This window comes from Rhipicephalus microplus, chromosome 2 (assembly GCF_043290135.1).
Source record: "Rhipicephalus microplus isolate Deutch F79 chromosome 2, USDA_Rmic, whole genome shotgun sequence".
NCBI lineage: Eukaryota > Metazoa > Arthropoda > Arachnida > Ixodida > Ixodidae > Rhipicephalus > Rhipicephalus microplus.
Window position 1 is genome coordinate 140,003,974 of NC_134701.1, and position 243,436 is coordinate 140,247,409.

Genomic DNA, 243,436 nt, shown 5'->3' on the forward strand with positions numbered 1-243,436 from the left:
ACACCCACTAGAGGAAAGTCTGGCGCTAGTGTGCATGGAAGCTGCAACCCATGCCGCTTCAGCGAGCATGGAATTGATAGGTAGTACACGGATACGTCTCATCTTCGTACTTCTGGCTCCATGTACGTTCGGGTGGCTTGTAGCTGTTCCGTCATGAAAAAAAAATCAAATCAGCGAATGTTCAGTGGTTGCGCTTCATCACCTTAGTATTTAAGGTTTACCGTTTGAAATCGGGTCACAAAGTTCAGAAGGGTTCGTTCTTTTCTTTAAAACAAAACCGAAACACACTAAGAAACGAATTCACAAGGGCGATTCGCCGCCCACAAGTACGATGCCTAGAAAAATACGTGTACTACCCATCGTGCACGCGACCGAGAAATGTTCCGAGTTTAAAATAAATCAGAAGAATGTTTTCTGAAAACCGCACTTCCGAAGCGCGTACGTGCAAGTCGTTACATGGTTTGGTCATAAAACCTTACGTGCATTAGCTTACTAATGGCGAGCTATCTATACGCACTATTTACCGCTGAAGGTACACTGTACTGTAAAAAGAAATAGGCCGAGATGGGAGCAAATTGGATTGGATTGGTTAAACTTTTATTTGGTCCTCCAAAACACAGATCACTGTGTTGCGGGCAGCTCCCACGTGGGGACTGAGATGCTAATGACTTGTCCTCTAGTGCATGCCGCGATAGAGGTTTTGAAAACACCGTCAGGGGTAGCACGGGGATTTGCTATGGATTTAAGGGAAGTTTTTATTTACATCTATCGGGGATATTTTTCACGCTAGTATGGGAGTTTTTAGGGGTGAAGCTCCCTAGTGTGTGGGTCTGTCCTTCTTCCGCTGTTGTCATACGTAGCCGCCGGTAGCATAAACCCGCTCTAGAGCGCGTATGTGCCACAGTGGATGCGAGATGGGAGGTGACGGTACTTGGAGTGTTAACTAGAGGGACGCGTGGACAGACGCACAGATGAACGGACAGACAGACTAGCGGACGGACAGATGGATGAACGGACGCGTGGAGCGAATATGTGCCACAGGGGATGCGATATGCGATATGGCGGTATTTGGAGTGTGCACTAGATGGACGCACGGACGGATGGACAAACAGACTAGAAGACGGACAGACGGATGAATGGATGAACGGACGCGTGGAGCGAATATGTGCCACAGGGGATGCGATATGCGAGATGGTGGTATTTGGAGTGTGCACTAGATGGACGCACGGACGAATGGAAAGACAGACTAGAAGACGGACGGACGGATGAATGGATGAACGGACGCATGGAGCGAATATGGGCCACAGGGGATGCGATATGCGAGATGGTGGTATTTGGAGTGTGCACTAGATGGACGCGCGGACGGATGGACAGACAGACTAGAAGACGGACGGACGGATGAATGGATGGACGGACACGTGGAGCGAATATGTGCGACAGGGGATGCGATATGCGAGATGGTGGTATTTGGAGTGTGCACTAGATGGACGCACGGACGGATGGACAGACAGACTTCAAGTCGGACGGACGCATGAATGGATGAACGGACGCGTGGAGCGAATATGTGCCACAGGGGATGTGATATGCGAGATGGCGGTATTTGGAGTGTGCACTAGATGGACGCACGGACGGATGGACAGACAGACTAGAAGACGGACAGACGGATGAATGGATGAACGGACGCGTGGAGCGAATATGTGCCACAGGGGATGCGATATGCAAGATGGTGGTATTTGGAGTGTGCACTAGATGGACGCACGGACGTATGGAAAGACAGACTAGAAGACGGACGGACGGATGAATGGATGAACGGACGCATAGAGCGAATATGGGCCACAGGGGATGCGATATGTGAGATGGTGGTATTTGGAGTGTGCACTAGATGGACGCACGGACGGATGGACAGACAGACTAGAAGACGGACGGACGGATGAATGGATGGACGGACACGTGGAGCGAATATGTGCGACAGGGGATGCGATATGCGAGATGGTGGTATTTGGAGTGTGCACTAGATGGACGCACGGACGAATGGACAGACAGACTAGAAGACGGACGGACGGATGAATGAATGAACGGACGCGTGGAGCGAATATGTGCCACAGGGGAAGCGATATGCGAGATGGCGGTGTTGGGAGTGTGCACTAGATGGACGCACGGACGGATAGACAGATAGACTAGAAGATGGACGGACGGATGAATGGATGAACGGACGCGTGGAGCGAATATGTGCCACAGGGGATGCGATATGCGAGATGGCGGTATTGGGAGTGTGCACTAGATGGACGCACGACGGATGGACAGACAGACTAGAAGACGGACGGACGGATTAATGGATGAACGGACGCGTGGAGCGAATATGTGCCACAGGGGATGCGATATGCGAGATGGCGGTATTTGGAGTGTGCACTAGATGGACGCACGGACGGATGGACAGACAGACTAGAAGACGGACAGACGGATGAATGGATGAATGGACGCGTGGAGCGAATATGTGCCACAGGGGATGCGATATGCGAGATGGTGGTATTTGGAGTGTGCACTAGATGGACGCGCGGACGGATGGACAGACAGACTAGAAGACGGACGGACGGATGAATGGATGGACGGACACGTGGAGCGAATATGTGCGACAGGGGATGCGATATGCGAGATGGTGGTATTTGGAGTGTGCACTAGATGGACGCACGGACGGATGGACAGACAGACTTCAAGTCGGACGGACGCATGAATGGATGAACGGACGCGTGGAGCGAATATGTGCCACAGGGGATGTGATATGCGAGATGGCGGTATTTGGAGTGTGCACTAGATGGACGCACGGACGGATGGACAGACAGACTAGAAGACGGACAGACGGATGAATGGATGAACGGACGCGTGGAGCGAATATGTGCCACAGGGGATGCGATATGCAAGATGGTGGTATTTGGAGTGTGCACTAGATGGACGCACGGACGTATGGAAAGACAGACTAGAAGACGGACGGACGGATGAATGGATGAACGGACGCATAGAGCGAATATGGGCCACAGGGGATGCGATATGTGAGATGGTGGTATTTGGAGTGTGCACTAGATGGACGCACGGACGGATGGACAGACAGACTAGAAGACGGACGGACGGATGAATGGATGGACGGACACGTGGAGCGAATATGTGCGACAGGGGATGCGATATGCGAGATGGTGGTATTTGGAGTGTGCACTAGATGGACGCACGGACGAATGGACAGACAGACTAGAAGACGGACGGACGGATGAATGAATGAACGGACGCGTGGAGCGAATATGTGCCACAGGGGAAGCGATATGCGAGATGGCGGTGTTGGGAGTGTGCACTAGATGGACGCACGGACGGATAGACAGATAGACTAGAAGATGGACGGACGGATGAATGGATGAACGGACGCGTGGAGCGAATATGTGCCACAGGGGATGCGATATGCGAGATGGCGGTATTGGGAGTGTGCACTAGATGGACGCACGACGGATGGACAGACAGACTAGAAGACGGACGGACGGATTAATGGATGAACGGACGCGTGGAGCGAATATGTGCCACAGGGGATGCGATATGCGAGATGGCGGTATTTGGAGTGTGCACTAGATGGACGCACGGACGGATGGACAGACAGACTAGAAGACGGACAGACGGATGAATGGATGAATGGACGCGTGGAGCGAATATGTGCCACAGGGGATGCGATATGCGAGATGGTGGTATTTGGAGTGTGCACTAGATGGACGCACGGACGGATGGAAAGACAGACTAGAAGACGGACGGACGAATGAATGGATGAACGGACGCATGGGGCGAATATGGGCCACAGGGGATGCGATATGCGAGATGGTGGTATTGGGAGTGTGCACTAGATGGACGCACGGACGGATGGACAGACAGACTAGAAGGCGGACGGACGGATGAATGGATGAACGGACGCGTGGAGCGAATATGTGCCACAGGGGATGCGATATGCCAGATGGTGGTATTTGGAGTGTGCACTAGATGGACGCACGGACGGATGGAAAGACAGACTAGAAGACGGACGGACGGATGAATGGATGAACGGACGCATGGGGCGAATATGGGCCACAGGGGATGCGATATGCGAGATGGTGGTATTGGGAGTGTGCACTAGATGGACGCACGGACGGATGGAGAGACAGACTAGAAGACGGACAGACGGATGAATGGATGAACGGACGCGTGGAGCGAATATGTGCCACAGGGGATGCGATATGCGAGATGGTGGTATTTGGAGTGTGCACTAGATGGACGCACGGACGGATGGAAAGACAGACTAGAAGACGGACGGACGGATGAATGGATGAACGGACGCATGGAGCGAATATGGGCCACAGGGGATGTGATATGCGAGATAGTGGTATTTGGAGTGTGCACTAGATGGACGCACGGACGGATGGACAGACAGACTAGAAGACGGACGGACGGATGAATGGATGGACGGACACGTGGAGCGAATATGTGCGACAGGGGATGCGATATGCGAGATGGTGGTATTTGGAGTGTGCACTAGATGGACGCACGGACGAATGGACAGACAGACTAGAAGACGGACGGACGGATGAATCAATGAACGGACGCGTGGAGCGAATATGTGCCACAGGGGAAGCGATGTCCGAGATGGCGGTATTGAGAGTGTGCACTAGATGGACGCACGGACGGATGGACAGATAGAATAGAAGACGGACGGACGGATGAATGGATGAACGGACGCGTGGAGCGAATATGGGCCACAGGGGATGCAATATGCGAGATGGCGGTATTGGGAGTGTGCACTAGATGGACGCACGGGCGGATGGACAGACAGACTAGAAGACGGACGGACGGATGAATGGATGAACGGACGCGTGGAGCGAATATGTGCCACAGGGGATGCGATATGCGAGATGGCGGTATTGGGAGTGTGCACTAGATGGACGCACGAACGGATGGACAGACAGACTAGAAGACGGACGGACGGATGAATGGATGGACGGACGCGTGGAGCGAATATGTGCCACAGGGGAAGCGATATGCGAGATGGCGGTATTGGGAGTGTGCACTAGATGGGCGCATGAACGGATGGACAGACAGACTAGAAGACGGACGGACGGATGAATGGATGGACGGACACGTGGAGCGAATATGTGCGACAGGGGATGCGATATGCGAGATGGTGGTATTTGGAGTGTGCACTAGATGGACGCACGGACGAATGGACAGACAGACTAGAAGACGGACGGACGGATGAATGGATGGACGGACACGTGGAGCGAATATGTGCGACAGGGGATGCGATATGCGAGATGGTGGTATTTGGAGTGTGCACTAGATGGACGCACGGACGGATGGACAGATAGAATAGAAGACGGACGGACGGATGAATGGATGAACGGACGCGTGGAGCGAATATGGGCCACAGGGGATGCAATATGCGAGATGGCGGTATTGGGAGTGTGCACTAGATGGACGCACGGGCGGATGGACAGACAGACTAGAAGACGGACGGACGGATGAATGGATGAACGGACGCGTGGAGCGAATATGTGCCACAGGGGATGCGATATGCGAGATGGCGGTATTGGGAGTGTGCACTAGATGGACGCACGAACGGATGGACAGACAGACTAGAAGACGGACGGACGGATGAATGGATGGACGGACGCGTGGAGCGAATATGTGCCACAGGGGAAGCGATATGCGAGATGGCGGTATTGGGAGTGTGCACTAGATGGGCGCATGAACGGATGGACAGACAGACTAGAAGACGGACGGACGGATGAATGGATGAACGGACGCGTGGAGCGAATATGTGCCACAGGGGAAGCGATATGCGAGATGGCGGTATTGGGAGTGTGCACTAGATGGACGCACGGACGGATGGACAGACAGACTAGAAGACGGACGGACGGATGAATGGATGAACGGACGCGTGGAGCGAATATGTGCCACAGGGGATGCGATATGCGAGATGGCGGTATTGGGAGTGTGCACTAGATGGACGCACGGACGGATGGACAGACAGACTAGAAGACGGACGGACGCATGAATGGAGGAATGGACGCGTGGAGCGAATATTTGCCACAGGGGATGCGATATGCGAGATGGCGGTATTGGGAGTGTGCACTAGATGGACGCACGGACGGATGGACAGACAGAGTAGAAGACGGGCGGACGGATGAATGGATGAACGGAAGCGTGGAGCGAATATGTGCCACAGGGGAAGCGATATGCGAGATGGCGGTATTGGGAGTGTGCACTAGATGGATGCACGGACAGATGGACAGACAGACTAGAAGACGGACGGACGGATGAATGGATGAACGGACGCGTGGAGCGAATATGTGCCGCAGGGGATGCGATATGCGAGATGGCGGTATTGGGAGTGTGCACTAGATGGACGCACGGACGGATGGACAGACAGACTAGAAGACGGACGGACGGATGAATGGATGAACGGACGCTTGGAGCGAATATGTGCCACAGGGGATGCGATATGCGAGATGGCGGTATTGGGAGTGTGCACTAGATGGATGCACGGACGGATGGACAGACAGACTAGAAGACGGACGGACGGATGAATGGAGGAACGGACGCGTGGAGCGAATATGTGCCACAGGGGAAGCGATATGCGAGATGGCGGTATTGGGAGTGTGCACTATATGGACGCACGGAGGGATGGACAGACAGACTAGAAGACGGGCGGACGGATGAATGGATGAACGGACGCGTGGAGCGAATATGTGCCACAGGGGAAGCGATATGCGAGATGGCGGTATTGGGAGTGTGCACTAGATGGACGCACGGACGGATGGACAGACAGACTAGAAGACGGATGGACGGATGAATGGATGAACGGACGCGTGGAGCGAATATGTGCCACAGGGGATGCGATATGCGAGATGGCGGTATTGGGAGTGTGCACTAGATGGACGCACGGACGGATGGACAGACAGACTAGAAGACGGACGGACGGATGAATGGATGAACGGACGCGTGGAGCGAATATGTGCCACAGGGGATGCGATATGCGAGATGGCGGTATTGGGAGTGTGCACAAGATGGACGCACGGACGGATCGACAGACAGACTAGAAGACGGACGGACGGATGAATGGATGGACGTGCGGACGTACGGATGGATGGACGCACGAACGTACGGACAGACAGATGGATGGACTCGCCGACGGTCACACGGACAGATGGACGGACGCATGGATGGACACATGGATGGCTGCGCGGACGAACCGAAGCACGGATGGACTGATGAACGCTTCACCCCACCAATCTTCATTAACTCCGTGGATGTGCTGTGATTTTTTTAGTAAGCACCGAATTCCAAGCAAACTTTATTGGAGGTTAGGTCACCGATAATCGTTTATGTAGGATATTTTATCAGAAACACCTACCTTTTTATTCATGATTAGCATGTGCGGGTTTTCTCCTAAGTTCAAAAAGGTGCACGCGTGCCGCTTCTCTAGTCCAGCGGTGGCACTGGCTAGGTATCATTACGACAACGACTACAACTACTACTACTTTTACTACTACTGCATACATACATACATCGCGGACACACGACCCACGGCTTAAGAAGCTTCGCCCATAAAATGAGTGCCGTGGTCAATTACCCTTGATGACCAGCGGTTATCCTGCCTACGTGCTACGTGCCCAGCCGATGTTTTTTTTTTTCCCTTCATTTCGGCTGTAATATCCTTCACCATAATTTTTTTAACGACACATTCTGTTCTCTTGTTGCCTCTTCAAGTTGCACCTAGGCACTGCGCCGTGCTTCCGACCGGGGTTGCAGAAATTAGGTGCCTTTTCTCATCTTCTAACTACTACCACCACCACCACCACCAGGTTACACCTATCATTTTCATTTTCATTGCTCACTGCGTCGTTCTCAGTTTCAACTGAACCCTTTTTGTGAGCCTCCGGGCTTCTGCTCCGTAGGCAAGCACCGGCAAGATGGAGCTGTTATGAATTGACAATGCTTGCCGAATGTGATCTTCTCCATCCTTATTCTTCCAGTTATTAAATGCGAAGCATTTCTTGGGGAACTTCAGTGACTGTGAGCGTATCTATCTATCTATCTATCTATCTATCTATCTATCTATCTATCTATCTATCTATCTATCTATCTATCTATCTATCTAGCCGCCTACGGCTTTTAGCTCTCTTGGCCGTTTCGTAATGCTATCGATACCAAACTTGGTATGGCATAACAAGACTGTACGAAAAACATATATTTGACGAGTCATAACATAAAAATCATGATATGTATTTCATGAATGTCATGATTTACATTTCATGGTCCTGCAGCTCTTGCGGTGGTTTCGTTCACAAGGCATGTTTCAAAACTGGAACGGTATGACATGATTGCACGGCGAACACATGTGACACACTCTAACGTGAAAATCATGACATGCGTGTCATGTAACAACATGACTACATGCCATGGTCATGATGCGCTCGCGGCCGTTTCGCTAGCCTCACATATACCAAATTTAGTATTACGGTACAAGAATGCATGACGAAGATATGTGACTGGTATAAACATGATAATCATGAGATGCCATGTCATGTAACAACATGACTACATGCCACGCTCATGATGCGCTGGCGGCCGTTTCGCTGGCTTCCCTTATACCAAATTTGGTATTACGAGACGTGAATGGATGACGAAGGTATGATACTGGTACAAGCACGATAAACATGAGATGCGTGTCATGTAACACCATGACTACATGCTACGCTCATGATGCTCTCGTGGCTGTTTCGCTAGCTTCACAAGTACCAAACTACGTATTACGCGACGCGAACGAACGACATAAGTAAATGACACATCCAAGCATGATAATCACGACATGCTTATCATGTAACAACATGACTAAATGCCACACTCATGATGCGGTCATGGCCGTTTCGCTAGCTTCACATGTGCCATATTTGGTATTGCGTGACATCGATAGATGACGAAGCAATTTGACTAGCTCAAACATGAAAATGATGAGATGCATGTCATGTGAGAACATGACTACATGCCACAGTCATGGCACCAATACATTTTGGCGTGACGCGGTGCGTGTTGTCGCCGGCGTTCTTTTAGTTGCGTCACACCGGCGTTGGCACTCCAGGCGCCGGTTCTGCCATATACTCGCCGGCGCGTCCCGCGCTTCGTTGCTACGACGCTTGCGCGTTTTAGCGCGTCCGGCGTCCCTCCGTCACGAAAAGTGGGAGACGCAGTGTTCTCTGAGTAACGCATCGGCACGAAGTGCAGCATGGCGCATTTTGCGCCGGTTGCCGTCGGGCCGTGCCGACGGACGCTGGTGGCGCCTCGCGTCAGACTATACAGTGCTCGCGTTTTGCTAACGTAGCGTAGCTGTCCCCACCGTGCGCGCGTCAATGTTACATGGGAGTATATTGGGCCGTTCATGATGCGCTCGTGCCCGTTTTGCTAGCTCCACATATACCAAACTTGGTGTTACGTAATGTCAAAAGATGACGAAATATATGACTCGTGCAAACATGATAATCCTGACACGCATGTCATGTAAGAACATGGCAACATACTACTCTCATAGCATGCTCGCGGGCGTTTCGCTAGCTCCACATATACTAAATTTGGTATCACGTGACTTGAATAGATGACAAAGGGAAACGGCACATCCAAACATGATAATCATGACACGGAATTCATGCACGGCATCATTTACCTCCACCTCGTAACCTTGTGCTGATTTTAAAGTGACATACCAACATTTCTCATTCGTGCTTCGCATATCGCCGATTCCCACTGTACATGGGATCTGCCACATCATCTCTGCCAGTTGGGAGGCGGCAATCCGCAGCTCATCCTTGGCAGATCAGCTCTGGGCTGTCCACCAAGCCCGCGAGGCGGCTGAAGAGCTTGGCATCTCAGTCCCCACGTGGGAGCTGTCCGCAACACAGTGATCTGTGTTTTGGAGGACCAAATAAAAGTTTATCCAATCCAATGGGATCTGCCAATTTTTTCACTCTCGTGGTTCGGCTCCTCGCTTACTACCTGCCCAAAGTAGACATATTTCTTTACAGCTTCCAGTGTCTCTCCACCTACCACAAAATGCTGTTTTCGGCCAAGGCTGCTACACATTACTTTCGTTTTGCGTATATTATTTTCAGGCCTACTCTTCTGCTTATCCGTGTCTCTTTCAGCAATCATGAGCTGTAATTCGTCCCCTGATTTACTCATCAAGGCGATGTCATCAGCAAATTGCAGGTTACAAAAATACTCTACCTTAACTTTTATCTCCACCTCTTCCCAGTCTAGGGCCCTGAAAACCTCCTGTAAACATGGAGCGAATAGCAATAGGTAAATCATGTCTCCCTGCCTTACACCCATATTTATTGCGATTCTGTCACTTTCTTTCTGGAGAACTATGGTGGCCATAGATACACTGTAGATTTCTTCTAGTAGTTCTATATGTAGGGTTCGTTGATGGCCATATTCTGTAGTACCGACATTACTGCTGATGTGTCAACCGAGTCTGATGTCTCGTAATCTCTAAAAAGAATCACAGTTTATCTATGGAGCGAATAATGATAAGTGGGGCGAAGTGTCCGTCAGTCTGGTCGAGCTTCCTTCCGCCCGTTCGTTCTTGTTTCAGTTCATCGGTGCATCCATCCGTGCTGCCGTCCGTCCGTGCGTCTGTCCATCCATGCGTCCATTCGTGCGTCCGTCTGCGCGTCATCTGTCCATGCGGCCATCCATGCGTCCGTCTGTGCGTCCATTCGTGTATGCATGCATCCATCCGTGCGTCATTCATTCAGACAAACAGATGGACAGACAGACACACGACGGATGAGCAGCCAGTGGATGATTCATGGTTTGCCAATAAAACCCTCCGAACTTCCACCCCACTCATCATCATTCACTCTGTGGATATGCTCTTTGGTGGTTACTACGTACATGCATACATACATGTAACGACCAACGCACGCCAAAATGAGCTTCGCCCCTAAGACTATGTATAGAAGTTGATAGTGTACCGCGCATTTATCTATTACCCGATTGATAGTATAAATATGGTCTATTGTGGAATAGCCTGTACGCAATCCTGCTTGGTCTTTTGGTTGATTGAACTCTAATGTCACCTTAATTATATTCTGATCACCTCCCTATGTAAGGCGGTGAGCAGCAGAACTCAAAGTTTGAACGCCTATCAGCGGTCATCTGTCCAATATGCATTTAGTACTGACGCAGACGATTTTGAGCACGCTATCTTCTACTGTGGGAGAGAAATAAGCGCTCCTAATTTAAAGCAGTGCTATTGACAAAAATTGGTTCCTAAAACGACACTGTATACAAAATTCAAGAGTGCGAGTTGAAGCCCCTCGAAAAAATTGGTGCCTCCGGCCTCGCATTATGCGTTTGTGTCGCATGTATCTTTTGGCGATTTTGCATACATGTTCCTGAAATTCGTTACTTCATTTTGAAAGCAACGTTGAGCGTTACATTGGTAAATGTTATCTTTTGCTGTGAGTGTAAAAACCTACATTACCTACACAACAAACGTTTAAAACACCAATAGCATTTTGTTGGCAACCTCCCCGATACTTCCGACCACGCATTGTGTGAATGCAGGTGCGTTCAAACGCTCGGTGCATTTACTTCATGCAAAGGCACTGAAGAACCCTGATGCACACCAGAAGGTCGAGAAGCCCGGCGCATTTCTTTGTTAAATGCGAAGTATTGCATAGCAAACTTCAGCGAATGTCAACATATCTATCTATCTATCTATCTATCTATCTATCTATCTATCTATCTATCTATCTATCTATCTATCTATCTATCTATCTATCTATCTGTCTATCTATCTATCTATCTATCTATCTATCTATCTATCTATCTGTCCGCCTACGTTGTTCAGCTCTCCTGACGACGTTTGGATAATGCGATCTGTACCAAAATTGGTATGGCATTACATGTCTGTATGACGAGCATTAGTGACTAGTCATAACATGAAAATAATGAGATGTATGCCATTAATGTCATGATTCACATGTCGTGGTCTTGCTGTTCATACCGTGGTTTCATTCACATTACATATTGCAAAACTGGTATATGACATGACTGCATGGCAAACATAAGTGACAGACCCTTATGTGGAAATAATTACATGCATGTCATGTAAGTCATGACTACAAGCCACGCTCATGGTGCGCTCACGATCGTTTCGCTAGCTTCAAATATACAAAATTTGATATTACGGAAGGTGAATGGATGACGAAGGTAATGACTGTTGCAAACACGATAATCATGGGATGCGTGTAATGTAAAGCATGACTATGTTGCGTTCATGTTGTGTTCACGGCCACTCATGTTGCGTTCACGGCCGCTTCACTAGCTTCACATATACATAATTTGGTATTATGGGAGGTGAATGGATGGGGAGGGTATATGACTAGTGCAAACATAATAACACGAGATGCGTGTCATGTTAGAACGTGACTACATGTCGCGCTCATGATGCGCTTGCGGCCTTTTCACTAGCTGCACATATACCAATTTTTGTGTTGCGTAATGTCAATGGAGTACGAATATGACTAGTGCAAGCATGATAATCACGAGATGCGTGATATGTAAGAACATGACAATACACCACGCTCACAATGCACTTACCGCCGCCTCGCAAGCTTCACATTTACCAAATCTTGAATTACATGACATGTATAGAGGAGAACATAAACGCCCCGTGCAAAGATGATCATCATGACATGGAACTCATGTTTGGCAAAACTTACAGCCACCTCGTAACGTCGTGCTAATTTTAAAGAGACATATCAACCTTCCTCATTCGTTCTTCACGTATCTATTCCCACTGTGTGCGGTATCTGCCGATTTTTATGCTAATGAAGGGTCCTCGAGCCGTCGATCAAGAGAATATCACGCACAACTTCCAGAAACTTTTGTTTAAGGATAAAGCTGTGTACGTATCTGCTGTGTTAGATGCGGAACATTTTATGTTCGAGTTCAGGGAGTAAGAAAAATATCACAGCATATCCACAGAGTGCATGATAATAAGTTGGGCGAAGCGTCTGTTGGTCTGTATGCTCTTCCGTCTGTCCGTTCTCGCTTCCACCCGTCCATGCGACCATCCGTGCGTCCATCCGTTCGTTCCTCCGTGCATTGATCTGTTCATGCGTCTGTCCGACCGTGCATGAGTGCGTCCGTCCGTACGTCCATGCATCTGTCTGTCTCTCTGTCCATTCGTCTAGTGATCACCTTAAGTACCGCCACCTTTCATCTTTTCATCATATATTTTTTATATAGAAGTGCCGCCATCCAGCGGACATTTCAAGGACTAAACAATAGGTGGCACAGCCAGACTAGAGGAGTGGCACGCGGCAACTTTCTTAGGCCCAGCGCTTCGTGCCAAGTTCCCGCCTTTCACTACCGCTTGTTCATGGCACTGCGGGCCAACCCTCGCTAAATCTTGCTAAAATCAGGGAGGTTACGCCCAAGGAGGTTTAAAAAAATAGATGGAGTGGAAGCTCCCGCAATGCTTTGCCAGCAGTACTGAAGCCAGCTTTTGCGCTCTAAAAAATCTCATAAACTAGCTAATTTCTTGTGGTGCCCACTTAGACATCAAGTGGCTTTGATTGGTTAGTCTAAATTCTACCTTAGTTAAAAATTAAAATATAGTAGTTTCCGAAAAAAATAAGCCACATTGAATTGAGTCACTGACCTATTCTCAAATAAAAATTGTCTTGAATTCGAGCATTTCTAAAAAAAACTAGTAACGGAAGGACGCACATTGAGCGCTATCTGACCTGAAAAGGTTGCCACGTTAAGATCGTTAGGCGTGCGAGAAAGACGCGTCTTTGCACCAACAGCTCATTATCCGCCTAGTAAGCTGGCAGCTGCAGCCGCCATCTTACGGTTGGCATGGCTTCACTCGTGGGAAAGATTTATCACTCCAGGAATTAATGTAAAACTCCTTCGGCCCGCAAGATATCAGGGCGCAACCATGTAGCAACCAAAATGGGACCTACATGGTAGATCGTGCATTTGCTACGTGATAGGTGGGTTACAAAGGCCGACCGGAAGCCCTCAAGTTTTATTTTAACACAAAAGAGTTTTATGCCGGGGTCTAGCAGGATTTCAGTGACGTACTTCCGTCAGGTAAATGACGCCTATAATTGACGCATTTGAAGAATAAATTCTGTCATGGGATTCGAGCCCACAACCTCTCACTCAGCGACAACTGTTACCGGGCACAATATCCGCTTCACCGCTATTTTTAAACGCGAAGCATTTCTTGGCGAACTTCGGCGACTTTGAGTGTATCTATCTTAGAGCGTATCTATCTATCTAGCCGCCTACGACTTTTACCTCCCCTGGCCGTTTGGGTGAGGGTATCAATACCAAAGTTAGTATGATATAACGTGACTGTACGATGAACGTAACTGATTAGTCATAACATGAAAATCATGATATGTATGTAATAAGTGTCATGATTTACAGGTAATGGTCTTGCTGCTCTTGCTGTCGTTTCGTTCACATGACATGTTGCAAAGCTAGTATGGTATGACATGACTGCACGGCAAACACAAGCGGCAGACCCTAACATCAAAATTATGACCTGCGTATCATGTAACAACATGACTACATGCCACACTCATGATGTCCCCGTGGCCGTTTCGCTAGCTTTTCATATACAGAATTTGGTATTACGGGACGTGAATGGATGTAACTAAATGCAGGAACAGCGCAACCTAGAATTATGTGACTTCTAGGTTGCACTGTTGGGTGACGAAGGTATTTGACTGGTGCAAACAAGATAATCATGCAATGCATGTCATGTATAAACATGACTACATGCCACGCTCATGATGCGCTCGAGGCCGTTTCGCTAGCTTCACATGTACCAAATTCGGTATTACGTGATGCGAACGAACGACATTGCTAAATGACACGTCCAATCATGATAATCATGATATGCGTGTCACGTAACAACATGGCTACGTCCCACACTTATGATGCACTCGCGGCCGTTTCACTACCTTCACATATGCCAAAATTTGGTATTACGTCACATGAATGGATAACGAAGGTATGTGACTAGTGCAAATATAATAATCATGAGATACATGTCATGTAAGAACATTATTACACGCAACACTCAAGGCGTTAATACACTTCGACGTGAGCTAGCACGCGTACGCGCCGGCGTTTGTTTTATAGCGTCACGCCGGTGATGCCACGCCAGGCGCCGATATCCCCCTAGTAGAGATCAGTGAATCTGCCCACTGACCTCCATTGTGGATTTGCATGTCATATACTTGCAGGCGCGCGCTGCGCTGCGTTGCGTTGACGTATGCGCGTTTGAGCGCACATGGCGTCCCTCCGTCCCGAAGGGAGGCAGGCGCGGTGCAGCATGTCCTATTTCGCGCTGGTTGCCACTGGGCTGTATCGACGGACGCTGATCGCGCCTGGCGTCACACTATAGAGTGCCCGCGTTTTGCTGCGTGGCGTCGCTGCGGCCAGCCTTTACGTGCGTCAACGTTGCGTCGGAGTATATTGGGCCCTTCATGACACGCTCGCCGCGGTCGCGATAGCTCTAAATGTACCAAATTTGGTATCATGGGAAGTGAATAGACAATGAAGCTAAATGACAAGTCCAAACATAATAATCATAATATGCAATTCATGTAAAACATGACTACATGCCACGCTAATAGCGTTCTCGCGGCTGTTTCACTAGATCCACATTTACCAATTTTGGTATTACGTGACCTGAATGGTCCATGAATGTAAATGACACGTCCAAATATGATAATCATATAAATTTCAGGTAAAACATGACTACATGTTATGCTCCTAGCCCGCTCGCGGCCGTTTCGCTAGTTCCATATATACCAAAGTTGGTATTAGGTGACGTTAATAGATAACGAAGGTAAATGAAACGTTCAAACATGATAATCAAGACCTGGAAGTCATGTATGGCATAATTTACCTCTGCCTCTTAAGGTTGCGCTGATTTTAAAGTGGCCTATCGCCCTTCCTCATTCGGGCTTCGCATATCATCGATTCCCACTTTACGTGGGATCTGCCATTTGTTTCTGAACACATGCTCTCTATTGACACGACAGTTTCCTGACATTTCTATCCGAACAGCTCCATACGAAGAGCTTCATGAGTGAAATCGTTCACGCCGTAATTTTAAATGCGAAGCATTTCTTAGCAAACTTCGCGAACGTTGAGCGTATCTATCTATCTATCTATCTATCTATCTATCTATCTATCTATCTATCTATCTATCTATCTGTCTATCTATCTATCTATCTATCTATCTATCTATCTATCTATCTACCTATCTAATCTATCTATCTGTCTATCTATCTATCTAGCCGCCTACGACCTTTAGCTCTCCTGGCCGTTTCGTTAATGGTATCGACACCAAAACTGGTACGGCAAACCATGACTGTATGAAGAAATATTTGACTAGTCATAACATGAAAATCAGGACTTGTATGTTATGAATGTCATGATTCACTTTTCATGTTCCTGCAGCTCTCGGTGGTTTCGTTCACACGGCATGTTGCGGAACTGGTATTTTATGATATGATTGCATGGCGAACACAAGAAACAGTCCCTAACATGAAAATCATGACATGGGTGTCATGTAACAACATGACTACATGCCACGCTCATGATGCGCTGGCGGCAGTTTCGCTAGCTTCACTTATACCAAGCTTGGTATCATGGGACGTGTATGGATGACGAAAGTGTGATACTGCTGCAAGCATGATAAACGTGAGATGCGTGTCATGTAACAACATGACTACATGCTACGCTGATGATGCGCTCGCGGCCGTTTGGCTTGCTTCACATGTATCAAAATTGGTATTACGTGACGCGAACGGACGACATAGGTAAATGACACATCCAAACATGATAATCACGACATGAGTGTCAGGATACAGCATGACTACATGTCACACTCATGATGCACTCGCGGCCGTTTCGTTAACTTCACATATGCCGATTTTGGTATTACGTGACGCCAATGGATGAAGAGGGTATGTGGCTGGTGCAAAGATCATAATCATGAAATGCGCGTCATGTGAGAACATGGCTACGTGCCACAGTCATGGCGCCAATACATTTAGACGTGAGGTGGTGTGTGTGCTCGTCGGCGTTCAATTCGTTGCGTCACACCGGCGTTCCCACTGCGGGCGCCGGGCCTGCCATATACTCGCAGGCACGCGCCGCGCTTCGTTGCTTCGACGCATGCGCGTTTTAGCGCATCCGGCGTCCCTCCATCACGAAAAAAGGGAGACGCAGTGTTGTCTGGGTAACGCATCGGCACGAAATGCAGCATGTCGCTTCTTCCGTCGGTTGCCGTCGGGCCGGGGTGGTGACGGACGCACTCCACATCGCCTCCGTAGATTTTCTGCTATTTCTGCGGACATCGACCCTGGTACCCCTGAAACTTGGGTTTATCGTCACCGCCAAGTTCTTCGCTTCGCCTAGACAACACCTTCGTCCTGGTGGGTCCAGTTTTGACAACTTGAGGGACGTCCTTCACTCCCGACTACAACGCCGCCTCGCTAAGGGCTCTCAGCCCGGCGATGGCGGCCGCTAACATGGTTACGGGCTATGATCCTACCTCAAGACAAGTACTGTCTATGGAGATTTCATCCTCCGTAAACACTATGCCATCAGAAGACGAATACCTCGACGACATGGTGAGACTGTGGCAACGTAAGCAAGCGAAATCGAAATCGAAGTCTGCGTCTCAACAACAACGAGACGCCGCAGCTGGCCGCCATTCCCCAGCCTTGCAAGGAACGCCGGCGCGCCATCCCTCCGGTGGTGTGCCTACCTCTGCTCCGTCCTCGCAGCCAGCGAAGCAACGCAAGTGGCGTCCGCGTCAGACTCCTCGCCTCTCTCGCGACGACTACATCGTAGTAGTGAAACCTCGCGTTCCCTGCGAGCTACGCACATTCGTCCCGGCCGATCACGCGGGCGACGCCATCCGCAGCTACCTCGGCGACCGGACTACCACGCAAATTCAAGTATGGCCAATCTGGGAGCAAAACGTCTTAGTCTGTAGCACCACCATTTTGCCTAAGGCACAGCGACTCCTCGGGTACTTCCAGCTGCAAGTGGGGGATCAGCAGCTGCCCGTTCGAGGCCGCGCTAAGGCACCAGGGGATACATGCAAGGGCGTCATCACCATAAACCCTGCTGAAAGCCCAGAGAAGATAAAGTCTGAACTTCATTGGCCTCGAGGTACTATCCTCGTGGTCCGCAAACTCGGAGATTCCGTGGCGGCGGTGGTGACTTTCGAGGGCACGAAGTTACCCCGCTTCCTCTTCTACCACTGCGTGGCGACGTATATCCGCGCCTACTAGAAAACGGTCCCGGTTTGCACCAAGTGCGGTACCATCGGCCATCGACCACCTCAGTGTCCTAACCTCGCTCCAACGTAGTGTGCGAAATGTAAAACCCCCGCACCTGCAGGTCTCAATGCCCACGACTGGCACCCCAAGTGCCTCCTCTGCCACGGCGCCCATGAGACTGGGACCAGTGGCTGCACGGCAAAATATCGGAAACACAAGCAGCCCTCAACATCTCCTCAAGGGACCACCTCATATTCGTCACAGCCAGACAGCGGCACCAACCTGCATCAGTCGACTCCACCACTCCACGCCGACACTCAGGCATTCCCACCGCTCGAAGCACCAGCGGCGGTACCTCAGGTCAGCAGTTGGGCAGGGAATGCTGCTTCTAAGCCTCTCTCACCCCCTTCTGTCGATCCTCCTTCTCCCGAACTTGCGGCCCTTCGCCAGCAAGTTGCGGCACTTCAAAAGCAAAATTCTCTTTTAACTAAACAACTCGAACTCTTAAATTAGCGACTTCAACCGCAAAACCAGTGTACTGCAAGGCCATCCGGTATTGCCTCCTCTGTCCAGGTGGCTACGCCAGCTACGTCCAAGCTTAGTCCTCGCGCTAAGCCCACTCCCATTAAACCGCCGGTTCAAGCAGCCATGTGTACTCCAGCACTCGGAACCGGTGCCGCATCTACTCCAGAAGCTCTTGAGGCTCCTGGGGCACCTCAAGTTCTCTTGCCCGCTAACCAAACTCTCCCTAGCGAGGAGCGCGCCCCGCGAATAGAGGAACGCCTTACGCGCGTCGAAGCTTCGATTAATCACCTCCTCGCCAGCTTCTCTGTCCAACGCATAGTAGTAGAGGTTACCCAGGCTATTTAAGCCTGGGCAATCACCCAGTTTCCACCCAAGGCATCGCGTTCCCGCTCCTGCTCGGTGAGCAGTGAGGGTGCAGCTCCACAGCGTCGGCGTAAGGTGGCTACCACCACCCTGCCGTCCGACAATCCGGCCTCCGTGCCCCTCCCTGCCTCTGAGGATTCCGAGCGGGACATGGAGGACCAAATATAAAACCTAAGACAGTCACGATGGCTACCAATCGTACGTCCCGTTCAAACATTGCATCTAAATTCGAGATCATACAGTGGAACCCTGGAGGCTTCGGGAACAGGCGAAAGCGTTCACATCTTTCCCTTTTCCTCAGCTCACTTGGCTCTCAGCCGGCCGTCTTGGCGCTCCAAGAATCTGGCCCTGCTCCATCCCTTTCTGGATACTGCTCCTATGTAGGCGGCACCACCACATGCCTCCTCGTGCATAAAGCTTACACGGCGATACAGATTGACCTCGATCTGGATCTTCCTTACGACTACTGCATTATATCAGTGCTGTCTCAGCGAAGGGGCCAACCATCAATACATATCTTAAACGTGTACTGTCCCCCTCGCCTTGCGAGGGCATCGTTTGCGCATCTCTTCCATCGGGCGCTACGTATAGCGGCCCGACAACCACTGGTGATTGTCGGGGACTTCAATGCCCCCAGCCCTCACTGGGGTTACCACTACGAGAAGGCCCGGTGCAGAGAGCTCAAGGAGCTCATTTCCTCGCTGAGCCTCACGCTTCTTACCGATCCGGCACAACCCACACGTTCCGGCAACTCGGTCACGCGAGACACATGCCCCGACCTCTCCCTTACCCGTCACATCCGCGATGCTACATGGGAAAATTTAGGTGAAACCCTAGGCAGCGATCACTTTTTACTCCGCATTTCGTTCACACCGCGGCAGAAAATGCGCCAACACTGGGGCCAAGCCCATCTCACCGATTGGACTCAGTTCAGAATGCAACCATTCCTCGCCATCCTCTCCTCGACCGAATATGCAGCGTGGGCATCATACGCCCTCCATATGAAACAAGCGAACACTTGCACCCTTGCAACCTCTAATTTGACTCCTGCAATCGATCCACACCTCCTACATCTTTGGCACGCTCGCCGTGGGCTCGTAAGGCGCTGAAAACGCAACAAACTTAATCGGAAACTTCGCGCTCGCATTGAGGCGCTCACTGCAGAGGCGGCCGCATACTCTGCACAACTTTCCGATGCTAACTGGGCAGACACCTGTTTGAAGGCTGCACACCAGATTAGCTCTAAGAGTGCGTGGCGACTCTTTCGAAGCCTTCTCGATCCCTCCACCACCAGGGGAGAAACGCAACGCCAGCTCCGCCGTGCTCTGCATGCCTTTCAGGGCACTACGGATCAACTCGCGCGAGAACTTTGTGACCGCTACATCTGCCGCACAATTGATCCCGCAGGCCAAGCATATACGTATTCCGACGCCCCTAACAGCGACCTCGACGCCCCATACGCGCTTTCCGATTTACGATTTGCACTCACGAAAATGCGACGTGGCACGGCCCCTGGACGCGACGGAATCACAGTATCGCTCCTGGCAAATCTTCCCGACCAAGCACCCATCTCACTTACGTCCTGCGCCGGCAAACTCATGAAAACCATGGTTCGCGAACGCCTTTCCGCCTACTTGGAGGCCAGGAGGACCTTTGCCGACACGATGTTTGGCTTTCGCCCGCATCTGTCGGCGCAGGACGTCCTGCTCCAGCTTCAACACGATATCATAGAGCCGACTACTATGCGCCATAAGGATAAAGCCGTGCTCATTCTCGATCTCCGTGGGGCGTTCGACAACGTCAAACACAGCACTATACTCACTAACCTGTCTACCACAAACTGCAGGCAGAAGACTTTCAACTACATTCGCGCTTTTCTATCACATCGCACCGCCTTCATTCGCCCTAATTCTACCGAACACGGCCCGTACTTATTAGGCACGCGGGGTACACCTCAAGGGGCAGTCCTGTCTCCTCTGCTTTTTAACCTGCGATGATGAACGTCCCCCCTCTTCTAAGCGAGGTCGAGGGAATACAACACGCACTATATGCGGACGATATCACAATCTGGACCAACACCGGCTCCTTAGCGCTAATCGAAGAACGCCTGCAAAAGGCTGCCCTTCTGGTGGACACCTATGCTGGTTCATGCGGCCTCGAGTGCTCTCCAGCTAAATCGGCTCTTTTTTCAGTCTCTACGCTACCGCCACCTCAAATTTTTCTTCCGTCCGGGCCCGTCCCGTCAGTGCAAAATATTCGGGTTCTTGGCCTTCACCTCACATCGTCCTTGGATCCAAAAGGCACAATAGCAGGCCTCAGACGCACCAGCGAGCAGGTGAGCCGCATGATACGGCGAGTGTCTACCAAGCGCGGCGGCCTCCGGGGGTTTCAGTCCCTCCGATTGTCCCACGCGTTTGTGACCAGTCGTGTCCTCTACGCCTTGCCTTACCTTCGCCTGCGTCGTTGACACGAGCACCAGCTGGACGTCCTTTTTTGTTCAATATACAAACGCGCTCTGGACCTACCTATTGCAACTTCCAACAGCCGATTCGTGGCTCTGGGGGTACACAACACCTTTGCAGAGATGCGCGAAGCTCATCGCGTTAATCAAATCAATCGACTGTCGCAGACGCCTTCAGGGCGCCGTCTTCTACACAGACTTGGTCTTAACCCGATATCTGACCAAGACCCTCTGCAGCCGGTACCAGAGCTCTGGCGTCAAAAGCTATGGGTGGAACCTCTACCCCGTAATATGAACCCCGAACTCCATCCTGGCCGTAGATTAGCACGCGCCGCGGTCCTTCATACGCGACACTCCGATCGTCCTGGTGTTTTCTACGTGAACGTCTCAGGTCCCTCCCCCTCGGGTCACTTCACGGCTGCCGTGATTACAGAGGGCAAACACGTCGACGGCCTCTCCTTTCGAGCAGACACAGTAACGCATGCTGAAGGGGTTGCCATAGCTTTGGCCGCCTCTCACCCTGCCTCACGCACCATCCTGACGGACTCGCGCTCGGCCTGTTCTCAGTATCTTCAGGGTTCCATTGCCCCGCTGGCAGCTAGTCTACTACAGGCAGCCTCTTGGCGCTTTAACCCTCATCCCATTCGTATAGTTTGGACCCCAGGCCACTCGGGCCTGCCCGGCAACGAGGCGGCAAATGCCGCTGCCCGCGCTTCTCCTGTCCGGGCCGTTGCCCCTCCATGTCCCGAGACGGAATCTGGCAATACCAACCTGACGCGCTTTCGCGAAATTTTGGCTTATTACCGCGCTTCGCGCCGCCTCTACGGACCCCGCACGCGGTTTGGAGAAAGCGGACGAACGACTACTACGCCGCCTGCAGACGAACACCTTTATCAGTCTGGCGGTCGCCAGGCACTTTTTGCCGGAAATCAATGGCACCTGCTCGACCTGTCATGTCCTCGCCGACACATATCACGTCGTAGCATCGTGCCCAGTTAATCCCGTCCCTTTATCATCCCCTTTTTCTATACCAACTAGGGAGGCTTGGGAGGAGCACCTGCTCGGCTGCTCTACCTTGGCTGCGCAACGCTCCTTGGTGGAGCGCGCACGGGCAGCTTCCAGCTACACTGGCATCCCGGAATAGGGTCTGGCCACTCTAGCACGCCGATGGGCCACGTCGGCGCTCTCTAGTAGACTTTTTCTGAAATAAATGTTTTTTACCACCACCACCACCGTCGTGCCGCGCTGACAGACGCTTGTTGCGTTTTGTAACGCAGCGTCGCTGTTAGCAGCGTGCGCGCGCGTACACGCTACAATGCAATATATTCGACCCTTTATGATGCACTCGCAGCCGTTTCATTAGCTCGATTGATTGATGTGTGGGGTTTAACGTCCCAAAACCAACATATGATTATGAGAGACGCCGTAGTGGAGGGCTCCGGAAATTCCGACCACCTGGGGTTCTTTAACGTGCACGCAAATCTGAGCACACGGGCCTACAACATTTGCGCCTCCATCGGAAATGCAGCCGCCGTTTTGCTAGCTCCACATATACTACAATTGGTGTTACGTGACGCCAATGGATGATAAATTATATGACTGGTGCAAACATAATTATCCTGACAAGCGTGTCATGTAAGAACATTACGACATACCACGCTCTTAGCGTTCTCGCGGCCTTTTCGCTAGCTTCACATATACTAAATTTCATATCACGTGACATGAATAGATGACGAAGGTAAACGAGGCATCAAAACATGATAATCATGACACGGAAGTCATGTGCGGCATCATTTACCTCCACCTTGTAGCGTTGTGTTGATTTCAAAGTGACATATCAACATTTCTCATTCGTGCTTCGCGTATGATCGATTCCCACTGATGTACGTTGGATCTTCCAATCTTTTTTTTCTGCATACATGCCTTGGTGACATTTAAAACACGCTTTTTAGATCTACAACTGCCCAATCAAGTTCCTCTTGCTAAGGTGTAATAATGCATGATGACATAGAAATCCTCCATTGGAACGCGTCAATTTTACACGTCCGTCCTATTTGATGTTTTTTTATAAGGCAAGTGCAATATTTCTAACAACTTTAAAACTTCCTGACCTTACCCAAACCATCGGCGGAACTCATAGCATGTATCCATACAAAAAAAAGCACAGCCTATCCACGGAGTGCATGATGATTATTGGGGCGAACAACCGTCAGTCCATCGACGCTTCCGGCCTTAAGTTTGTTCTTTTTTTCGGACCGTCCATGCGTCCGTCTTTGCGACCGTCCATATGTACGTCCCTCCATGCGTCCATCTGTCCATCCATCCACACGTCCATCTGTCCATCGATGCATTCATCCTTGCGTCTGTTCATTCATGTGTCCATCCATGCGTCGGTCCAAGCGTCCATCGGTCCATTCGCGCGTGTGTCTGTTCGTCCGTCCGTCTATCTAGTGGACACTTAAAGCACCGCCTTCTCGCAGCTTTTCATCATATAATCATAATATAGTAGCACCGATATCCAGGGCACATTCTAAGGACTAAACGAGAGGTGGCACGGCCACACTAGAGGAGCGGCACTCGCGCACTCTCTTACGGCCTGCGCTTCGTGTCCATTTCCCACCTTTCGCCACCTCTAGTTCATGGCACTGCGGCCCAATCCTCATTAAACCTTGCTACCTTGCTAAAACGAAGGAGGCTACGCCCAGCGAGCTTAACGTGGCAGCCTTTTGCGGTCACATAGTTCTCAAAGTTCGTTCTACTGTTACTAGTTTTTTGTTTGGAAAACATTTATTGTCACAAACGTCAATAACACTCAACAGAACAGTGTCTTCTTAGACATATTTTGACGATGAAGACAAAACAGACGTCATTTACATGAACATGGATATGAGATGACGTTGAAAGAACATGTAAATTCGAGGGTTCACACAAACACAAGCACAAAAAATATTTCAAGGTAATGTACATTTGGCATATTTACATGTTGGCAGGCCATATCTGCTGGCGCATCGACACATCAGCCTACCAATACCAGGCCGGCCGAAACGCTCCCTAAACCTTTTTAAACCCAAGGAGGTTACGCCCGGCGAGTATAACGTAGCAACCCTTTCTTATCAGATAGCGCTCAATGTACATGCCAATGGCTGCTAATGGGGAATGAGAGACAGGAGAATTCGGCTTTTACTTTCTTACGGCTTGCGCTTCGTACCTACTTCCCACCTTTAACCACCTTGAGTTCATGGCATATACTACTTCACTGTATCCATGGCACTGCGGCTCAACGTTCGCTAAACCTTTCTAAAACCAAGGAGGTTACGCCCAGCGTAACAACCGTAGCAACCCTTTCTTGTCAGATACTGCTCAATGTACATGCCAAAGGCTGCTAATAGGGAATGAGAGACAGGAGCATTCGGCTTTTAGTTAACGCGCACGCTACGAATTTTTCATTCTTCAACAACGCACAGGAGAAATCTCCCACCAGCACCACCTTGCAAGTCAAAACTTAAGACTGGTTACACACTACGACCATGACTACGTCTGGCTGTCCCACCACTTTCTTTGTTTCCGTTCGCACCGTTGACTACTACAGCTACCAAATGCATCCATGACGACAACATCATTATCGCATTATTTTCACGGACGTTAGTCGTCAGGAAGGAGGTGTAACTAAGCGTCAACATCAAAATTTTTATTTTAAACGATGCTTTAACCGTCGAACACCAACAGACATTGTATTAGCTCGGCTGTATCAATGTACAGTAAGTACTCAACTATTTCTGCGAGGATACTTCTTACTTTCGTGCTGTACCTGTTCCTATGATGGAGGGAAAAGTTATGTTACAGGGGCAAAGCTCCTTAAGCCGTAGGTCGTGCGTCCCCGATGTATGTAGTAGTAGTAGTAGTAGTAGTAGTAGTAGTAGTAGTAGTAGTAGTAGTAGTAGTAGTACAAGGTTGCTATCTCTCGTTTAGTCTTTAGAATGTCCGCTGGTTGGAGGTACTTGTCTATGATGAATATATGATGAAAAGATGCGAAATGGTGGTACTTGGAGGGATCGCTAGATGGACGGACGGATGGATGAATAGACGAACGGCAAGACAGACGTACAGACAGATGAACAGATTGACGGACGGACGGACAGACAGATGATGGACGGACATACAGACATACAGCTAGGCAGACAGCCAGCCAGACGCACGAACAGACAGATAGACGGATGAAAGGGCAGACAGACAGACAGACAGACAGACAGACAGACAGACAGACAGACAGACAGACAGACAGACAGACAGACAGACAGACAGACAGACAGACAGACAGACAGACAGATGGACCGATTGACAGACGGACTCGCAGGTGGAGAGACAGATAACAGACAGACAGAGAGACAGAAAGACGGGCAGATGGACACACGCATGGGTGGACGGACAGAAGCAGGGACGCCCAGACAGCGGCACTGACGGACAAACTGACAGACGTATGGACGTACGGACGGACGCACGTATGGACGCAAAGGCGGACAGAAGCACGGACTGACTGATGTACGCTTCGCCCCACTTTTGATTCACTTCGTGGATATGATTTTTCGCTATTAGGTAGATGAGTTCATTGACCTGAAGCTCGGTTTTTGCCAGGTACTTATGTAAATGGTGGCTCTTTAAGATTCTGTCAAGGCCTCTATGTGCGCCATCACAGCAGCTTTGTTCAAATAGTCGAGCAACCGCCTCTGTTGTGTGAAGCCTCCGCCATCGCCCGGTACCTCTGGGAAAGTAGGTACAGGCGCACTTCCTGTCTGGTGCTTGGCGGAATCAACTACATAGTAACTTGGAAGGACACCCACACTGCGAAAAGCTGGCGCTATGGTATTACCAGTCAGTGAGTGATTGAGTGAGTGAGTAAAACTGTATTGACATTGTCCGGTATTATTGTGCGGAGTGGGGCTACAAGCACCCGAGACAAGCGGCTGGCCTCCAAACCTTAAAACACTGGCGGCTTGCTGGGCTTGCCTGACGTAGGGAGCCTTCACGTGTGCATCGCCTGAGGCGGGCGCGAACATGAAGGTTTTCTAGCAGGACGGCGCACAGTTGATCACCAAGGTCGTGCCTGAGCAGAGCCGCTTTTCATTGCTCCTGGATGTTTGAGACAGTGACGTCTACACACTTCATAGGGGACTGCTCGCCGCTACTGGTACACTCCCACAAGATGTGCTGCAGCACCGCTATAGCTCCGCACGCTTGTGGATGGCAGAGGCGTATCCTGGCTTTGGGTGTGCGAATCTGCAGTTGTATCCAGGCAAGCTCCTGTTTCATATACGGTTTGTCGTGGTGTGGTGTATATTTGCATTTGTTCAGTCTGCAGTGTTTTGTGATGTCTCTGAATTAGGTCATTCGATTCCCCCACGTCCACTTCTGGATCGATCTGGAGGTGTGTGAAACATCGGGGCTGCTGGCAGGTGCCACAGCTCGGCTTGCAAGCCCGATCGAGCCGTGGATGGAATGTGAACATTCGTCTTGACGATATAAAGCACAATCATCAAGCACAACAGTCGTTACGAGTGCATCACTCAAATATTTTTTTAATTTACAACATAGCCATGAGCCTAGCTGTTCTTTCGGTACATAATACTGGAAAATCATTTCAAAATTTTCTTACGCGCTTACGTTATTGTAGCAAACAAAGGCAAGGCGCGTGGGTACATAGGTGGGCCTTGCAGATAGCCTAGAGCACGCAGTAAGATTTCGGCTGCGTCTGTGGCAAATTACGTGACGCTAAGTGTTAGCTGAAACACTATTACCTGCGTGTGTCGGTTACGGCACTTCGCTGGCCAATCAGGTGTAAGCACGCGCATTTCAGCTCTAGGGTGCTATGCAGGATGACCTGTACTTCTCGGGAAGACGAGTTTGTTTTCAACTCGCTCCACGGCAGCCATGGCATGAAGACAGTGCGGAGGGCGTGATAGCAGCGTTCATGAACATGGCTACTAGAAAGCGCATGGCGTTACAAGCGCATGTAATTCCTTTTCAGTGGTTATCAAAGAAACACCGCGTGCGAGCACATTAGCGCCACCACCCAATCAACATTTTAATGATGCAGCGACGTCAGCATCATTGTCGCGATAACTTTCTGCCAACTCAACACGTGCCTCCCACAGGCCTGTTCGTGGGCTTTTGTCCTCTTTCAGAGAGGTTCTTTCGTTCGACCTGCAGCATAGAAACTTCCATTGTCGAAGGCAGCAAGGATGCGCACGTAGCGCTCTCGTGATGCTCGTTTCGCTTCTGTCAATTATTACAGATGATTATAAGAACATTGTCACCAGGTGCGCTCGCATCAAGGCGGCAACGCGGTTGGGATTGAATACGTCATGAATGCGGTGAAATCGAATGCACACGAGCACATGCTGCGTGCGCGTCTGCAAAGGCTGCGCGATAAAGCTAATAGATTAATCGTACTGCTCGACATGAAAGCTGATCCTCGCCAAAAACCCGATCTTCGCCGCGGGCGTCTGTCAATCTAACTGATTGACTGGGGAAGTCGGGTACAAACTTGCTGATTCTGAGAAGGTCCGAGTTCACCTCGTGACCATGATGTTGCCGGTGTGACTGTCAAGCGTTTGATGCAGTGAACGCTACGTGGCAGCTTCTTTGAATATAAAGTATTTTAGAGAGCTAACACTACTTGTGCTAGGCTGGAGCCATGAAGGAGTTTGTGATAACCTAGCTAAAGCGGCCTTTTAAGTTGGTCGTCTACTCATGTGCGTGGTCGGCTTCGAAGGGAAGAACGCACCAGCTCTGTCTTAATTTTGATTGTATCAATTGAATGAGGCTTAACGACCATTACACTGAGCTGTACTGTCTTCATTAATAAGGATTCACTTGAAAGGCAACTACCTGAGGCGAAATTAGCAAAGCCATGAATAGTATGGGGCTATTAAACGTAATCTTGATTAGCAGGATAATATTTGGCATCATAATAGTAAGGGCGATTACCTTGATTTTACTTTGCGTGCTCATGATTAACCTTGCATTAATTAGCATAACTTAGGTCATCAACTAGCATGCTTTAGTGAGAACGGTCCTAATTTTACGTGGCTTCATTAGCACAGTCCTCCTAGGATGTGGCGTAATTACCTCGGCCTAACCACGACTTGGCGTAATTAGCTTGGTCACACTAGCATTTCCTGGCCAAACTATAACTAACCAAGTATACCATTCCACAAAATAACTAACTAGCCAGCCGCACGTGCTTGGGTGCTAGCTGGCGATGGCAACAAAGACACTGTTATGTCTGCCATCATTATCAAGTCCTTTCAGCGTTTGTGAACTGGGCGAATATATCTCGACACATTGCAAGCAAGGATGTACCGTCAAGACGGGCTGATTTCCTGTCAGCAAAACGTGAACAAGGGGTTCCAGGAACGGTTCGCGCAAAAAGAATGCACGAGCCAAGAAAAGCCATTGTGAGCTCGACTCTTTGCAAGACTTTCGAAGCAAACATGCTAGCAGCTGGGCCATGTTCGAGGTCACCGTGGATCTGGAGAGACCGGAACCAGTGTGGTATTTGAAATTGGGCTGAAAGCTAAAACGCAAACTGGTTGTGGCTGCAACTTGCGAGGAGAAGCGAAGTCCCGGAAATTCGCAGCTAAGCCGCACATTCTAGCAAACAACAAGGAATTGAATGTGTGGTTTAAGGAAAGGAAAAAGGCACTATCTGCTGCAGCCCTTGCGGGAGGCCGCCTCAGCACCTCGACGACGAGAGATTAGTTGACCACTCCTCCTTCCCCCTCTCTCCGTAGTATCGGCTGAATGGAGTGGCATGTTTCGATTAGAAGCTGTCAGACCCCTACATTGTCCTAGCGGAACGCAGTCAGGCAAGTTTGGCACATGTACCGGGAGCCGGTTTTTTCAACCTCACCCAACTACCAGAAGAGTTCTTCGAAACCAAGGTCATCTAAGATCATCGGACGTGCGCAAAATCCTGGTGACGTGTGCAAAACATTGGCGCAGTGTGTTTGTGACCATATTTGGGCATCGTGTAGACTGTGCCCTCTCCGCGTGCATTTTTTGGTGTCTTTCCCCACCTTCGTGGGTGGAGCACCTAGACGATCGAGCGCTGTCTTGACTGAAGCCGCGGACAACGCGCCCAGGGTTGTAAACGCGACGCTATGTAAGCGGAAGACTTTTGTATATTTTCAGTTCAAGAGTTCTCCTGTACAGTTCTTGACTTCTAGTTCATACTTGATCATGTGATCACCTCTTTTCGAATTCTGTTTCTAACATGTAAACAAATTGTTGTTCTTACGAGCGCCTCATCTGACTTGTTGGGCGATGGGTCCTACGACGGGGGCCCGCTACCAAACTGAGACCCACAGGACCCAGAGTCGCAAAAACGCACACCGACCGAGCAGCACGCTAGAATACACATGCTGACCATAACGACTAAACGTGGGCTCGGGTTGAGCTGTGGTCGTAATGTCGGGTACTGATCTTAAAGGCCACCGTGCTGATTATTCTAAAACAGACTTAGTGCCGGCATAAAAAGCTTCGAAATATATTTAAACACCCCGTGCCTAAAAAATATCATCACGAAAACTTTCCGACACTTTTATTGCATGGGTACACCTCTGCATTGAGTGGAACGACAAAAAAGGACATGCCTTTAGTTTGAAAAAACGTCCCAACTAAGTCAACCGCCCTTGATACGTTGACTGGTTTATCGTAACCAATGAAACGCAGCACGCTGAGGGGTAGATTTAACTATTTAGTACTGTTGGCTTATTCAAAGGGGGTGGTCGCCAGAAAGCAGAAAGTCCCAAGTTTCGCGGAACTCCGGTGAAACTCGGCTGATTCTGCATAGCACCCCTGGTAACTTATTTATGGTCCATAGAACGTGACCTTGCTAGCCAATCAAATACATTTGTGTGCTTAAACGTTTACCATTCGACGGTATCTATTTTTTTGTACACTAACCATAACTGGCTTTCATAATGTTCCAGTATGCCCGAAAGGCCAATTGTTAAAGACGTGTCCGCCGGACGGAAGGATTGAAGAGAACATGTGCCCTGGTTCCATCTTCACGCGCTGCGTAAGGGACAGCCCTACGTGTCTATGTCCACCGGGTTCCTGGCGGCTCCTAAACCAGCACTGCGGCCCCAAGGAAGATTGTGAACGGTTTCGTCAGTAGACTCACAATCTACTGTGAATAAAAAAGCGTGTACAGTAGTAAACAAGATACCACAACACTTTATTCTTATCTCTATCTGCTTCACTTAGACATAAATAGGAGACCTACAACGACTCCGTGCTTACATACGAGAATCTGTTTTCTCGCCTTCCCTACCGTCCTCAAGTTCAGTGCCGTGTAAGCGCCTCCATAAAATGACTATTCTGACTAGCAACTGTGATTTCAGCTTTGCGACTTCGTGACTTTGTAGGCTTGTGAAATGGCAACCGTGACTTTGTAAAAAAAATGGTCAGATCCCACGTGGTTTTGGAATTTACTTTATGCGAAGCATGCGGATATATTGACGTTGCTACATGCACTACATGCACTACCAGAAATAATTATGGTAGGCTGAAATGTTTAATTAGCACGTTATGGTGGCTACGTGAAAATAGATCATGAATTATCGTATATCTGTGAAGTATATGTTACGTTCAAGTGTCTATAGGTCATGGATACGAGTTCAGTTGGCTGTTTACACCGCCTTAACTTAGGCTAAATAACTGTGAAATGTCCGCACCATCAGCAGAAGTACAGTTGTTTTTACATTTGTCTAGTAATGCAGTGACAAAGGGCCTATATATGTACACGGAAGTATGATGTTAAAAATTAGTTGCTCGAACTTGTTTTTGTGTGTTATGTAGAGGTGGTCAGTTACGCCTCCGTTCCTCGTCGTGGGCACAAGACATTGGGAAGCTCTGTCTACATTTGTTTACTTGATTTGCATACACGAATACACAAGTACACTAAAGAAAGAAGGAGAGAACAACCTAGCAACTGCCACTTGAAGGGGCACAATGCCTGCTCACTCTTTCGGGAGGAGGGAAGAAACACAGGAAAGCAAGAGATGATGGGAGAAAGAGGTAGGAAGAGAAGGAAGTAAAAATGCCAAAGACTAAGACAAGTATGAGTAACAAACTTTCAAAAATTAAAAAAATAAAATATTTGACTATAAACAGTTGGTCACGTCAGAATTGTTAATAAAAGTAAGTAGAGCTTGATGGGACTGCTAACGTTGCGAAGCACAACGTCTTGTAATCGTCTAGGGTCAGGCACTCAAGGTCCAGGAATTTATATTCCTTAACCAGCGAAGCCCAATACGTAGAAAATTCGGCACAGTGCACTATGATATGCTCAAGTGTTTCGCAGGAGCAATAAGCCGTGCACAAAGGACTGTTAACCTGCCATTGGCTGCGTAATCGTTCACGCACCAGCACTCAGCCCACTCTTAGTTTGTATAACAGCGCTCTGGAACGACGAAGAAGCCACAAATACGTGCTGGTAGCAATGCGTTCACCACACGCTGATCACGGTGCTTCTTCAGGACATGTCAGCATATAAGCAGATGAGCGTTGTCAATCGTACACTCTAAGGCAAAAGGGTGTTAAAAGGTTGTAAGGTTCGTCCTTTTGGGGGCAAATGGGGCTGCCACAACCATTTATTCCTTTTAGGACTAACGGCACCGGGTCTAACAGTTAGTCCTCACAGACGAGCTCAAGGAACTAACATTTAGTCCTCACATTTACACTTTAGTTAGTACCCGTTAGTCGCGCAATTCACCTCTTATGACTAATATATAGTCCTCACACTAGCCCCTTGTAGAGCAACTGTTAATCCCCACCATTACACCTTACCAGGCAACCGTTAGTCCTCACAGTTGCACCTTGCCGGACGAACGGTTGATCCACTCAAATACTCCCGTCGGATGAAGTTTTTGTCCTCAGTTCAAACATTGTGTTTTTGTTTATTTTTCGCCAGGCCCAATACTTTTTTCGCCTGTTTTTTCTGCGCAGTGAGCAACAAATTGCGCAGATAACACGCGAAAAAGTATGTATAGCCACCTATGTGTAACTGCTTTCGCAGTCACGACAACAACGAAAAACAAAAGTGAGACATCGAAATGTTTTATTTTTCTGCATACGCATGAAGTTTCTTCATTCTGCTAAGTGAATTCATGGTGAAGTGTACAAGTCTAGTCTCTTTGTAACATCTTGTTCACTCCTTGTAGAGCTCCTTCGACGGAAGCGATAGATGACAGGCATAGCAGACGCCAGCGCACGCAGCCTTATGCCTGTTGTGTTCCCACGGCTACACGTACAATAATATAGTAAAAAAAGGCTAGACACACGTGACATAAGAAAAATATGCGCGCATATGACAAGTACGTGCACGTTAATATAAAAACAAGTGTTAAAACATGACACACAAACAACTTTACCTTCACATCGCGCGCAGCCTTTCTTACGCTGCTCTGACGAAAGAGATGGATGACAGGCATCGCAGACGCCAGCGCACAGTCTTCAGCACGGTGTGTATCCACGGCTGCACAATAAGTATGTGAAATAGTGAGTCACACGAGACAGAGGATGAATACAAGTGCATATGAGAAATATGTGGAAGGTGAAATGAAAACATACGTGAGATATGACATGCTAATAATTTCACCATGATGTCACACATCGTCAAAGACTCATTTCGATCCCCGTAGCGCAACAACTTAGGAGCGGCGGCCGCAGCCACGACTCCGCGAACCACCGTGCCGTTAACAAGTCAGCGAGTCCTAATCGAGCAACGTCGTTCAGCTCGAGCAAGCGAACGCGAGACCAAACACGGCGATGCACGCGGAGTGTCTGCCACCAGCGAACTTCGAACAGCAGAGTAAGTGTACACTTGGCCGCCACCACGAACAACGCCGAGCTGGTTTGGAGCTAGCGCTGAATAAATCGATGGTAATGCGGCCGTTTTCCACAAACTCGAGCGAGTGCAGCGCGCAAACGTGAGTCCGCCGCCGCGACCAACGGACGGCGCCGAGCTGCTTGCGACCGACTGACGGGAAAGCCAACTGTAATGGCGACCAATTTTCAGTGAGTTCCGACGCTAGCGAAAGCCCCGCCAGCTCGTGTTGGTGCACTTACAGCGCGCTATATACTGCAACCAAGCTCTTTACGAAAACCCGCAATGTGTTTTCGACGAATCCCAACACAGCGACAAGGTCTCAGCCCAATATCGTCAGTCCGGAGATCATCGCGGCGGCGAAGACAGGCGAGTACTCGATGAGCGAGCGTACGGGAGGCCGACGGCAATGGCGGCCAATTTCCAGGCGGTTGCGCAGCACAGGCGTACTGCAGACGCCGAAGCTGACCTTGGCGATGCATTTCGTGCGTGCGATATACAACAAGACCGAGCCCGTTACCGGCAAGCGCAATCTGTATCGCACACGCGACAAGTAGAGTAGAATAAAGAATGATAACCTACTTGCCTTAGACTCCAGCGCTGTTTTCTGCCCTGAGTCGGACTGAAGTATATATCCGATAGGCCTGTTGTCTTCTCGTCTGCCATATTGGCCTTCCCAACTGTTGCGGTTATGTGTCGGTCGTGACTATCTAAAAGCCAGAGATATACAGCGCAGCGTGGTGACGTGTCGAGACTTGCTCCAGACTTCATGGTGCAGCGAAACGCAAAAGCAGCAGCCCACACTCATCGAAACGTACACACAGGCACCACGTCATAGTTTTTAAATCGTCGAATCCAGGCGGCCGTGGCCGAGCACTTAGAGCGCGACGCAACGCGAACCGTCGCCCGCAAAATACGGGGAAAGACTGAGCCTGCAGAGGAGGAGAAAGAGGGCTGGTCACCTTGGCAACGCTTTTCGCCTGCCTGCAATACCCGGGCGGTTCATCCATTTGGAGCGTGTTTGGAGAGTAAGCGGTTTCGCGCGGCACGCTTCCTTCTGTGGTTGCTCCTCAACGGTCTATCCCTTCATCGCGCGCGCCTATTGGGCTCCGGTACTCCTTTTTCGGGTAATTTTGTCTTAGAGTGTACATGAAATTCCCGGACAGAAACAATCATCATGTTTGCAAGATGAAGCAAGGCTATCTGCTTCTTCATTTACCGTGGTGCCCACGTGCGAAGGTACCCACTGTGAAGCTAAGCATACGCCCCGTGAGAGAATATTGTTGGAGGATTTCATGATGCTGCATAGAATAGGGCTGTCAGTCTTCTTTTGGGTGAGCCTGCTGAGGGCACCACGAAAGTCGGTAAGGATGACAACCTTCGATGCCGCTAGTCGTTCTTGCACGTACTTGAGGTCGTCATTAATCGCTGCTAGGCTGGCTTTCATCGACGATGAAGCGTGCGGTATTTTAAACAACCGCCCGATATCGGTTGAGGGGCAGAAAATAGCTGCAGAAGCGCTCAAGCCATCGCTTCGTACACAAGCGATCGTAAATACTTTCGCATAGTGTTCGATTTTTTTAATAAGTGCGATTGGGCTAATTCGTATAGATCGTGAACAGGTTCGTCACACTCTTTGCGCATTCTTAGAGTGACAGACGGGTAGGGAAACCCATTTGGGGTGTGCTCTTTTGATGTTGCCAACTCAATAGCTTTGTAGGAATGGCCAGTAATGTTATAGAACAAAGCCGCTATTTTACGCATTTGTGAAAGCGTGCGCCGCAACAGCCTCTCAACAAGTACCTTGCCATCTGGGGCTCGCGGCATATGGTTAGTATGCCGTAGCACCCTCTAGCCAGCTTGCAGCTTTAGTGGCAACTGGTGTGCTTCAGAAAGTAGTAGGATGTATTGTGCTTCACGAGGTAAGTCAAACATTACTCGGATGGCAACACCATGATCCCGTTCCAGCTGATACATACACGAAAGTCGGTAAGGACGACAACCTTCGATGCTGCTAGTACTTCTTGCACGTACCTAAAGCAGGTAATACATTAAAGACTTGGAAGGCATACATCACGCAGGGGAGTCTTCTGGTGAATGCTCTCACCCCTAGCAGTCAAGGCGGCCACATACAGGGACAGCGATTTGCGCCTCACAGTTTTAACAGCAGGGTGCCAAGAAAGACGATCATTGATGATTACACCCAGGTAGTGAGTTTGGTGTACCCCCCGTATGGGTGTGTCTTCGAGGTAAAGCCTGCTCTCAGGCTTTGACAAGCGCATTGCTTAGGATGATATGCGATCACGGCTGACTTCGCAAGTAAAATCTGCAGGCCAACTTACATTTGGTATACTGAAGTTGCATTCAGAGTTTGCTGCAATATACCCGAAAGATGTGGAATATGTTGTGACGGACCGCTGACCCAGAGTGCGATGTCGTCAGCATAAATCGTTATGCCTATAGGAAAATCACATTACTGCGGTAATCGTCCTGGAAGTCGAGCAAGTACGTTGTTGAAGTGAAGTGATAACAAGACACTGCTTTGCAGTACGCCATATTTAACTGCGCGAGGCTCACTGCTTACTTCTCCAATGCTAACTTGCATTCTGCGCTCAGATAGGAAATCGCAGACAATGTGTAACAAATGACCCGAAATTCCTGCAGTCTAAGTGCTCAAGTAATCGCCCTGTGTGATACCGAGTCAAATGCTTGCTTTGTGTCAAGGAATGGAACATACGCTGAATGCTTGTTTACTCGAGTACATTAGAACGATGATAAAAGATCTGTTATGCTGTTGAGGGCTCAACGGTGGCGACAAAACCCTCTTATGACATTGGAAAAGAAAGTAAGCTCCTGTATTTTGGCGCACATACTAAACGGTATCATATGTACTATTAGGTGCATAACATTAGAAGCTAGTGATATTAACCGGTATGGCTTCAGGTGTCCTGCATGGCAACCAAGCTTTAAAATTGGTTTTACCACAGACGATTTCTGTCTATCAGGAATCATACTCGTTCACCATACTTTGTTGTATTTATCCAGGATATATTGATGAAAGAACTCATTGATGTTTCGCAAGGCTAGGCGCGTAACACCATCTTCGCCTGGGGCAGTACCAATATAACGGAAGCTAAGTGCATGGCGCAGCCCGGCGAGGGTAAATTCTGCTCCATTCATCTCGCATAGAGTCCCATATGAAACTGTAATGTAACTATGACTGGCATTGTCTCTTGACATAGGACAGATAAATATATTGGCAAAACCTTCTGCAAAAATTTTCGAAAACCGTCCAGTCATCATGCACAAAGCTGTAGTTGGGCTCTTGCAGACCTCAGCTGTTTGGAGAGCCTTCAATATGCGCCATACCCTTCCAAAACTGTTCGCCATATGCAACGAGCTACACAATGCGGCCAAGCTCCTTCAATGAAGTTGTTTTGTGTGCCGCCTAATGGCTGCCTCTAGGTGGTTATTAAGTGTCCAATCACAAATTCTTTTTAGAATACTGCGCCCTCCCGTAAGTGTGGCGTCGACGGCATTGTTTCAAAAGCTTCAAGTCAAGGTTCGGTTTATCAATGCTTCGCGCTCATTGCACAGTACTTTGCTCTGGACACTCACTCACTAGATTAAACAAATTAGCGTGTCAACTCTCCTCTAAAACCAGCTGACGTAACTTGTCCGAATTTGTCACTGTGTAGGCTGCTAAGTAAACGCTCTGAAATTAGACGCTGGGCAGATTTTCTGAGCCCCATGGGTCAGCTTTGCTTGGCCAAGCAAGACGTAGGTTGATATGCCAAGGTCAGTGGTGGATTGTTGTTTCGCTCTCGCGACAAATGAGAATGAGCCGTCATTAGGGTCTGCAAGTCGTGTTTTCAATTAGCTCATTGATTTCCACTCCACAATTGTCTTGTGGGCGACAACACCAATGAGGATGATGAGCATTGAAATCTCCACACAGCAGAAATGACGAGCCACTTAGAAATAGCAGGCACATCTGGCGATGTGATGTCCGTAGATCGTGTCAGCCGAAAATAAATGCTTGCAACAGTCATAGTTTTTTTCTTTGAGATTTACGGCAACTGCTACACATTCAAAATCGCCGTCGCATAGGTCACTTGCGTTATTAACGGTGAAATGAACACCAGATCGTATGTAAAATCACGCTTTCGAAGCATTTCGTGGATTCGGAGTGTATGTACACAAGAAATACCCACACGCCATTACCGTGCATCGAGACCTTCTGTGAGCCCCGACGTAACTCCGGAAGTCTTAGCTCGTCATTTTAAATGCGAAGCATTTTTTAGCGAGCTTCGGCGACATTGAGCGTATCTATCTATCTATCTATCTATCTATCTATCTATCTATCTATCTATCTATCTATCTATCTATCTATCTATCTATCTATAAATCTATCTTTCTATCTATCTATCTATCTATCTATCTATTTATCTCTCTATCTATCTATCTATCTATCTATCTATCTATCTAGCCGCCTACGACTTTTAGCCCTCCTTGCCGTTTCGATAATGGTACCAATACCAAACTTGGTATGACATACTATCACTATATGAAGAACATGTTTGACTGGTCATAACATGAAAATCATGACATGTATGTCATGAATGTCATGGGTTACATTTCATGGTCCAGCAGCTCTTGCGGTGGTTTCGTTCACATGGCATGTTGCAAAACTGGTACGGTATGGTATGACCGCATGGCGAACACAAGCGACAGACCCTAAGATGAAAATCATGATATGCGTGTCGTGTAACAACATGACTAACATGCCACGCTCATGATGCGCTCGCGGCTGTTTCGCTTGCGTAATATATACGAAATTTAGTATTACACTAAGTGAATAGATTATGAAGGTATGTGACTGGTGCAAACATGATAATCATGCGATGCGTGACATGTAACAACATGACAGCATGCCGCGCTCATGATGCGCTGGTGGCCGTTTCGAAGCTTCACTTAGGCCAAGTTTAGTATTACGGGACGTGAATGAATGACGAAGGTATGATACTGGTGCAAACATGATAAACATGAGATGTGTGTCATGTAACAACATGACTACGGGCTACGCTCATTATGCACTCGCGGCCGTTTCGCTAGCATCACATGTACTGAACTCGGTGTTACGTGACGTGAATGGACGACATAGGTAAACGACGCATCCAAACATGATAATAACGACATGCATGTCTCGTAACAGCAAGAATCTATGCCACACTGATGATGCGCTCGTGGCTGTTTCGCTAGCTTTACATATGCCGAATTTGGTATTACGTGACGCCAATGGATGACGAAGGTATGTGACTGGTGCAAATATGATAATCATGGGATGCGTGTCTTGTGAGAACATGAGTACAAGTCACAGTCAAGACACCAATACATTTCTACATGACGCGGTGCGAGTGCTCGCCGGTGTTCATTTCGTCGCGGCACGACGGCGTTGCCACACCAAGCACCGGTCCTGCTTACTGGTTCTGCGTACTGGCAGACGCACGCCGCGCTGCGTTGCTTTGACGCATGCGCGTTTCAGCTCGTCCGGCGTCCCTCCCCCACGAAAAGAGAGAGACGTAGAGTTGTCTGGGTAACACACGGAGGAAGGAAAAGTAAGGAGAGGCCTTGACGTCACTCTTTGTGAAGCCGGGATGAAGCCGGAAGTCGGCCATATTGACTAGGCAAATTCTCCTCGCTTGTTTACATCCGAATGTAAAGCAGAAGGCACGACTCTCTCCCCGGCTCGGAAAGCACGTGGGCTGCGCAGCGCGTGTGTCGTGACGATCCGAAACGAATGGAACGGGGCTCATTACTCTGAGCCTGCAGGACACCTTCAGTGAAATCGCTTCGTCCGAGTAATAACAGGGAGTAACAGCTCACCGACAACGAAGCAACCACGAGAGAACGCGCGCTAGATGCTCTGACAACGGCGAGTGCTTTCACGTCATTAATTCGGCAACTGTACAGACAACACGATCGGTCGTGTGCCTTCTACGGTTGCATTCCGTCACGCGGCCGTCACAGCGTCCTGCCACTGTGTCCGTGTTCCGCGTGAAACTCACCGGCGTCAGCATTCTGTAACCGTGGTGACTTTGAGCACGGTGCTAGTGACAGTTGAACGGGGTTGCTGTTACGTTGAGACTACATGCAATGCTAGTGGAGAGTGTACCAAGCGGAACAGAAAAGGTGTTTTAATACGCACATGCAAGTTGTTACTGTACACACACAACACGAAACTACGAATGTGCTCATGGTCCTCATGGCGTCTTGCTGGGCCCAACAGCGTCGTCCGTTGCCACAAGCAGGAGCACTGCTCAACCGTCACTGACCTGCAAGGCATTCGTCGTCATTCAGCTTCGTCATGGTGCCCAACGCAATTTCGCTGAACACTAACTGCTTCATCCGCGTCATCCACCGCACGACACATGGATATGCACTTGTTCTACGCACTGTTTAAACCCCGTGATGGACAAGGATTTGTAAACGTTGCTAAGAGTAATGTAACTGCCAGGAGAACACTGCGTAAACAATAACGCGGCGCAGAGCACAGATATTGTCCGCCACGGCTCAGCATGAGACCTGGGGAGGCACACATTCCGCCGCCAGCCGCGGCCACTCACTGCGAGACCAGCTCCACTGCGCAACACGTAACCAAAGCAACGCCGCCATTGTGCCTAGTGAATATGGCCGCCATGATGTCATTTCCGCCACACTTTTCACGCCCTGCGCCGGCTGGGCATGCCCTCTCCTTACCTTTCCTTCCTCCGTGGGGTAACACATCAGCCCGAAATGCAGCATGTCGCATTTCGCGCTAATTGCCGTCGGGCCGCACCGGCGGACGTTGGTCACGTTGGAGTATATTGGGTCCTTCATGATGCAATCCAAGCCGTTTCGCTAGCTCCACATATACCAAATTTGGTGTTACTTGGCATCAATGGATGACGAAGGTATATAAATTGTGCCATTAGGATAATCATGGCACACGTGTCATGCAAAAACATGACAACATACCACGCTCATAGCGTGCCCGGGGCTGTTGCGCTAGCTCCGCATATACCAAATTTGGTATCACGTGATGTGAATAGATGAAGGTAAACGACACATCCAAATAGGTGAAGGTAAACGACACATCCAAACATGATAATCATGACACGGAAGTCATTTACGGCATCATTTACCTCCACCTCGTAAAGTTATACTGGTTTTAAAGTGAAATATGCCGTATATGTAATCATATGCGACAACTTAAACTTGATTGTCATTGCTGCAGCCGGAATTTTAGTGGCACCTGATGAGCTGCTGGACGAGACGGACCCATCAGTGTATATCTGCGTTCGGTCTAAGTACAACTCATGCAATAATAGCAGTGTTGCTTGCTTCAATGCTACTCTGGAGTGATTGCTTTTCTTTTTGATTGCTTTCTTTTTGCTACGACACACAGCGATGCCAGCTCCGCATAGTTTTGAATCAACTTGACCCCGGACCACTTTGTGTGTGGAAGATACTAGGACCTTGGGCATCTGCCTCAGTTGCGCAGAAAGCGACTAAAGCACTGCTACTTTACGTAAAGTCAACAAACCTGAGCGACCGCCTGTAGACTGCGTGTGCTCCCCGAGTGTGCTCGTGATTGTGTGTACCTTCTCATCTCTCTGCAACCTCTTTTCTCCGCTTTATCCCTTCTTCAGTGCAGGGTAGCAAACCGGATGTGCGTCTGGTTAACCTCCCTGCCTTTCCTTGCATCTTTATCTCTCTCTCTTTAAAGTCAAATATCAACATTTCTCATTTGTGCTTCGCATATCATCGATTCCCACAATACGTGGGATCTGCCTTTTTTTTACGTTGGTGTCTTGGAGAGCTATAATATACAGCGAATTGTTCATTGCAAGGAGCCTAAGAACAAAGTAAGCATGGCGCGGTCGTAGAGATTTTACGTTCCATTACAGCACATAGGGACCATGCTTGTGACGGGTAATCATGTTGCTTTTAGTGAAGACTGTCGAGAACTGGAACGAGAGTCTCCAAAAGATGTTGTGTGGCTAACGCTGCTGGCGTTTGACGACCGGCCATGTGAGATCCGACGACGTTAACAGGCATCCTAAGAATGGTGGGAAGCTGGGTATAAACTTTGGCTGCAACTGTTTCTGGTGCCCTGTTTACATTATTTTCTACTACAGACATCACCTTGGCGGAAGAACGCTCCGACATTTTCTGAGGCTTGACTTCTGAGATGGTTGTGTCCGATGGCTTTGACGGAAGCGCCGGCATTGACGTGTTGCCTAATTTCTGAAATTGAGCCTCCCTCCATCGCTTCCATTCACTGTGCATGTACTATTCTTCGGACGTGCAGATGCATCTTCAGTCATGCCGTTGCCAGCTATACTTGACGATACCATAGCCGCGAGCACATCATGAAGGGCCTTATATACTCCGACGTAACGTTGACGAGCGCGCACGCAGGGCACAGCTACGCTGTGCTAGCAAAACGGACACCAGGTACGACCGGCGCGACCAGCGTCTGTCGAAGCGGCCTGGTGGCAACCAGTGCGAAATGAAACATGCTGCGTTTCACACCCATGACGTCACCCAGCTCTGCCCATACAGCACTGCGTCGGCCTCTCTTCGTGACGGAGGGACACCAAGCACCCTCAAACGCACATGCGTCAATGCAACGCAGCGCGGGGCGCGCCAGCGAGAATACGCAGGCTTATCGGAACCTGGCATGGCATCGCAGGCGTGACGCGACGAAACGAACGCTGGCACGCACGTGCACCGGGTCACGTCGAAGTGTATTGGCACCTTGAGTGTAGCATGTTGTTGTGTTCTTGCAAGACACGCATCGCCCCGCCGTAGTGTTCTAGTGGCTAAGGTACTCGGCTGCTGACCCGGAGGTCGCGGGTTCGAATCCCGGCTGCGGCGGCTGCATTTCCGATGGAGGCGGAAATGTTGTAGGCCCGCGTGCTCAGATTTGGGTGCACGTTAAAGAACCCCAGGTGGTCTAAATTTCCGGAGCCCTCCACTACGGCGTCTCTCATAATCAAATGGTGGTTTTGGGACGTTCAACGCCACATATCAATCAATTACAAGACACGCATCTAATGATTATTATGTTTGCACCAGTCGCATACCTTCGTCATCCATTCACGTGACGTAATACCAATTGACCATTTGCGGAAAAGTGAGCGCCCCCTGTCGTGTAAACAGGAAAGCTTCGCTTTTGGTTGGAAAACAAAACGCTTGTTTTGTTGCTTTAGGACCAAAAACGCATGCCCGTTACTGAAACAAGAAGGTAAAGGACAAAAACATTCTGTTGACGTTGTATACACGGTGTAAAACAAGAATTTCTCGCGTTTCAGCCTGAGAAATAACCAAGTGAGGTGATACCTGCACTCCGCTACCTCGACGGCTCGCCAGGCTCATTACGCCTGCTCTTTTAAGAAGAACATTATGTTATACACTTGAAGGTGAACCTTGAAATGTCTGTCGATTAACTATAGGTTCAGTGAGGACGGCTTGTGCACCGTCTGTGAGGTACGGTGTTTGCGTGAAAACGGCAGTGTTCGCCGTTACTACGGGTCATATTGATGGAACGCCAGGCTGATGTTTTCCAACCAAAACCAAAACGCCTGTACAGGAACGCTACCTGTGCGGTTACTGCTCATGCGCAGTGGTTTTCCCGCAAATGGTCAATTGTAGCATATCAGGTTAGCAAAACGGCCGTGAGCGCATCATGAGCCTGGCATGCAGTCATGATGGTACACGACACGCATCTCATGATTATCCTGTTTGCGCCAATCACATACCTTCGTCATCCATTCACGTCCCGTAATACCAAATTCTGTATGGACGTCCGACTGTGGAGTTTCGCGGACACGCAGCGCCACCTGTCGACGCAAGTTTGAGTTGTTCAAAGCCAGACTCCATTGCACAGTTTGCTGCGCAACCGGGTGACTACATCTTAAAAAAACGATTGAGCTAAATATTTGATGTATTGAGCATTGAACTCTTACAAAAAAAGCTACGAGTTTTTCTCCACTAGTGAGCATATCACCGAACAGCTGTGAAGTGCTTGCTGGTTCACTCGCCAGAACTGCGGCGAAAACAGCAGCTGATCCAACAGCTTCGCGCTCTACGAAAAAAGATCCCAGCCGATGATACAGTTGCATTGTGAATTGCTACTGACGTTAAGTACTTCGTTTTATTACTGTTTTCTGCAGCTTTCGCGAAGGAGAATAGCGAAAGCACTGGAATGGGCTGTTGTGTTGGGTAAGCAAATAACTCGCGTTGTATACAGCCGTTCGAGAGAGAAAGTGTGGTAATGTAGGCCAGTCACATACTTCGGACGTGCACATGCATCTTCAATCAGAGTAGCTTTAATATCAAGGGGAACCGTAGTAACCTTTATTATGAAGCTTAACAGAGTCTCTAACCATGGGGCGCACAGTGCAGCAGTAGACAGGTGACACGCACGATAAACATCGCACACGCCATGACTGCCGATAGCCTGAAGCTCCACAGCATTATGCCTGAAGGCTTTCATGGCTCTAAGTTTGGGCTTTATCTATGAAATGCGAGCATGCACTCCATACAGGTAAATTGCAAAATGATCGAGCCCACAATAAGATTTTTTCTCTTGCCGTTGGTCTCCACGATTGCCGGAGCTATCTCGGAAGCCTCGATTTTACATTTGGTTGTACAACGAGAAATTGGGCACGCATGCATACCCGTTTGCAGTATATACAGACGAATGACAACCGTCAACAGAACATTCTATCGCGCGTAATAAAACAGTCCCATGGACAGGAAGCGAGAGATTGATGGAGAATGCACCTGCAATGGCGAAACTGGCCAGGGCTATTTGTGCCGAATAAAGTGAACCTCGTTCCACTGATCGTAAAATAGATTGCTCGTGTATGCACTTCATCACTTCTGCATCATGTTGTAGCGGGCGATGACGCCGGTGATCGCGATAATATTATTTGTGTGCGCACACCAATTCCTATGCCGAGGCGCACGGCGCAGACGTGGCCAACATGCCTCACTTTATCTCCGGAGGGCCGCGGATAATACGCAGCCACGCCCCTTTTGGTTGTCGCTTTTGAAGCCTATTTTTCTTGGAAAATAAACTAGTCTTGTCCCAAACTTCAAGGAGTGTGGGTGCCTTCTTTTCGTGCCTCCGTGGGGCGAGTAATGCTACAAAGGAGTGACCCGGACATTTGGAAAAACAGCAGCCATGTCAGACAAGGAAGGCACTTTAAGCTCACCCACAACCAACGCTTTGGAGTTAAAACTTCCTCATTTCTGGCCCAAAAACCCCAGGGTGTGGTTCAGCCAAATCGAGGCTCGCTTCGAGCTTCCACGCATCACATCGCAGCAGTCCAAATACCTGCACGTTGTTTCAGCACTGCCACCTGACATCGCTGACGCCGTAGACAATGTGCTCGCCTCCACTACATCGGAGAAGTCCTACGACGAACTAAAAAGCACCATCCTGAAACGCCTTGAGGTGTCCGAACTGAGCAGGCTGCAACAACTCCTGTCTGATGAAGAGCTCGGTGACCAGTGTCCCTCACAACTACTCCACCAAATGCGTCAGCTGCTAGGCCAACAAGTGTCAGAGGAGCGTCAACATCCATTGCTTCGCGAGTTGTTTTTGCAGAGACTGCCACAGTCAACACGGATGATACTCGTTGGCTCGGATGACGCGACTCTCGAACGTCTGGCTCAACTTGCCGACCGCATCACCGACTGCACTGAGCCACCAAAAACGTCTATTGCTGCAACGGGAAGGCCCGAACATGCAGACCGGTTAGGTCGCTTAGAGGACAGAGTTGACCGACTGGCTGCAGCAGTTGAAAACCTCGCCCTGTCCAACAAACACCGGCCTGCACGGCATCGTTCGCCGTCCCGTGCTCGAAGCCCGCAGCACCGTGGACACTCAAGCGAGGCAGAGCAGAACATCTGCTGGTACCGCCGTCGTTTTAGAGAGCAAGCCACTCGCTGCACCCATCCATGTTCGTGGACGGGAAACGCACCAGCCAGTCGCTAACGGCGGAAAGCGACGTGGGCCATTGTTCAAGCCGCCTCTTCTTCGTTGTCGACCACATCACTGGCACACGCCTCCTTGTCGATACGGGAGCGGAGCTATCTATCCTACCAGCAGCAGCTTAACATCGCCGGGGCGGCAAGTTCATTTCGAGCCTAATTTAAGTCAATAATACTGCTATTGCAGCATATGAAGTCCAGTCAATGACGATAGACATCGGACTCAGGCGTACATATAGATGGCTCTTCGTTGTGGCCGCCATCTGAATTGCCATCCTGGGAGCGAACTTTCTGAGCCACTTCAATCTTGACGTCAGCGTTCGCGATCGTCGTCTCAAGGATAACGTCACTTTGCTCGCGGTTATCGGACTTTCTGGCTGAATTTCCTGAAATCACTAGACCTCGGAACACCGAACTGCCAGTCAAACGCAAGGTGACGCATCACATTGTCACCACCGGACCACCCGTCACCGCTAGACCTAGGAGATTCGCTGAACAAGGACATGAAGTCACCCGCCATGAGTTCGACCACAAGCTCCAACGCGGCGTTATTCGACCTTCTTCCAGCAACTGGTCTTCCGCGCTGCGAGTCTGGTGACTGGCGGCCTTGTGGTGATTATCGGGCACTCAATGCTGCGACAACGGCAGACCAATATCCTCTCCCACACATCCATGATTTCAGCGCTCGCCTTGCGGGAACAACCATCTTCTCTAAGCTGGATCTGATGGCCGCTTATCACCAGATTCCAGTAGAACCAAGCGACATCCCAACGACGGCCTTGTCAACGCCTTTCGGCCTCTTTGAATTTGTTCGTATGCCGTACGGACTGAAGAACGCGGCACAAACTTTCCAGCGTTTCATGAATGAGGTCACTCGCGGACTGCTTTGTTTTTGTCTACTTAGACGACATTTTGGTCGCCAGCAAAACGCCGGAGGAGCATGAAAATCACCTGCGCCTCCTCTTCAAGCGTCTTGACGAGCACGGCCTGGTTTTGAAGCGCCAAAAGTGCATCTTTGGTGTTGAAACACTCCATTTCCTAGGTCATTAAATCAGCCCACAAGGCATCTTGGCTCTTGAATCACGGGTGCAAGCAGTCAGGGAATTCCCACACCTACCTCTTTCCGCAAGTTGCGCGAGTTTCTTGGGCTAATCAACTTTCATAGGCGCTTCATCTCATCCTGTGCACACATTCTACAGCCGCTAACTGATTTGCTGCGCCGGGACGGCAAGAAAACACCCGAGTTTCACTGGTCAGCAGAGCACGAAAAAGCCTTCCAGGACGCGAAAACTCAGCTTGCCTCCGCAACATTTCCGATTCACCCGCTTTCCGACGCGCCAGCGCGGCTCATGGTTGACGCTTCAACGACCGCAGTGGGAGTAGTGTTGCAACAATATGATGGCAAGGACTGGAAACCAATAGGTTTCTTTTCTAAACGTCTGAAACAGGCGGAAGTGCGCTACAGCACCTTTGGAAGAGAGATTCTGGCCATTTATTCCTCCGTAAAGCATTTCCGTTTCTTCCTAGAAGGCCGCATTTTCCACATTTTAAGGGACTACAAGCCGCTGACGTATGCGTTTAAGAACAACAGTTCCTCATATTCGGAAAGAGAACTGCGCCAACTTTCTTTCATTTCCGAATTTTCCACGGACATCCGTCACATAGCGGGGAGCGAAAACAAAGCAGCCGACGCACTCTCCCGTATCGACACCGTTTCAGCGTCCGTCGACTTTGAGACACTAGCCGCCACCCAGCGGAAAGACCCAGACCCAACCGAGATGAGGCAGCATCCACTTTCACTGGTGCTCGAAAAGATCCCGCTACCATACACGACTATGGTCGCATGCGACACATCGCAGCAACCTTTAAGACTCTTCGTCCCCGTCCAGTTTCGGCGTGCAGTGTTTGACAGCCTTCACGACCTCAGCCACCCAGGAATCCGCGCGACGCAGAGGCTCGTCACTGACCGCTTTGTGTGGCCCGGAATTAACGCCGACGTTCGACTCTGGGCGAAGACATGCCGAACATGTCAAGCGGTCAAGGTGACTCATCACACGTGCACAGCACTCCAGGCATTTCGGCCACAAGAGTGTCGTTTCGACCACGTGCACTTGGACTTGGTGGGATCTCTTCCTCCTTCCCAGGGTTACAGATACCTGCTCACTTGTGTAGACCGCTACTCACGGTGGCCCGAGGCGACGCCGATTCTGGACATCGCAGCCGGGACCATCGCACAGGCATTTGTGGCCACATGGGTTTCACGCTATGGCTGACCACTGCGCATAACGACCGATCGTGGACGACAAATCCAGAGCAACCTATTCTCTGCGCTGGCAAGGCTTCTGGGAAGGCGGCTCCAGTACGCCACGGCTTACCATCCAGCGAGCAATGGAATGGTGGAGCGGCTACACCGTCAACTGAAGGCATCTTTAACGGCCAAATTGAATAGAGAGCCCTGGGTGGAGAAGCTCCCTCTCGTTCTTCTGGGCCTGCGAACGGCGATAGAAGAAGACCTCGGATTCTGTGCAGCAGAAATGCTGTACGGCTCTACAATCCGACTACCGAGAGAATTCTTCGGTGAGAAACCAAGCGCTACGCCGACGCCTTCAGAACATATGAAAAGGCTACATTCCTGGTTGGAGCACCTGCAACCCAGCGCGCCACGCGTCAGCCGCAACCAAAGAGTGTTTTCTTTCCGAGACATGAATGAGGCAACTCATGTGTTCGTGCGACGTGACACAGTGAAAGCGCCGTTGACTCCGGCGTACGACGGGCCCTTCCGTGTGCTTTCGCGGTCGCACAAAACTGTGACCATTCGTGTTCGCGACAGAGAGGGCGTCAATTCTCTCGATCGCGTGAAACCGGCTCACCTCATGTACTAACTCGCACATTTGCTCGTTTTTTTTCCCAGGCTCTGCGGTCTAGGAGGGACCCTTTGTAGCGGGCGATGATCCCGGTGTTCACGATAATTTTATTTGTGTGCGCATACCAATTCGTATGCCGAGGCGCACGGCGCAGACGCGGCCAACATGCCTCACTTTATCTCCGGAGGGCCGAGGAAGATACGCAGCCACGCCCCTTTTGGTTGTCGCTTACGAAGCCTGTTTTTCTTGTAAAATAAACTAGTCTTGTCCCAAGCTTCAAGGAGTGTAGGTGCCTTCTTTTCGCGCCTCCGTGGGGCGAGTACGCTACAATGTTTATACGCAAGTTTAACACATTTAGGCGTTACGGAACGAATGTCGGAGTGCTCGACTGTAACTAGGTGTCATGCGATGCTCGCTTGTACTTAAAGTGTCAGTTGCAGTAAGCCGAATCAACAAAAACATCTTTCGCATTGTACACACAGATTATTTTGATCAGCTTCCTACTTTACTGAAGCGAGGTTGGATTGAAGGAAGAAGCTCTCCAGGTCCTTGATTTTCAGGAAACGGGATTCAAAGCCAGCGAAAGAGGAGGGCCTATTCATGTTCGCATGTGGATGGCTCGCTTTGCACTATCTATTTATTGTCGGCGCGTTGATGGGGGCGCTGATGGCGGCGTTCTTCGCAGGGCCACCTGGGCAGTGTGTGATGTCTATATGCAAAGCTAGCGAAACGGCCGCGAGCGTATCATGAGTGTGGCATGTTACATGACACGCATGTCATGATTTTCATTATAGGGTCTGTCACTCATGTTTGCCATAGAGTCATGTTATACCAGTTTTTCAATATGTCAAGTGGAAAAAACCACCGGAAAAGCAGCAAGACCATCAAACGTAAATCATGTCATTCATGACATGTCATAATTTTCATGTTATGACTAGACAGGTATGTTTCTCATGCTGTTAAGTTATGCCACACCAAGTTTGGATTCTATACAATTATCTAAATGGCCAGGAGAGCTGATAGTCGTAGGCGGCTAGATAGATAGATAGATAGATAGATAGATAGATAGATAGATAGATAGATAGATAGATAGATAGATAGATAGATAGATAGATAGATAGATAGATAGATAGATAGATAGATAGATAGATAGATAGATAGATAGATATGCTCAAGGTCACTGAAGTTCACTGATAAATGCTTCGCATTTCAAAAATCAAAGCATATCCACGGAGTGAACGATGATGAGTGGGGGAAAGCTTCGTAGGGTTTTATTGGTAAACCGTCAATCCTCTGTCTGTCTGTCTGTCTGTCTGTCTGTCTGTCTGTCTGTCTGTCTGTCTGTCTGTCTGTCTGTCTGTCTGTCTGTCTGTTGTTATGACCATTAGAGCAAGGATATAGCCTCAAAAGGACGCTTATTGGCGTACCGTCCAAACGCGGTACGCGTCCTGCAGTAACGCAAGTGGTGTCCGTGTGCGCTGCAGGGAACGTGCATCAGCGTCGCTGGTACCGCCAGCCCGCGTTTTAGGAGATGGGCGTGCACGGACCGGGGGATATACAAGGAGCGTCGCGTGTGCAATGAGTGCTCTCTTTCTGGCCTTTCTTACAGCTGGTCATGTCTGGTGTAAAGACGATTCTCAACGTCGAGTGTTCTTGACCCCTGTAAATATGTGAATAGATCGTGTGTTTTCTGTGTGAGCAAGAAGGCTCTCAAGCATCTCTTCCTCTCCAGGTGGCTGGATGGCCGCCGGGGCCCTGCTCCTCGGTCACATTCCTGTCTGTCTGTCTGTCTGTCTGTCTGTCTGTCTGTCTGTCTGTCTGTCTGTCTGTCTGTCTGTCTGTCTGTCTGTCTGTCTGTCTGTCTGCACCCGTTGAGTTAGCCATGGAACTAGGCGGTGACATGTGATGACGCGTTGCGAGCCAAGCATGTCAAACCCACATATTTAGGGCCTTCGTACCTAAAAAAAGGAGGGGGGGGGGGGGGGCGAGCAGCATAGGGAGTCACATGGTGACTTGTTTTTAACTCAGTACGGCGCTGCCGAAGATTTCAGGTGTTCCCCGCGTTATACAATAAGCCGAGTGTGCCAGCATCTTAAAAAGGCATCAGCACCGTTTACATCAAGCTCGTCAAGATGATAACCGAAGACAGTTTATATAAAGTCCGTGTCAAACCGGAAACGCTCCTCACTGTGGTTGCCGACCAGATTATGCCTGGCACCGACGTCTCCAGGTCACGCACATTGTGACTAAGGATACCCATTGGGAAAACATGCCATTATTCTTTTGCTTTGCTGATGTAGCCTCCAAACCAAAGGTGCGTCAAACAAAGTGTCTTACATCCTTAGCAGCAACACATAAAGTAACGCATAGTAAGTGGTCTCTAATTGCACCTAATTAGCGCACTTATTGTTTTGCACCACGTGTTGCTTTGCGAGGCATTGACGTGTCGGTAGCGCACTCTGTGTTCTCAGTCAGTGAAATTCTCGAACCACCTTGTGAACATTCGTACTTTTCCAGATTTTTCATGTATGACGACGACAATTGTTATAGCACGAGATCAAAACTATGACAAAGAAACGTCATGCACTACCAAACAACCCGAAACCCCACGCTTCCTAGTATCATTCATCTATTTGAGTTTATGATTGTTTTACCTTCATCTTCTAGTGTCTCTTCAGTCAGCAAGTTGCTGAATTGAAGGGGCGCTGGTTATTAAAATAATTTGCCCTCGGTTTTCTGGTAGACTGTGCGCTTAGTGTCACTTACAGTCTTGTAAAGGTCTAATGGTCTTTCAGCTTGCACTTTTGTACTTCTCCGTCGTAAAAGCATTCTTTAGGCTAATTGTTAAATACATCATAAGACTCTTTCCTGAACAATCCAGATCAGCGAACAAGCTGGCGATTGTGTCTTTACAAAAAAAAAATTACGGCATATTCACGGGGTGAATGATGATGAATGGGCGAAGCTCCGGAGGGATTCATCGGTAAACTGTGAATCTTCCGTGTAATTCGCCCAGTCGATCATCATGTAAAGACGTGAGAAACGCTGTGTGTGTATATACACAAATCAACTTTTATTTGTTCTTAGACGGATGGCTTGCGATGCCCCTTCATTATGACGGCTTTATGGTCGGTGCCTTGCGCTCTCTCCGCTGTGCAGCCTTATCCATCCGGCGACTCCGAGCGCGCGCCAACAGCGAACGGATTTTATTACAACGCTCCCCCTAGCGTACGTCGCCGCACTAAATCGAACGATTGCCTTCAACCAATGACACGCGCCATATGTGACATCATTCCTATTTTATAAGATCTCGCGTCTTTCATCAACTACAAGTACCGCTTTCTAGTTTATAACATCTTGCATCTTTTCATCATCAGCTACAAGTACCACCATCTAGTAAACACTACAAGAACTAAACGAGAGGTGGCTACATACAGGAGACGGTACCGCCATCTAGTGAACACTGCAAGAACTGAACTAGAGGTGGCTACATACAGGGGACGGTACCGCCATCTAGTGAACACTGCAAGAACTAAACTAGAGGTGGCTACATACAGGCTACAGGGGACGCACAGCCCACGCCCTAAGGAGCTTCGCCCCTAAAAGTGATTAAATATTTGGAGTACCTTGTACTCTGTCATAGAAAAGCATAAATCCATCCCGTAAGCCTCGATCTTAAGGCGGCTGGCTTAACAAATATGTTTTTCTCTACCGCATGTTTTATACTAGCGAAGATCGGGAGGGAGCCCTGCCGCGGTGGTCTAGTGGCTAAGTTACTCGGCTGCTGACCCGCAGGACGCGGGTTCAAATCCCAGCTGCAGCGGCTGCATGCTGCATTTCCGATGGAGGCGGAAATGTTGTAGGCCCGTGTGCTCAGATTTGGGAACACGTTAAAGAACTCCAGGTGGTCAAAATTTCTGGAGCCCTCCACTACGGCGTCTCTAATAATCATTAATGGTTTTTGGACGTTAAACCCCACATATCAATCAATCAATCGAAGTCAGCAGGAGAGCGTATGTCACTGACATTTGCTAACTCTTTTGAATATTAAGTACAGTTTTCATATTCCAGCATGAATTAGTAACAGTGGACCATGACCAAGACAACCAGTGTACCGCTGTGGAGATAATGTACCAGCTACGAAAATCCCCATTTTCTTAAGAGCAACTGCTAGCAGTAAGAATATATATTTTGAAGTTCGTTCTGCACCATTTCTTGACGCCAACTGCACGCTGACGTTCGCGAAAGAGATGTGCAGAGGCATTATTTATTTGGAGGGAGACCGACCTGTCCGTCGCTAATTTGTCTACGTCATAATTAACCTTGGCACGCGTTTCGGCATTCCGTTGAACAGCGATGTGATGCTGAATAAAGGCAAGAGTAGCCACTCCCCGTAAATAAGATCAGTCACTGAAAATGAGTAAAAAGCATTCTATGTAGCGAAATAACGCGCATAAATTCTACTTGCAGAAATAAGTAATCATCGAAATGCTAAAAAGGCGATGATGCTCCAGCGTGAGCTGGCGGCAGTTCGCGCGTACGAAATGCAAATGTTAGAGTAGGCATGCTACAATACCCATGCAGCGTTTACGTGCGAAAGCGCATTGTCTTCAAACAGCTGAGAATAGGCTGCGGTCACTGACATACGTGTACCTCCCAACACAAATCAGCCAAATTTCTCACAGCACCTGCACGTGCGAGAAAAATACGCAGGTTTCGACAGCCGAACCCAGCCTTGTCCGCGAATATCAGTGAGCGTAACACCCGGAGTTCACGGAGAAGCACTAAAACGGCGCACAAATACACGTTAATCGTTCCTGCAGAACGGCACACCATGAACAGAAGTTGGAGCCGAAAGCGCTCACCGTGGTTGTTTCGAATTCATGAAACCCTACAAACTATACGCTAATCAAATACATGCACATGGCACAAAAACAGTTCAAGGTTCCGGACCTGGTTTGCGAAACCCACTTGGTAGATATATACCCCGCAAAAAGACTCGGCGCCATGCAGTGACACTGTGGTGCAATGGGTAAGACATCTGCTTCACGTGCATGCGGTCTCGAGTTTTTCGCAAATGTAAGTGATTGTGATACTAATAGTGTTTTAATTACCTGTAGTCGTAATATCCGCCACATTCTCGGCGAGAAACCGCTCTGAAAAGCACAAAATAATACTTCTTTTTCCGCTACAGCATCACGGCCTACGGAAAGTCACGCCTAATCACAGGCCATATCTTGCGAGGAAAAATTTGACCTAAAATCCCGGCTAACCTTTGTCCCAGCTATTCTGAAGGCCACTTCAAATCGGGCTGGTTTCTCTGGAACGCGGCTACGGAGCCGCCTCGAAGAGGCGATTATTTAACTTGATTTCCTGCCTGCGGGCGTGTAGTCTAGCCGGGATGTGACTAAGAGTGTACGTATATGCATGGTATATACATGGTATTTCTGCCAGTACTAGACAAACATACACCAACCAGAGCCAGCCAGGCCTGAAAATCAGCTTCACATGTCTCTCACAGAGGAACACAAAAGGGCAGGACCGGTGTCGTAGGAATTCCTCCTCACCGAGAACGAATAGTTACTCTGAGAAAACAGATAGCAGCTCTGTGTGCAGTCGCTCCATGATCGGAAAGAAAGTGTGACGGCAACAGCCTGGTGCAGCCGGCTCCTATCTATTGCGCCAAAGACAGTAAGACACTGAAACAATAAGAAAACAGGCGAAGCGTCCTCGAGAACAATGCGCAAAAGAAACGAAGCGAAGCCACGAAATTCAGCATTCACGGCCCTACAGAAAACACGACTGGAAACGCATTGCCTCAAAACGTGATGATTTGTTTCCCGTAGGGAGAATTTCGGAAATGCTGATGATTGAACCACTCTTCACCTTTGGAGGTTATCAAGGCTAGGAAGAACACCCCAGCCCAGCCGCCACATGAAGTCCCGCAAGGGGCCAGGCAGGAATGATGCCACCAGAGTGCTCCTGGAAACACGACTAAAGTATGTTAAGCGTGCCGGAGAAACTAACGGGAGCAACAAAGCGGCTGTTGTGTCAACGATAGGATTGTCCAACACATACACCCCAGAACGAGTCAACTAGATATGGCGAAAAAATGTGGCAGCTGTTGCATAAAATGAAGGAAGTGTTTCTGATTGTGGGCCTGGATGAAGATGCTTTTTAGGCCTTAAATACCGAAGGTGAGTGCCTAAAAAATGATGTGATAGTTCACGCCAGGAGGAGGAGGACGAAAGTTTCAGCGGAAAGACAGGGAGGTTAGCCAGTTCTTAGACCGGCTGGCTACCCTGTGGTGGGGAAAGGGGTGAGGGGAATGACAGATGTTAAAAAGAAATGTTGCGAAGAGAGGGAGAAATTACAAAAAAAAATTGCGACAGAGGAAAGGCAACATCAAAGAGTATAAGACACTAAAGTCTGTCTCTGAGGCCAGTTGTCCGCAAAAAGCGCAGCAAAGCTTTCAAAGCCTTCTGGGCTGAGGATGGGCACGGCCAATGACCCAGAATCCTTTGTTCCGACAAAGGCCGATTGTATAGTCTATCCAGAGCTGCAATGAGTTCTTGTCTTTGCACGTTGAAATAGGTGCACTCACACAGAAGGTGCGCGATGGTTTCTTCGCAAGTGCAGTAAGTGCATGTAGGAGAGCTGGCCATCCCGATGAGATAAGAATATGCGTTCGTGAAGGCCACTCCAAGCCACAGGCGGCATAGAAGAGTCTCCTCAGCTCGAGATATCCTTGGGGGAAGACGAAGCTGCAGATCAGGATCCAAGTTATGCAGGCGCGCGTTTGTGAAGTCTGTTGAGTTCCACTGTACCAGTGTGAAGTCACGTGCAAGCGAACGAAGTCTTGTAGCTGCGTCGGTTCTTGAGAACGGGATGGCTGTGTATTGTGTACCATCGTGTGCAGATCTAGCGGCCTCATCTGCGCGGTCATTGCCATATATACCGCAATGACCTGGTATCCACTGATACATTATGCTGTGCTGTGTTTCGGTTTCTTGGTGATAAAGAAGCCTTATTTCAGCTACTAACTGTTCATTAGGTCCACGGCGAAAGGGTGATATAAGACATTGAAGAGATGCCTTCGAGTCCGAGAAGATCGACCGAATTCCCGAAGGTTCTTTCACTATAAACTCCAGAGCTGCACGAATGGCTGCAAGTTCTGCAGCTGTCGACGACGTCAAATGCGATGTCATGAATTTAATTGTGATGTTCCTCGCGGGAATAACCACCGCCCCTGCAGAGCTTACTGAAGACACCGGGCCATCCGTGTAAATGTGAAGGCGTCCGTTGTGCTTCTCTTGCAGGAAAAGTAATGTGGCCTGTTTCAGGGCTAGATGCGACAACTTTTTCTTAATTTGGATGCCAGGAATTGTAAGGAGGGCTTTGAGTGGGTGTAGGCACCATAATGGTATCGGCGGCTGTGCTGCATGCGTGAAGTGCAATGGAAGCACTGCGCAATGCTGAGCTACAGTTGCGCTGAACGCTGAGTGGGGCCTGGAAGTTCGAAGTGAGGCTAGGTGATGAGATGGAAGCCGAGCTAAATGTCTTATGTGCATTCTCAAAGCGTCTACGCGGATGTATGCGTTGACTGGATAATCACGCGTAATGATGACTGTCGCTGCTGTAGACGCACATCTCGGGAGACCAAGGCATATCCTCAGGGCTTGGGCTTGGATCGACTGGAGGACGCGCAAGTTTGTTCTTCGGATCCCGCAAAGCATGGGTAAGCTGTATCGCATATAACCAAGGAGCAAAACAGTGTAGAGTTGGAGCGTTGCTTGTACCGATGCACCCCACGTTTTTCCAGCAAGAAACCTCAGTACGTGGGTGATCATGGTGAGTTTAGTTTTCATGTGGGCGATGGGAGGGCTCCAGGAGAGGTCGCGATCAACTATGACTCCGAGGAATCGGTGGGTCTTCACGTAGTTTATCGTGTGCCCGTTGATTTTATTACCATATGGGCTCATAGCCTTATGCGTGAATGCTATAAGCGAGCATTTCTTTGATGACAGCTCTAGTCCCCGTTCTTCCAGGTACTTTGTCGCTATTTTTGCCGCTCTCAGAAGCCGGGCACGCAAATGAAGGCGTGTTACGCCTGACGCCCAGATGCAGATGTCATCTGCATATATTGATAGATGGACAGATTCTGGAAGTGCATCAACCAGGCCGAGTAGCGCTAGATTGAAAAGTGTGGGGCTAAGAACACCGCCTTGAGGCACACCTCGACGGTTGCAATGGTGCGTTGTTGTGCCATTCTCCGTCTGTACAAAGAAAGTTCTGCCTTTCAGATAGTTGGGGATCCATTGGTAAACCCGACCCCCTAATCCAACATTTTCCACGACATCCAGAATGGCTTAATGTGATACGTTATCGTATGCACCTTTCACGTCCAAGAACAACGCCGAAGATAAACGTTTCAGTCTTTTTTGATGCTAAACAGATGAGACCAGGTCTATAACGTTATAAATTGCGGACCTCCCACGCCGAAAGCCCGTCATAGCATGAGGGTATATCTCATGGCGCTCCAGGTACCACTCTAGGCGAGTCAAAACCATCCTCTTTAATACTTTCCCGAAACAGCTGGTAAGCGCGATGGGGCGATAAGAGGTCAAGTGCAGAGGAGATTTACCTGGTTTAAGCCAGGGATTCTTCTCCATCTACGAGGCGCAACAGGAAGCTTAGGACCATTAGCCGGCCGCGTATGGACACCGAAGAAAAAGCAAAGCCTTCCTGGGAACGCTGCTTTCCTAACGCCGCATGAGAGACCAACTGAGTGCCACAAGACCAAAAGAAGGAACACAAAGCAGACTGCACTGATATTAGAATACGTAAAGGTGGTTGCACAGTGTGAGAAAAGTACCTAATGTGGCCGCAGAACACCATCTGCGCAAGGTACTTCCGATCAAGAAGCGGGCAGTCGACATCCCTTGTGTCCTCAACTTTTTGTTTTACTTCGTCAACACGGTTTAACCATACGGAGTGTCAGATTACATAATGGTTGTACAGAATACCCGAAATTCGGAGAGATGCAGTTGGTTGAAGGGGGGAAGCGGAGCTAAGTCTGGAGTTTGGAGAGTCAACGAACGAATACCGAGATGTGGAGAAGTTCAGCACTGCACCTGAAATGGCACCATACCGAGAGAATAAACGCAGACTATGTGAAAGACTACCTCCTTCTGAAAGGTACAGAGTTATGTCATCAGCAAAAGCTGCAACTTTCGCATCACTGCTCCCTAGAAGCGCAAGACCCCAGATTTGCGAATCAGCTTGTAGAGCACACAAAAATAGCTCAAGGCTGAGTACAAATAGAACAGGAAACAGTGGGTGTCCCTGACGAACCCTGCGTGTAATAGAAAAAGCACCTTTTTCCAAGCCATTCAGAACTAGTTTGGTTTTTTACCCGAGTAGATATTTCTAAATATTTCCACAAAGTAATGAGGAAAACCGAAGGGTGTGAGCACGTTCAAGATATACGTGTGCTCTAGTCGATCAAATGCTTTCTCTTGATCCAAAGACACAAGGAGACCACGCGCAGATCGCGACAGAGTATCGGCTATGATATTCAAGCTGATAAAGGACAAGCAGTGTATTTCTCGCCCAGGCATTGATGAAGCCTGGCGATGAACCCCCATCATGTTCAACAGAGCCCTGAAACGTTCAATGAGCACCGTCGCAAATATTTTGTAGTCAACGTTAAGAAGTGTGATAGATCTCCAGTCTTCAGGACTAACAGATGAAGCATAAGCTTTTGGGATAGGTACAATGCAGCCATCTCGAAAACTTGATGTAAAGGCACCATCCTCTAACATCGACGGATAACTGCGGTCAAGGCAGTACCAAGCTCATTCCAAGATATCAAGTAAAATTCAACTAAAAAACTGACTGGCTTAGGGGCCATCCCCCGTTTCAAAGAATGTAGCGCCGCCTCTACGTCTTCCGGTGATACTTGAAGACAATCAGCAACTTGTTGAAGAATGCGAAGCAAACCTTTAGGCATAGGCGGTGTTGAATCACAGTTTGTCCGCATCACCAACCTTTACATCGCTTCTAAATGTGCCTAAAAAAGGCAGATCCCACGTACAGAGGGAATCGATGATATGCGAATCTCGAATGAGGAAGGTTTATATGTGAGTTTAAAATCAGAACAACGTTTCGAGGTGGGGGTAAATTATGCCGTACCTAACTTCCATGTCCCAATTATTGTGTTTGGACTTGTCATTTATCTTCATCATCTATTCATGCCACCTGATACCAATTTGATATCGATTTGACCACGAGCGTCCTATGAGCGTAGCATGTAGTCATGTTTTACATGACACGCATATCATGATTATCAAGTTCGGACGTGTCATTTAACTTAGCCGTCTATTGACGTCATGCAATACCGATTGAGTATATGTGAAGCTAGAGAAACGACCGCGAGCGCTACATGAGCGTGGCATGTGGTCGTTTTTTTACATGACACGCATCTCATGATTATCATGTTTGCACCAGTCACATACCTTCATCGTCCATTCACGTTCTGTAATAACAAACTTGTAATTTGTTAAGCTAGCGAAACGGTGGGGAGAGCATCATGAAGGGCCCAATATACTGCGACATAACGTTGACGAGCGCACGCTGAACATAGCGGCGCCGCTCTAGCAAAACGCGAACACTCTTTAGTCTGACGCCAGACACGACCAGCCTCTGTCGCCGCAGCCCGGCGGCACAGGTTGCGAAATGCGACATGAATTTCGCCCCAACCACGTTACCAAGAATGCACCGCGTCTGCCTTGCTTCGTGACGAAGGGACGCCGGGCGGGCTCAAACGCGCATGCGTTAAAGCAACGCAGTGCGGCGCGTGCCAGCGAGTATATGCCAGGCAGATCGGCGCCTGGCGTGGCATCGCCGGCATCATGCGACGAAACGAACGCTGAAGCACACGCGCACCGGGTCACATCTAAGCGTATTGGCGCCTCGAGTGTGGCATGTAGTCATGCTCTTACATGACTTGCAACTCATAAATATTATGTTTGCACCAGTCACATACCTTCATAATCCATTCATGTGACGTAATACCGAATTTGGCTTATACGATTATAGCGAAACGGCCCCTAGCGCATCATGAGTGCGGTATGTAGTCATGTTGTTACATGACATGCATTTCACGATTATCATGTTTGGGCATCTCATTTACATATGTCATCCGTTCGCGTTACGTAATACTGAATTTGGTACATGTGAAGCTAGCGAGATGGCCGCGAGTGCACCATGAGCGTAGCATGTAGTCATGTTGTTACAGGCGATCATCAAGCTTGGACCAGTCACATCCCTTTGTCATCCATTCACGTCCCTTAATACCAAATTTGGTGTATGTGAAGCTAGCGAAATGGCTGCGGGGGCATCATGAGTGTGGCTTGTAGTGATAATGTCACATGACACGCATCTCATGATTATCATGTTTGCACCAGTTACATACCTTCGTCATCCATTCGCATCACGTAACGCCGAATTTGGTAAATGTAAAGCTAGCGAGACGGCTGCGAGCGCATCATGAGCGTGGCGTGTGGTCATGACTCATGACTTACCTGGCATGCATATCATGATTTTCACGTTAGGGTATGTCGCTTGTGTTCACCATGCAAGTTTGTAATGCCATACCAGTTTTGCAACATGTCATGTGAACGAGACCACCGCAAGAGCAGCAAGACCATGAAATGTAAATCGTGACATTCATGACATACATGTCGTGAGGTTCATGTTATTACTAGTCATTTATGCTCGTCATACAATCATATTATGGCATATCAAGTTTGGTATTGATACCATTATCGAAACGGCCAGGAAAGCTAAAAGTCGTAAGCGGCTAGATAGATAGATAGATAGATAGATAGATAGATAGATAGATAGATAGATAGATAGATAGATAGATAGATAGATAGATAGATAGATAGATAGATAGATGATAGATAGATAGATAGATAGATAGATAGATAGATAGATAGATAGATAGATAGATAGATAGATAGATAGATAGATAGATAGATAGATAGATAGATAGATAGATAGATAGATAGATAGATAGATAGATAGATAGATAGATAGATAGATAGATACGCTGAAAGTCACCAAAGCTCGCTAAGAAATGCTTCGCATTTAAAACAAACAAACCAATGACGCTTAGGAAGCGACTGCGCAGGTGTTATCTCCATGGTGTGTTCAGAGAAAGTGGGTAACGATTAGAGTACTAGGTACTCTACTATGGGAGAGCGTAAAGCCGTCCCGTGAGATGCTGGACACATCGACGTACGGGTCTTGCCGCTAACGGAGCCAAGCGCCAAGAGCAGTGCTCCCTGCATGTCACTGTAAAAAGCCATCAAAATTACCCTACTCACGTCGACAGTTCTTCGGTAGGTTAAGTTACAAATATTGGTATACTTAGACGTAATAAAACACTGATAGGACACTTTGTTTGCGGCAGAGGCTTTATAAGCTCATTCTTGTGATACGAGTTTCTCGTACGCGAGGGAGAAAAAAAAATTTGGCCCAAATCTACATGTTATACTGTAAATGTCGTCGAAAGACGATAGTCTTGCGTCTGGAAAGAGTGAACAAAATGTTTATTTGATGCTCTGCGCAAGATAATTGGTGAATGGTATTCTCGAGGCGCTGCGTTAGAGTGCCTCGAGCGTGTAGCGAAGGCGAACAAGCGCATCTAGGCACGTTAAGCACGAGCGCCATCAGGCAGTTCTATTCGAAAACGAAGGCGTGCGCGACCGCGGAGAAAGATGCTCGCCAGTCACGGAGGTGATAAGGTGTAGAATGCAAAGCGACGGGCAGGTGCCACCACCGTGACGTTGTAGCAAAGCGTTGCAAACACCCTCTTGAGCATCTCGTTGCACTGTCAGTGCAGCGCGTTAAACGCTACAGTCCTTAGAGTTACTTGTGTGTGCATCTTCTAGTATGAAAACAGACATACAAAACATAGGCATGTTGTTATGGCGCCTCGGATATGCGCAATGTTTGCTTTTTCAATTGAGAATCGCACAACGATTAACGCTAAACCTTGAGCAATATTGGTAGACGCTGCGCATCGGGTTGGCCGTTTGGTGCTGTTTGAGGTATCGTTAGGGTGGACAAACAGACATATGTACAGACAGACAGACAGACAGACAGACAGACAGACAGAAAGACCAAAATTTGTCGTCGAAGGTCCCCAAGAAAGACTATCATCTTTAAAATTGGCAGATCTCATGTATGGTGGGAATAGATTATATGCGAAGCATGAATGAGAGAGAACGTTTATTTGCACCCTGTAACGATCAAGCTATGCCTTGACCCAGCGGGTCATTCGCCACGCCGGATTAGTGCCAAAAGGACAGTCTCGCCACGGCTGAACGGAGGAAGCCACAGAGGCCGACTCCCCGAGACGGCGCCCACTGATTGACAGCGGCGCCAACAGTGTGGAATGTCGCCAAAGAGGGTTTTGGAGCCGCCGCTCTATCTCCCGCCTGGGCCACGCATCGTTAGCGCGTTAACCGGCAGACGACGACGGCGCTGGTCAAAGGGCTCTCCCCAGAAGATTCCACGAACCTGGCACCTCTCGAAAGGGCGCGCTAAGATCTGCTCGTGGGAACGCTGCCCGAGGCCGGCATCAAAGGGGTCGAGGCGCCCGTGCGTCTTCCGCTCTCCCCCCTCCCTGTTCTACGGCAGCGCTGCGACTAGTGGCAAGGGTGTGTGTGTATGTGCAAGCCTGTGTTGTGCCTCTATGAACAGACATGATGGGCGGTACTTCATTGAGAGGAACTGCCACATCACCATTGGTCCGCATTGTTTTATATAGTGATCCCCAACCTAGGGACCTCGGGAACGGGAGTCAACAAAAAGGGCGTGGAGTGCCTCGCCCAACGTTCTTCTCTTCTGTCATCTCGACAACTCACTGTAAAGATGTAAATAAATCCGTTAAGTTTGCTCAAAGCTCTCGCCTAGTCCTTTGCTCAACGGAGCGACGGCGATCGGCCCCGCTACCCGCAGACTGCGGTCGCCGCGACGCGCTACAACCCGTCTAGTATGACGGGGGAGGAGGCTCTGGCCTCTGCCCCCAATCATCCCCCTAGCCATCGGCCGGAATCCCTTGGGACTCGGCGGCGGTCAGGGCGAAACCGATGACTTGACACTTCTATGTTCTTTGGCGTTACGGCTGCGAATAAGGCCTGCCAGGATTCTACGTTTCTACTTGGATCATTGTAGGATGGGCAGGTCCATACCATGTGCACTAAACCCGCAGTGCTGTTGCAGTGCGCATATCTGGAGTTGAACACTTCCGGGTGCCATTTACTGTACAGGTGACGGTTTGGAAACACCCCGGTTTGCAATTTTCGCCACATAATTTCCTCCTTGTGCTCAGCTGTTTAGCTGCCTCTGGATAAATCTTACTGTAGAATTTATAGTGTGCGGTGATTACCTGAAACGTTCGAAGTTCGTCTCTTGTGGAGAGGGGCTGCTCGCTCGAAGGCAGCGGATCAGCGTCGATCGACCGGAAAGTGAGCCCTCCGGCGATCGCGTGCGCCTTCTCATTCCCCTTCAGACCTTGATGGGCCGGGGACCATACTAGTGAGATTAGCTCTGCGTGTACTGGCCCTTGTCTTACAATTTTGGCGGCTGTAGCAAGGATCCTGCACAAATCGTAGTTTTAATGGCTGACTTAGAGTCGCTAATTACTCGTGTGCCTTTTTGAGCTATTGCCAAACAATCGCAAGTTCTTCTGCCTCTGTGGTGGTTGTGTTCTTAGAAGTGCAGCACGAGACCAGGTCCCCGCTCTCGCGAACCACTACCGCTGTGTATGCTCCCTTTCGTATTTTGCAGCGTCCGTGTAAAGCACGCCAGATCGACCTTCAAGTTTCGCCTGCGGGGCTACAGCTCTAGCTTTGCGTCTGCCTTCATGAAACACCGGATGCATGTTTTTCGGCAGTGGTATAATTTTTAGTTTTGCCCTAGTTGATTCAGGTATACTAGCTGTCTGTCTGGAACACTCCGTGGGCTCGAACCCCAAGCGCTCCATGATTTTCCTCCCGGTTCTACTTCTCAGAAGTCTTTGGTGCTGTGACATCAAGGCGGCTTCTATTAGCTCATCTAGAGTGTTGGAGACACCCAGCCCAAGAAGTTTAACCGTAGATGTGTTCAGGGGAAGCCCTAGCGCAGTCTTGATGCCTTTCTTTGTAATGGCTTCAATTTTATCTTTTTCTGCTCTAGTTAACTTAAGATAAGGGGCAACGTATAGTACACGGCTTACCACGAAAGCTTGAACTAATCTTAAAAAGATTGGGTTTCTTCATCCCCGCATTCTTGTTAGAAATGCGCTTAAGCAGGCGGCACGTCTGGTTCGCACTAGCTTCGAGTCTCCGGATAGTTTCAGTGTTTTTTTCATTTGCTTGTATGCACATCCCTAGAATTCTAATACTGTCTAAGGTTAGAATAGCATTACCATTCACTCGTAAAGCGATGTCACAACCCCTTCCGAGGGGATTGTTTGTTTTCCTTTTTTGCGCTGGTAGAAAAATAGCCACAGATTTTTCTGCCGAGCATTTTAACCCTAGTGGTTCGAGATATTGTTCGATAGTATCTATAGCCGCCTGAAGTGTGCTTTCAATATTTCCGTCACTACACCTTTTTATTCACAGCGTCACATCGTCTGCGTATATTGTGTGATGCAGATTTTAGATATCTTCCAACTTCTAAGGAAGTCCAATCATCGCTATATTAAAGAGAGTCGGAGAGAGTACAGACCCTTGTGGCATCCCTTTATTTCCCAATTTAATATTTTCGAGTGACTGCCCTCCCATGCTGATAGTGGCTGTACGATTTGAGAGAAAGCCCCTCACGTAGTTTTATGTCTTGACGCCTACATTTAGCGCACTTAGGTTCTTTAGTAAGGCTTCATGTTTTACATTGTCAAACGCCTTGGAGACGTCCAGACCCACTATTGCTTTGGTGTCAACAGTCTTCTTGTCTTTTATCTCCTCCTCTAGCTGTAGCATAATATCGCACGTCGATAGGTGGGATCTGAAGCCTATCATAGTATCAGGGTACAGGTTTTCATCTACCATGAACCTAGTCAGTCTAGTTTGGATGATGTGCTCCATCAATTTTCCTACACAAGATGTGATGGAAATGGGTCTGAGATGTTCAAGACTGAGCTTTTTTTCTGGCTTAGGAATGAAAAGCACATTGGCCGTTTTCCGAGCCTGCAGTATTTCTCCCTTGTTCTAGCATTCTTGCATATAAGCTGCAAGTTGACGAATGGAGCCGTTGTCAAGATTCCTCAGTATTCTGTTGTTGATTGTGTCCAGACTGGCAGCCGTTTTTGTTTTAAGTCGGTTAATTTCAGCCCTGACTTCTCCAACTGTGATGGGGCTGTCTAGGTCTGGGTTTTTTGAACCAGCGTAGTCAGGGTGCTTTTGAGATTCTGCGCAGCTGAGGTAGCGATCCCTAACCTCCGGTAATAATTCCGTTGTCTGACCTTTATATTTATACACAAGCTTTTGAAGTTGCTGTCAGGCCTCCGACTTGATTTTCTCTGGGTCTAATAGATGCCGTAATAGCTGCCATGTTTTAGCACTGCCAATCTGTCTATCCATCTGATCACAGATACTGCCCCACTTTTGCTTAGTAAGTTCCAATGCATAATCTTCGATCAATCTATTCAGTGCAGCAACTTCCTTTCGGAGATCCCTGTCTCCTCTTTTCTGACTGATTTTTCGCTCTAAGTTTTTCTTTTTCTTCAACATACTTACAAGATGTCTTTCAACAACTTCCTCATCGCCAGCGTCAATCCCTTCGGCAGCGTCCTGAACCGACTGGATCACCCCTTTACTCCAAACGTTATTATCATTTATGGGGTCCTGTTTCGACCTGATATTTCTAAAGCTCACACAATCTGTAGCTTTAACTTTTCTCTTATTGATCACCAGCGGGCCATTGGTAACGATAATCTCTAAAATTTTATGATCACTCCCTAGGTCTTCCCCGGTATTGCACCACGTGGTGGCGGTGGCACTGCAGACCAGGGTAAGATGTGGCGTCGTGTCTTGAGATGCGCTATTTGCTTTCCTCGTTGGCTGCATTAGGTCCGTTATAAAAATCAGCTCATGTTGTTGAATTTCGTTCCACAAATTTTTGTCCTTAACCTGGGTGAATTTATAACCCCATGCTGTAAAATGCGCATTAAAGTCGTCCAAAATCAATAGTAGACCATTTCCTGAAATAACCTTTATTTTCGTGAAAAGATCACTAAAGCTGATTTTGCGCTGCCTGGGGAAACTATACACATTCAAGATAAAAAGACTTCTTTCTGTCTTTGCGCTTGCGAGGCACGAGTTCGACTAAAACATGATCGATCTGCGAATTCCCCGTCTCGTGCTGCAATGTCGTAATGTTTCTCTTTGCAAAGATCGTAACTTGGGTATCATTACCCGCCCCGGCAAAATATTTGTAACCTGCTAATTTTGCATTTTTTCCACACTCCTGGATCGCAATAATCTCCGGTCTATCGGTGCTGGTAAGAAAAGATTGTAAAACCGCACGTTTGCGCGAGAAACCCCTACAGTTCCACTGCCAAATCGTATTACTGCAAGGGTACAAAGCCATCATGTTTTAGCTTGAGCGCTTGGCATAGCCCTTCCATCTGTCGGTCCCTGCTAGCAAATTCAGCCTTAAATTGCTCAATAGCGTTGCCTACTTGTTTCATCTGTTCTAGTACAGCTTGGAGCATATCTTGTAATGACTTTGTTTTCACCTGAAGCGCTTCAATTTTCTCTCCATGATTTTCTTCAATTTCGGCTTTTTTGAGACTTCTTCTTCTTTAAGGGCGGTTGGTTTGCTACCTGAGGTGTTTCCAGCGCCTGGCCTTGTTTACTGGTTAGATGAGCCCTAATCTCAACAAGCTGTTTGCATAATTCCACATTTTGCTCCTGTATTATCCTGTTTTGCTATTTAAGAGCATTAATCATCTCTGTATTTGCATCCTGAGAGACCGTAGTTACCCAACACACCAGTGGTCCTGTGGACTTTGACTTCTCCTGGGCACAATCACCACCATCATAGGCTGTCTTGTAAGAAACGCCCGGCTTCTCCAGTGGTGGCAATCGGGAAAGGATTCCGAGCGCCCTCTCGATCTACTGCGATGCTTAGATTTGCGCCTCGAACGATCTTGAACCCCGTCGGTCCTGCTGTGCCGCTGCGTGTCCTCTTCGGCCTTGCGTCGTTCTTCTTGCTCCTGCGCTTCTTCAAGCTTCATTTCCCACTGTCGCTTCTTCACTATATAAGGTGTCCGAAAAAGTTCTTTGCACCTTTTGTCTCCGGTCACGTGCTCCTTGCCACACAGACGGCACCTCGGTGTACATTCATGGTCTTAGGGTAGGGAGGCCACCCCACAACCTCTGCATTTTTCGAGTGGGCTGTCACATGCGCCGGATCGATGTCCCAGCTCACCACACCTGTAACACACTTCATATCTCTTCTTGTAGAGAAAACATTTCATCGGCGTCCCAAAGCAGATCATCCATCTTGGCACGTAGTCGTCAACAAAGGTGATGATTACCGAGGTGGAGTTGCCCATCCTTCGCACACCAATAATAGGATAATTCTCTTCGTGTGAGAAAGCCAGTTTCAATTCCCTCTCAGAGAGTCTTATATCAAGTCCACGTACCACTCCTTTGCCACAGCTTTCAGGCGGAGCCATATATGTCTTCACCTCGTACTCCTTGCCGTCGAGCTTTATGACTTTCAGGTCCAACATTTTCTTGGCATCATCCTCCCTGGGCGTGCTGTATATCAATGTTTCTTGCTCGTCGCTGACAACGATCCTGTCCTCCTCCCGACCTTTCTGCCATGGAATGCCTGCTGCCATCCTTACTGCTCCACCAATCACAGGTGCCGAGCGTCTGGTGAGCGTCAGTGCTTCTTTGGGCCTGATAATAACCTTGTGATCCACGTTCGGAAGACGCGGTAGATGCGACGCTACTGATCGCTCCGCGAGCTTTTTCCCGTCGCTTTATATGAGGGTCTCCCGCTTACACCATGCTTGTCGCCATTGAAGCCGGCCGGCACCGTCCTGTCTTCTTTTCCGCATCCACTGCTGGTAGACGCCACCCTGGTGGCGCCATCGCGTTCTCGTTGTTGACTCTCCTGGAGCTCCGCCACATGTTTAAACACTTTCGTCACCCAGTCCGAGCTGTCCAATTCTTCTTGATCGGCATCTCTACCATTTACTTATCCAGTTACCATTTACTTATCTATCTATCTATCTATCTATCTATCTATCTATCTACCTATCTATCTATCTATCTATCTATCTATCTATCTATCTATCTATCTATCTATCTATCTAGCTATCTATCTAGCTGCCTACAACTTTTAGCTCTCCCGGCCGTTTCGATTATGGTATCGATACCAAACTTGGTATGGCATAACATGACTGTGTGAAGAACATATTTGACAATACTGCTTGTTGGCCTAGTTGGTACTTGCTTACTGACATGATTTGGCCGCAAATAATACACACGCAGAGTGAAGAAACACTCAACGACAAGCACAAGCGGCACTTGTGCTTGCCGCTTGCCGCTTGTGCTTGCCGCTTGTCGCTTGCCGCTTGTGTTGAAGTGCCGCTTGTGCTTGTCGTTGAGTGTTTCTTTACTCTGTGTGTGTATTATTTGCGGCCAAAACATATTTGACAAGTCATAACATGAAAATCATGACATCATGTCATGAATTTTATGATTTACATTTGATGAGCCTGCAGCTCTTGCAGTGGTTTCATTCACATGGCATGTTGCAAAACTGGTACGGTATGACATGATTGCACAGCGAACACAAGCGACAGACCCTAACAAGAAAATCATGACATGCGTGCCATCTAACAACATGACTACATTCCACGCTCGAGATGCCCTCGCGGCTGTTTCGCTTGCGTCGCATATACCATATTTGGTATTACGGTACGTGAATGGATGACGAAGATATGTGACTGGTGCAAACATGATAATCATGAGATGCATGTCATGTAACAACATGACTACAAGCTACGCTCTTGATGCACTGACGGCTGTTTCGTTAGCTTCACTTATACACAAACATTGTAATACAGGACGTGAATGGATGACAAATCTATGATACTGGTGCAAACATGATAAACATAAGATGCATGTCATGTAAAACATAACTACATGCTAAGCTCATGATGCGCTCGCACCTGTTTCGCTAGTTTCACATGTACGAGACGCGGTATTACGCGACGTGAACGGACTACATAGGCAATATACACATCCAAACTGATAATCGCGACATGCGTGTCATGTAACAACATGACTACATGGCCCCACCGCGGTGGTCTAGTGGCTGAGGTACTCGGCTGCTGACCCGCAGGTCGCGGGATCGAATCCCGGCTTCGGTGGCTGCATTTTCGATGGAAACGGGAATGTTGTAGGCACGTGTGCTCAGATTTGGGTGCACGTTATAGAACCCCAGGTGGTCTAAATTTCTGGAGCTCTACACTACAGCGTTTCTCATAATCAAGTGGTGGTTTTGCGACGTTAAATCCCACATATCATCAAACATGACTACATACCACACTCATGATGCGCTCGCGGCCGTTTCGCTTGCTTCACATATGCCAAATTTGGTAATACGTGACGCCAATGGATGACGAAGGTATGTGACTGGTTCAAACATGATAATCATGAGATGTGTGTCATGTGAGAATATGACTACATGCCAGAGTCAAGGCGTCAATATATTTCGATATGACGCTGTGCGCCTGCTCGCCGGCGTTCAATTCTTCGTGTCACGCTGGTGTGGTCACGTCAGGCGCCGGTCCTTTACGTTACTTTGACGCATGCGCGATTAAGCGCGTCCAGCGTCCCTCCGTCATGAAAAGAGGGAGGCGCATTGTTGTCTGGGTGACGCATCGTCGCGAAATGCAGCATGTCGCATTTCGTGTGGGTTGCCGTCGAGCCGCGCCAATAACGTCAATAGTGGGTGCAGTGCTGCCCCGCCGTGGTCTAGTGGCTAAGGTACTCGGCTGCTGACCCGCAGGGCGCGGGTTCGAATCCCGGCTGCGGCGGCTGCATTTCTGATGGAGGCGGAAATGTTGTAGGCCCGTGTGCTCAGATTTGGGTGCACGTTAAAGATCCCTAGGTTTTCGAAATTTCCGGAGTCCTCCACTACGGCGTCTCTCATAATCATATGGTGATTTTGGGACGTTAAACCCCACATATCAATCAATCAGTGGGTGCAGTGCTGCCTACCCAATTTTATATACATTACATATGTACTCCTTTGATTCAGCCGTGGCGTCGGGTTAACTTCAATTGTGTTTAGGTGCCATGCGCTCAAGTCTATTTATGTAGCAGTGCCGAGGGCCAGAATTTTCGCGAGCATCAGCGCTTCATATCAGCTTCAGGTGTTGCTTATACGCATGTTTCACTTGGCATCGCTGCGCAAGTGCAAGCAGCTGGTTATATAAACATCTGCAACTCGTCAACATATGTCTGTGTGTGCAACATTTGTACATAATGATCGATATGTGGGGTCTAACGTTCCAAAAGCACCATATGATTATGAGACGCCGCAGCGGAGGGCTCCGGAAGTTTTGACCACCTGGGGTTCTTTAACGTGTGCCCAAACCTGAGCCCACGAGCCTACAACATTTTCGCCTCCATTAAAAACGCAGCTGCCGCCGCCGGGATTCGATCCCGCGACCTGCGGGTCAGCAGCCGAGTACCTTACCCACTAGACCACCATGGCGGGGTAACATTAGTACATATATTTAGTGTCACTTCACAACGTGTTGCTGATAGAAAAAAAAACTGCAACAGAGTCACCTTCACTCCGCATGCTTTGCATAATGTCGGTTCGCAGGTACGTGGGATCTGCCGAATTTTTTTTTCTATAGATCTTTTTTGTTTAAGAAGGGTTGAAAGGCCGGCTAGTCGGTATAAATTCATTGTGAAATTTCGGCTGGGCGAGCTAACTTTTTTTTATTTCTCTCTGTTTCCCTGTAATCATTCACTGTAAGAATTATTGCACACCCCGCCGAACAAATTGGCGCGTGTGTTGTGCGAGCAACGCCGAAGAGGAAGAACAGGATGAAGCTGCCGAAGAAGATAAGGAGAGCCAAGTACGTGCTGTTTCATAATAAATTTCTGGCTATAACAGATGTCAAGCCTCGATCTTAACAGCTCTACCACAAACATAGGTTGTCGTTGAGTGTAGCTAAGTTCCGTTTGTCTGGCCGACATTCCAGTACACGTGACGACGGCATCCTTGGTCGCGACATCGAGCCTTTGCCATAGTTGTACCTAGAAGTGAAAGCGATGCGTTTACTCCCCGTCGAGAAAACGCCCGAAAAATTCGTTTCACGCATCGTTCCATGCACAGCAACGCTAAAAGCGGGCAACCGCCTCGGTGACGGCGACAAAAAAAAAAGCAAAAGAAAACGCGGTAGTAGCCGAATTCTCGGGCTTTAGAAGAAGCACACGCGATGGCGTGAAAGCTGCCGCCTCCAGCAAAGAAGGGAGAGGGAGGCGCGCGATCAGTGCGTGCCGTGCAGGTCTTGGCCCGATCAAGCGGGCGCGCTCTTGAAGAGACCGTTCCGCGTATGCGGGCGCGACATGTTACGTGCACAGTCGTCGACGCGCTGTAGGCCCACCTAGCGACGGCGGCGTGCGTCGCCACAATGCGCCGTCAAGCACGCCGTTGTAGACGGTCAAGAGAGAGAGGCCATGCGCCTCCTTTCATGCAACGTGTCACTTGTTCTGTGCAGTGTCGTAGTCACGGCCGTCCGTGACAGTGACCACAAGGAAAGACAATTACAGAAGACCGCGATACGTTACTAAAGATACGTTGAATCATTTAAGGCATTTACTGATGGTAGGAGGGAGGGTTGGTACATACCGGACGTGAAAACTCAACATGTCATGCACTGGACGTCTTGTTTCCGTGCTTTTTTTGTGTGTGTGTGCGTCGGTGGTCCTGTGATAGCGTGCTGTTTTGAAAAGCTACGTCATACGCAGTATTAGGAGCCTGGATAAATCGCTGGACTCAAGCAATGCTCGTGAAAGGTGACTGCCTTTTACTGCTCACATTATTCCATCAACCAGCTCATTGACACGCGCAAGCACTTCGTTGATCCACGGATATCCACAGGTGTCGCAGGAAATACGTTATATGACAGTCATTAGCTTACATTACACTTCCGCGAAATCTGAGGCTACTGAGGCAGAGCAACTGTGTGCACTTGTCAGTTTTGGAGTATATCTTAACCATTGCCCTACATTCTTCGCAAGGTAGCCTCGGTCAGCGCTACCTTTTTGGCAACGATACTATGCTGATACAAGAAGGAACTTTTCTCTCACACATACTGTACACCGCATTGTGTCCCCAACTTATGCACCTCAATTCTTGCTTGTATGGAAGAAGGTGGTAGAGGAGAAAGTTAGCGTTCACCTGGAGAGGAGATTTGTTCAAGACATGACAGCCAGCTCATGCATATACGATTAGAAAAGAACAGGGCAGATGTTTGAAAAGAGCAACTTCTGCTAAATATTTTCGTAAGAGAATGTTTCAGCGGATCACAATGTGGAACGTATCATTAGTGAAGCAGGCTGATCAATGGGAAAACTCCGTAGTAAGGAGAAGTTTTGTAAATTTGGCCCCACATCTCTATCGTCGACAGAGAGCGCTTTCGATTACTGGTTTTGAAGGCCAACGAAAATCTTGCCATTCACGGCCCGCAACGTGAACGTCCACGATGACGTCACATCGAAAACAATATGACCCGAACAGTGCGCGACAACCTTGGGACGGCCCACCGACAATTACTGTAGCCGACGACGACGCACGGGTCAATCGCTCCAGCGGCCGCTGACCGAACGATACCGGCATTTCATTCAGCTCTGATCTCTCGCCCGCAGGCGTGCGTAGGGCGGCGTTCTTCCTAGCGGTACGGCTGGCCCTTGTGCTGCACTGAACTTGTGGCGGCGAGTAGGTCGGCAGCGAGGGGGCCAACCAGGCCAAGAGCAGCGTTCCCCTCGATTTTTCACTGCGAGGAGGAGGACGCTACTTAAAGGCGGACACGGCCAGTAGGACGCCTCATTTTCGGTGCTTCCCTTCACGGCCGGCATTCCCCGGACGAACGCTTTGGTGTGCCATCACATGTGCCGTCGGCCACGATAGTGGTGACCCCGACGTTTCCAGCGGCACCAGTCTTCCCGATCTGCCCTTCAGCCCTTGTGCGTTCTCGACCTGTGCGGTCCCTTTGGCAAGAAAATCCCTGGTGAAAGACCTTCTTTACGTGGTTTTGCTCACGCATCGACGTCCCTTCGCGAAGCGTCCAGACTCGCCGTCTGTTCAAGGTGAGGTAACCCCATGGGATACGACACACTGGGCAGGTGCCACTCGACCCCAATCTTTCCTCACCCTCTCAATCCTTCAATACTCTCTAATGATCAGCTAATGTCTTCTGGCACAGAACCCTGACGATGTGACATCTCGGCTCTTACTTCGTCTAGGCGAGATTATTTTAGGCGAATGTTGGTTCAGTGGACTGTCGCAGGTTCTTTGAGCTTGGCTCTGGGCACCTCAGTGTTCTTCAATGAACTGTATTGTTTTTCTGGCTTCGTCGTCTGGGTCATAGCATGGATTAGGGCGTGATCTGGACTTCTGTAGCAAAACTGATAAGATATCATTGCCATTGCAAACTTATGTGTGGTAGTGCTCTTTAGACCGACACGAAGCACTTGTGTGCAAGATCGGAGTATCGTGTTTTAGATGGCAGAGTCGCTGTAGATGTCAAACCTTATGCAATATAACCATTACCTTTGTGGTTCAACTGTGGCTAATCAAATTGACTCTGTCCTACACCTACTTGATGATGATAAAAAGAAAAGAGCAACCAAAAATCAAAAGGAAACATGACACGTAGAAATACTGAACAGGTACTTACCTTAAAGATGTATGTTATGACCCTGGAATTATGCTTGCAAGTACTCACTTTCTTAGCGCTGCCTTTCCCACGATTGTACCGTTGCTTACGGAAACAAGCCGGGAGTATAGCAAAAACGCCCACAACGCAACGTGCCAGTGTAGACCGCCAGTGTAGTACTACGCTTCTAAATGTTCCTCATGTTTATTAGTTTCTTCATGTTGCTCAGGTAAGTGTGTAAACAATCTTGAAAATTATTTCGTATTTTTGCATCAAGACGTTGTAGGCGACATGACTTCAGAATACGGTCAACTGATATTTGAGACGCACGCTTATAAGCACTCTACAAGCAGAGAGACGATTGCGCTTGGACTCATTATTACATTTGTGATGTTGAAATAGAGAAAAATCTTCCAGTTCCCATGACAAGTTTCCAATGATCGTTTCTCTCAGATTCTCAAAACCCGATTATCGGGGCATGGCTGATCCCATGAGCGGCACTAGATGACTCGATCTCATAGATGGCTTGCCGTAGATGAAGCACCACCATGGTGGGACGCGAGCTCTGTGATGTCACGTCAGTGTTATCAGTACACCGCCTGCTGTTCCCTTCATTAATAATGCACAGAGTCCCAAGAACTTTCCAGTGGCCTCGTTATCATAGTGAAGCATGTTAATCACCGTAAGATTACGCTGAATTGACGCTATCTGAATGCCTTGTTTGACCTATGTTATGTGTGCGTGACGTCACGTGCAACCTCTCAATAGTTGACCAGTCATGAAGAATCGATATCGATAGCCATTTGATTGCCCTGACTTTTTTTCTGCGGCTATTCTCACTCAGAGAGAGACGTTCGCCTTCTTTCTTCTTACATTTCTAGTAACGCAGGGGTCGTGCTCTTGAATCTGAACCACAATTTCTCAAGCAACATGCGTCGCCAGTGGGCTGATTGCAGTCCACTAGTAGATTAGCATTAGCAGTTTTATGCACATAGCTTATTTGCTATATATGTTCAATTCAAACGTTATTTTTGCAAACTGTAAAGAAGAAATGGTAATATTAACTGCTCATGTTTGGCTGCACGCCTCTATACCAGGCATATCGGGTTATCCCGTTTAAATCAGGCTGAGATGATGGTACAGCGCTACCATGCAGTTGTAAAACAAGTGGTGTAAATAAAGTACTTGGCACACCCCACTATGAAAAGAAGCATTCGGAGCCATGGAAGTATAGATGTACTCGCAGAAATTGTGTGCAGTCCCCAGACACTACACACGCGCGCCTCTTTGCCTATACGCATGCAAAGGATGTGAGTAACTGCATACTGTACAAATTTTAAATATGATCTGAACCTCGACAAGTGATTTACTATATAGAAGACTGATGACCTCGCAAAAAAATAAAGAACTACTTATTATGAAACCTCAATTTTACATTCCTGAATAAAGTAGTATTTAGCTCAAGAGAGGTTCTATGATTTATCGTAAAGCAAAAATTATCAGCATACTATGACTACCAATTTACCAGTTACGGATTGTACAAGTCTAAGTTGTCGCAAAATAAGCCTTAGCACTCCGAAAGAGATTGCGCGTAAAACTTTTAACGTACATTCGCTGGCGTAGAACAGAATCGGACGAAGCAGAGAAGACAGCGATTTCGATTTAACTCAAGCGATCCGCATTACTAGCGTGAAGAATGAAAATGGTGATATACTTCATTTCACTTCACTTCACTTTACCTAAGTTCATTTCGGTGGGTTGTTTTATTCTTGTTTTTCGCTTCAGCTAAATAAATGTTACAAGTCTGTGAAGTTTGTCGCATTTCGGTGATGTAGAAATGGAAGAGGCCTGCGTACTGAGCGATGTCAGTATACGTGAAACAACACGAGACAGTCTAAACTTTAAAAGCCCTCCACAATGGCGTGGCTCGTAACCATATCGTAGTTTAGCCAGCGAAAAACCCCATACGTTATTATTAACCTATAATACAAAATCGCAACGCTACCTGTCTGAACAACAGCCCTATCAAGTCTGTGAAGTTTGCCTCACTTTTGCTCGTAGGTGCAGTGCATTGCCCTGCCAGCTACACGCAAAGCAAGTGCACTGCGCAAGCTCATTTCACGTAATACGCACGATAACGCCCCTGTAATAGCGACCAACGCCCTGTCATTTCTTTCGCCCTGCGGCCTCGTTTAGGTCCCACAAGGAGCGCCAAAGCCTGCAGCTGTGCTGTGATGAATGGGTGAGGTGTGTCGCGGAACTGCTTCTTAGCTCGAACAGCGACAGAGCTGTCGATTGAACGATCGTTCCGAAAAAGAGCTCATCGTGGGAATCGGGGCCTCGTCGCTACACGGCTCGGTGCCGTGTGCAGCGTTTCATTTCGCGAGGTTGCCAACACAAAGAAAACAGCTTCGCTGTTCTGGGAGAGAAAAAAAAAGTGATTCGTGATGGTCGTAATATGAAGAAATAGAGCTGCCGCGTTATTTGCCCTCCACATGCGGTTGTTAGCCGCAGTGAGCTGCTGGTAACTGCGATTGGCCGTCAACAATTTAGAGTGCAAGGGGCTTTACGGAAATTTGTATATGTATTCAATCCCTGACACTTTTGTCCAGCGCAATCTTTGCGACTTCATCGTGGTGTTGTTCTTCGAACAGCAGAATAGTGTTCTTTTTTGTTATTAATATTGTTACGTAAATTGACAAAATAATATTATCTAGGGCTTTATATGCAAAGCCCAAAATAATATGTGCAAAACCCAAGCAAAATACACAAATAAATAGATAAACAAAGCCATGATATTATGAGGCATATCGTAGTGCAGGGTTCTAGAAATTTAGGTTATTGTGATTCTTAATGTGCACTTCGTACACAACAGGGGCCTCTAGCATGTCTTCCCCGTTGATATGCGACCGCCGCGGCGGGTATCGAACCCGCAACCTTCGGGTCACTAGCCGGGCACCATAATCACTGTATCACCAAGACCAAAGCGTATTTTTTTTTCGTGCATTTATTTATATATGAAGAGAAAGATGAAGTATGGGTGAAGAAATGACGCTAGTAGATAGTGTACTCTTGCATAGTTTTTCGCTTTCTTTTTTTGTTTGCAATACGTCGAATGCATTATATCTTTGAATTATGGTTATACTTGCAAAAACGTACAGCTGTTGAATAAAATTGAGCGTGGACTCACCACAATATTGAAAGTGAACAGGTGCTCAGCAGCTGACCTGAACGACACAGGGTCGATACCGTCCGTTGGGTCGCGTTCCAGTGGAGGGGAAATGCTAGAGACAGGTGTGTTGCGCACAATGTCGGGGCACTTCAAAGAATCCCATGCAGGTGGCTGACGTTATGCAAATCGTCCTCCTCCACAGCATGCCTCGTAATGGTATCGTGGGTTCTGGTGCGTGAAACCACACAATTTATTGTTACATTTAACGTGAGTAAGAACCTGAGAGTGATAACTGTGCGGTTATAACGCGTCCTGCTCTTTCAGGTTGTTTTCGCGTTTCTCTACCAGTATGACGTACTTCAAAAATTATTGTCACAACAACTGACGCACTGTTGGAACAACCAGTTGGGCGAGTTGGAAAGTGCTTATAGAGGTCAGAGCAAGCAAAAAAAACGGACAAAAAAAACGATGACATAAGCGCTGTATATAAATTCAATGTTTATTGAAAACAAAAAATTACAGACATATATGGATAGAAAAGAAAACGCCATCTCCGGAGCGTGTGGTTTTGTTAATTTTTTTCCTACCCTTATATACCTGTGTCTTTTGTGTTTTCATTAAACAATGAGTTGATAGGCAGCGTTTGCGTCATTGTTTTCGTATCCCGTATATGTTTCGTTTGGGCTGACCGTCATGAGAACTGCATAAGAAACAAGAGGCAACGCGCATTGGATAGACTACCATTGTTATCACGCAAGCTGATGGGTCCCTTGGAATTATTATTTTCTCGAGCACTCAGAGCAGTCACAAAGTTACTAAATTCTTAATTAGGGTACCTCTAAACTCATGGTATTCATTGATTCATGGTTCTAACACTAATAAATATTGAACAGAAATTTTCTCAGTAAGCTTATTTTTTCTTAGAAAACCAAATTGACCAAACAGTTAGGCTAGGGAAAGCACAGGGGCCATTAGTTTTAGCATTGAACTGTAGTGTGCAGTAATTATCCCATAGATTGAAATAAATTTCAGCGGATGAAGAATGGCCCTTTCTATTCATTCGTTCTGAAACCACAAGTTACGCGTCCAGTGCTCTACTGATTAAATTACGATAGAAGGCGCAACAGCGCCCACTGTCTTAGGCAATTCGTACTATTGTAATCCCTGGCAACACTGGCCAGTGCCGCTCGTAGCCAAGGCGGTGAGTGTGCAACGCACTTTTAGACATGCCCTCTGCTTTTTTGTTTGTCTGCTTGCTTGCTTGTGTCTTCCTACAATGACGTGACTCTTATCTTTATGTATCAACCATGCGTTAGCGCTTCGCTTTACGAGAACCTAATACGTAAAACAGCAGGGCAATGTCCGTTCGTTGCGCGCCGTGAAGACGTCATGACACAGGTGGCCGTTATGATCGTTAACTGCTGCCGCCTCCTCAATTTTTGAATGCTTCTTGAACTCAATCGATCCTGTCCGACTCGCGAAAAGAAAGCCCTGGCTCTTCACAATACAAGTTATTTGTACTTTGCAACAGCTTAAAACACATTTTTACGAAATTTTACAATCATGTAAGTTTATCTTCACTTAGCGAAGTTTCGAAACGTTTTGTCAACTGCCTTTGTGCGATTATAGTTTTCACTCATCTGGTGTGTAATCTGATTGTGCCTCGATAATTATGCTTTCAGTGTGCCAGCCGTTTTAGTAGGCGAACATTGAAAAAAGGAATGTACTTATTTCGAAAGGTTTCCCCTATTATTTTATTATTATTATTATTATTATTATTAGTAGTAGTAGTAGTAGTAGTAGTAATAGTAGTAGTAGTAGTAGTAGTAGTAGTAGTAGTTCAATTCTCCGCCCACTAGAGAGTTTAGTTGGGGCGACCTTTCATCAGCCCGAGAGCATGGCGTAGAGAAAGCGCATTGCACAATGACGATGATGGTGGTAATGATATACTAACACGAAAGAGGCCTGCGGAGCATTGGCACACACACATGGAGATTTCAATTGCATCGGAAGGTTCAGTCGTGGTAGAGCTTTTGCGCCCGTCTGTTGCGAGCGCCTCTGAACGAGAAGCAGATGCTGCCGCATACCTGAAATGCAAGGAACGGAAAAGTAAAAAAGGTGATCTAAGAAACAAAGAATAATGGAACAGGAAAGAAAAGACACAAAAAAGTTGCAGTCTAAAACCTGTCCACATAAGCAAAAGTCCCGGGAACTCGCCGCTGCGTTATCGCAAAGATCGCGTCGCGCTCAAAGGATACTGCCTGCTTCCCCCATCCGCCTAAGCACGCACTCTTTACAAGAGGCGATAACGTAAAACGGGTAAATCCCTAGAACAGCTTTCGCCTGCTCCCATTATCCTCATAGACGCACATTACGAGCGCACGGGGATGTAGGCGGACACGGACACGGCCGTAGAATAATATTTCCGCCTGGATATCCGTTGAAGCAATTACTTCTCATCTAAAATGAAAACATAAAGATGTCGCATTGTTTAACAGAGTTTTTATTAGTCAAACATAGGTATATACGCAAAAGCTTTGCTCAGTGAGCCCTTTGCAAGACTTTGGTACTCGGTGATCCTTGTTTCCTCACTCTACGATCGAGCCAAACTGAGCACAAGCTGCGTCGGTTGCCATTGGAAACGGTATTCACAATTTGCTGTTTCTTTGAAGCCTAACCTGCAGTATCGTTGATAATCCACGTATGAGTGGTTTTTGCAGACATTTTGCGCATCACATTGGAATTTCAACTTAATTTGGCTGTCATGGGGCTGATGTATTGTGATAATATTTTAACGACGCGGGATTAACGAGATATTTATGCGACGATATGTACGCTAATATATATTGGTGCATAGAACGTCGTACAACCTAATGTCAGCTCTTTATAATTAAAACATAGAAATATGTATACACTCCCTAATGTGTTCATCTGCTACACGGCTTTATCGAATGAAAATCTGGCATGGAGATCGTTCACAGCGCTGCGGGAATGGACAGTGCATGGAATTATCTGGTTTTATGCCTGTGGCATTATACTTACTTCTCCTGGCAATATTTGCACTTCGTCTCTTCAAAAGTTCCCCGTGCTTGTCTCACTGTTAACGCCGCGATGCGAAATGTCTGTACACGCATTGTAAAACATTACACTTCTAAGCCGATACATATCTAAAGAAAAACTAGAGGAACGAGCCATTCGCACCCACAAAAATGAAGCTATAACAAGTATAGAATCCTATTAGGCCTACAACTTCCTTATCGCAGCTTTCGTTTACGTCAGTGCCAGAAAACGAAGTTGCATTTTTTTTTTCCGAAGAAACTAACGAATTGGTCGCTTTGTCGCAATAACTACTTGTCCCATGCGTTTTACAGGTTTTATCGACGAGGGCAAGTGCCGCTCTTTAACAATGCATGGCGCTGTCTGTACGTATAGTGAAGACACAGAACGCCGTGGTTTACGAGTTCTTACGCATTTCAGATAAATGAAGCACGCGCTGAAAGACATTTCATTCCGTTTTCTTGTAGTCAATGTGTCTTTCTTCTTTCCAATTTGGCGACAAAACGTTTTTGTTGCCAATAGCTTCTAACATTACAAAGTAGTCGATATATATCTAGAACCACAGTCAAATTAAAACATTGGCAATTCTCATTTCAAAGTATTGATTAGTTTTTTTCAGCTGCTTGGACAAGTAATATAATATTGGACCATAGTTGTCAAAGACGTGCTACATAGTGACTATGAAGTAAAGCGTCCATACTACGAAGGTTTTGTTTTAATTACTTTACTTTTCTTTTCCCCCAATTTGCTATATTCTCCTGTTTTCCTTTTTTCCCCGCCTGCCAGCCTTTTTTGTATGCAGGTACAGTTCGTTGTACAGGTAAATTGCGGGTACAAAAGCGCTGTTCAACAGAACACAAATGTTTCTAAATTGCTAACATTAGCTCGTAGCTTTATTATCGCGACCCACGTGGCCGGAAAGTTTATTGCGGCAAGTCAAGTAACATCGCCGCGACGATAAGGGGTGAAGGTTTGTTCAAGATCAGATCGTCGAATGCCGATTTGTTAATGTTGCTGTTTAAGGGGCGATGGCATGTGACCTGTACGTTACCTACTTTATAACAAAGCAGCCACGCTGTGGTTACAAAGCAGGCGCAGTACGACTAAGTGCTAGTATTTCTTCCCTACAAAGTAGACAGGAAGCAAGTAGAGGACCAATTGACGGACGCAAATAACGAAGCCCGGATTGCTCCAAACTGCTCCAAAAGCGAAAATGTACTGCTTCAAACTGTAATGTTCGTTAGTAACTTTTGTTCTAACTGTAATGTTCGTTAGTAACTGTTCGTTAGTCAGCTTAGAAATGGCATTAGGCAAATGTAGACGAAGAAGTTTAACCATACAGCCCACTGGCAAACCTTAAGGAAACCGAAAACCATCGGCATGCTATCATCCCAGTGTGATCGTATGCAGCTTTGCTGGCTCTAATGTTATTTTGTCATAAAAACTGCCATATCAAGCATATAGTTTGTGTATTTGCTCTTTTTCTTGCCTCGCTATGCAGGTTATTTCGGTCAACTTGGAAAATCACCGAGATAGCTTTTATCTCACGTGTATATAATAAACTGCTGCCTTGCAAAAGTCATAGATGACAGTGATTACAATTATGGCACTGCTTTCGGCTTGACAAGTTTAGGCTCGTGTGTGATATAGCAAGTAGTGGTATTTGAAGTATTATTATGCCGGTCATGTCATGGCACATTCGATAGCGAATCATCGTATTGATGATCAGTTTCTTCCTATTCACGCTGACTAGGTATCAATATTTTGAGATGCTTTAGTGATATTTTGAACTGCAAGAGTTCTACAGCACATTTTTCCACTAGCTCATAAAACAATAACAGCAGCTCCAAAAGATTTGTTTTCTGCTACGAAGACATCTATGGAGCTTCGAAGCGGTACTTTTTTTGCTACAAAATATGCTCCAAATAGGAGAGTACTAGTCACTTCCATCTCTGCATAATATAAGAAGAAGAAAAGTATGGTATATCGGCACTATACACTAGGAAATAAAAGATAAATGGTCAAATATAAACGTACTTTATACAAGGTGAAGATAAACGGCGGAAAGAGGGCATAGACGCTATTTAAAGCGGTAATGAGCAACAAAAGGTGAGGCTGCTGCCAATTGTACTGGTCTGTTGTCGTTAATATATAAAAAAATGCCGTTGTTGGCTTCAGCTGCGATTACTTATAACGTCGATAGTGCAAATTTGCACCGACATAGCTATTTGGTCAAATCGCGATGGCGTAATTTTGTGGACTATAGAGATGACATTCGCACAAAATGTGTTTCAAAGGTCCCTTCATTGAAAGTTATCCGCAAGGTTGTGTCAGCTGTTAAATTGAGGCATTCAAAAATCTTCGCCAAAGAATGGGCGACGCAGCTTGCATTAAAACGCGCAAGGCTTGAAACAGCGAAACTGGATGATTGTGAACATTGATATGCTTGCTGTTTGCTTGTTTATAGGCCTTATTTAGGTAGTGCACGTTATTTCGAGGCTATTTCTAAGTAGTTGCTAGCCTTTATCTATGTGTTGCTGCGTTGTTTCTGTGCTGATTCTCGGCGCACAGAGGCACGAGTTAAACGGCAGACATGTCACCGACACTACAAGGGCCCGTCGTCGTTTTCGTTCATTTCTTCGGCGTCTTCTCGCTGCTGCTGTTGCGTTTCCCGATCCCTAGTATTCTGTCGTGATATATGTACTAGGGTTCTTCGGCTCGCCGCTGTCTCCCCTCTATCCAAGCCAGCACTGTCCCTGAAGCCTCGCCAGAGCTTCCCTTCGTCTGCCGCACCGCGATGCAACACGGATTCGACCCTCTCAAGACCAAATGCCACCGACACCCATGCGTCACTTTTCAGGCATTTGTTGGGCTCTCTTGCCTTCTTCATTTTTTAGTGGACCAGTGGTACGTAGGGGCGTTCGCCCAATTTTAGCTTCCCATACCCGTTTATGATGACGATCGCTTTTTGGTTCATCGGACATGAAACGATTTGCTAAACTTCTTGTTCTCGCAGCACCCAACTCAAGCCTTCTTTCGTAACCGACGGTCTAAAAGCGAAAAGGATGCCATTGGAACAGATGTGCTGAACTTGAATTTGCATATAAATGCACTAGCCAATTATCTGGCGCCAGCCAGGGCTTCGGGCCGTGGTGGCACCTGGACGCTGCTATCTCTATTGGGAACTGGCCACATTCATTAATTGATGCCACGTGTCCATACCGCTACGTTCAGGTGATAGAAACAGATAGAGTCATTCCAGCACAGAGGCGCCCGGCCTTATGATCGGAACGCTCCTAACTCCTGCTGAAAGCCGTCCTTCGCTACAATGTCACGAGTAGCTATAAGCACTGAATATATTACGGATTCCAAAGTAAACTTCTTCCGTTCATATATAACACGGGCCCTGCATCACACATCTGATACACATATACACACAAAGTATCATTCCTTAAGGGCAAGCCTTATCACAAAAGAAACATTTACATTTTGTAGTTCCTTAAAGGTACAATGGAGGCAAGCATCCTTCAATATCGACATCTCTTGAGAACTCTTCACATTCAGGGTAACCCGTACACAAAGAGACCATATCTATAGTCAAACAAATTTTTGTGAACAGCGTCGTTCTAGATTGTCAGCGAATATACCGGTAACCATGTGGCACAGCGATTATAGCTCAGGTAACCAGTTAAGTGGTCTGTCGTCTTTCTTTATCGTGATCGTCCTTCGCACCATTGTCAAGGTTCGACATGCATCGCCGACACGCCTGAACAATGGTTCTCCTAACTTACATAACGTTCGTAAGCGGCGCATTACATCAAGCGCCCATACAACTTCCTCGGATCATGCGGCGGCGGCAGTGACCGACATCCGTGGTCGACAGCAGGAACGGTTCGCAAGAAAGAGCCACCGCACGATCTCCCTCCACTAACGCGATTATGGGTCACGCGTGGCCTCTGCGTGCGGCAACGGCCGGCACGGATCGCATGGTGGCCACCGGCGCTACGTTGGCCCTCGGGGGAGGAAACGCCCATTTTATATGCGGACGGTTCCTACACACCGCGTCCATTTCCATCCTTCTCGAAGACCCTTGTATACAGCGAAGCGGTGATCTTCGCCGCATTGTTGTACACTCCGTGTCGGCTTGGGCCACTCAGGTGCGGTGAATGCGTTGCGAAAGATGCCGGGAAAGGTAACAATGGAGCCCTCTACAAAGAAGGAAAAGCGAGGAAAGAAATAGCCTTTTTTTTTCTTTCACTGTGGTTTCGCAGCTTTTATCCGGTCGTCACGAGGCGTTGGCGCCGAACGCGTTATGTAAGGCGTTGTTCCTCCGAAAGCTGCGAGGCTCGCGCGATGTATACTGTCGTACTTGATTGATGACGTTGTCAGCGTGGATGTTCCGTGCGCGTCGTTTACTGTCGATAGATCCTGCTTTTCACGTCTTTGTAGAGCGGCCGCTTCTCTTAGTTGGCGGGGGGGGGGGGGGGGGGAGCAGCTGTGTTTCGGATCTGGCTTCTCTGTATTATTTTTGATTTATTTATTTACGGATACTGCCAGCCCTTACATAGGGCTATTACAGGATTGGAAAAAGAACTACATGAAAACATAGCGATCCTTCTAAGAACAGAACATAGTTAACAAATATAATCAGAACTAACAGATTAGAGGACGCGAAGGAAGTAATCAAAAAATGTCAGGTATATATGATATAATGACTGGGTATTCCAACGTCTCGGGGCCTTTTCTCGAACTACAACAGGCATTAACGTTGTAGAAATTTCCTTCGCAGTGACTTACAGAAATTATCTTGAATGGTCTCATTACGTGAAAACGGAGATGCGTATGTTAACAGGCACAATCACTGACAGTTTTCAATAGTATAGTGAGGAAGGCACCATTAGTGAGTAAATTATGTACCTCTATTACCGGAGCACGTGTCTTTTGCAGCATTTATTTAAGAACAGTCTTGGTTCCTTGAAAACACATTGAGCGATTGTGTGCGTGTGTGCGTGCGTGCGTGCGTGTGTGCGTGTGTGTGTGTGTGTGTGTGTGTGTGTGTGTGTGTGTGTGTGTGTGTGTGTGTGTGTGTGTGTGTGTGTGGGTGGGTGCGTGTGGTGCGTGCGTGCGTGCGTACATGCATCTGCGTTGCTTTATGTGTGTGCTGCTGCATATTGGTTGAAGTTGCATAGAACATTTGCGCTTACCCAGCAGTCGCCGTTGACGCATGTAACCACAGCCACCTGAGTCAATTAGGTGATACTCACCTAATCAGTGAGATATATGCTTAAGTTCTTTGAAGAGAATTCGCGTCATTTCAGTGAGACCGAAGATGAACGAGGGTATTGAACTATGAAATATAAAGATGCTTGCGTACCTGCATGCCAAATAATGCGACATAAATGTTGTCTTTCAAGTTTTCGGATGGTTCGACTGAAAGAAATTGACCGAAAGCTGAAAGACTGCTACGATAATGAAGCGTTTGACTTTGGCATGAGCATAACTTACAGAGACAAGAAAGCCAACCGCAAATATCTCATACTTATATAATATGCATTTCTATATATTCCAGGCAAGAGGTCCAGTAGTAAAAGAACGCTATTGCCTATAGAAAGGTCAAGATGGATGTACAGCAGCATGCCCAAAACAGCACCAGCATTGCGATTTTGACCTGAACGTCGACACTTGATATCGTTGACATAAAGAATGGTACGCTATTTCTTGCGTTACTGTCTGACCCCAATAACCAGATATTATGACATATCTGCACAATTACTACTCTGTTGATGTAATCATTTGTACACACACTGCTGAAAATTCCAACGCTCAGCATGACTTAGTTTGCTCTTATGCTAACCATACAATTGCGTACTGGCGCTTGGAGGCAATGGTGACGAATGTGTATATATATATATATATATATATATATACATATATATAATATCACTCCCGATGTACGTGAGATTAATAATATATAAAAACACTGTGCCCAATATGTAGTGTGCTCAACAGAGTCGTGAATCTTGTTGTTCATCCCGTCGCTCGCGAAGTTGTTCGGTCATTTGGATAAAAAGGCCACGCCGTCTTCGTCGCGATCGACCTCGAGGATACTGTCTTCTCCTGCTTTCCCAAGCGTTGAGACGTGCTCTCCACTTCACTCGCACATATTGACTGATCGACCCAAATAGGGTTATACTGCAGCAACCACTGCCGACGTATCGAAGATTCAGCTGCGAGTCTTTATATGTATAAAAAGAAGGGTTTTCTCTACGGCCCGCCCGTATCAGGCGCGCGCCAAAGGCCTGCTTCATCGAGGAACACGAGTGGTACATGCACCGCGCAGAGTATAGGACAATGGCAGCTGATGTCGGCCGCCCATTCACCCATTTTTTCTTTCGAGGGCGCAGGCGAGTCGCCGCCGCCGGCGCACTTGGCCCTTGGGGGTCGGCGTCGTGTCTACGGGGTCGCGTGGCCTCCTCAACGAGGCTCAGCCGCCGCTGGGCCATGAAAACGCCTCTCTCAGGGACCGTCGCGCTGAAGGGAAGGTGAGCGTAGCCTCGTCCCTCGACAGGGCACAGTGGAAAATCTCGTCGCGTCCATCGAGAGTTTGTGCCCGCCGACAAGGGTAGGCCAAGTATACGAGGACTGCGGAGGACGCGGCGCACCGAGACATTTTACGACCACGCTCCCACGCTAACCGAGACCGCGTCGCGGGTGATAAATCAATCTCCGGAGAGGGACGCTCGCGAGGCGCGTCCTCTTGATTCCTCGAACGTTATGTTTGACTCTCTCAAACTGACTCTAGCGCAGTCTCGCGGGAGCGTGATTCGCTTCGGACCCAATTTAGGTCTGAGGCCTGTATGTAGGATGTGTGACGTACACGGCGTGTACAGGGTGATTTGGTTCGTTCCGTTGTTACATGGATGAAGCTAGTATAGCCGTTTTTTTTTTTTTTTGCGCGAGAGCGGGACGACACGAAGTGTCGAGCTCTATTTCGGGGTGACCGAGCTCCGCGTACACAGAAGAAAAAAGAAAAAGTCATGTAACTATTGTGAGTCATGAACTGAAACGACAACGTCTAGAATTTATGATGTAATCATTTGTACACACACTGCTGAAAATTCCAACGCTCAGCATGACTTAGTTTGCTCTTATGCTAACCATACAATTGCGTACTGGCGCTTGGAGGCAATGGTGACGAATAGATTTTACCGTTCTTTTCCGCACTAAATTCACGCCAACCATTCTTGTGGGCCAGGGACTACATACTGCGGTGATATAGGGTTATTTTCAGCCATTAAGTTCGACATTAGAAATGGGGCCAAGATCAGGCGATTACAGATAGTTGGGAAAGAGAAACGTTTGTCCTGCACCTTCAGAATGCCTTTAGTGACTCGTTGAGCCAGCTCTTGAGTGAAGAGTGGTAAGCGGTGAAAAATTCAACCTGACCTACTTCACTGGGGACGCCATCTTCTTACGTCACCAACGTCACGCCCATATGGTGGCTGTGACGCCACTATCTGACGTGGTAAGGATGTCACAGACCACGGAAACGTGTGAAGTCATCATGACTTGATCAAGGGGGGACCGATCCCTGAGGCAGTGCAAACAATGCCTGTTGTATAAACCTTGATTGATGAAAAGTTTAACATTCGAATAGACTGAGAACATGCATATTATTATTTATTGAGGGTTGATTATACTTCCACTTGTCATGGCTTGCCAGATGAAGCCTCGTCCCTAATGCATTATCAATAGGACAGCAGGCTTTTCTATACGAGCGTTTTAAAACGTGTAGTGCGCTGGCATTTTTTATTGCCATACTGAAGAGCTGTGTCAGAGTAAAGTGATGGCTGGGTTAGTTGGTTCATGTTCACGGTGAATGCACGCTGATTTAGAGTATCGCATGAAGAGCTCAGTCATGCGGCTTGACAAGGGAAACGCAACTTTCAGCCACTTTATTTTCTACGCGCTCTTCAAATATTGTACTCGTTGAGTAGAAAGCAGACGAGAAATCGGAAAGAAGCACGGCCTCCATTAATATTATACCAGAATTTTCTGCGTGTTCTGTCCATTTGATTTCGGCAAATTACAGTTATCCAGAGTGGACGGACGCACTTTCGCGTGCCCAAAGTGGCCACCATACCTGCTTAGCAGACAACTCTCACTTTGTCACCACTCATTATTTTTATGACTTTTGTATTGTATGCATATATCACGCACTTCATCTTCGTATGAGGAACTGTCAATCATCATCACCTGTTTCGGCTCAATATCATCATCGCACAGTATTTCTGGAATCAGGTGGCTGTAAGCTTTGTTGCAATGCAGGGCTAAATTTTTGCGGTGAGTTATTTGTTCACATTTATATCTATGCTCCCTGAGATTTGTAATAATAGATCTTGATGTTTGACCACTCTATTGCCTTTTGGATGTGAGTGGGGCGTTGTATGTGACTTCAACGTCACGCTCAAAAGACTTCTGCGTGTGTGATACAATTGTTGCATGCGCACCTGAAATGTTACTTTTTTTTAAACAAGCAAAAGTCGGATTCAGAATTTGATGTGCCAATTCAGAATTTGATGTGGTATCATTACGAGGGCACACTGTGTGGGGCGAACACTAAATGAGACATTAGACTTTGAAATTCTAAATATGATGCAGCTGTTTATGCTCATAAAGTTCTTCCTTTTTGCCTGCAAGTTTCCATTATTCATTTCATCAGAACAGGCCAGCTGTTCTTAGAGGTCTCTCATGTGCCGTATATGTAGAATTTTTGTTGTTTTTCTGCGTATACTATTCTATGTCAGAAAGCAGGGGTACGTAAGGTGTGAAGAAATAATCTCGGAGTAAACATTTTCTGATTCGTTTTTCTGTACAATGAAAGCTATGTTGTTTACAAGAACACTGACATTTGAGTTTTTTTTTAAATACCTACCATTAAAGACGTATACTGGCTTAGCGTGCCACAGATTCTCAGAAACTATGAATACTGCTGTAAGAAAATTGTTTTGTTTTAATACGAGGCTTACTAAAGCATCATGTACAGTATGTGTGTGTGTTTTGTGCTCGAGAGTGGCCCCAAAATAAAAAAAAATGGTATAACGCCACTGCATCGGCCGTCAGCCTTGTATTTAGTTTGCGACTGTTTTAAAACACGCAAAGATCATGCACTGTGTAGTTCGAGCGAATAGTTGTAACCTGCTGGAAAACGACGTTTCTCGAACCTAAAGTTTCTTGTATACTTAAACTTCTGACACATAGTGTATCATGCGTGTAGATCTATGGCCCAAAGCTAGATCAAATCTTCCTGACCGGCACGGAGTTCCGCGCTAGTTTCGTACAGCTGACTAATTGTGGAGAACTCAATACATTGACACAAAGTGTTTTTCTGTGACGTTCTTGCAACGACACCGTCTTGTTGGAGGTTCAAGCCTACGTCGTTGGGCTCAGTGCAAAAACTGCGCTGCAGTTGAGCCGCAGGATCAAATGCAAAAAAAAAAAGAGCTACAAGTATTTGCATTGACAGTCTAGACACACCAAACCGTGCCCTGCTCGAAGCGTGGCAGGGTAATTTCAGAAGCACATGCACGCGCGTATTCGACGAGCTCGCAGTACTTCACCGGTATGCCAACACGGCAGCGACTGGTCCACTGGCACGTCTCAGCTGACCGTGTGTGTGTGTGGCCCTAACTATCGGGTCCTGCGGTGCACTACCGAAACTGTGTCGACACTGGCTCGGCAACCCTTTGAAAAGAAATCGACAACAAAAACTGAAGCGTAGTCATTCTCTCTTACTGCTGTGGCCTTGTTTGACGAACTCCTTCGGCACTGAAAATGTCCAGAAGACCTCTGAACGGCACGCAGACGTATTTCGAGTCGAATGAGGCATGTAGAGTATCGCTTACCAGAAGCGTCCGTCATACGCGTAGACTCTTGTAAAGCAGCTTTTCGGTTGAGTGGGTCGGCCAACCTACACAACCGGCCCAGTTCGTTTCAAAGGTCTCTCATAAGACGTACGTATCAGGGCAAACGTGGCGACACAACAATGTATAACAAACGCAAATTTGTTTATGTTTCATTCTTTGGTATCACTTGCTATAGGAATGTGTCCGTCAGTGAGCTTTAAATGTTTGTCGCATTTTTTACTACTTCGACCGCGTAATGCCTTTTGAAACAGGGAAAGCTTAATGCTCTCCCACAGTCGAGTACATCGTACTCTAAATCGTTGAATATTTCTTTTTTCGAAACACACAGTAAAAGGTATAGCGATTCGTTACCGAGGGAAGATTTCTTAGCAGGCAATTCGAAGATGACCCGGCTTTCTCGATAGTACTTTTTCCAAGTCAATGTTTGGCACCAGCTCCTGCCGTATTGTCAGTGTGGCGCCTTACGCAAGTTCACGCATGTGGGTTTTTATTAAAAGGAGTTATGAAATGTTGGTGACAGGAGGCCGCACATGTTGCGATGCCTTCCAAGAGAGAAGAAAATTTATTGAATTCAGCGATGTGTAGGCATATGTACTATAAGAAAGTGTGTAGTTTTGGTTTCTTCCAATAAATAATCACTTAGCAGTGAGTACCCATCCTTATAATTTTCTTTTCTTTGTTACTCTACCAGTGTTTGTTCTAGGGGTGAGGGGGGTCATTCTTTTTTAGCCGTGCACCAACTAGCCCACCTTTCACTCCTTGTTCAGTTTGAACAAACGAACGAACGAACTAATGAACGAACGAAAGGAAAGAAGGAGGGAAGTAAAAAGGAAAGAAATAAAGAAATAAAGAAAGAAAGAAAGAAAGAAAGAAGAAAAGAAAGGAAGAAAGAAGAAAAGAAAGAAAGAAAGAAAGAAATAAAGAAAAAAAGAATGAAAGAAAGAAAGAAAGACAGAAAGAAAGAAAGAAAGAAAGAAAGAAAGAAAGAAAGAAAGAAAGAAAGAAAGAAAGAAAGAAAGAAAGAGAGAGAGAAAGAGGAAGCGTGGCCACCACACTTCCTTTTATTGTTCTCTTCTTCCCACGCTTGCAGCTGTGCTACCAAGGGCGATCGCCACCACCTACATCAAAACTTAACGTCGGCTATGACCTAACGAACGAGTTTCAAGTAAACATTCTTGAAAACAACACGGCTCCATAATGCGCATTATTTTTGTTTCTTATTTTCTTTTCATCTTTCACGCCTTACTCCATACAACGGCCTATAGTAGCCAGCGTAACTTTAGCTTGCTTATTTAGTTAGCTTGCTTATTTTTTGTGCTTTTCATTATCTACTTTGCCCCCTCTCTCTCTTTTAGCTCGCTGCTTCTCGATCAATCCCCGTGGCAGATGTACGTGCTAATGTTAGCGGCCATATTCGTTTCGGTCCACTGTGTACGATTGTGAAACAGGAACGGTAGAGCTCTCCTCGGTTCGATGCGCTCCCTAAAAGCCTTTCGATTGTGTCAGCCTCGCATCTGCCTGGAAGAAGAAATAAACTCAAAGTGCAGTAGACCGCAGACGGAGGCAAAGCAGTCGCCGTAAGGAAACAACAGTTATTATTATTATTATTATTATTATTATTATTATTATTATTATTATTATTATTATTATTATTATTATTATTATTATTATTATTATTATTATTATTATTATTATTATTATTATTATTATTATTTACAGACTGAATGTCTGATTAACACGTTCACCTGTCCCTTGGGCAGCTGAGTTATATATGGCTCGATTTGCATCCCTATTCCAGGAAAGCTCTGTGTGCTCTGTCTGCATGCAGAACGCGCTGTCGAACGGAGGGGCGTAACCATAATTGTTTTAAGAGTGCAGAGGTGGGGTATAACCACAGTTCGTGTACATTTGCGAATGTGTTTGTTTGTGTGTATGTGTTTGTATGATGGCGTGTATTTCAACACATGCAAACTTACAACTTTCGACGGATGGTGTTGAACATCCACCCCTTCCCCTCGAAACGCTATGTCACGTGCCATACACAGTTTTACTAAGACTACTTTTTCTAGAGAAACTCTAAATTCGTCATACTGGTGAGGCAAGCACCGGCCTTTCACACAACAACCACCAATTCAATATTCCTGTGAAGTCGAGCGTTTAGAGAGCACCCTGAGGTAACCCTCTAGATTATCGCAGGTTCAGAAATACAAAACATATGCGTTCCCAATGCTTAAGCACATCGCGCGGGTTCAGAAGGGGACAAGCGAAACTCGAACGAATCGAATCGCAACGGCGGCTGACCCTGCAAACACCCGTAAGTAAGACCGGTGTCTCCTACGCTATGTAGTTTTCAAATTCAACTCGCAACACTGATACAGAGAGTATGCAAAGCGAAAATCGTGACAGTAATCGTAGCGTACGCGAGCACCAGCGTATATTTTCCATCACGATAACCCGCTCTTTTGGAGGCTTCGGAGACATACGAAGAGAACTCCGAAACGCGTACGACTTCGCCGAGTAAAAGAGTGCGATCCGAATACTGTAATCTCACATTCATAGGAAAACTCATAGGCCTCTTCGGTCTCGTGCATAAGCCGCATGCATTACGCCGCCCCGCAAACTATATGCGCGTCTCGCATGGATGCCAGAGCGGCCACCTCTCGTCGCGCTTTCCATTCCGCGGCTTCCTCGGAGCCCCGCAAGCGAGTATCGACGGGCATACAAATCAGCGCACTCAGGCTGGGGTGTCTCGGTGGTGTCGACCAAAGACTGCGTGCACCCACTGCCGACCAGCCTTACGTGCGCCTCATCTCGCATACTTTTCGGCTCATGATACTACGAGATGTGTCGCTGAAAAACTTGGAAAGCCACTGACGCCCACGCTTAGGCGACGACGTCTTCGGAATTGGGGCACCATTAAATTAGCCGCTTTCAGTCGTTTTGTGTGCCCGTCTTCGTGTGTAAGACGTTGAGTGCGGAATGTTTTGTATATATGTGTGGCCACTGGAGGCAAAGTGCAGTGTGTTTCGTACTTAGCCCTCTTCCCCCCTTAATGGAAGCCCCGCGCACGCACGGTACTTCATTAGGAAGGAGGGGGCTACTTTAGGGTTGCGGAGCAAGTTCAACGATTTCGGAAGTAGCTCACCAACTTTATACCTGCGGAACAACTAAAGAGATTTCGAAAGAAGTATTGAGAGAGGGAGAAGGATATAGCGTGGGAACACATGCATAGGCACCAGCACAGCGGTAGGTTACCGACTTACACCACACTATATCACTTAATTGTTTACCATCAGCATTGGAAGATACCGTACAGCCTATTTCGTTGCGTTTAGGTAGAAGCGAATGAAGTAAAAAAATAGCGGCAAATTATTTTCCAAACGGGAGTGCGTAAGTCAGTATTTTGGGAATGTGTCACCTTATGTGATGCGTCTATCATAAGGCAAGAGAAATGCTACCCTCCCATATGCAATCGAATACTGATTCGCTTTTTTTTTTTTGCATCCACACGCTAAAGGAGATAAGGAACGCGTCGAGGTTGACCACAACCTGATATCCGATTAACTACACCCCAGTTCAGAATGGAGGAAGAGATGGTTGCAAGATGAGATATAGCATATAGGTAATGTGTGTCCACATGCATGGACAAGCGATCAGATCGGGTAACTAGAGCATGTTTTAGGCGCAATTCTTAAAAGCAAATGGTGTCATACCTTCTACCGAATCCGATATGTGAGCTGCTTTAATCCAAATGTCACGAGCATAGCCAGAATTTTTTTGGAGGCTAGGGGGGGGGGTCAATAACCTTATATATATGAGGATGGTGCTGAGCCCCTCCCCCCTCAATGCCTAAACTATTGGCAGACGAGAATCGCCAATTATGAGTGAACGAAGCTTTGCTCAACAAAGGAAGACAGATGACACTGTCACATTTGTACCTCACAGCACTTTTAGACCATTTATCTATTACCAGGAACGACAGTGCCACTGCGGCACAAGTCGAGCAAGTTCGATGAACTAATCTTTTCGCCTTCCTTTCAGCAATAGCGGTCGACCCCCCCCCCTCCCCCCCCCCCCCCGAGTACAGTACTGACTGCGAGACTTTACAGCGTATAGGAAGAGCCCATTCCGAATGGCGCGCAGGTTTCTCAGAGCATTGCCGTGTACGCGGGATGCTCCGAAGAGATCTGTGCGATCCCGCTGGAAGCGTACCATGCACGACAATCAACCAATAAGGCGCACAAGCAGCTCACGTTCCCAGTCACGCCACACAGCGCTGTAGCGCGCGCGCACACACACACACGCGGCGCTTTACCGTCAATGGTGACCTCACGGCGGTCCCGATCAAGGTCAAGAGCGTCTTTAGGGGGGCCCCACCAGTTTGCGTCTTCTTCCTTCACCTAGCGTGCACCACTTCTTAACTCTTTCTTTGTCTTTCTTTACATTTTTTTTCGGGCCTAGGAAAGAACGAGGTTGCCGCAGTAACAGTGTTCGATTTGCGCGTCGTCGAATAAATTTACTTTTCTCGGGCAGAATGTCTCGGCACTTAGTAGAAAGGGCGCATGAAACTTCAAGAAAACCTGTCGGCAAAGAAACAAAACAAAACTTAAGAGATCACCTTCCCCCCCAACCCCTCCGTGAAAAAAAGCCGTAGGGTGAGAACACTTCGATTTTTTTCGCAAGCCCCCAGGCAGCGCTGAAAGGGAGCAATGGTGGCGAAGAAAGAAGATGGAGAAACCGGCCATAGAAATAAAAACAAATAGAAAGCCTTAACTCAGTGTTGCGAGGAGGCTAGAGAGACCGTGAGAAAGGGAGAGAGCAAACCAAAAGAACTGTCCCGTTTTCTGGAGTTGCCGGTCGCAGTGGTACAAGTGCAAACACGAAGCCACATTTATTCAGGCTCGTCGTGTAGTGGTATCGCACTGGATCTACAGCGGTATGCGCTCGCACCAAGACGACTTAAGCCGATAAAAAGAGCTTAAAAAAAGCGAGAGTTGTGCGCGAAAACGAATGGGGAAAATGTTAGTATAGTACGTACATTCCTTATCTCTTCAGTTCTTAAAAATATGTTGTTTTGTATGTGTGCACATTTGAATCTTATCAATGGAAACAGACAATGTTGCGTTTGAGCCATCTGGAGCATGGAGTTTCTTTTTTATCACTTGCTGCGTGATACGTTCGGTAATTTTAGACTCGAAAGCGAAAACCGCGATTAGAATGTGCGGTTACGAGCGATCTCGGCAACGTCGTTGCCCTGTTTCAATCTGATTCAATCGACCCCACTGCAGAGGAGCAATACTTTTATGCGTGATTCCGTAATATTATCGCAGTCCCTTCCATAGACAATCAATGCTGCCGTTTCTTTGCTTCCTCGTCTTGAACGGTCACGTTACCTTCACAGCGTCCTGAGGTACGGCAAGAAGTAAGAGCACAAAACATACATAAGAGCGAATGTCCCTGAAATGCGGGCGTGTATAGACTGCCTAGAATAAATACCGTGCTTCAATTTCAAAGTTGTGCTAGTAGCGCACGAGAGAAACCACATACACCAGTATACTATGCTCGTCCTCTCTGTGTCTCAGCATCCTCCACTCTACCTTCAAGGCTAACTATAATTTGTATATAATAAGCGTAACTTTGTTTATTTCTCGAACGAATTTCGCTATTCAGTGCCAAGCCAAATAACAAACTTTACTGATGTCTGTATGTTCGGTGATTAAAAATTGAACCAAGTAAAATTGAGCCAAAGAAGCTATTGCATGGCTTGTAGCTACTACATAATACGTCACTGGAAAAGCCGAGCACGACCTATTCTACGCATGCCGTTAAAAATTCTCTAAGCGTTGACCCAAAAAATAAGCAAGAGGTCACGTCTTTATAACTATTCATGCATACCACGCATTCTAACGTCTGCCATTTGTGTCTAAACTCTCACGCACTTTTTACCGACGTGTTTGGTTTATGGTGCGGGCAGTAAAGAGAGTCTCACTATCTCCCGACGCAGAAAAAGTATTTTTGTTTCAGGTTGAGAATGCAGGACGTCCAGACACGTAATGTCATGTCCTTTTGGCGGTGGATGAAAAAAAAATGTCGAGAAACGTAAAGCGAGAGAAAGAGAAGGGAGTGGGGAGAGCGAGCGGAGGGGGACAAAGAGAGACGCGCCGGATTCGGCCGCCCGTGAAATCTGGCCGACCTACGCAGCGCATTCCTAAGGCCGTGGAGGGCCTCGTTGCGGAAAGATGACAGATAGCGCACGCGTTCTCAAGTACGTAAAATGGAGAGGGAGCGACTAACGGTGACCTCAGCATTGCCAGCAGGAACTGTGTTGGGAGCAGCAGAACTGGGTGGACGTGACGTCGGTCCCCCCTCCGATGTTGGGTATTTCCCTGGCGTGCCGGGAAAAAGTTCACTGTGTCGCATCGCTTGGAAAGGCGTTATTATTTTTTTATTTCTTCGGCGGGCGGTTCTTTGGCGAAGCAGCCATGCGGTTCGGCTCTCCTCTTGCAAGTTTTACTGTGGAGACATGCAGGCGAGGCAAGACGGCGTCCTGGAGTGAAAGTCGATACCCCCACGGCGCGTACAACGATACTTTCCAGTTGACCCGCAGACCTTTGGAATATAGCCTATAGTTCGGGCACACTCTGCGCAGGTGCGCAGTATTCGTATCAATTTTCCGCGTTTGATTCGGTTTCCTCGTGACCGTGTTCAAGCTCAGACGGGGCGTGGCTGACCCTTTGAGTTCGCTCAATTCCTGCTCACGGGACTTAGATTTGCGCAAGGTGGCATTGAACGAGAACACGCCTACGCCATTTAAGAGAGGATCAGGTACAATGTGGCATTCTATTTCAAGCCGCGTTTCTATAGTAATAGCCCCGAGAAGTGGGAGTGGCACCGCCTGGTGGAAGACGTCACTACGGCACGGACTCTTCGATGTGAGCCGCGGCGCGCCTACATGATGATGCGCTCGCTTCGTGCTCTGTCCCAATGATTGCGTTCGCTGTTTGCTTGTCGCAAGCTGCAGGTGAACGAAGAGAACAGATTTAGAACGGTTAAGCTAAAACAATAAAAAAGTTCACTTTTGATGCTGCACAATCACGCGCTCGGTCGTACAGTATTGTGAGATGAGTGAGAAGGTCTGTGCCGCGCTGCTAACCTCGATGATAGATTCCATTTGTGGCAACGACAGCCCAATTCCGACGGGTGTGAAAATCAAGAACACGCTTCTGATTCAATGCAACAAACTCATCGACGCATACACAATGGGATTTTGAGAAGGAATTAGGACAGCATATTTACATTGTAAGATTGAGATGTGCGTGGGTGATTCCTTCCAGGGATATCAGGGCTTCTCCTCCCCAAGAATAATTTGTACAGGAGGAATCCACGTATCTACATACAGTGCTTTCACAAGTGTATCAAGCCCCGCGCTCGCGTGCAGCATCGAGTATCGCAACATATACCGGAAGGCCCTTGTCCTAGAATAGCGCCGCCGCTGTTGTGCGTTTTTCTTGTGTACTTGCTCACTCAACACGTTGTTTAGTTTCATGTTTCTCTTGCAATACTTTTGAAACTTTGATTGACCGAGATTACCGAGGTTAAGTGCGGTTGAAGTTAGGTGCGAAAATTCTTATTGCGGTCAGATTCTGTCTTCGTGCAGAATTGTAGCAACGGTGCGGTCGCGCTCCGAACTACCAGTTTAGATAGCCACCTCATATGTTGAATTTCCTTGCAGTTGATTACCTGGTGGTGGACTTATTGTGTGAGACCAGTCATTGCCTCATCTAGGCGAAGGTAGTGTGGCATACTTTTCTTCTTCTTCTGGCACGAAACACAATCCCCCAGAGTGGGTATGAGCCATGGATTAGAGGCTACAAACGAAAATGGCGGAGATGCATTAATAAACCGCGCTGTGTTTTCGGAACCGCGTTTCAGAGTGCTATATTCATTGGTGACCCGGACTACGAACGCGACCTTCCATGGAGCAGCGTGAGCATCTCGACAGCCTCAGCCCTGGTACCGCTGCCACTGCACCCGGTCATGTACCCTCTTCGGGTGTTGATGGAGGCACTACTACCATGACGCTACCACAGTTGTGGCTTGCCGATCCCTCCTTATGGTTCGTTCAAGTCGAGAACAAGTTCCGCATTCATCACATCACGTCAGAAGTTCGCAAGCATGAGCTCCTCATTGAAGCGTTGCTGCCACAGGCAATGGCCGAAATACGCGACATCCTCGTGGGCCCGCCTGTTGACACTCCATATACTACAGATTGTGAGAAGAGCCTGCACCACTACTGTATCGCAGGTACTCCATATACTACATATTGTGAGAAGAGAAGAGCCTGCCCCACTACTGTATCGCAGGTTCCATATACTACATATTGTGAGAAGAGAAGAGCCTGCACCACTACTGTATCGCAGGTTCCATATACTACATATACTACATATTGTGAGAAGAGAAGAGCCTGCACCACTACTGTATCGCAGGTACTACATATACTACAGTCAAACAGGCTCTTCTTCACCGACTCGTTCCACCTAAGCATCGGCGCATTCAGCTACTTCTGTGCAACGAAGAGCTCGGGGACCGCCGTCCCACACAGTTTCTACGTCACCTGCAGAACCTGCCTGGGGACCAGCCGGATGGCTCGGAAACATCCATACTACGTGAGTTGTTTCTACAGCGTCTTCCACCTACCATGCGAATGGCTCTTGTCCCAGCTTAGGACAAGCCGCTGTCGGAGCTGGCAGAAATGGCCGTTGACATGATGGACGTTGCTCCGGCAGTCATAAACGCTGCCCACACCTCTCCAACTTTCGAAGCAGATTCCCTTCGAAAAACGGTAAAAGATCTCGCAGTTGAAGTCGCCAACTTGCGTCTGCAATTGCTGAGCATTCGCAACTTAAATGATCAGCCTCATTCACATCGACCATCTCTCACGTCGGCTGCTCCGCAACGGTCCCTCCACTAGCCCGAGCACTGCTTTTCACCGCAGAACACATGCTATTATCACCGGCGTTTTCGTGTCGTAGCTCTCAGATGTGTCCCACCTAGCTCATGGCGCATGGCAAACGCTCCAGCCGATCTTCAATAACAGCGGCGGGTGATCAAGGCCAAGCATCAAGCCGCCTCTTCCACATCACCGACAGAACCACAGGTCTGCGCTTGCTGGTGGACACTGGGGCAGAAGTCAGCATAATTCGAGCGTCAAAACTGACCGGCGTCTTCGCGAGAAGTCAACTCCTTTACAAGCGATCAATTCTTCGGTCATCGCAACTTACGGACAGAAGTCTCTGACCCTTGATCTCGGTCTTAAGAGGAAACTGCAGTGGTTATTTTTGATAGCAGACGTACGCTACGCAATCTTAGGTGCCAATTTTTTAAGGCATTTTTATCTGCTCGTGGATATGAACAGCTTTCGCTTGGTGGATAGCTATACCGGCTTATCGGTCAATGGTTTTCTGTCACGCGCTACAGCCCTAAACCCTACTTTCGTGAAACCGCCCGCGTCACCATATACAGCTCTGCTCAACGAGTTTCCGGAGATTACAACGCAGTCTCCCATGGATAAGGCCCCCAAGCCAATTGTGACCCACTGCATTGTTACCACAGGCCCACCGGTTCACTGCCGCCCTCGCCGACTTGGCCCTGATAAACTTTGAATTGCTCGTAACGAGTTTGAGCATATGTTACAGTTGCAAATCATTCGTCCGTCATCAAGCTCGTGGTCGTCGGCGCTACACATGGTTCCCAAGAAGAACAATGACTGGCGGCCCTGTGGTGATTATCGGGCTCTCAATGCAGTCATCGTTCCAGATCGATACCCGTTACCCAATATTCAGGGCTGTACTGCCTTTTTAACCGGCACAACTGTATACTCGAAGATTGATCTTGTGAAAGCTTATCACCAGATCCCCGTTGAGCCTTCTGACATTCCCAAAACTGCAATAATTACCACATTTGGGCTCTATGAGTATTTACGAATGCCTTTCGGTTTGAGAAACGCAGCTCAGACATTTCAGCATTTTATAGACGAAGTCACAAGAGGCTTACCGTTTTGTTTCGCCTATATCAACGATCTTCTCGTTGCCAGCAAGGACGCTGAATTGCACAAGGCACATCTACGTCAGATTTTCACTCGACTGCGTGAGTACGACCTTGTCATCAATGTAGAAAAGTGTCAGTTTGGAGTCTCGGACATAGCATTCCTCGGACATCAGATTACTAAAGATGGCATCACTCCTCTACCTGACAAGGTTCAAGCTATCGTCGAGTACCCGCCTTCCACGTCCATACGACGTTTTCTCGGACTCGTCAATTTTTATCACCCCTTCATCCCTACATGATCTACACTGCTGTAGCCTCTGGAAGCACTACTCTCGATTTCGCAAGCCGAGTCAGCCGCACTTCCCTGGGACACGGTCGCGGATCAAGCTTTTGCCGCCGTTAAGACCGAGCTCGCCCAGGTCACCCTCCTGCACCACCCTTCACCAACTGCTCACACTAGCCTCATGGTGGACGCTTCTTCAGAAGCAGTTGGGGCCGCTCTTCATTAATGGATCAATGGTGCATGGGCTCCAATTTCTCTCTTTTCCTGCAAGTTACGCGACACTGAGTGCCGATATAGTACTTTCGGACGGGAGCTTCTTGCGGTATACCTTGCGGTGAAGCATTTCAGGTACTTCCTCGAAGGGCGACAATTTGGCATCCTTACCGACCACAAGCCCCTTTTTTTGGCTTTACTTTCCTGCAGTGCCACGCACACTCCTAGAGAACTTCGACACCTTGCGTTCATTGCCGAATCCACCACAGACATACGTCATGTAAAAGGCTGCTTTAACAGGGCAGCGGACGCTCTCAGTCGGATTACCATCAATGACACGACAGGCACCACCGACCTTTCATTGTCCTCGCTTGCGGAGGCACATGCATTGAACGATGAGCTTCCCTGACTCCGATCCTCTACTTCCCTCCGACTAGAACAAGTCAACTTCCCCGACAACGACGTTACGCTCTGGTGCGATGTTTCACACAACTGCACTCGTGTCTATGTTCCGTCACAGCTTCGTCGTGCTGTTTTTGACACCCTCCACTCCATCATCCATCCAGGCGTAAGAGCTACGCAACATCTGGTCACTGAACGCTATGTCTGGCCGTGCATACGCGCTAACATTCGTGACTGGGTTCACACTTGCATAGCATGTCAGCGTATCAAGGTGCAATGGCACACCAAGCCTCCACGGGGAAAATGCCCTCTCCCTGATGCACGTTTCGACACCATTTTTTAGACATTGTCGGGCCATTACCTCCATGTCGGGGAAATACGTATTTGCTTACGTGTATTGACAGGTACACTACGTGGTCTGAAGCAGCTCCAATGCCTGACATCACGGCAGAAACAGTTGCTCGTACCTTCCTTGCTACCTGGACTATTCATTTCGGTGTACCATCAACGGTGACTACTGATCGAGGCAGACAGTTTGAGTCAGCGCTTTTGGCCTCGGTCACATCTCTACTTGGTTCTGCGCGTATTCACACAACTGCGTATCATCCAGCATCAAATGGCTTAGTGGAGAGACTCCACTGTCATCTGAAAGCAGCACTCGCCTCGCAACCTCACGCCGAAGATTTGGTATCACACCTCCCCATCGTGCTTCTCGGCCTGCGTTCAACACTTCGGCCAGAACTTGCCTGCTCTGTAGCCGAGATGGTTTATGGCTGCACACTCCGTTTGCCTGGTGACCTCGTTGGCCCCGTTACTACGTAGCGTGTTTCGGATCCATCTTCTTTCGTCCAGCGTCTGCGGATCTTCATGCAAAACTTGCGCCCATCACCAACGTCAGCTCACACTAAGAACGACGTTTTTCTGCCGGTAAACCTACAGATATCTTCACACGTTTTTGTTACTGTCGATGCGTCTCGCCGTGCTCTCAGCCTCGCTATGACGGTCCTTTCCCAGTTATCAAGCGCTTTGAACATCATTTTACAATCCTGCGTAATGGGCATGAAGACACAGTCAGCATTGAAATGATCAAGCCGGCACCCATTCTGACAAGCTCCGTCTCATCATTTTTTTTTCTTCAAGTGCCCACGGCCACTTGTCTGCAGGGGGGCTATCTGTGGCATACTTTTCTTCTTCTTCTGGCACGACACACTTGGGACATAAGCTGGTAGTCTGCTGACAAGAAATAAGAAGTATAGTTAGAACAATGGCGGAAATGCATTAACAAACCGCGCTGTGTTTTCAGAACCGCGTTTCAGAGTGCTATAGTAGTTTAGTTATTACATGGGTGCAGAAGCCTATAGGTTGAAATGTTTTTCGGGGGGGGGGGGGGGCACCTATTTGAAATTGTCATTTTTCTCTCTGCACGGAGAAAATTTGGGGCTGTTGGCGACAGGCCTGGTGAGCCATCCCCTGGTTACGCCACTGCTTGGGCCACGTCCGTGAGTTAGCCGTAGAAAGAGTTCATTTCGACTTTCTGACGTTTGTGTTGAAATTGTTCTAACCAGCGGTGCTACCACGTGGAGGTCCCATTAGCGTTTACGACGTGCTGGTCGGACACTCCAGCATTTCTCACAAATCAGGGTATAGGACTACATAATCTCTGGTGACTGTTCAGAAGAAATTTATTCTGTACAAATGAACCGAGTGAACGGAAATATCTCATTATTTCCGAAATCGTGGTGTGTGCGGTAGTATTATTTTGTTTGTCTGACGAATCTGTTACGTGAGTACTTATGACAGTCATATTCATGTAATGTCTCCTGCTGGAGAAAGCGCAGTTCTGTCAAATCATTTAGATCATTCCCAAATGCAGGCGTAACTTGCATAGTAAAGCGCAATGTATTTAGTCCATTGAAAACGTTCCAATTGCACTTCTCTTACTTGGGCACAGACATGCTCCAATCCTGTAGTCTATGCCTAGTTATAATAATATTAGTACCACTCAGCATATTTTCTTAGCACCCATTCTGTGCTGTACGCGATAAAAACCACGAACCACGAACGGGCAGACTCCCGTTCGGACGGGAGTCTGCCTTTCTTAAGCTAAATTTTGGAAGGTTCTTACAGCTTTAAAAACTTTCACTAATTGTGAAACCTTGCACCTTCTATGAGGAGAAATTCGTCTCATAAAATTGAAGAATAAGCACCAACATATCGCTAAAGAGCGTGTGCACGACGGGCGCAGAAAAAGGCGACGAGCGCCGGCGGAGCAGGCAAGTCCGTGCCGTGACGTCGCATCGCCGCTACCGCAGCGACGCCAGTGTTCGTTGTCGGGGCTAACAGTTCTCTAATACTGTTCATAACCCGGAACCTTTCGCTTCCCACACAACTGCTAATATCCGAATGAATAAGGTGTGTGTGTGTGTGTGTGTGTGTGTGTGTGTGTGTGTGTGTGTGTGTGTGTGTGTACACTTACAATATTCATTAAGGCAGTGTAACACGACAGAACTTATCGCTCATTCATGGAGTAAAAAAAAAGGTGAGCTATTTCGGTGTCACTCAAACGTGGCTCGAGTGACTCCGCGCCGCCGCTGCCATGGAATGTATCATTCGACGATGCAGGAGACTTTCGGGTTTCGGAAATGAATGGACAGGCAGACCAGCACGTCCTGCGAAACCAACTTTAACAGCGGTTGTTGTATATACTGTTGCTCAAAGACGGGGCTATCTGGACACGTTGCATGCCCTTGGATCATTCTTGAGCGTGCTACTCACGTTAATTCTACATAGCCTGCTCCATTTTAGAGATAATCGTGATCTCAAATTTTTTTATGCTTATGATGGTCAATACTATAGTTCACAATCTAGACTATCATACGGTACATTGGCGAAATAAGTGAAACTCGCTACCTTTCATCGCTTCGTTTCTGTCTCCCCTTACTCCTTCTACGGTGCAGGGTATACAACCGGATACTTGTTTCCTGGTTAACTTTCCTGCCTTTCCACATTACATCTCCCTTTCTCTCTTGCACTCCCTTAGATTACCTTAAACAAGTATGGTTTTCTTTTTTGCTAACGAATCACTGGGCCTCATTATCACGGAAATTCTGGTTAGCTGACATCATTCTCGCTAAGACCCTTGACTAAGACTCCTCAAATTACTGCTTGACCCGACTCACACAGACTCAAAATCACCGATATTCTTCTCAGTGAGGCTTATTCGCATCCGGCTTCCAGAATTCTGCTCAGCCGGCCTCACTCATATCACACCGTCGGGCTCGTTCACACCGAAACTCACAAAAATACTCCCCAGCAAAACTCACCTGGAATCACACTCACGAAAATTTACTTCAGTCGAACTCACGAACACTCAGACTCATGCGTCAGTCTGAGTTTTAGTGGATCTACCGACCTGTGTCACGCATGCTATAAAGGCAATACCGACGCTCTCCCTAAGGTGAACTCTTTGTCGGCACAGCGGCGAACTCTCTTAGCGCGGTGCTCATCCATCGTTATTACCAGCTAACAGTGGTGCAGGGTTGGTATTACGACAAGGCGAACTATTTTCACGAACATCATTCACGAATTGCCGCGAGACATCGGCGAACGAATAACGTACCCCGTATCCTTATAGGTCAATCAAGTACACTGGCCCCTGAGCTACCTCGCAGTGAATCCCTTGTAAACGCGTTGGCGAGTTGTGAGAGGCAGCCTGTCTCATCGCTAACGGAAAAAAGTAGCCACAGAATTTGGGCAGGCTTTATTCTCGCTCCCTATTTATTGAGGTCTCATTCTCGTGTGAAGGTTTGGTTACTCCAAAGAAAGGGTCATCACTGAAGTCATTTGTCTCAGTGCAATGTAAACGTCCTTCATATTAACGTCTTAAATAGCGATTGCGCTTGGATAACACTCTTGTGTGGCGTTCGATTTCGCTGCTGCTTGTATGGCAGCTGACGTTTATGAAGCTTGACTTTGAGAATGTGTTGGTTTTCATTCATTTACGTAAGGAGGAAAGGAAACGTGATAACTGAACCTGATGTTCGTTTGGCTAATACCCTCCAGAGAACTTTGGTCATTTCACCTTTCTTCATGCTACTCGGCTCTTCTCCCAGACAGCCTGCTTCACTGCGGTCGTTACTCGGGACGGCTTTAAGCTCTCCCATAGTAGAGTACCCTGTGCTCTGAATCGTTACCCCCTTTTTCTACCCCCGCCCCCCGTTCTTATTTAGGGACAGCTTACTGCTCCCCATAGTTGAGTACCAGGTACTCAAAATCGTTAAACATTTTAGGGGTGAAACTCTTTATAACGACCTTCAGTCGTCCGTCGTAGCCGTTGTAGTGTGTAACAAGTATAACATTTTGACCTCCAAGGTGGTGCCGGTGAGAGATTTCTTCTGTGCGTTGTTGAATAATAAAAAATAGTGCTCAATGTACATGCCAATGGCTGCCAAGGAGGAATGAGAGATATAAGCATTCGGCTTTTAGTTAAGGCGCACGCTGCGATTCCCATTAGCAGCTATTGGTATGTACATTGAGCACTATCTGACAAAAAAGGGTTGCTACATTATACTCGCTGGGTGTAACCTCCTTAGTTTTAGAAAGGTTTAGCGAGCGTTGAGCCGCAGTGCCATGAATACAGTGAACTAGTATATACCATGAACTCGAGGAGGTTAAAGGTGGGAAGTAGACCCGAAGCGCAAGCCGTAAGAAAGTGTGCGTCTGCTACCTCTCGTTTAGTCCTTGGAATGTCCGCTGGATGGCGGTGCTTCTATATGGGGAATATATGATGAAAAGATGCGAGGTGGTGGCACTTGGAGTGTTGAATAGATGGACGAACGGACACACAGACAGATGCACGAATGGGCGCATGAACGGACGCAGGGGCGGATGCATGGGCGAACGCAGGGACGCACGCACGAACAGACGCACACACGGACGGGCAGATGGACGCATGGACGGTCACACGGACAGACGCATGGACGGACGGAAGCAAGAACGAATGAACGGACGAATGCTTCGCCCCACTCTCCATAATTCACTCCATGGATATGCTGCCATTTTTTTTTTTTGTAAACACACTTGATTAGGTTTTGCAGCTTGGACCACGGGACGGCCTTTGCTCTCCCATAGTAGAGTACCCAGTACGGTAAATCGTTAAGCGCTTTTCTAAACATACACATTCGTTCAGCGCGCTGGTATCCTAGGTTGAGCACCATTATGAAAGTAATGGCTTCGTACTTTTGCACACTGAGCTGTCCAGCTGCTGATGATGACTAGCCCTTCCAAAAAAGGCCTTCACGTCATGAGCAGGCCTGCAGGTGGACATTGATTTGCATCCCTACCAGAACACACCATACTAGTGTAGTCTTCCCAACAGAACACAGCACACCTGGCTGACTGTCCGCTAGACACCACCAGTGTGCTCTGCTGTTAACAGCAAAACACACCAGAACATGACAAACCCACTCTTGTGGGTTATTCAGCAGGGCACACATCACATAAACAGGCATGAATGCCATACAAGGTTGCAATCAGCGCAGAAATAGAATACAGTGGTAAGCAGTGCAGCTGACCTGCGTTTGTGGTACGCTGTAGCTTTTTGTAAGACACTTCACATATGCCACTTGCCTTTGTATGTACCAGTAGGACTGGGGTTGGGGTATCTGCGTCGTTGGACACCATCAAAAGAACGTGATGTTTAGCATTCTTTGCGTAACCGAATAGCACTTAAGAAACACTGGTCTAAAAAAAAAAACTAGGAAAAAGTATGTAAGACGTATCATTACCCACTGTCAGCTGGATTTTTATACTACTTCAGTATCTTCAGTGCTTTCCTCAGCGTAGGCGCCTGCGTTGTTTCGTCTTCCTTGGTGTCCCCATCTGACACTCTTTCCTAGGAATTTACCTTGTGATTCATTGCACACATAAATGTATCTCACTATTTCCTTGCTGCTACATCTGTTAAACCTGTCACGGCAGGCCCAGTAATTAGTCAGACTGGGAGCGGGTTTTCACACTCTTGCGAGTCAATGCGCACTCTCTCGTTGAGCGCAATGATAAACTCTAATGAAAAACAAATACCGTGTAAACGAGAGCACCTCGTCTTGCCCTAATGTATTGCTCATATTTCTAACATGTTAACATGATCTTACTTGCGCAAACCAGCGCATTTGCAGCCTATTGTGCTAGTCAAGACGCCTTTGTGATGAACCGTATGCATGAAGCCACAGAGCATCGCCAATAAAAAAAAGGTAATAAATGTACATTACTGTGCTGCATCATCACTTGTGATGTGCGCCAGCCCAGAGGAAGCCTAAGATATATAATATTCCTGAAATCGTGCAAAAGGGGGAGCCACATATGGTAGTTGTCGTTCCGTTTCTAGTAATTCGAATTGCTTTCCCCATCTATAAAAATTAAGTAAAGTTAGAAACAACGTCGGTTGATGGTTAATATAACGACAGTGAGTGATTGACATCACAAAAAATATGGTAGTTAGGCGCTGTGGTGTTTCAATAGAGTGAACTTCAATACCTCGCAATTATTACTAAATACCACTATTTCAGCATCCTAAAGATGCAGCGCGTTCTTCCTGCAGCTGACATAGCCGCCTGCCTCCTCGAACGAAAAGTTCATTCCTTTATATTCTTTAAATACTGTCCCGAATAATGCATTTAGCCATATCCAAATGCCTGCATCTACATAAGTAATTGAGAAGGCGTACAAGAAACGTCACACTTCTCCAACTTATAAGAATTTTCGGAATATTTCTTGAAACACCCGCTATGTTGTGGCAGTGGGCGGCTGAAAACAAACTTTCTTACTGTTCATAGCAGCCAGTTCTTGCAGTCACGAGTATGAAATACTGCTATAGCGCAGAGCACCTTTTGGGCTCGGGCTGTCATATGTTGTGGTACGCTGTCGTCGTAGCTTGCCGTAACGCTCCGTGTGTAGCATATTGAGCGCGTGCTCGTGCCAATGACGACTCTTGTTTCTCTTCGAGCGCCTTTTTGATGGTCACTTATCATCATCAGCAAAGAAAAAACTGGCGCGCTCGGCGCAACGCAGGCAAAACCGCATACGAAAAATGAAAAGAAAAGCGGAAGCAAGCGCGAAATGGAAAGAAAGAGACAGGGGAAAATTGGAGGAAGCAGGATAAGAGCAAAAAAGGTGAAGAAATATTTAGAGAGGAATAAATATTGAGGAATAAAGGTAGTGGACAGAAGAAACGAAAACGGTAAACAAGAAAAATAAAAGAACGTTGCGTTTAAACATCCATCCAAAGAGGAACAAAGAAGGCTGCATGGCCCCGCGCTTCTTTCCAGCTAGCCACCTTCAGTGCAAATTTGCCTTAATTTTTTTAAGATTACTGTAGTTCGAGTTAGAAGACAATCTATCAATCGTGGAAAAAAAACGCCTAGGTTCATTTCATACGATGATAACAGCCTACGTAAAAGCATACTTTGATGACGTCGGTGGCATACTTTGTTCAGTTAACAAGCTTAGACGAGTGCATCAGTGTGGTTAGAACAACGCGTAAACGATTTATGTAGCTTAGAAGTTACACGACGTGCTCTGCATTTCAGGAACATATTTTTTCGTATTTAATTGAAATATATTGTCGCGACTCATGGCCAGCAATAGTGCGCGGCCGTTTACTCGTTAAATAAATTAATGCCTGGCGTGTTTGATGTTATGTACTGCTAGCAGCATAGATGAATAACGTGAAGGTATGCCAATAGCTCTGGAAGCTTTTCCCAGAACGAGTTTGAAAAAGCCATTCCATTGCCTGTTTTGTCTATAAAAAACTCACACCGTCATTCAGGCGCTACTAACGGGTACAACTTTAGTCGGGTACTTGGTAGTCGGGTAACGGGTACAGTCGGGTACAACTTGAGAAGGCAGCGGCATTTTCTTCTCAAAGGCAGATGCACACTAGCTCCTATCAGTAGGCGCGCACTTCAGGTGACGTCTTCAGCTGGACGGCCGGTAACCCTGCCTACGGAGAACATGGCTGCCTTCGTTGTTTTCAGCTCCGCGCGCAAACGACTGATCGTTAGCAGCAGTGTGATAGGATAGCTGAGCGTCTAGCTACCAATATGAGCATTTTGAGCTCGCCAACAATAACCAGGGAATAATAGTATTTCTATTCAGATATGCCAGCATTGAAATGTATTTCTTTGTCTCTTTTCAAATCGAGTATGAGATGTGTTAAGAACGTTGCTTATCGGCATGTGCTGTCGCATTTCCATCATTACAGTTTTACCAAAGCACTTGTCACGATACACAAATCTTATTTATACCAAGAAATACGCGTTTTAGATGATTTGATTTAATATTTAGGGATGAAACTGCCAAAATACACGCTTTATAAGCAGTCATGATTTTTTTAGGCGGGACCATCTCTTCAGTCTCGCTACAAAGGGGCTGTTGCGTTTCAGTCATTAGGGTGGGGCCTCTCCTGTCTTATAAAGTTCTACTCGACTATCGAGCCATACATGGCTCTAAGAGATTGAGGTGTATGAAAGGCAGGGATGTTAACCAGTGCAAATATCCGATTGGTTACCGTCTATTTGTGGAAAGGAAGTGTGATACAACAAGACAGAACAGGTTGTACCAGCAATACAAAGTCATGACAAACGTCCCGTACAAGTGCTACACACCAAAATTGTCACTGAGTAATCAGAATGTGTTGTTTTCTGTTTTTTTTATCAGTAATAAACCACGCCACCACTCTTAAGTCCGCGTGGGGCAATGCCCCATATGTTTTTTTTCTATGAAAGGGTGGTTGACCATCTGGCCGAGAAGGAGGCAAAACCTCTTTGAACCAAATGATTTGGACCCGTATGTACCAGGCTCCGTGCACGACGTCACTGCGCTAATGCAGGAAGTTTAGAAGTTAAAATCTTTATAATGACGGAACTGCATTCTAAAGCTTTGTTGTTTCTTGACGTGGGTGGCCCGGTCAGTGGCGATCTTCTGCTTGGCAGGCTGCGTCAAGCACAGCAGGGTCTGCAGTACTCTTATTGTCTCTTGCTATCAACGCTCTTAAAGAATTTTCGGCTTCACCTCTGCCCAACATGTTCTTTTTAATTTTTATGCGCTGCAGTTTAAGGCAGCCCAACAGCACGCTGCGACGTCCTTGATTGAGTATCTAAGTTAGATGCCGGAAATCATCAGCATTTTTCAGCTTCAGTGGCTCGTGATGTTGTTTTGATAGAAGCTTGAGTAAAAGCTGTGCGCCCCGATTCTTAATCGTCGAAAGTGAAATGAGCATTCGAAGCACTCGCTGCTTTTATTCATTTACAGGAATACGAATCATTTAAACACCGTGAGCGATAGCGTAGGGTGCATGTGATCGCATATCTGCGGCGTCTAGGTTGCTATCTGATGCTTTCCTAACTTTACAACGTTGGCTTTGTCTATGTACTGTAATTCAGTAAGAATGCTCCCTCTTTTCAGCTCGGGATGGCTTTAAGCCCTCCCATAGTAGAGTACTCTGTGCTCAAAATCGTTACCCCATTTTCCTAACCCCCCTCCCCCTATGCACGTTGTCACAACATACAGGGACGGCTCTCTGCTCTCCCATAGTAGAGTACCAAGTGCTTGAAATCGTTTAACATTTTTTTCTAAACACGTGTCCTCGTAAAGTACCTAGTGCTCTAAATCCACTCTAAAGCCACTTTTTCTGAACAAGTCCTCAATGTGAGGTGTAAGGGACGGCCTTCAGCTCTCCCATAGTAGAGTGCCGAGTACTCTAAGTCGTCAAGCACTTTTTCTAAACACACATGTTCTCGTCCAGAGTGTAAGGCCCACAGGACGGCTTTCAGCTCTCCCACAGCAGGATACCTGTTCCTCCATATCGTTACCCACTTTTTTCTTAACAGGAGTATCATACAATGGTGTCCTCGAGGGTATTGAATTGGACCACTAACTGCTCTCCATAGTTGAGTACGAAGTGCTCGAAATCGCTAAACACTTTTCTAAACGCACAGGTCTTTCCGATAGGCACGCAGTGACGCGGACTCATGAAATAAATGTGAGGCCCACGGGACGGCTTTTAATGCGATAGAGTTAGAGAGCTCGTGTCGCAGAAATTCCGCCATCTGTGTCAGCACCGTTGGTTGTGGGTGAAAAATTGTCCGTGAGTGAAAAATCGAGAAAGAAGCAAATAAAATAAAGAAAAAATTTTCGGTCTCATTGAGGATAGAAGAACCCGGGCCGTTCACGTGTCAAGCACGTGTCCTACCACAAAGCCACGAAGCTATACTTGCTGGAGCATCGGGAAAAAACACTACATAAATGCCATGTAGTAGAAAGAGTCTCCTTAGCGCGTTTTGTTCGACAAGAGTCACGACGAAAACGAGCCCATTTGGCGATTTGTAGGCGCATTTCGGAGGCCATCAAACTACTTCGAAAAAGGCCGGCATAGTGCAGCCATCACCGCTAGAAACACACAGGTACATTCAAACTGCTCTAAAAATGGAGAACTATATCCATCTAGCGGAAAACATATCATGTCTTTGCAAAGGCGTTGATCAAGCAAACAGCAAACGCAAGATAATGTGCTACCATCTGTACGGCATTCGGAGGCTCTTTACGGCCTCCGAGATGGCGAGCGTGCGGCGTATATGCTAGAGGCCAGGCTACTCTTGCTTTAGATCAACAACCTGTATGTACCATTCGCGCAAGCGCGCACGTGTGTGTATGTGTGCCATCTGTGAGACATGTAAAAAACGTGTCTCGACTACAGCAGAGCGCCGTTCTATTAGAGAGAAGTGGCCACATTGTACAGTCACTGCATTACTATAGATACGTCGCGCTTGCGCGTTTGTGTGTGTGTGTGTTTGTGTGCGTGTGTGCGTGTGTGCGTGCGTGCGTGCGCGCGTGTGTGTGTGTGTGTGTGTGTGTGTGTGTGTGTGTGTGTGTGTGTGTGTGTGTGAAAAAACATATTATTTGGTATGCACCTAGCGGTCGAAGGACGCACTAGGGGCCGGATTTCGCTATCGCATTCAACTCTTAAAGGCGAAGCTTATTGGTATCCCAATTTTTTCGCTGTCCCATATTTCAGTACCAAGTACTCCGAATCACTTTTTTAAATGTTAGGCATTTCTTACTCGCCCGATATCATGCTTTGGCGTCTGCATGCGGTGGCACCGTTCACACACTTACTGTACATGATCGCGTCTCGTGCCGGCCCAGGACGACAGCCGCAAAACTGTGGCTTCTCTCCCCCTCTTTGACCTCGCAAAGCTGACGCAGGAAGCGTCAGCTAGTAAAAAAAAAATTCTGCAAATCCACGGAGCGAATGATAAGTATTGGGGTGAAGCGTTCGCCGGACGCACGGATGGACGGAAGCACGGACAAACGGATAGACGTACTCACGCATGGAGGAGTGGACAGACAGACAGACGGATGGCAGAATAGATGGACAGAAGCACAAACGCACGAACGGATGGACGGACAGAAGCATGGACGAACAGATAGACAGACAGACAGACGGGAGCACGGATGGACAGACGGAAGCATAGATGGACAGACAGACGGACGTATGGACTCATGGGCAGACGCACGGTTTGACAGAAGCATGAACGGACAGAAAGACGGACAAACGGACGGTCGGATGGATTAACGAAAGCGTGTAAGAACAGACAGACGGATAAATGGACGCGTGGACTGATGAATGGTTGTACAGAAGTTTGAACGCACGGAGAGACGGATGAACGGAAACATGGGCGCAAAGACGGTTTCACAAAGAGACTGGCAATCAGAAGCATGGACGGACGGATGGAAGCCCGAACGGTTGGACGGACGAACGAACGCATATATGCGCGGACGGATGGACACACGGACGCTTCACCCCACTCAACATCATTCACTTCGTGGATATGCTGTGAAAGCCACTACTGATCTAGCATATTATTCCCAAGGACATATTCCGAGGACGTTAGCACAACAGTCCTGAGTACAATAAATTACTACTAATCAAACCAGTCCTAATGAAAAAAAAAAAATAACAGCATATCCTCGAAGTGAATGATGATGAGTTGGGCAAAGCATCTGCCCATGCGTCAGTACTTCTGTCCATACGTCCGTACTCCCGTCTGTCCGTCCATCCATGCTTCCGTCCATCCATGCTTCCGTCCATCTATTCCTTCTTGCTTCTGTTCGTGCGTTCATTCAAGCGATCGTCAGTCCATATGTGCTTCCGTCTGTCTTCGCATTCATGCCTCTGTCCGTCCGTCGATCCTGACGTATGAACGGATGGAAGCATGGACGCACGGACGCTAGGCACAGACTGACCTACGCGGACAGACCGCACAGACACACCGCTATGCATGGACAGACAGACGGACAGAACCATGGACGCACGGATGGAAGGACGGAAGCATGAACCGGCGAATGAACGCAAGCATGGACGAATGGATGTACGGGTGAACAGACGGACAGTTGGACACATGGACGGACGGATACTTCGTCCCACTCATAATCATACGTGAACGTGTTGTGAAAGGCACTAAGAGCATCTAATTATATTATTCCCAAGGACATGCACACAAAACGCAATCTATTGAGCAAGTGTTAAACAGAAATGGCTACATACAACTTACGGAGGAGGGAACGACCCTTCCATGCATTACAACACGCATTATTATTCTCATTGTCCACTTCTCTTGAATTAACGGGGGAAAAAACCTCTTGCCATTACGATGCGGAGCGACACGAGTTGTTCAAAAGTTCGGTTTGCGCCGAACTCCCCTTCGCTCACGTGGTTGCATCTCAGTGGCAGTTTATGTATTTCGTACTGCTCCGTGTGGTTTGGACGCTCACGAAAGTCGCTGTGACGAATAGTTCGACAAAATGTCGCGTGCACGTGAGGCTGCCGGACACCCTGCATGCCACTTGAGGTGCGCCAGAGAACTGACGCACCTTTCCACAGGCTGCTGCAAAACCTACGCCTACCCTAAAGTTGCCAAGTGTGGTGCTCCGAGATAGGGTTGCGAGGCAATGCCGCGCGTTGATAGGTTTACCGATGAAGTCCATCGCGGCAAGCTGCGATGGCCGTTTCTGCTGTTGTGGCTCCCGCTACTTTTGTTCTGCTGCTACTAGTGTCGGCGTCCACACGGTAAAGATTAGCAACGTGGGCAAGGCTACGGCTACGTCAGAAAGCCGCTGATTGAAAGTGCGCGAACTCCGTGTGGATGACTGAACCGTGATTTTATTTACAATAAGAATTTCCTCGGCATGAAATCAGCACTAATAGTTTTTGGACCGCTATTTTAACAATCAACGTCAGCTTGATAATTGACTTAGTGTTCTAAGTGTATGTAAAACATAACATTTAGTTGCACAGAAGGTCACGCCTTAGCTCGGAGCACGCTGTTTATTGTCACGTAAATTTCAAGTCGGAGAATATTCGTAATATTTGCAACTTTCAAGAATTGAGTGTCATGGGCACATGGCGACATTTCAGCCAGTATGGCAACACACAGGTGCATCTCTTGCTCCTGATTTTTGCTCGCTTCAGAATAACATCATCACGAACTATATTTCCTCTGAGAACAGGATCTCGGCTGAGTTAAGCACTATGGGCTGTTGCCTGTGTGAAAGTGACAATGTTTACTTTTTTTCAATGCAAATGGCTCTCACCACGTGCGAGTAGATTGGCTGCTTTATTCACACGGGCAAGAGTGCAGTGATGGATCGTGAGAGTGCACTCACGTATACATATATAAGGGTTGCTATCGATATTAACTGTTTTTGTGCACTTATTTTCACAGTAAACACTCTTCCTAACAAATGCTATAAACACATAAACACACGTCACTAGCGTATAGGGTTCTTCTTTTAATATGTATCTCATACTGCGTTAGCAATTATATGTACACTCCTCTCGGCTGAATTTCGCCGCCATGAATATATATATATATATATATATATATATATATATATATATATATATATATATATATATATATATATATATATATATATATATATATATATATATATATATATATATATATATGAAAACGCTAGAAGGAGGAATAATCCAGAACAATGCCTCGGTTAGCGGAATTGAAGGTCCGACCTCTTGCTTGTGAGTGCGAGGATTGAGCCACTGAGCTATGAAAAAGAAGCTGCTTCAACGCTGAAACGGGAAGCTAGTTATATCTACCACTTAGCGCTGGCGATGGCCATTTCGGAGAAACTATCGTGTTTTCAGCATTACCAGCGAGATAGCGCACTGAGCGTGCGTCACCAGATCGTAACGACGCGGTGGCGCGCATTCTCTTCTCCCACGCGTACTTGCCCCGCAGAGAGGAAGTGATGGACGCTCACGCGTGCGCGCATATCTCGCGGTGGGGAAAAGCTTACGCCTTCGGCTTTCAGCGGGAAAATTCTGTTGTAGTTACCGGCCGCGCAATGGTCCCTGCACTCGTTGCACAGTCCCCGTTGGCGAAAAGGATGCGCTTTTTAGACACAGCAAAGAAACAACTGAGATGCTCATTCGCGTTTATCCGTACCATTTCCGTGCAGCATTTGTGTGAGAGAAACGCGGGGCACCTTTCAATTGGTTTGCCATTCTTCGTGTGACCTTCAAATTTGTTGCTTTCGCGTTCATTGCTTCGCCTTAACGCCAATGCTGTGCTTTTTTTTTAAGAAAGAGAGAGAGAGATAGTTGAGTAACGCTGAATACGCATGCAAATAGCAATGGTAGACCGCGGGTTTTTTAAGACCGGTGCAACCACCTTTACTCCGTAAAGGTTCCTGTTTGTCAGTTTGATTGGTTCACTTGGCATTTGCGTCGTGGATTTGAACACTACAATCAGTTTAGTGTTTTCGCATGAGCTTGGGGCAACCTGATATAATTTCGAACAATTCTTAAATGTGAAGCATTTCTTAGCAAACTCTGGCGACTTTGAGCGTATCTATCTATCTATCTATCTATCTATCTATCTATCTATCTATCTATCTATCTATCTATCTATCTATCTATCTATCTATCTGTCTGGCCGCCTATGACTTCTATCTCTACTGGCCGTTTGGATAATGGTATCGATACCAACTTGGTATGGTATAACAGGACTGTATGAAAAACATATTTGACTAGTTACAACATGAAAATCATGACATGTATGACATAGATGTCATGATTTACATTTCATGGTCCTGCACCTTTTGCTGTGGTTTCATTCACATGGCATGTTGCAAAACTGACATGGTATGGCATGATTGCATAGCGAACACAAGCGACAGACCCTAACATGCATATCATGACATACGTGTCATATAACAAATGACTACATGCCACGCTCATGATACGCTCACGGCCATTTCGCTAGCGTCACATATACCAAATTTGGTATTTCAGTACATGAATGGATCACGCAGGTATGATATTGGTGCAAACATGATAAACTTGAGATGCGTGTCGTGTAACAACATGACTACATGCTACGCTCATCATGTGCTCGTGGCCGTTTTGCTTGCTTCACATGCACCAAACTCGGTATTACGCGCGCGAATGGACGACATAGGTAAATGACACATCCAAACGTGATAACGACGATACGCCTGTCATGTAACAACAGCACTGCATGCCACATTTATGATGCGCTCGTGGCCGTTTCGCTATCTTCACATATAACGAGTTTGGTATTACGTGACGTCAATGAATAACGAAGGTATGTGATGATTCATTGATATGTGAAGTTTAACGTCCCAAAACCACCATATGATTATGAGAGACGCCGTAGTGGAGGGCTCCGGAAATTTCGACCACCTTTGGTTCTTTAACGTGCACCCAAATCTGAGCACACGGGCCTACATCATGTCCGCCTCCATCAAAAATGCAGCCGCCGCTGCCTGGATTCGAACCCGCGACCTGCGGGTCAGCAGCCGAGTACCTTAGCCACTAGACCACCACGGCGGGGCGAAGGTATGTGACTGGTGCAAACATGATAATCATGAAATGCGTGTCACGTGAGAACGTGACTACATGTCACAATCAATGCGCCAATACATTTCGACGTAACGCGGTGAGCGTGCTCGCCGGCGTTAATTTCGTCGCGTCACGCTGGCGTTGCCACGCCAGGCGCCGGTCCGGCCATATACACGCTGGCGCGCGCCGCGCTGCGTTGCTTTGACGCATACGCGTTTTAGCGCGTCCTGCGTCCCTCCGTCAGGAAAAGAGGCAGACGCAGTGTTGTCTGGGTAAAGCGTCGGCGCGAAATGCAGCTTGTCGCATTTCGCGCTGGATACCGTTGAGCCGCGCCAACGGACGCTGGGCGCGCGGACGGCACCTGGCGTCAGACTATAGAGTGCTCGCGTTTTGCTAACGTAGCGTCGCTGTGCCCAGCATGCGCGCGCGTCAACGCTACGTTGGAGTATATTGGGCTCTTAATGATGGGCTCGCGGCCGTTTTGCTAGCTCCATATTCACCAAATTTGCTGCTACGTGACGTGAATGGATGACAAAATATATGACTGGTGCAAACATAATAATTCTGACCCAAGTGTCATGTAAGAACATGACAACATACCACGCTTATAGCGGGCTCGCGGCCGTTTCGATAGCTCCATATATACTAAATTTGGTATCACGTGGCGTGAATAGATGATGAGGGTAAACGACACATCCAAACATGGTAATCATGATACGGAAGTCATGTACGGCAACATTTACCTCACCTCGTAACGTTGTACTAACTTTAAGGTAACATATCAACCTTCCTCATTCGTGCTTCGTATATCATCAATTCCCACTGTACCTGGAATCTGCCAATTTTAGGTTGTACTGGTCCGTTGCAGTAATTCAGTTCATAGCTGTGAAATGAATTGTGGAATAAAGACAATGAGACCCACTGTATCCACGAACCCTTATTTGAATATGCTCACATTGACAACAATAATGCTAAAAGAAAAATCACACATAACATCTCCTTGAATTTTCGACCTTATTCCTGGGTCACACATACGATACCCTTTACTTCGTGGGACTTAGCTAAATGCACGTGCAGTTTCTCCTTATATAAAAATTATTCAATATTTATAAGAGCGCATCCACTCATCTTTGTTTACTCTTAGCGTAATGAATTCAATTATTATGAGGTTAGCGTCTGAACATAGGTTTGCTACTTCTTTTTAATTAGCCCTATCGTCCCTCACCTGCACATACACGAGCCCATTCACACACGGTGTACTCCGAATCAGTTTTTAAGGTACCCCAAGATGGCGGAATTTTCATTTAAGAACACATGGCGTAGTTTGCTAAGCTGCTCGTAGCTTAACTTTTAACGCTAACGTACTTTTAGTCAATGTCAATCGAGAGTTGGTTGACATTATTTCCGTCACCGGAATCTTCCGGAACACAATACTTCTCTTGAGGATGCACAGAAATACAGATCCGTAATACAGTCCCACTTACGTTTTGGTTATATATTTACAAAGCTACTTCGCGAACGTTAAGGCACCCACATCTTACTTTTGTTGGTAACTTCCTAACATTCGAGCCAGAAAAAGGAAAAGTCAAGGCAGCTTTACCCTACGGAGCTATCACCCTACGGAGCTATCAAGCCTGTGAAAAAAAAAACAGAGCTGGGCAGCCTTCTCTGTAGAAGTAGATCACTGAATGTGTGGCACATGCCTACTCTTGGACATTGGCCAAAATCCGGTTAGTTCTCACACAATAAGTTGACTTTGTTAGCTTAAGTCTGGTAGAATGGTTACAACGATGAAGTGAAAAAAAAATTAAGTATTAGAAGTTTATCGCTGTGGTTTTTCCTTTTCTTTCCCTCGTCTCTTCTTTATAAATATTTCTTATAAGCATTCTCTCCTTATTTTTATTTATTTATCCCTTTCTATTCATCTCTTTTGTTAACCGCCTTGGTCTTTCTGTTTTTTTTCCCTATTTCTTCTCTTTTTTTCTTTTTGTACTCGGGGTTTCCTCAGCGTTACGCCAAGTGCACTAGTGTTTCTTTTTGCTGAAAGTGATAGTGATCAATTCATCATCATCAATCTGCTCGAAGAACTAGGTGAATAAGACTTTTCCTTGACGCGAGCAACCGCTCAACAGGTTACTCATTCAGCGTTACGCCAAGCGAATGTTGGCCAAGCAATGACGGCCGTAAACGGTAGCCTGAACCCCTCAAATACGCCACCTAACATGTACATAGTCTGCTCATGAGTTCCAACCAATCATCAAGACACTGAGATAGCTTGAGGACAAATCTTGAACTAAATATGTAGGCTGCGTGCTTCGCACAAGAAAGTTCGCTCTAGCAGTTGGATGTGGTGGTGAGAAGTAAGTAATAAACAAAATAAACAGACATCTCGACCACTTTTCACGCGGTGAAAATTTGTGCTCTTTTTTTCAATTTTGCTACTTGTTCGTGAACGTGCGCGTTAACAATGACATGTTGTTTTGGACTGCGCAGTTTTCAACTGCTTCAAACAGTGGCTACTTGGGCTATAATTGGTATTGCATTTTTGAAAGAAATATACTTTCTTTTTGCGCAGGGAACGTTTCCAGAAGGATTATCATCGTTTGCGTGGGTTAGGCTTTGAAGATACTAGCGGATTAGGTTAAAACTTAGCGATGATCACAATAAGGCTAAGTAAAGGCGAAGAAAAAAAAAAGATTCAGGCTGTGAAGTTCGGTGTGTTCATCCGATGTGGCAGTGAATACTCACATTTATTGAGGCTTTGGGAAAATTCATTTACCGATTCGTCTCACAGCGTAATATCGCTTTATCGGGGTGTTATTGTAGCCGTTAAGATCGTCTGTATTACCCCCTCACAGAGGATGAAACAATGGAGCAGTCTACATTAAGGGTGGCGTCTCGTAGTCCCTCGCATGAGAGGCGATATTTTTTTTTTCTATTTGGTTCCCGAGTATCCCTCCATTGACATCTTTATTGTGACTATATTTTTAGTCTTTTTGGTTGACACTATGTTCATTCTTTCTATTGTAAAAAAGTCATTCTGTATTATTAAAAATTCCATGAAAAGTTCACCTGTGCTGAATTAGACATGCTGACTTTGCGTCGCTTATGTTTCTTTCATAGGTGTACGTTCTCATAACTTGCTGGGATAGTAGCCTTACAAGGAACTTGCAGACACACTTGGTAAGTCGTTATACATTTATGATTATTTACAAACATGTGGTTTTATAGACGTTGCGTTACTTTAAAAAAAACGTGAGAATAATTACCCTAATTGGTCCATGAAGTGGACTATGACTTTCAGTGCACGCTACTTAGATAGAGCGTGTGATGGCTGTCCATCTAACGCATACACAATCACACTTAAAGCGCAAGAACGTTCGTTGATGCTTCAATACTTTGCAGAAAAAGGACGGAGAAACCACCTAAACGTCAGCCGTCGTGTACTATATAGATCACACGCTACGACTATTTTCTTCTTTTACTCATCCATCGTTGCTTTCTTTGTCTTTATCTCTATTTCTCGCAGTCTTCGTTATTTCAACTTCACGGCCATTTTCGTCATAAAACACGCGGAAACCTTGTGACTTGAATGTAACCAGCAGACGGGTCCGCATTCCTAGTGCCATGGCCATTCTTTTCCACGAGCGGAAAACAAAAATCTCACCTCACCAAATTCTTACAAAACATTTGTATTGTTTTATTTTTTAAGCGACACATTTTAGCCGTCGTGCACATTGTGCACATGTAGCGATAACAGGAGATCCGCTATAACCAGCCTGAAACCCTTTGCTCTTGTTGTTAGGGTGCGCATTCAGTACCTCCGAAATCTTTCAACGTTTCAGTTTTTTTTTTGGTTTTATCGTAAGAAAACGCTTTACATCACAGGTGGTACTTGAGGAGATTGCGTTACGCCGACTTTCCTATTTATGGAATCACCAAGCATCGGTTCGCTTTCGTTCCTTGTTTATAGGTGGGGGTCATAATTTCTAGCATTCGTCATCAACCACGAGCGGTGATCCGGTACGTAAATAAGCTGCTCCGGGATTCATATTAAGCTCGGAAAAGTCTCAGATTCTTGCTCACAGACGACAATCGCCCAACATAAAACCGAAGTGCTTCGTACCAATCATACTTTTAACGCACTTACAATCAGACCAAGCAAAATCCATGTACTTTTGCTACTTTAAATGCAAGAAGAAAAAAAAAGAACAAAGAATCCGTGACTACACAAATCACGACAAGTAACGCGTACGTTTTCGTTCGTCGCGCTTCGACGTCTGCGATGCACTCCCAACCTCGTCGTCATTGCGGAGAGCTCCGGCTGTGCGCCTCCGCTACCAGCTATGCGCGGCTGGCATTGCGTTCAGCCTTGCCGGCCACCTAGCGCATCGCGTTCCCGCATCCCGTTTTTGCACTTTCACTGTCAACATCAGCGCTCCTTTCGTGTCACTGAGGCGTGCCTCACGGGCACGACGTTCTTCTAAACGCTGACCCGCATGAATCACGCGTGCGTTAGCGCACCGAGCGCATTGTTAAACACCACGGCCCGCTAACTCCTTTCTGGCAAGTGCATAATGCCAGACACGCGATGTAGTACGTCACAAAGTGAACTAGCCCGCCCAGCGAAAGAGAAAACATGGCGGCGGGAGCAGCTGCGTCAGCGCCGCCGTCGGTAGGGCAGCGTACATCGAGAGGGAGACAACTCGAGGGACGCCTTGAGGCTGCGTGCATGGCGTGGACGAGGGAATACAAAGGGGTGCGGCGAAACGCCCCTTGTGGTCTTCGCGCTCGCTGCACACGCATACCAACAAGGCGAGTGTCTCGCATGCGGTACGTAAACAGGCTGCACATACTGCAAATACACAGAGTATAATACGCGTTTTGGCGTGCCACTAAGGCGTACTAGTCGTGCAGGAGCGGCACGCATGTGGTTTCTACACAACTTCCAGATCGTTATGCAAGAATAGAGACTTCGTTGACAGAATGAAATGTAATATTAATAGGTGCAGCAGCGAAAACAGAAGCAGCGCTCAATGTTTTTCAAACACAATTGAGCCTTAACTAACACTGATAGCGGCCTCGTTCACTGCTACCTTGAGCGGTACCAGCGGCACCACCAACGGCGAGCAGTGCAAAAAGCGGATGTGCTCACTACTAACCGCATTTCTTCTTATATTTCGGTTCAAATTCTGCTTTGATATTTTCACAGCCGGCGCTGCTCCCCTAGACAGCCACGATGTTTGTTACGCCGATTGTTCTATTCTATTTCATTAAAGGTGACTTGCGAGTGCAGTATAAAGAACGCATTGCTAACGTGCATGCGTTGAATTTGTTCACGTGACCATCTAACACAAACGAAACAAAAGCTGTTGCAACGTAGAAAGGTCTTCTTGTTTCATTGAACGCCCTGAAGTAACAACGCAGATAATTGTTGTATGAAGGCTTAGGAAACTTACAAAAGACATACATTTTCAACTTCAAATCTTCCACTACTCTCAACTTCGTCTATATAATTATGATTAAAAACAACAAACAGAAAGCTAATTATTGTTGCAACAGGCTTCACACAGGTGCATAATGATGTGTGAAAGCACCAGAGAAAATGACCGGCAGCTATTCGGGGATATTTTTTTCTATTTCACAGACGACAGAAAAGTTATGAGGGACTTCAAACTGAATCACAATCACGTATTTCTGAAAATCTAGGAATTAACGCCATTCTGGCCACAATTCTCTACCAAATGCATTTTAAACTAGGCCCGAAAAACTGTGGTTGATACAGCAAGTTCGCATGAGTGGCAATACTCAAATTTAAATAGTAAATGCCCCCGCGTGTAGTATGTATGCATCGTATGCTAGACTCTCCTCTGGCATGTGAAAAACCACAAGGCATGTGATTCTAAAGTAATGTTTGTGGACCAGTGAGAATATAGAAAGGCAACTTACAGCCTCGCTCAGCTTTGTAAAAACAGTACTCAAATTACAATTCAATATTAACCAACGCAGCAATAATAGCAATTTACTGTGTTACAGCACACTTGTGTAAAGTAGACGCGCTAGGCCAAGCGTCGTGTTTGAACTGTAGCACACTCGCGCGCCTACAGTAACGCCGTAAATGTGGCCGCCGTACCAGGGGTGCCCATTTGTAGCATCTCTTTTCCTCGTCGCGTCAACAAACTGCTGCGACGCCGAGAGCTGCACACACAGCTGACTGCCTGGAAAAACCACGGTCTTGTAGGAGGCCATCTTGCAGAGTGACCAATGAACAAAAGTGCATGTCACAGACATTGCCGTTGATCCAATGACAGTTGAGGAAAATCAGGGCTCATCGTCCGACGTGTGGCCACCACCTTTACCCAATTTTAACGTTGCAATGTCCAAAGAAGACGTGTCCGCCATGATAGAGAGGAGCCCAGATTGTCTTGTTCGGTGCACTGCCGACTACAGATTGCGCACTACCACGGTTACCAAAAGAAAAAAAAACTGGATAAAGGGGTTCTTGAAGCATGCCAAGGCGATGGAAGCAAGAAAAGGAGTCTTGTTGTTGATGTTAAACACTTCGGAGAGATGTCGCTCCTTTACTTTTCTATAATGGCAGCTCAAATTTCATTGCGATAGCAAGTGTATGGACACTCTCGGCTGGATTTTGCCACCGGCATTGGTGTCAACGTCAGCGTCACTCACCGTAAATATATATCTATATACGTATCTAAATACATGAAAATGCAAGAAAAAAACCTGGAAAAGACTCCGGCGCGTGGAATCAAACTTGGGTCCTCTCAGTCGTGAGTGCGAGGCGTGAACCACTGTGCCAACAAGGAGCACGAACTTGAAAGTTCAAATGACAAGCTATTTATATATACCACTTACCGCTGCTGATGGACATCTCGGGGGGAATTGTATTTTCAGCATTACCAGTAAGATGGCGCACTGAGCGCGCGTGCTCTCATCTCCCACGTGTACTTTGCCCGGCTTAGAGGTGTTATGCCAGCGAGTCCTCGTCAAACGTCCGTGCCTCTGAAAAAGGCAATCTGGGTCAAGGCCAGCCCGCAGTCCGCCTGGCGCGATCAACTCGACGGCGTGAACACGCGCGGCGCCCCTCTGGCCCACGTGCATTGAGTCAGCTGCGCACGTGACAGCGAGCCGGCGTCCTCGTGTCTGGTGGTCTGACGCATGGCGCGGCGACCCCATTGGAGGAATCTGCCCTGACGACCAGCGGCGCTTGTGATTGGACTTTTTGGTTGGACCCGGTGGAAATAAAAGAAGCCCTGCGGCGCGTCGCGATCGGCGGTCCTACGAGAGAGGAGTCCCCATGTCGGAGAGCCGACATGTGTGTGAGTCGGCGGTCTTAGGCGAAAAGTTGACCTATGTATTAGAGAGGAGAGCTCGGCTCTTCGAGTCTCTGTCGGCCCCAGTGCCGAAATTGTAACGCCTCTGTATATATGCTGTACATAAACCTTGTTTAACTCACCGTCGTCTCGTCCGCTCGTCTTATCAGCTCTGCGCAGAAGCAGTCGCGAGCTGAGAAACATACGCTACCAAACGGCTGGTGACCTTCCCGGCGGAGTTGAAAGCAGTGGCGCCTTCGGGGCCGTGTTGGCGTCCCCGTCTTTCGCAACAGTGGTGGCTTCGGCGGGATGGGTCCGTCGTTCGCAACAGAGGAGAGGAGCGACGCTCCCTCGCACGCCCTTATCTCGCGGTAAGAAGGAAAGGAGGATCGTACGTCTTGGCTGGCCTTGGGCTTTACCAGGACCGATTCTGTTCTAATTACCGGGCACACAAACGTCAATGTAATCACTGCAGTCTCCGTTTGCGAAAGGCACGCGCTTTTCAGACACAACGAAGTAACAACTTAGACGCTCATTCGCGTGCATCTGTACCTGTGAGTATGTTTCGTGCGTCATTTGTGCTTAAAAAAATGCGGGGCACGTTTCAATCTGCTTTCCATTCTGCGTGTGACCTTCCAATTTGTTGCTATTGCGTTTATTCCTTCGCCTTTGAGACAGAGCTGTGACTTTTTATTTAGAATGCAGGGTATATTGTAGAGGATTGCGAGAGGGTGCAACTGCTTTCTCCTTACTAGTCGAGCGGCAAGCTGAGCGGTGGCGCCCCCATACCGGCGCGCAAAGCCAATAGTCAATTGTGATTATATAATACTAAGCACTAACATGGGTTGGTCAAACTTCGTTTCTGTGACTTTTATTCGTCTTCTAATGAAAGCGCAAACGCGAAAGCCTCTGTGATACCACCTGCAAACGGAATATACGCGGCTGTTGCGGGGACAAAGCTAAAAAAAAAGAGAGTGCAAGACGACTTTTTTTAGGAGGTTGTAAATTGTTAGAAGACAAGTTCACAGTCCGTTTCTCTGTACACTCACTGGACAAGGCTTGAGAGCAGGCGTGCATTCAGCAATACGCCCCACTGACTCCAGTGGAATCGTCCAACAGGCATACGCCAAACTGGATAGCCGGCTTAGTAGCAGGCCATACAAAGTACCTCCGCCAGACCCTTCCCATCTTCCAAAGGAATCACTCTTGCTGTTTTGTTGGTATACAGTGTACTATAGAACATCGTGAAGAAACATTGTGGTGCTCTTATCTTGGCGGAAGAGAGAGAAAGAGAGAAATTGGGGAAAGGAAGAGTTTAACCGGAAGAAAATCCTCTTGTTTTCTGTTCTACATACACTTTCAGGGATAGGAATTGCGAAAAAGAAAAAGAAGTCGGAAAGAAGGTGAAATAATGAGGGCAAGAGAGCGAAAGGAGAAAGAAGCAAGCAGCTTAAGAATCACACTGCCCAAGTAGGAGTGGTTTTGCATAAGACTGGTTAGCCCTGCATACATTGTGCTATGAAAACTTTGTAGCATAGTAGCAGAGTAACGCGTGGACGAAAATACGTTCAGTGTCGCAGGGTGAATGAACTGCAAATGCACGAAAGAAAACGTTCTCACAAGAACAATAAACCAGTGAATGCATTTCATCCAAAGTAATTTCGCAGTGAGGGCTTTGGTTAAGGTAAAAACTGTCGGAGGCATGTGCATATCATTTGCTTCACTTGATTGACCCAATCACTAGTCATTCATATTCATTGGTGCTTTAATACTATAGAACCAAGTATAACAATGCAACATGTCACATCCTAGAATAGCAACCACAAAATTACTAAAAATAACCGGATGTGTTGTGTCTTATGATGTGCGGATTGAAACAAACGCGAACAGCACCAGCACTTTTATTTCACCATAGTAGTCAAGAATTGGTTAGACATGGCGACAATAAAACTGTCGTACACTCACCGTATAGCGCACAGGCTTATACCTACACGTAGACTATTTTTATGTCTTGAGACTCAATTAGTTAATATGAACGTGGACCAAATATCCAGTCAATTAGGAGGATCAACCGACCAAAGAGACTGTCACGAGTCGATTGCTGTTGTCGTGCGTCCCACAGGAGATTTGAAAGTCGAGAAATTGTCTGGCAATTCAAACTTTAATATTTATTGTTCCTCACCACTTTGGTGTCAAATAAATCTCGCCGACAGGATTACAAAAGTGTTAGCTGCAAGCGTTCCAAGCTTCCAAAAACTCAAACTTGGGTGCACGTTAAAGAACCCCAGGTGGTCGAAATTTCCGGAGCCCTCCACTACGGCGTCTCTCATAATCAAATGGTGGTTTTGGAACGTTAAACCCCACATATCAATCAAGCTTACAAAAAGGACAGCTAGCCGTACGGCTCGAAATGGCGACGATTGCTTTTGGCACATCCTCTGCCTACTGCGCACAAGATATGCGTTCTTCATGACGCGGGCGGTGGGCTTCCCCATTCGTTGGCAATGGCTAGCTAGTAACCTGTCGGAAATAAGGCATAGCTGTTTTCGTGTCTATTATATGAGCTTCGAAATGTTATGTTCGTACTAATACCATTTTTTTCTGGTTGAAGCGTAATACAACCATGTATAAACTAGTTTTTTTTTTCCACACTGTCAAGTATTTGAACATCAACTTGTGTCTGTGGCAACATTGCACTGTTTTAATGATTGTATAATATGTGGAGTTTAACGTCCCAAAACCACCATATGATTATGGGAGACGCCTTAATGGAAGGCTCCGGAAATTTCGACCTCCTGGTGTTCTTTAACGTGCATTCAAATCTCTGCACACGGGCCTCTAACATTTCCGCCTCCATCGGATATGCAGCCTCTGCAGCCGGGATTCGATCCCACGACCTGTGAGTCAGCAGCCGAGAACCTTAGCCACTAGACCACCGTGGCGGGGCCATTGCACTGTTCTAGATATTACAAAACATTGCATGAGAGAACGTTTCACCATACGTGAAAAAATGAATGCGAAATTATTGCGCATATTTAGTTTTGTTGTGGCAGTCAGGTCCGGTATGAGAGCACACGTGCTCTTCTGACATGGCTTTTGGGAAAACCTTTTGCGAACGTTAAGTGTCCAATGATTTCTCATTAAAATACCTAAATTACTCCGGTCAGTATCCCCATACATTAGTTATTACCAGCAATGAAGGCCAGGCGTGTGTATGGCACTTCGGAACGTTTTCAACAAAACCCTTGCCCTGTTTTACCGCTCTCTTTCCTCGCGAGATTGTGAGACTGACCAAATGAAAGTTGTGTTGCATAAGTGTTAGCGCAGTCTTTTTCTTCATTTCGAGTGGCTTTTCTTTTTGCCTCTTTTTTTTTTGAGACATCATCAAAGGTGTGAAGTGACTGAAGGCGTCAACACAGCTGATAAAAAAAAATCATGATCATGTGATAACGTTACCCTGTGACTTCACAATGAAGTAACTCATCATCATATAAAGGCGTTGCATGAAGACGTCATAGCATGGCATCTATTTCTAGTTATTCAGCGCTTAATCGCGTTCAGTGCAGAAAGCTTAGGGGGGGGGGGGGGGAGGCCGGTCAATACAACCGACTAAGAAGGTGGCTTTCGCCTTCCGATCGTGTTAGGCAAATGCACAAGAAATGCTGGGACTTCTTTCTTTTCAAGATATTCTCTAGTGTATGTAGTCCTCAGACTGGCTAGCCTTTGTACAATATCCCTCTTTTCCACCTTTGTTCTCACACCTCCTTGAAGACTCGGGTAACAGTAGTGGCCCGCCCGGGCAGCAGGCGATGGGGGGTGCACCCCGTTTGCCACCATGTATACTGACTGGCCTTTGCTCTGGACACGCAATAGCCAGTGGTGCATGCAGCCGGCGGCGGCGCAGGCCGGCCGCTTCTCGCTCCAATTGTCGGGGCCACCCGCCCACTGTTCGCTGCTTCCGTGTGCAGCAGCAGCAGCAGCACGTGCCATACTCCACCGCCAACCGGACTGCTGCTTCGGCTTCGTCTTCTTTTTCTCGCACCCCCACTTCGAAAATTGACGAGACTCCCCTATGCCCTTCCCCTCCCCCTGAGTCTTACACACAACACACCCCTTTTCTTCTCAATGCTACATCTACTACAGTGTTTTTAAAGCTAAATGCCCTAAGATGCCGCATCAGACGCGGAAAGTGAGTACTTGTAAGAAAGTGAGAAAGCAAGATTATTTTCATCACGTGATGAAGTTCACCCAGAACGCCATTAGGAGGAAGTGACAAAATTGGTGACTTCTCGTGACGTCCCTTTGTTGCCGCATCACTGGATGTCTCATGAAGACGTTGTCACTTGGTCCAATGGGGGATGATCACAGATGCACCTCCAAACCACGTGATCTGCATAAAAGCTTCAAATGACTTCCGACTGCTGAAAAATAGACAGATGGATAATGGTAAGGGAGAGAAGTTAAGCCGGGAAGTATCCGGTCAACTTCCCTGCGCTTTGGTAGGGGAAAGGGCTGTGAAGGTATGAAAGACAAAATGAACAAAAGAGAGAGGTAAAAATAAAGGAAAGGCAGGGAGGTTAAAAAAAAAAAGTTCCGGTTTGGTATACTCTGTACTTGGGAAGGGAAAAGGGGAGTGCAAAGGAACGAGAAAAAGAGAGACAGAAGAACAAAAGAAGGCTATAGTGGTGGCCTAGTCTCCGTACTACATGCCAGCATAGTCTATGCTCAATCACAATTTGCCATTGAGCCTGGATTCTCCAAGAAACCGCAACAATGCCTTCTGATCCTGGAGGTGGTCCAGAAAACATGACTGGCATTTTAGAGAGAAGCAGTATTTTGATCGGATGTGGTCAATTTCTCTTGCGCATTACAAAAAAAAATCAATATGATCAAACACGTTGGACAAACCACGCCATTCGCCAACGGTCCAATAAAAATTCGGGAAGAAGACATGGGCAACAAACACAGATTATAATAATATGTGGCTCAAATGAATAATATGTTGCTTAAATCAAAACCTCTAAAGGAGGACTTGCTAATTTCCAAAAGGACTTTCGGGACACCATCAGAATTTATACTTTTTTAGTTGCAAAAGAACGGGGAAAAGAAAAGACAAGGCTTCTTATTTGGTTTCTGTTCTATTTTGTGGTCGTCATTTATATGTGCATCCAAAATTTAACTGACCATCCACGTGGATGAGCTGTCAAAAGAAGGCGCTTTAGCCAATTCTGAATTTAGTTGCGCGGTGTGCCATTCGCTATGATTTGAAAATCTGTGTTGCCTCCATGTCGTGTGCAGAAACCCTACGCTGGTCATTCACTTCAGAGAGTCAAAGGAATCACAGTTTCGCTGCTGTAGTTGTAGATGTTGTTGTTCACTAGCTTCCAGCAGTCAACGTGCGTGTATTTATTGCTGCAAAGGACATTGGATGTTGCTGCCCTCTCGCAAGCCAGGGCAAGATAGATATATACGCTCACAGTCACCGAAGTTTGCTAAGAAATGCTTTGCATTTAATAATTCTCAGGTGAGGTCAGAGTTAGAAAAAAGTTGTGATTTTTGTGTACATCAAAAACGACTACTGTGTCACTCAGAATTATATCATGGCTTTGGGACGCAAAACTACAACAGTTAATATGGCAATTCTAAAGGCAACCTGTTGCAATTGGTTGCAATGGTACCTTGTCGTAAGTTCTTGTCCCTGGCTTTGAACGGGAATACCCACTTGCAGATTCCCAACCTAGTCAGTACTGACGTATATAATAACCGTGAGTTATAACGGGGCACGATTATAGCAAGCAATTCATTGTCGGTCTCTTTTTTAGCGCGACAGCGTTAAAGAACTTGTTTTGCAGAACTTCCGGCGTCGGAATCAGTGTCGTTTGGTTCTGAGCAAAAAACCTAATGCATAACCGAGAAATCGAGAACGATGCAAATAAAAAAATGCCGGGTCACAGTAGACACTCAACCCGAGTTGTTTGGGTATGAGTGGGGATCTAGCGCGGCTCAGTTGCGTGGCAAGCGGATGTTCTACCACACTTCCACGCGTCTGCTTGTGAATACAGTGAAAATAACCCCCTCTCCTTGAAAATGCCGTTAAGGCGACACTCGTGCTTCACAAAGACATGCCTCCTGCTTCCAAGTACCACATCAAATATTGCAGTAAGAATGCGTGGTACTAGCGTCCATAGCCATCGTGCGTCTGCACTTGTTATTCTCATAGTAACTTCTTGGTTTAAAGCGGATCACCAACAACAAAAGGCCCACATGCCACTGCGCCAGTTCCCTTACGGCTACGTAGTGGGTGCATAGTAAGTTCAAAAAGGTTTCGTCCACTTAGTGCTTGAAGTACGCACTAGGAACAGCTTATCGCTATCTCGTTCAACTCTCAAATGCGAAACTGGAGGGGCTCTTAGTTATATTTCACCTCTCGTGCTTTTCAGTTCTTTTTTCGTTTTCTTCTTTAGTTTTCCTATTACATAGGACAAACAGCATCCAGGAACAATTGCACAGCCTCTAAACTGCTTAAGCATAATGACCACTTTAAAAATGAAAACAAAACAACGCAGAGCGGTCATTGCACTAGAGCAACACTGAACCTCGATGTTAGAAACTATACACCGCTGAATAAGCAAGCCGGCCGTTTGCACGCGAGCAGACCTTGACAAGCCCGGCGAAACACCGCTGCAGGTACGATGACACGGCGCTCACTCACTGCAGGCGTGCTGAGCGCCAACAAGGGAAAGGACTACGCACGAGGCTTGTGTCCGCACACTGCGTCTGGTTTGTGCCACCACGAACGAAGCGCAAACAAACGACTGCCGCTGTCGATGTAACCGAAGGGCGGGAACGCAACGCTAAGTGGACCTACACGCCGGCCTGCGGGAGAGAGAGCGACGACGAAGCGACATTGACAATGGCCCAGATTGACGTCGCCGCACTGAGGATCTCCTTCTGCGGTGCTTCGTGCTCATCGTGACTGACGCTATCCGCTCTCTCCCCCCTCTCTCTCCCACCAAACCGCCGCAGTCGGCAACCAAGGAGCGTCCTGCCCAGGAATCGGGGCCAATGGCTTTCGCTCGCCGGCCAGAGGAGACCAGCGGTCACTATATGTCTGATGCGCGTGTCTGTGCGTTCGCATCCTAACGTCGCATGCGGGCCGTGTGTGTCTTCCACCCGCGCTCTGCGAAACCGCCCCTCGGTTCACTCCTCCTTTCTGTCTTTCTCTCGCCATCGCTTGTTCAAGGTGGTAGGGACGACCACCCCATCATCCAAATGCACAGCCTTTTCCCTTTGTCTGCTTTCATTCGGCTGCGTCCAATATGAAGTGTCGTCACCGGCAAGCACGGCAAGCACGAGAAACTCATAGAGCACGTTGAGGCCATGGGCGAGTGAACCATTACTCTCTGCGAAAGGCGGCACATCTACTTCAACGCCGTGCATGTGACTTATGTGACTGATCAGAATCGAAGGCTTCCACGCTCCGCATCACCCAATGCTTCCCTTCGGGGAGGTGCCTTCATTTTTCCTTCGACCAGAACTTTCTAAAAAATCTATATTTAAATCTTTGAAATAATCACGTGACTAAAGTCGTCTTTGTGATTCTCCCAAACGTGTGTATATATAGTAAGAAATGTTATGTTGGATCGTTACTCATGTTATACCTCTGTAACATGAGAAACACTCATGCCGTTTGTATCTAATGAAATTTAGTTTTATAGTGATGTGCTTAGTTGATTGCGACAAGCATAGATCAAGAGAGAGAGAGAGAAAACCAAAAAGAGGAAGGTAGAGAGTTTGACCAGATGCTAGGATCCGGTATGCTACCCTGCACTGCGGTTGGGAAATAAGGGGCGGATTGAGAGAGAGAGCCTATATGAAATGTCTTTACACGGAAACGGCAATGACAAGCGAATGAGAGTGCTGAGCTCGTTGGCACGTGCTTCTGTCGCGGAGAGCTACTCTCGCTGAAGAGGGGCTGCCTATAAATGTGTAATAAATAGTAAATAATTTGATTTCGTTTCACTTATTTTACGCTCAGTCGCATATATATTTACAGAGCGGAAAGGGATACAGAAAATAAACGATAAAAAGAGAAGGCAAAATAACACCAAAACAATGAACTTAATAAGGCATGTGAAGATTCTGTGTTACTTGGGCAATACAACCCAATACGAGAATAAGTATAATCAAAAACATAGGGCAAACACACTCTATATATAAATATTATGCATTAATTATAACAAATAATATGTTTAAAAGGTATAACGTTTTGTTGTTTGTTTTGTCAGAACTCAACTTATTCATTGCAAAAAGTTCGAGTATTATTGGTAAATGCGAAGCATTTCTAGGCTAACTTCAGCGACTTTGCGCGTATCTATCTATCTATCTATCTATCTATCTATCTATCTATCTATCTATCTATCTATCTATCTATCTATCTATCTATCTATCTATCTATCTATCTATCTATCTATCTATCTATCTATCTATCTAGCTGCCTACGACATTTAGCTCTCCTGGCCGTTTCGATTATGGTATCGATACCAAACTTGCTATGGCATAACATGACTGTGTGAAGAACATATTTTACTAGTCGAAACATGAAAATGCTGACATGGATTTCAGAAATGCCATGATTTACGTTTCATGGTTTTGCAGCTCTTGCGGTGGTTTGGTGCACATTGCATGTTGCAAAGCTGGTATGATGTGGCATGATTGTATGGTGAACACAAGCAACAGACCTCAACATGAAAATCATCACATGCGTGTCTTGTAACAACTTGACTACTTGCTAGGCTCATGATTAGCTCACGGCCATTTCGCTAAATTCACACATGCCAAATTTGGTATTACGTGGCGCCAATGGATGACGAGGAATTGGGATTGATTGATTTGTGGGGTTTAACGTCCCAAAACCACTATTTGATTATGAGAGACGCCGTAGTGGAGGGCTCCGGAAATTTTGACCACCTGGGGTTCTTTAACGTGCACCCAAATCTGAGCACATGGGCCTACAACATTTCCGCCTCCATCGAAAATGCAGCCGCCGCAGCCCGGATTTGAACCCGTGACGTTAGGGTCAGCATCCGAGTACCTTAGCCACTAGACCACCACGGCGGGGCGAGGGTATGTGACTGGTGCAAACATAATGATTATGAGATGCATGTCATGTGACAACATGACTACACGCCACAGTCAAGGGGCCAATACATTCCGGCATAACGCGGGCCGCGTGCTCATCGGCGTTCATTTCGTCGCGTCACGCCGGTGTTGCCACGCCAGGCGCCGGTCCTGCCATATACTCGAAGGCACGCGCCGCGCTCTGTTGATTTGACGCATGCGCGTTTCAGCGCGCCAGGCGTCCCTCCGTCACGAAAAGAGGGAAACGCACTGTTGTGTGGGTAACGCATCGGCATATAGTAACGTTACTCTATATGGCATCGGCGCGAAATGCAGCATGTCGCATTTCGCGCTCGTTGCCGTCGGGCCGCGCCGACGGACGCTGGTCGCACCTGGTGTCAGACTACAGAGTGATCACGTTTTGCCAACATAGCGTCGCCGTGCGCTGCGTGCGAGTGCGCCAACGCTACGTTGAAGAATGTTGGGCTTTTCATGATGCGCTCGCGGCCGTTTTGCTAGCTCTACATATACCAAATTTGGTGTTACGTGACGTCAATGGATGACAAAATATATGACTGGTGCAAACATGATAACCTTGACACGCATGTCATGTAAGAACATAACAACATACCACGCTCATAGCGTGCTCACGACCATTTCGCTAGCTCCACATTTACTAAATTTGGTATCAGGTGACATGGATAGATGACGAAGGTATACGCCACATATAAATATGATACGCATCGCACGCAAGTCATCTACGGCATCATTTACCTCCACCTCGTAACGTTGCGCGGATTTTAAAGTGACATATCAACATTTCTCATTCATGCTTCGCATATCATCAATTTCCACTGTGCGTGGGATCTGCCAATTTTTTCCAGCGGCACTGTCAAGAGCACTGCCTGACATATAAGGCCGTGCACGCAGTGGTAGCCATCAATCCAGATTGTAGCCAACGTTTCAAGGATGGTGTCGACGGAGTCTTAGACATCCATTATGAACAATTTTAGTAGAACTTGCTATGCAGTATAGCACTCTTTACACGCACTGGAACTCTCTTGAGGTATGCGCCAGAGCACAATCCTTAACCAGAGGACAATCGCTTAATGCATGAGGCTACCGAATGGCGGCATACATATGTACATCTAGGTACGTAACGGTGGTCTACCGATCATACTGCCACCTTCCTCAGGCTGTGACATGCTCGCTTTAGCACGATAGCATTAAAGTGTCCGAGTAGCAGAAATTTGTCTATCGGTGGCGTTGTCTGTAAATGAAAAATATCGATGGCTGTAAGAAACAAAAATCGGAGTTTGAACCGCAATCAAAACGTGGCAACCCGCGTGCCACGTTTCGTATTCCGCCAAAGCCACAGTCCTTGAAGCAGCTTCCAAAACTATTTTATATAATTGTCCTGTCTAGGGAGGAGTCACCTTCACAGGTGTAATATTTTGTGGCAGAAGCGTATTTGAGTCATTGATTTAAAGCAGCTCACCAATTACAAAACGTTAAGCCACAATTAGTGATGACGATAATTAACCACAGTATCAATGAAGTGTGCAGCTACTACGCATGTGCGCATATACGGCCTTACAGGCACGTTGTGGTCCCCACGCAAACATAGTTGCCCTTGGCATTCCAGGAATGCTGACGACACTCTTCGTTTTGTCATGTGAGAGTCGCATGTGTAACACTTTTATACTCCCCCCTTACCAGCACCCCTTTACGCCCTTTTAACCGCTCTCAGGTGTTTCACCTCGACTTGTGTCACGCTCGTCTGCAGAATTCGCAAGCTCTCGCACGCACATACAACATGACGCGCGGGGCGATGCTATCGACTTGAACTTTTCATGGAACATGACTGCGACGATGACGGTAGAAATGCGCCTATATACTCGGCAACAACCTATTTCGAAGTGAGGCGATGGCTACAGAGATAGCAGAACTTCCGCACATCACTGGTGCTCCACAGTAGCACGGCATCTTGCGGATTATTTCGGTTTTGCCCACTCGTATTGTTGAAGCGTTTAGAAAAAAAATGTACACAACAGTGTGAATTGTAGAAACATTTCAATTGTTCAATATATATTTTATTGTTACATTACGAGTATATTTTCCTTCGAGAAATAGTCAGCGCGTCTGCGGCTACATACTGACCTAGTTTGTCAGGGACCACATGTTTCTTTTGGAAAACTGGTGTGTTTCCAATGTGCTGCTGTCCAATAAATAGAAAGAAAAGGAACGTATTCTTGCGAAGCGAACATTACCCGTATTTTGCGTGACTTCCCACAAATGTCTCATAGGAAAAAAGTAGTTTGTTTTTCTTCTTCAGTGAGCAAATGAAAAAAAATTGTCAGTAGTCTTGAGTACAATTTTCTGGCGTGGTAGCTGGCATGGGTTTCAGTTGAATAGCTTCCACAGTACTGTCAACAGAAGTTTTCATCGAAAATAGCTGCATACATAGGTCGGCAAAACTTGTGGAGCTTAATCAGACTCGCTCATGAACTATATTTTAAGTTTTGGACTCATTTGGTCTCAGCCTCACGAAACTTTTCCTCAACCATACTCAGACTCAATCTCACCAAGACGCTACTCACCCGGACTCACCGAGACTTGGACTCTCACAACTCAATCTGAGTGAGTCGAGGCGTCAGACCAAAATTATATTCTTTGATCATGGTCTCAATGCTTTTAACACCAATATCTCACGTAACAGCTGCTATTCTTGGTGCCGTTTGACATGGTCTTTCCAAAAATGAGTGGTGAGTGCTTCCAAACCAATAAAGTCATCTTTCTTGGTAGTGGTGACAGCATAAGATATATTAATCAGGAACTTGTCTTAAAGAGTTGGTAGGGGAAGGTTCAGAGCCTCTAATTAATTATTATTTCGGCGGTGTATGATCGGCGCACCTTTGGAATACTTGTGAGTACATGCCAGTATATGCTTAAATCCATGTAAGGTCAATAGTGTGGCTTAATATGAATATATAAGAGCCTAGGTCAGCAAAGCAAAGCGGAACTCACTCGGACTTCCAAAGAAATATACTTTGCGCTTTGTACTCACTTGGTATCAGACTCACCAAAATTTTCCTAAGTCGAACTCACTCGGTCTCACTCGCAAAACTTTTCTTCAACTGCACTCACTCGGACTCAGACTGACCAACAAATTATTCACCCGGACACACTCACACTCAGACTCGCGGCTTGACCCGAGTCTGAGTGAGTCCGAGTGAGTTGACTCATGAGTCAGTTCGCTGACCTATGTTTAGGTATAATTGCTACGACAATAAAATGTCACTAGTAATATGCAAGCGAAAGTGCGACTCCACTTCGTTTCTTTCAAGTCCTTTGCGCGTTACGAGACTTGCTGGTAAAAAAACACTTTCCAGCCATTTTTTGCACTAATAATGGCGAATTGAGTGATGACCCCAAGTTATCTACAACAAAACGGAAGTTAAACTTACACAACTGCTCAGCTGATTCATCAGGCGGCAAGGGTACCAACGTGGGAAGACATCATGGAAAGCCGCTCCACAAACCACAACCTTTCTTGCATCGCAACTTTTTACTTCCCTGTCACGTTTTCTTTTTTGTTTTTTAACTCGCACACGTGCTCATTTCCTCTCTGATACTCGTTATCACACAAAAGCTTCCGTGTACTCGTGCGTACTAGAAGCTTTCTTTTATTAATTTCCTCAACCATACTCAGACTCAATCAATTTCTTTCCTTCTTCCATCTTCTCAGACTCAATTTCTTTCCTTCTTCCATCTCTAAACCATGATGCCGTGGTGGAGCCCCGCTGCGAAGATGTAGTGGCTAATGGCGAATTTCATTGGGAGAGCACGAGCTCTCAAAAGCACGCTTAAAGTGCCCTCTTCACAGCCGCCATGTTTCAGTGGTCGAACAAATGCAGGAGCACTGTCATCTATTGCTAGAGCGAGAGTGCTTTGCTGCGCCGAGAGCAGCCAAGTGCAGTGTGCAGTGCTCTCGCCTGAAATACGGAGTAGGCGCAGTACGATGAATCATGTGGTCTTTGAACTTCACAGCCTTCAAACTTTTCTTCAGCCAGTGAGCGCGGCGGCAATGGTAACAGCCATGTGTAGTTTGACACCGCTGTTTTAATGTTCTGTAAGGATGGCTACGATGAGAGCTGAACGTTGGCCGAATGAGTGATTACACAAGCATACAAGGTATTAGAATAACGAAGAATAAGTGGCTGACTGATTTCACGCGTATTTTGCTGCTGCCCCACAAAGAATATGTCAGGGCCGCGAAAAAACAGAGGAGGCGCTGGCCGGAGCTTGGAATGTTTCAGTCGCATGGTCTCCCTACTCGTCATCTTCTCACCAGCCCTACAGGAGCGCGGCGCATTCCAGTGGAAGGTTGAGTGGCATTGCTCTGAGTGCTCTGCCCCCCACTCCTCAGTGCTCTGCCCCTCTACTCCAGTTCTCTCAATGGAATCCGCCATAAGGTACTTGGCTGCTGAACCGCAGGTCACGTGATCAAATCCCGGCTGTGGAGGCTTCATTATCGATGGAGGCGGAGATGCTGTAGGTCCACGCACTCAGATTTAGCTGCACGGTAAGCGAACCCTAGGTGGTCGAAATTCCCGGAGCCCTCCACTATGGCATCTCTCATAATCATATGGTGGTTTTAAAACAGCAAACCCCACATATCGAATCATGGCACCGTAGAGGAGGGCTCCGGAAATTGTGTCCGTCTAGTGCTCATTCACACGCACCAACACTACGCAGCAAACGGGCCTCCGGCCCTTTTCACCTCTATCGAAATGTGACCGCCACGGCCGAAATGAAACCCGCGAACTTTAGCAGCAGCGAAGCTCTGTATACGGCCGATGCGCCGTGGCGGACAAGTTTCCCTTTTGCAATCACTATTTATCTTCTTTATTGAAGATGTGCGTAAAACTTACCGTGCCTAATTTTCTTGTTTTTGCTTTGTGTCAAGGTCCGCGATTCTGGAAAGCGCCGAGCGCATTTATTTGCACATGCACTCTTCGACGAACATTATAGTAAGTGAGCGCCCGTTCTCTCTATGTGGCCCTTTTAGATGCGGAGCATCTAATACTCGAGGCTTGTAGTGCGGCGCCGTCCGCAAGCTTCCTCCTCCTTCTTCCACCATCTGTGCATCCCTTCCTCCTCTACACACCGCGCGCGCTTCACTCCTCCGCCGTCTGTGCACCCTTCCTCCTCTACACACCGCGTGCGCTTCTCCTCTTCACGAACATTCGCTAGCTGTATAATGTAGCGCGCATGCGCCGTCACGCTTCGAGAACATCGGCAGCTGACGCGCGCGCATGCGCCGTCGCGCTTCGAGAACATCGGTAGCTGACGCGCGCGCATGCGCCGTTGCGCTTCTCCCCCTTCTCGAACATTCGACAGCTGACAGTGCATGCGCCGTCGCGCTGTATATATACTCAAGGTCGGCGCTCGCTCGCTCAGTTGCCGGTCGTCGGTTGGTTTGTACGGCGCGTCGACGTCCAAGGTCGCGGTGAAATGAATTCCAACGAATCCACAAACACAATGATCGACGTCCCTTCGACCAGCGCCGCCCTTTCGCATACGTGTGTACGTGTTCACTCATTTAACACCCCCTCCTACAACCACGTTAACCAATTTAGCCATCGACCCAAGTAAGTCGCAATTTAACACCCCATTTCACAACCACGTTAACCAATTTAGCCATCGACCCAAGTAAGTCGCACTTTAACACCCCGTTAACCAATTATATGGTCCGCATCCTCCTCAGTGTTCCCCCGAGGGAAGCTGCGGGCAATTTTTTTGTTTTCGTGTGGTCGTCATTTCGCCTTGACGTTGAATGTTGAAGACAATTTTGAGAACTTGATTCTCTCTTTCTTATGAACACTTTGAGGGCCAGCAAATACTGAAGCCAAGGAAAGTATTGGTGATGGTGGCTGTACTGTCTTAACACTATTGTAGCAGGTACGATATAAATAGGAACAAAGTAAAGTGGACGAGAAGACGAGGTCCCGTGGGCAGGGACCGAAGCTGCCTGCATCCTTCTAGTAATGCGTCCGATGCACGTCAGTCAAGCAGCGGCAGCTGTCGTCCACTTTATCGGGTATTGACGCCCATGCGAACACTGGGAGTGTCAGTCAGCGCCGCTCGCAGCCGTTACAACGAGTGGGAAACACCCTTCTTGGCCAGCTGGAATCGTGGGCAAGTGGCCCTTCTTTTTATAGGTGTTCCTGTCTCTTATGCCCTTCATTTTTTTTCAGTGCATACCTGTGTCTTCTCCGTAGTACTTGCCAAATAATAGCACAATAGCGTATTTAGGAGGACTTATATTAGAAATATTTTATGTTGGCAAAGCAATAAAGAATAAAAATAGAGGATATATAAATTTCAAGTTTTCTGCATTTACAACCACGTGAAAAAAATAAAAGAAAGACAACGAGATAAAAAAAGTGCAATGGTAATTTCATTGAAGCTGTTAGATAGGGTGCGCATAACATGGAGTTGATAGGAGACAATTAGAGGTGGTCTTGCTCCTGCGGCACAAATAAATAGGGAAATGATTATCGGTAAAGTTACAATGATGATCAGCAATGTACACATAGCGGAATACCTATAGAAACGTTGCCCTGATACACACTTCTTTTTATTTTAATTATTTTGGGGAGGGGGGTGATCAGCAAGGAGGGGGGGCGGGGTCACTTCATATCTTGCATATGGAAGAGAGGCTTGTCAAATGTCAACGCTGGTCAAGCCCTTTTATTATCCAGCGCAACGTCCTCCTCGCGGTGTGTATCATACAGTAAGTACTATTTGCTGCGTTCGCCGTTTTGCGACAATTGTGTCTAGCAAGCTTTGACCAGTTTCTGTGGTACGTACTTTACTCGCGGAGACCTTCAGTGGGTATATTATACCTGCGCTCATGGTTTTCTGCGTACGAGCGGATGTTTGGGCTGGGCATATACAGCCTGACTGTTGATTTCTGCGCCAAAGGACTTGTGCAGTGTGCGTTCAATATAAGCGTTTGTTCTTTGCCAGCCAGCGCACTAAACAAAACCAGAACCGACATATAATAGATGTTCCAGAGCTGGTGTCGTCTGTTGTAAATCAGCGCTGACTCATCTGGTGAGCCAAAGATCCGCAAAACATCCCGCATGTGCTCTAACTTGCGAAGCACGCTGAGATAAATCTAGGCGTCACGTTCAAGTTTTTCGGCACACGGTGGTTGTCACACTTTGTAAGAAAAATATGACGATATCCTGGCTGCAGTCTCGCACGACAATTGAGTCACAGTGAGCAAGTATACCTAATGTATTACAAGTAGCCTTAGAGAGCTTCGTGCGAGTTCTCTTGTCTTCGGGTTTATCAAAAGTGTGCAGACCCTTTTTCGCTTTTAGATGTTTGCCCGGCTTCGCATGCGTTATATACTCGGGATTCTGCACTCTTTTCCTCAATATTGCATCTGTTAAAGAAAATGATTGCGCGCGCATCTGCCTGCACGCTTCAAAGCTTGCAAGTGTGAACCGCGATCTCATAACGTGAACACTCTTCCCTTGCTAAGAGCAACAAACGAACCGCTCGTAAATCTTTGGAAGCATTGCACGTTCAGAAGTTTGGTGGAGTATATGCATCAGCGAACCTTTCATACAGCTGTGTTCGGAGATAAGATTTCTTGAGCGTTGATTGCCCTGTTAGCGATGTTTGTGGTTTAAGGCATTGGTTTTCAGTACATGCTCTTCGTGTCCTGACAAAAATGAATTTAAGGTGCCGCCCGCGTTAATACCCTCCTCTTCTTATGTGTTCGTTCGTATATTTACTGCAAACTATGCCTTCAGTATCTCACAAACTATTCCAAGAACATACCTAATATTGTTATCTGGGGTTTTACTTCACAAAACCATGGCAGACTAATGAGAGACGCCGTAGTCGAGGGCTCCATAAATTTCGACCATCTGGTGTTCTGTACACGAGCCTCTACCATTTCACCTCCACTGAAATGCGACCTTTGCGACCGCCACCTACGGCCACCATAGAGAACGGGGACCAAGAGCTCCTCCTCAAGCTGCCTAGAGCGGCTTTTTTTCTTGGCCCCTACCATTGTATACGAATTTTACAATATAAATAAAGAATGAGATCTCAGATCTAACCCACAACCTTAGATGCAACAGCCGAGTGCCGTAGCCACTGTTCAACCGAGCTGGACTAGGGCAAAAAGTCCGCAAACGTGACCACGATTACACTTCGACTATGTAGGATCTGCATCCGAAACTCTTTCGTGCAGCGACATGGCTCTGTGACCGTAAACTTGGCTTCCACGCGGATTGTCTGCAGTTGATTCGGGCTACAACCGTGATTCTTTTTTTTTACATCTTCAGGCAGGTTTTAGTCATGGCTCGTTTTGCGTCCAGATCACCGAATCCAGAAACAAAGCTCCCGCATAAAGAATCCGAAAGCTTTCACGTAAGGAAAAGTGCACGCAACGTCTTTGTCAAGGTGAAATATACGAGCCACGCTTGTTTGGACACCTCGCCCGCAAAACTTCCCCTAGTGTAGGGCCTACGCGAAAGGGTCTGTCTCATTTACTTCTTTCACGACTGGCCAGTAATATAACCAAAGGAAATGGCATTACAATTTCTTGCCAAAACCCGACGATACTACTGAATTGTGCCTAAATGGCAGTTTACAGAGGCGCTTAGGCACTACGCACTGTGTGACTAGTCTTAACGTGCATTCACGCAGCCTCCAATAGGCACTGTGGAATCACGCTTAAGCACGCCGATAAACAAAAGAACCTTCCTATGTAGCGGTGAATCGAGGTAAGTTTAGCTTAGGCATCGTACGCATCATGATGCAATTCTAACTGTACCGCGATGCCACACGTGACTCCAATCATCCCCTTAGTTGAGACGCCTAGAGGAGAAATAATATCCGAGGCCCTGGTACGTTATCTTGTGCTAAGCGCACGCTCATTCCGTTTACTGTTTCCATCAACGAGCACTTGCTCCTTTCTTCTGCTCGTTAACGATATACGGAACATCCAATCTTTGAGAAAAGGCGCATCGCGAGCGTCACCTGGCTGCTTGCATGCACAACTCAGTTCTTTGGCGGTCCCAGCCCTCCTAGATTTCTTTAGCATCCGAGGCACGTTAGTACCACCTTCTAAACAGCCGAAAGCACTCACCGCAATCAGCGCAACGAAGAAGAGATTTGTGGGCCCCCAATCGGGGCCCCCAGCGAAGAAAGAAAGCTGGACTGCTCACTGAGTGAATGACCGTGGCAGCGAATGAGGCAGCTAAAGAAGAAAAAAAATAGTAGAAATGAAAATAGAAGAGAAGAACAAAACACTAAATGGTCGGGAATTCGGTTTACACAGGGCTACCACCCTCCTTTCTCTCGTGGGAAGTGAAGAGAGGCGGTACAGAATGAGGCGCTGCGTTCCTTCCAACAAGCCAAATGCACCCGGAGGAGGCTGCCGGCGAGTGTGTGCGCCCGGTCCTCCCACGACCGGCATTACACGACGCGCTAATCGGCGGCAGCACGCTCGCGAACGACCCGAAATCGAGACCAAACTGAGCCCCGCTGCGACGACCATTTTTCATCCGCGAGTGAACGCCCGCCCCATTCGACAAGGTGCTGCGGCTGCAACCCGATGGAGGAGAGAAGCCAGAAACGAGTGGTGGCAGGAAAAAAAGAGGGAGGGAAAATGGGGAGGCAAACAAGGCAGGATGTGTGCATTAAGAAACAAGAGCTAGGCATACGTCGAACCTTGTCCAAGTGCACGGCCGGTTGATGGAAGCGCGGTAACCAGTACGGACGCATGCATGGGCACGACCATGAGCGAGATAGAAGATGGTTTCTTTCGTCGTTGCCCAGTAAAGATACCGTGAGAGAGAATGCTTTTACACGCGCCAGGCCATAAAACGGTTAGAAGATGAGGTGCTCGGCGCTGCCGCAGCCCCCGAGCATGTAACTGTGCCCTTCTACGCTTCGTCTTCTCAGACGAGAAGCCCTCCGACACTGTACGGTTTCCTGGGTGTCACCTCGGGACAGAGACGCTACCCTCGCTGCATCTGCTTTTTTTATTCAGCTGCTTACATCGGTCATTTCAGGCTTATCTCAATATAAGGGGATGAAGAAAAACGAAGGATGGGGTGTGCAATCGAGCGGAGTTCAGTGCCGCATCAATCAGGCGCGCGCATTCCGTCCCAGTGAAAACGTTGCCGGTGCGGCCGCCGCCGCCGCCTGGGGCTCTGTGTGTGCCGGCTAACCTAGATTCCCAGACACGCTCCGTTCCAGATTGTAGCGCGTCGGGCAGCCAAGCCGAGAGAAGGTACCGAGCTTGCCTTCTTCGCCGCATCTCGGCAGCGTTGGCGTGTTCGCCGCGGCGGTGCATTCATCCCCTCACCGAGTCTTACGCAGCACTCCCTTACCGCGCCTCACGATGAGCGCGCGGGAAATGACCCGCGGCCAGCTGCAACGGCGCTTGAGCAACATCGCGCCGCGCCTTCGGGTGTTATAAATGACCGGCGCCCACCACTCGCCACCGGTTCCTTTTAAAGAGCGCACCTCCCTACGGCAGCCCCTGCTCGAGGCACCATCACAACGAGCACGTCTTCTCAAGCTGCTGCTCAATCCGCTGCCTTCCACTCGCATTCTTGCGCAATAACGAAGAAAGGCTGCGTCATTTCACAGCTGGGACAATTCACGCACTATTGTGCTCGAGGTCCTCGTTGACGTCGATTGAATATGGTGTGTTCATGACGGAAACGCCAAAACAAACAAACGTCGTACCTCCACGATACAATAACCACACGTCGCCACACTTCGGAAAGAGGCAAACGGCTGAGGCATAGAATAAAGCCACAGTTTCATTCCCGATCATGCAGGGTGGTACCATGAAGACACACGTGAATGCACAACAACGCCCTCTCTCTATCCTTCTATTGAAATAGCATGAAAAGTTGGGTGAGTTGGTTTCAGGACATTCTTGGAAACATTTCGGCACGCACACAATTCTCTAAATAAACTGAGTTGTGAGTTGGTGTCTGTTTATTTTCTCACTTTTAGCTTTTACTCTATATTGTGCGCGCTGAAATGTTTCCAAGAATGTCTTTCTATGTTTTTTTCTTATTTAAGTGGCTCATGCATGATGGTTGTAACATCACTACATGTGGCCTTGGGACTACCGAGTAGGCATTTTTTCCTTATTTTCATAAGTTGTAGCGCCTGTACTGCAATAATGCCAGCAGCGGTCACTGCGTTCAGTTCAGAAAGAAAAAAAGGCGAATAACGAAGAGCACACGAGCCAAATTCGACTAAATCAGGTCTTAAGAATGCGTACATAGGGGGTAGGACACATCACGAATATGAAACAGATACGTATAGAATCATTAAATGGCATGGTTAAGCAAATGAGAAGTGCCGACGCTACGCGGCCTACGTAGGTCAATTCTTTTTTATATATACGAAGCATTTCTTAGCGAACTTCGGTGACTTTGAGTATATCTATCTATCTATCTAGCCACTTACGTTTCGGTGCTTTCGTGGTCACCCCTTAACTTGGCGTGAACCAAAATTAGCAGGAGAGAATTGATGGTTTGATGCATATGACGCGCTGGTGAAGACATGAATAATGTCACAATTCCTTCTCGTACGTCGTCAAGCACTGCCCGCCAGACAATAACACATACCCACGGGCGGGTATTTGCCGCTGGTATGCGGGTATGTGCCACAGATGATTGACATTTAGTATCTACCCAGGAATGACGAGAACACACACGGGCAGTATTAACGCACGAGCCCTAAGAAATAGCTGACATCGGCTATGCAAAGAATAAATGTCAGAATTCCAGCTGATATCGAACCGAGGCATTCTATTTGACATTGGAGCATTGTACCACAGAGCTACGCCATGTCTGGGAACTACTTTTCAAATAGACCCTAATCTTCGTGAAACATCAATAGTAGTTGCAGTGCTGCCTACCCAATTTCATTAACATTGCATATGTACTCCTTTGATACAGCTGTCACGTCGGGTTAACATTATTGTGGTTAGTCGCCATGCGCTTAAGTTGATTTATGTAGCAGTGTCCAGGGACAGCATCTTCGCGAGCATCAGCGCTTCACATGAGCTTCTAGTGTTGCTAATACGCATGTTCCTGCTCGCATGGTTGTGCAAGTGCAAACAACTGGTTATGTAAACATCTGCATCTCTTCAACATATATCTGTGCGTGCAACATTTGTACATATATTTAGCATCAATTTATGAAGTGTTGCTCAATAAAAAAATTGCAACACGGTCTCCTTCCCTCCACATGCTTCGCATAACGTCGATTCCCAGGTACATGGGGTCAACCGATTTTTTTCTCCTAATAACAACTAGCATATCGATTGCACCTTGGTTTGGCCGCTCATACACCTTACATTCTCTCTCTCTCTCTGTCTCTGATTGTTACGCCTGTCAATTTCCTTTCCGTCGTACAAGGGGCCGTACTTGCCTTTTAAAGCTTCTTTCTTATCATCAAAGTCAGTGCTGTAGCCAGGCGTTTGTCTAGGGTGGGATGGTTAGAGGGTTGAATAAATATATGTGCGCGTGTTTGCAAATGTGTGTGCGCTTATATATAAGCAAAATTGAAAAACATTTGGTCGGGCGATGGGCGCCGCACATTGCATGCTAAGAATACGCCACGCATTAGAGTCCATGTGACACACGTGCGCACACACTCGCTCTATCTATCTATCTATCTATCTATCTATCTATCTATCTATCTATCTATCTATCTATCTATCTATCTATCTATCTATCTATCTATCTATCTATCTATCTATCTATCTATCTATCTATTTATCGACGTGGTATTTCCATCGCCATAAATTTCATTAACGAAGAGGCAACTGTACCTAATTTCATTGTGCATTGCGGAGTCTTAAACGAAAAAAAAAACAAATCAAGGCAAGCCGCACGCCTGCTGGCAAGTGAGCGCCACCACCAGGCGAGTGCTGGTTGATTCCTGTTTTCATTTTATTTTTTATTTTTTATTGAATCTTTCTTTTTTATTTCTGTCTATATCATCTTGTTCTTCCAAGCTTATTGCTTTATGCACAGACATCTCTCCTTTTTTCCCTCTCCCTTGCCCTCAAATAGCTGCTCCTCCCACGCACTGCTCAATCCCATATGTTAGGGCTCTGTGTTTTAGATAATTCCGAAAAAAAAGTATAATAAATTCTCGTCGGCGAATTTTCCTACCATTTCGACTTATCCGATATAGTTCCATTTTGAGACGGTACTGCCCACGTTTGCAGGGCAACTTCAAAACTGAGAATTATCTATCGATAGGAATGCACCTCCATTAGTGGCAGCAACCTTGCTATGTCTGTTTGCGTCTATTAAGACAAGCTTTCAGGTTGTAGTGCCGACATACGTGGGTGTTTGCTACTCAAGTACTTGTACTTGCATGCGTGTTTGTTTGGGTGGTGAGACCATCCAGTAATCTAAAATACTTTTAGTGTGGTCGCATGTTTTCGTGTTTAGGTATCATTTCATCTATCATTTAGGAGCTTTTATTATACAGATCACAATAACTTATTTTTTTTGTCGAGGAGATAAGCAAAGCTTGGACAAAAGGCTGAGACGCAGCTTGAGTAGCTGCTGCCAGTGACACTTTGGCGACATTACAGTGGTGCAACTCAGCTAACAAGGTAAATGAACAGGAGGCAAGAAGGAATGAGATGATGGAGAAACAGCATTATCAGCAACAATTCAATGCACACTTCTTGGAAACAACATGAGAACGTACTGCAGCAGCTCTGCAACATTAAACGCCGAATGTCGGAGAACTGGAGATTAACGGAAAATAAGCCCCGATATACGCCGGACTCCCTCTAACAAAATAAACCACGATAAACACTCCCCGAATATCAAGAAAAGTGAACTTCGAGAACAAGGAGCCTGGGAATTTATACCGTACGTGTCTGTGCTATTGTACGCCCTCTCACTCCATTATTTTCATTTCGTTATCCTTGCTTCCGTTTTCCACCCCTCTGCTGAACTGTACATGGCAAAGATTTGATTTGTTACTACCTTTTCATCTCCCTCTCTTTGTCCCTACCTTCTTCATTGTGGTTCTTTATCTCTGTTTCTCTTTATTTCTGTCCATTTCTAATTATAATAATAATAAAATAATTGTTAGTGTCTAACGTCCCAAATTTACCTTATGATTATGATACGCTATGGTGGGCCACCTGGGGTTCTTCAAGGTGCGGCTAAATCTAAGCAAAGGAGCCTCGATTCGGTCAATTTCTCTTTTTCTTGCCCATACCACTGCGATCATATTATTCCCACAGAGAGATGGGCAGATAAAAGTTTATTCATTGGCAGGGCAGTAGAACCGATGAACATTATCCGTTTTACTACCCTGCTCAGAAAAGATGCAACGGGGGCGGAGAAGTAAGGAAAGAAAAAAAGAAAAAATTGGGGACCCCTAAACTTCGCCCTTATGAGTAGAACGCGATAGGGATATTCTGTTTCTTGTGCGTGCTTCCAACACCAATAGTGTGTGAAGTCTTTTCGAACTTCTTATGCACCCACTAGGTGACCCTACGAGTACAGTAGCCTGTGCGCCTTTTGTAGTGGGTGACTGGCTTTAAACTATGAAGTCATTATGGCGATCTCATGTTCGGATGCTCGATGGCAATGTACGTTTGTACCACACATTATTACGGCAATATCTCATGTTGCATTGTGAATCATATGTACAGGACGCGTGTGTGTAAAGCATAAAAGTAACTATCACTTCATTTCCAAGAAGTGGAAGATATTTTCACTGTATTCAGAAGCAGGGGCGTGGCTTTCTGGTAGAACACCCACTTTTCATGCAAATAACCCGGGTTCAATTTTCACTCACATGAAGAATATTTGTTGTGTCTTTCTTGGTGTTTCGGTCACGAATAAATGCTCAATTTTTCGGTCACACAAAGGTGATGTTTCGCTCACAACCAGTGACGCCGACACCAATGCCGGAACTTCTACGAAACGAGGTTTTTAACACTGTCACATTAAAAATTTTCGTAGAAGAAAAGCACACGTGCTCAAGCACAGGAGTGTTTATTCTGGTCGTAGGCGCTGCTGAAGGTTTTGCGGGTCAATCTGCCTCGCTGAAGGACTTTGGCACCCACAAACGCTTGTCCTACTAGCGTGTCTAAATCTACCATATGACGTAAGGAAAAAAAATGGTTCGATCTTACACCGCAGGTGTAGTGAACAAAACGTTTGCTTGATGTTCTGCGCAAGAAAATTGGTGAAGGGTATTCTGGAGGCACTTCGTTAGAGTGCCTCGAGCGTGTAGCGGAGGCGAACGAGCGCATCGAGGCGCGTTAGACACAAGCGCCATCTGACAGTTATCTTCGAAAACGAAGACGTGAAGCCCGCGGGAAAAGATGCGTGTCAGTCTCGGAGGTGATAAGGTGAAGAACGCAAAACGACGGGCAGGTGCCACCACCATGCCGTCGTAGCGAAGCGTTGGAAATACCTTGTTGAGCATCGCGTTGCACTGTCAGCGCAGCGCGTTAAACGCTACATTTTTTAGAGTTACTTGTGTGTGCCTCTTCTAGTATAAAGGCAGACATACAAAACTTCGAAGTGTTGTTATGGCACCTCAGATATGCGCAATAATTTTTTTTAATTTTACAATCGCACAACTATGAACGCTAAATCTTGAGCAATATTGGTGGGTGCTGCGAATAGGGTTGGTCGTTTGGTGCGTGTTTCAGGTATCGTTAGGGCGGACAAACAGACAAATGTACAGACATACAGAAAGACAGACCAAAATTTTTCCGTCGAATGTCCCTAAGAAAGACAATCGTTTTTGAAAGAATTCAAAAAGTGAAGGACCTTCGCCCCCCCCCCCCCAAAAAAAAAAAAACTTAAAGGGCAGCGCGTGCGATATGTGCGTTTCACGGTTGCCGTCAGGCATGACGAAATTCCTTCCTACCAAATCTTTTGCGAACTTGACCCACAGTGAAAGAGAGTGAGAGGGAAAGAGGCGGACTGGATTGTCGAAGCGAGAGAAAGGTAGAGGAAGGGAGCGTTGTCGAGACATGTGTGCTGCGAACGACAACAAACTGAGTTTTGGTTGACCCGCATGTGTGTTTACCCGGCCCGTTCTTCGGCAGCGCCTCGCCTTTCCCTCGAGGTGTGGTTCTGTGACGTAACTGATGATTTATAGCCTCGCTTTTGCGTAGTCTCGGCACGCGATGACCTCTCGCACGTACGGAATCGGCGCGAGGATTCCTTGGCGCAGCAATCATGCGTAACCTTTTAGTTTTATTATTTATTTGGTAACATTGTCTGACCGCAATGTAGGAAGATAAAACCCGCAAGACCCACGCACACTGAGCTCACGATTGGGGTAAGCCTGTATAGTATGGCAGCAGGGATATTTCGGGGCAATGAAGCACCATAGCGACTACTACGTTGAAACAGCTCGGCTAGCTGATCAATTATAGTTGAGGTTGGTGATAAATGTTTCGAACTTTGAACTTTGAACGTTATTTTTCAACACAAAATTGTTGCGGGGTGCCATCATGAAAACATCTGTCAAAAACAGCTTGAAGGGACCTGAGGGACCTTACAGGCAGCAGCGAATAACTAGCCACTTGCAAAAAAAAAAACGATAACAATATTAAACTGATCATGAGCGTATCTCAGAATAAATGTGCGCTACATACATGAAGATACACAATGAAAGCAAAAAGTTGGAAACCATGCTACATATGTCTTACACTTTGAGGTGATGTAGACGTATGTAAATCCGAATTACATAAAAATAATACAATGCAATAGCAAAGACTGCACCCCAAATCCAGTTTATGATTATGAGAAACGCCTTAGTGGAGGGCTCCAAAAATTTCGACCACATGGTGTTTTTTTACGTGCACCTAAATCAAAGTACAAGGGTAACGATCACCTTCGCCTCTATTGAAAACGCGCCCGCGGGCTTCGGGATGCGATCCCGTGACGTGTGGTTAGCATTTGAGGGCCATAATCATAACACCCCTGTGCCGGGTAGAGTAGGTTGTTTTTAAAAATGGTAGTCTTTCAGCGGGTACTTCGACGCAAAAATTTTAGTGTGTTTGTCCTTCTGTGTGTCTGTACATTTGTCTGTTTGTCCGCCGTAACATTGCCCCAAACGGCCCCAAACAATACCCAAAATGGCCAACTCCATCCGCAGCGCTCACCAATAATGCTCAAGTTGCAGTGTTCATAATTGTGCGATTTTCAATTAAAAAGCAATTATGGCGTATATCTGAGGCACAATAACATTATGAAAATATTTTGTATGTGTGTCTTTATACTATAGAAGGCAGCCCCGCCGCGGTGGTCTAGTGGCTAAGGTACTCGGCTGCTGACCCGCAGGGCGCGGGTTCGAATCCCGGCTGCGGCGGCTGCATTTCCGATGGAGGCGGAAATGTTGTAGGCCCGTGTGCTCAGATTTGGGTGCACGTTAAAGAACCCCAGGTGGTCTAAATTTCCGGAGCCCTCCACTACGGCGTCTCTCATAATCAAATAGTGGTTTTGGGACGTTAAACCCCACATATCAATCAATCAATACTATAGAAGGCATACATAAATAATTACAAAGACCGTAGCATTTATCACGCTGCGCTGACGATGCAACGTAACGTTCAAAAGGTGTTTCCAACGCTTCGCGAAGACGACATGGTGGTGGCATACGCCCACCGCTTTGTGTTCTACCCCTTATCGCCTCCGAGACAGGCGCGCACGCCTTCCTTCGTTTTCGAAGATAACTGACACACAGCGCTTGATGCGCTCGTTCGTCTTCGCTGCACGAACGGAATGAGACTGCAATTCACCAATTTTCTCGCGCAGAACATCAAATAAATGCGAACATCAAACTCTCCGGGCGCAAGACTATCCTCTTTCGACGACGTTTGCAGTGAAACGTGTAGATACGGGGCCAAGTTTCTTTTTTTTTTTAGCTTATGATAATAACGCGTCGTTGCGCTTGCACAGCACGTGTTGTGAGAGCTCGAACGAACCAACCACGCGCCCACGTTCGTAGCAGATTCTAACAAATGACAACCAAATTGGACTATGGCATTGTATATAGTGTCGATAAAGTGGTTATATTAGTTGATGGTAGTGTGCGTGCGCTGTCGTGAGCTTCGTTCTGAAGGATGCCCATCCGTATTGTGAGGTGCTGCTTGTAATGAAGCGTAGTGCTTGATTGTATCGGTGTTAAAATACACTAATGACATGATGTGGTCACGTCAGTACAATATCTTATAACCATTCCGCCGAGGCAGCAGGGAACATGCAAAAAGCGAAATGTTGGTGGTTAAAAAAGTTCTCGCGCAGTGAAGACTTTAAGCGTACTGCTGCCATGCTTTGAGACATATTTCTCTCGTCGAGCACTTGCCGATGGGTAAAACACCACAAGACACCACTTTTCTCTAAGCACAAAATGATGCAAGCACACCCACTGGAGGACATGAATTTCGCCTTGTATACTGTCCTCAAGAAGAACGGGGCAAAAGAAGGACGAAGATGCTGTCCTCAAACCAACCAGGTTCAAGGCGTGCTATGGCACGCGTTTGGTGAAAATATGGAATACGTGCACACATTAGACAAGCAAGTAGCCCAACAGCTGCATACACGTGGACACATGGACACATTTCGCAGCTGTTCTTGAAAAAAATCTTCATGGCGTCTGGCTCTCAAAACGTATAGACGGTTCGAAGGTTGCAAGCATTTTACCCCCCCCCCCCAAAAAAAAAAAAAAATTCCGGTAACCTCATTTATCAGCTCGTAACGTAGAAACGTAAAGCACGTTTTCAAGTTCTTTTCAAGGGTAAGAAAAGTCTGTTATTCTTTTTTCACATAAAAGGAACTTGTGTAAAGTAAAATGAATGTTTCATAATATTTATGTAGCTCAAAAGAACATTTATTTCAATATATATCTGCCAAATAAGAGAAGCAAACTTTTAAAAAATGGCAGGCTATTTTCTGAAGCTCTTGTTGTCCACCGATGCCAATAAGGCACATCTGTGGACAAAACCAGATGTCATCAAGAAATGTGTAAGTAAACATTGATAGGGGCTATATCAGAAGTACATGCGTTGCATAAACTGCGGGCAGCGTTTCTTCAAGGGCCACAAATGTTTCATGCTTCAATCGCAGTGCAACTGCAGCGAAGGCTCAAGAGCAGCAGCGTAGTCGCAAGTGGGCGGAGGGGGGAGGGGGAGTATACGTAAGCGAATGAGAAAGGCCGCTCACGTCAGCTGTGTTGAGACTTTCTCCTTTTACACCTCCTCGCATTAATGCTACCTTGCGCACTGCCGTGAGATAATCGTAAAGGGAGACTTTCTCGCGCGCTAGGACTAACAACTATACCCGTCATCTTCTCACAGAGCCTCGAAAGTATTTCATAGCAGTTTATAGAAACGTTCCGTCTCAATTCGGTGTACGACGTTGTGAAGAAGAAAAAGAATAAAGAGAAAAAATAGCGGTGGCTTAGCTCGGCTACACCAGCATAAACGTAGCTCGAGCTACGGATGGATGGACGGATGAACAGCATGACAACAGGACAGATTGACGAGCAGGCGAATAGATGGTCGGACTTGCGAACGAGCTCACTCAAGTCAAGCGCCAGCGAACTAGTGAGCGATCACTCCAGGAGCTTCCAGGCCTTCTCCGGTTCGCCAGCGGTTCACCGTGTGGCGTCACTCTTCCTCGGGCATGCGCAGAACGGCTCTCGATAAGTGACAGAAAATTTTTCAACTTCCGCCAGTGTAGCTTACGTTACCAAAAAGAGAAAAAAATCCGGATATTCGATGAAACGTAGGAATCAACGGCAGTCTATGGATGATTCCTCGCTTTGAGCCAAGCAATACGAGTTGAATTGACGTCGTTGTGCGAATCGAACAGTTGTGCCCATATCGTGTGCTGGCCAGGCGCGTCCACTGCGTTGATGTGCAGGGATGTGCATACGACAAGTAGCGGTCGGTGTCGTACTCGAGAAACGCTTCACAATACCTTGCTCAGTCACGTACACATATATATAGTCCATCGCATTGTTGTAAACGTGCACTGCGTTTTACGTTACTTAAGTTGCTGGAAACAGTGCGCATGATCACTGGGTCCTAAACACAAACACTCTTGTTTAGCTTTTTCATGTTTCAACTTACCACAAAGTATTTTTTTATAAGATATTTCTTCCTGCTCATTATTTCCCTTAATGTTTTTCTATTACTATCCTCAGTACACGTAGTGAGTTTGCTTAACTCGAGCATTCATCACGCTTACGAATTATTACGGCCCCTATCTGAAAGCATTCTGAATTTCACAAATCTCCTTTCTATAAAGAAGGTACGTTTTCGACGCAATTGTTGTGATAGTTACAAAAGCCATTACCATAATATTTTTAAAGTAACATGCAATGACTATGGAGGGTGCTTACGACTGATATTTGACCATTCCTATGTGGCAAATAGGAAGAGCGAGAAAGAGAAATAGGAAAAGAAAGGAAGGAGACGCACGTCCATTTGCTGCCCTGAGCTGAGTGATGGGAAGCCAAATGCAGGCAAGTGTCTCAGGAAACATTCGTCTATGGAAACGCTCTCTCTCTCCCTCGGGTGCGCTTTCTCTGGATCCCCAGCGTCGGAACGACCAAATGAACGTTTTATTTATGTAGGATTAGCCAAGGCTATATAACGTGAAAAAAAAAAGAAAGCATTTGCTCTCAACTATGCGACGGCCATTGCCTGTCTCTATCTATCAGCATACATATATGCGAATCTAGAAAAAAATGCGGGAGATTGAGACCGTGGAGGGTCACTGGCTGCTGCACAGAATTTTCACCAGACCCTCTTATATCAACAAATAGCGGTCGGTGAAAAGCTGACCCAAGGTGAGAGGGTGGTTGTGGTCGTCGACATGCTTCGGCTAAACATCACTGTCTCCACAAAAGTGAGATATAGTACTGAGTACGTCACATAAGCATTACAATGGGACAGTGAATAGCAGATGTGCTTGTTAAAGAAACCCAATATACAAAGCAAAGTATATAGAACCAGTAAACACAAGAGCTAGATGCGTTTCTGAACTCTTTTTAGAATAAATTGTGAACAATTTAGAGCACTATGCGCACTGTACCGGACATGTGCAACTACATTGTGTTTAGAAAAATTTGTTAACAATTTAGAGTACTTCGTACTCTGGTATGGGAGAGCATAATATTCCACCCCATGGGCCTTTCACTCTATGAGGCCGTGTTGGCGAAAATTACGCCGTGAATGAAGTCACGACGATGAGATCACGTTTAGAAAAAAATTGGCAGCATATCCACGGAGTGAATGATGGATAGTGAGGCGGAGCATTCGTCCGTCCATTCCTTCTTGCTTCCGTCCGTCCAAGCGTCTGTCTGTGTGACCGTCCATGCGTCCATCCGCCCGTCCGTGCGTGCGTTTGTTCCTGCGTTCGCACGTTCATCTGTGCGTCCGTCTCTGCTTTCATCCATGCATCCGCTCCTGCGTCCGTCCATACAACCATCCGTCCATGCAGCCATCCGTGCGTCCGTGCATGCATCTGTCTGTGTGTCCATTCGTCCATCTATTCAACACTCCAAGTACCACAATCTCGCATCTTTTCATCATATATTCCTCATATAGAAGCACCGCCATCCAGCGGACATTCCAAGGACTGAACGAGAGGTGGCACACGCACTGTTTCCAACGGCTTGCGCTTCGTGTCTACTTCCTAACTTTAACCACCTCGAGTTCATGGTATATACTAGTTCACTGTATTCATGGTACTGTGGCCCAACACTCGCTAAACCTTTCTGAAACCTAGGAGGTTAGCCCCAGCGAGTATAACGTAGCAAGCCTTTCTTGTCTTCTGTGCGTTGTTGAACAATAAAAAGTTCGCAGCAAGCGCGTTAACTAAAAGCCAAATTCTCCTGTCTCTCATTCGCCTTTAGCAGCTATTGGCATGTACATTGAGCACTATCTTTTAGTGTTCAACAGCGCACAGAAGAAATCTCTCACCGGCACCATCTTGAAGGCCGAAATGTAATACTGGTTATACACTACGACTACTACTGTGGTCACGAGGGACGAACGAGTGCCGCCACAGAACACCAACCAGGTGCCGCTATAGGGAGCTTCGCCCCTAAAATTACGCCGTGAATGAGGTCACGAAATCGAGATCATGTTTAAAAAAAATTCTTGTCACAAACGTCAACAACACTCAACAGAACATTTCCTTCTTAGACATACTCTAACGATGATGACAAAACAGGCGTCATTTACATGAACATAGATATGAGATGACAATATGTGTTTAGAAAAATTGGTTAACGATTTAGAGCACTTGGTACTCTACTATGGGAGAGCTTAAAGCCGTCCCGTGGGCCTTACCGAAGTTATGAAACTACGACAATGCATTAGCAGAACGTGAGTGCAGATGTACTGTGGGACCAGCGCAGAATCACATACAATTGAGAGCTCCAAAAGTGCTTGGTTTTGTTCGAAAACAGTAGAAGCATTCTTTATGCAGGTTACATTGGTTCGGTGTGATGACGGCATCGTAAGAAAGCATCTCTTGGAAAGAAGTGGCCTTTTATGAGGGACGCACACAATTATAGCGACTGTTGCCCAAGGAGAAGCTATGCATGTGCTTGCAAACGTTTCCCGTTGGTACCTGCCACTGTGATTAAGCAGAAGAGTCTCTTTTATTAAACTACAAAAACACGCCTGCCATCAAGCAAGAGATATTAAGGACAGAACAGAGAAGGCGTCCGACTAGCCTAAGCAGGTTAAAAAAAAAAGTGCTGGAGTGGAAAATCTTGGCCACCAGTGAAGCCGAGCCAACCGTAAGATGGCGGCTCCGACAGTCGTCTTACTAGAGGCATGATGAGCTGTTGGCGTTCGGCAATTGAGAAGGAGCGTTTTCCTCGCATGCCTGACGAGTTTAACGTGACGACCTTTTCGGGTCAGATAGTGCTCAGAGTGCGTCCTTGTGTTATTGGTTTTCTTTAGTAAGCCCCTAATTCAAGGCAAATTTTATTGAAGATTTAGTTACCAATACTAGTCTCTGCGGATTATTATTTTGGAAACAACTATATTTTCGTTTATAATTAACATAGCCTTTATAGACTCACAAGTCAAAGCCAGTTGATGTCTAAGTGGGCCCCACCAGGAAATAGCATGTTTCGAGATATATAGAGGGCAATAGCTAGCCTCACTACAGCTGGCAAAGTATTGCGGGAGCTTCCACTCTAGCAATTTTTTTAAACTTTCATGGACTAGCCCAACAAAAAGTTTTATTGTGTGTCTTTTAGTTTTTTTTCTGTATTTCTTAAGGGATTATCTCTTGTTCGTGTATTCCCAGGAACATATTCTTTTCGCGCCTTAGCACTTACACGTTGTGAGCTCACATTTACGTATATTCAAGTGAAGCTTGTGTGCCCACTCACCGGTGTAGCTGGCGAAAATACACAGAAAACCCTTCCTCACCTACAACAGGCGTGCACCCAGGAAACTATCGAATAAACAAAACGAAAAAAAAACTCAGGGGACCATAAAGCTTAGCCTTTAGAAGTTGAACGTGATAGCGATATTCTATTCCGTGTGCGTATTTCCAACACTTAGTGCATGAAACCTTTTCGAAGTTGCTACGCACCTCCTATACCTGGCCTTAAAGGAATAGACGCAGCAGCGTGTGTGCCTTTTGTAGTGGAGTACTAGCTTTCAACCATGGCGTCATTGTGATAATCACATATTTTGACGCCTGTTGGTAATGGACGCTTCTACCACGTATGATCACTGCAATATTTCATGTTGCATTCTAAAGCGTGCATACAGCACGCGTGTGTTTGTGAAGCATGAAGGCTACTTTCAATACGTGTCGAAGCAGAGCAAGTTCTTTTCAATGTTTTCACAAGCAGAGGCTTGACTGTGTGGTAGCCCATCTGCTTGCTACGCAAACTATTCGTGTTCAATCCGCACTCGCGCCCAAACAACTCTCATTCGGTCTCCACTCGGCTGCAGGAGTTTTTATCATTTATTTCTTTCATTTGCATCGTTCTCTATTTTTCGCTCATGCATAAGATGATTTTTCGCTCACAACCAATGACGCCGACGCCGAGACCAACGCCGCGACACCAAAATTTCTGTAAAACGAGTTCTTTAACGCTATCATGTTAATAAAGTTTCTTTCCTGGGTTGGAGTTCGAACTTGGGTCCCCCGGCACGAAGCCTAGTACCTTCAGATATACAGTTTCCTAAAAGTACACTGTAGAGTACCCGGGCCCAACTGTCTACGGGACTTAGAAGTGTGGCAGCTATGGGAACTGCAACGCACGGCACTTGAACAAGCACGGGATTGACACAAATTTGCATAGTCCTCGCACTTTCGGCTTCACGTGGTCTACACGTGGCTTGGAGCTGCTTTGTCATGAAACGACAATCAGCAAATATTCAACAGCATGCAATCAACCACCTTAACTTTCCCGGCACATCAATGTAAGTCAGCTCAAGAAGTTCATAACAGTCCGTTCTTTTATTTAAAAGGAAACCAAAACACAATGAGAAATAAAGCCACAAGTGCGTTCGAAGTCGCGAGCACGAAAGCTAAACGAATGTATACGTACTATTACCCATCCTTCTCATCGTGGCTGAATGATCACAGCGCCAGAGTCCCCTCTGGTTAAACTTAGGAAACTGTATGTCTTGAGAAGTGTGTGTGAAATTGATTGATATGTGGGGTTTAACGTCCCAAAGCAACTATATGATTATGAGACGCCGTATTAGAGGGCCCCGGAAATTTCGACCACCTGGGCTTCTGTAACGTGCACCCAAATCTGAGCACCCGGGCCTACAACATTTTCGCCTCCATCGACAGTGCAGCCGCTGCAGTCGGGATTCGATCCCGCAACCTGCGGGTCAGCAGCCGAGTACCTTAGCCACTAGACCACCGCGGTGGGTAGAAAGAAATGTGTGTATGTCTGGAGCGATGTCTACCTAATGTGAGCCAAACTGAAGTCACCATTACTGAGGCATACGGATGCGTCATACCGTTGGCATGAAGTACAATACAGAAGTAGGACACTTGCAGTGGGTGCTTCGGTAAAATATTTCCTGTTGGTGGACTAAAGGCCATCTGCGAGACAACGCCTAAGGTCGAAATCAAGAATTGCCCACTTAGGGAATAATACAATACTTAAAAAAAATCTAACCCCTAAAGCACGGCACTATGATCGCGGGAGGGTCCTTTTCGTTATTCATTACGCAAGCAGAATAACGCTGAAAAAAAGAAAGAAAATAAAACGTAAATGACGTTATGCCAACAACGCTCAAAAACAACATTCTAGAGTTGGCCACACTATCAATAATATGTGGGATTTAACGTCTGAAAGCCACCATGTGAGACTTTGCATGCAGGGGAGGGCTCCGAAAATTTTGGCCTCGCACAGTATGCGGGCCTTTACCATTTCACCGCCATCAAATGCGACGGCCGCAGCTGGAATCGAGTCGACAACCTTTGGGCCAGCAGCTTAGCACCATGGCCACTATTCTACCAAAATGGGCAGAAAGAAAGAAGAAAGAAAGGAAGAGAATAATATGTTATATATATATATATATATATATATATATATATATATATATATATATATATATATAATATATCCCTACACAGGTAAATTCAGCTGAACTTTTACAGCTCTATAAAGACCAAGTCTAAAGCATACTTGCGTAATGGAACGTTCTTTGACGAATGCATCCGATGCAACAAGGAATACGTTGCACAGGGTTTCTTTTTTTTTTTCAGCTTTTCCATTGCCCTTTTTTGTTCTTCGTAGTTATTTCTGCGGTATCTCAAAGCCTTGGCCGTGATTCACCCCATCATTAACAGGCGCAGGGAAACGACCAAGCGTTGGCTCGCATGTCCACAGTTGTCGGTCTCCCATCGTTTGGGGTCGCGACTGATTTAACCCGTGCAGCACGAATGTGCATCGCTGGCATTTTGCTACTCGGGAGTATGACACGTGTGTCAGGCTTATTTGAAAAGACTCGCAGCAGGACAAGAATACCAAGGTCGTAAAAAGAGAAGAAAAAAAAAGGCAAACGATGAAACTGCAGACTGTGTCGGTGCATGCGGCGGGGCACGCTCATAAGGAAGGAAACCTCGAAGAGTACAACCGCAGGTGACGCATACGTAGCCACGGGTGTGTAGCATACACGCACTCAGTGACTTCGCGGGCCGCTGTGAGGAGCACAGGCGCGAATCGCTAGAACAGGCGTCCGCGAGAACGAAACAAAAGCAGCGCAACCATGACGCAAGGCTCAGCCCACCCCTAGGCGACTCTCGTGACGGTTCTTAGGAGTGCCCTTGACGCCCGTCAAGTGCTCGCCTTCCGCCCGAAGCCGCATTGTCGTCAAACCGACGCCGGCTTCGGCGCGGCTTCGGGGTGTACGACCGCGGCACATCGCTTCGCGCGGCGAAGAACGCCTTGCTCTGTCTCTCTCACTCTTCCTCTCCTTCCCTGTCTCTGTGTACCTGCCGCGTTTCCTCGGCTTGTTCCTTCCTGGGCTGGTGTGGCGTGGAAGTTGCGCCAGCGCGGAAAACAGCGATGTCTGGTCGTATCTGGAGCGAAGCTGTCGGGGCCATCATTACGCCATTGGGGTAGGAAGGAGGAGGGAAGGAAAGTGGGTTGGAAGGTCTGCAGGCTTCTCTCTCTCCTTGCATGTCATCGCCCCCTTCAGCTCGAGTTCCCCTTTGTTTTCCGCACGCCTGTTGTTCGGCTGACTCCTCCTTGTTCGATGGCTTTGATACTGTGGCCCTGTTGCCAAACGCGTGTGAAGGGAAAGGATGCGCATGGCGATCGAATGTAGCAGCTGGACTCGAGAGAAAGGGAAGTTACCGTGCGGCGCAGGTACATTGTTGGGATGGAGATTGTTGAGGATGGAGCGACGTTTACGCCTTATGCAGGAGATGCATCTAACAGCGGCAGTCTTTGTTCGTCTGTCACTTCTTTCGGGTATTTTGGGCGAGTTTGTCTTATCACATTTTGACCGAAGGCGCGCAAACCAAACAGCTAAGACCATATGAGTCAGAGCAATTCAACGTTCGCAGTGCTTTCATGTATTTTCTCCAAGTTAGTCTTATCGCATTGCCCGAAGGAATGCGAATGAAACACCTGTAAACTATAAAAGTCAGTGCAATTTAACGTGCCAATCGTCGATCCTCACTTGTGGGTTGTGATCGCTGTATTCTTATGTAAAACACGACAGGGTTTAACTCTAATCTCGTTTGTAAAAGTACTAAAGATTCACCTATCATTAAAGCGTTGCATTTGACATAATTTGCGTTTAACCTCCGGCTAACGTTCAAGTAGCAAGTATTTATACCTTTTCTTCGTGTTAGGTAAGTGGATTCTATGTTGTTCTTATATTGCCAACTACTGCTGCACAAAGGTAATGAATGGTTTCTTTAACCGGTGACCTTTTGCACAGGACCATCCTAAAATTTGCACACGTAGTTGAAAATATTGACCAATTTATTGCAACACTCGTACAAGGTCCTATTCTTCTAACCAAGTGCACTTGAAGCGTGCCAAAGGCAACATAGTAAAATATAAAGCGCAAGTTCAACACAATAATCAACGCCACAAAGCTTTTGTTGCTTCATGACACAACAGCTTCTGGGGTGGCACCTGGAGGCGCGGCAACCATTTTGGGGGGCCGTCGGCCCCCGTGTCTACCCCCGGCCCCAGTAAAGCCCGAACCCTTGTCAGGTACTGACACAACACGATGGAAGCAGAACGACTCGCACATAGTGCGAAGTACCATCATGCAAACTTCAGGACTCAAGTTTTCAAAGGGTTTTTTTCATCTCTAGCAATACAGAAGTTGCCCTTTCCGCTTAACCGAAGCGTTCGGTCTGTACTATACCAAGGCAAAACGTTGAAATTCGGTAGCTGGTATTATCAAGGGCTTGATATCCCCAAGAAAAAGACTACATAAATAGCGCGATTTCTTCAGAAGTGTGACAATCTGCAAAATAGTAGTCTATATTACCTGTTACATATTAGATGAAACAATTATGAAAGTACTGTGAGGATTAGCACTTTGTGTTCTATATGTTATTGGTGTGTAGGTATGTCCACATTCATTAGGATCAAATTCACAAAAGACGCACTTCCGCTGCAATCATGTCCGACTAAACAAATATCTTTATTGTATTAAAACTCCACCCGGGTACACTCCGTAAAAATCGACAACACAGCACAGCTGGTGCCTCCTTCTTTGTCGGGCCATTGCCTTTGTAGAGTTGTTTTTGATGCAATCCTTGCAAAGTATTTCCATGTAATTCCATGTATTTCCATTTCTGAGTATTTAGGTGCTCTACAATTGCTCTTTATTTGACACTACGCGTCGCTGGCCAGCAAAGCGACGCGGGCATTGCTAAGTTTTCTAAAGACGACCTGACTACGCGACCGCTTATAAGCGTGCAATGGACCAGGTCACATATACACACACGTTGCCCTTCACTTCTCTCTCTATTCTCCTTTAATCCCCTCACCCCTTCCCCCAGTGCAGTGTAGCTAACCGGACGTGCGTCTGGTTGACCTCCCTGCCTTTCATTTCTTCCCTTCCTCCTCCTCCTCCTCCTGGACACTATGTTAAGCTATCGGGAAACTACACGGCCGCGCTGGAAACCTACGGTACTGTTTCAATGCTATCGTGATCCATTCCATTCACCCACTGGCTGTGGTGGAACTCAAGCAGCCAGTGTTGGAACGCAAGCAGTGTTTCGAGCAGCTTGCGTTTCAGGCCAGGCAGGCATGACATACCGACTTGGCCGAGAAAACTTGGCGGGGCGTTTTTGCATGTGCACACTCTCCCCATACCAGCAAGCGTACTATTATGCTCAATCTCGCCCTACGAGCGAGCCTCTCTCTCACCACGCTTGCGAAGCATAGGCCTTTCTCCTTCATAGCGAGCATCTGTCTTGACAAACTGAAAGGCCACGTTAGCAGCGTGCCACTCACTGCTTGCCTCGTGCTCGCAACACTGTTGCTCTATGTGGAGGGTTACGACGGCTCACGGCGAAGAGTCGACTAAGAACAGCTTAGGCGTTGAAATACGTCCCGTAGTCACATAATATTCTGATCGGTTCGGGTGACCTGGTGGAGGTAATCTTTGTTTGTCGCAGAAAGAAAAAAAAATAAAAGGGATCAGTACAGCAGCTGTTTGCGCTATTTTAGAAGAGGTTGGCGCGGATCCATTTGGGATACAGCAGCCTCCACCGAACGCTGGATGAGCCGGTGTTACTGTCGATAACCACCTGCGTAGTCCAACTTCATGCCCTTCCAGCACTGAAGTGGTTTCGGTACAAAAGGGCGCACTGCGTGTCGGAAGTGGCCCTTTTTGGCGTGTGATGGGAGTTAACTGTCCTTAAATATAATTTTCCCCATCATGATGTTCCGATACGACATATACTCGTAATAATGGTATATTCTAAAACCGGCTTCATCAGGACTCGCAGGTCCATGTTGATAATGGCTTCATCACCATCATAAATTATTCTGGGGCTCACTTTTCTTTGCCCAACGGTATAGGACAGCGGACTCCCATTCCATTTACTTCTGTAACTTCACGTAAAGTGTGAAACGCAGTCAAGCTATTGACGTCAATATCTAGGATGTTCTTGTGGCTATCGACTTTTACTTCCTTTACTTAAATTGGCACCGGTTCCTCTAGCTGTACAGACACGGCTTAACGGTTGACACAAGTAATGTTGTCATTGGCGAGAACTGGCATGAAGAGGCTGGTCAGTTCTTCGGTATTCCGCAAAGATTTCATTATGGACTCACTCGAATTGGGGGACGTGTTCAGAAATCGTCTATTTCCCTTGCGGCTCCTCACAAACTCGAAGGCCGTCACTCGCTTCTTCGCTGTTGACGTAGTAGTCTACGGTGTCATCGCTGTCAATGCCACTTTCGGAGCTGTCGCGCTTCCTGGAAGCAACAACCTTGGGTACTCCGGTGCCCGGTGGTCTTGCGTCAGGCTGCACCTCCATAGCACTCCAGCAGGAAACCGGGCTTGACTGGTGAAATAGAAATTATTCACACAAGAGAGCGTTGAACTTAAACATTCGGAATTCTTGTTTTTCTTCACCAATGGCTTGTGGAGCATAACTACCGTAGGGGATCGGCCAAAAATTGACTGCTGTTATAAAATGGTACGCCGCTTTTAAATAATAGAGGTTATATAATAGAGGGATTACAGATTATCTAAGAAATTGCGTTGCTTGATCTAATGCATATATCACCTAAAAAAACTTTTTTTCCTTAAACGAGAGAAACACCCTGACTTTTCATAGGTATGTAGTCTTGTAGGCACGTTAGGACAATAATGCTGAATAATTAGTCCCCAATAGTTTCATTATTATAGACCATGATATACAACTTTTCTTGACTGCTTTGCCAAGAAAAGTTGTCTGCAAGTATGGCTTTTGTTATGCACCGAATTGAGCACTTTACTGTGAACGTGAAGACTTCGCTTCGAATGCATGCAAGTACGACAAATCACGCTACTAAAGCGCTACGCACTTCAAAACTAGGTTGTTTGTAGACGCGTTCAAATAAAAGATACGTTTGAAAAGAGAAATGTGGTGTTACTATAGCTCCTGCACGGTGAATGCATGACACCTTAACCATGCAGCATGCAATTGTTGTTCGCTGCACCCTGAGACAATGCGGTCTTTAATCCGCATCACTTGCGTATACCCACCTTCTCAGGTTGCGCTTGAAATTTAAGTTTTTGCCACTGAATCAATGCAGTAATAGGCTGTGACTAGCATTTGTAGAAATGTTAGGCCCACGGGACGGCTTCTTGCTCTCCCATATAAGTGCACCGACGTTTCTGAAATCGTTAACCACATTCGCTAAACACTCGAAATCATTAAACACTCTTTCCAGACAGCCTCATTAAGTGGGAATCCCATGGAACGGCTTTATTTTCCCCCATAGCAGAGTATACAATACAGGGCTCAAAACCGTTGACAAAGACAGAAATATTAGTCGTGGAACAAGACATCCTATTCCAGCGTTGTTACTTCTTTCTTTGTCAGTATGCTCCAACCAGACCAATTCAAGACAATAATACAGTTCAAAACCACGCACGCTTTCCAAACACATCATTTTGCTTCTGAAAACTTTTTATAAGGACTGCGTATTTGAGGTTGTGCTTGTCATAAATAGTGTGTATTGTCGTCTTATGCCCCACGGCGTATTTTTTGTCAACACGGTCTCGTCAAGTGTGAGGCCCACGAAATGACTTTATGCTCTCCCACAGTAGAATACTCAGTACTCCAAATCGTTTTGCGCTTTTTCTAAACACAGCATTTCGCTTCTAAAAACTGCTTACTAAAACAGCGTATTACTCAACCCTATAGAACTGAGTCGTTTTAACAGATTCGCACAGACAGCTTTTGGCTCTCCCGTAGTAAAGTGCGTCTTGTGCTCTAAAGCTTTCACAATTTATCCTAAACACAACTGCAGTGGTATCAACGTGGTGTTAGTTACACCATGTCCACAGGGCAGCAGTCCCTATACTATCTTGTTTGTATACGTCTCACTCATCTTGTTATACTACAGTTGTGCGCACCTCAACTGCTGTTACCAGTATAGAATAAACGTCACTGTTGCAACTCGTGTTTGAAGATGCTAGACCGAAAGGTCTATTGTATATATAGAGCACCAATTGTGTGAGATATTCGCGCTAGAGAGCTTTCACCCAATCTTTTAAAAAGGCTAACTTAAGCTAACGCACTCAGACTCAGATCAAGCCAGTCTGATTGGATGTGGGCAAGTGATATTTGGTGAATTTGAGTCCAATAGAGAGCAGTGGAGAAAAAAGTCGTATGAGTCTGAGTCCGAGTGATTCTGGTTGAGAAAACTTTCTGTAAATCTGGATCCGAGTTATTTACAATTGCAATGCATATTTTTCGAGTGAATCTTTAACTCTTAAATTTTCTTTTTTAAAATGCGAAGCATTTCGGTTAGAACTTCGGCGACGTTGAGCGTGTCTATCTATCTATCTATCTATCTATCTATCTATCTATCTATCTATCTATCTATCTATCTATCTATCTATCTATCTATCTATCTATCTATCTATCTATCTATCTATCTATCTATCTATCTATCTTTCTTTCTTTCTTTCTTTCTTTCTATCTATCTATCTATCTATCCGCTTACGATTTTTAGCTCCCCTGGCCGTTTCAACAATGGTATCGATACCAAGCTTGGTATGGCGTACAATGACTATAGGAAGACTCTGTTCGACTAGTCATAACATGAAAATCTTGACATGTATGTCAGGAATGTCACAATTTACATATCGTGGTTCTGCAGCTCTTGCTGTGGTTTCTTTCACATGGCATGTTGCAAAACTGGTATGGTATGGTATGATTGTATGTCCAATACAAGCGACAAACCCTAACATGAAAATCATTACATGCGTGTCATGTAACAACATGACTGCATGCCACGCTCATGATGCGGTCGCGGCCGTTTCGCTAGCGTCACATATGCCAAATTTGGTATTACGTGACGTCAATGAATGACGAAGTATGTGACTGGTGGAAACATGACTGATTCTCGTATGACACGAATGTTCTTACATGCGTTTCATGTGAGAACATGACGACATGCCACAGTCAGCACGCCAATTCATTCTCACGTTACCCGGTGCGCGTGCGCGCCGGCGTTCGTTTCGTCGCATCACGCCGGCGTTGCCGCCGGTCTTGCCATATACTCGCAGGTGCGCGCCGCGCTGCGTTGCTTTAACGCATGCGCGTTTCAGCGCGTGCGGCGTCCCTCAGTCACGAAAAGAGGCAGACGTAGTGCTGTCTGGGTAAAGCATCGGCGCGAAATGCAGCATGTCGCATTTCGCGCCAGTGGCCGTCGGGTCGCGCCGACAGACGCTGGACGCGTCGGTCGCGCCTGGCGTCAGACTGTGGGGTGCTCGAGTTTTGCTAGCACAGCATCGCTGTGCCCAGCTTGCGCGCACGTCAACGTTACGTTGGAGTATATTGGGCACTTCATAATGTGCTCGCCACTGTTTCTATAGCTCCACATATACCAAGTTTGGTGTGACGTGACGTCATTGTGTGACAAAATATATGACTCGTGCAAACATGATAATACCGACACATGTGTCACGTAAGAACATGACAACATACCACGCTCATAGCGTGCTCACGGCCGTCTCGCTAGCTTCATATATTCTAAAGTTTGTATCACGGGACGTGAATAGATGACGAAGGTAAACGACACATCCGAACATGATAATCATGACACAGAATTCATGTAAGGCATCATTTTCCTCCACTTCGTAAAGTTGCGCTGATTTCAAAGCGACATATACACAATTCTCATTCGTGCTTCGCATACCATCGATTCTCAGTGTACGTGAGATCTGCCAGTTTTTATCTCTCTCTTTACGCCCCACCCCGACCTCGCAAATGGGTCAGTAAGCAAAAGGCGCCGTGCTGCAAATCTATGGCTGTCACGGTGCCTTAGTGCAGCCGCCACGAATCAACACAAAATTGAGTGCGCGTCGGTTATTCTTAAAGCCCGCAGACGTGGCCACCACCGCCGCAAAGCGCGTGCTTACGAAGTGTTTACGTTTAGCATTCGGTTAGGGTAACACATTGTAGCACTGCACGAGTTTCTTTGACAGGAGCGGTATTTGCTTCCATTTTGTTCAATCTGCTTTTCTGCTGTTTCTTTTCATCGGCGAACCGGTTACTGGGCTAGCGTAACTTTATGCTGCGCTCGTCACATGCCGCGTCCTCTGGTTGAGAGTTCGCGTATATAGCCTTCAACGCTGAGGCAGTATAGCCGAGCCAGTTTCTGTCAAACTAGTTTGCGAAAATATGCGCTAGATAAAAGCAGGCAACAAATGCTAGTTCGCTGGCCTCTTTGCTAAGGATTTATTATCTCTTTACGTTCGTGTCTTCATTCCGTAGATTGTAATTTACCGCTCTTATTCATAGTATGGTATGACTAAAGTGGACAGCATGGTGTCATACTCTTCTGACTTACCTAGAAGAGTTTTGATGTGGTATATACTAGGCACCAGCGATATCTTTTAATAACTTCGTTGCCGCCTATATGGTTATGCAATGCGTAAAATGTGTTTCTTTTTTTTTGTTTTCTCTGTAAAATGTATGTGTTTGTTACGATCCATAGCTGTATTGGGCCATTCGTAGGCGTATAAAAACCATTTGCTTTTGCACTATTTTCTTATATATATATATATATATATATATATATATATATATATATATATATATATATATATATATATATATATATTATATATATATATATATATATATATATATATATATATATATATATATATATATATATATATTATATATATATATATATTTTACAAGAGCATAGTGGCGCCAGCTCTGTGCCAGCGTGAAAGAAGACGTTGACGTCCGTGTAGCTCGTGCTTGCCGGGTTCCTGCCTGTACCAGCTTGTTGCGGCTAACGCTTCTTGATTAATAACAAGTGTTTCTACGTGAACTCGCTCGTCGCACTATATATATATATATATATATATATATATATATATATATATATATATATATATATATATATATATATATATATATATATATATATATATATATATATATATATAATATTACGAAGAAGATGACTCTACATTAAATATCAGCACAGGAAGGTATCTATTGAGCACTGGACACCCCTACGTGAGTGGTTCCCCATTAACTAACACATTTGGAATATGACTGGGACAACCATAAATTATACGCCTGATGTTATGCTTCACTGCCATGCTGCACCGCTGTTGCGGGGAACTAGCCGCGTAAGAGTCATACGCAGAGTGCGATTTGAAACTTTAATTTATATGGCGTTCCCGCTTTTTGAAATACATTATACGAGATAGGCCTATACCGCTTTCATCGTACTTGCAAAACAGAAAAGGAAAAAATACAGCGGAATATATCGAGCGCTTTATGGGGAAAATGAACTTGGTGCTACCCATCCTGAGGCAAGTTGACTCTTCATGAATAGTTGAGATGCTAGTAAATAATACCCAGCATGTGTGCGCAAACAGTGATACTTACGTGTTACGCTTCACATGATGTAAACGTTACATTTCATTTGCATTTCGACTGTGGAAGAATGTCATTCAACAGCAAAACATGTAGGAGCTCCAAACAGCTTTCTTTTTTTTTGCGTAATTTTTCCACTGTGCCATAGTAAACTATGAAGCAAAATGCAGAACACTTCCGTCTTTCTTCTACGCAGTACACAATGAACTAGATTGTATAGAGCACGTCCATTGAGGCAGTGTTAAAACGCATTTCTCTATTTTATCAAGGAATAACGCCTCACTCTCTAGCGAAGTGTCATACCGGGGCTAGTCTTCTAACACTCGCCATAACGTGGACAGGCGCTGTTGAGAACGGTACTATGAATTCCGAACTATGACGCATAAATTGTGCCTAAAACCGTTCCTTCAATATCTACTAATGCATGCTACAGATGACATACTTGGGTATGCGACCGTACTTGGAAAATTGAACCCTTTTCTCTTTTTTCCTAACGCGTCTTTTGCCACAGCACATCTTTGCCACGCGGAGAAGCCTGCGCACGCAATGTTGGAGGAGGGGGGGGGGGTATTTCCATGTGGTGGCACTTATCGTGATTATGTTACCGCACGTGAGGTGATTACTTGATTATGTTACCGCACGTGAGGCACGTGTTACCGCACGTGAGGCATACCTGGCCGGCAAAGGCAGAAAAATGCGAACGAATCCTTTGGCACTATTCGCGGCCCTTTAGGAAGACTGTGTGAGGAAACCTTAGCCCAGTGTGCTTGACTTAGGCTTGTTGGTGCATAGTTTACATGAAGAATAAAGAAGTGCTTAAGACGGGACAATATAGAGACAGCTCACCGCCGTATTCAGAAATGTTCCTTGACTTGACGTTTGAAACGCGTGTGTGCGTTTGTGGGTGGCTTGACATCGTCTAAAGAGAGAGCGTTCGAAACGTATTCTTGCGGCATTGAAGACGGCGGCAAGTCAAGTTCAAGTCAAGGAGCGTATCTGAATCCGGGGATCAGTCTCTGTTTCTTCGTCTCGTCACGCCTTAAGGCCATTTCACATGACACAAAAAGCAGCGATTTTCAGTCTGTGAATTCGCTCACAGCGAAAAAAAAAAAGCCAGTTTGCTCCCGCCGCAGAGTTTGCGGTGAGCTTCCAACATGTTGAAAATTTACGCTCATGATCGCATCGGTATGAGCGTTTTCTGTTCGGGATCCTTCGAAATAGGGCTGGGCCGACCAATCTGTCGAAATTGCATCGACATGTTTGTTTTGGTAGTGGCCACTGTGGCGCACTTAGAAAGTGTTCCCAAATGATGAAACGCAAGTTCTCTTCGTTACCGTTCATGAAAACCGAACAGTAAGGAGTTTTAGAATGACGTTTGCAGTCGCTGCAGGCGACTCCGGCATAGCGGGCGCCATATGAGTTATACGCCATATATATACGACCAGAATAGCGTTGCCCTTCTGCAAACCGCAACGCACAATCGCAGCGACACCATAGCCTCGAGACCAGCGCATGCGGGCCGCACACGCGGCCGCTATTTTGAATTTTCTGCGGGCGGGCGGCGAACGTCACCGGCGACTCGCATTACGACGCATGCGCAGTAGCAGTGACAGCACCGCAAGGGCTCGCGGTGCGCTATTCTAAAACTCCCTAATATCATAACGCACAGATTGTTACATTATATGTGGAAAATTCTACAGTGTCTGCCACAACGAACGGTGGCAAGAAACTTTGCTCGCCGCTCCAGTCGCAGAGCGAAAATCGCAGACCATTCGCGGCCTATACGTGAAACGAAATCGCCATTAGCGGTGGTTGCGAACAGAGTGATTGGAGCGAACGAAACATTTTTTTTTTTTCGCTGCAATCACGCCATGTGAAACAGGCTTTAAGCGCTGTTTCATTCTTCATCAAAGAAACACTATTTTTTTGATGCCAAGCTCATATATTGCAACTTAAACACAATGCGTCCTCTCAAAAGGGAACACCTTCGTCGCAAGAGCTTTCCTAACCGTGCAAACTGTGCATAGCTACCGGGCATACTGAACGTTGGCTAACTATCAAGACGCATGGTCTCGATCGTTAAACAACCTGCAGCATGCACGGTACATAGGCACAGTATGCATACACGTGCAGCGTGGACTGAGCCTTTCAGTGGGAGAGAGACATAGAGAGAAATGTGAAATAACAAAGACGAGGAAGAAAGCAGGGATGGCCGTGGAGTAGCCTGCATGCCCTTCGTTCTCGTCAAGCTGTCTCAGGCTGGCTACTCTGCTGTGTGCATAGAAGCAAATAAACAATACAGGGTGGAAATGACTAAAAAAACAAAGATGGAAGCATACGCACTAACTTGACGCACTGCGCGTGAGTTTGACAATTTTTCACGAAATCTAGAAGCCCTCAAATAAAGCGCCATTGCTTTCAAAGCCCTAACTGCTGAACAAGGCAGTTTGCCTGCGCTTTTTTTTTCTATTATATTCATCGTCAAGAGGGGATCTTCCAGGTAATCCAATCCAACTGAGAGTGCTTTTCTTACCACAATGTAATAGAATAATAGGTCAAACAGACGTGTTTATGGTTAGCCGCAGTGAGTCGGTGTGAGGGGACAAAAATACAGTAAAGGTACCTCGAAATGTACAAGTACGAAATAAGGCATTCAAGCCAGCGGCCACAGCCAAGCTACCTAACCCTACCAGCAGCAGTACACAGGTAGTAGTAGACAATAGATTATTCAAAAGATTACTCTCTGGATACCTGTTGTGTGAACGCTCGCATGCTGTGCTACTTCACTGTCACTTTCGCTCCAAGAGTTCTAACGACGAAATCGGCATTTTCTTTACGTCCAGCTGCGCGTTAGGCATCCCCAATTGCGTGCTTACACGGAGCCACCGCAAACTACTACCGCTCCAGCCCTACTCGCGGCGAAATGTGGCCGCCGCATTCCTACGGAAGCCGAAACTGGCGGCGTTTAAGCGCTCGAGCCGATGCGCACCACAAGAAGGGAGAGCGGATAGAGGGAAAGGGAAGGGGGAAAAGACGAAGCAGCGGGCCGGTTCGGACAGCCGGTTCAGCTTCCGCGCACGGCCAAGTCGACGCGGGAGCGAAAGAAAGAAGCATGCCGCAGAGAGCGCGAAGTAACAGTAAGTACTACGACCGGACCGCCTTTCCAACGAGCCTCACTCTCTCTCTCTTTCCAATCCTCTTCGTCCTCACCCGGTCGTCGGACGCGCGCGATGGCGTCATCGTTCGATTTTGGAAGAAGTTACGCGGCGCTCACTCGGCCCGAACAGCAGAGCGAGGAATCCAGGTCAAGTCCACCGCCAGTGAGAGAGGAGTGCTCGTGGCCGGCCGGTGAGGAGCGGAGAGGAAGAGAAAACAGAACAACGTGCGTGCCTACGCTCCGTTCGACGGCATGCGGTAACTGCTCGCCGCCGAGGAAAGCAGTGTGCCGGTGAAGACACACTTCTCCCGCTGGCCGACGCCCGGGGCGAACGGCCAATTGAGGTTGCCCCAGACAGCATGCCCACCTTGCTCTCTTCACTACCCGCCATCGCTGCTTCTGAGTGAGGCTTCTTCTGGCGACTCCCTCCCATACTTAATCTCTTCGGCGAGATGGCTTGGCGTTGCGGCAACCGTCTTGACCTTTTCGGGCTGCTCTTTCAGCGACATTTTTATTCTTGCTTCGCTGCAGAACCAAAGCCGCTTTGAGTATTCATCCCGCCTCCTCATCTGAATGCGCCTGCGTTCCTGTAGACATGCGTGCGTGTGTGTGTGTGTGTGTGTGTGTGTGTGTGTGTGTGTGTGTGTGTGTGTGTGTGTGTGTGTGTGTGTGTGTGTGTGTGTGTGTGTGTGTGTGTGTGTCGCCAGTGACTGCGTCATCGGCTCTCTGGTTCGGCTGGATGCACCGGTCGTCTCGTCGGCTAGTCCTGTAATGGCCTTCCCCGAACCTCCTCCTTTCTTTTCGTTGTTTGCGTTTCGTCTGTCCATCTAGGACTACTCTGCGTCTCGGCGATCCGTCAGGCCACCCCCTCCCTGTGCCGGCAACCTTACCAAACGCTTGCCGCCTGGTTTCGACAGAGATAATGCCAGCTTTATCGCATTCCCACGGTTCTTCCTTTTGATTCCTCTAGTCTTTGTTGCTCTTATTTCCTTTTTACAACACCAACGGGGCGTATCGAAGTATCCGAAGTCACGAACAGATGGAATCTCCTGACCTCCACCTATATCGGCCTTATAGGGCCGCAAGCAACAACCAAAGTCCCCCTCTTTTCTTTTCGTTTTCTCCCGTCACGCGCGCAGTCTCTAATATCCCTTAATCAGTGAACTTGGTGCAGCGTGAGTCCACAGGAACGCGGATCTGAGGTTTTGATTACTTTCAGTCTCTCACGTGTGCTTTGTATTTTAGTCACTTGTGAAAGTTGGAAGTACTATGATCGAGCACACTCGACGCACCTGCATTTCCGATTAAGTAACTTCCACAAATTTTTAAAGCTAAGCTTATGGCGTGTACGGAGTGGGCAATTCCAGCAGATACTCAGCCACGCACGTCAAGCCGATCATTGTGGTTCTTGCGTACTGGCCGCCTTTATATGACACTTGAAGAGGGGGCTCTTTGGAAGGAATATAAAACTTTCTTCTTATTTTGTTGTCGCAAACAGATGTATAATGTAAAGTTATATATTTCATCGCAAGTACCAACCGAAAGCAAAAGCTGGAAGATGTCGAAACGAGCGAAATAAAACAGCAGATCCATGTACCGTGTCAATCGATGTCACGCAAAGCATGCGGATGAAAGGTGACTGTGTTGTATTTTTTTATTGAGCGAAAGGTTATGAACAGGTGCCTAAGATATGTAGAAACGCACGCGCGGACATACGTCAAACAGCCGTATGTGTTTTATATAGCCACTTGTTTGCAGTTGCGTAACCATGCCAACAACAACATGGATATCAGCAAACCAAGAAGCGGTAAGCAGATATGAAGCGCTGGTGGTAGCGAGGATGGAAGTCCTGGACACTGCTACGTGCACCTACTTCAGCAGATGGCACCTAACTACAATTGCTAGAAACCTGAATTGACGGCTATATCATAGGAGTACAAATGTAATGTTTATAAAAATGGATAACCAGCACTGCAACCACAATTGACGTTTCACGAATCTTAGACCCATCTGAGAAGCAGTTCCTAAATCTGGCATGGCTCTGTGGTAGGGTATTCGATTGCCACTCAGATGGCTGGGGTTCGATTCCATCTGAGACCCTGACATTTATTCTTTGCATTCGTCGGGTCCACGCTGCCGATGTGAGCTTTTTTGAACGCTCACATATTAAAATTGTCCATGCTTTCCCGCCATTCTTGGGTAGATTCAAGCTGTCAATCACCTGTGGCACATATCCACGTGCGGGCACGTGCCCCACGTGTCTAGCGGAAGCGTTTTGACGACGCACGCAAAGGGATTGTGACAATCATGTCATGGGAAATTTTCGATCGCAACGTAGCTCGATCGCGGTCGAATTTCTCCCCAGGGTGTGGCCAATCACGATGAAGAATTTATGACGAGTTAAGCAAGCTGAAATAAACAAACTACCTGTAACGAGCAAAAGCGATTATTTGGTTATGCTTAGTCAGATTGTTCAGGTGCCGAAACAGCTAGAAATTGCGCACACCATACATTATGTCAGATTGCTTGGCTACAAACAAAACCATGCAGTGGAATTATATGGTAACCTTTATTTATAATGTATAATATTACTGCGAGGTCGTACATTGTGATTTCAACTATTGACCACCCACCCCCAATTTTCTAAGTATACGTAGAAATAAATGCGGGAAGGACATTCTGATAAAGTACGCAAGGCGGAATAACGTCAATCAAAGAGAAAAGCATTCATCTACTTAATGCAAATGAGTGCTGTGGATACTCGCAAAGTGGCGCAAGGTTGAAGAGAGGAAAATCAGACAACCACCGGCTTCGTGCCATAAACGGGTGGTTGTATAATTTTTCTTTCCTATTCATCTACATATTTGTCTATCTGTAGCATACGTGACACACAGTGAAGTGGTATACTGTTCTTGCGTCACACGTAAATTGCGAAACATTATTGGTTATTTAGCCGTGGTATCCATGTCTCCTGATTCTACGTAGGCATGCTATCTCCGCCTAGCGTGAGGGATCAGTGCAGGCGTGCTTCACGGAGCTCTAAAACGTAGCGATTTGCATTCCATGCATGCGATACGTACTAGTAGGGTTATCAAAACACAGCGTTTGGTTGTGTGACATTGGTTCTGGGACCCTGAGCTCGGAGCCATTCTCGCCAAGAGCTCCATGGATTAGACCCGGTCGTAGCAATGGAACCGATGGTTTCTTGTTTCTGTCAGGCTCTCGATGTCCTTATTGCTACGAGTGCTACATTCGCATCGCAGAGCCGTTTTCCATACTCGCTTGCGAACAGCATACCTGCTTCTTGCTTGTATGTATACGTTCGAGTTCTCGAATTCCAGCTAGCTGCATCGCTCCATCACGCATGGCAGCATTAGGTCAGCTTAATCCGCGACAACGGCTGCGACCGTGACAATTTATGTCAAGTTGGGGCGGCTCACCGATAAATACGTGGCATATCTGAGAAACGAAGGGGAACCCCCACCGATACGACTTAAGTGTTTTGGTGTAAGCGCCGTGCTTTGGTGTTAATGCAGTTCCTCGTTTTTTCTTTGTTAATTTTTTGCTTTTTTCAGCGCATTACTGCCTAAGCCTGCGTCCGAGGAACGTAAATTCTAAGCACTTAAGGCCAAGTGCTTAGAAGGATTAAGGCCAAGAATGTCGTGCTGATTGTCACCTATTGTCGAGCACGGAAATGCAGGACCGCCCGGATGAGACCTCGACAGTCAGAGCTACCTCCCCACCCCACTTCGCGCCGCACCTTGCCTCAACTTCACTGCATACTCTGGTGTAAGAGGCCAGCGCGATGATCGGGCCGCACACCAGCGAGCTCTGACGTAAAAGCTGCTTTCGTGGGCGTCTTCAATTTCATGGGAGCTTCCTCATTCCTTAAGGTTTTCGCTGCTTTTTCTTCTTGCGCTGAAAAAAAAAAATGAGGAATTCTTAAGCCTCACCTCTAAATGTGGAACGCGATGGCGATACCTGTCCCTACAGTGCACACTTCAATTACTCAGTTCATACTTTTTATTAGTAACAATTCTCCGGTTTTACATCCCAAAACCACAATATGATTATAATCGTAGAGGAAGGCTCCGGAATTTCTGACAATCTAGTGTTCTTTAACGTGCTCTGGCACTGACATCCCACCACGCGCCTGAGTCGCAGTCATTTCGCCCCTAGCCTACTTTTTATTTCAGACTGTTGTATATTTCACACACACACACACACACACACACACACACACACACACACACATATATATATATATATATATATATATATATATATATATATATATATATATATATATATAAGGGAAGCATTCGCATATGTCTGTATTCTGTGTAATGAATAGCACGAATTTAACCACGATCAATTGCGCACGTCAAATGTTTTCGAACTTGATATGCACGCTAACGTGTGTGCGTTTTCTACAGGGTGGCCAGCTTTTAAGTCACGAAGTCGTCGTGATAACCACATGTTTTCACGACCAATGACATTGTATACGCTTGCACCAGGCAATATTAGTGCCATATCTCATGTTGCATTGTGAATTCTGTGTACAGGACGCGTGTGTTAAACTTTGTAAAAAATGAAAGTTTTCACTGCATTTTCACTTTATTTTGAAGAAGACGCATGACTGTGCGGTAGAACACCTCCTTGCCACGCAAACAACTTGAGTTTGAACCTCGCTGGAGCCCGAAATTCGTGGTAATTATTTTACTTGCAGCTTTCTTGACTTTTGGTCACGAACAATATCACGATATTTCATCACAACCAACAACGCTGACGCCGCTATTTCTGAAAAATGAGCTTTCTAACGCCATCGCACTAAATGAAAAGCCGTTCGCCAGCACCCAGCGCATTTGTTCTTGTCAGTGCATGCAATGTACTTTCAGGATTCCAACATGATTACATAGTCTGAAGACAAACCTGATGTCCTTTTACCTTCTACCTTCTTTTCATGTATTTGTTTTCTGCATTCCAAAGTGACAGAGGTGCTTTTTCCGGTAGCTCAGTTTCATATTATTTTCGTCAGGCCACAAGTAGCCGCTGCTTTGGCATTTGTACATGTTCTTCGTCTTTCCTCTTGCATGGCTTCTCTTCTATCCAACTTAAGAAGGTTCCGTGAATTCCTTGCCAATTGCTTCCCATTCTGAAAGAATTATAAGCGGGACATGTTTTTGCCGCGAGCAGCAAAGTGGCACTTGTGCTTCCTTTTTAACGACTCATCGTTCTCGCGGAACATGTTTCTTCTTCTTTTTTTTTTCTGGATCAGTGTTGTCTCTTTTTTGCATCAAGCACGGCGTTCCAAAGCCTTGACATTGATTTAGGAAGGCTTCCAAGTGGCATGCTCTTTAAAAGATACCGCATTTCCTGGAACACCGCTTCGGTCATCACCTGCTATCAGTGTTATTTCGTGTTATTTCGTTTATTTTAATGCCAACAACGCCCTGAGCTTGCTTTTTCTTTCTTTCCTAACTTCGTCTGCCCCTCGCTGTGTAAGACTGATTATTCCCGGCCTACTTTTGAGCGAGTATCTTTCTCAAAGAGCGTCCTGCGACACGAAGTGGTCGTTGGCGATTCGAAGAGTCCGTTAAATGCTCTTCATAGATTGCGCGCATCTTTGAAAGCTCCGTTTGGACCGAACTGACCTCACGGTATTTGAGCACTTGCATTTCGTTATTTCTCGATTCGCATTGCCAGTGGCAACACCTCCACTTGAAAGTAGGTTACTAGACAGAATGCTTGAACAACGACGCACTGAATCTCTTTTGATAGGTCGGTTCCGTTCTGCAAGCGAGTGCATCAAATCATTGAACGCTGTGCTCTCAAGGTCTTGTGCGTCAGAAGGCGCAAAGGCTCCAGTGAATTGATGACTCAAGCATCACGACGCTATCCATCCTCACCTGCGGGGCATTCCTATTTGAGAATACACTATATATTCGAGGATCTCATGCGTCATGTCAATCAATATTACTCGGAGGAACACTGTTCTGGAGTACACCAGAGCTACTGAAGGCCCGTATTTATTTTTACATACAGAAACTTTTATTTGTGTTTTCAATGAGTGTACACCTCGAAAAAGATAATTTATTACACAACGGCACAGCGCGCACGTGTTTGTGTGTTTTGTGCGTGCGTGTGTGTATGTATGTGCCAGAGTTGGCTTGTGTGTCCATGTGTGTGCGCATGTGAGAGTGTGTGTGTGACCTTTGTATATTCCATAGTCGTCAACCGGCCCCTGCAACAATGAGCCCAGTGATAAAACCAGACTAATAATCTCCGGCACTACTTTTAAATAATACTGTCTACGTAATCTAAGCAAATACATAGTACAGGAGCATTTTCCGTTAGTAACTATCGACTTCCCGCCACCATGGCAAGAATTTCATTATAATAATTTGTGGAGTTTTTGTTCTAAAACCACGGTGTGAGTATGATAAATGCCGTAGTGGAGGGTTTCGTAAGTTTTGACAGTACACGAGCATCTGCAATTTCGCCTTCATCGAAATGCGACCGGCACGGCGGGAACCGAACCCATGACCTTTCCGTGAGCAGCCGAGTATCGTAGTCATTCTTCGACCGAGGCGGACGGCAAGCATTTAACCAATCATCTCAAACCACAAAGCACATCATGCTGTTACGTAATAGCATATAATTAACGACTGCGCTCGAGTACATCCTTTTTGGGTACATGCAGTGGAACCCTCTCCTCAACGCAACACAAAATTGTGCGGCTATTGAAAAATGAAAATTTATTGAGGCCACTACTAGCCTTAATATAGATTGCACAGAAGTCTTAGTATCGAGCCTTGCTGGCGTGCGCGCAGGTTTCAGTGCTCTACTTCGACTTTTTCCGTCGCCGGTACTGATGCTGTTAGTTGCAAGGCCTTGAGCAGAAAAGGGCTACCACAGTTGTTTTTTTTTTTTTCAACACGAAAGTGTTTTATTCAGGGGTTCACCATGGCTCCGCTGACGTATTTCCGTCACGGATATGACGTTGTGAAACGTGTAATAACATGTCGTAAACAAGAAAGAAGGAGAACAATGAGTTCCGTCACCGGGCATCGAACCTGTGGCCTCTCGCTCAACAACGCTCGGCGCAAAGTCACTAGGACACAAAACATACAATACCCAGTTTGCTAACGCTGAACTGCATTTTTTTGTTTATAGTGATACGTCAAATAAACAGGTCGCGATTAAAATTTTTTGAGTTCTGTGTCTGACAAAGTACAGCAAAATATTTCCCTGTTTAGGCTCTCAAATCTGTCAAGAATCGTGATCGGCAAACTAAGAACGACGCCGGAGCTCTCTCCATACTCCTATGGGAGGCCGATAACGGGAGCATGTCTTCTTGCTTATTTTTACAGTGAAGCCACGTATGGTTATTTTCTGGTGGATAGCGTCAGCGGAAACAAACACGCGGAAAAGAAAAATTTTCGGAGCATGCCCAGGAACACAACAGTAAGACTTACCGAGACAATGGCTACACCGTGGCAAATGAAAAAAAGATACACGTATTTTATTTATGAATGCAGTTATCTATTGATTGCAAATATTTATTTATTTATTTATTTATTTATTTATTTATTAACTAATTCATTATAGTACCCACAGCGCCGAAGGGCATTACAGGTGCCATGCGAACGGATGCTTGAATCGGTGATTATTGGATAAACGCCACATACAATGAACCCGACATCAGAAAACGTACGCCAGCTGTTCATGTACACTCATTACGTTGTTTATTGCGTACATACATAAGTGACGACGAGAGCTTACCTCCCTCAGTGAAGAAGGAACTTGCACATGGCCCCAAAACTTGAGTACTTTTTCAGCCTTGGCCAGTGACCTCGCATCACTCATAGGCGCGCGTGGGGAGGGGAGGGGTGAGGAGGGTGTGCCCCGTCCCCCTACATACTCAAGCGGAGGTATGAAATCTTTTTCATATTGAATTAATTGAAGGGGCAGCAGCAATGACCCCCCCCCCCCCCCTCCCTGATCGGGAATTCTTTACACGTCTATGACAGCACCTAGAAACCCCCGCGTGACCTGATGAAGTTTCACTGGAATCTGAATTACGATAATATTGTAGGGTGGTAAAAAAAACAGGGAATCTCTGACTGATGTCTAATGACTGAATATCTGTTGACTCTAATTTGCCCTCGTTCCTACTTCGCGCCAAAACCCTTTGTAACTTAATTGAATACCATCTGGCCCCATCTACCGACTTCTCAGGTAATACTGTCATTCATCGCCATAGAACACATTGAAACGAAAAAGCTTGATGAATCCGAATTAAAAAAAGTGTGCAGTTCGGGACATTCTTCCTGCAGACCAGAAATTGTTAGCAACGCCAGTTCACCGTCGATGTCCCGAACCACGGCATTTGGTCCTGCAAGCCACTACGACGGTTTTCTTCGGTTTTTTGTCAACGGCGCAAGTTTCTGAAAGTGTGTGGACTTGTCTAATTTAGCTCTCTCGCACATACAAGCCCAAACCGGCAAAAACAAAACAAAGACAGAGAGAAAGTAGAAGAGGAAGAACAAAACTTTATTTCCGAAAAATACTTTGTTGCCGCTAAAACAGGGCGACGCCTCGTGGGTGGGCCCCAATTCCAAGGCACCGCTGGCTCTCGCCATCCTTTCAGCTCTCCTGACTAAAGCTTCAGCTGATCTACAAGGGCCGGGCTGGACAGCATTGCCTCCCATATCTTTCTGCTGTTATCCCTTTCTTGTTCTTCGGTGTGTGCCGTACATTCGCACGTGATGTGGTAGAGCGTCGGTGTGCTTCCGCACCACGGGCATAGGCGTGGCCGTGTGGTAGAAAGTGAAACATTGAAAGAAGGAACAAGAGGCTGGCGGTGCAGAGAAAGCTGACATACCTATAGCGCGCCGCGCACGCGTTACGCAAAACGCTCATGTCCCAACGCTACGCGCGCAGCCTCCGGCTTTGACGTCCACTGGATTCTCAGTTCAACAAGCACAGCGCCGCGTGCTATGCGTGCAATGGAGGGTAGAGCCTTTCTCCCTCTATCTTTCTTCTTCGCTTCTTTGCAACCCCTTCTCTCCCCGTCAACCGCACGTGCCGACGGACATCGCTGAAGCGGGCTTCGCGGTCAAGTGGGACGCCGAACCTCCCGCTAGCCGAGCGGAGGTCAATGCCGTCGTCTCGCGCCACCCTTCCCACCGTCGCCTGCCGTGGCGAGCACGTCGCCTCCCGGTTGTGCCACGCCAAGCGACGTCGCCGCCGACGCACACTTTCGGTGCCGCACGTCAAGCGCGCTATTGGGAGAGGGCGTCCCTCGTGCACTCGATTGACTCGTGAAGGGCCGCTCCAGTGCAACAGCGCTCACGCGCGAAAGGGTTGATCGAGGCATGCGTGTATGCCGCTCACGCACAAGTTCATGCTCCGATAGAGATGAGCGAAACGCCGGTTGGGAGATATGAAGAAGCGAAGGGCCAGTACAAAGAAGCAGGAAGTTGAGCGAGGCCGCCGATGACAGCTCGGTTTCGTTGACCCGTCTGTATACCCGCGGCATCTTGACGTGAGCTTGCTGACAATGAACAATGCATATGATCACGTGTTTCTGGGTGATTCGAGCGCCTGCTGTCGAATCTTTGTCGACGTGTTGTACATCGATGGTCGATGTGAATAACGTTTAAGCATTAACCTATGTTCGAAAGGTGGTGGATGCATTAACCTGCAAGAGCCGACAGAGGAAATTATTTACACATGCAAACATCCCTCTTTCTGCTTTTAAGTAGGGTCGCATATTGTCTAAGAACGAAGGAAGGCAGTGTTCGAAGGCTTGTTGCCTTTTTAACACAACCTTCATTGAAGAAGACCTAATAATGAAGCCAACGAAGCTTTAGAAGACGCTAATTGTCCTGTTCAAGGTGTATTGCAATAATTGTGATGCATTTATGGAAAAAGTATAGTGGATGAAAAGGCAACTTGCTGCTGGCCTGTTCCCAACCTGTGAACTTAGGATATGTATAAGAATTATCTGCAGATAATCCTTGTAAACTTGACCAAACAATTTACTCCATGTCAGCGGCGGGAAAAAAACGCTTAGTATATTTTCTTTTTTGAGCCAAGAGACAACCATTTGACATTCAACTAAACGTTAGTAATGTATGGCACTGGCGTACTGTTTCAATGTTTAATAATGGTATGCGAAAACAGAGCTGTAGTAAGCACTTATCACGTAGGTTTTTATAGCCACCTTCAGTTTAGCTTTTAGATCAAGGCTACCTATAACGCCATTTTTTCAACCCCAATAAATATGTTTAAATGTTTATCTCAGGCATACACTGCCGAGATGACAGAAGTTAGCTGATCGCATGTGAGAGTGAAATAACTTTTAACGCGCTATAAATTAAATTTTTATAGTTACGTCGACGGAGGACTCCCTAAAACTACTAATAAAATGAAGCAGAAGCAGGATTTCGAATCTCTGGCTCTGCGCTAATGACAGGTTTCATATTTCTGTAAAATTGTGTTATCGCAGCTTTTAAAGAGGCCATATACGAATCTGGTGCTTGCATGAATTCAATGCAGTGTCTAGAAGGCTTTTGCAAATGTTGTTCTTTCATATTACTGTCACACAAAACGGAGTACTCCGCTGTATCACTTTTTCCAAGTTACAATGGTTACGACGTGCAGTAAAGAGATTCGTAATATCGTTTTCAATGGCTGAGTTACATAGCGCTAAGCCCTATAGCTCACGTACTGGAAAATTGGCAAGCTTCCTCAATTTTTCATCTAAAAACATTACCGCAATAAGTGTACTACGCTTTTCATCATCACCAGGTTTCAATTTCTTCCGCATGAATGCAACGAGATAGAAACACACGGAATTGGTTGCAATGAACACCGAAAAAAAGTACTATCCATATCAAACGCAGCATTTTTACTTGAATGACAACACGCATACACACAGGACACATAAAGAAAGGGTAAGGGGACAGGCTAACAAATAGGACAAATGCACTAAATGCCTGGTTATATAGCGATATCTGGGGTTTTATGTCCCCACAGTGCCTGGTTACCCTACATGAACGAGGGAATCATAATCATCAGGCTGACTACGCCACTGCAGGGCAAAGGCCTCTCCCATTACCCACCAATAAACCCGGTCTTGTGCTTTCTGCTGCCACGTTACACCTGTGAACTTTCTAATCTTATCCACCCACAAAACATTGTCTCCCCTACGTGCATTTGCTTTCTTTGGGAATCCAGCCAGTTACCCTAATGACCAGTGGTTATCATGCCTACGTGCCACGTGCCCCGCCCATGTACATTTCTTTTTTATTCTTAACCCCAGTTTGTTCCCTGGCCCACTCTGCTCCCTTCTTGACTCTTGAGGTTACACCTATCGGTTTTCATTCCATCGCTTCAAAGCGTCGTCCTTAAGGGAATACGAATGAGGGAATAGAAGTTGGGAATAGAAATAGATGTTGATGTTACGAATGATAGAAGTAAAGAGTAGAGAGAGAGAGAGAGGGTGGAAGTTAGGCAGGCTAACGAGAAGAAGACTTCTCAAGGTACTACCCTACACTAGGGAAAGGAAAGGGTAGATAGAATGGTAAGGAAGGGGAGAAAAGAGAAAAAATGCAAGAATAAAAGCAAAGGCCTAGTACGCGTGTCACCACTGCGTATTCACTGTTGAGTGCTTCGCATTTCCGGTGTTACTAGTGGCGGTGACTCCACGACGATATCAATCTCACTGTTAATTTTTATAGCTTCTCCCGTAGACAGTTGCTGGTACCGCATAACCACGAGCGTAACTCCACAGGTAGCGCAATCGGACGTCTACGCAGATGTTCAAAGGCAACCCCAGTGAGGCTTCGGTGAAGTTTAGACCTAGAAGATATTAAGCATTTTTGAACACACACAAGGTGTAGCTGAAGCCAATAATACCTCAACTCATCTTGTCTTTGAAGCTGCAGATGCGATACAATCCAAGCCTTATAAAGCAGCCTCAGTTATAAAAATAAACTGAGCATATTGGCCGCTCCTCGTACCGCGCTAAGCGCTCAGAAAAGGGAGGCTCACTGCAATTCTTCACGTGCAGTCTGAACGGCCTGGGTACACAAGCAACCCCACGCTGCTTCCACCCTTGACCCCTTACTAGCGCAAAGACAAAACAAAGCACAAAAAGGCAGAGTTGGGCAGCAGCCGAATCTCTCTTTCTGGTGTAGGAGAAGAAGACGCCCATGTGGGAACCCGTGTCAATTCGGTGTCAGAGGCCATCCGCCAGAAGTCCCGTCAAGCAACCCAATTACCCCCGAGGGGCGAGGCGGCCCCTACGGTTGGGGCCAGAGGTGAAGTATCGTCGGCCGGCCGGCCGGCAGGCATGGCGGCTTCCCCGCGGCAACGCCATCGGTCCGGCGTCCCAGAAAAAGAAGCGCCCTGCGCTTCGTCCCGGAAACTGCTGACCCTGTTCTGGGCGGCCCACTGCCCCCGCGCCTTCTCCGATGCGCGCCCATTGTCTTGGACACCCCCGACTCCTAGGGGCCTCCGGCGCTAATGGCTCTTCCACATCCCCCCTCAGGCGGTGATGTGTTCTCTTCTCGAAGAGAACGTTCTTCCTTGCGATGTGCCTTTCCGTACTACGGTTTCTTCTTTCTTGTTGGAAGGGAAGGAGAGGTTTGTTTCTGACGTGCCTACGCTAACGGTGGTTCACTTCCCAGCTGGACTTGTGGGTGGATAGATGGATGCTATGAGCGTCCCCTTTGTCACGGGGTGGTTACGTGTGTGCCAGCAGGCTCGCAAGAAAAAAAAACGAAAATAAAACTTTTTGTTTATGTGGACCTAATACCTTATCAACTCCAAATGAATTGATCTTATTAAACAAAAAAATATAAATTCATGGACCATCCGTCTGCCTCTTCAGGCAGAGTGACCTCATTTTCCATTTTCCACAAGTCAACACGGGCAACGACATTAAAAATCAACCCCTTGCGTGCGAATGGCGACAACTTGAGTTCTTGAAGCAATTTGGACAGTCGTACGCGAAGAATGAGGTTTCTAGAAGGGGGGCTCGCAAAATGCTATCTGCATGATCGAAATGTTGGAGACGGAGACAAAGCCTTGAGGGAGAAAGAGTATTGTGCGAAGGAAAGGGTATAGTGGAGGGTCACACGGTGCGCGCTTTTTTCGATGCCCCGGATTGCCTCTTCGAACTATAGGTCTTTACGCTTTGGACGACTTCCGAATCTATTGTACCCTTAATGCGGGCTGGACTGTTTAGATCGGTCATTCATCTATTCTATAAGAGAGAGAAAAGGAATACAATAAAGGCAGATGGGGGTCGTGCGGGGTCCCTGGGTCGTACGTGCTCGAATCCCTTAGTCAAATAACGTTTTTACCGCAAATAAAGGCAGGAAAGTTTACTAGACTACGTCCAACTCGCTAGCCTACACATGGGGAGGGCAACACAGAAGCAAGAACGAGGGCGAGAGGAAGAAAAAAAACGCTCTAACGATACTGCTAAGAGGCCATTGAATATTTGAAAAGAAATGCTGCAGTATTCACCCATGTCAGTCATTCCGTGAGTTACACCATCTAAAGTGTTGAGCGCCATGCCTTGGAGTATTAGGTCACGAATTAAGTATCCTGCACCCAAAATACGCGAAAATTTCAGAACTTCCGTATAGTTAAATTCAAACGCATATTAAGCAAGATTCAGTCATTGAAGTCATGCCAGTATGTTTCTCTACTGCGTATATTATAGTCGCAATGCTGCCTTAGAACTTTTGGAAATTTCGAGAAGCCGGTCAAGTGATAAGTACGTGTCCTTCCTTCGCTCATTGGAGTTTTGTTCACCAGGTGCATACGGAGTGCAGCGTGAGCGACGCTCTCCTATAAAAGTGTCGCACGATGTGATGACACCCTGTTATTCCTCAAACCTTTTTTTTTTCATCAACCTTAAACGACTGGGAGACTTGACAGAAATAATGTTTAATGAAATAATAATGAAGTTAGCACTGGAGAGCTCACTCGATATGTTGGTTCAGGTGTGGTCGATTGCGTATGTAAGTACGAAGAAAAAAACTAAGAAAGAAGACGTACCTGTTATTTGTAGTATGACGGTGAAGTACACCAAAGCAATAAATAGAAAACAACGTGCTTTGACCGGTTCCTGCTGAAAATGAATAAACAATCAAGGTGTTAGGCCTTAGGCAGCACCAATTTTTCTCTCTTATAGGCTCTAGATAATCATTCATGTGGAGCTGGTTGCAAGCAAACAAACATCCAACTTTTCGCTAATGTTACCCAGCCGTCGAACTTAGTAGGTCAGAAAGAAAGCAGGCGCACTACTATAGTTTGTCTGAAGAGGACGCCTAGCCTGTCGCTATTTTTGACGGTAAACAATTGTTCAAGTGTCCAGTTTTACTGAAAAAAAAATGGCAGCATATCCACTGGGTGAATGATGGAGAGTGGGGTGAAGCATCCGTCCGTCCATTTGTTCTTTCTTCCATCCGTCCATGCGTCCGCCTGTGTGACCGTCCATGCGTTCATCCGCCCGTCCATGCGTGTGTCTGTTCGTGTGTACGCACGTCCATCCATGCGTCCCTCCCTGCGTCCGTCCATGTGTCCATTCGTCCGTGCAGCCATCCGTGCGGCCATCCATGCATATGTCTGTGGCCATTCGTCTATCTAGTCAACACTCCAAGTAACACCATCTCGCATCTTTTCATCATATATTCCGCATATAGAAGCACTGCCATACAGTAGACATTCCAAGGACTAAACGAGAGGTGGCACACGCACACTTTCTTATGGCTTGCGCTTTGTGTCTACTTCCCACCTTCAACCACCTCGAGTTTATGGTATATACTAGTTCACTGTATTCATGGCACTGCGGCCCAACGCTCGCTAAACCTTTGTAAAACCAAGGAGGTTATACCCAGCGAGTATAACGTAGCAACCCTTTCTTGTCAGATAGTGGTCAATGTACATATCAGTGGCTGCTAATTGTGAATGAGAGACAGGAGAATTCAGCTTTTAGGTAACGCGCACGCTGCGAATTTTTTATTGTTCAACAACGCACAAAAGAAATCTCCCACCGGCACCGCCGTGCAGGTCAAACGTAAGACATGTTACGTACTACGACAAAAGACGAACGGGGGCCGCTTTAAGGAGCTACGCCTCTAAAATGCGCAATGCTTTGGAAGAGATACAGAAGCAGGATCAAAATTTTTATGTTTTTCATTTAGTGCTCACACTCACACACGCTAAAATTATCGCCATTTTGCATCAGGGATGGTCTTCTTCACAAGCGGAACTTGCCAACGATGGCTGATCACTTTTTACTGGTGGTTCTTGATTCTCTTCACACACCTGTACACCACGATGATCTGACGCCTGGTCACTTCGCAACAGTAGTTTTTCTTCTGTGAAATCACTATATATGCTTAATAAATCAAAATTATTCAATGTTTTTCTGCTTTGCTGATTGTTCACTTGTTTCTTTGGTTGCTTGCTGGTTGTCCCAAGAAGGCATACGCCGTCCGGGAACATGTTTTCTCAAAACGCTTTCTTCTTTTTTTATTATTCTACACTGTAACAACTGTGAGACGCAGCTACTACTCGATACGATTCTTACGATCGCGACTACGAGCTATTCGCGCGTGATGTGAGGCTACACTGTCGTGCAGACTGAGGGTTTCGGTAGCCTTCACTAATTCTTCGAGCAGTCGTATTTGAATGGTTGATGAACAGCTATAGATGCATTCAGGGCACACGTAGGAACCTAATGCGCGCCCACTTCGCTTCGCTTTGTTGCCGCTTCGACCAACGTGTGTAATTGCCCTGTACTTGGAGTATAGCGGTGCATAGCAATTTCACTGGTCCTATCTTAACTTACCTGGCACCGTGCTTGACACTCTAATTGTAAATATCTTTATCAGGTTCACTTACACTTTTGATACTGGTTTATTCTTTTTATGATTATTTTCATTTCTATCTCCTTGGTTTTCTTAAGTCCACTTGCCAGCAAAACTGTCTGTTTTCCTGATAAATAATGTCTTCCTCTTTTAGTGGTATTAAAGTCCCAGAGCCTGTACCGCCCAAATAAGTGGGGCAAAGTAGCACTTATCGAGTGCTTGTTCGCTCCCAGAAACGTGGTATAAAGCAACCGTAACAGCTGTGCAATGTCTTTAGATTGATTATGATCAACAGATCTAAACTGTGTTTTGTATCGAGACGAGCTAACACATTGAGCGAAAGTGGCACACAGTGCACTGCCGATGTTTCTGCGAATACATTTTGACTTGCAACATTGGTTAAAACGACCGGACAGGAAAACACATACCCAGGCAAAGGAGTTTAGCATTTTGCGGTGCATTTCCGCACGCTGCAGTCAATGCACTGCCTCTTTCCCTTTTCTTTCTTCTCCTTCTTTCTGCCTGTGTCTCATCTTTCTATTCCCCATCCCTCATTTCCCGGTGTAGGGTAGCCAACCAGAAGTCTCTCTGGGTTGATTTCTCTGCCATCTCTTTGTTTCCTTCCTGGAACCAAAAAGGAAATTCACTAAAACTGGTAAAGGAAGCAGTCTACTTTTTAAGAAAAGTAGCGACTGCGAAAGTGAACCACGAGTCTGAAGTAACTTGCATAGGATTAGGGTCGAGCACATTTGCCAGGAATATTCGAACCATGAATGGTAGTATTCCACTAATCCTCGAAAAAGAGGTATATAACAGCTACATATTACCGATACTATCCTACGGAACATAAGCCTGGAGTCTTACAAAAAGGGTTTGCCTTTTATCGAGGGAGACACTCCGAGCAATGGAACATAAAACGATAGGTGTATTCCTAAAGACAATAATATAGCAAACTAGACCACGAGAGAAACGGATGCTAAGGGCATCTTAGTCAAAATCAAGAAGAAACGGACTTGAGCCGGGCACGAAGCACGTAGCGAAGATAACCGCTGCTCGTTAAGAGGAACCGACTGGATTCCAAGAGAAGGCAGACGCGTGCGAGGGATGCAGAATATTAGGTGGTCAGATGATATTAGGAAGTCTACGGGTATAACGCGGCCGCTACAAGCCCAGTACCGTGTTGACTGGCAGAACACAGGAAAGGCCTTTGCCCTGCATCGGGCGCAGTCTGATAAAATCATGGTGATGATGACTATTACGATTATGATGATTACAAGTCGTCGGACCAGCGTGACTGGTTAGCGTTTGCACAAGCGTTGTAGTGAACGCACTGCAAAACTACTGGAGGTGCAGAAAGCTTCTAACGCCTCTGCTCATGGAGCCAATGTAAAATCACGTTGGGTGCCGAAAACTTTCGGGTAGGGAGGGTAAATACAATCGACTGAGAAGAAGATGACTTTTACATTGGAGTCATCCTAGGAAAATGCTCAAGGGACCATGCTACGTTTAGAACAGTTGTCAGATACAAGCAATCAGCGAAAACAACTTCATTCCATAGGTGCTATAATGTCGCGCTACACTCAGATTTCCTCCTTATTCTTTGGAGTCCGCGGCTCATGCTACGAGCCACTGCCCGTTGCTGAAGCCCAGTGTGGTGGCGTATGCATGAGCACAGGCGGAGGTTACCGCATACCTCGGAAGCGCACGCCGGACCATTTTTCTTTCAACTTGATGACACTTTGAAGACGTGCACAATACCAGCGTTTTTTATTACGTGCTTGTCGATACGCGTGATTCACAATACGCTGTGTCCACGTATCGGTTAAAAAGTTCAACTAGGACAATCGTTAAACATGATTGTGGGCCCTAGCGGCCACTATGTATATGTGCCAATATGCGTCAAGTTTTGTGTATGCATGTCAAACGATGTTTAAATGCGAAACACACATGAGACATTTTACAAAGTCTGATAATCGTAAGGCACTACTGCTGTGAAGACACTTTCGCGCTTTCGTGCCATACAGGTTTCTGGGACGGAGAGATCAGCCATGTTTTTTTTCTTCCTCGTCTTCTTTCTTGTTGACATGGCGTCGCTCTCTCGCCAAGCGTAGCAACTCTCGCCCTCGGGTTTATTTGAGAGGACGTGATTGAATGAAAGCGGCTCGCATCCCATCGATGCGGCGCCGCGTACAAACGAGTTCGTCCTCTTCGAAGAAGTAAGCCGTCTTGTACGCGCGCTGACGTTTGGTGTGATACAACACGGCGCCAGGCCGTCGACCTCTCGAGCTCGTTCGTTTTGAAGGGCCAGCCTCGTTTGACGGACGACTTAATTCAATGCCGCGCGCTGATACGCGCGATCCGCTCTTGTTCTTGCTGTTTCTGCTGGCGTCTTCTTCACTTTGCGAGAAGGACAGCTCGTGGTAGGCACCCCGTGAAGTGTGGGAAAGATTGATCGGCCACTGCAAAAGAATACGCGGCCCATTGAAGCTGCGGTATGCATCGTCGTACGGTGTGGCCGCAGGTATGCCCGCGTAACGGTGACTCACAGGCCGGCCTCATCGCAACATTTTATTCTCAGCCATTGGTTCTACATTTTTTTGTGCTTTTACTATAATGCTTGTGTGTGTGGTGTGTGTTTGTGTGAGAGAGAGAGAGAGAGAGAGAGAGAGAGAAAGAGGGAGAGAGGCAGTTGCGCAGAATTCAGACATTGGATTGAGGCAGTGTTTGTCAGTTTTCTTGTAGGAAGACCGAGCAATAAAGATGACTGATTGACTTGGAGAAAGGGTACGATACGTCTTATAAAATTTTCAACTGAGGGAGTGAGTAAGTTAGCGAGAGAGTGAGTGAGTGAGAGAGAGAAAGAGTTGGTAAGTGTGAGACTGAGTAAGTAACTGATTGAGTAAAATTTGCGAAAGACGTGCTTCTACTCACAAACCACCAGTCTCTAAAGATATCAAAAGCACGTAGCTAGACAAAGACGACAGGTGAAAACAGCGAGACGCAATTTTCGTATGATGAGCACTTTGCTTCGTTATCTATTTCAGTGCATTTTATTCCCTTCCATAGCATGAATTTACTCGCCTTACTAAGATGTGTTATTGAACAATCATTTCATTTTGGTATTTACCTGCAAAAGTCAGGGCTTACCTCTAATAGCCCATCACTTGGTTTTCAGTCTATGCCACATAAACTGACCTAATAAGAATGACACACTGGTGTGTGCATTATAGAGCTCAAATATATTGGAAGTGCAATTACACACGTCTTCAACTGTACCACTTGTGACATTCGTCCAACTGTGAATGTAGCCAAGGCAACCATCCTCCCAAGCACAAGCGCCGTGTATCAGCTTACCGCTTCTGGTGTATTTGTATGCCCATGTTTCTCTCGGCATCATTACGCAAACGTAAGCAATTGGTTATATAAAACGAATGCGGCTTTTCATTATATGTCTGTGCATACACATCTTTAGCCAAATATTACAACGTTTCCCTCAATATAAAAAAAAATTACACCACAGAGATCTTGACCCCACACGCTTGGCATCTTATACGACGGTGCGTGGGATCTACCGATTAAAGAAAAAATATAGAATGGGGCAACTTTGTGCTTCGCACATCTCAATTTATCCTTGCGCATTGTAAATCGCTTGAATTTCGCGCTCCGTGAGGCGCACTTATGTTGAGTTACGTAAAAGCACAGGACTCGCTAATATCTTAACGTTCGTTCTGAATTACTTACCTGTTTATGAGCGTAAACTCAAACATTTGAAGATGTTGTCAAAGACGGCGTTTTGATAGCAAACTTTGAAAGAGTTGTACAAGTGAATACTATGCGTAATCGGAAGGAAAACTGTTGAAACCTTTAGGCTATCACGATGTGTTTAACTGATAAATACACTTTGGAGTAATGAATAAGGCTTTCATATCGCTGTAGTCGTCGAGATCCTCCTTGATTTTTTGGCGGCTATAGGCTATCCACATATATAGTGGATAGCCATGTAGTGCCTCGCTGATTATCAATGCTTGATTTGTATTTGTATTTTATATTACCTAATGCTTTAGTAGTTGCTTACATTGCGTTGATGTTGGTTAATTGGTACCGGCCCAACCCTTTCGAGAGTGGCTGTTATTCTCGCTTCCTGTGATATATAGCACAATCAGCTGACGTCATCACTTTATCATTTTTGTGCAGTGACGTCATGAGGCGCGCACTGCTCGTGGCGCTCCTAGCGGGGATCGCATCAGCCACTGGATGGCACGGAGGCGGCGGCGGCGGTCACGGATGGCACCAGCACGTGCCCATCAAGCTGCTCGTCAAGCACGTGCACAAGCCCATCCCGGTGCCCAAATACGTGCCCGTGCCTCAACCGTACCCGGTGCACAAGCTGTACCCCATCTTCAAGCCGTTCCCCGTGGCTAAGCCCGTGCCACAGAAGTACGTGGTCCACCAGTACCACAACATACAGGTCAGTATATCGGTGGCCTGGCGCTTTGAAGTGTCAAGTTATTTGGAGTTTGAAGCTTGCTCATCGTTTATTTAGCGCATGTTCAAAAGTATAAGCATTTTGGTGCAGAAAAATACCGCATTGCGTAAGCACCATTGAGAGAGCATATTTTATAGTTAATTAAAGGTCAATAGAATTTAGCATATGCCCCCCTCCCCTCTAAAAAAGAAAATAGAATAGCCGTAGCAGATCTCGCACTGCGCGCCTTTGTTTAATTCAATGCATTGTCTGTTCCAACGAGGCCTTCACGTTGTAGACTCAATTTTCACGCGTAGCTCGATAACACACTTTTGCCACACAAGATTGCATTAGTTAAGGAGACCCCTTCAACTACATCACATCCAGGGAGTCTTTTTTTCTTCTTCATTTCAATGCAGTATCATGAAGTGGAGGGGGTATTTGGTAGAACCTAATTCAGCACACAAAAGAGCAGGGTTAGATTTTAATTAATTGGAAGATTTTTATTATTCATTTTATTTGCTTCTTTCGCAAATTTTCCCTCACTGACCTCACTCACAAGCAACGACGCTGATACCGATGTCAGAATTTCTCAGCAATGAGCCATTCAAGTATCTTGCGTTAAAATATCGGTAATAAATCTGGAGCACATCTGCATAACAATGCACATGCCTCAACAGAGGAGAAAATGAAGCCACCGGTGCGTGGGGTGAAATATTTTGAAGTGAACAAGAAAAGTCGGAATGTTGGCAATGTTTATGCCTAGTAATGGGCGTAATGCGCAGCTTTGATGGATAAACAACAAGCAAATTGCAAAGCGGCAGCAAATATACGTATATTGACTGAAACTGGGAAACAAAGAGGTGCACTATTAATAATTTTAAGAAAATAACGTTTACTCCTGCTCACAAAAGTTAGTTAAAGGAGCGGACAATTACCTATAGTATGAAGTGATACTACTGGTGAAATAATTTTCCGTCGCATTGGCTCAAACCAAACCTGCTTTTTTCATGAGAGGTGGATTTGTATTTTTGTTTCTTTATTCAAAGTCAAGAAAAATGACCTGTGAATTGTCTTGTGCCCAAAGCATGAACCATTCGGCATGAGAAAGTGGGTTGACGTGCGGGGCTTGAGAGGTGAAGGCGTGTGTTATTTGAAGGGACGCTGTGTGTGAAACGGTCTAGCAGACTCTCAACGAAACTTTGTAGTGAGACGCAGCATTCGCGTTGGCCGGTGACGCAGGAAGTTCGCAACGTGTTACGTTAACACGAAGACCGAACATTCTATACTGCCACTCGCAACACGCCTTGACGCCTGAACATCAGCTCAATATATCGCAAGTTTAAAACACGCGAACAGTTGCGCATCAAGAAGCATCGTAATCATCGGTGAATTTTTAGGGGCGAAGCTCTAAAGCCGTGGGTCTGTCCACGCACATTTCTTTGTGACCGGTTCATAACCACCTAGTTGTGTAACTCACTGAGCAGGTGGCACTAGTGTGAGTGACAGACAGACCGACGGACGGACGGACGGACGGACGGACGGACGGACGGACGGATGGATGGACGGACGGACGGACAGACAGACAGATGTATGGACAGAGGCAAGAACGCGCTGGCGGACTCATGGACGGACTCATAGATGTACGCTTGAACAGCCGGACCGACGGAAGCATGAACGGACGGACAGAAACACGGACGGATGTATGAATAGACGGAAACACGGACGAACAGAAGAACGGACGGACGCCCGCACGGACGAACAGACGGAAGTATGGACCGACAGACAGACGGAAGGGCTCAAGGGTGGGCGGACGGATGGATGGACGTTAGCACGGACGTACAGACAGAGGGACAGACGTGCGGATGAATGGACTCACAGACGAACGGATGGATGGAAGCATGGATGCATGAATGGACAGACAGACGGGCTGAAGCTTGTATGGACAGACAGACAGACGACCGACGGACGTTTCGCCCCACTCATCATCATTTCGTGGATATGCTGTGATTTTTTCATAGGGTGTGTATCAGAAGAGCATTAAAATCAATAGTTAGGCACTACCAATCCACCCTATCTTGGCTTTTCTACGAAAAACTTGCCTTCAATCAACTTGGCAGCCATTTTGTGAATTGAATTTCATTGTGTCTTTGAGGAGGCCTATGCCCGGTAACAACAATCGATAAGCTTTTAACATAATGGCGCCATTTTCTGAAGTAACATGCAACAAAAATATCTTAAATGTTCACTTTTTTTCCAGTAACGCGATCCCTCGATGACTAAGTGAATAATGTCTCTGCAGTGTCATTATAGGAGACGTACGCCCGGTTAGCACAGGCATTGTACGACTTGAAATAAAGTTTATGCCAACCGACCAAAACTTTGTTGTTATACGATTTCTCTAATGACAACGTGGCATGTGTAGTATAGACATCTCAGCTCAGAGCAAGTGTTTTCAATTACTCTAAACGATTATAAACCCTCCAAATAGTTTGCCGATGTGGATTCCAAATACATATCCCACCGGGGTAATTACCTCAGTGCGATACCTGTTGTCCAAACAACTAAGCACTCTTAGCTATGCCCCTTCTTAGATTTCATTGAAGGAGCATCGGTCAACAAGCGTGCCTGGTGACAACCTGTTTTCAACCTTATGGCATCAATCTAGAACTAAAAGTTCAAGCAGCGCAAAGAACATGACACCAGCAATGTAGACTAAAATAGAGGAATTCCACACGAACGCTATTAAGACATTGTGTTGTGCTTGTGGCAGCTATGTGGATGATTCAAAGGAAGTGGCTATTATCGTTTTGCGTTTTCTACAAGGGAAAGGTCCAAGTCATGTATGGTGAGACATACTACATGAAAAGGGTCGCTCAGACGGAGGAATTGCTGGCCAGGTATGCCAAGCTAATTAACCCTGCTTGTGACCACATCACCATCACCACCACCACCATCACCACCACCACTATCAAATGCTTGTTCGCGAAGCAGCTGGAGGCTTGCGTAAAAGATTCATCTGCATGCATTAGCAAGCCCATTTACTTCTTGTTTGTTTCTCGACGCAGATTCCAGTTCCTGTGCTAAAGTTGATGCCACACCGTATGTCCATTCCCATACCAAGACCTGTGGCGCTGCCGATACCAATTCACGTGCCCAAGCCAGTGATCGTTCCAGTGCCGAAGCCCGTACCGGTCAAGAAGCCATATCCGGTTCCTGTGCATGTCCCTGTTCCCAAGCCGTTCGTGGTACCTATCTTTAAGTCAGTTCCCGTACCGGTGCCAAAGCCAATCCATAAGCTCATTAAGGTCATCAAAGAGATCCCTGTCTACATCAAGAAGCCGGTTCCCATATAGTGAGTATGTCTTCGAGTTATGTTACACAATGTGTGTACTTCGCCATTTACATACTTTCAAGAAGGTGGCAATACCGAAGTGCATTTTTGCAGTTTTCTTTTTTTCTTAATAGCACTCTAATGATCCAATCGGATGATTGCATGCCACTAGTGTTGGCATCTTTTCTTTTCAGCCTAATTGTAGACCACCGCTTTTTCTTCCCTTGTCAGGCTCCACTGATCAATGTGGTAGGCTAGGGTTGAAGCTCAATAAACCCCTTGTTTGCCCTGGTCTTGTCGTTGGTGTTTATTATATATAGGCTGTGTAACTTGAAAGAGCTCTAATCGACACGTGTATTACGCACAGCGTGCATACCTGATCCTGATCTTCTCCTTCTGTCCAGGGTAACAAACCAGCAACAATCTAGTTAATCCCCCTGCTTTTCTTTTGCTCATTGAATAGCTGAACGGACATAATAATAATAATAATAATAATAATAATAATAATAATAATAATAATAATAATAATAATAATAATAATAATAATAATAACTTATTGTAGACATTCATAACGAATACAAAAATTGGGCTTGTGTAATAGCAATATTACAGTTATTATTATTATTATTATTATTATTATTATTATTATTATTATTATTATTATTATTATTATTATTATTATTATTATTATTATTATTATTATTATTGCGAAGTTTCCTTCTCAAACCTACACACGACCATGAACAAATTTGTGGAAGATAGGAAATTGACGCGACATGTTTCGGCGATGTCAGAAAACATATATATTCACCGCACTCTTCATTCTTGACTGCCACGGCCTGAATTGGACAAAAATAATATCAAGATCTATAGGAAGTTCCATGGCCACAATATCATCTGCTCAACGTAAGCCTCGAACATAAACTGACTGCTCCATTCATGAAGCATGCTGTGTTCATCGAGTCAAAACACAGACACGAAGGTGTTCTTTTTTTTTCTCGTACAAGTGGCGCTACGAACAGACCTCCACGATTTTTGCCAGATTGCAATATATGGAGCCTATGAGGAACTCCGCCACTAGTATAATTGAGAACCTGTAACACAAACTAGTTTTTTGTCATGCATAGAGGAGTTAACTATGTCAGTGAAGCGGTTAATATTTGAACTGTCGTAGTTATTTCTGAACGAACACACGCCCGTGTACGCTGAAAGCTTGCTTTTTCACATAGAGGGTCTTTATTCGGCAAAGCCCACCTAAACAATTGCGTGAGTGAGTTGGGATTTAAAATGCGCCGATATGCTGGTATTAGCTGGGTATTCCGTTCGAAAGGTAGTGTTCCTGTACTACATTCTTGAACGCCAGGTTTTACCAGTCTGCATTGCATCCGCATGTTGCAGTGACAAATATTGCTCAAGTGCCAAAAAGCGAAAGTTTCACGGTACCAACGTGTATGCCTAAGAGGACTGTAAGGCAGAGACCATCCTCTTCGTTTTTTTTTCCCAATGGATTCTATTTATCCACCCCACACCCCAATTACTACATCAAAACTGAGTTTCCCGCACCCAAGGGTACATCATTGTACAATTCGTGAGATCAACGTGTGAGCCTTGCCTCTTCGATCGGAGCCATTACGAAATTTTCCGCAACTCCCTTGGTTTGGCAATGCCTTCGGGAATAGCGCACACCTGAGTAAGCAACGATTTGAAGTCGTGACGTCATCATTTGAGCTCGCTTAATAATGACGTCACAATGGTTATCAATATGTGACGTCGTGATGACGTCATATGGCGACGTAATCATTGAATTTTATTTTATCATCATTCGTTTTTTCACCAGTGGTCACAAACTCGAATTTAATGGGGCACATAAAGAGCTCGTATTAATCCTTGTTCACTTTCCAACTCCTGTCGCAGCGTGCACGAAGAGAGCCATGGCTGGAAGGGTGGCTGGAAGGGCGGCTGGCACTCGTCGGGGGCTCACGAAGGACTACTGGCCAGCCAGGTGGCTGCGGCCGTGCACTCTCACCGGGGTGGTGGCGGTGGAGGAGGCTTCAAGTTCCACCACCATGGCTCGGCCTCTGAGGCTGCACCCATCATCGCAGCTGTACACCACGTGACTCACTCCGGAGGAGGAGGAGGAGGAGGCTTGAGTGATGGAGGCCTCGCTGCTGCTCTGCAGCACGCTTCCAGGCAGTCCGCGCTGGACGCGGTGCGCCATGTAGCCTCGGCCTCGTCGGCCCTCCAGCATGCGGGAGGCTCCCCACTCGAGGCCGTGCACCACGTGACCCATGGCGGGTCGACCGCCGCGTCGGCGCTCAGTCACTTGCCCGAACAGGTACACCTTAAAACGTATTGATATCTGAAGAACCCTGCGACTGAAACCTGTTTACAAACAGAAAGTTACTTCGATGTAACCATGCTGGATATAGTTTAGAACTTTTGGAATAGCCATTCTTCTTTTATTATAGTAATACTTGACTCATGAGCACATAATTATTTTAGAATTGGCGAGACCTGACGATACTTCTCTAAACTTTACAAGTGCTAAAAAAACTAATATTTAAAGTTGGTTGAAGACCACGTGATACCCGAATTATTATATGCGCTGCCTGTGTACCAAAAGTCACATGACACGATCAGTCACGTCACTCTGTTACTTCGTTAGGACGTGATAAATTGCCACGTATGTATTGTGGTGATGTCTTGTACGTCACATCACGACTTGACACACTACACCATTATATGCTTAAAAGGGCTCCACAACACTTAATAATCATGGTCAAAAAGCGCTACCGTTCGATGCACGACGTTCTCGGAAAGACGCAAGCCAAAGATTATACCGCATCGTGCGGCCTAGATATTATGAACAAATGTTACAATCAGCTCAGCTGAAACTCATTCGTTCTTCTCTCTACAAATCATGATATGGGCGAAAATGGCGATGATATAAACCCAAACTCCCCAGCCATTGGCTGATTTGAGCATCGTGAGCTGTGTAGTTACCGTGGCCACCATAGGATGACGCCACGTGCCCCTGCGCACTCTCGCGTTCACATTAAAAGTGAGCCACACTTTCTTTCAAAGCAAAAACGAAAAAAAATAACAAAGACAAGGCTCAAGGGGAGGACATGTCCTGGCGAATGGGTATATATATATATATATATATATATATATATATATATATATATATATATATATATATATATATATATATATATATATATATATATATATATATATATATATTAGGGAAGCTCCAAGGATGTATTTTTTATTAATAGTAAGCATCGAATTCAAGACAAACTTTATAGGAGATTAAGTCACCGATACTCGTCTCTGTAGGTTATTCTATCAAAAACAACTATCTTTTTATAGATTATTAATGTGCGTGAATTTCCTCTTCTATTCAAAAGAGTGAGCGCGTGCCACTCTTCTAGTCCGGCCGTGCAGGTGGCTACGTACTACTATTACGTCAACTACTACTACTACTACTACTACTACTACTACTATTACTACTACTTATACTACATACATCGCGGACGCACGACCCACGGCTTAAGGAGAGAGAAAATCATAGCACATTCACCTGGCGTGCAGACAATACCCTTCACCACACAGAAAACTGAGCATAGCTGTGGGGAAGTCACCACGCTGTTCAAGGGAGGGTGCTATTACAAAGTCCGGACTCGAACAACAGTTATGGGCAGTCCAACAGGCCCGCGGCGCAGCAGAGAGACTTGGCCATTCTGTTCCGACAAGGGAAGGAACAAATAAAGTTCACCCATTCATCCATTCATATCCATGGAGTGAACGATGATGAGTGGGCCCAGCGTAGGGGCTAGTTGGCTGCACATGGTTGACACTTGCGACGCGCTAAATTGCACGAGAAAAAAGGCACACGGAGGCTCGTGTGTGCTCTACCTGTCTCTCCGTGTGTCGTTTTTCGTGTGCAATTCAGCGCGCCGCGATTGTCAACGATGAGTGGGGCGATGCGTCTGTATGTCTTTCACCTACATGAAATTGTCCGTTTACTATATAAAAATCGTCAGCTGTACGAAAACCACTAACATCATCTAGTGATATTCTTTTCAAGGACATATACTCACAACGCCATTTATTGAGCAATTCATAAACTATAAAGGGCTACATACATACATACTACTACTACTACTACTACTACTACTTCTACTATTACTACTACTACTACTACTACTACTACTACTACTACTACTACTACTACTACTACTACTACTGCTACTACTACTACTATAGAGGATGGAACTCTAAGTTAAGCTTCACCCCTAAAACTTCAGTTTCTTATACATTTAACAAAGAAGACTTGAAGGTGAAAGCCATGTTCTATTGCTTATAAGTTGATGTTTTGACCTTGCTCCACCACCCTCTGAAAGTTTTAACGCTATAGCGTTAGAGAGCTCGTGGCGTGGATATCCCGCCATCGGTGTCGGCCCCGTTGGTTGTGAGTGAAAAATAGTCTGTGCGTCTGTGAGCGAAAAAGCAAGTTACAGAGATCGCCACGGGAGGCCGCTACTTGCCCACGCGTGCGAGCGCGATCACAGTGACAAAGCCGCGCATTTGAAGAAAAAAAAGTGCACACGGTCACGAGGCGTGGTGGTTTCTTTGCCCCTGCCACCCGTCCCTACTTAGCTTCCGGCGCGTTCGTCGGGACAAGAGAAGAGATAGTGCAATTGCAGCATGCGACAAACCTTTGTAACTCCACTCGCACTGGACGAATTCTCAAAATTTTTGCGGCGTTAAATTTGTGAGGCAATAAGCTCTTGTAGTGAATACAATTCCATGGCTACTTGAAAAAGTGTTTCATGGCCCCTTTAACGCGTTTTGTTTGACAGTTGTCACGACGAAAAAGAGCCCATTCGGAGATTTGTACGCGCAGTTGGGAAGCCTCAAGCTACGTCTAAAAAGGCCGGGATAGTGCAGCCGTCGCCGCTAAAAACACACAGGAACTTTCAAAACGCTCCAAAAATAGACAACTATGTCCATCTAGCGGAAACCATATGCCTTTCCAGAGGCCTTGATAAGCACACAGCAAACGCTAGATCTGTGAGGCATTGTGAGACTCTTTATGGCGACCGAGATGGCGAGCGCGTGGCGTGTATCTTGGAGGCCATGCGACTCTTGCTTTACATCAAAAACCCCCACGTACCATTCGCGCGCTGATACGATCTACTGTGCGCGTGCGTGTGCGTATGTAACAAAACATATTTATAAGTATGCACTTAGTGGTTTAAGAACGCACTAAGGGCCGGATTTCACTATCGCGTTAAGCTCTTAAAGGCGAAACTTAAAGGTTCCACAATTTTTTAAATGCGATGCATTTCTTAGCGAACTTCAGCGACTTTGAGCGTATCTATCTATCTATCTATCTATCTATCTATCTATCTATCTATCTATCTATCTATCTATCTATCTATCTATCTATCTATCTATCTATCTATCTATCTATCTATCTATCTATCTATCTATCTATCCGCTTACCTTTGGGTGCTCTCGTGGTCACAACCTTTATTTGGCGCGAAACAAAATTAGAATGTATTCATGATTGATTTGTGGGGTTTAACGTCCCAAAACCACTATTTGATTATGAGAGACGCCGTAGTGGAGGGCTCCGGAAATTTCGACCACCTGGGGTTCTTTAACGTGCACCCAAATCTGAGTACATGGGCCTACAACATTTCCGCTTAAAATTAGAATGCGAGGGTGAGATGGTTTAACGAATATGACGCGCTGCTCAAGACCTCAATAATGTCACATTCCCGTCACGTACGTCATCAAACACGTCCCGCCAGACAGTGGCACATACCCATGGGCGGTTATGTGCCACTGGTATGTATGTGCCACAGGTGATTGATACTCAGTATCAAATAGATGGTAATATTCGTGCAACGTCAATAGCGGTTGCAGTGCCGCCTACCCAATTTTTTAAACATTGCAGATGTGCTCCTTTTATATATCCCTCACGTCGGGTTAACGTCAATTGTGGGTAGATGCCATGCGCTGAAGTTGACTTATGTGGCAGTGTTTAGGACCAGCATCCTCGCGAGCATCGGCGATTCATATCGGCTTCTGGATTCGCTAACACTTACGTTCCAGTTGGCATCGTTGCGCAAGTGCAAATAACTGGTTATATAAACATCGGCAACGCTTCAACATACAACTGTGCGTGCAACGTTTGTACATATATTTAGAGTCATTTCATTACGTGTCACACAATAAACAAATTTTAACATGGTCACCTTCCCTCTGCATGCTTCGCTTAATGTCGATTCCCAGGGGCGTAGGACCTGCCGAATTTTTTTTTTTGCACCTAAGTTGGCTTTGCACTGCCTTTGTGATCGGGCCCCCTTTCACGAGGCGAGAATGTCATGGCGTGAAGTCGCCATATGACGTCATGTTATGGGACGTCACTGTATATCATCAGGATGACTTTTTCTTGATATGCCATCACGGTATGATGATTTCCTTAGCGGCGAAGCTCCGTAGAATCAAGCCATGTCCACCGTCCGTCGTGACACGTCCTAACAATGACGCTGATGACGATGAATATCAGGGAAAACAACTGACTTGTGCAAAATATGACGGGTCGATATGCTCTACGATGCATTTAGTATGTCTGGGAACAACTGAAAACCAGCAGGGGAACGAGCGCAGAACTCAGCTTTGCCAGTTTCAGGCTGCACCCTATTCCACAGCAGTAATAGTGAATGCAAAACGAAATTAACAACTCAACACAACTTACCATTCATAACCAACAAACGTGGTATGAATGGTACAAACACCACTTCGTCCTTCATTTACATGTGTGAGGGACCCATGTGTCGGATGATTTGCGGTAATACCGAACAATTCCACTGTTTCACCCACTCATCGTCATCCACTTCATGGATAGGCCATGATTTTTTTGTATCCCCCGTTTAGGCACCGCCGCTGGACGCAGGTTGACTTTCTGATGACGCATCTATGGCTGTCACCTTGATTAAGAAGTTATAGACAACTCAGTTATACCACATAGTGCGGAAATTTATACTGTTGTGTTTCTTAACGTCGTACAAAGCGACAGCTGTTTGTACAAAACCTAAACTTAGCTGAGTCTCGCCCTGCTCCGAGCACCGCGCAGCTGTAGTGTCCTGAGGCAGCGCAGGGACCTGCTAGATTTGGCATTTTCAACTAACGCGTTTTGCCTAGACGTAGTCAGTCTGGCCCCTAAACAGCGGCGAAAACTTATGGACGCACTTCGCGCTCCACCACTCGATTGTCTTTTATAGACGGAGCGAAATGTCTATTCTACGTTCCACGCAAGCTCACTTCAGTTCTTTCTACGCGTGTGTGTTAACCGTGTCACGCGCACTGTAATATACAATTTTATGTGAGCGTCTGTGCCTAAATCGCTAGCGTTCTCAGGTCTTACCGGAGTGTATTGTAAAGGCTCAGCTGAAGGTGTTTGTCGACAGCTCTCGTTCTCGTGTTGTGAACGGTTCCTGTGCAAGCCCTTCAACCACCCTTCAAGTTTGAAGCGCTTCAGGGGCCCGGAAGGCCACATGCTGTCGACGTATGCTATAGTAGTCGTCGCCACTCGGCCTCACGCAGGCAAAGCCAAGCATAGCAGGAAGTGGTCTCGAGCACGCAGCTTACGAACATTTCGCTAGCAACTTGCCGTTTCACAACGAATGCAGTTTTCTGACTTTGCTACTTTTGTGACCTTGGTATAGTTTTTCTGGCTACTTTGCGACTTTTGGTACTTTGTTAAAACTCTCTGATTTGTACGGCAGACTCTCGAATTTGGAGCAAAACTCAGTGTTGTGCGGGCACCGTCGTAAATCTCTCGAAAGGCAACCACTGTACCACCGCGAGAGGAAAAATAACAGCAAGTAAGAACAGCGGCTTTGAATTTCTCCGGTGTTCATCTATCCTAGCAGTACTTCGGTGTCATGCGAAAAACCGGAGTGAAACTAGAAAAGCGCTTCTAGTAATCACGGGTCACAACACATTTGGTTAATCGATTAGACAGCGAGCACACACCGTATATTTATGAGTACATTTACGGTAGTCAACATCTAGAAAATTTACTGACTATAATTCAGAGTTGTTCAGGACAATGCTGCAGCTCTAAATTAAAACGTTTGACAGATTTGCTTAGTCACATACTAATTTTCTACATATTGTGTTCACAGTAAATTAAGGGGATACAAATATTTTGGCAACCACACGAGACTTGTATCATCCATGTTTTACTGTATGTGATTTTTTCCTCGTCAATATCATCATCAAGGCGCTTGAAGAAGAAGGGGAAGAAGACTAATCTATGAAGCGTGTGCGTGTTCATATGGCAATGGTGTATGCAGTTTTGCGTGCTTTACTGCGAGCGACGTCGACAACATATAATCGCTCTCAACGACTGCCCGGCCTGTGTTGCGACAGCTGCGTACTCTGCTGGGGACGCCATTGGTAGTTTTCGGTATAAAATGCTGGAACGCGCGTGCCTCATTCTCTCCTGCGAAACGCCGTGATACGCACCAACGTCCACACCGCTGCCAGTGTCAGCGTTAGCGCCAGCATGAGCTCTCAATAAAGTACACCATCTCGCTCCAAAGCAAACCATCTTACCTGCTTTGCGGGGAGATGGTTTATAGATGGTCCCTTTAGTAGATAATCCATACATCGCTCGCTTCAGCGTGAGACGGTGTCATTTTTTTTCTCATTCCTCTGCTTGTAGAGTAAGTTAGCAAGCAGAATAACAGCAGATAAAGCAAGCAAGCGCGTACACAATGAAAGAGAACTGGTCGACACACGACATTTGTGTTGTATACTTTAGAATAAGCGACACAGGGCGAGATTGAGCAGTTTCGCGTGGCTTACTGAGATCCGTGCTCGACATGCCTGAAGAGCAGTGACGTCACACCGGCGCACAACAGGCGCGGTGAGGAAAGCGTGGAAGCTTACAGAGTAATGCGTCACTCTTGGGCTGGAGCTTGACACGAATAAGCTGCCTCACTACTCTGTCTGTTCGCTCGTAGTTCACGCTACGTATATCCTAGCATAGCCGCGGCTAAGCCGCTGCAAAGTCATTTCTTGCTCTGAGCTCGTGTATGCTTGCGTTACGTTATTTAGACACTAGCCTTAGGTGCTTCAGCAAACGTGGAAAGTGACCGTCGGCATCATCATGTGTAATGTTAAAGATCCTAATGGCATGGCGTAATTCTATGATGGCATCTTGAAGTCAAATGCCACCAAAACTAGTGACGTCGTCGTAGCGTGACACGACAGGACGTCACATGATGGGGTTTTCGCATTACATGGTGTGTTTGTCCTAGATTGACCGATCCCGGCGGCCCTGCGAAATTGCATGAGGTGCTGTAGGTTGCCAATGCCTCCGGCCCCTGAAGCAGTGCAAAATTGCGATCAGTGCTGAGAGCTTTCTTTGTGGGGAAGGATCAATGGAATCAACTGGAAATAAGAAACGGTAGAAAGGAGATTACTTTCTGCATCGAATTCTCTTAGGCAAATGCATAAGGAACCATGCAAATGTTGTCAAACTGTATCCCTACCAACAAACTCAAGATTCACTGACGTAATAACATGTGTGTGTGTTGCTCTCCCACCTTCGTACCGGTAACGATTCGCAGATCGTGGCTCCTGTCTCCGCCGTACACCACCAGCACGCGGTAGCCGTGCCAGCCGTGATCAAGTACACGTCGGGAAGCAGCCACGGATCGTCGGGTCACAAGTCCCACTACGGCAACTACGCGAGCGCCAGCAGCAGCAGCCACTATAGCACTGGTCGCACCAAGAGCAGGTACTCGCCCTCTTCCTCATCTTCGTCCTCCGGCTCGGGCTACAAGGCGAGCAGCAGCTACAACCGGCCATCCTCGGTGCGTGGTTCTTCCAGCAGTTCGTCCGGCTCTTCCAAAGGATCATCCGGGTAAGCCTGTTTCTTTCATAAATGCAACAGGCGCGCTGCTGATGTCAGAATTCCCGAATGCATCGCTTTCGCCTAAACCCCTAACACCTTTTAGAGCAATAAGAAATGCTACGCATTTGACGGTCATTACCTCAAAGAAACTTTTGCGACTAGACACCGATAGTGGCTGAGTCATGATTAAGTCATGGTAAAAATAGATTATCGCCCTTAAAAATTGTGGCTTTTCAAGTGGCAGAACCTGAATGTGGTCTTTAAAGCAGTACTTATGGCAGCTTTTATTTGCTATGTTAAATTTAATATAAGAGTAGTTCAATGATTAAAACGTACTTCAAGTCGTATTAATGTGATGGTAGGATATATAGATAGATATGTGGGGTTTAACGTCCCAAAACCACCATATGTTTATGAGGGCCGTAGTAGAGGGATCCGGAAATTCAGACCACCTGAAGCTCTTAACGTGCACCCAAATCTCAGCATACGGGCCTACAACATTTCTGCCTCCATCAGAAACGCAGCCACCGCAGCCGGGATTCGATCCCGCAACTTGCAGTTCATCAACCGAGTACCTTAGCCACTAGACCACCGTGGCGGGGTGCGATGGTAGGCGTCCCAGTATTTCCTGCATGACTCCAAAATTATGAACAGAGAAATGGTGCTTATAGAACTGCAGTAGGCTTGATAGTTTTATAACCTTTAAGCTCCAATTTCCTCTGCTGAAGAAAAGTGCATGAACACAAACGTTTTATTTCTTAGAAAGACTTGAATAAAGAGTTACGGTTTCACATCACATCTTCTCTGGCTCCAAGTTTACTGGTGAAAAGAAATCCTTCAACACTGTCGTAGTTCTCACCTCGGATGTTGTAACAGCACCTAGTCACGAACGCAACACGTATAGACGTCAGACTCTGCCCAGGCGGCTCTGCGAAAAACGCTGCCACCAGCGCCCTCATCGCCGTGCTGGCCATAATTGGGTAGTACAAAGAGAGCCTTTCGCAAGCGAACGTCTATAGGCCCTTCTGTGTCACTGTTGTTGAGGCGCGGTTTCTGGAAAATCAAGGACTTGGGCAAGCTCTTTTCGTCAATCCGACCTTGCTTCATAAAAGTAGAAATCTCGTCAAAGCGATCTGCGATGTTTCAAACATTTCGGAGTGCTGCAACTGGCAATTTAAGTGCAAGCGGGCATCGCGCATGACATCGAGTTTGAGGCAAGCACAGGACGTGCGTTTTTTAACACCTAAATGCGTAAACTTAGGCATACACCTGTTGCCGAAGCAATGAAGTGCGTACACGAGCAATGTACCTTACAATCAGTGGTACGAAGCTCGTTTTATCCGGCACGAATAGCCCCAGTGATTTTCGCCTTTGCAGTTGCATTCTCAATCCATATTTCACTACCTGTGCGTCGAACAGTTTCTTTTAATGCATCCGGAAATGCTCTTTTCACGGTCGTCTTCCTTTTGTATATACTGCAAATGAAATACATCCATGTCCACTTTCACGGTGTACAACAAAAGGCAAAACCAAAGCCTCCATAACTCCGGCAATCCCAGAGACCAACGGCAAGAAAAACCTGATTGCCGTCACGACCAACAGCTACCCCAAGCCGGAATTTAGAAACATTGAAAGCCCACGTACGCTATGCTGTGTGATGGCAACCGCCTCAGATCAGGGGGTCGTGGCATGTGCGAAGTTTATCTCGCGGGTTACCATTCTATAGACCACGGTCAGGGGCTCTGTCGAGCTTCATAATCAAAGTTAGCACGGTTATCCGTCAAGGCTATTCCAAAAAAGAACAGGAGACCTACATTATCACACTTTCTCACGTGACCGGCTGCAGGAGAACGTGATTAATTCGCATAACCAACGCGTTCGCAACGGGCCGTATCCAGTGCTCTCACCGTGTTGCTTCGCGACAGCGACGGAACTTAATAAATCTGAAATTGTTTACGTCTGTGGCAATTCTCAACGCAACAGTAGCGTCGATTTTTTTTCGTAGAGCGGGGAGGTATTGCATCTGCTTTTGTTTTCGACGTCGTTCTGGCAAGTGAACCAGGAAACACGTCATGGCGGTACGGTGACGCGTCCGACAAGCGGAGAGAAATTGCTAGCTCTTTTTCGGAGTGTTGAATACGCCAACACACCTAATAGTTAGCTCAATCGTTGTTTCTTCGTGCTAGTTGCATCTGGTTGCGCAGCAAACTGTGCAAGAGAGTGGGGCTTTGCACTACCCAAACTGCGCCAATAGGTGGCGCTGCGTGTCTACAAAACTCCAGAGTCTGACATGTATACGCTCGTGCGTCCGTTTAACCGCCCTTCGAAACACGCCAGGTGGTACAAATCATTCCGCAAATAGTCCCCACTATAGCCGTACTCAATCTCATGTATGGGTTCTGGCCCATAGAGCCACATAAATAAATTCTTTTTGTGCGCAAGGATAGCTGTTGCTTTTGTTATCCGACTTTATTACTTCCTCTGAGTGGCGCACAGTCGACGTTATCTCAGCCGTCGGTTGATAATAATTAGTTTGTAAAAAAAGAATATAATTCATTGAAAGAATTCATCGCTTTATACAAGCATGGGTTATTGCGAATCAATACTGGGGGATCCCGCTATGGGGTCATGCGCAAGCGAAAGCAGAGTGACTGTACATGCTACCTAACTGTAGGTATACGGTAACACTATGCGAAAGTAATACGGCATGGTTTTATGATGTTACATCGTGTACTGCATGCGAACACGCACAAGCTATAGCACTCATTTCTCTGGCATCCGTACATATGCGACCGTAAAAAATGAAGCGGCCGGGATTTTCTTTATTGCTGAATACGGCAACCGACACTGTGCCCTTAACTATGCAGGTACCAAGTCGTCGCGCAAGTAGACATCGACCTCTCCGGTAAGCACTGAGAGCAGCCGTCATCGGATTGTCACCACATTGCCGTACTTCAAGAACCACCGGACCATGCCACAAGCGTAGCGAGCACATCGACGATCAACGCGTTCTCTGCGAGCGGAGGACGGCATTACTCATGATGTCAACACGTCGCCGGCGGTATAAGTGTTATGCGTCGGCTAGAAACTTTCTATGCCTCTGAATCTACTGGCAAATTGAATCCGCTGGGACGGATAACTTGGATATCGCTTCTTTTCTTTCAGCCGTATACTACTCACTGAAACAAGTAGGCTTATTTGCAAGTCTACTTGCATCGAAACAGTGAAACCATGTGTGGCAAGAGTCCCCTGTGACGTAAATAACCGACACCGAGACCATGCTTCACATAGGCCAAGTCATCAGGGACATGTGCGGAAGTACTTCCCGTCTCGCTGAAGCGTACCATCACCTTGTTAATTTCACTGCACGGCCCTTTTCCTAATTCTATGCATTCTCTTCATTTCATGACACAACACTTCTTTTATTCTTTCCCTTAATCGAAATCAAGTCTAAATTAATGTGTAACATTCTCGTTTGCATCAATCGTGAGAAATAGGGCTCTGTACTGGATTCTTGCATACTTGTTTCCAGTTCTTCCTAAGAACTAATTTTCTGTCATTGTTTTTCACCGGAAGCGTTGGTCCTCTCAGCTCTCTTAATCTTCCATTCTTTGCTGATCATGACGTAGCTTTTGCTCTGCTCATAGATGCTTCGAAGGTGAACAGCTTTTTTCAATTTTCAATGTTTTAGCTAAAGTGACCCTTGCTGTGTTGACGTGGCATTTTTTTTAATGTTGTTTTACTGAGGTCTGGTACCCACCTACTACTTGCTTATATTCGCTTTGTATTGACATTTACTACGTTGTGTCTTCAAGACAGCTCCTGTAATGTACTTACTTGAACTTTAAAATAATTGCTTGGGAGATGAAGTATAGTTACAAAACGTCTTCGTAATAATTAAGAAACTACCATTAATAAATTCCTCGACCTACATGAAAGGAAAAATCATTCAGTAAGCTAATTCGTAGCTCAATTAGACTCGAAATAGTCGCCATTCTGTAATAGCACAGAAGTCTGAAACAAGACCATAAGTGCTTACGCGACGCCTTCAGTTCCTTATATTCTACACTACGCGATCAGTACTGCTCTTATGCTGCGTCCGCATACCGGAGTCATTCTATTACCGTTATGCTAGAGAGCTCAGACCATACTGAGTGTATTGGGCACATAATCGCATATGTGTACTTCAACTAGCGTTCTCAGCATAGGCGCTCTGTTCTTGAAGGAGCAAGAGAGAACGAGTTGAATGGAAACGCACTGTGAAATGACACCAACCAATCAGCAGCGACATCGGATTCTTTTTAAGAACAGTGTGATGTTTAGCGTGCTTTAAAAAAGAAAGTTGTGGATGGCTGGAAATCGCGAAGTTTCAGCCGGTCACGTGTAGCTCAGGGGCTTGCGTGCGTGTGTGCCAAACATTTGCAGCCACCCCCGATGCCGCGGCAAACGATAATTGTAGCAAGATGCTATATGCTGGCACGATTTCTAACCTCACGAGTTCTGATATCAAGAGGCATCCCAACCTCATCGCAAGCGTAACAAGTGTAACAAAAGTATTGTGCTGTTTGTCGGTCACGACTGACATCTATCATTCGTTGTGACATGCCAGTTGCTCGTCAGCGGTAGGCCATCAGGGCTGTTTTTTTCTTCATTTATCTTTACAACCTTTCCAGTAGGTTGATTCGTCTTACATGTAGTAAGCTCAGTCTTGCATCGTTATCGTCGCGGAGGTAGAGAGTCTGCGCCCACGTTTTGACTTGCTGACGCTAAATACTGATAGTTTCTTTATAGCTGTCCTAACACAACAAAGCCTTTTACACCATACAAAATTGGATCGTTCCTCGAATACTCAGTACGAGGAAGGCACCTAATTAGCCGTACTACTCCTGCAGTAGTGTGGCAGTTTGGGCTAGTTGGTATGACATGGCGATAGTTATAGCGCGAGAACAGAACGACGACAAAGGATCTCTTTGTCGTCATGTCCTCGTGTTATAACTATCGTCCTGAAGTAGCTCAGAAAAGAGTAAAGCTGTTCATCAGCATTTACTATCGTAATAAACAAACTCTTGAGCCACAGGAAAATTTCGCCTTCAATTATTGAAATCTGGTTCATAAGGTTTCGAACAAAGCCTGGCTGAGAAACGCATTTTGAGCTTACGTATAAGTTGTCAACTCCCTTGTGAGCTCGTCTTACTTGGAAGAACGAGAAAGGCGAACCATTGGTTCTTCTAGCTAACGGTAGTCACTGAGCGGCATGATGTTTCACGAATTCCTAACGATTGACGCCAGTCTACTGTTAACCAGTAACGCTGAAGTAAGACTCGTGGTTCTTCTATCGGGAAGCACCTGTGCGAAACATGAAATGACTTGACAAATATGTGAGCTCAGGAGGCTCTAGGAGCCACTTCGTAGTTGGTTCACTGTATAGACGCCTCAGCAGCGGAGGGCTACATGAATGCTCTGTATTCTTATCTTGCACCGGTGAAGAAGACGCGGTGCGCGTTTGCTTTGAGACTCTCGCTGGCGGAACTTGGCTCAGTTCGTTTCGCCATGGTCGCACGCCATAACGTCCCTGACCCTCCTGGGCAATGGGTCAGTTTCATATAAAAATCAAATGCGTACTCGAACAAGTATAGTAATCAGCGAAACATCGAGGTTGTTATTTATTACCTCTGCGAGGCCTGGAGCCCGAGTTTCTTATGACCCCACCAACTTTATTGTGTCGGAAGAACTGGCTTGAGCTTTTCGAGTCCATGACTGGTTCTTTCACAGTTCCTGGGCACTTCTCGGAGACAAAATTCTTTGCGAATGTGCTATGAAGTCTACAATGCCCTACGCTTCCTCCTTGGGCTGCACCAGCACATTGACGTCATGGTTGCCGGCCACAGTAGCTGCGGTTAAAGTACAACTCCCCAGATAATGCTGCACTTTATAGTGGTGTTAGTGAAACGCGTTCTAGGTCACGCGCTAAATGCCTTGCTTCGAAAATCAAGATTATCGGCATGTATGATACCTGCTACTGTCAAAGAACGCCTGTTCGTTTCTTTTACAATACAGATAAGTAATCCGTCATAGCATCAGCCGTCTGAAATGTGATTGTGCATCAGCGGATTGACGAAGAACGATTCGGTTGAAAACAAGCAGTCATCTAATCTGCACGTAACCTCACCACGCTGTCCATGCTTAGTTTAATACTTCTCTTCTCTCACTGAAATCCATATAAGCAGTAAATATTCCGATGTGAACGGCAGGAAAAAAATAGCGACGCTTTCCTGTGACCGCATAGTATTTGCATCCAAGAAGTCATCACTACGTGAACGCAGTTTTTCGGTGGCACTTAAAGATTACTTGACCGGTCACGCATCAAAACTGACAGACTAGCTATCTCGATCGTCGGCAGCCATTCGTCCTTTCCGCAAAAGCTCCGAAAGAAGTGCTCACTTCGTGTTGTTATTGTTCTTTTTGGCCCATTTTGTATTGTTCCTTCGGCATTAACCAGTGCTTTACGCTATCAAGCAATATGAGTGTATACATTGTTCAAGCGAGCGTGTGTATCTTTGTCAGCGAGTGTGCGTGTGTGGCGTGTCTGTGCACGGTGCCGCCTGGCTCAATGTAGTCGAACGTGCGAATGAAAATGCTTTGTCCTGTAGAAGGTGGCTATTCCACTTGTTCAAAGAAGCCTCGGGAAGACGACAAGTGAACCGTGTTGTAGAACCAATTATTGTGGGAGTTGTCAAAAGTTACGTTATTATAAAAATGGCGTGACATAGTAAGATGACAACACGGAAGACGCAGTGTCTTAAATTTTTTTCATCTTACTTCTTCGCGCCATTGTCATAATTACGAACAGTGTTGTAGGCCTTTTCATGCAAACTTTACTGTAGACAACGCTATAAAAACTACCTTGTGCGTTTCATGGCTTAGATGTTTTCCTCAAGTAGTAGTAAGCACTCTTATTACAGTAAACAACTTTAGTAGGTCTGTGCGCGAGTACCATGCCGCGGTAATATTGCCGTTTACCGAGGCCTTCAGATGCCTGATTGCTGGTGCATGTGTTTCAGGAAGTCTCCTTCAGTTAGTGGAAACGTATAGCTGAAGTGAGCTCTTACAAAGTGGTAATATAATTTCTGCTTCCTCGTTGTGTATAGTATAAAGCCTGTGAAACAACTCCACCGTAGTTGGGCTCCAAAAACTGTCATAACAGTCAGACATAGCTTAGAGCTAGAAATTATGCTGCACAGAGCTTCAGCGAATTTCACCACTTCGTTGTCATAGCACCACGACGTTGACATTCGTTTTTTTGAGTATGTGTGTCTGTGTGTGTCTGCTCGTATGTGGGCTGTCCTTAGAACTTCATTCGCAATATGTATGGTGCAGGAATAGTAATGCTCATTATGTTAACTACTATGCTCCATTTACCATCAAAAATTAGGTATTTTTTGTTGTAACTTCAGCGGTAATTTGAGGCTGACCTTCACATCCGATATGACCAGAAGATAAGCGCTAAATTTTGAACATGGCCAGCCCAGCATGTTTTGGGCACTTTGCCTTCAAAACTGACTGCTGAGCTTGTATAAACATGATAATATCTGGTTTAACAAAAGTGTTTTGTGATACTAGATTCATGAAAAGGCAGCGTTTCGGAGGTGTTAATCCGGCTTGGCCTCGCATACAGCCATATTCAAGCTCAGTATAAAGTACTGAGCTGAGCTATGCCTGTGCTATAATTATGTTGGGCCTATTAGATGCCGGTGGTGAATCGCATGTGGCTCTCAACTCAGAGCCATGGTTACCGAGAGGATATTTGCCGAGGTTGCCACGTGGGTGTGTTTGTGTCGAGCTCAAGACGAGCTCCCAACTGGAGCAGAGAGGGAAAGAACGCACTGTCTTCTACATTTTGTTTTTATTTCCTGATGTGTATGTTTCTTATTCCCCCCTTGCTTTGTGTGATGCATCACGGCCATGGCAGCGACACGCCAAACTCCGATGCCGGGTTGCAGCACTGCGGGGCAGTGAGCGGCCGCACGCGATGCTAACCTCAATAAAATAATTGCTCAAAGAAGGAGTGTCTTTCCTTTCCTGCAAAGTGTGGCCATGGGGTCTGGGAGAAACGCTCTCCGCACCTGCTGGTCATCATCTGTCTCTCTCAATCCCCGTAAATGCTGCTCATTGAAGCTGTTGGGATTGTAGTTTACGTAGGCTTTTAACTGACCATGTTGAAGTCAGCACTATTTTAAACAACAAAAAAGGCTCTGAATGGGGGCTCACCGTGGGTTTAGGTCAAGCGAATGTCGTTTTTCACTCTGCTATGAAAGAAGGGAGGTAACCGGGGTAAGAAAATAGCACGAGATTTGTTCCGCTCCCGTGAGAGAATAATAATAATAATTATAATAATAATAAAATAAGCAGGGGTTTAGCGTCCGAAAATCACCATATTATTATGAGTGATGCCATATAGGGGAGAGCTCCAGAAATTTTGACCGGCTGGTGTTCTTTAACGTGCACAGACATCACACAGCGCGCTGTCCTCAACCATTTCGCCTCCGCCGAAATACCACCACCACGGCCGGTATCAATCCCACGATCATGGGATCAGCAGTGAACCACCGAAGCCGCTGATCCACCGTGGCGAATGAAAGAATAATTGAAGGTACACTAAAAGCACAATTCTAACCACATTGAATGGTCATAGGTTCAGAATGCCGAAAGCAACGGCATCAAACATACCTCAGCTAGTTGGTCACGCTCACGAAATTCAGCCCTGCTAAGTCCGGAACGGTCTGGATACAACAAAAGGATGAAGGGCGGGGACACGTTATCACTCTAAGAAAGGCATTTTCTGTATCTCATATAAGGGTCACTTCTGAAAGTATACACATATGATTGGACATCTGGACTTGCGAACATATTGATAGTGATCTCTAGGAAAAATAAAAGCTGGGTAGTGACTAAAAATGTACAGTTTTTTGCATTGAAAGTTTGACGAGTTTGTACGGGATCGCTTTCTGCCTAACTGGGCAGCAGGACGGAACATAAAAAAAATAAAAAAAAAGATGCACACATGTGCGGTATGTCTCTTCCATCTGTCTTTGTCTACCAGTACAGTTTTTGTTGCATAGTTATATTTCGACAAATAGTGGATGGATGGTGGGGCCTATAGAGTTTCTCACAATCATACCTAGAGGGAAATCTGGCGCTAGTGAGCTTCTTAATGCAGGGGAATGACGGGATACGTGAGCTTGAAACTTGCCTAGGATTTGTATACCTCGAAGACGCGCCTGGCCTCATGTTAAAGTGATTGATTTCTTACCAAAAAGAGCACGTAATAAGCTATTTATTTTTGTCATTGCACAGAAACGTGTTGCAATCAACACTAGAACCTTCTACACATATGTACAATTTCACGAAGCATAAGTAACCAACGGCCGCTAAACTTGGCAGGCAGACGACAACGCAACCGTTCTTTCCGCCACGTTTATGTTGTCTGTTTCCTTTTTTCGTCGTTTGGTTGTGCCGTCAAGGTATGGACTTTTATTTTAGAATATAATACGCGTGAATGAGAGCCGCTTATAAACGTTTTGTTTTAGAAAAGCTTTATTTAGGCAGTCGTATTCGCTTTTGAGCCGAAGCCTCGGTCAACACCAGCCAACACAAGCTTCGCAGATACATCTACCGGAATTGCCAGCAGTCCAACAATGCTCCTTAAGAAATTCGCATTGTCGGTGTCGCCACACTTCCCTCTAGGTATTTGTGAGAAACTCTATGGTGTGGCTTATGAAAAATATGGTACAAAGGGAGTCATGTGCAGGACAGGCCACTGGTGAAAACTGCCTTGGCCACGGGTATGAGACCGTTGGTCTATAAGGTCAGTAACATGCACAGCAGGAGGTTTAGTGATTAAGAAATTAAATACAATGAAGAACACGAGTTGCGGCCTTATCAGGACAGTCTTGCACAGCATGCAGGACTTCGAACTATCGGTGATAAAAAAGAACATTGCAGGGTATCGCAAGACGGAATAATAGACAACATGATTTGACTTTATTCAGGAGGTTTAACGTCACAAAACCACCTTATGAACATTAGGGACTTCGTAGTGAAGGACTCCGGAAATGTTTACCATCTAGGGTTCCTCAACATGCACCTAAATCGAGCACAAGTGAGACAGCGTTTTCGCCTCTGTCAAAAATACAGCCGCCACAGCCGGGATTCACTCCCGCGACCTGCGGGTCAGCAGCGGGTACCATAGCCACTAGAGCACCGCGGCGAAAAAGAAAGCACATGCTCATTGCAGTTTTATTTGTGGAAAACAGAGCTTGACGAACACATTTGACAACCACGCAGGTATCGTTTCCACCTGGTTGTGCTCCGCAGCAACGCAGAACGCAATATTGTCGGACATAGTGAATTCTTCATCAGAGGAGAGCTCTGGGAGGCGGGAAGATTGAATTGCGCTAATGGTATGGGCACCACTAGAACTTTGATTTATTTCAAAGTAAGTAGTTCGTTGGAACGAGACAGGTACTGTGAAGTTTCTGATTTTGACAATCCACGTAGAATTAGTAAGTACACACCAATGATAACGTAAATTACCGGTGTCGCAAATATCCGCCCTATAAACGGTATTCCGTACCTATGCGAAAAGGACATCTTCCGACGACTGCTCATGTGCAATACAAGATCGATACACAGCCAAACGATTTGGACTAACGGGTGCATAATACTTAAGTGCATGTTTGTATCGGCTTTAATTTGAAAATGATGGACGATTAGCGTTCACGAACCTATGGTGCCGACGTAACAATTGCGGAAAAAAATGCACCGTATAACAAAAAGGCGCTAACTATATTTTCGAACCTCCTCATCTATGGGCAATTCACCGCGTGAAGTACACATAGACGAGAAAGTTCATATATACCACAATGCGCAGAAACTATACGTCAAACCGCAAATGTAATTACCAGAAGCTTTCAATTTTCCTGGGGCGCTCACGATGTCGAAAACGAAAACAGTGGTGACCATGAACCGCCTCACGAGCGTTACAAAAATAGACGGAAAATCATGGCATATCCATGAGCGAATAATGATGAGTGCGTGGAAGCGTCCATGCGTTCATCCGTGATTCCGTGCTTCTGTCCATCCGTGAGTCTTTGTGTCCATCTGTGCGTCCATCTGTCTGTCCGCCCATGCTTCAGTCCGTGAGTACATTACAAGGCAGCGAGCGTCGTTAGGCTGAGCGTTAGTTAGGCCCCCTCCTGACACTCCACACCGGGGTCGGGCTGACACCCCCCTTTCACATCCCCGCGCCGCTTCTAAGTGCAAATGCATTTTAAATGTGAAGCATTTTTTAGTGAACTTTGGTGACTTTTAGCGTATCTATCTATCTATCTATCTATCTATCTATCTATCTATCTATCTATCTATCTATCTATCTATCTATCTATCTATCTATCTATCTGTCTGTCTATCTATCTATCTATCTATCTATCTATCTATCTATCTATCTATCTATCTATCTATCTATCTATCTATCTATCTATCTATCTATCTATCTATCTATCCGCTTATGACCTTTAGCTCTCCTGGCCGTTTCGATAATGGTATCAATACCAAACTTTGTATGGCTAAACATGACTGTATGAAGAACATATTTGACTAGTCATAACATGAAAATCATATGTATGTCATGAATGTCGTGATTTACATATTATGGTCCTGCAGCTCTTGCGGTGCTTTCGTTTTAATGGCATGTTGCAAAACTGGTATGGTATGACATGATTGCTTGGCGAACATAAGCGACAGACCGTAACGTGAAAATCATGACATGCGTGTCATGTAACAACATGACTACATGCCACGCTCATCATGTGCTCGCGGCCGTTTCGCTAGCTTCACTTATACCAAATTTGGTATTGCGGGTCGTGAATGAATGACGAAGCTATGATACCGGTGCAAACATGATAAACATAAGATGCCAAACTTGGGTCGTTATGATCCTCTTGAGACGGCTAGTATACATCTGTTGACTAACAAGTAAAAGCGAGCACGAGTACGCCATCTAGTGGTTGGTCAGATTCTTCCTTGCTCGGCTGCGAAGAGGTTCGAGTGGCAACTCTTCACGAAAGTATATTTATTTATGTGGGCGCAGGGCGTGTTTTCATGGCATCGAGAGTCGGCGACGCCGAGACACTCGCGTTCCGGGAAGGCAGGCCCCGGGAACTCAGCGTTCGTTCGGTTCCAAGGAACATGCGTGGTCGTAGTGGTATCTGGGCGTCCTAAGATCCGGTTGAATGGAGTGAGGTGGCTGTGAATGCTCGTATTTATTGACTTTAAGAAGTCTTCACAAATAAACAAATTCAATACCCTGGTACAAAGCTTTTCCTTTTTTATATGTTTTTTCTTATTTATTATATTGTCAATTTTAAATCAGGTGAAGCACGGGAACTGATTGACCTGCGTTCGTAGCGCTTGCCTACGCTCCATCTCGCCCCTCGCTCATTGATATTAGAAGTTGGATCGCACTCAGTTATCTTTGTCGGTGGGCGTGTCAACCGCGGGAAAGATAAAGACAGCAAGTTGTGGCGGGCAGAGAACGGAAGCCGTAGTTAGCTACGCTCGAAAGTCAACCATGCGTTTGTCGAAGATGGCTTAAGCGAGGAACACATGTTTTGCACGGCTCTGCGGAGTGCTAACCAGGGGATTTCTAGTTACACGAAGGTACTTCAGCGTTTCCTAAAGGCAACAGGTGAGAACTAAAACTTGGACTCCTTATCTGAGCAGGCATTAATTTTGCACGAGTATTAATTTTGCATATACTGCAAGTCTGACTGGACTGACAGAAGTGCAGTGTCGCTCGACTGATTGGTGAAGACGGCAGCCAAGCTCCTGTCAGCAAAGTGCGTTTATTGAAATGCCTGAATTTCAGTTGGCTTGGCCACATAGTTTAGTCTTTTTTACTTCAGGCGTGTAGTTTGAAAAATGTCAAGTAATTATAGGTTGCTTCGTACTCCTAAAATTCTTGTAGCAGTGGTTTCGAAATTTGTGAGTCTCTACTTCTAATAGTGCCACTCAAGTACACGTGATATCATTGCAGAGGATGTCGCGGAGCCAACGCTTTGACAAGCAAGTTTTTCTTTGTCAAGGCAACACTGTTGCCCTAACAAAGAAGAGCTATTTTGCCGAAACACTGTTTCCAGGGACATTTCTTCTCGAAAACATTCTAATTGCTACAAGCCCCTCCGTGCCTCTGAACTTGAGTCTCGTTTCGTACACAGATTGTGTAAGAAAACTATGTCTGTTGTCATAGCAAACGTGATTGAGTCAAGTACAGCATGTGCTACTCACGATTGTTTTTTTTTTGCAATGGTTTGGATATTCTGAGTTAAACATTTGCGCATTATGTCCCTATGTCAGTTGTAAGTTTAAGCTCCTCTTAAATATTCACACTATCACACTATGTGTACGCATGTTTTTTTTATACGAAACGTGCAATGAAAAGGTTCATTTTGTTTATGTCTACCGAGTTTCGTCTTATTAAGAGATTATTCAGCTTAACTTTCGGTTTTTCAGAAAATGCGAACCAAAATAAAATAAACAAAACTTAAAAGAGTTTAACGAATGGCCACATCACCCGAGCGGCCAGCGGACCTGAAAGAAGGCACGAGCACATTCCGCTTGCAATTGAAGTGGGAAAAGAGGGCTTCCGCGTTTGTCACCCTTTTCATCTTCTTCTGGTTGTTACCAGTGACGTCCAGAAAGACATTTTCTGTTCTTGATTTGTTTCTAGTAGGCTGCCCGGCAACCACCACTGGTGAATTCGGCACTGCCGAAAGCAGATACATAGGAGGTATACAGAATTTGCTCCCCATGAGGGAGGATCATTCACCCTACCTTCAGTGATGCTACCTCTTGAATTTCTCTCTAGATCTAGGGAGTCTCTATCTGTTGCAGGGAACTCGCATCTTTCATTTAGAATCTAGAAATTTTTTCTAAGGCTCTAGAGACGTCAGAATATTCGGCCTGATTAATGTAATAATAATGACCACGCAGAAAGTTTGTGAAAAACAACAACATTGGCTATTTCATTCTTTTTTTACTTACTGTTGGACCAAGTAAAAGGTATAAGTTCTGTAACGGGATAATACTATGGGCTCGACACTTCGAGAAATGAAAATCTGTTGTCGCAAGAGTTAAGCATGCACGCTCATATCCCGAGCGGCCTGCTTGAATGCGGCTCTGTTAACCAAAGATAAATTTTGTTTTGTACTGCTCATAAACGCGTGCCAAGCTTACGCTTACTGCCTGTCTTCGCTTAGAAATGTCTCCATGTGAAATAGGTTAATTAGGAGACTTAAGAAGAACAGAACGAAAACAGGACTAAAGATTAGGTAAATGATTGATTTGATTGATATGTGGGGTTTAAGGTCCCAAAACCACCATATGATTATGAGAGATGCCGTAGTGGAGGACTCCGGAAATTTGGACCACCTGGGGTTCTTTAACGTGCAACCAAATCTGAGCACACGGGCCTAAAACATTTCCGCTTCCTTTGGAAATGCAGCCGCCGCAGCCCGGAATGCGAACCCGCAACCAGTGGGTCAGCAGCCGACTGCTTTAGCCACTCGACTACCGTGACGGGGCAAAAATATTAGGTAAAGCGGTACTGGTTAAGTATTAGAGAAACGGCATTATGAAGAGAGACGAGAAGACTGTTCGGGTGTTTTCAGTCTTCTCTTCGTGTCCTTTACATGAGAGCAAAAACTGACGAAATTATTTCGCTAAACGGAGAGCTGATCAGAAGTACACACGAAAGGCGTAGCTATCAGCTATAGTTAAAGAGATCTCACGCACATCTACTAAATATAGTGTCACATAGATTCCAAATGTTGGAAATTTAAAATAACTTACCACCTCAGAAGCTTCAAGTACAAGGAAGGCGTTTTTCCAGTTGACCAGAATTAATGCATCTGTGTATTCAATAGGCAAACCTGTCTCTTTGGCTATGGGTGCCATCTGCAAGGGCTTTATGTGCAACTCTACTGAACATGGAGGGGAATAAAACGTGGCTGATCCCTTTATATAAGAATCGACAACACATAAAATTTCAACGTGTTTTTACAGGGGTAGTTGTGCGTTTATTATGCAATTTTTTGCAACAGCAACAAATTGCAAAGTCACGCTAGGAACGGCAAGCAGCTCAAAACTTGTAGCACGCACCAGCGCACAGCTCGCTGTTATCAACCGCCGTCAATTTAGACACTTCGCTCTGAGACCGCTTATTGACGCTCGCTTATTTTTCTCCTCCAATGCATGGAAAACAGAGCCATCATTGAGGGTATTGTCGAAGTGAATCGCAGATGTGCTGTTTGGTGCGTCGGTTTCAGTTTCACCAGCTAAATTGGCCAGAGTGCATCGCCGTGCAGTGATTACCAGAAGCCGCTTTTCTCAAATTTCAAAGTGGCTATGGACTATTCGTAGGAAGGCCTTGAATTCGCCCATTTGACCCGACCGGCTATTACCATTGGTGAAAAATTATTGCGGTAATTCTATAATTACTGGCGTAATTAATGTTTGCACCCATCAGAAGATGCCTTCTACCACAGGAAGGCAAATCCGCAAGTAGCATGCAGATACCTTTCTCTATTTTTAATTAAAGTGAATTGGACACATTTCTTCAAACACCCTGTATATGTGTTGCGTGCCCCGTATACTTTATTCTTCAATGCTGAAGAAGCTGGAATTACCATAAAGTATACCCAACAAAAGAAGGGCTATCATCCAGACGGTTCCTCTGTTAGTACCAGTGAAGCATTCTACGAGGATGAACCATGTGGTGTAAGTGCTTGGAGATAACAGTTGGATCGTTGCAGTTACTCCCACAGTTAGTCCTAAATTTGTTGAACATATGTGGAAGCCCATTTAGTCGCCTGAAGGTCCAACATCATACCCTATTTTAGTCCTTTTTGGTTTAGAGTGTGGAGACCAGACGCCGCTGCTGTGAGTCATCACTCATCACACTCAGCCATGAATGCGACTGCGTGGAGCTGCAGACAGTGCTTCAGGTGGGTGGGGTTGGCTGCATTGTCGTGGTCAGCCCCGATCACATTGCAACATGCATGGGAGCTCTGCGAGAAGCGTCCCTGGTGGGCGAGACTGGCTGACTCGTAGCGGTCGATCTTGGCCACGCACAGACGCCATGAAAGTACTCAGACGTGCGTTTGGCCGCCGACTTGTGCTGTGTAGGAAAAAAATGGCACATGCATCACACCGCGGCAAGATAGGCAGAACGGCATACGAGGGGGAGCCACTGTGACGTGGTTTCTCAGCGTTCTTTCTCGCTTATGTCCACACGTGGTTCGTGACTAGGGAACACTGCAGCCCGGATTCTGGAGAATCTTCTCGCCTGACATCAACGTGTTTGGCACGTTGGGCTCTATTCGAGGCTGCTCCTCGCTCTTTTTGTACACCTTTTGAATTGGTAGCATGTCACACACGAGGTGAGATGGCACATTCATACCTGGAAGGGTAAATCATATTCGAGCCATTGTTGCCAACTCCCGTGGATAAGATGTTGTCTCGGCTTCTGGGAGCGGTTCACTCGCTCGCTCGGCTAATGACTGCGGTGAAGTTACCGGCAAATAAGTTCGGGAAGTGGGTCCCAACGCCCAGTTCGAGATCTGATCAACAAAACCAAGCTCAAACCTGCTTCTGTGTTTCTCGTGTGGGGTTCCACAAAGAGGTCATTATAGGCATTGCAAGACACAGCTGCAAAAAGTCAAAGAAAACCACAAAGCATGTAGGCATGAAAACGAGGAATGTGAAAAAGAAACATCATTTGTAGGGCTCACGGGCACTTCAAGAGTTCGGCGTCGGAGGAAGGTCCACATGACAACTTTTGCGTGGGGAGGGCACAGATCATACGAACACCCGAATAGCAGACAACCTTCCATGAACAGAACCGACACTTGATGCGTGAAAGAATTCAAGGTCGTCGTGGCGATGCAGCAGTCTGGACTCAAGAACAGGCCCGGATGGTGAAAAGCAAGCAGCTACTGTGCGCTAAGTGTCTGGAAGCCTTCCGATCTGAATAGGCGACAGCGGCTAGCAGAAGAATCGGCGTGGTACGCACGTCAGCGTAAACGAGGCAGTAACGGAAACGCGTTCACTGGAGCCGACGTCAGCTTTCGGCGGGTGTTTCTCGAGCAACTTCAGCGGCGACGTGTGCAACCACTGGTGAACGCACGTTTGAGCTTCACTCGTATTTTTCGAGATTTTAAATGCAGGTGGTCTCAACAGGTAAGCAGCCTAAAGTGTTCTTCGAACCTTATGGCGTTGCATCAGCACAGCTGAGGCTCTAAGCGGAGCGTCAGTGAGACCTTGGGCGAGGACTGGGCGTAGAATGGACCTAGACTTGCTTCGGCCACGTTCACTTCGTAGCGCGCTGCTGGCGCTGGTGGAGGGTTTGTGCAGCCCGGGGAAGTTCTCTTTGCGTGTACTCCACCCAGACTTTAGCCTTCTAGAGAGGTTGGGGTCGCATTGGTAACGTGCGACGTAAGGTCGTCTTGCACTCATTTCCGGTGATCTCATGTCGCTGTCAGCAGTATTTGCATTCGGGTACACATACGTGATGAGCGGTAACTGCATCTTGCCCACGCGTTTAACAAAAGTCATTTCTGGGCCAGGGACAAATGTTTTGTGAACTAACATTTGTAAGACGAAATCGCTTTATGCCGGGGACCACGAGTACATATTTCCGCCATGACCATCACGCCGAAAATGAACACGATAAGATGGCAACGAAAAATGTTTCGTCAACGGGAGTGGAACTTTCGACCTCCCGGTACGCGATAAAAGATGCCGGGTAAGCTAAGCATTGCTCCACTCGTGAGGCTTTACAAACGCGCCTTTTATATTTACCACTTTCCTCTCACAGTAATCTTAATCGGCGGGTGCTGACATCTGAGAGTGGTTGGGTCAAGTAATGCATCCTGGCCGTGAAGTACGTAGTGAATCATAACCCGTTCGGTAAATTTCAAGTAGATGAAGGGACATTTTGGCGATGCCTTAACACACTGTGAGCGGCGATCTTAGCCCAAACATCCGCCTCACTCATAGCATTTATCCATACCCAAACAGCCCTGCGACACGCGCCTGACTCACCTGGTTATAACAGCGTTCCTATCCCCGCAAAGAACTGTGTGGCTGCAGAGAACACACGACATGCCTTTGTGTGGTTAAAACTCATGTCGCAAGTAGCCGACCATAGCTCAAGTCATGCGGCGAATCAGCGACGATCCTCAGTATTGGCCATAGAGTTCCCCAAAATTAACTATAGGGCACTCTGGCGCTGCGATCAGTCAGCGACCATGGGAATGATGGGTAGTACACACATTTGCCTAGTCTTCGAACTTGCGGGTAACGAATCGTACTTGCGGCTTCGTTTATTGCTCGTTACGGTTTTGTTTTGAAAGAAAAAAACGAACCCTTTTCAACTTAGTGACTTGATTCGAAATAGTAAGCCTAAAAGAATAAGGTTGTAAAGCGCAAACGGTGAACATTTGATAATTTATGTTTTAGTGAAAAAACAGCTCCAAGCCACACAAACACAAACAGAGCCAGAAGCAGGCCAGTAGTACGAAAATTAGACAAAAGTGTGTACTACCCATCATTCTCATGCTCGCCATGTGTTGCAGCTCCCTTAGACACTAGCGCCAGAGTTCCCTCTAGTGTACATTAAGAAACTCTATAATATCGGCCTCACCCCTTTCCCTGGTTACACTCACACCGTGAACTACTGCAGCTATCAGAAGGGTTTTAAATGCGAAGCATTTCTTAGTGAACTTCGGCGACTTTGAGTCTGTCTGTCTGTCTGTCTGTCTGTCTGTCTGTCTGTCTGTCTGTCTGTCTGTCTGTCTGTCTGTCTGTCTGTCTGTCTGTCTGTCTGTCTGTCTATCTATCTATCTATCTATCTATCTATCTATCTATCTATCTATCTATCTATCTATCTATCTATCTATCTATCTATCTATCTATCTATCTATCTATCTATCTATCTATCTATCTATCTATCTATCCAATTGCGAAAAACAGCGTCCCCAGCGTGATGCCAGTATACGTGTTTCGGCACTAGTACACGCTGGAGACACTGGTACACGCTTGTATTCCCTGGCACTTCGCCAGGTGCACTGAGAAAAAGCTGTGGCGCACTAGTAGGAGCACTGGGAAAAAGCTGTGGCGCACTGGTAGGGGCACTGGCTTAATTGCTGTGATGCTGGTGCACACTACGAAGTGCTGGAAGTGATGGAATTTTCACTGGCAAGCACTGGTGAATACTGGAGCACGCACTGTTTCTACCAGCGCAGCGTGCACATTATTGTAGCGTGTGCCGTGGTATGTTTCGGTGTCGGTGAATAGAAAACGCTGGATTCGATGGCACGGAGAGATGCTACCCTAACAGATACCGAGCATACGTAACTTTTGCAACGCACACATGTGGCATGTAGTCATGTAACAACATGACTACATACCACACTCATGATGCGCTCGTGGTCGTTTCAATAGCTTCACAATGCCAACTTTGGTATTACGTGATGTCAATCGATGACGAAGGTATGTGACTGGTGCAAACATGATAATCATGACATGCGTGTCATGTGACAACATGACTACATGCCACAGTCAAGATGCCAATACATTTCGACGTGACGCGGTGCGCGTGCTCTCAGGCATTCATTTCGTTCACTCCAGACGCCGGTCCTACCATATACTCGCAGGCGCACGCCGCGCTGCGTTGTTTTGACGCATGCGCGTTTCAACGCGTCTGGCGTCCCTCCGTCATGAAAAGAGGGAGACGCAGTGTTGTCAGGGTAACACATCGCCACGAAATGCAGCATGTCCTATTTCGCGCCGGTGGCCGTCGCGGCGCACCGACGGACACTGGTTACGCCTGGCGTCATATTATAGAGTGCTCGCGTTTTCTTAACGTAGCGTCTCTGTGACCAGCATGCGCGTGCGTCAACGCTACGTTGAAGTATGGGCCCTTCATGATGCGCTCGCTGCTGTTTTGCTAACTCCGCATATACCAATTTGGTGTTACGTGACGTCAATAGATGATGAAACATATGAGTGGCGCAAATATGATAATCCTCACTCACGTGTCATGTAGGTACATGACAACATACCTTGCTGATAGAATGCTCGCAGGCGTTTCGCTAGCTCTCTATAAACTAAATTTGGTATCACGTGACGTGAATGGGTGAGGAAGGTTAAAGCCACGTCCAAACATGATAATCATGACACGGAAGTTATGTACGGCATCATTGACTTCCGCCTCGTAACGTTGTGCTGATTTTAAAGTGACATATATATCAACCTTTCTGATTCGTGCTTCGCATATCATCGATTCCCCCTGTACGTGGGATCTGCCTTTTTTTTCGCTTTTTCGATGCAACACGTCTGCTCAATTTTAAAATAAAAAAAAAACATTCTGCAAGATAAAACCAATGCCATGGAAGAAAGTGATTACCTGATTTCACGAAAACAATTTTGTGAGGACGTTTACAGTTTGTGCTAAAAGCAGTAGCACATATACACACGCCTAGGAATATCAACAAACACTATTTAGTGTTGGTGTATCAGTACAGTACAGCTTCTTGAACAGGTACATAACAATCAGAATATTTGTCATGTCAGCCGGGACGGCTTTTTGCTCTCCCGTAGAGCACCAAGTACTCTGAGTCGATAAACACCTAATTCTCTACACAATCCGCCAAAAGCAATGTTTTGAAAGCTTAACCGGGACGTCTTATGGCTCTGCAATAGTAGTGTGCGTATCGTGCTCCGAAGTCTTAATTTATTGTAAACAAAGCTACCATTGTCCAATGATAGATGCGTCAATGGTGGGATATCCGAGACTACCAAGCCTGCGTTATTCGTATGCGTGGTGACATAGGGGGCATGGAATATTGTCTGGCGGACTTTTGGGGTTAGAGCTGCATTGATGTCTCAAAAGAATAACGGCACGCTTGTCCAATTGTTGTTTTTAGTCACAATGTACGTGATACGGAGACGTCGATGACAGACATAAAGGCGTTCGTTGACAACCTCTGCTTGCAGAGTTCACGGCACTGCATTGTGTCTATCAAAATATTTTCTGATACCTAGTTGACGAGCCAGAAGTGAATAGTGTTCGTGGCTTCCTAAGTGCTGGCCCACTCGGTTTTTCGCACTACGTGGGCAAAAATCGAAATTTCCAGTGACGCCGTACTGCGTTTAGAAAGAGAAACAAGTAATACGACTCCCCGCGCTTTATCCGCCGCCTGCATTCTTTTTAAAGGAGCACCTCCTTAGGCTCTCCGGATGTGCCTTGACACAGTCGTTGTCGTAGCTTTTCGTCAGACCCAAACACAGCTTTTCCACATAGCCTAGGCTGAGCATTCATAGCACGCATATCGATTAAAATAGACCCCTAATCTGTCCGTGCATCTGTCAATCCCTCCATCTGCCCGTCAATGTGTTCGTCATTGCATCTGTCTATCTGTGCTTGCGTCCGTCGATTCATCCTTCCGTGCATCCATGCGTCCATCTAACCGTCCATTTATGTATAACCCTTTCAGATTTTAGATACATCAATTACGGCAATAAGGAAAAAAAAAAGGTACACAAACTTTGTCTCCTTTATTTTCCATACATTCTCAGTTAACATTCATTAAAACAGGCATCCCGCAGGGAAGCATTTCGGGACCATTTCTTCTATTACTTCATGGTAATGAAATAGTTCGTATTGATGAATGAGCCTATTACGTTATTACGCTGACGAAATTAATTAGTTTTTTCAAGCAGTTGTAGCATCGATCTAGATAGTCGAGCGAACAATGCACTGTCTAAAATTTACTCATGGGCCCGAGCACACTCCCTAAAACTAAACAGCAATTAAAAAAAGCTGTTCGATTTCACTCCCACCACACAGAATTTCAGTTCAAATCATTCGATTAGCACACAATTTGAAGCTGTCAAAAGTTTTAACTCATTAGGCGCGTACTTTTTCCAAAACAACACATGGGATTATCGCATGAACCATATTATTACTAAACTATCTCAGATGATTGGCGTTAAGCGCCACCATTGCTACTACTTTCCTGTGTCTGTAGACATGCTCCTGGATAACTCGTAGTTTTCTTATTTATAGAATTGTGCATTTCTTGTATGACCCACAACTTAAGCAGTGAATGCTAGCAAACTTAACATCTTGGAAAACAAAGCTTTGCGTCTTGCCTGTAAGTTGCCACATCGCTTGCACACAGCAGAAATGTTTAAAAACGCTGCATCATTCAAGTTGCATCAATATATGCATACAAACTAAGTTATTCATATCATCATCATCATCATCATCATCATCATCATCGGCATCACTACGTCCACTGCAGGACAAAGGCTTCTCCCATGTTCCGCCAGCTAACCCGCTGCTGTGCTTGCTGCTGCCAATTTATACCCGCAAACTTCTTAATCTCATCTGCCCACCTAACCTTCTGTCTCCCCCTAACCCGCTTGCCTTCTCTGGGAATCCACTTAGTTACCCTTAACGAGCAGCGGTTATCCTGTCTACGCGCTACATGCCCGGCCCATGTCCATTTCTTCTTCTTGATTTCAGCTATGACATCCTTAACCCCCGTTTGTTCCCTAATCCCCTCTACTCTCTTCTTATCTCTTAAGGTTACACCTACCATTTTTCTTTCCATTGCTCGCTGCGTCGTCCTCAATTGAAGCTGAACCCTCTTTGTAAGTCTCCACGTTTCTGCTCCGTAGCTAAGTACCGGCAAGATACAGCTGTTATATACCTTTCTCTTGAGGGATAGTGGCAATCTACCTGTCATAATTTGAGAGTGCTTGCCAAAGTCATTCTATAGGTTTCGTTTATTGAAAAATAATGATATGATTGGTATAATGTGTAGGTTAGAGAAAATGTTTCCTGCTTATAATGTACGTCAACACGAAGTGTGGTACACATCAAAATGCAGAAGAAAATATGGAAGTTAAGCAGTTTCAATCGCCTATACACTTCTAAACCACACAACTAAGAAACATAACATTGACATATTTAGCATATCACCAAAGCAATTGAGATTACTGTTTATATGCTGATGTGATCTGGCGACTACCTTTTTTATGCCTGCATTGTATCTTTATTTTTTATTTTTTTAATGAACATTGCGAAACACTCTTTTATTCTGGTTGACCTTAGCCGCCCATCTTCTGTGCTACCCTGCGTGCTAGGGGGTCAGGGCTACTCACAGCTTTTATCGGTCTTCCTTGTAACTTGTTCTTGTTGCAGAATGAAATTTCAATTACAAATATTTTTTAACAGGTCTGTAATGCGTGCGTGTACTGGTTGAATAACTTTTTTGTGTGAATTGTAAAGCCTTGTCTCCGCATGAAATTGAGACGACTGAAGAATCCCCCAAAGTAGAACGCATACTTCACTGAATCATTGCTTTTTGTTCTGAACACAGGTAGTTGCATCCCTGAGTTGTCAGATGTTACCGAGCCAACAAGAAAATACTCACAAAAGAAGCTCAACAGAAGCGCAAGCTTAGTGAATTCTTTATTTTCAAAAATATTTCATACTTATATTAAGAAATGTCCCCATACACGCAGAAAAATTGAAAACATCAATTCAAATATTTTCTGCGGGGAAAATATGCGCAAGTATGAACGAACGCACATGATTGCTTCTCAACACCGCCTTCGGGGGGGCTCCATTTGGCTGAATGCACGTTTGCAGGTAAACGAATAATGCTGCTCGTTGGTTCCCACGACGTATGTTTGACTTTATCACTCAGATACTCAAATAATCGACAAACGCGGTGCTAGTGAATCAGAAATGCACTATTGGTGAACGGGAGGATCACTATATTACTATATTGGCGACAGACAGACAGACAAATAACTTTATTGGGTCCTGAGATACGCTGTTCCTAATTTAGAGCAACGTCGCGGGCCGCTCCAACGTAGAAACAGGGAGGCCTAGCCTCACCGCCGCATCGTGGGCTCTCTGGACAGCCCGTAGTTGCGGTAGCAACTCTGAACTTCGTAAGGCAGAGTCCCAGTCCTCTTCTGTGAGCCGACTTGGGTGCCGTAACGAGGGGCACTGCCAGAGCATATGTGCTAAGTCACTAACCTCACCACAATCAGAACGGGTAGAGTCAAAAGCCTCTGAGGAGACTATGCTGAGGAAAAATAGGCTCGGATAGGACCTGGTCTGGAGCATTCTAAACGCGATGGCTTGAGGTCTAGACAACTTGTGTGTTGGAGCAAATGACCGCTTACTCAACAGGTAGTGTTTAGCCACTTCACTGAATGTAAGTAAAGCGTCCCTGAACATCTCACTGCCAACCTGCGGACCTACGTCCTCCCCAGCGCGTAGGGTTAGTGCGCGCGCCCGGGAGTGAGCAGTGTCATTCAGGTTTACTTGAGGGTCCAGTAGGGGTTAGAGATGTGCAGGAAACCAGGTAATGGTATGTGGAGAAAGTGTCCTATTTTCTAGTAGCTTAAATTTTTCAGTACAGACGGAACCAGAGGCGAAAGCCTTGACTACTGACCTTAAGTCGGTGAAGATTTGCGATCTACTGTCATCCAAAAGGGCAAGGGCTGCAGCCAAATGTTCGGCTCATGAGAGAGCTGAGCCCCCCTAACCGACGCAGCATTGATAATGAAACCCATATGATTGACGGAAATAACAGATAACCTAGCTGAGCGACCGTCCTGAGCGGCATCGACAAAACAAACTGAATTAGGATCGTTCCTGATGTTCTTCAGAAGTGTGATGGCCCTAGCTCGGCCAAAAAACTGGAAGCCTTTATCAAAGGTATACATTGTACTTCACACCGGAAGGAGTGCACTATATTGGCGAGGAAGATGAAAATGAGCCCGGAAAACATGACAAGCGATGAAGAAATCTTTTGAGGACACTTAGCCTTCGTGAACAAGAGTAGAACGTGATGGCGTAATCGGGACACGAGTGCGCACCGGTTTTTCAACTGCTATAGCCTATAGCTCCTTTTCTCGGTGCACACCTCAACCGTGCCGCATAAAAACGAGCGACTGTGCGTGTAAGATTCGTCATTTCAAACTATCCTAACTATCAAGCTACTGAAGGTATGGTTGTTAAGTGGCCACCACGGGATAAATATTCCGTTTTGCAAATCAGTGAAGGGACCACTACGCGTCCTTAAGGCAACACGCGAACCTGTGGTTGTGCTGCTGCCCTTGCTGCTGTTATTTTTTAAATGTGAAGCATTTCTTAGCGAAATTCGGTGACATTGAGCGTGTCTATCTATCTATCTATCTATCTATCTATCTATCTATCTATCTATCTATCTATCTATCTATCTATCTATCTATCTATCTATCTATCAATCAATCTATCTATCTATCTATCTATCTATCTATCTATCTATCTATCTATCTATCTATCTATCTATCTATCTATCTATCTATCTATCTATCTTACAGCGTTTAGTTCTCCTGGCCGTTTCGACAATGGTATCGATACCAAACTTCGTATGGCATAACATGACTGTATGAAGAACATATTTGACTTGTCATAATATTATAATAATGGTATGTATGTCGTGAATGCCATGATTCATATTTCATGGTCCTGCAGCCCCTGCGGTAGTTTTGTTCTCATGGGATGTTGCAAAACTGGTATGGTATGGCACGTTTGCGTAGTGAACACAAGTGACAGACCCTAACATGAAAATCATGAAATACATGCCATGTAACAACATGACTACATGCTACGCTCATGATGCGCTCGCGTCCGTTTCGCTAGCTTCACATGTACCAACTCGGTATTACGTGACTTGAACGGACGACATAGGTAAATGACAGATCCAAAAATGATAATCATGACATGCGCGTCATGTTACAACATGACTACATGCCACACTGATGATGCGCTCGCGGCCGTTTCGCTAGCTTCACATATGCCAAATTTGGTATTACGTGGCGCCAATGGATGACAAAGGTATGACACTGGTGCAAACATGATAATCATGAGATGCGTGTCACGTGAGAACGTGATTACATGCCACAGTTAAGGGGCCAATACAAGCGTGGAGCGTGGAAACTTGGGCAAGTTGGTAGGACATAACTGAATTCAGGAACAGCGCAACCTACAAGTAGTTACTTCGTAACTACGGAAGCGAAAAAAACAAAGACAGAAAAGAGCGCTTCTTTCGCTTCCGTAGTTACGAAGTAACTACTTGTAGGTTGCGCTGTTCCTGAATTCAGGGCCAATATATTCGGGGCGGCCTGAGCCCGGGACGGTAACCCTGCATGAATTCTTTTTATTTTTTTTTCCAATAAAGTTTTCTCTGTTCGTTTGTCCAGTACATTTCGACGTGACGTAGTGCACGTTCTCGCCGGCGTTGCCACGCCAGGCGCCGGTCCTGCCATATACTCGCAGGGGTGCGCCTCACTGCATTGCGTTGACGCATGCGCGTTTCAGCACGTCCGGCGTCCCTCTGTCACGAAAAGAGGAAGACGCAGTGTTGTCTGGGTAACGCACCGGCGTGAAGTGCAGCATGTCACATTTCGCGCCGGTTGCCGTGGGGCCGCGCCGGCGGACGCTGGTCGCGCCTGGCGTCAGACCATGGAGTGATGATGATGATTAAAACTTTATTTTTGTCCTGAGAAGACGCAGGGGAGACCCCGCACCACCCGGCTAATCCCACGTAGGGACCGTCAAGCCTTCTTGGCGGCCCGTTCACGGGCACTCTGGACGGCCAGGGTTTGATCCTTAAGTTCGGGGCTGCGTAAGAGCGCAGCCCACTTGTCCTCGCTGAGGGCAGGGCCGATGGCTTCACATTCCCACAACACATGGTTGAATGTTGCTAACAGCCCACAAGTGGGGCAATCCGCACTTGGATACCGTTCAGGGTACATGGCATGAAGAACCGCAGGGTTAGCGTATGCACTGGCTTGCAATAACTGCCTGCGCCCTGCACAAAGCAGGGTGTGGGAGGTGGAATATCCTTCTTGAGAGATAGCAGTGCTTTGTTATTTCGTGTAATGTAAGTAAGTGTTCCCAGCGAGATAGAGGGACTGCGGAGGCGGCGCGGTCAGTGAGCCCTCGCGCGGCCTCGTGTGCGCCCTCGTTAGTGTTAGAGGTAGAGCCCTCAATCGACCCAGGTGAGCGGCGAACCAAGTGAGAGAATGGGGCGTGATATTCTTGACGCTTTAGAGAATTCGGAGGGCCTGAGGGGCTGCCATCTCAGTTTCGTAGGCTTTGATAGCCGCCTTGGAGTCACTGTATATTGACTCTCTGCGACTATCTATAGCCAGCGCGATTGCAGCCTGTTCGGCTATTATGGGCTTCGATGTGCGTACCGTGGCGGAGCAAGTGAGCCTGGAATTTTAGTCGATGATGGAAACATCCAAAGACCATGAAGTGCTCGCGTTTTGCTAACGTAGCGTCGCTTTGGCCATCGTGCGCGCGCGTCAACGCTACATTGGAGTATATTGGGCCCTTCATGATGCGCTCGAGGCCGTTTTGCTAGCTCCACATATACCAAACTCCATGGTGTTAGGTTACGTTAATGGATGACGAAATATATGACTGGTGCAATTAGGATAATCCTGACAAGCGTGTCATGTAAGAACATAGCGTGCTTGCGGCCGTCTCGCTAGCTTCACATATACTAAATTTGGTATGACGTGACGTGAATAGATGGTGAAAGCAAACGACACATTCATACAAGATTATCATGAGACGGAAGTTACGTACGGCATCATTTATCTCTACTTTGTAACGTTGTGCTGATTTAAAGTGACATATCAACATTTCTTAATCGTGCTTCGCGTATCATCGATTCCCACTGTTCGTGGGATCTGCCAATTTTTTAACAGATGGTTCATCCCTTTCTATGTTTTCAGCTTTCCCAGCTTACTCCGCAGCACGAAGATCACTCCTCCCACTGGGCCAGTTGTATTTTCTCACGTTTTGCCGTCACAGCTACTCGATTAGAAAAAGAAGTGAAAACTTCTTTTTCCGGGCACTGCCCGTCGTGTGCCAGGAAAATCAAAATAGGTGTTTAGTTGTACTTATTGCCGCTTTAGCTCCGCAGTATGTCGTACTATTTACGGTGGCTCAACGCGCGCTTCTTCAGCTTTTCTTTGTGGTGAGGAGGGGGGGGGGGAGGGGGCTGGTACCTTGATGAGCGCTTATGTCGAACCAAGGTGCCTAAAAGAACGCAGAGTATCTGTTGCGTCTGTTCTCGAGTAGCCTCGCATTCTGGGATTATATTTGGGGTTATGTCATAGTCACTATATTATATACTGGAATTTCTTCGGTATTAACAGTGTCTTATCGTGAGGAGCTTTAACGCCATTCACTGTCGCGCGGAGTTACACCATAAAATGCGGCGTTCTCTCGCCATGCTGTCGGGCTTCTTTTAGGTGACCCCGTTGGCCCCAGAAGCAAGAACGTAGACAGCGTGAGGACACTCGAAGGCCTGTAGACTTTCGCAAGCCAGAAACGCAGAAAGTGGACATCCGGTCACCCGAGAAGCTGAAGTTCAAATCGGCACGCTTGGGCGTGCGTGCATTTTTGCTGTGCACGATAATGCGGTACTTGAGCTGATCGCCGGTCTAATAACATCATAATGTCTGCGGCGAGATCGTTGGGGTGAGAACAATATGGTGTTCATGTTTTGTTCTGTCGGAAGAATCCTCACTTTGCACAACCGTGTGCACTCTTTGAAAGCCCCTCGAGGCATAATGGTTAGAAGAGACTAGAGTTGTCGCTTCTAAAGACTCTGAAGGCGGGCTGCTAATACGGCTTCTTACTTTTAATGTGATGGCATACCATTCTCGCGTACGTTGACTGCGCCGCATGGAAATGAATGGCTGTGTGCGTAACATTGTTCGCTTTAAATTATCTCAGAATTCCTACTGCAAATGTGCCTACTGCGCCATATTTCTTCCATTGGCGAATCGGTGAAGAGCCCACAACGCGTACGTAAGACAACAGGTTAACCTACGCAGCTTTGTTCATGCTGCTGCTGACTGATAAACATTTCTGAGCGCTTTGTATTTAATAGATCTTTAAAACTTTCTGGGTGTGCAATTTACATGTCTTGACAGCAGGTGTAATCCTACGCTGCTGCAACGCAACATTATGCGCGTTAAGGCACCTCCATTCGCTACATGACGTTCGTATAGTGTTGTTTTCAAAATCAGTTTGAAGTAATTGTATAAATCTGTATTGGACCATCTGCTCGCCACGTAAGCGGACAGTGTCTTATTGTCACTCGGACCGCAAACATTTATTTTATGATCACCTTTATCCATTTTGGTGTGACTAACACGATTTTTCATTCGAAACCAACGACACAGACACTAACTCCGACGCCAACATTCCTGCGAGGAGACGAGCTATTTAACGCTATTTCGTGAAAATCCAGCTGCCTTGCAATAAACAGATTAGCACAGAGCATGAAATTTTCGAATTTTTTTCCATGTCGTAAAAATGATCCAGCGACCATAAGGACTTCTGTGACACCAAAAACATTCTCAACATATAATGCGGTGAACTTTCTTAGGAGAAGCCCCCTTCTTTAGCAAGATTAGCAGCAGTTGCTTTCAAGATAAACTACAACACCTCCTAAGAGCATCCCGAGAACCTGCGAGGAAGCATTCGAGGACGCCATCAGGCCTTCGAGTTTCCTCTGACCCACCGTATCCACCGTATCCGGCAAGCGCACTAATGCTACAGCATGTGCTTAAAAGAATGAGCGCAGAAAATTGTGCATAAGTGTTGTAATTTATACATGCAATACATATAATTTATATACTGGGTTGCCGACGTAACGGGGGCACACGTGAAGTGGCAAGGGCGTTTCCGCTTGTTCTTCCGTACGTGTGTAGGAAAGGATCGAAGCGGCGCTGTTTTCATCCACCTGAAACAAATATAGAGAGAGAAACATTACTCGATTTCTCGTGCACTTTCTGGAACGTCGTTATGTGAAACACTCAGATATACTTGATTCCGTTGAAGCACTGACGAGCTTAGTTTTATGGTGCTAATTAAACATCTTCAACTGATTCCAACAATGCACGTGAACTTCCCGAGGCGTGCGAAATTGAAAAGGCAGTTGAAATCTAAAAACCCGGCAAGAGAAGCTCACGCCTTAACGACTAACGCACACCTCTCAAAACGGTTGCATTCACAAATCTTCAAAGTCTCCTGAGTATTAACTTCTATTTAACTAATGAGCTGCATAATTTTAGAAGCATCACTCCCGCAAAACTCGCCTTTCATCTTTTACCCCATTGCATCGCAATATGAATCGGTCAGCTATGCACGGACAATACATAAATCTTGCATTTCAGTGAAGCCGTAACCTACTTTATAATATTTATCGTAACCTTTCAAAAGGCAGATCTTTTGTTATTAATCGTCTCAAATTTATCCCACTAACGATTGTCACTGTCTGTTTACTGGAATCAAATTGGGTTTGCCACAAGATTTCATCTTGTAACCTCTAGAAATTCTTATCTAAAAATGATCTGTGTCGACCATTCCAACATACGCCTACATGCAGGTGATTTTCTATATGCCGTGAAATCACCAACAATGACAGGGTGAAAATGCTTCATGCTGACCCAAATATGTATATATCTGTTGCAAACTAGCTAATTGAACCAAATATGAAGAAATGAAAAATATATATGTATCTTTCACTAACACCTACCATCTATACAATGTTCTCTTCGCTCTCCCCATTACACATACAATCATTTAGGTGCAGGTCAGAAACAAATTCAACCACTATTGTGCAGTGACATTCCTAAAGTGTCTACCTTAACACTAATTTCTGCACAAAATTTCCAACCATTCGAAATCGGCTCAAAATAAATGACCTTGCATCATGTCGTGTCAACCTTGTTACCTTGCCCCGTCGTGGTTGTCTAGTGGCTATGATACTCGGCTGCTGACTCGCAGGTCGTGAGATTGTATACTGGCTGTGGCGGCCGCATTTCCGATGAAGGCGAAAACGCTGTAGGCCCGTGTGCTCGCATTTGGGTGCATGATAAAGAACCCAAGGTGGCCGAAATTTCCGGAGCTTTTTGCTGCGGCGTCTCTCATAATCATTGGTGGTGTTGGGACGTTAAACCCGACATATCGATCAATCAACCTTGTTGCCTTAGTTGAACTAGTGCAGAATTTTGCATTCACCGTATTTAACAAAAACAGTCAACACAAGTATAACCTAAATGAACGCCTAATCTCACACATAATCCATTGGCTAACATCCAGGGTCACCAGATTTGAGTAGGTGTCACCAATTAGGCAACTTTTTAGAACAATAGCTACAGAGCGAAAAAAGGTGTAGTTTGTTTCTCATTGGCTACTTTATTTTCGCATTGACTTTGAGCCAACTTAGCAATATCTCGTGACGTCAGAGCAGCTGGTGTTCGAGTACGTGGTGTCGGAACGCGTCGGCTAAAGCATGTTTGAAAAAGTTTGGCACTGGCATTACATGAAGAATAAAGTTCAATGAAAATTCTGGCTTAAAATATAGACGTTTAAAAAGAGCCAGTCAAGGAGGCCTGGCTCCCCAAAACAATCAACTCAAGTGTATATAGGACATGAAAGCATAATCTGTACGCGTTCGCATCAGCTTCACAACCAGTAGCCTCCCGTCACTTCTTGGCGGATGCCTCAACCACATGCCTCAACCATACCGCAATGAAAAGCATGCCTGCGTGATCCAAGTGGGCATTTAAAACTGTTTTATAATGCTTACTGCAAGCACAGTTGTCAAATATCCACAACAGTGCGATTTTCCCTTTTGCGACGTAGCGAAGTACACGCTATATGTGTACGTGAGGAAACATGCGAACTTGCGCATCTGTTCGCGTTGTTAATTTTTATGCTTTGGTGGTAATTGAATGTCGGTGAGCCTTGTAACGGGTTTATACCGCCGACTCGTGGTGTAGTTGACATGCCTTGACACCTGGCGTAATTACACGCTTTTTACATGCAACATTTCATGCGTAAGGAGTAAAACGTAAGTTCACAAAACCAGCCCTTCATCAGCTTGCTTCACGGAAGGCCCAAATCCGATGCACACTTGAACCAAATACTATAATTATTTGTATTTATCTCCACTTCTCGCTCATCGACAACGTTGATTTTTCTCTCACAACAAACAAGTCCGTGGCCAGGATCTCTGCTAACGAACTCCGTATCTCTAAAGCACTGAAATGCTTTGGAATACGGGTTTGTTACTTGGGGAGAAATGTTGCAGGGGGCCTCATTTTGCCGACCACCTATTGCTGAACGCGACTTTCAGCCATAATTGTAGAGTGAATCCACATGAAAATAAAATGTGTTCCCAACCCTGGGCGCTCTACACTCATTACCATTAAAAATCGAACATCTCACGAACTGTTCGTGTAAATTTTGTTACATTTAACTATAGTCTGCGACTTTGAAATATTAACTGCTCCAAACTCGCCGTCACGAAAAAGAATGGTTGCTGCAGTGATTACAACTTACGCCTGAACCCTCGCGACTACAATATTGAGCCCACTCACGCCGTAAACGCATTCTAATTATGAGTACTTCGAGTCCTCTAAGAAAAGCCATGGAAGATGCGTGACGAGAACCATTTTTACAATAGTGCTACAAATGTAGTAATCCTATATAAATTAATTGCCAAATTCAAAAAAATTGTGGTTAAATCTCAGCAATCTGACTTAAAATGTTCGTGCGTCACTTATTTTCGCTGAAAGAAATTTTGCACTTGGTCATTTGGGCAAGTCGTTTTTCTTTTTCATACACGTGTAGTTCTGCAATTGGCTAATCTTATCAACCTTGGTAAAGCTGACTTTTTTTGGCTACTCCTTCAAGTTTTCTCACTTTTCCTTTCTTTTTTGACGTGGAAACCCAGCCGACGACTTCACGTACTGAAGACTCACTATTATTTTTAAACCGCATTTATCACGGCAATAAGACAGCAATAGAGTCAAGTCACCTTAAGGCTGTCGTTCAGTCTATCACTTAAGTGTCAGGAAGGAAACAACCATTCCTCAAGTGTCACAGCCACCACCGAAGCTAAACGTTTTCGGCAGAACACAAACCAACATTTTGTTATGAGGATAATAATCGTGTTACCCGAACCTGCAACGCTTTCTTGTTATAATAAATCTTGTTTCTGACCGTCTCCTCTGCAATGTCATCGGACAGTAACGGCAAAATAAATGAATTACAGCGTGGATATTTATCTAATTATATATTTATTTATTTATTTATTTAGTTAGTTAGTTAGTTTGATAATTAGTTAGTTTTTTAGTTAGTTAGTTAGTTAGTTAGTTAGTTAGTTAGTTAGTTAGTTAGTTAGTTATTAGCTGACTGGTCACGAATGCCGACCCCGACTACTGAAGGCAAAAAGCCTTGTAACACTAAATCAGTTTATTGCCCCACGAATCAACGACCACATTTTTTAAGAATCGTTCAAGTACTAGCCGAGTGAGAGACTTGCCGCACCCTGTAAGTGTTTTCGCACTTCTTTCGTCTCGACGCGTGCGCGGGACCCTAAGCAGTTAGGGGTAGCCCAAGGAAAGAGGTTATGTCATTTGAACATGAGTACTAATTTTTTTTAACGTGCTGCAAACCTTCAGTGAGATAGCGAGCACACATGTGATCTCGTGGTGGCCTCTCTTGGCGGGTGGACTAACTATAGAGTTCATGATGATCAAACTGCGAATAGCTGTAAATATGGGTATATGACGCAGTTGTTTTAGTATATGGCTGCTACAACGCCAGACACTCACTCAACAAAACATCTGTGGCACATCATTTATTCAACCTATGCATGGAATCAGGCAAGCCGAGTTAACTCGTAGCGCGAGCGTCACGAGTTGAGGAAGCCATGCTATTTGCTGGCTATGATAATGGTAATCTCCGATGCCACAACTTCTTTCCTTTGTAACTATTTCTCTACAGCAGGAAAAGGGGTCATGTTTGCTAGGTGTAAAAACATTTCTTTCTGGCTAGATAATCATGCCTTATTTACATTATTTCGTACCAAACCGTAGCTATAAAAATGATCCGTTCAATAACGTAAAAGTACCATATTTATTTATTATACGCAATAAGTAAAAAAGTTTAAAATGAAAAAAGTCTGCAGTGAGCATGCAGTTAAAACTTTAAATGTTGAGGTTAAAAATCTTTCAAATTATACAATTTGTAGCTTCCTACGTTGCAAAAAGGTCGTACAAGTTTCAAGAAATATTGCCAAAAACTGTTTTCCAACAAAAAACAAGCTTAGTGGGTGTGCTGCCGTATAGGGCTTATCCTTTGCATTTTGCCATCGCAGACGGGGTCGATCTGCTTTGAGTCCGTGACACTCAGAGATGCACGGGACGAACAAAACGGCTTTTGCGCATAATATTCAAAGAAATCAGCCGTGAAAATGACTCTGAGATATTTCAGTAGAGATGACGGCGAGGTAACTCAACGATTTTCGTGTAAATGAGGATTACGATGCAGTTCATCTCTTCATTATAGGAGTCAAGTTTTTCCACGAACCGTCCCTTTCCGCGTATGCCTGCCTCTCTAAAACATGTATCCACGCATATTTGTTGGTTTTCTACCATTTTCTAGTAAAAAAAAGTGCAGCCACTTTCATTCTATGAAAGCCGTAGAAGCAGCGGGGACGATGGGGCCTCTTCTGTTTTTTTTTATTCTTTCGAAGTATTTGCGTTTTGTCGCTTTCGCTATGTATGGTTGCGTTGTATCAATGCCCTTTTTTAAATTTTGCTGACCCTAAAGTTATAGGATTAATACCCTTAACTTTATTTGTGCGATTTCAATGTACGCTAATGAATCTTACGGTGGTAAAAAGTTTCGAAGCCCTTCAGTACGGCAAGCCATATAGTGACTTCTTAGTTTCGGTGCGCCAAGGCCTACAAAAAATTATTATCTTAAAGGTAATTGCAACCAAATTCACGTACATTCGTTTGGGAGAAAGCTGATAGGTGGTGCCTGGTCATCTACGCAGTACGTATCGCACTTCAGGCACCTCAACATCCTCGCCGCTGTTGAAGTCCCTGGCTATGACTTGGAGCATCAGGGCGCTTTTTCCACTGTCGATTTTTGCCTTGGACACGAGCTCTGCGATTTCACTCACGCTGCAAAAAGCCGTGACCATCGATGAGCGAGTGACAAACAAATTAGGCAGTTGCTGCTTACTGTAGAGATGCTTTATAATATGAAAGTCGTTGATTTTATATCGTTTAGCACCTATACAGCCTTCAAGGAAGTGAAGTACTGGTGTAGCTTGGTTCAAATATGGCGCACACGAGTATTAGATTAAAAATGTGGCCCTGTATCTGCATGTAAATCTGCCAATGTTGTCGAAAGACGATAGTCTTGCGTGTGGAGAGGGTGAACAAAACATTTATTTGATGTTCTGCGCAAGAGACTTTAAAACCTTTAAAAACGAATTATCACATCATTGTTCCTGCAGGTATAGAGTGACCAATCATGTGCCGCGTAATTTATATGTACCTTAAATAAAACGAACCATTATTCCTAAATTTTCGTGCCACGGTACTTTGCTCAAGCCACATATTTTCCAACTTGAAAACACTCGCAAGATGCGAATGACCAAACAAAGTAACGAGAGCTGTAGACCTTGGACAGTGACGATAGGTTGACGCGACAACGCAGCTTGAATACAGCGAAGGCCCTGCTACTGCATCCATCATCTGCCATTTTGCAGGAAGTTCAAATTCACTACCAGGCAGGTGCACGCTAACACCGTGCACATGGCGTGCGATAGACTCAGCGTCAGCGAGTAGTAGATGATTCCCTCTTAGATAGGCCACGTGAGTCCTACCAGGCCACGATACAGAGGGCCTGGCTCGTCACTGGGGTTCCCTCAGAAAACCCGATTAAAGGTGCCACAGACACTCTCCATCACTCTCAATACCCAATATTGACGCTTTGGGGCCTATCCTATCAACACAGCCGCATCACACGTGGTGAGACTCCTTCCGCACGCAATCGGAGGTCGAAAATGCATATCGGCGACGATCTTTCTTCCTCCGTTTGTGGGTGGCAGGCGTCCCCAATACATGCGAAGCGGCTGTGCGGCTAATGCGTGATCAGGCCCCAACAACCTCAGTCATAGGCACAGCGATAGACGCACAGTGAACGGAGAAAAGCGGCACGATCGCGGATGACAGAAAAATCACAGAAAATCACAAAGAAGTGCAAAAGAATCACAGCTTCACTGTTTCTGCAGACCTTTTTTAACTGGGTAGAACTGGCATACTTTCTAAGGAAGCCCTTCAATTTTCATGGTTCACTGATCCGAATTCCTCCTGAAGCGCCGGTTGCCAGATATAATTGACAAAGGTTTATAAAACATTTTCCTTTCTGAATTTGTGCCGTCTCGTAAATACACCGAGGCTGCTGTCGGTGGATGGACGGGCGCATGCCATTGCTACCTCTTTCGCGAACGGCAGTCAAGGCACATAGTGTCCATCAGCTAAAGATTATATATTTTTACACCTGACGCTCTGGCCTAAGCAAGATAAAGAATTAAAACAGTAATCTAAACATTGAACTTCATGCGCGACCAAAACAACTGAAGGAGGTCGCTTACCCGAGGTTCATGCGATTCAGAGAATCGGGCGTACCAGCGTCGAATAGAGTTCGGGCTCCTTCCATGAGGCTAACGACTTCGACTTCGTGCACGAGCTGGACAGAAAGAAAGCAAGACGAGAGTGACACTAAAGCAAAAGTAACGCCTTTCATACCCTGAGCAGATATTGTAAGCAGTTAGTTTTTCGAGGGGCCCTGCAAGACTATCCCATAAGTCATGGTCCAATGGTTTCATTAAGAAAGATTATTGCCTCATGAATCGGCAACCACGAACGCATTTACGATATATATTCGTATAGTATGAGAAGTGGCAGGGGTTTGCCTTTAACTTTAAGAACTTTATCTCTTTTTTCGTTTCATTGAGCGTGCTGAAATCTAAGTAGAGAGAGCGAGGACAAACGGAAAGAAGAGGCGTTCTTTCGTCAGCGCACGTTATGACCTTCAGCAATTTTTTATTTCCCTTCGAACGTGTGGCTTACATTCAGCGTGATTTTGAGTGAGCGCATTAGTACGCAGTGGCATCCCATGGTGGTCCCGCTAACTAGGCAGCTCGTTATGCTCAAATCAGCCAATGGTTATGGAGATTGTGTACACAGTGCAGTAATTGGAATATTCTGAAGTGTAAACATGGGAGATAGTGGCCAAGTACTGCACTAGCGTGGGAAATCTTGCTCTGTTGAGGGAGTCCATAAGCAGCCGTGGTCGCCAGTGAGCTAGCACCCCGGGCCTTTGTCATCACGCCATTTCAGAATCACGCTGATATATTTTTTACACAATTGGGGAATTATCCAGCATCAGGGTTGTGCGCGAGAGAGAGACATCAGGTTAGGTGGGCACATGAGCTTAGGAAGGTTGCAGCTCTAATGAGGCAACTGAACGCACAGGACCGGGTTTTATTGATGGAACATGCGAGAGGTCTTTACCCTGCAGCGGACGTTGTCGGGCTCACGATGATGAATTTAGTACATGGTATCACTTGAGAGAACAGAAAATAATTTCAAGGTGATTTAAAAAAAAACTATTGTGAACTTTAGGTCACGTACTCCGCTATAATGTTTGGCTCGCGAATTCTCAGAAGTCTCGAGTGACGATAGACAGCGCGGTGATTAATAATGACGCTCCTCCCAGCCACCCCTACAAATATGCACTACTGAGGCAGTGACGTCAGCGCATGGCAGCTTTCGCACTCCGATGCCAAAGTCCAAAAAATGATGGCAGGGAAATCTGTTCCTCCAAGATTACACTTTACATCAGCCATTAGTCTTCTCTGGAATGATAAAAAGGTCGAGAAAAGTCCGGGCCACTAGTGTTTCGCTTTTATGTCTATAGAGCAGTGACCGGAAACCACCAAATTGCAGTGGCGTACAAATGACAAACACGTGGAGATTGGGGTAAATTGCGAGAAATATAGGCGTGCGCGGGGCTTTCTCCTTCGGTGATGGAGGGGGGTGGGGGTCAACGGTTCTTCACAGCGCGTCATCTCTATTTCGTTACTGTATGTGGCCGCGTTTGCACCTCCCCTTCTCGGTGACTAGGGGGGGGGGGGAGACAGCCCCACCCCTGCTTCTCTACCGTGCGCACACTGTGATGAGGGACAAACTTGAACATGCGAGGGCAGAAGGTCCTATTATATTCCTCAGTGAATTACAAGTTTACAAACCTACGGATTACATGGTCACTCTCCAGAATCACACAAATTTATAGCTATACGACCAGAAGTAGCTCGGCCCGGGACACCTGCAAACACTTTT

General features: G+C 46.5%; 3 protein-coding genes across 4 annotated transcripts in view; 2 read left to right on the forward strand and 1 right to left on the reverse strand.

The window, feature by feature from the left end:
• Nucleotides 1-44,870: 44,870 nt before the first annotated feature.
• LOC142791864 (uncharacterized) lies at nt 44,871-45,686 on the forward strand. Its single transcript, XM_075885556.1, has one exon. The coding sequence runs from the start codon at nt 44,871-44,873 to the stop codon at nt 45,684-45,686; it is 816 nt and encodes a 271-aa protein (XP_075741671.1).
• Nucleotides 45,687-72,680: 26,994 nt separating this feature from the next.
• LOC119169724 (uncharacterized) lies at nt 72,681-213,065 on the forward strand. 2 transcript variants are annotated; one of them, XM_075886853.1, is made up of 7 exons: nt 72,682-72,953; nt 119,692-119,751; nt 191,453-191,726; nt 194,792-195,078; nt 196,972-197,392; nt 204,717-205,012; nt 207,871-213,065. In XM_075886853.1, the coding sequence occupies exons 3-7, from the start codon at nt 191,460-191,462 to the stop codon at nt 207,917-207,919; spliced, it is 1,320 nt and encodes a 439-aa protein (XP_075742968.1). In that variant the 5' UTR covers nt 72,682-72,953; nt 119,692-119,751; nt 191,453-191,459; the 3' UTR covers nt 207,920-213,065. The 2 variants fall into 2 exon arrangements, with proteins under 2 accessions (XP_075742969.1, XP_075742968.1); XM_075886854.1 differs by lacking the exon at nt 119,692-119,751 and having other exon boundaries at nt 72,681-72,953.
• Nucleotides 213,066-240,032: 26,967 nt separating this feature from the next.
• The window catches only part of LOC119169722 (ubiquitin-like modifier-activating enzyme 1), a 94,491-nt gene continuing 91,087 nt past the window's right edge, over nt 240,033-243,436 (reverse strand). The window contains exons 24-25 of the mRNA XM_075886856.1: nt 241,687-241,781; nt 240,033-240,205 (exon numbers count right to left, since the gene is read on the reverse strand). Coding sequence (XP_075742971.1) covers nt 240,064-240,205; nt 241,687-241,781 — 237 coding nt within the window. The 3' untranslated portion in view covers nt 240,033-240,063. The remainder of the gene's footprint in view (nt 240,206-241,686; nt 241,782-243,436) is intronic.

What these genes read in the sequence shown, in the direction of transcription:
- LOC119169724 (XM_075886854.1), top strand. Translation starts at nt 191,460, where the DNA reads ATGAGGCGCGCACTGCTCGTGGCGCTCCTAGCGGGGATCGCATCAGCC. An exon ending in ACCAGTACCACAACATACAG is followed by an intron (nt 191,727 to 194,791) that starts GTCAGTATATCG and finishes TTCTCGACGCAG; the next exon opens with ATTCCAGTTCCTGTGCTAAA. An exon ending in AAGAAGCCGGTTCCCATATA is followed by an intron (nt 195,079 to 196,971) that starts GTGAGTATGTCT and finishes CTCCTGTCGCAG; the next exon opens with CGTGCACGAAGAGAGCCATG.
- LOC142791864 (XM_075885556.1), top strand. Translation starts at nt 44,871, where the DNA reads ATGTCAGACAAGGAAGGCACTTTAAGCTCACCCACAACCAACGCTTTG.